Genomic DNA, 277,733 nt, shown 5'->3' with positions numbered 1-277,733 from the left:
ATAGTTCCTTTAGCTCATCCCCACTGATGGGGAACTAGGTTCTTTCCAGTTATTTTGCTACAGACAAGGCTCAGTGAATAGTTGGTCCACTTCTCCTTTTGCACATGTATATGAGGCTATTTTAGGAGAAATTCCTGGCAGTAGAATAGCAGAATAAAAGGGTGTGTGCATTTCTTATTTTGATGGCTATTTGCAGAATAAGCATTTAATGTAGGGGGAGAGGCATCACACCCTCACCCACATAGAGCTCTGGGAGTCTTTGTTTTGTGTCAACAACACCCTGGGCATTTTGCTAGGTGCTGGTATCGAGCTATCACCCCCAAATGTATGATTACCAGCTGAGAAAAAGCTTAGAAAGGAAAGAGCTATGTTCTCAGAACCTATCAGATACCTGATAGTATTGGGGGAGGTTAGGAAAGGCCCCTTGAAGGAGTTGATGGGTGAGTCAAAACAGGAAGAATGAACAGAGATTCTTCAAGCAGGAGAAGTAGACACATGGAACAACAGGCCTTTCGAAGGTAAAGGAACAGCAAGTGCAAAAACCTTTCAATCATTACCTATGGCTGAATAACAAAAAGCCCCACAGTCCAGTGCCTTAGAATACCACCACCCATGTTATTATCTCACAACGGTTTCTGTGGGATGGGAATTTGGGAGCAGCGAAATGAACAGTTCCAGCCTGAGACGTCTCATGAGTCACAGTCAGATATTGGCTGGGGCTACCATCATCTGAAAGCTTGACTGGGGCTGGAGGAGACACTTCCAAAGCAGCTCACTCACACTGCTGACAAACGGAGCCCTTTTCCCATGGGCTTCCCCACAGGGCTGATCGAGCATCCTCACAACGTGGTGGCTGGCTTCCCCCATGGGAACAAGGTGGTGCTGTGATGGCTTTGATGATCTAGCCTCAGGAATCCTGCATCTTCACTTCCACCATATTTTCTTGGCCACACAGGCTGGCCCTGACTCACTGTGGGAGAGGATTCTAGAAAGGCATGACTACTGAGGGGCAAGGAATGTTGGAGGGCCCTCTTGGAGGCTGGCTACCACAGCTCTTAGGCAGGAACGGGCAGGGAGTATCCAGGATGCAGCTCAGCTGGGCGAGCAAAAAGGATGAGTGGCAAAAGCTGAGGTGGGCAGGTCTAGGCCTGTGGGGGTTGGGTTTACCCTAAGAGCATTGAGAAGCCATTTGGATGCTTTCAATGGGGTCGGGAGGGGGTGACATGGTGAGATCTGCTTTCTGAGAAGATCCTTCCCACTTCCTTGTGGAGAACATGTAATGAGAGGGCTGAGTGGCAGCCCAGGAAGGAGGCCAGGCAGGCATCAAAGAAAGAGGAGAGGATGACCTGAGCTGGGGCGGTGGCCCTGGAGGGGCAGATCAGCTAACTGACTCAAGGGCTGTTTGAAGGAAAACCCCGCCGGGCTTGGCAGCAAGCCTTCTTTGATTCCAAAACAGAAAGCTGTCAGCCTGCTCAAGGGTCTGAGCAGGCGGGTCTGCCCAGCACACTCCAGAGTTGGTTTCCCCAGATTCAATTCCTGGTCGCTTAAGCCTAGAGAGAGAGCCTGTGAGGCCTGTCCTGGTGGTCTTCCTGCCTGGCCTGAGAGTGGCAAAGTGTCCTTGTTGAACCCTTGAGTGTTGCTGCCACCGCCTGGGGCCTCTGCAGGGCTGGTCCCAAGTGAGAGCTCAGGGGCAGTGACTAATTCCCCAGCATGTGGCGTGACTCAGCTCTGGCCTTCTGACTGACCGTGGCTCAGGACACATGGCCGTCCCTCCGCCAGCCTTTGCTTTGGGCTGCCCAACCTTGGCTGGACAGACACCCAGACCCTCCTGACCTCTGAAGTATGCCCCCCCCCCCCAGTCTCCAAATGGTCTTCTCTCTCCTGGCCTCTGGAGAGTGGCCCTTCAGCTGGAGGCAGGAGTGTGGCCTGGGAAAGAGGGAGCTGGGGCCTGACACATCTCGTGAGGGATTTGTGAACCCTACTAAGTGGCGGAGACGGTAGATGCCCAGAAGAGCTGACCTGCCTTGCTCTGGAAGTTCCAGTTGCTCCTCTTAAAGGATGAGCCCATGTTTCGTTGGGAAATGGGTCCCTGGTTCAGCCAGTCACTCTGGAGGCTCCTGGAAGCCATCAATATCCCTTCCCCATGACCTCTTACTGCTGACATCTTACTGGTCATGTAAGTCGAGAGAAGCTGGTGATTCAGGGACTATAGACAGACCTGGGTTTGCAGCTTGAGTTGATGGGTGCCTCAGTTTCCCTGTCTGTGAAATGGAAATCACGTTGTTGTAGGGGAGACAAGAGCTCTATACTTTGTATCAGGCATCTCCCATGTGTGACCTCTCATGTCCTACAGATTTATCTAACCAATACTCGGATTCCTACTGAGTGAGCCCTTGGAGGGTCAGTGGAGAAAGGCAGACTACCAGGTCTTTGCAGGGGTCAGCACACTAAGGCTCATGGGCTAAATCTGGCCTGCTGGGTTTTTGTAAATAAAGTTTTATTGGAACACAGCCATATCTAGTCACCTGCGTAGTGTCTATGGCTGTCTTCATGCCTTGTCGGCCGAGTTGAGTCGTTGTGACAGAACATGTGGCCCACAAAACCTAAAATATTTACTCTCTGATCTTGTATAGAAAAACTTTCTGACCCCTGCTCTGCTCTAGTGGAACAAAAAGACTATGATAGACACAAACAAGAGTCTGTGACAGTGATAAATGCTCTGAAGCAACAGAAGAGTAGGATAGAGTGGCTGGGGGTGAGGGGTTGCTTCCAGGCGGTTCCAGGGGAAGCCTCTGGGTAGCAGCAACATTTGAGCTGTATGAATCTCCCAGAAGAGCAGGCTGGGCAGAAGTGACAGCAAAGGCAAAGGCCCTGGGGCACTTAAGAGTCGGAAAGACTGAAAGTGGGTCAATGAAGCTGAAGCTTATTGATGGGGGGAGGGAGGTGAGCTGCATCCAGACAGGAACCTATAAATGGAGTTAAATGCTTACATTTTACTTCAAGGGCAATGGGAAGTTCTGGAAGATTTGAGTGGGAAAGAAAAGGGCGTTAGAAAATTTTAACACCTTCTGTGGGTGGGCGGGTGTAGCTCAGTGCTAGTGTGCATGCTTAGCGTGCACGAGGTCCTGGGTTTGATCCCCAGTACCTCCACTAAAAAATAATAAATAATCCTAATTACCACCCCCCAAACCTTTAAAATAAATAAATAAACCTAATTACCTCTCCTCAGGAAAAAATATTTTTAATGCCCTCTGGATGCAGTGGTCTGGGAGATGGGGAAAGAGGCTGCTAGAATAGTCCAGGAGAGCCATAATGGCAGTCTGGGTTGGGGTGGCAGCCCAGTGGATAAGCAGAAAGACCTGGGTGTATTTCAGAGGAAGAACCGACAGATTACTCACCTGCTGCATGTGAGGGGAGGGAAGGAATTAGAGATGGTGCCTGGCTTTTTGCCTCTGAGTAACTTGAGAGCAGATCAGCTGGGCTAGAAGCCCAGTGTAGGTCCCAACTTGCTGGGGGCCCTTGAACATATCTATGTATCTGAACCCTTGCTCCATCTGTAAAATGGGTCAAATCCTCCCTTGGTAAAAGAAGTAGGAAGAGAAGCTACCTGAGAGGGAGCCTCCAATAAGTGCAGCTGCTTTCCTGAGAGCTGAGGCCCCTGAACAGCAGATCTGCTCATCTCTCTCCCCTCCCTCCCCTGTCCTGTGAGCGTCCCTCTTCCTAAGGTGGGTTAGGGACCCAGATACTGGCTTCTGATAAGTCTACAGGTCCTGAGCCTCACTCTGGTGAAATAGTCTTCTATTTGCCACCTCTTGTCTGCCCTTCCTCCTTAGTGTAGTTCCCCCAGTGCTGTCCCTGGGCCTCCTGGGTGCCTGACAGCTGGCCAACCCAGGGGTCACTGTTTTACATGCAGGATCTGGAGTTAAAAACACTTGGATTCATGGATCCTGCTGCTACTGAACCTATGATCTTGGGTAAGCAGCCTCTGAGCCAGACTTCTTTGTGACAGATATCCTAGGCCATGGGAAATAGGGGTCCTGATACCCTCCCTTTTTGGTAGTCAAGGATTAAATTAAACTACTCCTAAAGTGCCTGGTACAGTAAGTACATAGTGCTGATTAAATATTAAATTAATAGCTATTAATTTTATTCCTAATATTTCAGTCCTCCTGGATCCTGCTCTGTGTGTGTAACTCATAGCAACCAGAGGGTCTCTGGTCCATTTCTGGCCAGAAGCTCTCCACCACCTGTTGGAGGAAACTAGTTTATGTGTGTCTACAAACACATTCACTTATAAATTTTTTAGTACAACTTGTAAATCCATTCTGATGCTTTTTCTTTTTCTTTATTCCTTTTTTTGGGGGAAGGTAATTAAGTTTTTTTAAACTGTTGATAGCATTTAAGTTTTTATTTATTTTAATTGAGGAACTGGGGATTGAACCCAGGACCTTGTGCATGCTAGGCATGCATTCTACCACTGAGCTATACCTTCCCCTTGATGCTTTTTTTGTTGTGGCAGATAAAATACTTAAAAAAAAAAAAACCAAACCCTTTACCTTATTAATGGTTTATTTCTTCTTTATTGTGGTTAAAAACACATAGCATGTACCATCGTAACCATTTTTAAATGTGCAGTATAGTAGTGTTAACTACATGCACTTTGTTGCGGAGATCTCTGAAACTTTTCATCCCCTAAAACTGAAACTCTATTCCCATTGAACATCTCCCCTCCTACTCCACCCCCCAGCCCCTGGTAACTCCTGTTGTTCTTTTGTAAGAGGTGATTAAATTAGATACCTCAAATAAGTGGAATCACGCAGTGTCTGTCTTCGTGACTGGCTTATTTCACTTAGCATAATGACCTCAAGGTTCACCCAGGTTATCACAAAAGGGCAGGATTTCCTTTTTTAAGGCTGAGTAATCCGTTGTATGTATATGGCACACTTGCCTTATCCATTCATCTATACATGGACATTTGGGCTGCTTCCACCTCTTGGCTATTATAAATAATGCTGCTATGAAGACGAGTGTGCAAATATCTCTTCCAGATCCCATTTTCTATTGTTTTGAATACATACCCAGAAATGGGATTGCCACATCATATGATAATTCTGTTGTTAATTTTTTGGGGAAACTTCACACTTTGCTATAGCAGCTGCACTATTCTAAATCCCTACCAACAGTTCATATAGGTCCTAATCTCCACGTTGTCGCTAATACTTTGTTTTGTTTTGATAGTGACCATCCTAATGTGTGTGAGGGGATCTCATTGTGGTTTTGATTTGCATTTCCCTGATTAGTCATGTTGAACATCTTTTCATGTTTGTCCATCTTGTGTGTCTTTTATGGAACTGTCTATTCAAATCTTTTGCCTTTTTATTAAATCGAGTTGTCTTTTTGTTGAGTGGTAGGAGTTCTTTATGTATTTTGGATATTAAGCCCTTATCAGATACACAAACATTTTCTCCCATCCTATTGGTTGCATTTTCACTTTGATTCCTTTGCTGTGCATATGTTTACTTGAATGTAGTCCCATCTATTTTAGCTTTTGTGGCCTGTGCTTTGGTGTCATATCCAAGAAATCATTGCCAAGTACAATGTTGTGAAGCTGTTCCCACCACCCCAGCCACAGCCACAGCCACAGCCACAGACACACACACATTTTCTTCTAGGAGTTCTGTAGTTTTAGGTCTAGACTTATGCCTTTAATCCATTTGAGTTAACTCTATATAAGGTGTAAGGTAAAGGTCCACTTTCATTCTTTTGCATGTAGGTATCCAATTTTCCCAGCACCATTTGAAGACACTATTCTTTGCCGAAGTTCCGGTGCTTCTTTCAACACACAGGCTGTGGAAGTGGCCCAGGTCTCCTATGAGCTCCTTTTCACAAATGAGGAAACAGACTGATTCCAAATGACCTGCCCAGGGTTAGCAAATAGGTGGAGGTGGGATTGGAATTGAGGACTTGAACTCTAGAGCCCTCACGCTAGAACCACCTGGAGATGCTCCGGATTTTACTCCTAGCCTGCGGGGAAAGAATGAATGAATGAATGTCTCAGGCAAGGCTCCCAGCAGAGGCGCTTGGACAAGCCCACTGCTCAGCGCGGGGGTGCGCGTCTGCCTCGCGCATGCGCAACCCCTGCGCACAGCCGGCTCCACTGCGTCTGCCCACACATGGTACGGCCTCTCTCCGTGTGGTACGTCCCGCCTTCCCCCACGCCCGGGCCTGGATGGTACGCGCCGCCTCCGCTCGCCGCCCCTCCCCATCGGTTTCCGCGCGAAAAGCCAGGGTTGCCTGTGCTGCTGCTGCCTCTGCTGCACCTTCTAAGATGCCCGCCCGTACCGCCCCGGCCCGGGTGCCTGCGCTGGCCTCCCGGGCCTTCTCATTGCCTGACGATGTCCGCAGGCGGTAGGTGCCTCGGGGGACCGCGAACCTGGGGGGGAGGCACGGCGCTGGGGTGGGGGGTCGCTTCCCCTCGGGGTTGCCCGTGGCCGCCGCTGACAGACGGGCGCGCATGCGTGGGATGGCGCGGCGCGCGGCGGCAGTTGGCGCGGGCAGGGTGGCACTTCCGGTCGCGCGCGCCCCTGGCCGTTTGGCGCCAAAATGGGCCGAGGGCCCTCACAGCTCCCTGGTGACTAGAAACTTGGGGTCTCTTCTGACCTCAGTTAGAGCAAGCTTTGGGTTTGCCTCCGGGATCCCCTTCCCCGAGCAGCTGCGGGCCCGGCCCTTGCCGCCAGTCTGGTCGCGCAGGAAGTGGGCAGCCCGCGGCCTCAGGATACCCCTCAGCCCGGGCACTTCGGCCTCCACTTCCGGTGCCCGGTTTGCTGGGGGGGCTGTCGGGCCGATCTGGTCCCTGGGGGTGTCTTGGGGGGCCCCCTCGGTGCCCCCACACCACACATCCCGATGGCAGCCTTCAGAGACCGACGTCGCCGGTTGGGGCCCGGGCGCGGCCGTCTCAGGTTTGCGAGCCCCATTTTCCTGGGGAGCTCCCTCCACCTCCTCACACAGCTAGGGAAGTTGCATTCTGGAAGGAACTCAATGTGCAGTGAGGGCTGGGACTCGGGCAGCGTGAAAGCTGAGTGGTTTCTTTATAGTAAATCTGTGTCTATGAGCCTGGGCATCAGGGAACCCTTGCTAGGGAAAACAGGCTGCAGTTTCCGGGGGGGGGGGGTCGTGAAGGGGCAGCAGTTAATGTCGGGGACTGGCTACAGCTATTCTGTGCACATGGGTCAGCGGGAAGACCCACACCCCCTCCACCCCTTGTTCGCGAAGGGCTATTTCACTCCTGGAAACTTGCAAACCTCTCTTGGAACACTAGTCACAGTAACCTTGACCATCCCGAAAAGAACACTTCCAACCAGATTTGTGAACCCAGTTTTGCCATTTCCCTATTTCCTTGTGCTTGTTTCCCATAACTGTGCCGGGCCAGTTCTGATCTGGGATTTTAGGGGTAGATTGTATGTGCTGGGGGTATTTGAGTCTCCCTACCAGGTGGCAGACCACTTCTTAATCACAATTGGAGGTTGGTGTGCCTTGCTGAAGCATCACTATCTATCTTCCCAAGATATAACATGACTTAAAATGGAAATTGAGTAATGAAAATACCTGGCTTCATTGTAGACTTAATACAGAGAAGTTTGAGCCCAGCCTTCCTTACTTTGGTGAGAATGTACCTCCACTGACTCGTTTATGACCTTGGCTAAGTGTCATAAACAGGTTACATCTGTGGACGAGGAATTGTTAACATGGGCATTAAACTGGTATTGGATTCATTGAGAATATGCCTGGTACATAGAGGGCCACGTGTTAGCATTGTTATTGACTAAGCTAGCTTGCTTTTTTCAGTTCTGCTAATTGTATAAAACACTTTACATTATCTCATTTAATCCTCAAGTGTTCTCAAGAGTTGTTGCCACAGGAGTTCACTGCGAGGAAGCAAGGATTCCTGCTGAGGTCTGCTTCTTGCCAAAACCTTTCCCTTCAGCTAGGGGTTTTATTGGGCCAGAGCAAGTGTTTTGTTTGGCTGAATTTGAATGTTCTTAGGTGAGTGTTACAATCCACCATTCACCCTAGGTTCCATATTACTTTGAACTAGAATTGCCTACTGTAGATATGGAGTTTGGGGTTTCTGCCTCAGACCATTGACATTGTCAGCTTACATGACCCTCTCAATGGCTCTTCTTAAATTTTGAATATCCGCATACAAAATACACAAACATGGTATTCAATACTCCCTTATACCTTCTTGTGAATGGAGGTATAGCTCTTCTTGATTCATGAAAATTAAAAGTATAATCCATAATGAGTTACCTGAGTCAAGTAGAATACTCTAGGAACAAAATTTAGGCCTGTCCTCACTCAGAAATCTTGTCACTTACGCTAACTTGTGTTTATATAACAGCTTGTTTTAAAACTCATGTACAATTACATTAGGTATGTAATGATACTGGAAAGTATTTTCAATGTTTGAGTTTTTAAGTCTTAACTCTTGAAGTATTTTATATTTTACATCCTAAGTCTTCTAAAAATCATGGCTTTCAGGACAAGCCACATATTTTCCACTTGCTTTTTCTTACTCTGTCTAAGCCACCATCTTTTGTCTAGGAAAAGCAGTAGTCTCCCATTTTTGTTTCGGTTGCCACTCAGGTCTGTTTTCTATAAGTGGAAACTGATCCTCTTATGGCATAAGTTAGATCCAAAGGTTGTCCTGCCCCATACACTGCCTGATGCACTTGGCCTGAAGTCCAGGATCCCCATCCACTTGGCCTGACTCATCTTGTGCTCTTTTCCTCATAAGCCACACAGGCTGCCTTTTAGGTTCTCAGGGTCTGAGACCTTGCAGAGCAACCAGTGTGAGGCTAGGCTCCACCTACCGTCTCTCCATGCTGGCTACCGTCTGTAAGACTGCTCAGAAAGACAGTCCCTGTTCCCCACGACAAGAAGAGTGCTGAATTCTGTCAGGGCGTCCTGCATGCTGCCTTTGCAGCTCCGGAGTTGATGCTGATTTGTTGTCTGAGCATGTTTGCTACATTTATTGTGTCTGCAGCTGGGTGTCCAGTTGACCATCGAGTAATTGTATGCCAGACTTGCTCCTTCAGTGAAGCTTGGATTTATATATTCATTCTAGTCCCCTCCTTGCACAACTGATTTAGTCTTTGTAACTATGATAAATTTCTCATCGGCAGGCCACTCTTGATTAGATTAGGCTGTCTTGAAGTTCTTAACTAGTTCCATGGCTCCTGAATAGGTAGGAATGGAGGTCAAACCGACCTTTTCTAGTTCTCTCCTGCAGTAGGATTCTAGAGGTGCAGATTACTGGGATTCAAATCCCACCCTACCACTTGCCAGCTGTATGACTAAGTTGTCTAACCTCCTGGTGCTTTATCTATAAAATGGGATGGAGGTGCCCACTCCACAGGGGCATCGTGAGCACTAGGCTGATAGATGTTAACGTGGTAGGAAACCTTCACAGAAACCTTCACAGATCAGCTGTGTGTTTCATTTCCATGAAGGGGGGGTCTAATTTAAAGTACCAACATGCAGGTGTGACACTAAGGCAGATATTAATATAGCAGACAGATAATAATATAACAGTGTACACCTGCTTATTCCAACTGTCCTTTTTGCCTGGCTTCTTGTAAAGTGGTCTAGGCTTGCTATTTTTGCTGCCACCTGATTCAAGTCGTTGGCAGAATTCAGTTCTTTGTGCGGTTATAAGACTGAGGTCCCTCTTCTCTTGCTGGCTGTAAGATGAGGGCCATTCCCAACTTCTGGAGGTGATGGCATCCTTTGGCTCATGGGCACCTTCCTCCCTCTTTAAAACCACCAAAGCCAGTTCTCACATCACATCTGTAGTCACATCTCTTGAGATGCAGCTGGCAAGTTTCTCTGCTCTTAGGATTTAAGTGATTTGACTAGGCCTACCTGGGTAATCCAAGATTACCTCCCCCACTTCAAGGGCTGTCACCTTAATCACATCTGCAAAGTCCCTTTTACCATGTAAAGTAACATAGTCACAGGTCCTGGGGAATTAGAGTGTGGACATCTTTGGGGTGTCCATTATCCTTCCTACCACAAGTACTACCTCTGGTAGCTCTACCCACCCACCATGCAGCCAGTTATAAGGGGCAGAGTTCACGGAGCTTTGTAGCTCCTCCAGCGTGTTCCCAGCTCCTGCTGCTAAACTATATTACAGACCAGCATTTCTAGTTTAGGATGTTAGAGTAATTTAACACATTATCTCTTCCTATCTAATCTATACTGTGTATTTCTGCCAGATTTTTTTTCCCCTAAAGCATGACTGATATCTTAGATTCTTCTTCCCCCATGACTCTTTCAGTGGTTTGTTAAGTGTGTAGCAGAATCAAGTGGTTTTTATCCTGATATTGCTGACCTCCCTCCAAGTGGCATCCAGCCTCCTCTCTCTGGACTTGCCTTTCTTACCCTGTGTGTCAGCCCGACCTGTGGGTTTCTTGGGTGTACTCTGAGCCAGCGCCCCTGCTGGGCTGCTCCCTCTGCCCAGTTCCCATTGAGCTCTCAGCTTCCCTGGATCCCTCCTTTCTGATGCTGTTTATACCCTTTCTCTTCAGAAGCCTCAGATCTGAACTGTATTCACCTTAATGATTGTTTATGTATAAAATCTTATCCCCTTTAAATAACTGCTCTGGGGGAAGCAGCAAGGAATGAATCATGGGAAGGGGGCTAAGGTTTTCTTTTATAACGTGGCTGCTGTTCTCTGTGACTACTCTACCTGGTCCTTCAGGTCTGCTTCTAATTCTGGCTGTGAACATAATGCACATGTGAGCTGGTGTCGCTGGTTTCCCTGGGGAAGGGATGGACTCTCTAGTGAAAGCCTGGGTGTCAGGAGAGGCACGCTGGCCAGCCTTCTTCATGCCGCACCTCTGGCTCCTCGGTGCCTGTCCTGGGCTCCAACCTTCCACTCTGGGGCCAAGCAGGTACAATCCAATCTTCACAGGGCAAGACATTTTAGATATTCTGAAGATTTCTTTGTTTCTCTCTGCGGGGCTAAATATCCCACTTCATAGGACAAGTTCAAAGAATTCAGACCCACAGATCTGTCTCCTGCCCAGATGTCGGATTTGTCAGCACTCCGGGAAAGGGCACTTGGGTAGCCTTCAGTCTGTTGAGCATTGTTCTTGACATCTGAGGGAAGCTGGCCGAGGTAGGAGCTGTGTCCTGCCACAGTTCTGTGAGCCGAGTGACTGAAGTCAGATAGATGTATTGCTCCTGCAGCAGCGTGTGCACCTCTGGCTGTGGGTCCCGAGTTCTGTAGATGTCCTCGTCCCAGGCTCTTCCAGGACCCAGATTACTTTGAGGGTATAGTGACTTTTGCCTTGAAAGGGCTCCATGTGCTTCTAGAAAGCTTGATTCTGAATCTTGAGTGTGAGTTACACAATATATAACACACAGTATATTACCACTGCATCTGTAGGCTGCTAAGTCTTTTCTATAGGAAGACCTTTCCTGACCATCCTGCAAGTCAGGAGTCCCTGCCTGGTAATGCCTACATCCGATCACTCAGCTCGTTGTCTGGCATAGTCTGCACCCACAGATGGGAGCTATGGTTGAAGCTAGGAGCAGGGTCCACGTGCACTTGGAATAGCTACTGTATGTCATCAGTCCAGCAAAGCTTGTTGCTCAGATTCCTGGCTGTGCTGCTCACACTTGTCCTCTGGGAACGCCAGCCTGGAATAGCTCTGCTCCTGCCCTTGGGACTTGTAATAACCAAGTACCTACCCAGTCTGGGTGCTGGAGGGTAGGATCCACAGATGGTGGAAGCCTGGTCCCTGCCCAGGGTACTTTCCCTCTGCTGACAGACGCTTGCCCAGCTGGTTAGACCTGTTCTCACCCCACTGCCCACAGTCGGCACCCAGGCCAGGAACATCAGCCTCTCCACTTTCCTCAGTGTCTTCTATTCTTGTTCCTTTATTCTTTTTGTTCCCTTCCCCCCAAAAGTGGCAAGACACTAATCTTCAATAATCAAATCAGACTATGACTTTCCAGCTAAACTCATGACAGTTCTGCACTCCTAAATGATTAGGTACAAACATTTGGAAGGATGAGTTTTTGGGTGAGGTACCAGCCAACTTCCTAACTTCCAACCTCTGTGTGTGGGCACCACCCCCTGCTGCCCCAGATGCCTTGACTCCTCCATTTCATATATTCCTCATCAGAATGCTGGCCTTTGGGAATGTTAGTTGGCTGTTCCCCACAGCATCCTGTGGCCCTGGTCTACTCATTCTGACCCCTGTACACCTTTCTATGGGATCTTGTCAGGTCCAGCTGGAGGAAGACCAGCTGTAGGTCACTTAACTTGGGAAGGACCCCAACTGTGTGACCTGCTTCTCCTTTCCCAGTGCCTTTTTAAAGTAACATTCCGTTATAGAATTCCTATATCATCTCTTAACCGTCATCAGAAAAACACCCCCCAAAAGGGGGACCTCATTCAGTTTGCCAGTGACTGAACATGTAGGCATTATGGTAGGGCATTCTGGACGTTGGGTGGGGTGGGGGGAACCATTTTATTTTCCTAACATTGATGTTAAACTTGTTTCCAGAGTTCTTTAAAGCTGTGGTATTCTTATAGTTAAACAACACTGAGTAACAAGTGTTTTTTTTCTTCCCCCAGGCTCAAAGATTTGGAAAGAGATAGTTTAACAGAAAAGGTAATCTCCACCTTAAAATTTATTATCAAATGTGACTATTTGACAGATAATTTGTAGCTCATAAAAACAAGTTTAAGTGGAATTGACTTTTCCCTAAAGTTTTAAGGATAGCTTGGATATTTTTGTTTAGTGTGCTGTACTAATACGCTTTTATTGGTGGGCTTTTTGTAACTCATTGACGAGTTTCCCAGTCTAGGTTTCATACCATCATCTGGATTCTAAGTTGTCCTGATCACATTGTTTTTCACAGATACGGTTTTGTTCTAATATACCATTATGTATCTGTTTCACCTAGTTACCAATCTTCCATTTTTCAACCACTCTGGACATGGTGTGATGTGATCCTAATGGAAACATCACGAACATGTCTTGTGAATATTTAGTCTTCTTGGCCGACTCAACATTGCCTGCTATTCAGTCATTGTTATGTGACAAGGCAGTGTAACTATTTGTGTATTAGTCCATTAATTAATAATAGCTTGGGAGTATGGGGGCTTCTAAACCTATATCCTTCCCTTAGGAATGTGTGAAGGAGAAATTAAATCTCTTGCATGAATTTCTGCGGACAGAAATAAAGAATCAGTTATGTGATTTGGAAACCAAATTACATAAAGAAGAATTATCAGAGGTAAGTCCTCAACATCCCAGCGTCTAGAAAACGTCTCCTCCCATGAAACTTGCCTGTAACCAGGGAGGCTGAATAATCCCAACTCTCCTTGTTACATGCGTTTCCTTTATAACTATCCGGTATTTCCGTATTCTCTCTGTTGGCACTTGTTTACATTCACTGCTACTTAAATTATCCTTTCCTGCTGTAGGAGGGCTACCTGGCTAAAGTCAAATCCCTTTTAAATAAAGATTTGTCCTTGGAGAACGGAGCTCATACTTTGAGTCGGGAAGTGAACGGATGTCTAGAAAACGGGAGCCAGACAAATAGTGAGAACCGCAGAGTGGAAATGGCAGAGGAAAACAAGTCCCCCAAACCTGTTTCCAAACTTTGCATGCCTCGGAGAAGCAAGTCCGATGGAGAAACGAAGTGTAAGAGCACTTGACTCACTTGACCTTGATGGCGACTGGTACCACCTAAGGGGGCAGTTAGACTTGGAGTCATAGGTCTCCCCACCCGGGGTAGTACTTCTGTTTCTTGTGTCTACTTCTGACTAGCCTACGTGTGCACTTTAAACTTCGTCTTTGACCAAGTTATAGAGCATTAGATCCCCAAACATGGCTGAATTTATGAGGTATAAGATACCAGGAGCTCCTGATACTTACTACTTCTGAGTTTATGCCTGTTGAAGCTAAAATGTTTATTCTTAGATTCCTTCCCAGTTTGCAGTCAGAGTAACTCTTTTGGAATTTTTAAAAAATAAGAGCATGGGACTTGAACTCAGGTCAGGTTCTTGGCCACTTCATCTTTTGACAGTGTAAGCAGAGGTTCTGTTTCCTTGTCTGTTTCGGGGTTGGGCCCCTCATGTAAGAGCTTGTGTTAAGTGGCTCGGCAAACTGGCAGGTGCTGATTGCTGGCTTTATCAAGATGGTGGTTGCTTAGAATAAGAAGGGAAGGATACTTAATCCTCAGAACCTGGTCTCAGCACCAGCTTGGTAATGCTGAAGAACTGTACCTTCGCTGTGCACTGTTTTATTCATAGTGGCTTTTTTGTTTTTTTTCCTTGAAGCAGCCGAAGTCGCATCTAGCCCCAGGATTACAAGGCAAACTACCAGGCAGACCACCATCACATCTCATTTTGCAAGGGGGTTAGTATATAATGAATGGATTGCCCCCTTTTTAGGGGCCAACTGTCTTTTGGTAACACAGGTGGAATTAGTAGGCTGTAACTTAGTAATTCTGACTTCCACATTGCATGGATTTTCATTTTGAAATTGTGTTCATTAGACATTCATGAGCAACATTCCTGAAGACCTCGTTCATTTTTATTCTTAACATAGGAAACTTCAAATATATACACAAAATTACCAAGGATCGTAAAATGAACCCCTGAGAATCTACCACTCGTGTCAACAGTTAACAGCTCCTGGCTATCATTTCATCTGTACCCCTATATGGTCCAACTGAATTATTCTAAATGGAATACATCCATATACACCCATGTCCCCTCAGTGGGGTTGCTTTGAAACAAATCAGGCTTGTCATCTTATCCATAAATAATTCATTATATTTCTAGATGACAAGGTCTCTTTCTCTTTGACAAGTCTTTATGCATATTTTGCTATAATTTTTAACATTTAAACAAAACTATGATTTCATGCCTTACAAAGTATAACAATTCCTTACTACCAAAAATATAGCAGTGTTCACAGTTCCCATGTGTAACAGTTTGGTTGATTTGTTTCTCAAGCCTTTCAAGTTACAGGTTTCTTACTTTCTTGCCATTTATTTAAAGACTATGTCATTTGTCTAATAGTTTCTAGATCTGGCTGACCGTACCATTATGGTGGTTAATGTGTTCCCTTGTCTCCAGTTTCCTGTAAACTGGTAGTTAGGTCTAGAGGCTTGACCAGATTTCAGCCTTATTTTTTGAGACTTTATTGACAATGGGAGGCTGACCAGCAGAGGCATGTAATGTCTCTTCAGTGATGCCAGCAGCCATTGATCAAAGCCTCAATCCATGATCTCTTAGAGTTTGCAAAATGGTGATATTCCAAACCTGTCACTCAAAGAAACATTAAGCTTGAAGCCTCTTTAACATCCTTGCCAGAAGGCCTTCTCCTTGGAGGGAAGAGGGTATCCAGGCCCTAAATCTTTCCTACCAGAGGGTACTTTTGGTGGGGAGGAGTGTCAGTTTTTTCATGCCCACTGAAGGTCTAGGGTTTGGATGAGCTAACAATTGGCTTTACTGTGTGTGACAGCCCTGCCAAACGGAAACCCGAGGAAGACCCCGAGAGAGCAAAATCAGATGATTCTGTCGATGAAGAAGAGAAAGACCAGGTAGGGCTGACGTTATGTATTTTTGGTACACTTGCTGGTAATTGTGAATTTATGCTGGGTCTGTCTAAATGGGCTTGACGTGACTGAGAAGGTTTTAGAACATATCCCTGGTCCGGGGGCAGCACAGAGTGTATTGTGGTTAGACTGTAGGGCTCAGCAGACCCATAACTTCAGTCTGTTCTCTCCTGTCTGCCTTCTTGTCTCTGTCAAGATTTATGACAGTCAAACCAGCAGATGTGATGTGTTTAAAGCATTTACTTCTAATGTCAGATAAGCTCCTTTCCCACATCCAATTTCTCTGTAAAAGCAGAGAATTGTCATGTTGTTACATGTATTGTAATAATGCTGCCTAGACTTTTTAGGTTAGAAAACTAGTGACTTGCTAAAGGCATACAATATAGAAAGTGTCACTCCAGCACTGTCTTATGTGACTTGAGGGGTGAACCTGGATAATACCAGATAGTCACACACTATCTATTTCAGTTCTGCCCCAGGATTAGCTGTGTAAGTTGGGAAGTCTGTAGGTTTACAAGTGGGTAGTAAATGCCTTCTTACTAAAGATGAGTATCCATGGTTTGCTCTAAGGGAGGCTTTCTCAACCAAGGCATTGACTTTTGGGGCTAGGTAATCTCTGCCGTAGGAGTCAGTCCTGTGCATTGTAGAGTGTTCCTAGCAGCATCTCGACTTCTACTCACTAGAAGCCAGTAGCATTCCCCCCTCCCCTCCCATCTGTGACAGCCAAAACGCCTTCAGATATTCCCAGATGTCCCTTGGGAGGCAAAATTGCCCTGAGTGAGAAGCACTGGACTCAAGGCTACCAGTATCGCTGAGGTAGACTTGACATCCTATTGTGAGACACGCCCATTCTCCTGTTCTTGGAAATTAGATGTCACCATTCATGATCTTTATTCACATGCTGTAGTTAGGTTTAGTCAGACTACCCACTCACAGGTGGTAAACCGAGACAAACAGCTTGTCCAAGTCACATGGCCAAGTCCCCTGTCTCGTGGGAAAACATATCACAGGTGAAAGCAAGCTGACTATCATATCAAGTCTGTATTTACAAATGTACCAGTTTTAGAGTTGTTTCCTGTACTCTAACCTATGGAGGGCTTGCATACGCCTCTCTTTCGTTTTGTGGGTGGTGGGACATCCATCCCAGACTGACCGTTGCCTGGATCTTCCCCAAATCCAGACTATGTCCCCTCCCCTGTTTTTAATCATATGAAATACTTTGACTCATGCTCTTTGATTTGATCTTCTCTTGAAATGAATATTCTTTTTCTCTTCCCTTCTCTCCACATAGGAGGAAAAGAGACGTAGAGTTACATCCAGAGAACCGTAAGAATTATATTCCTTTTTGTCCTGTGCACTATGTAATCTTGACTACTGAAATTACTTCTCTGAAATGTTTTAAAAGAACTTTATAGTGAGTTGCTAGGGTGACCATAGACAACTACAGGATGCTGAATTTGGGGTTGAGTTATTAATCTTTTGATTCAGGTAGAATTCTCATTGCAGAGAATGAATTGAGGACAACTGGTGGTTGTTATCAGAACCAGATCTAAAGGTCATTAAATGTTAAAGTAGTATGTGCTTTCAGGGCTCCTGATCCAAAGATTGATTTTTGGGGTAGGAAAGAAGACCTTGTGAAAACTCCTCAGGGAGGAGTGCACGAGAGTCATCCTTGGGATGTGTTATTTTGCTTGACAGAGTTGCTGGACCACTCCCTGCAGAAGAACCGGAAAGAGTAAGACCAGGAACACACATGGAAGGAGAAGAAAGAGATGATAAAGTAAAGCCTGGTCACTTCCAAGTTTGTCACTTTCACCTTAATCTGAGTCCCCATTTGGTTCCAGGAAGGGGGTCAGGGAGCAGGGAGCATGTAAGAACAGGATGACTTTCACTAATGATCAAAATGACCTTGACCTTGGACTAAAATGCTCTTCAGACTCATTTTTCTGCTGGTTCTCTATGTGGTAGGTGGGTCATGTGGCTTTAGTGATAGTAAGTACATCAGCGGTAGGCCTGGAGGTCAGCCAGACCTCTGCTGCTTCATCAGCCCGTCAGAGCTTTAGTCTGTCTCTTCACCTACCTGCCTACCTGTCTCTTACTCATGAGGTTTTTGGGACGATCTCATTTTTCAGACACATGAGGTGCTAAAATTCTGTAGCATTGTCAAGATACACAGTTGCATTCTTGTTTATTTTTTAGGGGAGAGGTAATTAGGTTTATTTTTTATTCTTAGAGGAGGTACTGGGGATTGAACCTAGGACCTTGTGTATGCTAAGCATGTGATGTGCTCTACTACTTGAGCTGTACCCTCCCGTGCTGAAGTTGCATTCTTAACTGAGGTCAGACCAGTTCTTTCCCTAGACCTCCAGCTCCATTTGTAAAATGAGTTTAAGGTTCTATGAAATACAGATGTACCACCGAACCCCCTTGAGGCAGAGCATAGGAGAAGGAATTGGGGGTCTGATACTAGAAGCTTTACCATTCTATGACACTGCCCCCTGTGCCAAAGGAATGACATGGGGCGGTAACAGGTGGAATATCAAGTCCCCTTTGGTTTTGTTAAGACATTGATTAGAAGTTTCTTAGAAACTCAAGTAGGGGGTGTGTGCCCTTATTGAGAGTCTGAAAGGATGGATATCTGTTATTTTGTTCTAATGGGATAATCCACTAAGATGTATGATCTCTATTGAACCATTTGGTACTTGAATCTAGTCTTTTTTTTTTAGTTGAAGTGTAGTCAGTTTACAGTGTTGTGTCAGTTTGAATCTGGTCTTTAATTGATCACTTCCCTGCCCTGATCCTAGTTAGAATTAGCAGCAGTTACAGTTGGGACACATGTTGGCATTATTTGAGAACAAGCAGTTCTAGTGGGCTAGCTCAACCGTCCTCCAAAGAAGGATCTTTGGGCCAGATTGAAATCCCTCGTCTGTGGCCAGACAACCAGGATCTCTTCTTACAGTGGGAATGTCTGCAGTGTACTTCTCTTAATATCACCAACCTTTGTGATCGCCTTACAAAATGTGTGGCTCTCTGGAGAAGTTGTTTAGCTCTCTAAATTCAGGTTCAAAATGATTTGTTTTCTGTGTTTGAGATGGGGCTCTTGTCCAGATTGGGTCACTTCTACTTCATTCCTTTATTATAGAGTCCTAGTTTTGATATAATTGTTATTATCTAGGAGGTTGTCAACACTTAATCATGACAGGTGATAGTATTTTAGCCCCAAATTTCTCTTAAACAGCAGGGTCTAAGAGTTCTTTAATTTCCTGCCTTACCCCACCAAAAAAATTTTGCTGTGTTGAAAGAAAACCTTTACTCTCAACTAGCCTGTAAGATCAGTTTAGGTATTTTATTTCCGTAAAACTCCTTAGTTGAAAGATCAAAATCAAATGGGGAAAAATTAACTCCTTTTTTTGTTTTCCCTCTCCCCCCACTTAGGAAGAAAAGAGACTCAGAAGTCAAACCAAAGAACTGTAAGTATAGTTAACATGCCTTTGTACTTTGATTGTGAAACGTAATTGCTAAAATAAGTGTTCTGGTAAAAATAGTAGATTGGACAGAGCATTAAGTACATGATGAGAACATGGAATGTGTGGGTGACTTCTGCTTGTGGAAGGTCAGACCACTTCAGTGGTGGCCGAGGTCAGCTGAGATTTAGCTGACCAGCTGACCTTGACCCCAGGCCCTTCCTCAGTGGTACTCATACAGCAAGCATTTTGTCAGGTGGTGGTTAAAGGGCATTAAATGAGCAGCTCTGTCTCTTCCCATAGCTGTGAAGACGCCGTGTAACAAACTGCCCCAAAGCTCAGTGGTTTACGACAGTAAGTGTTTTTGAGCTTACATATCTGCGGCTCAGTGGCCGTCAGCTGATCTTGGCCAGACTAACCTGCTTTGGCCCCAGGACTTGGCCGGTCTGGGTGTGCTCTTGTGGCAGTAGCAGCTCAGGAGGGCAGACGTGGAAAGGAGCCTCTGACGTGCAATGGGCTGAAGATGTTGAGACCGGGCCTGGGTCCAGGGTGGGCAGAACCCCTGAACCGAGTGGCAGGGCCCTGGCAGAAGGAGAGGTGAAGATACCACACGTGCACTCAGCTTTCCACAGTCACTGGTGCAGACCGCACCTCAGGCCAGCTCTTGAACCTGCCCGGAAATCCACCTCAGGCAGATTCCCATCAGGTTACAAGAAATCAGTGGAGCCTTGTTGTCTTGTTTGTTTTAAACTACTGTGTACCTCGACAACACTCACATGAGGTGTTGATGGCACTCTTAGATCATAAGTTCTGAAGTGATAAATGCCTTTTGCAGTGAAGACTTGCCCTTCAGCTGAGAAAGGTGACCCCTGCTCTAACTCTGGGGAGGAGACCATGTAAACCCTCACTGGGGCTACCCTGCCCCGAAATGGAATCAGGCTCCCTGAGCTGACTGTGTGTTTGTTCTGTGGCAGAACACCGAAACAGAGGCCTAAGGAGGAGCCAGACCGAGATGCGAGGCCCGGGGGAGCTCAGGCTGAAGTGACTGAAGGAGAAGACAAAGTAAAGACCCTTATCACTTCACTGTACCTGACCCTTATGTTCCCAGTTGGTGGGGAGAAATGGCAGCGGATGGGGCTCTGGGTTCAAATCCAGCCCTGCCTACCCATGGGGTGGCCCCAGGCAGGATACTTACCCCTCTCCTAGAGGGGTGGTTGTCACTGCGTGTCAGCGCCTGACATGTGATGTGTTCAGTTGTCTGTCATAACGGTGGCAAGGGCCCACATTGCCTTGACTGAGATGTGTGTGGACCCAGCTTCCCTTGAGAGCTTTTGCACAGAGAAGGCTTGGCGTGTCACCCCAGACATGTGTGTCATCGTGCTGGTGCTGCTTCACCCGTCAGTCTCCTGAGTTCTGAGTCTCACTCCTCCCACCCCGTCAGCTTCTCCAGTTCAGCTAAGTGAACACATTTAAACCCTGAAACCTTGTACATTGGCCCGTAGAAGTACAGGGCTGCAAGGTTATCCGCAGGGCTGTCCGGCTACCTGAACTCCGGGGGAGGGGCTCTGTCTGCAGAGGGCCACAGCACAGGAATCCTAAGCCCCTTAGCACTTGGGCCCTGGGTAAGACAAGCCAAACTGGGGTAGTCCCAGGATTGCCTCTGGTTTTCTGACATCTGGAGAGCAGAGCCTGAGGTCAGACTGGCTGGGTCGTGAGCACCCTCACTTCCGACCTGGTTGGCAGTAGGCGCTCCTTCTCATTCTATGGCATATGATCCACATATGGTGTTGCCTCCAGTTTGTTCTGACATCTTACTGTCTCTCACCTCTTCTGTCTGGCTATTCATTACCTTACTGTCAGCACTTGCCTGAGATCCCTTCAGATCTAGAGATCTTAGTGGTGTTGCAAAGTACCTATTCTTCTCAGACAGCAACTGGCAGGAACTTGAGATCACACAGCCAGCGCTTTTGCCTCACAGTGGAAAAGGACAGATCAAACATTTGACTTTGCCTAATGTTAACTGTTCTTCTGTTTTAATCTATTTGTACATTTCTTGCTTTATACATTTGTTGCTTTATGAAGATGAGCTGAACTTATCAGAAAGGTACTTTTTTCTGTGTGGGCTCAGCCATTTTTTAATGAGTTGGTGACCAAGCTGGGAATTCCTACTTCTGTTTCTTTCCCATACTAGATTCCGAAGTTTTGTCACCCCGACCCAACTCCTGCTGTCCCAATGCCTGTCTGTGTGACATCTTCACCCCTGACAGAGCTGTAGGCGTTTTAGCTGGCATAAACAAAATGGCTGTAATACTTTTTACGTTGAACTATCGTAGGACAGGGGTTGGTAAACTATGGTCCGCGGACCAAATCTGGCCCTCTGCCCGCTTTTGTAAAGTTTTATTGGAACGCAGCCATGCCTTTTCACTTACGCATTGTTTCTGGCTGCTCTTATATTACAGTGGCAGAGTTGAGTAGCTGTGACAATAGGTCTTGTGGCTTGTAAATCTGAAAATGTTTATTTTTTGGCCCTTTACGGGAAGTTTGCCAACTCCTGGTCAACTCTTTTTAGGTGTTAGGAAACTGAGTTAAAATTTCTGAAGCCTCATCTCTATCCTGCAGACCTGCTCAGATTTTCCTGTTCTCTCCTTCCACGGTGCTGCAATCCTTAACTAATACTGTACGGTTTTGTCTTGCTCTTGCTCAGAAACTAATTTTCCCCCTTTTATTTCTCTACCCACACTTTCTTCTCTCAGGATGAAAGGAGGCACAGAAGTCAACCCAGAGATCTGTAAGTAGTTAATGCTTGTGCTTTTGTGCTGTGCTTTGTGTAATTTAAATTACTGGGCCCTGTCCTTACCTCTCACCCTTTGCCACATGGGTAGCATTCCCATCACTGCAGTCACACGTCTCTTAGCTTCTAGCACCTGCATCAGGACCCCCGTCTGAGGGATCACATGGGGCTTCTGAAGGCCTTGTTTCAGGATTACAAGTTAGTAGCAGGCCTTCAGAGCCACTGTGTCGAGAGCTTTCTCTTTTGGTTGGGAAGAAAGTATCTGTTTGCCAGACCTATTCTAAATATTTTGCTTTTCTATAGGGAGACGTTAGTTTGTCATTTTTAGTGTAAATTGGAAATATAGTTTCTTTTTTTTTTTTTTAAGCTCTTTTTCTTTTAAGCTAACATTTGGCTTATTTGTTTATCCAACAGAGCTAGCAAACGGAGACCTGAAGAAAAAGAATCTGAAAGAGGAAAACCACAAGTTCCTGATGAGAAAGATGAGGATGAAAAGGTGAGGCCTTGTTTTTCAATTCTGTTTCATGTATCCCATTGGCTGGAATATGTTAAAGTGACTTTTTAACAAATTAACTTTTTCATGTGGAAACATGCAGATGTACCCCAAAATGAACAGGATAGGGTAATGAACCTTCACATTCTCGTTAACTTCCAGTGATCAGCCTGTGGCCAGGCACGCATCAGCCCAGCCGTACTCGTTCTCCTCCTTACCCTCCCCCACCCTGATGAACGAATCTCAGAAGTGCTACTGAAATACTTACAGAAATGCTCCTAAAAGGAGAGAAATCTCTTTTAAATACCACAATTACCATCATCATAACACAATGATACCAAAATCTAATCTGTTCAAGTTTCCCTGGTGGTCTCCACTGTGTCTCTTACAGTTTGATTCAGGACCCAAACAAGTCTATACAAAATACTTGGTTGCTGTTTGTCCTAAATGTGTCACCTGCAGTTTTACCCCTGTCCTCTTACTTGCAATTTGTGGAAATAACAGCTTACCTGTAGCCTTCCTGCCTCTGACTAGATTTGTGGTAACTACTTACATAAGATCCTTAACTGTGAAGCATTATCCAGTTGTAAAATGCTTTTTTTTTTAACCTTCACTCTTTTGTTTTCTCATTTTAGGAGGAGAAGAGACGCAAAACTACATCCAAAGAACCGTAAGAACTTGTTTTATCTTTATGCAAAGCAGATCATAACATTAAAACGGTTGTTCTAGGAAGAACGATTAAGGGGTTTTTAGTTAATTCCTAGAGCAACCTCAGCTTTGTCTGACCAAGCGTGAGAGCAGGACTGAGACTCTCCAGTCCGGCCGGGTGAGGCAGGTCCCTTCCGTGTGGTAGAAACACACTTAGGACCTCACACCTTGCCCCTTACGTGGCAGCTGTTGCTCATCTGTGTCTGCTGAATCAGGCAGACTCTGATATGTTCTGAAATGACTAAAAAGCATCTTGTGCTTTGTTCTCAGATCTGAGAAAAAAACGGCTCGAACCAAAACAGCAGTCACGTCCTCCAAGGTAAATGTACTTCTGGGAACAAAACCGGTTGTAACACTAGTGGGGTTGCTCGGGGCTGGCTTTCTGAGTGTCATTTATGTTCATGCCCTACAGACCGATCCTTTAAAGTGCGTTCAGTGTGGCCAGTACCTGGATGACCCTGAACTAAAATATGAACAGCATCCCCCTGATGCAGTAAGTTCCAGCTCTGTATTCAGCCTTACTTTTCCTGTCTCCTGCGCCTCTACTCAATTGTCCAATGTCTCTCAGGTGGAAGAGATACAGTTGTTGACAAATGAGAGATTGTCCATCTTCGACGCCAATGAATCTGGCTTTGAGAGTTATGAGGCTCTTCCCCAACACAAACTGACCTGCTTCAGGTACCTGATGTTTCATCTTTGTTGTAACAGGGCACTTCCCTGAAGACACAAGTTCTTAGTATCCTAGTAAAGTTTTTAGAACTTAACCTATAATGTTTCTTAAGCTGCTAATACTTCGTGGGTAAGGACCACAAGGCTGGTAGATGTATAGTAGTAGATCTTTGCTGGGTTTCATTGTTAAAACCTACATGTGAAATCTTGAGTAGATATGCATCTTGCAGGGCCAGCTGTGTGCCTGGCACTGCACTCGGTGGTACAGAGATAGCACCTCAGGCCCCGGGTTTCGTGGAGGTGGAACAAAAGTTATGCCTGTCAGGTAGTAACAACTATGACACGTCAAAAGCATGGGGAGCAGAGAGTGGGTGGGAGAAAGAGTTGTTTGAAGTTGAGGGGGATGAGACTTGAGCCAAGGCCTCAGTGGCATGAGAACAAACTGAAAAGTGGTAAGGGAAGGACATCCAGGAGGAGGGAACAGCAAGCAGAGGCTCGGAGGTGGGCGTGTTGCCTGTGGAAGGGCAGGTGACAGGTGTGGCTGGAGTAGAGGGAGCAGTGGGGTGAGTGGTGGGGGATGTGGTCAAGGAGTGCGGGCCCGGGGAGGGGCTGGACCTTGCAGGGTTCACAGGCTGTGGCAGTGATGCTGGAGTTTTCTGAGTGGAGGTCCATGGCATCTGGACTGTGCCCTTGGCAAGGTTCAGACAAGGCTGTGAGTAAGCAGAGTCCCTGTGCTCTCCAGCCCCCTTTGTTCTGTTCTTTCCTCCTCCCTGGAGGTACAGTTACTCTCAGGCTTCGCTTTGTTTCTTTGTAGGAAATGGTTTGGCTCCAGGACCAGCCCAGGTCTCCTCTCCAGTTCTTGGCACATACTTTCCTCCCCCTGGACAAGAGTAGTGGGGGCAGGTGGATCACCTGTTGTGAGCCTCAGGTGGAATCGTTTCTGGGCAGGCTTCCTGACACTGCTGCCCTATAGTGGGCTGGGGGGCTCTGCACCCTGGGAGGAAACCCCAGTGTGTTTCTTCTGCAGCTGTCTGTACGCTCCCTGTGCTGGGTGGTGTCTCCCACTCCACAGTCAGGACCCTGATCCACAGTGGGATGCTGTCCATCTGCCAGCGATCCCCCGGCTCACTGTGACTGTGCCTTGGGCATCACTGACATTCACGGCCTCGTGCCTCCCTGTGATGTCTGGGGCAGAGGCTTGAGAGCCAGGAGCCAGAGCTGGGGCTAGGGCTGATGTAGTCAGGAGTGTCAGGGCTTGGGGTCTCTTGGCTACCTCCTCAAGAACAGGGTCTGCTATAGACTCATTCCTGTAGGTTGGGAAGGTGACAGTAAGGACACACTTCCCAGGAATGGTGCCCCTTTTAGCATCAGGCCATTGGAGCCAGACCACCGGGGTTATCTTTACCTCTGGTACTTGGGCTGAAGATGGCAGTGAAAACAAGTCCATCCTGTGAACCAGTGGGTCTGCCCCTGCCTGGGATTTAGCACTTTTCCCTGATGTCACCTCTACTGAGGGAGCCCATGGATAGCCCGTCATGCTGGGCCCTGCATCCTCTTCTGTGGGTCCTCAGTGTCTTGTCCTCCATTGTTATGCGTCCACTTTCCCACTGGTCTTCAAGTCCTGAGGGCAGGGCTGTGACCCATTTCTGTCTCCCATGCCTGGTAAGGGAGCTCGACTCAAAAGTAGTCATGTTTTCTTTTTTTTCTTAACCTTGTGAGATCCCAAGATGAAGATTTTTGTCTTCTCAGGGCCTAGGCTGTGGGAGTGTGGTGGTGGGGGTGCTCTCAGACCTGCGCTGGTCCTATGTGGCCCACTTGGGGACTCTGAGGGACAGCACAGCACCTCTGGTGCAGAGGGTGGTCCTTGAGGTCAGCACAAGCAGGTCCATAAGCAGAACCCCCCGCTGCCCCATCATGCTTTTAAATTTGGCATCCTGCTTAATGAAGCACATTCTCTCAAATGTCAAAGAGCATCTCAGGCAGTGGCTGCCCTTAAACTTGAGACTTAACCCCCAGAGGGAGGTGGAAGTCCTCCTTCCCATGTCCTTGATGTACCTCGCCTTTTATGCTCTTAAACAATACACTGTAATTTTTTTGTTGAGGTGAAATTCATGTAACAGGAAACTAACCACATATGAAATATTGTGAAGAGGTAAATCCACAGAAACAACGACTGGTAGTTGCCAGGGGTGGGGAGGGCATAGGGAGTAAAAGTTTAATGGATGTGAGATTTTATTTCCATCAGTGAGAACATTTTGGAACTAGAGGGGATGGTTGCACAACTCTGAATAGAATGTGTTGAAGAAGCCTGTATTTCTCCATAAGCCACTTGCCAAGGGAGGGTGTAGCAAGTTGCTCCCTCATGAGATTCCTGTCGTCCCGCCGTCAGCCTCACTGATCTCTCAGTGATGCCTTTTCAGACACTTAACTCTGGATACATGGGTGGGTGAATCAAGGAGAAGCTGTTTGGGTGAAAGAACACTGTGCTGATGTACTGTTCTGTCAACCAAGGAGAGAACTGAGTCTAGGAGTTGCACGTAGTTCATCACGTTGTGTCTGAGCTTGACTGTACTTGACCTGCCTTCATTGGTCAGCTGTTAACACACTCTGTTGTCTGTGTAGTGTGTACTGTAAACGTGGTCACCTGTGCCCGATCGACACTGGCCTCATTGAGAAGGATGTCGAGCTCTTCTTTTCTGGTTCAGCAAAGCCAATATATGAGGATGACCCATCTCTCGAAGGTAAGTGAAACATTCCAGGTTATGTTTGGGGCAGAGTCTACAAACAAAACTCTCAAAAAGCAGTGTTCAGCTGGAACTACTGCCTCTTAACATTAGGGCTTGAGACCGCGCTGTGAACAGCTGCAAGCAGATGGCCTTGCTCTGATAAGGGCTGCCTGGCTCTGCCGGTAAGAGGTGTCAGCGCAGGTGGGCGCTCAGTGCCACGTGACCCTCTTGGGGTTTTGAGAGTCATATGAGAGTCATTCTTAGTCTGCTTCCTTTTGGGAAACTTTTTTCCCCCTCCTAGGTGGTGTTAATGGCAAAAATCTTGGCCCCATAAATGAATGGTGGATCACTGGCTTCGATGGAGGTGAAAAGGCTCTCATTGGCTTCAGTACCTGTAAGTATGTGGCCAGTTACACTGTTCTGGGATCTGAAAGGGCCCTTAGCTCCTGTCCTCCATGGGGCTTGGTTGGGCTCTGGGGAGTCTCAGGCACACGTCTAAGAGCAGGTCCTGTTCTTGCAACTCAAACCCAGACCAAATTCCAAAAACCAGACATAAGCTAAATGAAAGCCCCTCGGCCAGTCTCCATTCTCTGGCTCAGGCAGGCCCCTTCCGAATGATCTCACTGTTTGTACTTGATGTTTTTTGACATTTGGGTATGGAATGACTCTCAGGCTGTTCCACAAGCTTCGTAGCCTCATCCCTGCCCTTTGGCCACAGCGGCTGCCATCGGGTTCAAACTGCTGTTTTACACATCTTCTGTTCACTCCAGCATTTGCCGAATACATTTTGATGGATCCCAACCCAGAGTACGCGCCGATGTTCAGCGTGATGCAGGAGAAGATCTACATCAGTAAGATAGTAGTTGAGTTCCTGCAGAACAACCCTGACTCCACCTACGAAGATCTGATCAATAAGATTGAGGTAACGGGTTCAGGTTCTTCATAATCTGAGAGTTACACCTGTTTACATGCGACACAGATGTGCTAGAAAACGTCTGGAGTCAGCAGAAACTGTTTCTATTCAATCTAGACCAGTTGTGCTTAAGAGACATTTCTGATTTTCTTTCCTTAAAGACCACTGTGCCTCCTTCCGTGCTCAACTTGAATCGGTTCACAGAGGATTCTCTCCTTCGACACGCCCAGTTTGTGGTGGAACAAGTGGAGAGTTATGATGAGGCCGGAGACAGTGACGAGCAGCCCATCTTCCTGACCCCCTGCATGAGGGACCTGATCAAGTTGGCTGGGGTCACCCTGGGAAAAAGGTAAGGACCCAGCAGGAATAAAACTGAAGACATGAGACAGAAGACAGAGCATCCCGTGCATGCTTCCCAGCCCACTAACACAGCAGGACCCTCTCCCCCAGGCGAGCCGAAAGACGGCGGACCATCGGGCATTCTGCCAAGGAGAAGGACAAAGGCCCCACAAAAGCCACCACTACCAAGCTGGTCTACCAGATCTTTGACACCTTCTTTGCAGAGCAAATTGAAAAGGATGACAGAGAAGACAAGGAGAATGCCTTTAAACGCCGGCGGTGTGGCGTCTGTGAGGTAACCTTGCCTGAGCCTGCTCCCCTACTCTGGAGATGGTCTGGCCCCTGTTGTGATCTCTGAGGAACTTACTGCTTTCTCATTCTGGCTTGAGACTCTGATTACTCAAATGTGACCCCTAAAACAGAAGCTGGGAAAAAGAGTTAGGGATCTGAGGGGGACTTGCTTGTCTCACGGGACAGATTGACGGGACAGCTGTTGAAAGATGGGTGTTTGGGTGCTTTGCTGTCAGTGCCACTTACACTGAGGAGCCTGGGCTCCCGGGTGCCTTTGCTCGGCCTGCATCCCCCCCTGGGTTCTGAGGCCCTGGTGTGAGGGCAGAGGGAGTGACTACCCCACAGAGGGGCTGCTCTCTCCAAGAGGGGACACCTGGGAGCCTGCTGTTTCTCATTGTATAATTTTTCTGGGAAGGTGGGGACTTTGTCTATACTTTAAGGCCTTAAAAGACCTCTTTCTGAAATTTTAATATGTATTTACTTCACTGGAGGAACTAATCCCCCTAATTCTGTGACCCAGAGATCAGATATATTTTGTTATTTGTTTGACTTAATTTGGATGAAAACTTAAATGCAGAAATACAGCAGCTACCTTCAGAACCACCCTGTGTTCACACTGGCCGCTGGATTCAGTGTCTTCACTGAAGAGTGGCCACCCTTAATAGGAATTTGCATGTCCTCATCATTCCTTTTTGGTTTTACTTTTTCTCATCTAACATGTGTATCCAAACTTAAAAAAATTTTTTTAATATATGTAAACTAATATCTTTCACAAGTGTTGTGTGTTAATACAGGGAGATCAAGTTAACACTTAACTATGACCGTCGCAGCTTATCCCTCAGTGATGGGCAACTTGATATTATAAATAATGCTGCAGCCATATCCTTGAACAAGTCTTCATGTGGTTCTTCTCTACTCAGAAGTAGAATTGCTGGGGTGTAGTTTATGTATTTAACTTTGATCTGGAAAACTGTTCTCCAAAGTGGTATTACCAACTTATCCTTTGAGCAGTGGGAGTCTCGTTTCCCCACACCTGTCCCAACACCACATGTCAGGCTTAACCTTTACAAATCTCATATCTTGTTCCTGACTCCTATTTCCCTTCTAATGAGGCTAAACATATGTTTTTTAAAATTCACCAAAAACTGGTTACCAGCTGTTGCAAATGCCCATTTGATTCACTTTTTAAATGTGTTTTAGGTTTGTCAGCAGCCTGAGTGCGGAAAGTGTAAAGCCTGTAAGGATATGGTTAAGTTTGGTGGTAGCGGACGGAGCAAGCAGGCTTGCCAGGAGAGGAGGTAGGTTTGGTAGGTTGTTGTTGAAGCACAGAAAAGTGCCAGCTGATGGCAAGTGGGCTTTGTGTGGGATGGCTGGGTTCCTTCGTCTCTCATCGTCACCAGGCCTGTCCCTGTTTCTGACTAAAACACCTCGAGTTGGTTTTCCTTTTAAAGGGGACCTTGCTTATAACAAGTGACTTTGTAGGTGTCCCAATATGGCCATGAAGGAGGCAGATGATGACGAGGAAGTCGATGACAATATTCCAGAGATGCCATCCCCCAAAAAAATGCATCAGGGGAAGAAGAAGAAACAGAACAAGGATCGGATCACGTGGGTTGGAGAAGCTGTCAAGGTAATACCGGAGCAGACCCTCGGTTGTCTTAGTGCTGCCCTTCTGAGAAGCCAGTTGTCTCCTGGTGTTTTGCTGCCAGACGCTTGAAGCAGCCTGAGCCCTAGAGCTGAGGCACCTGTTGTTTGCCCCGTGAGCAGGGCTGGCTGAGAGGCTGAGGCTCGTGGTCAAACACCAGAAACGTAATCTTGCTCGTATGCCCAAAGACTCAGTTCTCCTCACTCCAAAATGGGCACTTGATACAGTTCTGGGGCTGTATCCCTGGTTCCCCTTCAATGCTTGTTTTGAGGAGAGTCGTCACAGCCCACCTTGGCCTGGCAGTAGGTGATTTGGGGCACTAGCTGACTGCCTCCCAGGGGTTCTGGGGTCACCTGCCTAAGAGTCAGATCCTTGGCCAGAGCTGGAGGGTGAATGTCTTAGCATTGTTCCCTTGATGTCCATAAGCCAAAGAGGCTTGTTAGTTCCCTCAGCAAGCGTGAGGCTTACCCTTGCTGGATGCTGCCCTAGGCCTGGACGTGGCTAACCCCCGCCTGTGACGCTGTGTTGCGTGCAGGACAGGTGTGTCTACTGTCGGGCGGGCGGAGGGGGCAGGAAGGGGGCTGGGGCCATAGAGGCTTCTTGGTGGAGGCGACATCTGAGCTGAGACCAAAAAGGTTGGAGAGGAGCCAACTGCATGGAGATCTGGGGAGGAGCCCGGGCAGAGGCTTGTGGTGGGAGCCAGCTTCCTTGTGGGAGAGAAGGGAGGAGGTCCATGTGGCTGAGAGGGAAGTGGGGAGTGGGATGTGGTGCTCCTAAAATCTGCTGCTGACAGGGGAGGGCAGAGCTGGCAATAGAGGGATGTGAGGCTTGCAGCCAAGGGAGGTGGATGTTCTCCGTAGTCACCAGGCTGGTAGAGCTCATGGCTTCTTAGCGAAATCATCACGATTATGCTCTCCTACAAAGTGACAGGAACACGCAGGTCCAGCCTAGTACAGACCTTCAAACGGATTCTCACCTGAAGGTTAACTCTTGTTTTCAGACCGATGGGAAGAAGAGTTACTATAAGAAGGTATGCATCGACTCGGAAACCCTGGAAGTGGGGGACTGTGTGTCTGTTATTCCAGATGATTCCTCAAAACCGCTGTACTTAGCAAGGTTTGTATCCCTCCTTCTGCTTGACTTCAGCCCACACTTCCTGTTGAATGAGTAGGAGGTGCCTGTTTTGCAAGAATAGCAGCAGCTTTCACCCCAGACTAAAAACCCCCAATACACGTCTCCCTAATAGACTCGGTCCAGATCTGCCAGCCAAGTTAGAGCTTCCTTCCCACCCCTCTTCCGACTCCAGGGTCACGGCGCTGTGGGAGGACAGCAGCAACGGGCAGATGTTTCACGCCCACTGGTTCTGTGCCGGGACAGACACAGTCCTCGGGGCCACGTCGGACCCCCTGGAGCTGTTCCTGGTGGATGAATGTGAGGATATGCAGCTTTCGTACATTCACAGCAAAGTGAAGGTCATCTATAAAGCTCCGTCGGAAAACTGGGCCCTGGAGGTGAGCGCCTGGCGCCCCTCCAGTGGGGTCTTCCTCGTCGTGTGTGGCCATCATGGCTGACAGTGTCCTTGTCCCCAGGGAGGCATGGACCCCGAGGCCCTGATGTCAGAGGACGACGGGAAGACCTATTTCTACCAGCTGTGGTATGACCAAGACTATGCGAGGTTTGAGTCCCCTCCAAAGACTCAGCCGACAGAGGACAACAAGTACAAGTGAGTGCCGGGGCGGGGCTCCTCGGGGACGCTCGGGTCTGTGTGAATCCCTCTAGCTTTCCCTGTGCTGCTGTCTGCTGGGTTTGTTTCCCCCACGCCCCCGATTGTCTTCCTCGCTAACCAAAGACCAGCCTGACTTGGTTGTGGTGGCTGTGCGTGTGTGGACAGCCTGGCGGGGAGTTACCCTCATGAAAAGCTGTCCCATCCAGGGACAGCGTGTCTGTGCTCCTTCGTGTTCATACTGCAGATCTTGTGTCTTTTCTCATAAGGGAGGTCTTTGATTCCACTTCATTCTAACTGGTGGGTGAATGCTTTTGGGGAAGCTTGCTTAAATGTTCAGTGACCCCTGCCTTCCTTTCTAACCTCAGTACCTCACTTGTTTGACTAAAGGTGGTGGCTAGCGCCTCCCGAGCCAGCAGTAAGGCTGGCAGGGCCAGGGCTAGGAGGGCTCACATAGATGCCGCTGGTGTTTGTCCATGCAGTCTGGGGCTACATTGTGGCTTGGTTTTTTGTTTGTTTGTTTGTTTGTTTGAGGGGAAGTGTGCAGTAATTAGGTTTATTTATTTTTTTAGTGGTGGTACTGGGGATTGAACCCAGGACCTCGTGCATGCTAGGTATGCACTCTACCACTGAGCTATACCCTCCCCTCAACCTTGATTTTTTTTGTTGTTGTTTTTTGTTTGTTGTTTTTAGAGTGGAGTTTATTAGTTTATTCAGAAATATATATACTCCATGGACAGAGTGTGGGCCATCTCAAACAGCGAGAGAAAGCCCTGGCTTGATCTGTTTTTGAGGTAGTCTCCAACTCCTCTTTAAGGGCTTATTAATCAGAAATGCTGAATTTTACCAAACATCTCTTCAGCCCTTAGAGGTAATAGTGTGAGCCTCCTGTGACGTTTTGAGTTCCTGAGTTTACCACTCTGCATTCTTGCTCATGGTGGTTGGATTCTTGACCATATTCTAGACTATTAATGTCTTAGGATTTTTATATCAACTACACAAAGTGGCTTGTCACTTTCCTGTTGTGTGTATCTCTGTTTCCAAATAATTGCTCTCAAAGTGTGAACGTAAAAGTACAAGAAAGCCAGTTCCTTCAAATGTGTAAATACTTCATCTTGGTCACCAGAGTCTGGACTAGGCCAGTGGCAGCTGCAGTCACTACCGGTCACCTAAGGGCCTCTGGCTTCTGTCTTCACTCCTTCAGGTTCTGCGCAAGCTGTGCACGCCTGGCTGAGATGAGGCAGAAAGAAATCCCAAGGGTCATGGAGCAGCTGGAGGACCTGGATGGGCGGGTTCTCTACAGCTCTGCCACCAAGAACGGCATCCAGTATCGAGTGGGCGACGGCGTGTACCTGCCCCCCGAGGCCTTCACGTTCAAGTGAGCTTCCCCTTGGTGCAGCTGGGGCCAGGAGCTCTGGGCCAGTACAGGGCTGGCTCCAGTGCCCTCTGCTCCGCACCGCGGTACCAGGTGCTGCCGAGCTGTCACACTAGCACCTGTTGTGTCACAGCGTCCAGCTGTCCAGTGCAGAGCGACTAATTCTGTGGCAGAATGAAGCTGGGTCTGTGAAAGAAGTCAGAACCCACGGGCTAAGGAAGAACGCTAGTATTTAGGGTCAGTAGTGGGTTCCTGCCCAGCTGGTCACGGCAGAGACTGCCTCCTTCCAGTTCCCACCTATCAGATGGGGGGAGAGGAATATCTCGCCTGTCAGGCCTCTAAGGAGTAAGTGAGTTTAAAAAAAAAAGTGCTTATTAGCATAGTGCTTGGCTTACAGTAAAGACTGACTGTGAGTTACTTCTTGGTAAATGCAAACTGCATCAAAAGACTTCATTTCAGAGGACTGAGGCTCTTCAGGGAAAAATCGAAGCCACAGTTATTTTCCACACTTGATCCATTCCTTGTTCATTCTAAGAACTAGTGTGTGGTTGGATTTACAGCCAACATTTTCCGAGCTTAGTCAGCTCAGTTTCCTGAGTTGGAATTCCATTTTCCTAGAGTCCTAATTGGAATGCAGTCCCCAGCCTCCATTCAGTCACTGAATTACAAAACCTCGGTCCTTCAGCCCCACAGTGGGTGTGCGTGGTCCCGGTAGCACCCGTCGGTGGTGCTGTGGGAGGTGGAGGGCTCCCTGTGGTGCTGGCACCAGGTGCTCCTGGCACAGAGGGAGTGAGCACAGGTGTCCAGAGGCGCCTTTGGAGCCCGTCAGACTGTCATGGGGCCTGGTAGGAAAGTACAGCGGCTGCCGTCCTGAGTGGCCATCTTCAAAGTGTGCAGCCCTGCTGTTGTGGCAGCTAAATCAGATGACTGGCTTTTCTGCAGTACGTGGTCAGGCAAGTTGGGCTTGTCCAGACCGCGAGTCTTCTCCCCACGGCCCTGCAGCGTTGCCTCTGTAACAGCTCTAAACAGCCACAGTAACAGCTCTAAAGTCATGGAGACGTTCACTTCTCGCCTGTACTGTATCCACTGTGGTTCACGGGACCCGGCCTATCGTGTTACTCAGGGACCTGGGCTGACGGGGCCTCTGCCTTCTCAAAAGTTGCCAGTCTGAGGCAAAGGGAAGTGCACTGGAGGCTTTCCTGGCAGTTAAATGCTCCCGCTCGAAGTGCTTGTGTATCACTTCTGCTCACATTTACTGCTCATACTTACGTGCCAGGAAGTACAGTCCTGCCATGAGGCTGGGAGCGGGGACTAACTGAACAGCCTTAGTAACAACAACCGGAGCACAGACGGACAATGCTTGTTTTAAAGTGTGCATGAGATTTACTCTAAGTCTATTCTAAGGGCACTTAGCTGCATTAGCTAAGGTGTTTGAACCTAAATGACTGTTGTCACTGTTCAGTCTTGCTGAACTATTTTTTAATGCTTCCTGTTCCATGATTCATAACTTCATGCTTCTCTGCAGCATCAAGCTGTCCAGTCCTGTGAAACGCCCACGGAAGGAGCCTGTGGATGAAGACCTGTATCCGGAACACTACCGGAAATACTCCGACTACATCAAAGGCAGCAACCTGGATGCCCCCGAGCCATACCGAATTGGCCGCATAAAAGAGATCTTCTGCATCAAGAAGAGCAATGGCAGGCCCAACGAGACAGACATCAAAATCAAACTCAACAAGTTCTACAGGTCGGCCCTGCAGGAGGCCCTGCCTGCCACGGGGGTGTGACGTGGCACGCATGGTGGTGTTCTAAGAGTTAGGTAGCAGGGCTCTTCTTCCAAGTGTTTCTGATTACCTGGTGGCTACCGATTGCACAGTCCTCGCTTTTAGACCTCTATCCTGAAGCTGCGGAGCTTTGTCCAAAAGAGATCCATGAGCAGAAGTCCGGAGTGTGACAAAGGCAGGCGTGGAATGTCCCGGGCTCCGCCTGACGCGCCTCCAGAGCCCTGAGTTCTGTTCATGACTGTCCGAGTTCCACCCACTCCCAGTTCCCCTGTTCTTCTCAGGCCCTCTTCCCCGTTCCTGGGGGGTTTCTCTTGTCCACACTCTGTCCAAGGTCTTGGCTTCTCTAGTCGTCCTGGGATCCTACCAATGGTTGGGAGCTAACCCAAAACTAACCCTTGCAGATAGGTCTGAAGTTGTTCCACTTCCCAGCTAATGTACATGGAATATTTTCTGAAGTCTTCATAATAATCAGTTGAATATAGAAAGAAACAAGGAATCTGTCTAGTAGAGGTGGAAAAAAAGCAGCTCTAGACATGCTTCTTAGCAGGAGATGGCAGCTGTTCGTAACACAGGGCCAGCCGTTTTGGGCTGCGTTGGAGGCACACAAACTGCTGAGTTCATGGCAAGGAATCCCACTTAGTTCGTAGTATTTAGCGCCAATGAACAGGGGTAGTAATTAAGGTGACTTAATTGAGGGGGGCATGGTCTTTATGCACAGATCCTCTGAGCACCCCAGGAATGCATGCCCTTTAACTCACTGTCAACTTGCAGCAAAGGGCTCCTAACAAAGACTCTTGCCCTCGTAGGCCGGAGAACACACACAAGTCCACCCCGGCGAGTTACCACGCAGACATCAACCTGCTTTACTGGAGCGACGAGGAGGCCGTGGTGGACTTTAAGGCCGTGCAGGGCCGCTGCACTGTGGAGTACGGGGAGGACCTGCCTGAGTGCCTCCAGGACTTCTCAGCCGGCGGCCCTGACCGCTTCTACTTCCTGGAGGTGGTGCTCTGGGCTTCCTGGAGGGAGGGCCTCCGGGTCAGATGCAGCCCCTGAGAAAGCAGTTTAATTATCCAGAGTACAAATCTGTGACATTCAAGTTGTTCTTGGATTTAACACTTTTGGCTTAGAACAAAACAATGTGACTTTTGAGTGTCCTAATGCAACTAAAGTTTATTTGAGGACTATTGGGTGGCCTCTGCTGGCCCAGCCAGTACCTGTGAGTTAGGAAAATGTGCCTCTGCCCCTGGGAGATGCAGTCTTGCCCCCAGTCCCGTCAGCCAGGCTTCTGTGTCCAGGCCGGGGCCACACAGCTGGGCAGGTGGCCGGGCTGTTGAGCCAGGAGTCTGTTGATGAAGCTAATCACTTTTAAATTGTTCGAACATGGCTCTTTTGTGTTGGACTGTCTTAAAACAATACTTGCCTGTGTTTCTCCCAGGTTCCAGTGTGGACAGTCTAATGTAACACTTGCCTCTTTTTAGAATGAGCAGTCCATTTCCTTAAAATAGAAATTTCAATGTCAGTCACTTACTGTTTGTATTAATAGAATTTTTTTCCCTCATCTCCAATGTAGTAAAATTAAAGCACCCTTATTGGTGGTTAACTGTTGATGGCCATATTTAGGGAGAAACTAAGTAGATCCTTATCAAATTAACTTCAATCCTCTGTTAGAGAGGGGACCAGTGTTTCTCTTCCAGACTATTGTGGTTCTTTCCTTCTCAGGCCTATAATGCCAAGAGCAAAAGCTTTGAAGATCCTCCAAACCATGCCCGTAGCCCTGGAAATAAAGGGAAAGGGAAGGGGAAAGGTATGTCGTTACTCCACGGGCATCTTTACAAGCTCGCCTCCTATAACTCGGGATTCTCACGAATCAGTCGGTATAAAACAGCAGCCACTGACATGACCTCACTCTGCTGCTGCCAACTGAAAATGAGGCCGTCTCTGAGTCACCAGGGTGTTTGAAGAGAGCGAGTAGGGGCCCTGATTTGACTTGTGGCCTGTCACCTGCAGGGAAGAGCAAGGCAAAGTCTCAGATGAGTGAGCCGAGCGAACCCGAGGCAGAAATAAAGCTGCCAAAGCTGCGGACCCTGGATGTGTTTTCTGGCTGTGGGGGGTTATCAGAAGGATTCCACCAAGCAGGTATGCTCCGGTTTTCTCTCCACACAACTAGTGAAACTGGGTGGGGCGGGATCTGCCTGGAGGACCTTTCTGGCTCTGGTCACAGTTCTGACTAAAGAGTCTTCTCGTTCAAGGGGGTGCAGAGCACATCTTTAGGGGGAGGGTATAGTTCAGTGGCAGAGCACATGCTTAGCATGCGTGAGGTCCTGGGTTCAATCCCCAGTACCTCCTCCAAGAATAAATAAATAAACCTAATTACCCCCCACACCAATAAAACAAAAACAAAAACAGCACGTTTGTCCTTATATCCACCAGGCATCTCAGAAACCCTGTGGGCCATCGAGATGTGGGACCCTGCAGCCCAGGCCTTCCGGCTGAACAATCCGGGGTCCACGGTGTTCACGGAGGACTGCAACGTCCTGCTGAAGCTGGTCATGGCCGGGGAGACCACCAACTCCCGCGGCCAGAAGCTGCCTCAGAAGGGAGACGTGGAGATGCTGTGTGGCGGGCCTCCCTGCCAAGGCTTTAGCGGCATGAACCGCTTCAACTCTCGTACCTACTCCAAGTTCAAGAACTCCCTGGTGGTCTCCTTCCTCAGGTAAAGGGCGTAGAAGCCCCTCTGTGCTTGGCGCTGCCCGAGGGCTACTGGACAGCCGGCTGGGGCGGCAAGGCAGGTGGGCCGGGGCTGTGCAGTGACTGTTCAGCTGTTTCACGCCGGCTGTGCCGAAGGCTGTGCGCCGAGGTGAGGCGCTGTCTCGGCCCTCAGGAAGTTAATGGTGCGCGTCCCGCTGGGAGAGAGGCCTTGAGTTGGGAGGAGCATCTTGACAAACGTTAAGCGTTTGGGGAGGCTTCTGGCACAGCAGGTCTTCCTCCTCGCTGCGTGGGGGTGACTCCGGCCTCTCCCGCCTCCCACAGCTACTGTGACTACTACCGGCCCCGGTACTTCCTCCTGGAGAACGTCAGGAATTTCGTCTCCTTCAAGCGCTCCATGGTCCTGAAGCTCACGCTCCGCTGCCTGGTGCGCATGGGCTACCAGTGCACCTTCGGCGTGCTGCAGGTGAGCCCGCGCAGGGGTGGGGTGGGCAGCCGCGTGTGGCCAGAGAAGGGGGGCAGCAGTCCCTTGACTGCAGCACACTGTCCCCAACCAAAAACAGCTCAAAGGGACGGGCCTTAGTGTGGTAACCTGCGGTGAGGGCGGGGACACGGCCGCAGGGGCTGAAATCGCAGTGTTTCTCAGAACTGTGTCCCCTCACGTGCCTGAGGGGCTGCGTTCAAGGGGGCTCTTTGCTGCATTGTCTTCAGCTCGTTTCCCTTGTCAGGGAGTGGTCATGGCCAGCTAGAGCTCCAGGTAGCGGTTAGACACCCCCGCAGGGTGGAGGAACCACGCACAGACCAAACTTTTTCAGGCTGAAACAAGTTTTTCCTCTAAGTGAACGTACATGCTTACAGACGCCTAGAGCATGTGGGAGGTCACACTCCAGGTGACCGTCTGCAGGGAGAGGGATTTAGGGAGATCAGAGGGGACGAGGCCTTTTCTGAAAAGCAGCTGTTCTGTATGTACCTGGTCAGTAACTGATGGCATAACAAACAAGTACCAAAATGGGAGGGAGAGGTGGCTGGAAAGCAGAGAGTGCCTGCGGGGACCACCTGGCCCCCCATTCAGCCTCCATGGAGTCCTGGCCTCACTGGTCAAGCCTTCCTGGCAGCCGTGTTCTGTCCCTCATGACCAGGCTGCCAGGCAGGTGGCAGGGCTCCTGCTGTCTCCTCTGGCTGAGTGCACAGGCCGTGGCATCCCTCATATGCTATCTAAAGAGGGGGCTGGGATCGCCAGCGGGGTTCGTGCCCATCTTCTCCAGGGGTAACTGGTCACCACCCGGGATGTTTTGTTCTTTCATCTGGTCCCACCTCTCGCCAGGAGCAAACCGGCAGGTTAACTGGGGGCTCTCCAACTGCTTCACTCCAGCCAGCCAGTCCAGAAAGTCGGGTGCTGCTGACCTTGGTCTGGCTGGTCAGAGGTGCCCACTGACCATGCCTATGTCTGGCCCTCCCATGTGCAGGCTGGTCAGTATGGCGTGGCCCAGACTCGGCGGCGAGCCATCATCCTGGCGGCGGCCCCCGGAGAGCAGCTTCCCCTGTTCCCGGAGCCCTTGCACGTGTTTGCGCCCCGGGCCTGCCAGCTGAGTGTCGTGGTGGACGACAAGAAGTTTGTCAGCAACATCACCAGGTAGGAGCCCCTGTCCCGCTGTCATGGTGCTCAAGAGCCTTCCCCGAGGAGGCTGGGGACGGGTAGGCCTCTGTGCAGAGGCCTGAGCTGAGGAGAAGGCATGAGAGGAGCAGACAGCATGGCGTCCACCCTGCCCCACAGATGTCCTGCCACCTCTGGTCTTGTTCTGACACCCAAGTGAGCCCTGCATGCAGGGCGGCGGCCAGAAGTCTGGCTGCAGTCACAGGCAGAGCCCACACTAAAGCCTGTCCCCTTCGCAGACCTGGTCTGAGAAGAATGCTGCCCGTGTGACCCCAGGTGGCCTTTTGACCCCAAACTGGGTTGCCTTCTCTGGAGAAGGCAATGCCAGCGGTCAAGGGACGGCAACTGTGATGCGAGGGACAGTAGCTGTGTGTATGTGTCCCCAGAGGTGTCGACAGTCTGTTGTGCTGTGTTGCAGGTTGAGCTCGGGTCCGTTCCGAACCATCACCGTGCGGGACACGATGTCCGACCTCCCCGAGATCCGGAACGGAGCCTCGGCGCAGGAGATCTCGTACAACGGGGAGCCTCAGTCCTGGTTCCAGCGGCAGCTCCGGGGCTCGCAGTACCAGCCCATCCTCAGGGACCACATCTGTAAGGTAATGTTCCCTCTGCAAGGTGGGGCCTCCTTCCAGCCGCCTCACAGAAACAGATCTGTGGTGGGAGCCCAGCCAGGACTCAGGGTGGGAAGCAGGATCTGATCGCAGCCCCCTCCCTGCTCCTCTGCTCCTGGCCCACAACCCGAACCAGCTAAAAACTGGCCCCCAGCCTCACCACCTCACTGCCTCCTGCTACTCTTCTGGGTCCCCCCCCACCACCCCCACAGAGTACATGGTTGGGTAAAGTGTCAGTCAGAGTTTACACTCTTCTGGAATAGGTCTAGCCTCTGCCTCCCGCCACTGACCTTGTGTCTCACCACTCCTGTTCTCCAGGTGTTCTCCCAAGTGCACGAAACCCCAGCTCTCCCCATAGCCACCACCTCCTGGCCTGCAGGGCTCAGCTCAGATGTCACCTCAGAGAAGCCCTCCTTGCGCTTGCTCTGAGCTATCCCTTCACCTGTTTCCACATCCCCGCTCTGGTTGTCTTTGTGGCTCGTGTGTGGTCCTCAGGTTGTTGATTGAGTTACTTTTTGTCTCCCCGACTGGGATACACACCCCATCACCGTGGTCTTCCCAGTGCCTAGCACTGGGGTCCCCGCCCACTGCAAGTGCTCAGACGATCCCCCAGCTAGGTGACAGCTGGGGCCTGCTGTGCTCTTCCAGGACATGAGTGCGTTGGTGGCCGCCCGCATGCGGCACATCCCTCTGGCACCGGGCTCAGACTGGCGCGACCTCCCAAACATCGAGGTGCGGCTCTCCGACGGCACCTTGGCCCGGAAGCTGCGGTACACCTACCACGACAAGAAAAACGGCTGCAGCAGCACCGGGGCCCTCCGCGGGGTCTGCTCCTGTGTGGAAGGTGGGACCCCTACTTGTGCTGCCTTCTGGTGGGGCTTCCCTCGAGTTTGGTGTGAAGCCCTCAGCCCCCTGGGGTTCCACAGCGGGCTTGGGGGATGGAGCGCTGTCTCTGGGGTTTCTTAGCAGGAGATACTGGTGGCCGCTGCTCTGTAACCCAGAGGCTCTGGGCAGGGCACAGGCAGGCCAAGCCCGGTGTCCCTGATAAGCAGCTGCTGCGAGCAGGGTCAGTGGTAAAATTTTGCCCAGGGAACAGGGACTGTCAGCTGCTCCGTCCCTCCTGTTCTGTAACCACGGCCTCACCGCAGCCCTCTCTTCCAGTGGGGAAAGCCTGTGACCCTGCGGCCAGACAGTTCAACACCCTCATCCCGTGGTGCCTGCCCCACACTGGGAACAGGCACAACCACTGGGCTGGCCTCTACGGGCGGCTTGAGTGGGACGGCTTCTTCAGCACCACTGTCACCAACCCTGAGCCCATGGGCAAGCAGGTGGGTCTGAGGGCTGGGGTCAGGCCGGGAGTGGGTGGAGGCCCAGGCTTAGCGGGTGGGCTGGCTCTCTTCACCTCCTCCTGCCTCGGTGCTCACGGAGCCCGACTCCCCCACCTCACCTCTCTCCTGCAGGGCCGCGTGCTCCACCCCGAGCAGCACCGAGTGGTGAGTGTGCGGGAGTGTGCCCGCTCCCAGGGCTTCCCTGACACCTACCGGCTGTTCGGCAACATTCTGGACAAGCACCGGCAGGTCAGTGGGCGGAGCCTGGAGGGGCGCCGACTGGCGGTCCTCACACAGCGGCCCCAACAGCGGAGGCCCCTCTACCACTGGCAGAGACATGCAGTGCAGAGCTCTGCTCACGTGGTTACTTCACAGGGGACGTTGAGCCCGGCGCTTGTTGACTGAGGGCTCAGCACTCCCAGAGGGTTATGGTCAGGAAGGAGGGACCCTCCTCCAGGGGCCCAGGTTGCTCATGGCTCAGGCTGAGTTACTAAGTACGTTCATTGCTGTTTACAGCTGAGGCAGATTTAGCCCAAAGGAAGGTTCCAGCGCATTGAACTTCAGTGAAAGACCAGACTAAATGGGCGGTGGTGAAAATCCACTGTTGCTAAGGGTTGAAACGAACCAACAATTCCTCACTGTCTCTCACAGGGTGTTAAGTTGGTTGTTAATTAAATGTCTTTCCATCTAAGTAGTGCAGGCACATGGCTGAGAAAGCCAGCAGTGTGTGGGGGTTACAGCGAAACCCTCCTGTTTCACCGCTTGCCCTGTCCTGTGCTTTGGAAGTGGCAGCTCTTAGCTGGAAGTGAAGCTTGGTGGCTTCCTGTCTGGATGTCCAAGATTCTCCTGAAGCCCTTTAAAGGCCCCCCTTTCTGGGTGGTTCTTGACATGCTGGTGTTTGGGGCAGGAGGATGGGCTGGGTGGAGGGTCTGAGTGCCATCATGATGGAAGGGCTTTGGGGGCCCGTTGAGCATGAGACCAGGGTCCCAGTGCCTGTGTTCTGAGGATGCTGGCACTGATTCCAACCATACCAAACAGGCATCTCCCTCCTTCCCTTCTGCAGGTGGGTAATGCTGTGCCACCGCCGCTGGCCAAAGCCATTGGCTTGGAGATCAAGTGCTGTATGTTGGCCAAAGCTCGAGAGAGCGCCTCAGGTATGGTGGGGGTCAGAGATAGCGAGGGTTTGACTCTAGGCTCTGGGACTTGGGTGAGTCACCCACCCTCTCTGGTGGGCTCGCTTCTTTTGAGGGGTTGCTGTGAGATTGAGTGCTCGTCTGACTGCTTAGCAGTGGAGCCCGGCACGCAGTGGGCGAGCGGTCAGGTCTCGGGGCGCTGGCCTCTGTCCTGCCCAGTGAGTCTGGCTCGGCTAGGCCCGCCCCAGACACCAACCCAGGGGGTCTGTTAGGGAACACCCGCGCAGTGCTCAGTCTCCCTGAATGTTGATGCAGAGCTGTCCCAGGTGTGTGTTGTTGTTGTTTAAAAATTGGAGGTACTGGGGATTGAACCCAGGGCCTAGTGCATGCTAAGCATGTGCTCTACCACTGAGCTACACCCTCCTCCGTCCCAGGTTCTTACTTGGTCGTCCTTTAACACCAGTGCCTGGGCATTAACATACTTTCTGACTTAATGCATTTGTTGCTGTTACCTGTTGCTTTGTGCAACATTATATATGTTCCTGCACTAACTTTCCGTTTTATTTCTCTCCAGTTAAAGTCAAGGAGGAGACTACTAAGGACTAGTTTTGCGTTCCCATCGAGCTTGTTTCTGGCACCAGGGATCCCCAACGTGCACTGATATTGTATTTTTAACATGTTGATCTGTTGGTTCAAATGTGTTGTACACGGTGTTTGTGGCCTTGGCTGACACGAAGATGTCCTGTGAGGTTTGCTTATCAGACTAATTTGACTCGGTGATCAAACTGTGCAGTACTTTGTGCATTTTGGATTTTAAAAGTTTTCTATTATGCATTATATCAAATTTACCACTGTATGAGTGGAAATTAAACTTTATGTAGTTTTTATATGTTGTAATATTTCTTCAAATAAATCTCTCCTATAAATCGCCCTGGGTGGTGATTCATGATTTATGAGGGGCTTCTGGCTACCTTTCAGCTGAGGCTGGATGAGAATGGACTTGTCAGTGCTGAAGGTGACCCCATGGAGGCATTTTTCTGAGGTTAGATCATTCCATGTGCCCCATGTGTGATTGGGGTGGGGATTGTGGGTCAGTTCTGGCCAATGAGATGCAGGTGGCACTTGCCAGTGTGGTTTCCAGGAAAGCCTTTTAAAGGAAGAGTTTCAGTTGGCCTTCCCCATGGCCTTGTAGCTGTTTGGTCTGGCTATGAGGCCTGGCAGTGCAGCAGCTATTTTGTGACCACGAGGACAGAGCCGCACGCAGTGGATGGTGGAGCAAAGAGAAGAGTCGCTTGGAGCCTTGGCCTGCCACCCCCAGGCAGATCCCTTACTTGCTTCAGTCTGTTTGGTGGGCTTTCTGCACTTTCAGCCCGACTCAGTCCTACTGAGCTGTAAGGTGAGCAAACCTTTGTCTTTGGGAAAAGATGGCAAAGCAGGAACAGATGAAGAAGTGTCGATCAGCAGCACACACGACCCAGGGGGCCATTGTTAGGGTGCCACGTAACACCTGCTCTGCCACCTCTACACGTGCTTGTACCAAAGCACTCGGTGGCACCTCAACTGGGACTCGCCACTTCATCACTTAAGACAAGGACCAGCGATCATTCAGATGTGAAACTTGCTAAGCTTTTTCATAGTAAGTAATTAGATGTGCCGTTTTGTCCCCTCGTCCTGCTGTTGTGAACGGCACCACACTGAACATCTTTGTACATGCTCTCCCGTTGTGTCCTTTAGGGAAATATCTAGAGAGTTTCCTGGATCATCGAGTATAAATATTCTTTATTTCCCCTTCAGAGCCCGTGGCTGACCTACCCCTCTGGGGAGGTTTTGATGCTTCTCCCACCAACAGAGCCACCTGGCCTTTGCCCTACCCTGGCTTTTGCCTCTTTGATCCTTGTCAGTGGAAAAGTGAGTTCTGTTAGCATTCTTTAGGAGTGATTCAACACTCCCAAGCGTCCGGTGGCCACTGGAACTTGTTCCTTATCTCCGTGGTGATATGTGACTTCGTCTGTGCTAGGGGCTGTCCAGGCATTAGGCTTTTACCCCTGCTTGAGTTACTTTTCATCTTGAGTCATGTCTTCACCAGAAAGATTTTATTTTTAGGGGTTAGTGTGTATTTGTCACTCTTCTATTTTTCAGAGCCTATTTAGAAAGGATTTCCCTACCCCTAAGTCATAAACTTGTGTTTTTTTCCATATTTCTAAGATACCTTAACATGCAAATTATTTTTGTAAGGAGTCAAGTAGGCATTTCAGCTCATTTTTTGAACAGGTAACAAGCGCACATGGTAAACACAACCCTCAACATGGTACCTGGTAAAATTTCTCTGTTGGGTTTTATTTTTTAGCTATACTTTCTGCTTTTCTTTTTTTTTTTTTAAGCTAAAAACTCATGTAAAAGTATATCGTGCGTATAGCAAAGTATACTGGGTCTTCCCCAGGTACCCTGACCAAGACAACCGAATCCTTGTCCTTCCAAAGTCCTCCTGTTCCTGAGTGCAGGCGTGTCTGTATCTTTTCTCTGCTGCAAATAAACGGTGGCATCAGTTAAAACCGCTTTGCACCTTCAAGGTTGTTCTACTAGGAGTGTCTTGCTGGTCCCTTTTTATTGGTCTAATATGAAATGTCCAAGTCCTAGACGTGTAGCTTATTCTGGTAAATGAGTACAATCAGAACCCACATCCTTATCAAACTACGGGACATTTGCATCACTCAAAGTCTCCTGTGTCCTTTCCTAGTTCATTACCCGCCTTCCCCCACCAGCAGGCAACCTCTGGTCCAATTCCATCTCCATGGGTGGCTTTCCCCTGTTGGGTTCAGTGTGGGCTCTGTGTCTGGCTGCTCTCACTCAGCTTAACGTCTTTGGGAGTCATCCACGTTGCTAATGTGTATCATAGTTTGCCCCTTTTTATCACTAAGTAGAAGGAATGCCCTTATTTTAAACTTTCATCCTATGTGAAACACTTCCTGTCCCTCAAGGGGGCAGCTGGTCAAACTGTGGTACGTACATTTGTACACACATGAGAATCCACATCTATAATACATTTCTAGATGTATTATACATATATATTATGTACAGTTGAATGACTGGGTCAAAACTTCAGAATTGGCACATCCTCTGAAAATCCAGTGGGTGTTTTTTTTTTTTTTTTTTTATAGTGATTGTACAAAATTTACAGACTTCTGGGGAAAACTGATCTTACAATGACAAGCCTTTCTAAGAACAAGGTCAGTCTTTCGGTCTTTCTGGTTATTCAGATTGTTTTTATGTCTTTCATAGCATTTAAAATTCTTCATATAGATACTATAAATTTCTTAACTTGATTTTTAGGTTTTGTTTTGTTAGTGGAGGTACTGGGGATTGAACCCTGGACCTCATGCATGTAAGCACACACCACCACTGAGCTAAACCCCTTCCCTCTGATTCTTAGGTATTTAACCTTTTCATTACTAATGTACATGGGATGTTATTTTCCAAAGAGTGGTCCTTTGTCTACAGAAAGATTATTGACTTTTATTGATTATTGACTATTTTTTTCTTTGACGATTTATTGAATTCCTTCATTTTTGTGATACTTTTCTGGTTGAAGCCTTCATTTCAGGTATATGATATGCTACTGGGAACAATTTTCGATGGACACCAGGTTTGTTTCCACCTTTTGGCTTCTGTGAATCGTGCTGCCACGACTGTGGTTGGACAAAGATCTGTTCGAGACCCTGCTTTCAATTCCTTTGGGTACATTCCTAGAAGTGGAATTGCTGGGTCATATTTCTACTCTGATTTTGTGAGTCCCCACCATACTGTTTTCCACAGCAGCAGGTTTTTTTTTTTTTAATGAAGGAAATATTTAAGGAACAGCTAAAGCCCTTTTGCATGCCTTTCAGATCCCTGTCTGCTACTTCCCCAGACACAACCTCTGTGAAAGCGTTGCTATGTCTCCTTCCTGTCCAGGCTTTCCCCACAATTACCGCATGTCTATAAACTTAATATTGTCTGTGTCTTTCAAAACATTATGTTAATCTATTCTACCACACATATCTGTCTGCAACGTACTTTTTCTCCTTCAAGCATGTTTGCAGTTTTTAAAGAAAAGCAAGCTATAGAAACACTGCATCCCACAGCAGCCAAAATGGTCAGTACTTGTTTCCCCTTTTTGTGTCACGAGGAAGCCTTTTTAACACCCCATCATCACCACAGTGACCACGATCACGCACAAGTGTAATGGGCCCGTCAGCTTTGTCCACGGTGACATGCAATCATCTGCAACTACTGATTGAGGACTTGCACAGACATCGTCACACAGCCACTGATCCACCGCTGGCGATCCCAGTCCCCGTTCTGGGGTTGGGCGTGCATGTAGCAATAAGCCAGACCAATGCCGTCCCTCCCTGCCTTCGGAACAAAGCAGGCAGGCAAACTCCACAAGTGACAAAGAGATTTTAAAAAGCGAGAAAGGCTACCATCCAAATAAAGCAGAGAATTGGGATGGAGTGACTCTGAACCTTGCTTTGTTCCTCTCCAGACTTTATTATTAAAATGCACAGATCTTTAATGTGCAGCTGGATTTTTTAACATGTGTATTTATTTGCCTGAGTTATCAGCTGCCCAGATCAAGATGTGGAAAATTCCCACCACCCTGGAAAGCTGCCTAGCACCCCTCCCAAGCTGATTCTGTCCCTGTTAAGAGGTAATCACAGTCTGATTTCTGTTACTATAGGTTAGTGTAGCCTGTTTGAGAATTTCACACAGATGGAATCGTAGGGTATCTGTTCTTTTGTGTCTGAGACATGCATTCATGTCACTGATTATATCAATCATTTGTTCCTCTTTATAGCTACATGGTACTCCATCATAGAGATGGACCACAGTTTATCCTTTTTTATCCATCCCTCTGTTGATGGACTTTTTTTTAAAATGGAGGTACTGGGGATTGAACCCAGGTGTTCATGCTAAGCATGCACTCTACCACTGAGCTGTTACCCTCCTCACCTTGATGGACTTTTGAGTTGTGTTACGACCTGAATTTTGTGCCCCCAAAATTCATTTGTGGAAACCCTAGCCCCTAGTACCTCAGAATATGAGTGTATTTGGGGGGGGATAGTCGTTAAAGAAGTGATTGAATTAAAATGAGGTCATTAAGGTAGGCCCTGAGCCAACATGACTGGTGTCTTCATAAAGACCATGTGAAGATATGGGAGAAGACAGCCACCTACAAGCCGAGGAGAGAGACCTCAGAAGGAACCAATCTGCTGATACCTTATCTCAGATTCCCAGCCTCTAAAACTGTGATAAAATACATTCCTGTTATTTATAAGCCACCTCATCTGTGGTATTCTGTTAGGGCTGACCTAGCGAACTAATTCAAATTGTTCCCCGCTTTTGGCCATGGTGAAATAAATCTGAAAAAAACATTTGTGTATGTATTCTCCGTGGATGCGTGTTTTCCGTTCTTACAAACAATACTGAGAAGTGGAATTCCACCTGTGAGATCCAGTGAATCCTCCTGAAGTGCTGCTGACTGGCCAGCAGATGGCGCACCGCGCGTGTCCACCTCCCCCCACCCCCTCCCTCATGCCCTGCGCTGGATTGCTTTTGCTCTTGTCCTGCCCGCTGTCCGTGAAGATTGTGCACGTGGAAAGAATGTCGGTGCTACAAAGGAGGACCGGAGGAGGGGCTCCGGGACTTTTTTTCCAATCCAGACTTCAGGTTTCTCCCTACTGCCCTATGCGCCCCTGGACCCCCTTTTATTTTTCCTTGCAAAATACCTGACTTTTTGTAAAAATAACACGTTTGATATTTAAGAAAAAGTATTCTATACAAGAGAATACTGAAAAGGAAGTCAGGCATACCTTGGAGATATTGCAGATTCAGTTCCAGACCACTGCAATAAAGCAAATGTTGCAATAAATAAGCAAATAAATAATAAAGTGAATTTTGCAAGTCATACAAATTTTTTTGGTTTTCCAGGGCATATAGAAGTTATGTTTACACAGTACTGTAGTCTATTAAGTGCACAATAGCATTATGCCTAAAAAAAAGCAATGCATATACCTTAATTTAAAAATAATTACTGCTAAAAAATGCCAATCATCATCTGACAATGCAGAGATCCCACAAAACTTCAACTGGTTAAAAAAAAAAAAATCTGTGAATCACAATGAAAAGAAGTATGCTTGTAAAGGTGAGGCCAAATCAAAACACCCAGGAGCACCAGTGTTTAGTGGCTAATGTCCTTCTGGGCAAGGAGAAATGTGCAGTTTTCTCTCCAGGGGTGGTGCTCAGATGAATGGGGCAACATTTAGCCAATCCTTTAATCATGATGGTTGTGCTGTTTTCAATTTTCCAATCCTTTAAACCACACTGTGCTGGACACTTTCTTATGGACGATTTAGTGCACTTGGACATGTTTTTCCTTAGGCCACTCCTAGAAGTGGAAGTGCAAGCTCATGGATATGAAATATGTATTAAAATACACTTATATGTTACACCTCATATATATTACATAAATATGTACTATTCATTCATATACAAAGTATACTTTTATATTTATGCATATATTTATATTTAAACCAAAAAATCAAACGGTAAAAAATTTTAAATACAACAGAAAAGTCCAAAAATAATCTTTTTTTCCCTAATGGCTTCCTCTCAAAACATCCCTCAGCAACAGTTTATTTCTTTTCAGAAAATAGTTTTAATGCTATTAAAGATTTACAAAAATTGGTTCCTACAGTATATACCATTTTATATCTTGCTTTCTCTTCTTATCTTGGATATATATATATTTTTTTCACATGAGCACAAATGGATCTACTTCCTTAAAGACTACACAGCATTTAATATATTACTGCACAGCATAACTTAATCTATTTAACCAGCCTCTAAGAATGGACAGATAGGTGTTGCCAGTTTTTGCTGTCATAAACAATACTTCCCAGACAGCTTATTCTTACATTTTTGCCTATATTTACAAATTTTTCTCCCCAGTTGAATTATTAGCTGGCTCAAAGGAAAATACAAATGTACATTTAAGTTTTAGGAGATGTTTTCAATATTCCATCTAAAGAGTTTGCATAATTTCATGTACTAACAATGTGAGGGAGTGTCTTTTTCTCTACATCTTTGCTACCATTGAGTAATCTCAATTTTTTAAAAGTTTTGCCCACTGCAACATTGTTTGGATTTTGCATTTCTTGGTGTAAACTTGAGTGAGTTTGCACAAATGTTTATTGGCCCTTTGTACAAACTTTGTATTTTCATCTGTGTTTCCAGGCCACCCTCTTTCTTTCACTCACTTTCCCAGCCACCTTCCTGGTCTCCTGCTAATTTATTCCTTTCTACGCTACCCTCTACAGGCTTCCAGAATAATCTTTCACCAAAGAAAATCTGGTCACAATGAGTCACCACTCAAAACATGTCAAGTGACCTCACTGGCACCCCACAGCCTGAGGATAAAGAACCTATGCTCCTTAGTCTGATTTTAAAAGTCCTTTATGAGCCATAGAAAGCAAACTATGGTTACCAAAGGGGAAAGGGGTCAGGAGAGGGATGAATTAGGAGTTTGGGATTAACATATATACATTACTATATATAAAATAGATAAGCAACAAGGGCCTACTATACAGCACAGGGAACTATATTCAGTATCTTGTAATAGCCTATAATGGAAAATTATCTGAAAAAGAATATATATATGTATATATACATATATATAACTGAATCACTTTGTTATACACCTGACACTAATACAACATTATAAATAAGCTATACTTCAATTTTTAAAAAGTACTTTATGATCTGTTTCCCACCCCATCCCTTATCCCCATTAATTAAGCACTTACTTAGTGCAGATATCCAGTGGGTCCTGGGGACCCAGAGGTGAACAAAGCAGGCAGGCAGATGTCTGCTTTCTGCAACTGACATTCTAGAGCAAGCATTTTTTTTCTCACCCACTTTTTCATTATTGCTCCTCTGTAGGAGCAAAATTGAATTATCTTTCAATTTAATTTCAATCCATTTTAATCAAATCACATTTAATTTCTCCCTAGCAGTGGAAATTAAATAATTAGGAATAAGATTTGTGTCTGGGAAGGTTGGCTTTGGAGGGCCACAAGCCATTGTAATGTCTACGGTTTTTTTAGTCACCCAGGAATTATTTGACCCCTTGGGAGTTATATGACTTCCATTGAGAATGCACACCCTAGAGGGAGAGCTGGACAATACACAAGTAAATGGAAAAGATTATATCAGGGGGCCAAGAATGTTACAAAAGATAGGAGGGAGAATGGTTAATGGGGTCACTTGACATCTTGATCATTCATATCAGGAAAGCTCCTCCCAGACAAGGAAGACCAGTCTTGGTTTCTTCAGCTGCAAGATGGAAATTATAATTTCCTCTTCACAGTTCTTGAGAACAGTAAGATCTCAATAACTAAGCTTTACTGTTATTATTGATTAAAAAAAATTAAGAAGATAAATGAGATGCGCCTCTACCCAGCTACCTAGTTGGATTCCAGGGCTCAGCCTCTCACTGTTGGCGCCTCTACCTCCGTCCGCATGAGGGCGCTGTGGACGCCGCGGCCGGGCTGCTCTAGGTGGCGGAGCCGGAAGTCTCAGTCTCCCCTGACTTCCTGTCTTTGGGCCAGGTTTGCCCTGCGTGGAGAAGATCTTGCAATGCCTACCGGAGACTTTGAGTGAGTTGGGGGTCGTGGGGGGAGGCAGGGGAGGCCGGGGAGGCGGACTGGGGATTGTAGGGAGTATTCTGGAGCCTGGGTGCGCCGAGACCGTGGGAGCGGGGCCTCGCCTCACCCGACCCTCCTCCCGGCAAACTTGTCCCCGCAGTTCGAAGCCCAGTTGGGCGGACCAGGTGGAGGAGGAGGGAGAGGACGGTGAGTATGTGTCGTCGCCTCGGGTATCCACAGCCAGCCTCCAGCCCGGTCATTGCCGCCTGCTCCAGTCCCCCGCCCTGGCATCGCCGTCTGACCCTGCGTCTTCCCTCACGGCCAGGCCCTGCCCCGCGCCATCCGTTTCCGGGCCAGCCTGTCTCCAACTTCAGATGTTCACTGGGGAGTCCCTCTTCCTTCCATGCCACCACCCGGGTCCTTGGTATCAGCACAGATGCGCCCCTACTTCGGGGAGGAAGTTGTAATAGCCTCTCTTCTGCCTTTGTACTACCGCCTAGATGCCTATGGTCTGCCCCTGCCTTCATGTTAAGGATCCCCTCTGCTTGCCATTGCTGGGACGTACTACAGCCAGCTAGCTTCATGATCCCGCGTGGCTATCCTAGGATGCTTTCTGGCTACTCTTCTGCCCTTGGTTCTGCCTGTCTCAGCTCCTGGTGTGGGCATCATCCCCAGAGTCCCTCCATTTCAGCTTGGGAGCTCCTATCTCTCCAGCTGACACCTGCTCCCCACACTCCCTCTCACAGACAAATGCGTCACCAGTGAGCTCCTCAAGGGCATCCCTCTGGCCACCGGGGATACCAGCCCAGAACCTGAGCTAGTGCCGGGAGGTGAGTGACAACCTCTGCTCCAACCCTGGGCTGCCTCTCTTCCCAGCCACATTCCTTCCTGGTCCCCATTACCCAGGGCTCAGCTCCTCTCGCCTTTTCCCTTCTCCCAGCTCCACTGCCACCTCCTAAGGAGGTCATCAATGGAAACATTAAGACTGTGACTGAGTATAAGATAGATGAGGATGGCAAGAAGTTTAAGGTGAGGCTGGGGGAGGAGGTGGGTGCCCTTTGCTTGGGGGCACTTGGACCAGGAGAGGGTGGTGTGTGTTGGTGGTTTGATGAAGAAGATTTCCCGGCCCCAGGAACCTGGAGGAACAGGAAGCCCAAACCTCTCCTCTCGTATCCCCAGATTGTCCGCACCTTCAGAATCGAGACCCGGAAGGCCTCAAAGGCTGTTGCAAGGAGGAAGGTAAGACCCTTCTCCCCCTGTCTTGGGGGCTCCCGCAGGGCTGACTCAGAGAAAGTAGGAATGCTTTTCCCCAGTGCCTTTGTTTTTAAAAGTGGTGTTTAACTGTTTGTACCCATTATATTGGGGCAGAACTGAGGCCTAGGGGTGTTTGTGCTCTGTTGGGGCCCTGACAGTCCAGCCTGTGCAGGAGTGGATGGGGTTAATTCTTAATCCTCTTGACTTGTCTACCAGTAGGAACAGAGCCAACCCCTCCCCTGAGGTGGTCATAGCAGAAGTGATAACAGTAAATAAATTTGGCACAGTTACCTGCACTTTTTCTGTGTGAGATCCAAGTGCTTTGCAGGAAGTGTTTCCTCATTCAGTCCCCCTTGCACCCCAGGGAGGTGGGGAGCACTGTGGTCCTCTTTTTATAGGTGAGGAAGCTAAGGTTCAGGTTTTAACTAGCTTAAGGACCCTGAAAGTCTCGGTGACCCCTACACACCCCCCAGCATCACTTTGTGCTAGGAGCTGATTCGCTACCTGCATGGCCCCTGCCAGGAGTTGTTGGCAGTGAAGCTGTTTCCTCCTGAGCCTCACTTCTGTCATCTGGGACATGGGGCTGAGAGCTGCCCCTGCCTCCTAGAGCTGAAGAGAAGCTTGGGCTTGGCAGGCACTCAGGGAATGGGAACTATTGTCACCACTGTGAGGGTCGTTTGGGGAGGGTGGAAGATGGAGCTCAAGGCTCAGACACCCTGGACGTGGGTGCTGTAAGTCTTGGGTGCCAGTGGAAGAGGTCCCACTTGTTGCCCTGACCTGTCCCCCATCCCACCCTGAGCTCAGAACTGGAAGAAGTTTGGGAACTCAGAGTTTGACCCGCCAGGGCCCAATGTGGCCACCACCACAGTCAGCGATGATGTGTCCATGACATTCATCACCAGCAAAGAGGTATGTGGGGCAGCAGGCCAGGGCCAGTGGCCAGGGCTGTGGCGGCTGCAGTGGGGCAGAAGCCCCGTGTGAGCTGCCCCCACCTGCCCCGCCAGGATCTGAACTGTCAGGAAGAGGAGGACCCAATGAACAAGCTCAAGGGCCAGAAGATTGTGTCCTGCCGAATCTGCAAGGGCGACCACTGGACCACCCGCTGCCCCTACAAGGACACGCTGGGGCCCATGCAGAAGGAGCTGGCCGAGCAGCTGGGCCTGTCCACTGGCGAGAAGGAGAAGCTGCCTGGAGGTGCAGGGGCCTGGGGGTGCAGCTGGCAGGCAGGGTACAGGGGCAGGGACTGTGTGCACCTCTGGGAGAGTCCTGGCTCAGCACCTGCTGTCTGACCAAGGCCACCCCCGATGCGGCTGTCATCTCCTGTACAACAGTGTCAGCAGCACGAGGCTGTGGCCACAGTCAGTGTATGTGTGTGAGAGACACTGGCGGGGCGCTCTGGCTGCTGGTGATGTCACTCTCTCTCCTCGTGGGGGGCTGTGGTAGCCGCTTGTGTGTGCGCCTGTACGTGGGACTACACTGTGAGTGGTGGGGGGACAGCTGTTCTCTGGATGTATCTGTGTGACCGTCGTGACTTGAGTGTGCTGTGTTTGCACGCACACACCTAGGGACAGACTTGCTCATGTGACTGTGATTCGCTGATGGTGACTTTTAGTCTGGACAGCTCTACATTCATGATGTGTGTGTGGCACACTGTCACCTACTGGGGGTGGGGGGCACCTGGGGACTGTCCCTACCCCATGTACCTGTGTGTTGTTGTGAGGCTGGTGCGACTGTCCAGCTCGGTGGTTTCTCACTTTTCTTGTGCTGCTGGCAGGGTGTTTAAATGATGTCAGCTTCCTGGGTGTGGTCTTTAAGTCACCGTGGCCACCAAGCCTTGAAGGGGCTAACCGGATGCCTGTGGTTTAACGGACGGTGCTTGGGCTGATCATGACCAGAGCCACCAGTATCCTGGGGCAGGTCTGACCCTCCATCTGTGCCAGGGAGGCTTGACCCGACCTTGCTTTTGGTCTCCAGAGCTGGAGCCCGTGCAGGCCACTCAGAACAAGACGGGGAAGTATGTACCTCCGAGCCTGCGGGATGGGGCCAGCCGCCGCGGCGAGTCCATGCAGCCCAATCGCAGAGGTGAGGCAGGGAGGGCGTCCTGGCTCCAGGCCTGCAGGCGGGCACCTCCCCGCACCCTGTGATTATCCTGCGGGTGGGGCTGGTTCCTCACAGATGCCTCTCCTTGCCTGCCCAGCCGATGACAACGCCACCATCCGCGTCACCAACCTGTCAGAGGACACTCGTGAGACAGACCTGCAGGAGCTCTTCCGGCCCTTTGGCTCCATTTCCCGCATCTACTTGGCAAAGGACAAGACCACTGGCCAGTCCAAGGTGGGCTGGTGGCCCTGGGGGTGGGGAGGGGTTGTGATCTCGCCTGTGCCCTGAATGCCCCTCACCCCACCCCTCCCCCAGGGCTTTGCCTTCATCAGCTTCCACCGCCGCGAGGATGCTGCCCGCGCCATTGCCGGGGTGTCGGGCTTTGGCTATGACCACCTCATCCTCAACGTCGAGTGGGCCAAGTAAGACCCCTGCTCTCCCCTGCGCCCCTTGGTGTCACAGCCGACACTCAGGCTGACTGTGGCCCCACACCCGGTTAATGGCCTCCAAGCTTGTCTTGGGGTGCAGGTCAATTGTCCTTTTCCTCTGGTGGAGGGGCCCACCACCCACGTGCGGCAGGGCCAGGCTGGTCATCGCCAATCTGGCTCCTCGTGTGCCCTGTGCCACCACGCTGTCTCCCCCTGGCCACTGCTGAAACCCCTGTTGTGTGGTGGGGGGACTCTTAGGATTCTCTCAGGTGTCTGAAGCCCTAGTACTTACCATCCTCAGCCACCTCCCATCTCCTCTCTAGGCCATCAACCAACTAAACCAGCTGCCGCTGCTCGGCCCCCAACCCCGGGATCCTTCAGTGACAGAAGGCAGCCTCTGGGAGCAGGGGGCTCCAAGGGCAATAAAGAGTCTCCAGTCACCCTGTGCTGTTCCATTTATTTGCAGATGTCACCCACAATGTGGTGGGTGAGGCTAGCCTCGCCCTCCTTTCCTTCCCTGCTTCGAGGGTCGGCTCCCTGGCCCTGCCTGGGTTGGTGCTGTGGGTGGAAGTTCCTGCCACTCGAGCCTGGGTGTTTGCTCGTCCCACCATAGGCCTCTTCTTGGGGAGGAAGTGTTGGCTTGAGGCCTGTTGGGGTCTCAGGGCCGGGGGCCAGCTGTGCTCTGTCTCCATTCAGCTGCCAGGTCTTGTGAGGAGGGGGCTGAGGATGGGCCGGGTCATGGGCTCAACTCAGGGGACTGGGGCCCTGAGGCTTTGGAGGCAGCCGTGGCATTGAGGGGCAGGACTTGGCCGGAGCACTCGGTGTTCTCTGGGGTCTGGCCCTGCCTGCAGCCCAAGCAGGGTTGGCAGCAGCCCAAGCTGGGCGCCACGGCCATGTAGAGCAGTGGGTGGATGCAGATGGCCAGGGGCACGAGGCCCCGTGCTACCTGGTGGGCCACGTACGTCCTCAAGTCCAGCGCCTTCTCAGCCTGGGGCACACTGGCAAAGCCTGGGCAGAGGGCTTTCCAGCGCAGCTGGGCGTACACGTTGAGCACCCGTGTGACATAGTAGGGCATGTAGGAGCTGGCGTAGACAGCCACGCCGCTGCTCACCAGCACCATCACTTGCAGCTTGTTGGCCGCTGTCATGCTGTGGCTGCGCCACACGGCCCGCCCGAGGGCGCCGTAGGCCACCAGGGAGAGCAGCAGTGGCAGGCCACCGCCCAGGGCCACCAGCACCAGGCTGTAGGCTCTGTAGGCCTCGATCCAGTTGTCATCTGCTGTCCCCAGGCACTTGATGCAGGCCTCGGGCCTGGCCGTGGTGCAGTGGCCTTCCTGTGGTGGCCTCTTCAGGTGGGAGAAGCTGAGCGTGGGTGCCGCCAGCAGGACTGCCAGCGCCCAGCCCACGGCGCTGACGGCCCAGGCGTGCTTGGGCCGCAGTTGGCTGTGGGTGAAGAAGGGGTGGACGACGCCCAGGTAGCGGTTGAGGCTGATGCAGGTGATGAAGATGATGCTGCCCAGCAGGTTGCAGGTGAAGAGGAAGCGCTCCAGGCGGCACGCAGCCTCCCCGTAGCGCCAGTGTTTGGGTGGGTAGTAGTAGGCGGCCAGCGGGGGCAGCGTCAGCACGTAGAGCAGGTCGCTGACAGCCAGCTGGGCTGAGAAGATCACAGCTGGGTGCCACGGGCGCTGCTCCCGGGTGTAGAAGCGGTACAGAGCTAGGCTGTTGCCAGCCAAGGCCACCAGGAATGTGACCACCAGTATGGGCCACAGGAAGCCTTCCTGGAAGCCACTGAGGATGCGGTCAGCAGCCGCCGAGAAGTTGGCTGGGCAGCGTGAGGCGCCTGTGGGCAGAGGATGTTGCCGAGTAAGCCCTGTCCCCGATTGTGGCCCCCACTGCCTTCAGAACCCCCAGCGCTGTGGCACCGAGGACCCACGGTGTGCTGGGCCTGTGCCAGCCCTCTGAGGGCATGCTTTCCACTCAGGAGGGGGTGCCAGCCATAGCTTTTCACCGAGGGAATCTGAGGCCCAGAAAGATTAGAAGCCCAAAGAATCCTTCATTTAGCTGCCGTTTACTAGGCTCTGTGTCCTGCACCATCAAGAACCAGCAGGGCAGTGGGGAGGGTATAGCTCAGTGGTAGTGTGTGCCCAGCATGTATGAGGTCCTGGGTTCAATGCCCAGTACCTCCATGTAAATAAGTAAACATAATTATCCCCCAAACAAGCTGGGCCAAGAACTAGGGACGCACGTCACCTGGCAGTGATGACCCAGAGCCTTCAGGCCTGGAGGAGCCAGGGCCCGGGGGAGGGCCCCACCCCACCACACAACTCCCATGTCCCATCTGTCAGCAAGTTTCCACCTTCAGAGTATGTCACCCCCTTAGTGCCACCTGAGTCCAGACCCCACCGTCTACCTGGACCAGCATGGACTCTCCTCCCCAGGTCTCCCTACACTTGCCCTCCCCCATCTGTTCGCCCCACAGCCAGCACCTGTGGACACCTGAGGCAGGTCACATCCCTAGGCTCCCAGCCCTCTTCGAATCCCTCCTCATGGAGAGGAAAAGCCAGTGCTCACGTCAGCACACAAGGGCCCGCAGGCCCTCCACCCCATCCCCCATCGCTTATCTCCGGCTGGCTCCCCGTGACTCAGTCTGTCCCATACTGGTTTCAAGGCATAGCCTGCCTCAGGGTCTTTGCACTGGCTGAATCACCAGCAACAGTCATCCTTAGGGCTGCTCCCCCCCCCCCGCACCTCCTGGTCACTGGCCCTGAGGCCCACTCTGACTACCCTAACATTGACCACTCCCCTCGGCCCCCTACCCTGCTTATTTTCCCCCCACGGCTTCCATCTCTATCTGATCGCTGTAAGGAAAATCCACAGAACGTCCCCTCCCGAGGGCAGAGTGTGCCCTGCTACTGGCTCCCCAGTGCCCAGAACAGTACCTGGACACAGCAGTGTGGGGAAGAGCTACGCTCTGGAGTTGATCCTTCAGGCAACCCTCTCAGCCTCAACTTTCCAACCTGAGAAATGAATGGCCCATTCCTGGTTGCTCCAGCAGTTGGGCCATGAGCTCTGTGCGTGATGCACATGTGCCTCCCCTGCCCCAGACGGCTTCCATCCTCACTTCCTTCCTAACTCATCCCTCCACTCTGGGAGGAAGTCTGTCCTGACATGTTTCTTATCCCGTCTCCCCACCACCTCCCTGGAGCCAGCCGTCTCCACTCCTGTGGCCCTGGATATGTGCCTGGCTCAGCTGCCCCAGCAGTGCTGGCTCCTCACCTGAGGTGGTGGAGGCCATGGCGCATCCACCCAAGTCTGCAGCCCACGCTGTGCCAGTCCCTCCCCAAGCCACAAGCAGCACTGCTGGCTCCTCCCCAAGCCACAAGCAGCACCGCTGGTTCCTCCCCATTCCCAGCTCCACCTTCAGCCAGCTGGGCGGGTCTGGGTGTGCGCCTCACTCCCACCCCATTTCCTTCCTCATGACAGCCAACCCTCCAGGACTGGCCTGCTTGCTTGCGGGGCCCTTGGTCTGGGGGAGGGCAGGGAAGGGCCCAGGACCCCAGGGCACCAGAGCAAGATGAAAGCTGCCACCACCCTGGCACTTCGACCATCCAAGGTGGAGGAAAGGCGCCCAGCCTTGGGGCAGAAACGGTGTCTCATTTCAAATGCAGACTCAGACTTGTGAGAAAGCAGTTTACTGGAGGAGGAGGTTGGGAAAACAGCTCTCCTTTATGAAAGGAAACAGAGGGCTGCACCTGGAGGCCCAGGAGGGGAGCAGAGGGCAGCATCTCTCAGGCCCCAATCTGGGGCATTCCATCTGTTACTAAGGCTTGGCCTCAGGCTACTCTCTTAGGTCGAGGAGCTCGGCCTCGTCCGCGGTCCCAGGCAGCCCCGCTGGGTCCCACTTTGGCCTGGGCTCCCGAGTGCCTGCCCTTGGCCTTTGGAGGCCTCCGGCCACTGCCTTGTTCTGGCTTCCGTTCCTTTACCCGCCGCTTCTTGCCGGGGGTCCCAGCAGGCCGTCTCCGCGTGGCTGCTTTTGGGAACATGTCTGCAAGGAGAGACTATGTCAGGGCCACCAGGGCACAGAGACAGGCCCATGGTGCCCAGCAGCACTGACCCCGGCCTGCCACACACCCTCATCAGGCTCCTCGCCCACAGCCTGGCGGAAATACTCGGCCTCATCCTCCTCTTCCTCTCGCTGGTTGGCACCCTCTGCCTCTGGAGGAGCCCCGGGGTCCTCTGCATCACTGTCCCCATCAGCCTCTGCCCGTGCCCGCTTCATGCCTGCCAGGCTCTTCTTCCTGGAGAACGGATGTTAATGTGGCAGCCTGCGCCCAGGACCCCACCTCCCCTGCCTGGTTGACCACACACTTGTGGGCCTCTCGCTGCTCCCGCTTGCGCTGGACGTTCTGGGCCTGCTGGTCCTGCCTTTGTGCCTTGAGCTGCAGCTTTTCCTCCTTGGCTGCCAGGATGGCCTGCAGCTCCTCCTCCGTTTTGTGCACTGAATGGGGAGAGATGGCTCCTGAGACCTTCACCAAGATCCAGGCGTGCCCCCCAGCACCTTGCCACCCACCTCTGATCAGGCCTCAGCCCCTGATGCCCTCCAGCCCCCTCCTCACCAAAGCTGTGGAACAACACGTTCCCTGCCCCAATGCCCTCCTGGATCTTGATGAGCTGCAGGGTCATCCGAGGCCCGATCTGGAGGGACGAAGGTGGGGGAGTCAGTCCTTCCTCAGGGCTGGGGGAAACTACTGGGCCTACTGGGGGTTGGGCCTCACCTCGGTGAGCCGCACGGCGCTCTGCTGGGCCCTCATGTTGCCTCGCCCCGCGACGGCCTGGGGCAGCTCTGTGATGTTGTGCTCACCGTCGGGCTCCGCCTCGCTCTCAGACAGCCCTGCACCCCTGTGGGGGCACACAAGGGGCTCAGCAGGGGATCCCAGGCTCCTGGGACAGCTCTGGGGTCCCGTGGACTGTGGTGGACCCCTGCCCTCCTTACGTGGCCAGAAGCTCACTGATGTCCTGTAAGCGACTCATGTTGGGGAACTTCTCCTGGAGAAGCTTCTTCATCCCACGACTTGCACCCACAGGGACCACTTTGATGCTACTGCAGGGGCGGGAATTAATGAGGAGCGGAGTTAGGCGCCAGGGGGTCGGGAGTCAGCTTAACCCCCTACCCAAATCCTCTGGCAGGTGCGTCAGAGCGTTTACTTTGAGACTAAGCAATCACAGAGTCTCAGCAGCAGTGCTGTCATCAGCCGCACATGGAGCCACACCTCGTCCCCCTAGAGTACTCACTAATGGCGGAAATCCAGCTCCTGGGACTCGGGCTTGTAACTGATGAGTAGGCAGCGCTTGATGGTGTTCAGGTTCACCTGGAAGGGAGAGAAAACAGGGTGCCACGTGAGCTGCCCACGGGCCTCACTGCATGGAGCCCATACCAAGCTCTGGCTGTGGCCAGGAGGTGCTGCTAACACAGCAGGGACAGGAGGGGCTGCAACTGGTGTCTATGGGCTACCTGGGGCACTGGCTAAAATCCTGGTTCTGAGGTTGCCAACACCATACTCCCTGGTGACTGGCATCTAGCAAGGCTAGTGTGAGGCCCGCTGGTGCCAGGGAACAGACGTGGAGGCTCTAGAGCCTGACAGATTAAAAAAACCCAATCCTGCCCCCTTGTCCCTTGTGTCCAACCTGAGGCTAGTGACTTCATCTCTATTGGTCTCAGTTTTCCTCTCGTCAAACGGAGCCACGATATATACATGCGACTCTGCTTAGCACTTAACACGAACTTAGGAAATAAAGCAACATCAGCACTGTTTTCTACCTGCCAGATGGGATGGCAGCTCACAGGGAAGCCTCCTGCCCGGCTCAGAGGACACAAGAGTGGGATCTGACCTCAGGACCCGGAGCTCTCAGTCTCAGTGCTAGGAGGTGAAGACTGAACCACCAACCCAAGGACCAGTGTGGGGGACCTGCTGCCTGCCCCACCCTCCCACACCAGGCCCAGCCCACCTTGTGCACATTTATGGAGGGAAACAGGTTCTGGAACATGGTGGCCATGAGCTTCACATGCATGCCGTGGGGGCCAAAGCTGTTGAGCACCAGGAGAGGCGGGTGGGCAAACTGTTGCTCATGCATGCGGTGCCGGCGCAGCGAGGAGACCACATCACGCACCAACGTGTACTGCAGGGCAGAGTGACGGGTGAGTGACCGCCAACCACACGTGGCTGATACAATCCCCAAACCCAGCTTCTGCCCTGCTCAGGCCTCGTTATCACCTCTTGTCCTTACCTTGTCGATCCGGAAGGTCAAGGTGGGGCCTCCTGGGAGGCGCATCAGCTTCTACAGAAGAAAGGAGCAGTGAGGGTCTTGGTGTCCGACCAGGGAGCAGGGGAGTGGGAACCCATGCCAATCTCTTCAGAGCGTTTACTTTGAAGCCAGAATCATGACAGCTCAGAGGCACAAGGGTTCATCATAAGAGTTGGGGGAGGAGGAGGGTGTGGGGGAGTAAGGAGTGAGAGTATCCACTCACAAAATAGATATTGGTTTCCGTTTTGCTCAAGATCAGGAAGTGTGTGACCCCGAGGGGCCCAGCCACTGCTACACAATCTTTCAGAGAGTTTTTCTTTCGTATCTGGAAATGATAAAAAGAAAAAGAGAAAATTATAGATACTCCCTTATTAGGCAAAGACTATGAGCTTAAGCTGTTATGTCCCTTGCATTTAACCGTTCCGAGAAAGGGAGAAGGGAGTGGAATATTCTTGGCCTCTAGAGCCAGACTTGAATTGGAGCACCACCTCTGTCCCTTGACACTGTGCGTTACATTTTGCAAATGAACCAACTGAGGCACAGTGAGGTTAAGTGACTTGAATCAGGTCTTTGAGAGGAGTCAGCAAAGCTGACAGTCTCCTCTTAACCATCAGTCAAGCTCCAAACTGGGTGCATTCATCTGCGCTCCCTCTCTGCTGCTCCTCAAAGCCCTGAGAGGGAGCGACCGTGGTCCCCATAAAGATCCCTTTCTCCAGCCAGGGAGATTGAATCCCGGCGCAGTTTCGAGAAGGAAGTCACCCTCTCAGCCGAGAAGACGGGACCTAGGGCGGGTGGAAGCCGGATGGGTGGTGCAGACCTGTAGGCGGGAGGCGGTGAGCGGCTCCATGACCCGCCGCAAGTCTAGGCTGAGCTGCTGGACACTACGACCCGCGCGGCCCCGAGCGAACACGAAAGAGTGCGGCTGCGCGGCGTAGGCCTCGAGGTTGCGGAGGTGAGCCTGAGCGCGCGCGCGCTTCTGGTGACGGGACTGCAGGAAAGAGGCGAGAAGTGAGAGCTGCAGCCGCCGCCGGGACCCCACCCGCGCTGCCCGCCTCCCCGGCCGCCGCGCCTCACCCGCCCGGACTGTCCCATGTTGCAGTCTCTTCCACGCGGCCCCTTCTGCGGGCTACTTCCGGCGCCGCAGCGTTCACTTCCGGCGCCCGCAAGATGATTACGCCAGGCGCCGCTACACGATGACGTCAACGGCTGGGCATGCGTACCAGGTGTATGGGGGGGGGAGACATCACCAGAGGGGTTGCTATGGAGACACCTAGTGCCTGTTTCTACGGAAACCGGGGCGGAGCCGCGCCACACGGGGAGAGTCGGAGAATTGGGTCGCGTGTTCGAATCCTGCCTCGGTCATTTCCACCAGCTGTGGGATCTTAAGAGCCACTTTCTCCACTCCGAGGCTCCTAAAGTAACCTAAAGTGAGAATGATAATCATTTCCTCCTTGACCCGCGAATTAAGAGAGATGATGTATGCACAATACTTGGCACATTGGCGCCAGGCACTTGGGGGCCTGAGAAGGGGGTAGCTCCTTGGCAGTTACTCATTTGGGCCCCCAGCTCCTGAGGACCAGCTGTCCTCCGCGGCAGCCCTGTCTGCCGACGAGCTGAGAGATGGAAACTCCACATCACCTTCTGGAAATTCAGGGCAAGGCGGGTGCTTCGTGAATAATTTACCCCCTTCCAGTTTCCACTCAAAGCCCCAGCCTTGGCCTCAGGCCTCTGGCTTCTTCCCCAGAACCTTGGGGTGAGGGGAAGGGATCCCCCCCAACATCTCTCTCCCTGTCTCATCTGTTTCCTCCCCCATCTGTCTCCTCTCCCCTATTTGCCGCCCCTCCCCAGCTGTCTCCCCTCCCACATTTGCTTCCCCCTCAGTTGATCTCCCCCTATTTGCCTCTCCTCTCCTATCAGTCTCCCCCCTCCTCTTCCCGTTCCTGTCTCCCCCTCCCCATCGTTGTCTTCTATCTGCCTCCTTTTCCCCAGCTTTGTCTCTGCCATCAGTTGTCTCCTTCATAAGTTTCCATCTTTCTCCTTGCTCTGTTCCTATCCCATTTCTCTCTCCCCATCTCCCCCACGTCTCTCCTTCTCTGTCTCTCAGACTCTCTCTCCCTTCGGTCAGCCCGTCTCCTTGACTTAGGAGGTTTCTTCTCCCTCTGCTGCCAATGCGGGAAGCTGGGGGGGGGGCTATGAGTGGGGGGCCAAGGGGCCCAGTGTTGGGGGCCCCAGACCAGGCCCGGAGCCCAGCCTGGCAGCCTGTCTCGGATCTGGGACGACCATTTCCTCTTTCAGCCCGGGAGGCCACTCGGGTTACGTATGAGTTCAGGACATTACGAACTGGGAGAAGGAGACTGCTCCCTGAAAGTGTGTCTGCTGGTCTGGGAGGCCTTCCTACAAGTCGGAGACCCTAGTCTGGTGGGGACTCTACGTGAGTTGTGAGTCACTTTGTACCTGTGAGAAACAATTGCATGGCTATTTCCTTCCCTGCAGGACTTGACCTGTGTGAGGAGAGACCATGTGTGGGAGATAATGGAAACTTGCACTGGGTGGCCAGCGGATGTCGGGGGCTTGCTGTGTAGCTGATCTGTGTCTCTGCGCTTGCCAGTGTGTGACCACGTGTACCTGGGTGTGTATGTGTCTGACGCACAGACAACACTCAACACACAGGGTATTTTCCTTTAAGTCGTGGTATGCGTGTGGGTGACCACATTTTGAATACACAGTTGCTGCCCAAATTTGTGCTGTGTTTGCAGTTGTGTCTTTATATGTGCCTGTGCCAGGCAAATCCACGGACACGCACATGCACACACACACATACACACAGAGTCCATCTGTCTTTGCTCTGTGCAGTGGTTTGCAAGTTTCATCGGTATCTGTATGTGTCTTTGTGTTGCACTGTCACATGTCCACAGGTCAGGTGTGTGTGACTGTTGTGGTTCACATGTGCAACTTCTGGAGCCATGTTTCTTGGGCTAATTCCAATTGTCGATCCTTTCTTTGGCTGTGTGACCACAGGCAAGTTCCTCACCCTCTCTGAGGCTCAGTTCTTCCTGCTGTAAAATGTGGCTACATACAGAAGGCAGCTCAGGTTGTGAGGGTTAAACGAGATACAAAATGGAGAGTTTAGAGTCAGGCCTGACGGGCAGCAGGTGCCTCTGATGTTTGCTATTGTTGTGTGTGTGTGTGTGTGTGTGTGTGTGTGTGTGTGTGTGTGTGTGAGATCCCCCCCAGCCTCCCAGGGCCTCCAGCCTCCCACGCTCTGTGCTTCACTGTGGGGGGAACGTCCAGGGCACTGAACTGTATTATCAGGCTCTGGTGGCCTGGGCAGGGGGGTCTGGCAATTCTGCCTCAGTTCTCACGTGGGAAATGCTAAATATTTACAGTGGGATCTCCTGGGCTCAGCATCACAGCTCTAGTCCCGGCTCTGGGTGGCCAGGGGTGGTTACCAAGACTCCTCCCTCCTGCTCTCCCCCTGGCTTCTCTTTCCCCACTTCAGAGGCCCCCACTGGACCCCCGGCTCCTCCTTGGACGTCTTGTCCCTGCTACGGGCCTTGCTGAACTCAGGGTCTTGGTCGTGAGAGGTGAGAGTGCAGGAGGGTGGGAGGGCAGGTAGAGGCTGAATCTGTTGGGAAACCTGGGTCTTGTTTTGGCTGGGGGGCTCCCCAGACCTCCTCCTCCTTATCCCAGGCTGAGATCCTGGAAGGCAGAGGATGTTTCCCAGGGGTTTGGTCCACCCCTGCTCTGGAGGGGCTGGTGTCTTTGAAGAGGGGGAAGGAGAGGACCCTGCTCTGCTTTTGGGAGCTAGAGCTTGGTGTATGAATGTAGTAGTGAGTATACCTTTTTCCAGCTCAGAATCCCCCATGGCTCCCACATGACACAGAAGAAAACCCCAGATCCTCCTGGAGGACCCCAAGGCCCTGAACACTTTGCTCCCATCACCTCCCTGTCCCCACCTCCTGTTCTTCCCCTCACTCATTCCCTTCCAGCCTCACAGGCCTCCGTGCTATTCCATGGCATACCAAGTTAGTTCCCACCTCAAGGCCTTTGTATTCGCTGTTCCCTCTGCCTGAATGCTCTTCCCCTTCTCCCTCTTCCTTCAGGTCTTTGCTCAGGCGTCATCTTCTCAGTGAGGTCTGACTCCTGTTATTTACAGTGCACCCCCAACCCAGGTCTCTACCCTCTCACCTACCCACCATCTGTTTTCCCAAGCAGGATGTCAGCTCCATGAGGGCAAGGGTTTTGTCTGTGTTGGTTGCAGCTGGGTCCTCATTGCCTGGAACAGCTTTTGGCACCCAACAAGGGACTTAAGGAGTGCCCGTTGAGTGTGTGAATGAGGCAATGTGTGTGACGATGAAGCCAGCAGGACACACGTCTGTGTGGGTTTGGACATGGTGGGACATGGTGCAGATAGGGCTAACATGGACACACGGAATGTCTTCTGAATGTTGGCACGTGCACTCAGGAGGGATGTGCTTCCCCATCTTGAGAGACTGCAAGTGTGTGAACACCAGGAATGAAGATAATGGGGGCTGATGTGTGGACACTGCAGGGCTGGGGGGTAGGTGGCCACAAGTACACACTTTTGAACGAAGACACTTGTATGAGCTCAGCTGTGGGAGACAGGGAACACCTGGGTGGGGGTGCAGCCGACGTGGGGCATGTGGATGTTTGGGGGGGTGGAATGTGTGTATGGCATCAGGCTGTTTTAGGCACTGGGGACAGAGCAGTGAACAAAACCCAGACGAGGCCTCTGGGAGCTGATATTTTGGTGGAGGAATTCAGATCATAAACAATGGCAAATAAATGACACCACTGCAGAGTGATAAATGCTTAAATGAAAAAGACGGCTCCTGATAGGGAGTGCTGGGGAGGGGCAACTAAATGGGGTCGTTAGGGAGGGCTTCTGAGAGGGGGCTTCTGAGAGGAGACAGCTCAGTGGATACCTGAACAAGCAGAGAGAGGGAGCCATGTTAAAATTTGGGGATAAATATTCCAGGCTGAGAAAACAGCAAGTGCAAAGGCCCTGAGGCCACAGGGAGACTTGTGTGTTTGAGGAACAAGGAGGGGGCCACAGTGCCTAAAGCAAGGAGGGTGAGTGGGAGGAGGTGAGGGCGGGGAGGGGACTGGGCAGAGCTACCAGGGCCTTGTGGGCTACAGGAAGGACTTAGGCTTTTCCTCTCAGCAAGGTGGAAGCCTCAGAGGTCCTGAGCAGAGAAGGGACGTGACCTGACTTGCGTGTTCACAGGCGTCCTCTGGCCGTCGTGGGAGAAACAGAACAGAAGTTGACGACCGAAGACTGGTGATCTGGGAGGCAGCTGCTGTAAGGAAATCCAGATGGTGTCTTGAGCTGGGATCCTGGGACTAGGCGAGCATGGGGGGAATTGGAGGAATTCAGGATCTAAACACAAGAGCTGACAGGGCTGGCTGATGGGTTGGATCTGCCGCGAATAAAGAGGATACATGGATGACTCAGGGGTTTTGGTTTGAGGACATGGGAGATGGGGTATCCACTACTAGACTCAGTGAGATTTTTCCCTGATCCCCCTCCCGCTCATTTTCCCATGGCTTCTGCTTCAGCCTCCTTGAGGTTCCTTTAATACGTCAGGCCTGATCCGACCTCAGGGCCTTTGCATTTTCTGTTCCCCCTGCTAGGGACCTCTTTTCTCTCAGACACCCCCATGGTTTCCTCCCTCACCTCCTTCAGGTCTTTGTTCCAAACTGTCACCTCCTCCAGTTCCTCCCTTCTCTCCAAATGCCCTTGCACATAACCCTAAATCTCTTTTACTGTTATCTTTCGCATGTACGGCCGTCTAATACAGTCTATTAATTCTAACTCTATTTTGTTCCTTGCTCACCAGGACCAGGATTTTTGTGTTTTGTTCCCAACTGTATTCCCTGTGCCTAGAACTGAGGCCAGCATACAGTAAGCACTCAATGAATGCTTGCTGAATGAATGCACGAGACATACTGTCTGGCAGGGCGCGTGGACATACTGTCCAGCAGTGGCGAGGCCAGGGCTGGATCCTATTGGGGTGTCGCCAGCCTCGGGGCAGAGAAAGGGATGGAGGCGGCCGTGTGTGGACGGACCCAGATTCACGCAAGTGTACACATGTGCATTCCCAAGTGGGAGCAGATGGGTTTGGCCCGGCCTGAGGGTCGCTGGCCTGAGGGTCGCGGGTCGAGCCTGGGTTCCCGGGGCCCCCGCTCCTTCTCGCTCATCCTCTGTCTGCAGGTCCGCCATGTGGGCGCCCAGGCTGCGCACGCTGCAGCTGCTGCTCCTGCTGGGCGCGTCGTGGGCGCGCGCGGCCGCCCCGCGCTGCACCTACACCTTTGTGCTGCCCTCGCAGAAGTTCACGGGCGCTGTGTGCTGGAGCGGGCCGGCGGCCGCGCGCCCGGCGCCGGAAGCCGCCAACGCCAGCGAAGTGGCGGCGCTGCGCGTGCGCGTGAGCCGCCACGAGGAACTGCTGCGCGAACTTCAGAGGCTGGCGACGGCCGATGGCGCCGTGGCCGGCGAGGTGCGCGCGCTGCGCAAGGAAAGCCGCGGCTTGAGCGCGCGCCTGGGCCAGCTGCGCGCGCAGCTGCAGCACGAGGCGGGCCCGGGGGCGGGGCCCGGCCCGGGGGCGGAGCCCGCCGCTGCGCTGGCGCTGCTCGGGGAGCGCGTGCTTAACGCGTCCGCCGAGGCGCAGCGCGCCGCCGCTCGCTTTCACCAGCTGGACGTCAAGTTCCGCGAGCTGGCGCAACTTGTCAGCCAGCAGAGTGGCCTCATCGCCCGCCTGGAGCGCCTGTGCCCGGGGGGTGCGGGCGGGCAGCAGCAGGTAACTGCAAAACTACTCCCCTCTCCAAACCATAGTCATTTCTTGTGAGCATCGTCTGTAAGATAGGCCTCCTGAAACCCCACGATCTCTTATCTGTAGTTCCAGAATACAAAAAAACTCCAAAAAACGAATCCCTACTTCTCCCCCATAACTCATTTGGGTCAAAACGCGACTGGTGGCTACTTAAAGTCTTTACTCATCCACCTAATATATGAGATACTCATAGGATCCTGTAATCAAGCATATTACTCTGTGGTTAAAGATCAAAGACAGTAGGGGATGTTACATAATATACATGTAGACCCTGTTGTTACTATTTCTAACTCCTGCCATATTATTCTGAATTCTAGAGTTATGTCTGGCCTTTGATTTTGAATAAGAGATTGTTGCTCTGTGATGGTAGCTACCTTACAGGGCTGTTGGGAGGATTGAGAAAGTTAATACTAAATGTTGGAGGTACTCATATCATTATCTCTACTCTACAGAAAAGTTCGGAGGCACAGATCCATTAAGCTATGAACCCCAGAGCAGGAGTAAGCCCAGCTCTGTTTCTTCTTGACAGCTGGAATTATGCTTATGGGGAGGATCTATCCATGCCCCTGACTCATCTCCTTCCCGTCTGGGTGCTGGGAGATATAGGAGCCCAGAGCCTCTTGGGCTGATGGTTAGTGCAGTCACATCCAACTCTCTTGGTTACTCCAGGTCCTGCCACCACCCCTGGTGCCTGTGGTTCCAGTCAGTCTGGTGGGTGGCACCAGTGATACCAGCCGGAGGCTAAACCCAGCCCCAGAGCCCCAGAGAGACCAGACCCTGAGACAGCAGGGGCCCTTGGCCTCTCCCATGCCCTCAGGGCACCCTGCTGTCCCTACCAAGCCAGCGGGTAAGACAAGGGCTGGGCTGTTGCGGGTGTGAGGAGCCAGGAGATTTCCAGTGCAGCATGAATAAAGGGAAATACAAGTCAGGACTTTAATGTCAGATTTCTCTCAGGATGAGGAGACTGGAGGAAATGATGCTTTTATTCTGATGATGGAACAGGGAGATATGGCTCTTATTCTGATAAAGACCAAAATTCTTATTATGGTGTGAAAACAGGAGGGTTAGTCTTATTTTGATGAAGGGATAGGGAATTTAGGACTGCTACTTTGGTGAGAATTTGAGGGGGTTCAGAGTGTCGTGTTCAGGACCTCTATTCTGGTGAGGAGACCACAGAACAGAGATTTAAGAATCCCAGTCTCCACATTTGCTTTAGTGAGAAAAGAGTGACAGAGTCTTATTTAGGGAAGTAAATGGGTGTTGTGGCTCTTATTTTGGTGAGGGAATAGAAGAGGCAGGACTGCTCTTCTGGTGAGGGGACCAGTGAGAATCAGGACTCTTACTCCATAAGGGGTTGATTGGTTCAGGCTGTGCCTCTCCCATATCCCTGTGCCCACAGGCCCATGGCGGGATTGTGCAGAGGCTCGCCAGGCAGGCCATGGACAGAGCGGAGTATATGAGCTGCAACTGGGCAGGCATATGGTGTCAGCATGGTGCGAGCAACAGCTGGAGGGTGGAGGCTGGACTGTGATCCAGAGGCGGCAGGATGGCTCCGTTAACTTCTTCACTACCTGGCAACACTACAAGGTGGGCACAGGTGGGTGGGGCAGGACTGGGCAGGGGAGGGGACCTGCTCCCAACTTTCTGACTTTCCTGCCCTGCCAGGTGGGCTTTGGGCAGCCTGACGGGGAATACTGGCTGGGCCTTGAACCTGTGCATCAGCTGACTAGTCGTGGGGACCATGAGCTACTGGTGCTACTTGAGGACTGGGGAGGCCGTGGGGCACGTGCCCACTATGATGGTTTCTCCCTGGAGCCTGAAAGTGACCACTACCGCCTACGGCTTGGCCAGTACCACGGAGATGCTGGAGACTCTCTTTCCTGGCACAATGACAAGCCTTTCAGCACCGTGGATAGGGACCGAGACTCCTATTCTGGTAAGGAGCTCTTAATTCTGGTGGGGTAGGGGGATAGGGAGTTCCTAGTGAGGGAATGAAATGGGGTGGGATAAGACTTCCCTCTGGTAGGGATCAGGGTGAGCAAGAGAACAGAGGACAGGACTCTTATTCTGGTGAGGGGATGGGAAGTTCTGATTCCTTGTCTGATAAGGCAGTAAAAGAGTTAGGACTTCTGCCTTGGTGAAAGGTGGCAGGGTGGGTGGGTGGGAGCTGAGAGCTAGGACTTGTATTCTAGAAAGGAAGTAGAGTATGTTGTTTTTGCTGATAAAGGAATGAGAGGTAAAGCTCCTACTCTGCAGAAAGGGTAGGGAAAATGTGACTTGTACTTTGGTAAGGGGATAAGGAAGGAATTAAGGTTATTACTCTGAAGAAGAAAGTGAGGAATGCCTGGCAAAAGCCTTATAATAGTGAGGTGCTTGTAGAGGCTTTTATTCTGGTGAGAAGACATTAACTCTTTCTCTCTTCAGGTAACTGTGCCCTGTACCAGCGGGGAGGCTGGTGGTACCATGCCTGTGCCCACTCCAACCTAAATGGTGTGTGGCATCGTGGTGGCCACTACCGTAGCCGCTACCAGGACGGCGTCTACTGGGCCGAGTTTCGTGGTGGGGCTTACTCGCTCAAGAAGGCTGCCATGCTGATCCGGCCCCTGAAGCTGTGACTGTCTGTCCATTTGTCCCCCAGGCCCCAGGGGATGTTTGTCAGCAAGAGCCAAAGTTGTCCTGGCCACATCTCCTTCGTAGCTTAGTGGGGACCATGTCCCACAGACCTCTTCCTGTTGTAGATCTGTTCCCCAGGGCCCTGAAAACAGGACCCAGGAATCCCCCTGCCAATATCTCAGACCCAGATGGCTCCTCAAGGGTACTTAGATCTCGGTTTGAGCTCATATTTTATAACAACACAAAATATCCACAGACCGTGTCTGGTTTGCATCTGCACCTGGCTGGTGTCACTCCCCATGCCCGCCCTCCTCCTCCTCTTCCTCCTCCTCCTCCTTCAGGTCCTCCAGAATGAGGTTGTCCAGGTCTTCCACGAGGCCCCCCTGGCTCAAGCAGGTGGCCACAGTGGAGCCACTGCTGATGTGGGGGTTGCTGGGGTGCAGGACTTTGGGCAGGTGGTTCTGCTTCCGGCTCTTGGGGTGTGCACAGGACGTCCCAGGCACGTGGGGCTCTGGGGAGGGAGAGGGTCTGAGGTCTTGGGGCTTGATGCTACATGAGCCTCTAGGGGCAAGGAAGCTGAGAACATCGGGAGCTCTGGGGAGGGGAGGGGCTGAGGCCGCAGGCTATGCGGCCAGAGCTATAGGAAATTCAGAGGTGAAAGTCACAGGTGTTGAAGCCACAGGAGACCCGGGACATGGACATCACCTGAGATTATAGAAGACAAAAAAGGAACCAAGAACACAGACCACAGGGGCAGAGGCCACAGGACACTGGGGTGTGGGCCACCGGAGCGAAAGCACAGGGCCTTACAGGCAAGACCACGGAAAGTGGCTGATGCTATGGGAGGTGGGTGTTAAGGAGGGGTCAGGGTCCTGAGTGACCTGGAGGTAAGGAGACTGGAGAGCCATGGAAGACGTGGAAGGAGGGACCAATGTGGTGGGAGATGAAAGGGTCTCCGGAACTGAGGCCTTAGGAGGTATGTGGAAGGGGCAGGCAGAGACCGTGGTCCTTAAAGCCCCAGACGTGGACATCTGAGGAGTCAAGGCCAAGTAGACTGCCCAGGGTTGGGGGAGGCCATGGGGATGTGACAGGTCCTCACCTCGCCGATTGTAGCAGTCCTCAGCCGAGCAGGAGTGGGTATGGGTGCTGCGGCGATCCATGTCCCGGTCCCAGCGCGGAGGGAGGATCCGTGTCGGATATACGGGGAAGCCACACCCGTAGCAGGGGGACGGGGACCCCATCTGTGCCCAGCCCCTGGGAGTGGGCAGGGCCGTGAGGGTCCAAAGTCCAGTGGGGCCGGAGTGGGGCCAGGGCAGGGGAAGGCAGGGCTGGGGTGGGGCAGGGCCAACAGGGGCTGGTCAGCACCCTCACCGGAAGTTGTGCCGACATTTCGGGCAGTGGAACTCAGCCACACCCCACATCTTGTCACATGGCACTGGCTCGTAGCGTTTCCGGCATTTCCTGCATCGCGACACCTTGGGGTGTGGAGAGGGAGCGGGATGGCTGTCAGAGGTGAGCACTAATAGCTTGTTGGCCACCGTGAGAAGATTTGCACTTCATAAATTGGCAAACACTATATATCTGGGATTGCCCCTGCTGCACAAGAGCTTGTTACTAAACATTTGCCAGAAGCACACCACTGGTTAGGGGTTCGGAAGTCAGATTTGGGGATCAGGTTTGACTTCTGTGGTAGCTGTCAAACTGTGTAGTCAGAGGTCAGGCTCTGGGGTAAGAGTTGAGCTGCTCAAGTTCATGTTTAGAAGTTCAGCTCACTGGGTCAGGGTTGGGGGTGGTCTGAGATCAAGGTTGAGCTCTGAGGTTGGAGGCCAGGGGTTGGGCTCTTGGAGGCTGATGTTCTTAGGTCAAAGGTTCAGAACCTGAGGATGGGGGTTGGGAGTGGCGTGGGAACAGAATCAAGGTCAGGGGTTGGGTTATCACCTCCTTCCGCTGGGGCACTCGGCGCCACCAGACATGGTCACAGGAGGAGCAGGCGAACTGCCGGTCCACAGCAGGGATGAGGTCTTCCTGGGCACGTTGGAACATGCGTAGATTGGCTTCCGTCAGTGGCAGCAGAGAGGTTGCCACCGCCTGCAGAATGGGGTAGGTGGGGACAAATCTTGGTCAGCCCTTCCCTCCCCTTCCTGCCCCTACAATGTATTTCCTCCTCACATACGGACATCACCATGGATGTCCTCCCTGCTCCACCTCCATATCCCACACCCTGGACTCACCTGAATGTCCCGGTCTTGTTTCATGTCCTCCGGGGGGTCCTGGGTGGAGACACCAGGGGCAGAAACTGGGGATGTGGCTCATGCCGCTTTCCTGGGGGTGGGGCTTCTGGCCAGGGATGCAGGGTTCTGGCCACACGTGAGAGTAGAGTGTCCCTAACTCAGGAGGAGCTGATTGAGCAGCATCCACTTAGTAAGGACAAGATGTGTGGGCTCAACTGTCCTTATAGTTACCCTGAGAGGTGGGCACAACTGTTATCCCCATTGCTCAAATGGGGAAACTGAGGCCCAGAGCTGGGAGAGGGCTTGACTGAGATCACCCTGAGTGAGCGTGGTGGAGCAGGCTTGGACCCCATGCTCCCTTCCTGCTGGCAAATGCTGCACACTTGTTGACACTGTGACAGGTCACCTGTTGGGGCCATGCTGCTTTAAGCTAAGTGATTAGGCTCTGGATTCAGATAAATACAGGTTGGAACCCTTGCTCCATAACTTCCAGCTGTGGGGGCACGGTCAATCCACTCCCCCTGGGTCCCTAATCTCAGAGCCCAGGCTCTGCTTCTAGGTGGCCTGGGTTCAAATCCCAGCCACCACCTCCGTTCTGCATGAACCTGGTCGAATGACTTCATCACCCTGTGTCTCAGGTTCTTTGTCTGCAAAATGGACATGATAAATAATAGGACCTGTCTCATGGGGTCACTGTGGCAATGAATTTAGTCAACAGGTAAAATTCCTGGAGTCCTGCCACAGGGGAAGTGCTCAATCAATGATGCTTTTTGCTATTTTTTTTTATCATACTTATATGTATAAATATAAATATATAAATGTTAAGAGTATAAGACATACTTTATTATATGCTTTCACAACGCTATGCTGGGTCTTTCAGAAATCCAGTGCACCAGCCACCAAAACCATCTAAGGGGCAAAGTGGCTGTGTTGTACCTATGCCACAAAGCCTTTCATTCATTCATTCATTCATTCATTCATTCACATGGGCTCCGCTCCTCAACCTCGGGCTCATCCTAGCCTATCTGCAGGTTCCTTCGCTGATGCCACCCTTATTTCCAGGAAGATCCTTTCCAACTCCATCCCTCCCCAGGGATCACTCCTTCCTAGTCTTGAAGAACTTGGTGCTGCCTCCTCCAAGAAGCCTTCCCTGACCTCTATGGCTCCTCTATAATGACATTAATCATGATTCATTTCATTACCTAGTTTCATGTCCCTCTCCTCCATTGAATACAATCAGCACCTAATGAGCACCTACTGTTTGCAGGCTCCCTGGCAGGACACATGGCTGAGAGGTGAATAAATAAATGAGGCTGGACCATAAGTTGTAGACTGACAGTGCACAGAAGGGGCTCATCATGGAGAAGCCTGACCCTTCTGTTCTCCCTCCCCTTACCACGTCCTTTGAGAGGAGGGGGGCAGTTTACCTGGGCATCCAGGTCATTACTCAGTTCCTGTCCATCTTTCTGCTTCACCCCTAGTGGGGAGAGTAAGTGTAAGTGAAGGGCCCTTGAAAGATCTTGTGGGAGTTGCAGGGCCCCCAGAGCCCTGATGCAGACCGCCCCCCAAAAAGATGATCTCATCTTCTCTTCTTACCCTCAGCGCAGACTACACCCCCTCCGCGCTCCCCGGAGGAACCCCCACCAGGCCCGGAACCCATGCCTGCTCACCGTACACGATGGAGCGCCCCACTCCCGTGTGGTCGCTGTCAAATTTCCTCATCAGAGTCCCCGCCTTCTTGGCGGATACCTTCCCATGAAACTTCTCCCGGAGGCGCCGAACGCTCTTTTCCAGCTGGGGTGGGGACAGGTGGTCTCCGACGGGGGAAGGAGTGGAGGGATTGCCCCTCCCCCATCCTTAGGCATCCTTTTTCCGGCCTGAACTTGACCCTCGGTTTTGGCCTCCGCTCCCCCCCCCCATCCCTCTACTGCATTTCCTGGAAAAAGCCAAAGTCCCTACAGGGCATTGGGGGCGGGAGCGGACTGAGGTGAGCGTCCGAGGCTAAGGAAGGAGGCCAGCCAGGTAACCCCTAGCCTCTGACCCTTGACCCAGCAGCCCCGCTTTTCCTCGAGGAGGCCGCATTTCGCTCTGGGGGATGTGGCCGTCACTCTCCTTTCCGAAGCGGGGAGTGCCAGCCCGGGGGAAGGTCTGGGCTTCAGATGGAGTCCCCAGGAACTGCGAAGCCCCCTCCCCGTCCCTGGCTCCTCCCCCGCGTCTCTCGCGGGTCCCCGGCCCAGTTGTTGCATCTCCTACCTCCACACCTTCCTGAGACATGGTGGCGGCGCGCAGGTCCCCGCGAGGGTCCGCACTGCGCGCTCGGAGACCCCCTACCTGGGCGCGCCCGTCGGTCCAGCAGCCGCGCAAGGCAGGGGGCGGGGCCTCTGGGCCGGCTCCGCCCTTCCTTTCCGGCCCTCCGTTTCGCTTTCGATTATTGGAAAGAGGGGGACGGGGCGCGCTGGCTCCGCCCCGGCTCCGCCTCTGCTCTTGCGCCCCAAACCCAGGCGGGCGCCCCGGGTCTGCACCCTGCGGCGGAGCGCGCGGACCTCGGGCGGGGGAGGCGGCGCGGCCTCTGCAGTCGGTCACATGTCCCCACGCTGCGCGGGGTCCGCGTCTTCACGTCCCTCGTGGGGGCGGGGCCGCATTGGAAGGCCGCCGCGAGTCTCCGCGCCCCCGCTAGCTCGCGCTCCCCCAGTTCATCGCTCTGTCTCCTCCCCTCCCCCAGGAATCAGGCGCTAATTAGGACTTGAGCCCCTTCCTCGCTTTGGGTCCCTTTTCTGGCTACGTCCCCTCTCTGAACCTCAGTTTACTCCTCTGTAAGATGGGGATGATGGTAGTGGCTGTGTGTGTGTGTGTGTGTGTGTGTGTGTGTGTGTGTGTTCGCGCGCGCCAGGATTCAAGACCCCTGGTAGAGCACTCTGTAGCCCCTGACTGAAGACACTCAACTAGTCACTGGGCCACCTACTATGTGCAAGATTTGAAGGGGCAGGCAGCTGGGGGGAAGAAGGAGGTGCTGGTTAAAAATACAGATTCCTGGTCCCTAGTAGTCTTGAAGAATCGGGTTGTCTAGGGGTTCCGGGGAATTTGCGCTGTAAATAGGAAAGTTGAGAACCTGGGGGGTGGGCCAGGACAATTCTAACCCAGTAGGAGAGAGGGGCTGGCGGAACCCTGAGGAGGGGCTCTGGTCCAGCCTGGCAGCGGCAGAGATGACTTCTTGGAGGACTTCTGGAATTTTGAGGTCTCAGCTAGGTGAAAAATGGACTAGGGGAAGAAAGCAGCTAGCTGTGCAAAGACCCCAGAATCAAGAAAGTCCAGCGCTTTAGGCCAAGGGGTCTCAACCTCAACACTACTGGCAATTTGGGCTGGATGGTTCTGTGTGGTGAGGGCCTGCCCTGTGTTGTAGGGTTGAGCAGCAGTCCTGGCCTCAACCCATTAGATGCCAGTGGCACCCTTGCCCCAGTGGTGACAACTGAAAATGTCTTCAGATATTGCCAAATGTCCTCTGGGGGACAAAATTGTGTTAGGATAAATGACTCTGAAAATTAGTTTTGAATGTGCACCTCTATCAGTAAAAATGTTGAAGCTTCACCCCCAGATGGATATTTGTTGATAAATTATATACACATACAGTCATACCAGTAGATTCCGTAGATCATTTTATGGTACTGTATTTATTACAGAAAGATACTCCTTAGCAAACTAAAGGAGAATAAAAATATAAATGTTCCAATGTTTTCTACTTGAACCCCAAAGTTTTGTTTGTGGGGTCTATGCACCCCTCTCCGGAGCCTACTCTATGAGCAAATGTGAACAGTTCACGGTTCTTTGCGGCTGAGTGGTGGGATTTCAGTCAGGGATGGGGGCCTGTAGGCTGCACAGAGGACCTGCGATTTTATCCTGAGGGAGGTGAGGGGGCGTGGAGAAGCTCTCCCGTTATAGTTGCCAATGACTACTTACCCAATGGAGGGGAGGTCACAGCTATGTCCCATCCCTTGGTCAGGGTGGGCATAGAGCTGGCAGGAGACAGGTGGGAGTCTCATCTCGCCCTGACACAAATCAGGTCTGCTAGATTCTCATCGTAATGGCCACCATAGTGAGAGCTTACTCTGTGCCAGGCACTTTTCCAGGCACTGTGCACACAGCATCAAATAAAGCAAAGATCCCAGCCCTCATAGAGCTACTAGCATTCTCATGGCGGGGAGACAGACAAGAAACAAGTATGGAATAGGATAGGAGATAATAAGAACCAGGAAGAAAAATGAACTGAGGCAAAGGGATGGGTAAAGGGAGTCTAGGGAAGGCTGCAGGAAGTAACACTGGAGGGGAGACCTGAAGGATATGGGGGAAGAGTTCCAGGTAGATGTGGGAGCATCAAACTGTTGTTACCAGGTATAGTAGTTCTCTGTTGCTGCATAACAAATTATCCCAAAACTTAGTGACTTAAAACATTATTAGTATTTCATACAGTTCTTGAGGGTCAGGAATCTGGGAATGGCTTTGCTGGTCTTTCTGGCTCAGGGTCTCTATAAGGTTGTAGTCAAACTGTTGACTGGAGCTGCAGTCATCTGAAAGTATGACTGGGGCTGGATGAGCTTGTTCCAAGGTGGCTCACTCACATGGCTGACAGGTGGGTGCTGGCTGTTGGCAGGATGCCCCATTTCCTCCCTACTTGGGCTGCTTGAGCTAGATACTACCAACTTGGCAGCTGGCCTCCCCAGAGTAAATGAGCCAACAGAAGGAAAGCCAGGTGGAAGCTATATCTTTTCATGACCTAGCCTTGAAAGTCACACAGCATCATCACTTCTGTTGCCACAACCTGTATGTTAAAATCGAGTCACTAGATCCAGCCCCTTGTGTTTAGGGAGCAGGAAATAAAGGCTTTGCCCTCTCTCCCCTCCTACCCTCTAATCTCCTGCTGGAGCCTCTCACTGGCTGCAACAGAAGGCAAAGAAACTAAGGGAGCCGGTCATGCGATCAGCTTCTCAGGGCACAGATTGGGGAGGTGGGGCAGGGGGAAGAGGGGAGAAGTGTGAGGGTTAATCCGGAAGGACAAACCAGGATACAGCCTGAGTATTGAATTCTGGCATTTGTAGATAAACAGAAAAGCAAACATTCCCAGCGATCACATGGGGATGCTACTTACCCACCAACAGTTCTGTTGGAGCTGTGTAGCCATCTTGGTCTAGCCAGATGTGGCTGTGGTGTGAGCATGACTGCATTGTATCCTTTGTCTTTATAAAATGTTGTGGAAAGGGAGAAAATACATGTACTGATAACAGTGATAAGAAGTGTAGCCTTTGACATTTTAGTATAATTGAGTCAAAGATGGAGCCTATTTGATCCATCCATTCATTAATTTGAGGTTCAGGTGCCTCCGGTGGGGCAGGCATGATGCTGGGCACCATTTCTGCCTTTCCAGAGTCATGGTCTTAATGGGAAAGAGAATGGTGAAGCAATGGTATTACAAGTAGTTATTTAGTTATTTTTATGGTATACAGAAAAAAACAAAAAAACAAAAAACCGAGAGATCCATGAGAAAGGATAATACATGGGAACCTGACCTGGGTAGGGTGGTCATGGAGGAGGTTCCTCTTGAATTTAAATCTTAACTCTTTCTGAAACACAGTGTCAAATGTTTTAAACTATGTATCTCTTTTGATCCTCATAGCAATCTCACCAAGGGGGTAATATTATTACAAAAGGGAAAACAGGTTTAAGAATCTGCTCCAGGTGGCCTCTTAGAAGGGTGAATAGGAACTACCTAGGTGAAGAGGCACAAGGCAGAGGGAGCAGCATATGCAAAGGCCCTGAGGTGGGAACGGGCTTGGTCTATGCAGGAAGCTAAAGGCCACTGTAGTTGGAGCTTAGAGAGCAGCGGGGAAAGTGGAGGGAGGGGACGTTCATGCCCAAATCACCAAACCTTCCGTTGGACGCTTTGAGGCTTATGCTGGGTGGCTGTCTGTGTAATTGTGGAGGAAATAGACACAACTGGAGCAGGTGTATGCTTTTCGCAGGGTCAGTTTTCCCCTCAGTTTAAACAAGTGAAATTTGGAAATGCCCAAAATTAGAAGTGTTGGGAAATGGGAAATCTCCGAACTGTTGGCTGGAAAGGACGTCCCTTGGTAGAACCTTTGGAGAGGGCGACTTGGTAAAAGCTACTAAAGCATTGTGTGCTGTTTTAATTGTTTCTTTCAACCTCTGTATCCTGATGCTTTGACAGCTGGGGCCTCGTGGATCCTCCCTGGGCCGCATTTGTGTGCATTTCTTCATGCGGATCTCCACACCACCTTTACTTTCCACGTTGCATATTTCTCTTAACAATTGAATTCTTTTTGCAACAGGAATTCATCACTTTTGTGATCAGAACCAAACCACCCCCCCAAACCCCACAAAAACCAAAGAACAACAACAAAAAACACAGTAAGACAAATCCAATTACTTTTTAAAATAACATGTATGAAACATTGCAATTCTATCTTTGACAATGACACCTAAGAGGTAAGAAGTAATTTAGGGTTTCATAATTTGTGTAGTCCTTAGTAAATGGAATGTCCTTTACAGCACAGAAATCCACTGTTCGAGTTTTGCGAAATCAGCTTCAAACACATTTCCAGGAATACACTACGGGCAAGGGTTGGGTGGTTTGTTTGGAACTCTGTTCAAATGAATTCGGTGAGTGGTCAAGTCACAGTGGCTAAAAGAGCCCTAGTATATGCAGAGCCAGCTGGGTGCCAGGCTTTCTGTGGGGTGTCCTCCAGGCTTTAGGCTATTAAGTCATCCTTCAGCCTTCTGGCTTAGGTCCCACTTTCCCCTCTTCAGATGAAGAATCTGAATTTCAGAGGAATTAAGCAAATCATGCAGGACACCTGGCTTGTAAATGGCATAGCCAGGACTTGAACCCAGGCCAGCTGACCACAATGTTCCTTCAAGTTGGAATTGAGGATGAGAGGTACAGAGGTCTAGGGGGCACATGTTGGAACCAGACAGTCTGAGTTTGAGTCCATTGCTAGCTCTTTGAGTAATTTCTTCACCTTTCTGGGCCTCAGTTTCCCCATCTCTGAAATGGGAACAGAGTGTGAGGGTTCCATGGGTTCATAAAGATAATCTATGTAGACCTGCACTGGCTGAAAGGGTAGCCCCTTGCCACATGTGGCATTTGAGCCCTCGAAATGCGACAGGTCCTAATCCAGATGTGCCATCGGTGTCAAACGCACGCTGGAATCCGAAGGCTTATGTGAAATGACATATCATTGACTTTTTATACTGAATACTTGCTGAACTGATAATATTTTGGATAGACTGGGCTAAATAAAATGATTATAATCAATTTCACTGGCTTCATTTTTGCCTTTTTATCTTATTTATTGATTTTAATGGAGGCACTGGGGATTGAACCCAGGACCCTGTGCATGCTAAGCATGCGCTCTACCACTGAGCTATCCCCTCCCCCCTTGTTATGCCTTTTTAATGTGACAACTAGAAAAAGAAACTTTTTGTTTTTTGACATAGAGTTTAACTTTTTAGGGGTGAGGTAACTAGGATTATTTCTTTATTTAAAAATGACATATTTAATTAAAGTTTTTGCAAAGGTAAAATATGAAACTTAAAATCGGTCTTAGTAAATCAAAATGCTAAGTTCTCTAACTGTATTCCAAGATGGCCTTTAAAACATGGTATCTCAGTATGTCACAGAAGAGTGGCCTTGATCTGCAATTGTACAGAATATTTATTTATTTTTAATGGAGGGGCTGGGGAGTGAACCCAGGACCTTGTGCATGCTAAGCACATGTTCTACCACTGAGCTGGACCTTCCCCCTTAGAAACATTTAAATTACTTACACGGCTTGAATTATATTCTTGTGGGATGGTGCTGATTGAGAGGATGCAAAAGAAACAGTAACCCTCCAAGGAGCATATAGCTGTTTTTGTTTATGTTGCTTTTCTTAAGATGGACTATAGGACAACAGTCCTCTGCTCCAGCCCTGGGCCCGGTGACTCTGTGTCTGCTCCTGGCAGCGGGAATATCCACAGTTAATCATTCATCCCACATTCCGGAAAGCTCGCAGGGAAAGTATCGGGAAAATGCATGAGGTACTGGGACCTGGGGTGGCCAGATGACTTCATCTCTTTATATTTCACATACTGAAATTTCAAATTTGTGGATACTCGCCTCCCCACCAACTGCCGCCCCCCACCCCAGAACACTGGACCCTGTCTTTTTCTGATTGCAAAAGCAAAGTGTGCTTATTCTTTAAAAAAAAAAAAAAAACTATTTAACATTAAGAAAATTTTAATTTAGAAAGAAATCTTTGTATACATAGGAAAATAAAGCTTTAAGTTACAGTTTTGCCTGTGACCACTGGGGTGTCCAAAAACATGCAGGAAAGAGGACATAAGCTTTATAAGGAAGCCATGGGCAGTTCCGGTTCCTGCGGAGGGGAGGGTTTGATGGGGGCATTACCTTTTCTTTCCTATGTTTGCCTTTCGGGGAATCTTTTTGTTAGAATGTCTTCATGTGTCATTAAAATAATAATAATAAGGCATGGCAACTCCTCATTGCTCTGCCTCCAGGATAAGCCCCATTAAATTTGATGTATATTCTTCCAAGTTTTTTTCCTTTGAGCTACTCATTTTTCTATCTGACTTCATGATGGTGGTATTCAGAGAAAAACAGTGATTTAAAAACACATCCAGGTTGCTCAGCAAACAAGGCTCAGGACGGAAAGAGGAACTTTGTTGCTCGGGTACTCCCAGAAGATACACACCCTTTCGGGGCCTTTGTTTTCTCATTTACGAAGTGGGAGGAAAACATCCCTCATCTCCTAGAGTTGCTGGGAAAAGAAAGGCATTCACATATGTGAAGTGCTTAGATCAAAGCCCACATGTAACATGTAAACATCAATAAATGTTTTGGCTCTCGTTACAAGATGCAGGTTCAGATGCCTCTCTGCCTGTGGCTGAACTTACTGAAGCCCTTTGTTTGCTCATCTATAAAATGGGATCACAGCCCTAATGCCTATTGTAGGATACAGTGAGAGAATGAGACACAGGAGACACCCATTCTTCCTTCAAGGATACCCAGGGGCACCAGTAAATAATAAGCCATTATAACGCTCTCTCTATATGCCCAGATTGGGGAAGGAAGGAGTGTGTGGGCAGGATTCCAGAAGGAGGTATGTGGCACGGGATTGGATAGGGAAAGGAGGAGGAGCTGGACTGGGTGTTCTCAGAGTCTCCAGAGCATCAGGACCTCACTGAGGTCTTGTTAAAAGGCAACTTCCCAGTGCCCAGCCCAGATCCATCAGAGGTTCCAAGGCAGTGAGAAGACATGGGGTCTTGCTATTTGATAAATGCTGAGTGCCAGGCATTGCTCTGGGAGTGAGGAAAACAGACACAAATCCCTTTTCCTCAAGGAGGAGACATTCTAACGGTGGAGAGAGGAATGTGGAGATTTCTTGATAGTGGCTGCAAGACAGTAGGAAGGTGGCAGATATGTGGAGAGCGTAAAAGGAAACTATGGTTATTATTCTTAAGACATGCAATCTTTTTGTCTTCTGCCACATATAGAGAAGAAAGATGCGTGCTAATATGACTAAGCACTGAAGATCTGGAGTGAAACAGTCCTGGGATTTAATCCGCCCTCCTCCATCCACCTACTTATTGTGGGTCATTGGGTAACTGATGTAACTTTGCCATGCTTGAGAGGGGCAGAGGAACGGGGTCTCTGATGAGAGTGAGGAGTGGAACAGGCTTATTGAGAGATCTCAAACAACAGAGATGCTGGACAGGACCCAGGTGGATGGTTCGCAGCAACTCTAGGAGATAAGGACTGTTTTCTTCCCATTTCACACTCTTTTTTCCAAGGGTGGCCACTGTATTAGCTATTCAGTGCTGCATAACAAGTTATCCCAAAATTTAGTAGCTGAAACAACAAACTTTTATTATCTTGTGATTCCTGTGGGTCAGGAATCTGGGAATCACTTAAAGTGCCTTTGCATCAAGTTTTCTTACAAGGTGGCAACCATGATGTCAGCTGGGACTGCCATCAACTCAAGGTTTGACTGATTTGGTTGAATTTAGATCTACCATTTTGTTTATTTCTGTTTGCCTCTTGTTTGTTTGTGTCTTTCGGGGTTGGGGATGTAATTAGGTTTATTTATTTATTCTTAGAGAAGGTACTGAGGATTGAACACAGGGCCTCATGCATGCTAAACATGTACTCTACCACTTGAGCTACACCCTCCCACACTGTTTTTTACTCTTCTCTTTTTTCCCCTTTCCTGTATTCTTTTGGATTACAGGCATACCTTGGAGATATTACAAGTTTGGTCCGAGATCACCGCAATAAAGCAAATATCATAATAAAGTGTGTCATATGAAATTTTTGGTTTATCAGTTCATATGAAAGTTATGTTTACACTCTACTGTAGTCTATTAAGTGTGCAATAGCATTATGTCCAAAAAACAGTGTACATACCTTAGTTAAAAATACAAAACAAACAAAAACCAAAGAAAAAATAAAAATAATAAAAACACAAAAAAATACAAAATAAAAAAACCCAATCATAATAGTAACATCAAAAATCATACTTAATCTATAGTTAGTTTTTCCTGATTGTCTCAAGAATATCTTATTTTTGGTTGATTCATTTTAATCAAGGTCCAAACAAGGTCTACACATGTAATTTAGTACTTATTTTTCTTATGTATCTTTTAATCTATAATAAGCAATGCCCTTTGTTTATAGAACCCACTGGCTTTTCTGTAATATGGTACACTTGGAGAAAACACACCCATTATTAAGTGCTTCAGCCAAGAGGAGACACACATCTTTTCTGCTAACATTCCATTGGCCAGGACCCATCACATGGCTCCACCCATCAGCAGACGAGTCTGGGAAATGTCATTTAGCTGAACGGTCAGAAACCAAGGAAACAGGTTAGGTGAACACATCACACTGTTTGTGCTCCATCCCCTCCCACTTCCCTGGACCATCTTCTGACTTTGCATCAGTGGCCATGATGAGAAGAAGGAGGGACCATATGTAAGCCACCCAGTGACGGACAGCAGCAACAACATTCAGTTTTCTGAGGCTGCTAGGGCAGTGGATCTGGTAACAGATCAGCGTCCACCGTCCATGGTTCAATCCTCTGGCTATGGCAGTTGTGTCTTTTCCAGAACTGGTTCTATGTCTTTGAGACCTAGATCCTTATTCTCTATGCTCCTGAAAACTCACTGAGGTCTCAAGTGCTTTTCTGAAATCAGCTTTATTGAAGTAGGTTTTACACATCATGAAACATTGCTTTCATGAGTAATATTTCAATGATTTTTAGTAACTTCACTGAGTGGTGCAACAATCGCTGTAATTCAGTTTTAGAACATTTTTATCCACAAATAAGAGCCCTTGTGCCCATTTATGGTCAATTCCCACTCCTAACCCCAGCCTCAAGCAACCACTAAAGCTTTATAGATTTGCCTTTAATGGACATTTCATATAAATGGAATCATACAATATGTGATATCTTGTGTCTGACTTATTTTAATTAGCACAATGTTTTTGGAATTCGTATATGTTATATAGCATGTGCCAGTAGTTCTTCCCTTTTTATTGCTTATAGTATTCCATTGTATGGATATTTTGTTCATGGTTCCCAAGTATTCTTTTTTATTTTTTGCTTTTTTGGGGGAGGGGGGAGGTAATTAGGTTTATTTATTTATATTTTAGTGGATGTATTGGGGATTGAACCCAGGGCCTCATACATGCTAAGCATGTGCTCTACCACTGAGCTAGACACTCCCCCACCACAAGTATTCTTAAATAAACTTTTCTGGCTAAATTAGCTAGAGTTAGTTTGGTTGGTTGGTTCCCATGATCAAGCTAATAACGTTTCACTAAAAAAATTTCCATATTGTCCATGACTGGCATGATTTAAGAGTGAAATAAATGTATATGGAGAATTAGAGGTGGGCCATCATGTGGCTTCAGAGACAAAAATTATTATATTTATGCATGCATGCAGGTATATAAGGGTAATCTTTTAGTCTCCTGCTTCCCATCTCTTTGGTCTGCCTGGGTTTCAGCTGCATCTATTGTGGACAATTCCACAATGCATGGAACTCCTACCACAAGAATTTGTGTAGTTTTCTATTCTCTCCTTCAGGGTCTTCATGGCCCCCACCAAGTGCAGCTTTAGTGCCCTCTGGAGCAACCTTAAGCCAGTGGAGGACAGGATCTAGTGGATAAATAATACTAAAAAAACAAATCCAACAGCACACTGGGTTGTACACTATAGCAAGTGGGATTTATCCCAGGATATGTTCAGACATTGGAAAACTCACAGGGATATTTGCATACCAGCGTTCATACCAGCATGATTTACAATAGCCCAAAGGCCGAAACAACCCAAATGTGTGTCAACAGATGAATGGATAAGCAAAATGTGCTATCTCCCACATACAATGGGACATAATTCAGCCACAAAAGACATAAAGAACCGATATACGCTATAACTTTGATGAATCTTGAAAACAGTATGCTAAGTGATAGAAGTCAGGCCTCAAAAGTCACATACTGCATGATTCCTTTTTTATGATGTATCCAGAATAAGCAAATCCATAGAGACAGGGAGCAGATTAATGGTTACCAGGGAGCGGGAGGTCGGGGAAAGTGGGAAGTGATTACGTAATGGGTACAGGATGTTTTTATGGGGTGACGAAAAAGTTTTGAAACTAGAGAGAGGTAGTGATTGCACAATATTGTAAATGTACCAAGTGCCACTGAATTGTGCACTTAAAAATGGTTCATTGTGTGTTGTGTGAATTTCACATCAATAAAAACCCCTCAATCTATAGTGGATTGGAAATATAAACTGCCACAACTATTAGGATCTAAATTAGTAATCTACGTGAAAGTTTAAATGTATTCACTAGGAGCCAACTGAAGAGCTCCCAGTGGCCAAGCTGGAGGGATTGGAGCAACAAAATCAAGTAGTACTGAATTGTAACCCAAAGCATAAAACAAATATTCATGAGTCCATACTGATGTCAATAAGGACTGAATAAATTAATAAATGGGGGGGGGGAGAGAAGAGACAAATTTCTCAAGAAGAATTCCAAGTCATTTACGTAGATCCTTGGCCCTGAAGGAAGGGAAGTATAACTCCCCATTCCTCTAGAATAGACCTTGCACAGAAACTTACTTTCAAAGAGTGTATTATGGAAAAAGGAGCAGGCAGAGTAACTTTGGTGGAGAAACCTGATAAACTCTACTTCAGCAGGTGGGCCAAGGTCCACATCAGTAGCCGTAAAGCATGCAGATCCTATATACCTCTGATATGATATGATTGAAGTGGCATTTTCTTTCTGTAAAAAGGATTCCTCCCTCAGCCCATACCTCCGTAAGCCTAATCATGGGAAAACATCAGAAAAATTCCAATCAAGGGTCATCCTGTGATAGTCATGACCAGTAAATCCTCAAAACTGTCACGGACATCAAAAAGAAGTCTGAGAAACTGTCACAGCTAAGTGGAGCCCGATGAGACGGGACAACTAAGTGTAATATGGTATCCTGGATGAGATCTTGGAACAGAAAAAGGGTGTTAGGTGAAAACGAAGGAAATCTAAACTGTGGTCTTCATGTAGTAATACTGTATCGATATTAGCTTAATGCTAACATGTATACTAATGGAAGATGTTAATAACAAGGGAGGCTGGGTGAGGGTACAGAAGTTTCTTGCGTATGTACTATTTATCAGTTTTTCTGTAAATCTAAAACTGACCTAAAAATTAAGCCTATTTTAAAATTTACCCACCCTTTGCTATTGAAGGACATCTGTATATTGTAGTGAGGGCATAGACTGGATTCAGATTGTTTGGGTTCAAATCCTAAGCCCTGCCCCTTACCGTTTGTGGTTGGCAGCCTCCAAGAAGGCCTGCGGTGGTCCCCACTTGTTGGTTGCCATGTCCCGTGTAGTCCTTTCCCACACTGAATAGTGCCTGCTCGTGTGAACAACAGGATGTTGTGGAAATGATGGTGTGTGATTTCTGAGGCTAGGTCACAAAAGGCACCATGGCTTTCTTTTTGCTTTTTCTCTTGGATCACTCACTCTGGGGAAAGCCAGCTGCCATATGATGAGGGGACTCAAGCAGCCCTGTGGGGAGGTCCACATGGTGTGGAACTGAGTCCTCCCACTAACAGCCACCACCAACTTGCCAGCCATGTGAGTAAGCTACCTTGGAGATGACACTTTCAGCCCCAGTCGGGCCTTCAGATGATGGCAGCCCCAGCTGACATCTTAATTAAAACTTCTTGAGAGATTCCTGAGCCAAAACTATGCAGCTAAGTTTCTTCCTGTGGATTCCTAACCCACAGAAATTGTGAATGATAATAAATATTATTTTAAAGTTTTAAGTTTTGGGGTAATTTGTTTTTCATAGCAGTAGATAGCCTATGCACTAATTCGGGGTAGGCACATTTTTTCTTCCCATAAAGGACCAGATAATAAATATTTTTGTTTTTGCAGGTCACATACAGTCTCTGTCACACATTATTCTTTGCTTTTTTTTTTTAAAAACACTTAAAATGTAAAAAGAATTATGAGCTCGAGGGCTGTACAAAAACAAGCCATGAGCCTACCTGACATCTTTCGTTCCATTCTTTCTACTTTCCTTCCCTTTTACCCTGCTTCCGTCCCTCCCTTCCTTCTTCCTTTCTTCCCCTTCCCTTCCTTCCTCCTTTCCTTCTTCCCTCCTCACTCTCTTCCTTTCTCTTATCTCTCTCTCCCCTCGTCACTCCCTTCCTTCTCTCTCACTGTCTTTTATTCTTTTATTTATTCAGTCATTCACTCAGCCAAATGAACACCTACTATGTGCCAGGCCCTCTGTGTGCTGCTGCAATTATATCTGTGACTAAGACAGTCCCCCTGTTCTCGTGGGGCTCCCAGCCCCAGAAGGGGAGATGAACAGCAAAGATATAAGTAAAGAATCTAGTATGTCATTATGCACTGTGACATTTACTCAGAAGGAAACAAGCAGGTTGCAGGGAAAGATGCAGTTTTGTCTAGCCAGGGTAGCCAGAGAAGGCATCTCTGTTTGGAGGAGATGAGGAGAAAAGTCATGGGAAAAGTGTTTTGGGCAGAGGGAACAGCTTATGCAAAGGCCCAGAGGCAAGAAAGAGCTCAGGGTTTCTGGGGACCATGAAAGATGGCCTGAGTGGCTGGAGTGGAATGAGTGAAGACTGTGGGCACCTGGGGTCAGGGAGGTGCAGGGCCACATGGCAGGTCCTTGAGTGCTGCAGTGTCAGAGGAATGGGAGCCTGGGAGGGTTTTGAGCAGGGGTTGCTGTGGCCTGATTTTCTTCTCTGATTGTTGGTTGTGTGGATTCTAGCAGCTTCACTTCTTCCCCAAGGCCTCTTGTCTGGCTCATTGATAATAAGGCCAATGAATTTTTATTGAATACTTGCTCTGTGCTGGGCACTCACACTGACTCTCTGAGGGAAATTAATGTTAGATATGAGGAAACAGAAGCACAGGGAGGTGAGTAACTGAGCTAAGGTCACACAGCCAGGAAGAGGTGGATGCAGAATGTGAATTCAGGCAGCTGCTGCCCTGCTAGCCTGTGGCCCCACAGCCCCAGCCTCCTCTTTAGGTTTCCTTCTAACAGCTTTAGTTTCTGCCCATCAGCCAATGGGGCCTTTCCATCTCAGAGCCGGTCAATTCCTCTCCTGCTCAAACACCTTCCATGGCTCCCCACTGCCTCTGATAATGACCAAACCCTTTAGCCTGATATTCAAAGCCCCATCTTTCTTTTTCTCTCTCTCATCTTCAGCCCCTCCTTGACACTCCAAGTTTAAGCCATTCTGGGTGCTTTGCAGTCCTCTCCAGCACTCCTTGGGGGGGAGTCCTTTGACCCACATGGGCTGTGCGTTGGCTTGGCAGTCCCCCACTCCCATTCCAGGCCATGTTGATGAAACTCATTCATTCTCCTCTGCCCTTTGCCTCAGTTCTCCAGTTCCTGATCAAAGCTTCCATCAGGACCAAGTACAGAGTGGGTGTTAGATTCATTCACTCATTCATTCATTCATTCAACAATCATTTCCTGAACACCTACTGTATACCAGCCCCTGCTATAGGAATGGGGAATACTGCAGTGAACAAGACAGACATGGCCCCCGGTCCTAAGGAGTTGATGTTATGGGGCAGGAGAAATGTCCAATTAACAATCAAACTACTAAATATCATATACAATATATTTTTAAGTGTTATTAAGTGGAATAAAGCAGGGTAAGGGGAGAGAGTGATGGGAGGAGGTGTAGTTCAGATATGTTACTAAAGCAAAGCAAAGCAAGTGTCTTTGAGGAAGTGACATTAAAACAGAGTCCAAATAAGAGAAGTGTTCAACCCATGCAGATATCTGGAGGAAGAGTGTACCTGGTGGAGGAGACACTAAGTGCAAAGGCCCTGGGGTGGAAATCAACATATGTGTTGGAAGGACCCAAGGGAAGCCAGAGTGATTGGAATGAAGTAGGAGTGAGAGAGGGGAGGCAGGTCCAAGCAATGTCAGGGCGGGTTCTGCGGGACCTCTGCTGAACGCAGGAGCAGGAACAGATGGCTGGAGTTTGGGTATGATAGTCCATGCTCTTTATTCAGGCTTAAGCCCAGTGGTCCGGGCCTGCCTGGAGACAAGCCTCGGAGGAGCAGCCGAGGTCTAGGGTCTCAGGACTCGCAGCCATGGGTATGCATATATTCTGAAAATCCCTCCAGTTGGTCTAGCAATTCCTTCTTGCCCACTGCCCCATCCGCCGGCCAGTGCATGAGGAATGTCTCCTTGCCCAGGACGTGGAAGTATCTGTAGGTGAGAGATGGCAAGGAGGATGAGGAGAACCTGGTGCCCTGAAAGTGTGGAGATCTTCCTGACTTGCTCCTCTGTCCTGCTTCACAGACTCCCAGAGCCACAGCCTGTAGGGTCCACTCCACAGGGTCATCTCGTGTCCCCCCAGCTCTAGCCCCTACTGCTGGGGATTAGAAAGGCTCTTCTTCCTCTGACTCTTTATTGCCCTCTGTTGGAAAACCAAATTTACATCTATGTCCACAACATTTCCTTATGAATGGTGCTCCCTGGAGTTGTGCAGTGCACATCCTGTACCTCCATTCCGGGCAGCCCTGCAACCAGAGACTCCTGTTGATAGGGGCAGCAGAAATTCTGACACCAAGGACTGAGGTGGGGGAGAAAAGGGGGTCCAGGCCTGAGTCCCTAGGGCAGCAGGAGCCCCCCCCTACGCACTCAGATTTGACTCTCCACAGGTCGGATGTCTGGCCCATGATGAGGTATGTCTCGTGTTCTTGCAGCCCCAGGGAATCATAGCAGGTGGCGTGGGAGATGAATTTCTTCCTGTTGAAGGGTATGGCAGAGTCCGTGCCTAGAGGAGAGAAGACCCAGTGTGTAAGCTTGCACAGACCTGGCCCTCCCCCATATTGGGACCCCAGGGTGGGTCCCACGGCACCAACTCTGCCACCGTGGACATACCACTCTTGATGATGGCTTGGAGCTGCATGTTGTAGTAGACGTAAGGGTTGGAGGTGGAGGTCTCCACGGACTCCAGCCTGGCCTTGTACACTGGGGAAGGAATCCAGGAGGCGGCTGTGCTGGTGTCCGCCCTGCAGGTGGGCCGCCCCCTGCCCCCTACCGCTCCTGGCACTTACCGAAGTCCAAGCCCACCTCACAGGCCGCTGCCTGGAGCTCCTCCTGCCTCAGTTGGTTGCTGTCCTTCTTTGGGGATGGGCACTGTTCTGGAAGGTGAGGGGGTGCAGCTGCTCTGACTGCACTGGGGGCAGGGCCTTCCTCCCGTCTGACCCCCATCCAGCCCCAGGCGGCAACCCCTGGGTCTCTGGGTCTGGCCTTTCTTGTCTATGGGATGCCCTCTCCTTCTCTGTCTCTCATTTTGGTCTTCTGCTTTTCTGTTTCTCCCATCTGAGTCTCTATGCCTCCCTCCGTGTCTGTGTCTCTGACTCGCTTGACTGTTGGCAGTACCTGAGTGTGTGTGTGTCATTCCTTGTCTCTGGGTCTCCTTTTCTTTGCCTCTCTTTGTCTCTGTCTTCCTATCTCTCTCTCTCTCTGTCTAAATTCAGCCCCGAAGACACTCAGAAAGTGACGAAAAACTCCTGCACCCTCAGCCCAGCAGCCCAGCCCTCCACGTCTCCGTGTCCTCACCCTCGGCACATCTGCAGACGTCCCTGTGGCAGATCTTCTGCAGGTAAGAGCGCTCTGTGGGCAGGTTGTAGAAGGAGCTGCACCTCCGGGCTGTGAGAAGGGGTGAGTGTTAGGGGGTTGGTCTTGGGCCAGTGGTCCTGGGAGCTGGGTGCCCTCTGGCTCTGCCCCCAGCTGGCCCCGCCCCGCTGGCCCTGCCCATTCACCCCCTCAACAGGTCCCTCCTCTTTGAAGACCCTGATGCCTTCTCATCCAGCCATATCCAGCAGGTCATGCCCCATCCCTTCTCAGCCCTGCCACATCTCCTTCCAGGCCACCCTGGCCACTTTAACCATGAAGGAAGGCCACGCCTCTGATCACCACGCCCCTTAGGTTCCTTCTGGCACCCTCTTTCCTGCCCCTGCTCCCGCTCCACCCCCAACAGCCCTGGACCCTCTCTACCACGCCCCATTCCCCCTTACTGGCCCCACCTCTCACTCTCCCTTCTGGCCCATTCTTTGCAGGCATTATCCCCAATGATACCCCTCCAACCCCAGGCCCCTGCTCACATGGCTCATAGTAGTCGTAGACCATGACCTGGGCAGCCTGAAGGAACTCGGCCTGCAGCATCTGGTGGACTCGGAAACCCAGCACTGTATCTTCCTTGTGGGAGAGCTGGGGAACAGGAATCCTTTTGATCAGGGTCACTGAGCATGGGGTACTGACCACAGGGTCTTGGTCATAACCACTGATCACGTGGCCTTGAATATTGAAGAGTTGGCCTCAGAGGGCGTGGCTCACTGGCGACACTGTCCAGGGTGACAGTCGCAGTTTCTCTGCCCACCTGGCTGCCCACCAGGACCTGGTGGAGGCAGAGGATACCTGGCCTTCCTCACCTTCTCCAGGTACAGGACGACGATGCTGCTGTTGGAGTCCACCTTGGCCTCCCACTGGAAGGCATATCTCTCCACGTCGCTTGTGAGCTGGGGCAGAGGGTGAGGACTGCGTGTTGGCAAAGATCTTCCAAGGCACCCCAGCCCTGGGAGCTCCAGTCAATGTGAAGTAATTTTCAGAGCTCCCAGCCCTTGTTCAATCAGCCCTGGTGCTGAGGAAACTGAGGCACAATCATGGCAAGGATTGGGCTAAGGTCATGCAGGGAGTGATGAAGGCCCCTCCCCCAGAAGTGACCATGTTCACTGGCCATGGGACACAGACCATGGGGCATTGACCTGGGGGCCTTAACCCTGGTAGATGCTGCTGTGAACCCACTCAGGGGATGTTTCCAGGTCATTCCCACCCTGCTCATTACCTGTTTGAGGTCATCCTGGTTAGGGTAGAAGCCGGTAAGCAGGGAGACCTCCATGATGGTCATTGTGGCCTCACGATAACCCTGGAACCTGGGGATTTCACAGCTCCAGTCCCTCTTCCCAGTGTCCTCCTGCCTACCCACCCCATGCTCCCGCTGCCATCATCTCTCGCCTGTACAAGAGCAGTAGCCTCCTCCTCTGTCTCCCTGTCACTCCTCTGCCCCAAGAGCATACGGCTTTAGCAAAGAGAAATCTAATATGTTGCCTCCTTGCTTAACCTCCTTGCTTTTCTGAACACCTGATCTCACCCTTCTACTTCACCTCCTCCCACTCCAGACTCCATTTAATATCTCTTAAGTGTCAGTCTCTCCTGTCACTGGACTTTTGCACATACTGTTCTCTCAGCTTGGAATTCTCCCTCTTCCCTCTTTGCCCTGAAAACTCTTCATCTTTGCAATCTCAGCTGATGCATCACCCACTCTGGAAAGCCTTCTCCAGCCCGCACACCATATCATTCTCTGATTTGCCCTCCTGTTGCTCCACGGACCTCTCCTTTGCCACATTTAATCACAGTTGTCATTCTACATTGATTCTGGGTGATTATTTGGTTATTGCTTGTCTCTTTTGATAGGCTGTGAGCCCCACTAGGCAGGGAGGAGCTGCCTTGCTCACAGCTGTGCCCTCAGCACCAAGGACAGAGCCTGGCACTCAGTAGGTGCTCAATACATGTTTTTATCTGGGACAGACCTGGGCAAAGGTATCTGGGAGACAGAGCCAGACTGGGGTGGGGGCTGGAGTGTCTGGAGAAGATGAAGACGGGGAGAGCCATGAGGCTTGGAGCTAGCTCTGGGCATTTGGTCGTGGTGTATGTTCATTGTGCAGGAACCTGCCATTCTGGGACATGGCAGGATAGGGGACAGGACTGGGGAGTAGCGTGATACACAAACATGGGAGGACAGGGTAGGGGGCAGAAGCAGGGACAGGCAAGGGAGGGCAGGTTGAGAGGTAGGGATGAGGGGCAGGCATGGAGAGGCAAGTTTGGCAGGTTCCCACCCTCCATTCAATACACAGGGAGAGCTGCTAAGGAGTCTGGAGAAAGGGGTCTTTCCTCCTGCCCAGTCCAAGATCCTGGTGCCCTGACCTTGTGTCGATCCGGAGCTGAAAGGTCGCTTCCCCCTTTTTATTCTCTGCAGAGAGAAGGCAGGAATTTAGAGGCTGGGTAACACAACCTCTGGAGCCGGTTTCCTGGGTTCCAGTCCTGACTCTGCTGTGTGACTGTGGGCAAGTTGCTAAACCTCTCTGGGCTTTGGTTTCCTAATCTGTAAATGGCGATCATAATATTCCTGAATGGTTAACTTTAAGTGAGTTAATACAAGGAAAGCATTTAACACAGCGCCTGATCAGTGATTTATAATTGTCAGTTATTATTACTATCGTATTACTATTACTACTACTACTACTATTAAGAAATGGGGCCCAAACCAAACTCTTGGCCACTTTCAGTCCCTGAAAATCTCAGGGGCCTTTCCACCTGACAGTGAACTCCCAATGGGAGAGTCCTGTTTCTTCCTCCTTGGTACCCCAGACTGGGAACTCTAGAATCTCACCATTTCTGACCATCTCCACAGCCCCCTCCCTAGTCCAGCCCATCATTTCCTGCAGGATCAGTGCAGTCACCTCTTCCCTGGTCTCCCAGCTCTCACCCTTGCCCTCTATAGTCTGTTTCCCCTGCAGTGGCCAGAGGGAGCCTGCGCAAACCTGTGCTAGGTCCTGTCCCTCCTCTGCTCAGAACCCTCTCTGGCTCCTACTTCACTCCAAGCAAAACCCAAAGTCCTCACTATGGCCCACAAGTCCCTGCACCATCTGCCTCCCTCACCTCTCCAACTCTTTATCCTAAAACTCTACCCCTTGCTCCTCTGTAGCCACACTGGCCTCCCTGATGTTCCTCAAACCAGGTGAGCTCATTCTTGCCTCAGGCCCTTTGCACCTGCTGTTCTGCCTGCCTGGAATACTCTTCCCTCAGATCCTTCATGGCTCGCTCTCACTTCTTTCATGTCTCAGCTCAAATGGCATCTCCTCAGAGAGCTTCCCCTGGAACTCCTTCACGTCTGTGGCACCTCTTCCTACTTAACTGTGTACTACTTATCACCTGCCATTATGCTACATATTTATATTTCATAATGTAGAATAATTTATGTTATAGATAAATAACAATAGGAGTTTGGAGTTTAATATATTGTTATTGTCGTATTGTTTGTGTCCCCCTACTAGAATGAGGGCTCCAGGAGCAGAAGGGATATTTTTCTTGTTCATGCCTATGTCTCCAGGGGCCAAGAAACAAGGTGTGGTGCACAGTAAATGCTCACAAAAATTTGTTGAATGGATGAACAAAGCAATCAATGTGCTTGCTGAGTGACAGCTAAAATAAAATAATAAAAAAAGAAGATTTGGGTATCTCTGGGTCCGGGCTCACCTTCTGGGGCTGTGTTAAGAGTCACATTTAGGTGGTACATGTTGCAGGAGTCCTTCCAGGACTCTGGGGACCTGCGGTACGTGGTCAGGATCTGGCGGGACAGAAGAGGTGTCAGAGCCCGTTCACAGCTACTTTTTCCTCCTTGCTTTAGTCCTTGCCTGCCCAGCGCTCTACCCTGTGGGAAATTCACAGCAAAGACTTCCCCCTCAATCCATGGGTTCAGTGGCCAGAACACCCTGCAGAATCTGGGCCAGCTGTGTAATAGAACTTTCTGCAGTGATGGCAATAGTCTCTGTTTGCACTGTCCACATGGCAGACACATGTGGCTACTGAGCACTTGAGATGTGGCTAGTACGACTGAGGAAATGAATTTTTTATTTTATTTTATTTAAAATTAACTCAGGCTTAAGGTGGAGTGTGACTTGCCTGAGGTCACACAGCAAAGGCAAGGATTCAACTGCAGCTCCATTGCCTGAAAGATGATAGCAGGCTAGCTGGAATTTGGTGGCCAAGAGGGCTATCCCTTTGGGCCACAAGGCATAGGGCCAGACGATGTAATGGAGCCCCCAGATACTGGGGGAAGGGTCAAGGTGCTCTCTGGGCTTTGGGAAGTACCCTGGAGGGAGACTCTTCCTTTGGGTGGGGCAAGGAAAGAGACACCCCTTCAGAAACTCAGCATGGGAGGGGTGGAGGAATTCAAAGATCTCGGGCCTCTACCTTCCCTGACTCTTGTCTTACTGCAAGTGAAAACCTTCTGAACCTTTATTTCCCCACCTGTTGAATGGAACCCAGATTTTTACCAACCACCCAAGGGGATTTTAAGGTGTCTTTAGCTTGATTCCTAGCAAATAGTTGTGCCCTAAATGGTAGCTAAGATTATTGCTGATCTCAATCTTGTCTTGGAGTCTAGATTTGCCTCTATTTCTCCCAACTAGGTGGGGCTTGGGCTCTACATAAGGACCACAAGGGCAGGACACCAGACCTACCGAGATGGTGCCTCTTCCACTGCCACTGGCTTTGATCTCTAGGTCATCTTGGGCAGAGAACTGAAAAGAAGTGGGAGGAGGATTTGAGGACAGAGGAAGCAGAAAAACATGGCTCAAATGCAGTGGGGATGGGGAGGAACAAGTGCACAGGCACTGGGGCCTCAGTTATTTCACTAACTTGGAGTCTAGTGACCCTTCCACCTCTCTCCATGACGGTGGTTTTACTTTTCCTTCTTGACGAGCATTTGCAGTGTCTACATTTCACAGATCAACTACAACTGCTGATGCAGGCTATGTCCTAATGTTCATCTGTCTACACTGTTCACTTTGTGATGTCTCTGAAGCACCCCATGCATGGAGACCCCACAAGACTCTTCTCCTTGGCATCTCTGCATCTACTCTTGTTTCCCTCATACGTTCTTCCCTAATCAGTCAGAACAAGATTTTACAAATTCACATCCAATCACATCACTCCTGCTTAAATCCTATTGCTATTCTTAGAACACTCTTGCCTCAGGGATTTTGCACTTGCTGTTTTTCCTGCCTAGATATCCACAAGGATCACATCTTCCTTTCCTTAAGGTCTTTGCTCAAGCGTTACCATCTTGGTGAGACCTTCCCTACCCAAACTATTTAAATTTACAGCTCCTTGATGCTCCCATCCCCGTCCCTGCTTAATGTTTTCCCCGTAGCACTTGCCATCATTTAACACACTACACAGTCTACTTATTCACGTCTCTTTATTGGATTTTCCCATTAAAACACAAAATTCTACAGGGACAGGGATTTTTTTCTGTCTTTTTCATGGCTACATTCACAGAACCTAGAACAGTGCCTGGCATACAGTAAGTGCTCAATAAAGATGATTGAATGATTGAAGGTAAATATCATCTCCACAATGGAGTAAGATCATGGAGATTACCTTATCCCTGGTCCCAGGTTATTTCCCCCTTTGCACACTTATTTCATTCCCCTGTGTTTAGAAGCTTAGAATAGAATGTGAAATATGTTTATTGTCTTAGTTTCTTTCTAGACTGTAAGTTCCTTGGGAGCAGGGATCATAGATCTTTCATAATGTAACCCAGGAGAATGCTTGGCACACAGAAGGCGCTCAGGAAGTTTCTGTGGGATAAATGAACCGATACATCGACAGTATAGCCAATGGTTGTTAGATAATATTGGTGAAGGAGATTGTCAGGGACATGTCTCTTGGCCTCATCTCCAGTATCACTTCTTTGTGGACTTCCCTTCTGCCCCTTAGCTCTATACCTTTGCTGACCGCAGCTGGTAGGCGTTGTTCTCATCGATGAGCCATTCCACATTCAAGGCTCTCTTGGGGGCTCTGATCTGGACGCTGAGATCCTGGACACCGTCGAAGGGGACAGCTTTGCGGAATCGAGTGAGGGCTTCGATGGCCACGACCGTGGTCTGGTGTTGGGATAGAGGGGTTCAGATCAGCACCACAGACAGTGCGCCGGGAACCATTGGGGCGCCAGCACCACGGACAGCTCCTTCTGGTGGTCTTGCTGGGTCAGCATCACGGCTAGCCTCCCCTTCCCCACCTCTGTTTCCAAGGTTTGGTTCACCTGGGTGGACTGGAAGCCTCCTCCCAGCTCCCGCTTCTCCAGTAGCCACTTGGCGATGGCATGGGTCTCATTGCGTCGACCCAGTCTCAGCTTCTGCATCAGCGCATAGGCCGTAGCCTCAATGGTGTACAGGGAGTTCTCGCCCAGGCTGCCCACTGGCCAGTGGGTTTTGTCTAGAAGATGGATGCTCACCTTGTCACACAGATCTGGGCCCACATTTCTAAACCTGTTCTTTCCTTGTATCATATGACCCAAATTTTCTCATCTGCTATTTTATTGAGCACCTACTTTATGTGAAACCCTTTGCTGAAGAGATATGTGGACACTGCATTTTCAGCACCACTCGAGGAGACAGGGACACTATTTAGAGATGGGGAGATTGAGGTGCAAAGAAGCTCCTCTACATCCCTCTAGTTCCACTGCAAACGAGTTTTTTTAAACTCCACTCCTGTTGACCTGGAGAATGGAAAGGATGGGAAAAGGACTCAGGGATCCCAGGGTAGGCCACGGGAGGCAAAACCTTCTCAGTTACCCACGTTTTATGACCTTTCTATCCTCAACCCTGTCAAGCACTTTCCCACTTCAAGGCACTTACACATGCCATTCCCTTAGCTTGGAATGTCCCTGGTCTTTCACAAGGTTGGGCCTTCTCATCATACATTCCAACTGAGGGGTCCCCTTTTCACAGAGGCCTTCCCAGCTCTCCAATCTATGCTCCCCTCCCCTCATCATCTCTCCCACCCACTTTGTGTGTTATTATCTCAGCACTTGTCTCAATTTGTAATTCTCTATTGATATGTTTATCTTCTGCCATCCTCCTCCAGGGGCTGTAGGAACTTTGAGGGCAGGGACCACATCAGTCTTGTTCACCCTGGTTTCTTAGGGTCTGAGCTCAAGGGTTGGCATGCCATAGATGCTTAATAAATGATGGATCACACATTGCTGGATTTGAGATCATGCAACCCCCCCTCATCCCTGCCCCTGTGACTGTGGTCAACACATAGTTGGTTAAGAAGTGACCCACACCCACCCTGGCTGGCAAAGCTGTCCAGGCGGTTATTGGCTTGGGGGCTCCCGGTGAGGGCTAGGGCATAGGAGACTACAGCTATGGCAAAGGTTGTCTCAATGTGGGGGAGTTTTTTCTCCAGGAAGTCACGGGCTTGCTTCATGCTGGCAGCCAAATTCTAGAAAGTCAAGAGAGGAGGCTAGAGAGAGATGATCAGAGGAAAAGGATCTGGGAGTTAGAAAAGGGGAATGCACTAAGAAAGACATGAGGGCGAGGGAGCTCCCTGTGTGTAGAGGCTATGTCATCTTGCAGATCCTACCCGCCTCTTTGGGTCCTACCGGTATCTCCTGGTTGCACAACTCCTTCCCCTCATTCAGGGCGATCAGGACAAGCGCTGTGAGAGATATGTCTGCCTCAGAGCCTTTGTAGCCACCCTGTGGATGGAGAATCACACCCATGATGCCCTGACCATCTTGGAGACATCTTCCCCAACTTCTTCTGCCTGACCTTGAAAAGCTCCTGTGTGTTCAGCTTCAGTTCTGGGCTGGGTGATGCTGAAAGCAGGGTGAGGAGAGAGGTAGAGGAGGAGGAGGAGCCATCTTGAGACTTGTCCGTATGGGGTCTGTCTTACTAACAAAAGCTAACAGTCATGGAGGGTGCTTTGCTAAAGCTCTCTATGCTAGCTCAAAACATTCATGCAGCAGCTCTATTTTCCTGATGAGGAGACTGAGGGTCAGAGAGGTGAAGTGTCACCATTGCTAGTAAGTGATTGACTGAGGGTTTACACTCTGTTGGTGTCCCAGGTCCCAATCCCAGTACTGGGCTGAATAATATCCCCCCCAAAGTTAATGTCCACCCAGAACCTCAGAATGTGGTCTTATTAGTAAATAGAGTCTTTGCAGACACAATGGGCAACATTAAGAAGAGGTTATGTTAGATTAGGGTAGACCCTATATCCAATGACTAGTGTCCACATAAGAAGGCACACATAAGGATGAAAGGCACGTGGAGATGGAAGCAGAGATTGGAGCGATGTGGCTACAAGCCAAGAGGTGCCAAAGTTTGCCAGGGGCCACCAAGCTAGAAGAGACAAGGCAGGATGTCCCCCTTATGGCCTTCAGAAGAAGCATGGCCCTGCTGAAACCTTAATCTTGGACTTTTAGTCTCCAGAACTTTGACAAAATAAGTACATTTCTGGGGGAGGGTATAGCTCAAGTGGTAGAGCACACGCTTAGCATGCATAAGATCCTGGGTTCAATCCCCAGTACCTCCTCGAAGAGTAAATAAATAAACCTAATTAATTACTTCCCCTACCAAAAAGAATTTTTTAAGTGCATTTCTGTTTTTAAATTTAATTTAATTTTACTTTTTTGGGGGGGGCAATTAGGTTTATTTATTTACCTTTAGCAGAGGCACTGGGGATTGAACCCAGGACCTTGTGCATGCTAAGCACGTGGCCTACTGCTGAGCTATACCTTCCCCCTACATTTTTGTTGTTTTAAGCCAGTCAGTTTGTGGTACTTTGTTACAGCAGCCCTAGGAAACAAATGCATGCCCCACAGTCTCTTCTCACAGTGGCAAAGGAAGCCCGTGAGTTCTTGAATCACTTTACGCCCCTCCTCTGCTCAGAACCTTCTGTAGCTCCCACTTCACTCAGAGGAAAAAGCTCAAGTCTTCCCTGTCGCCCACAAGGCCTTGTACAATCTGTCCCATCTCCTCTTTGCCCTCAACTCCTCCCCCTACCCCTTTGCTTACTCTCTTCCAGCCACACTGGCCTCCTCACTGTTCCTCAAACATATTGGGCACATTGCAGTCTCGGGATGTTTGCACATGCTCCTCCCACTGCTTGGAACTTGCCCCTTCACCTCCTCAGTTCTGTACAAATGTCATCTCCTCACGAAGCCTTCCAAAATTTCACCCCTCCCACCTGGATCCCCCATTCCCTGCATTTTTCCCCATCACTCATAACATGTCACATCATTTATATCTATATTATGGTAATTAGCTATCTTGTTTACCCCTGTGTCTCCCCTCTACCCGGCACAAGTCCTGGTACACAGCAGTTGCTGGATAAATGTCTGTTGAATGAGTGAATAAATCTCATCCCTCATGCGATAGGTGCATAGGGCAAGGCTGGTATTCAAGGGAGACATTAGAGGAGGTGGTGCCCGAGCTAAATCTAAAGAGAAGACATGAGTGAGGAGGGGTATAGCTCAGTGGCAGAGTGCTGCACTTAGCATTAGAATGTAGGAGATCCTGGGTTCAATCAGTCCCTGTGTTAAAAACAAACAAACAAACAAACCTAATTATCTCCCTCCTCAAAAAGAAATAAAACCAAAAAACTTTTAAATAAAATAAAGAGGAGACACACACACACAAAGGGATGAGATATGGGTAGTCCATGCAGCAAGAGCAGCATCAGCAAAGACACAGAGGTGAGTTGGAGGGACCCATGAGCAGGGAGCAGTGAGGGGTGAGGCTTGGGAGGAGATACAGAAGAGAGAGAGAGAGAGTAGAGAGATGCTGTTGTAGGTGACTGTGAGCCAAGAAAAGTGTTTGAGCAGAGGAGAGACCTCCCAGGCTGTTTGAAAGCTGTTTCTGAATGCTGGTGCGGAGGAATACCTGGTAGGGAAGGGTGTGTTGGCTGCGGGGACAGGAAGGGCTTAGACCCCAAGAGAGGTGGGCCAGGGCTGACGACTGCTTGAAGTAGGGGTGAGGGAGAGGTGGGTCCCAGGTGTACCCGGCCTCCCCACATTGTAATAGAGTGCTGGGTAGTCCAGAGCGGGGTGATGTGATGCTGTTTGCCTGGCCTCAGCTCTTTCCTGTTCTCATTCTACCTGTGAACATGTCAGGGGACTGAAATTCCCTTCCTAGTGTGCAGAGCCCTGGGTTTTGTTTGAATGGCTCAAGCGAGACTGGGGTGGGGTGGGGTGGGGCAGTGGGTACCTGCATGGATGCCATGAACACAGGACCTTTCTCCAAGAAGTGCCCGTCCTTCGCCTGTCTCTGGGTGATGATCCAGTTGGCAATGTCACAGAGGGAGTGTCGGTCGAGCGCCCTGATTGTCATGGTGGAATAGGCCAGGGCAAAGACCCGGAACACGTAGCTCATGAGCCTGTCGGAAGGGAGATGGGTGAGTGATGACTGACAATGGCAGTCGAAGGAGTTCTAGGACAGGACCATCTATGCTGTGGGGGAGTCTACACCATAGATCATGCCAACTTGGAATGTCACTGCCCAAAGCCTGCCTGCCCCAAGACTCTGCAGCGTGGATGTTCCTGGGGTCATCACACCCCAGGCTGGTCCCTCGGGCTCCTCGCAGGGTGGTGGTGGCAGGACCACCAGTGCCCTCATCCTTACCAGGTGCTTCCTGGGTTTCCCTTGCTGCTGTGGTAGGTGCCGTCTGCGCTCCGGTGGGTAAGCATCCGGGTGTATCCTGGGGAGACAGGTGGAGGAGAACTTGCAGGGAGAGTTGGTGCTTGGGTGTGGCTGTGAAGGCAGGTCAGTCACCAGGCATAATGTGGGGGGCGGGGTGTGGGTGGGACTTGGGGGGTGCACCCCATCTAGATGTAACCTGGAGGAGGGGACTGGTCTAGGTGCATTAGGAGGGGGCTACAGGGCACAGGTGTAAATGAAGTTCATGGCCATGTGTGACAGTGGGTGCCAGTGTGCAGTTGTATCTGGGAGTAAACTGAGAAACTGCATCATTGGGGTACCGTGGGGAAGGGTGTGACTGGGATTGCCGCTCGGAGGAATGGTGGACGGTGAAGCCCAGGAAGAGGGGCACCTTGAGGGGCTACTATCTGGCTGTTTTCTTGGGGGCTGTTTTTGGCTGTAAACGTGTCTGTGTAGTCAGAGGAGGTCACTACTGGGTGTAGCCCGGAGGGGGCATCTCAGGTGGAATCTGAACGTTGGTGTCATCTGAAGTCTACCTGGAGGCTTACTGCTTGGGTGTGACACGGGGGGGGGACAGTCTGGGTGTTATCTGGGGATTACTGTTGAGAGCGCCTGGATGTAGTGTTGGCATCTGAGTGTAACTGGGGAGAGGGAGACAGTGTCCAAATTGACTCGAGAGTCTCTGTTGGGACGTAACCAGGAGGGTGCACCTCTGGGTGTTACCCGGGGGCTCGGATGTAACCTGGGAACGTGTTAGCATTCAGGTGTAACTGGGAGGCCACCACCTGGGGTTATTCTGGAGTTTTCTGCGTGGGGGTTCCCTGGGGATGTAGCCTGGTGCATGGCACTGACTGGGGACAATCTGGGACAGTGTCTGAATGTAACATAACCTGGGAGGTCGCTGCTTTGGGGTAAACCAGGGTGTCTGTTATGAGACTGTAGCCTGGGAGAGGGGTTAAGATGAAGGAATAAACTGGGGGTCACTGCTGGGGGTCACCTGTGGGACTTGGTTGTCATCTGAGAGATGAGTCAGAGTTTGGTTGTTACTGTCCAGAAGGGTCCGGTGGGGGCCTCCTCCCATCCTAGGGGTACCTCAGCCGCCCTCCCAGAGAGTCCCAGACACCCTCATTGAGGTCCCAGGAGGGGACCTACTCTCACCACTGACAATGTTCTTCATCACCTCCTCTCTGAGCTCCACCCCAACCTTGCTCCACTGGCCTGTGGCATCCAAATAGCGGGTCAGGATGATCACGGGAGCCAGGGAGCTCAGCGTCTGCTCGGGGCAGCCATTTGGGACCGTCAGCAGCCGCTGCGTTTCTTGGGGTGTCAGGGTGCCCAGGATTGTCTCGCCAAGGATGTCACCTGTCAGATGGGCATGATCTAAGCCACCACGTCTCCCTGATCACCCTGCATAGGCACCCCAGCCCCTCCTGCCTGCCCAGGCAGGCTCTGAGGAGCCAGCTCCCCCCAGTCGCCTGCAAGAACCAGCTCTGTCCTAGGTACCTTGGACACTGACAAACACTTCTGCCTCTGTGTTGGGCATCTTGTTCAAAAAGTCCTGTTTTGGCACCAGCTCCGTCTGGGTCTGACCTGAGCAGGCACAACGTTGTGTCACAAGCAGGTTCTGGGACCATGAGGTCTGGGAGAAGCTCAGATCGCTCACCCGGCCAGACACCCTCATTTCAGCACCTTCTTCCACCAGAACATGGCCCCAGGATCCCACATTCCCCCTGAAGACCCCACAAACCTTGGGGGTTCAGGACGATGCTACGGGATATTTGCTGTATCTGACCCCCTGCCTGTAGGATTCAATGAGGAAGAGAATTAAAAATAGAAACGATAGCAGTCACAATGAAAGTTAGCTATAAAGAACACAGACCTTAGGGCCCAGATATCTGGGTGCAAATCTCAGCTCTTTTGCTTCCCAGCTGCATGACCTTGGGAAAATGACTTAACCTCTCTGTGCCTCAGTTTTCTCACCAGTAAAAGGCAGAGAGTAATAGTTCCTACCTCACAGAGCTGTTCTGAGGGACAAATGAGTTAGTATTCTTAAAGTGCTGTATCCTAAGTGCTAGCATGTGTTGTTAAGTAAATAAAGTATTACTGATGGGTCATGTACAGGTTGTGTGTCATTTTCACAGCTCTCTGCTTATTCACGGGTATGGTGATTATCCTCATCCTGCAAATGAGGAAACAGAGGCTCAGAGAAGTTAAGTAAGTAGCCCAAGGTCACACAGCAAACATAAGGTTTCAACCCAAGTCTGACTCCAAAGTCCTGAAGTGAGGGCTCTGTGATTGAACTTTCAGATCCATTGTCTTGCACCTCACTTCTGTCCCAGAGGCCTGTTTATTGATCTTGGGTCCACCTGCCCCTCCCGTGATCACACAGCTTGGAGCCCAGGGGAAGCCACACTGTCTTCACTGGCAGCAAGGGCTGGGGGTGCCTGTTACCCGGACCAGGAGTGTCTTCCTCACGTGGTCCTGGACCTCAGAGCCCCTGGCCTTGACCTCCACGTCCACTTTGCCTATTTGAAGTGGGAGAAGCACGAATGGCACCATCTTGGAGGAGTTGGGAGGCACGACCACCACCTGGCGGGAAGGGGCTCCTGGCTTGGCCGCACTGCACAGTGGTTCCTTGTGGGGGAGCTCCACTCAGACCTGGGGCAGGGTGGGCGGTTAGGGGGTCTTGATGCAGGAGGAAGCCTATGACTCAGAGTCACAGTCTCCTCCCTGCCTCTACCCTGAGAATCCTGAGTAGGTGACAGTGTAACACAGTGACTGAGATTAAGGACCCTGCCTGGCTTCAAACCCCCTCTGCCACTGAGGTGCTATGTGATCTCAGGGAAGCCATGCAAGTTTCTTTATCTCTAAACCAAGAACAGTCATAGCATCCATCTCCTGGGGTTATTGTGAGGCTTAAATGAGAAAATACCTTAAAAGAGTTTTCAAGAGGGCCTCCACTTCACTGGCTCCTTTGAATAACAGACACACTCCATCCTCTTTATAAAACACACTGACAGACATTTGGGAGGGGAGGGGAAGTCTGGGGGCTGCACCTTGACTAAGTTGCCCCTGAAATTGTGCAGCACGGCTTGGATCTGGACTTGCTCATTCCTGATCACGGAGAAGGGCAACTTAAGATCCACAAAGAAGGATTTTGTGACTGTCAGCTCAAAGGGGTCCGAGACACAAAGACCTAGAACCAGGAGAGCACTTAATGTTAAGCAGAGGCCAACTGCCCTGCGGCTGGGCAGGGCCACCATTCTCCTGTCCCCCCGGCACTCAGCCTGTGGGGTCACCTTGTCCAGCCTTGATGCTGACGGCCACAAACTGCCATGTGGTGATGGAATCTGGCACCGTCACCGCGGTGCTGAAGTGGGAGATGCTGCCGGAAGTGCCAGGGTGGACGGGGGTGGGGAGAAAACACCAGTGGGTTTGTGCTACCTGGATGGAGCCTCGGACTGGGGGGTCACTGTCCAGGGGTTATGATCACTATGGAATGGTCAGTGGGTCACCCTATTATAGACATCGTCACTAGAGGGACATCATTTGGGGTGACTCTCTGAGATTTTTGTCCCTATCAGGGAAGCTTCCTGTCATGGGACAATGCTGAGAGCTCAGGGTCACCACTAGGGGGCGTTGGCCACAATGGACGTCCCCTGACTTGTGGAAGGGCCAGGGGCCAGAGGCTAGCACGGGGGCCATGGTCCTACCCCAATTCACTTTTTGGCAGAGTAATCTTCTTCCAGAACCAACTTTCAGGGAACAAGGTCCGGACAGGCTGGTCCTCCAGGAAGATGTCATCCAAGTCCTCGTCTTCATCCACTGCAGGGAGCCGATAGGGGGCAGGGTGTCCCTCACGTGTCTCCCGTGGCCCAGCAGACTCCTCAGTGGGATCCCCCCACCCCATCCCTCCATGGCACGTATCACCTCTAGACCTGTCCGCGGCACTCCATGCCCCTTGGCGAAGCCCCCACCTCCTACCCTGTGCCTCCTGCCATGGTTCCCTCACTTGTCCCCAGAAGCAGCTGCTCCTCTCGGGCCTCTCGAGTCAGGGCCTCAGACAGATAACAGCAGCTCAGGAAAGCGGCGATGCAGACTGGCCCATGGCGGACGTGCCGGGTCCTCTCCTCGCACGACAGCCCCACTGGGCTCTCCCGGAGCCCTGCCTCACAGCACTTCTGCTCCAGCTCTGTCTTGAACTTGTTCACTGCCGGCCAGAGTTAGAGGGACTGAGGAGGGGTGGGGTAGGACCTGGGGAAGCTGGGACACATTCATCTGAATGCCATGTACACCTGACCTCGATTTAGCCATATCTCTGGCCATGTTGTCCCTAGAACATTGCCTGTATCTTCCCCTTGAAGCTTCACATTGAACCCAGGTGATGAGTTCTGATGAGGAAGCTGAGCTACAGAGAGGCCAATTCACTGGCCCAGGGTCACACAGCTCACAAGTGACAGAGCTGAGATGAGAATTTGCGCTGCTGTTTCTGCTCCTGCTCTTACTCCTTTTTTGACAGGGACTGGCAATTTTGACTCCTGGTTTTCACTGCGTATTTTTAAAAAATGAAAACACAAAACTTGCTATAGAGTATGACGTCAAGTTGAATGCTTCTTAATTAGTGAACTGAAGGAATGCATGTAAAGATAAAAATATTAGAGCAATATAACAATCTTACTGTCTGCCACATAATGTGATTAAAACGTCTATAGTTACGTAATATAACTGATCGCTACCACAAATAAAACAAGTTTATATTGTTTACTTTTTGGAGAAGGTAGCATGATTTTTGATACTGAAATTAGAGTTAGGGTTTTACCTCAACTTTTATTCGATGTCACTTATTTTCCCTTTATTTAGATCCACAAAGTCATTAACACTGCTCAAACAGACCAAAAAACCTAGTACTCATAGAATTTATTCTTCTAACAACACCCACTGCTGCTTCCTATCTTCCTTGAACTCTGGGCTTCTTGGTCTGGTCCACACCATGGTCTTGGTCTATGTGTTATCCATCTCTCCCTTCATCTACATTTCCTCTTGTATCACAGAAGCTAGACATAGAAAAACTACATTTCCCAGACACCCTTGCTGCTGGGGTTCTGGATGGGATTAGATTCTGCCAATGGGTTGCTCCTGCATAGGATCTGGAAGGCGGTAGAGAGGAGACCACTTCCCCTGCAACAGTGGTAGCTGATGGGTGGGCTCTGGCCTATCTTTTCTTTTTTTTTAATTAAAAAAATGTTTTGTGTGGGGGAGATAATTTCATTTATTTATTTATAATGGAGGTACTGGGGATTGAACCCAGGAATTTGTGCATCCTAGGCACACACTCTACCACTGAGCTATACCCTTCCCCCAGCCTCACCTCGCCTCGCCTAGGTCTATGTGTTTTTATAACAGGCACAGTTCCATGTTCCACTGTCTAACTGCCAGCTTCATGAGAGAGATACTGGCAGCAGTTTCCTGAGATTTCATGCATGGCAAGAACTGCAGTGGAGTGGTCTTGAGCACCAGCAAGCTGCCTTCCAACTCCTACTCCTAAAGCCAGGCTAATGAGCACCAAACTGCCATCATTAAGTCACTCCCTCCCTGCTGGAAGTACCTAGAGTGGTTTCAGCTTTCTGCTCTAAGCCCTGATGAGTACAGTAGGGTAAGCAGCCAGGGGGGACACATTCATCTTTAGTTCTGACCTGCATTCCTCTTGGTCTCCAGCCTCTTCAGGGAGCGGCGGTGGCGACTGGGAGGGGGACTCTTGGGGCAGTGCCAGTCTGGGTGTCAGAAGGAAGAATGAGAGGACAAGTGTCAAGATCACTATCAACATCCTTGATATTTACTGGGTGCTTACTGCCTACCTAGTGCTTTATATGCATCGCCTCATTTTATCCCACAGCCTTTTCATATTCAAATTTTGCTGTTTAAAAGCTGTGCAATCTTCAGCAGCTCACTTATCCTCTCTGGGTTTTACTTTCCCCAGCTATGTAAAATGGAATAATCATAGTTCTATCTATGCGATCATGCATATAAAAGTACGTAGCACAAGGTCCAGCTTGTGGAAAATAGAGATTGTTACCAATATCTCTGTTTATAACTGAAAGAAGACACTCTAGTTGTCCCCAATATTATCATTTCCCCCTATCACGTGTGGCATCTTTTATATATCACTCAGAATGAAGACTGCATTTCCCAGCCTGCTTTGCATCTAGGTGGGGCCCTGTGACTGAGTTCTGGCCAATGAGTTGTGAGAGCAATGTCCTCTCTCTCCCACTTCCCTTCAGCCTGGAGCCTGGCAGGAGGTCCTGGTAAGATTCCATCTTGGAATATGGTAGAACAGCAAGCTAGAAGGAGCCTGAGTCCCAGAATGACCTCTGGACTGTTACGGAACAAGAAATAAACTTCTACCTTATTTAAGCTACTGTTACTTTGTATCTCTGATACACATGGCCAAACCTACATCTTAATTAGCACACAGTGAGTTACTTCTATTATTTCCATCTTATGGATGGATAAACAGAGAATCAGAGAGGAAATCTGGCCTATGGTAAATGGCAAGATCCTGGATTTTAGCCCATCTGTTTCACACCAAAGTCCATGCTCCTAACTACCAGACAGCACTCCCCCATCCCTGCCCTCCTCCTGCCCCCCATCTATACCTGAGCTTGCCAAAGTGTCCATCCCTGTGCTCATCTTCATGTCCAATCCAGCATCCTTGAACACAGCAAGTCTGTCTTTCCCACTGCCTGCTGTGCAGCCAATGTCATGTTCCTCCACCAAATCCCAGACCTGAGGGTCAAGAGAGGAACCTGGATTTGGAGCCTGTATGACCCCCTCCAGGGAAGGTGCAAGGTAATTGCTGTAATTGCTGGTTCAAATAATAATTCTCACACCGTCGTCCATTTATTGAGCCCTCAGCACCTGCCAGTCTTTATGTTGTGCACTGGTTCTTTGAATACTTGCAGCCACCAATATTGCCCATTTACTAGCTGAAGAAACTGAGGCTCCAGCTAGAATCTCCAGGCAACCTCTTGGCCCAAAGCCCACATGCTCTCACCTTCTTCTGTGTGAGCTTGTGTTTGCTGTTCAAGATAGAGACAGCCTTGTCCATGGCCACCAGCCCCTACTGTGGCCTCTGCATCACCTGTCACCTTCAATTCCACCCGGCTGCTGGGCTCTACCAGCTGCAAGTATCTTTCATTCTTCATGCCAACCTTCAGCTAAGTGAGGTAGAAGAGAGATGTCAGGAAAAGGGTCTCATAGAGCACCAAGGGGCTTCCTCAAGTCCACTTTTGAGTTCCACCAGGCTAATCTCAACCCTACACATTTGCTTGCATCTTCTCCACCTCCTAGGTTGAGCTTTCAAGGCCATATCACTTCCTATTCCTCTCTTCTGTTCCCAGACTGAGAACTCTCCCCTGAGCATTATGATGGTGACGTACAGCTTCAAGGAGTTTGGCTCACCGTCCCCATGCATCTGTCATTCACATCAATCCAAATGGAATCAGCCACCACTTCAGGATCCCAGCCTGTCCCCCTGGGAAGTAAATAGAAGGCCAGGATGCGGAAGGACGGGCAGCAATCTCTGAAGTCACGTGAATGACAGCTGACGTGTAGACACTCCCATGACTGTGTTCCTGGTGTTTGGCGTACACAATCTGGCCCTTACTCAGGACCTTGGAGACAAGGGAGACCAAGGAGGAGGAGGGTAGGGCCAGCCCTTCCCCAAGGCTGTCCCAGCCCATGAGGGAGGCCCATAGTCCCTTTGTTTCAGCCCCTCGGTCTGAGCCCATCCCAGATGGCTCCCACCAACTTAGTTTGCCAGGGTTCCAGGCAAAGAATTCCTCAGCTCAAGTCCCGGTCCCGGCCCCTCACCAGGATGGTGAAGTGAGTGATCCGGTCCTCGTCTGCGGGATTTTGATGCCTTGTGTTGAGGCTCAGCTGGATGTTGCTGCCAACCTCTGTGCCCAGTGTCTTCACCTCAATGTGCAGGAAGTTCCCTGACCCATCCTGAGTTAAGTAAGGCCAAGCTGTCATCCTGGCTGAAGCCTGCTCCTCTGGCTGGAGAGATTCATCAGTTTCTACCTGGGAAGAGTGACGGGCAAGTAAACCCCCCAATGACCCTTCCAGCTCACACAGTCCCAACCCCATTACCCCTGCCCCATCAGGTTGGTACCAGGATAGGGAGCTCCTTTTGATTGGCATTTGTGTCGATGGTCAGAGTGGCCACCCCACTGGGCAAGGTGTATAGTTTTTGGTTTTGGCAGCGGATGAGGACTCTGGAGGCTGGGGACCCATCAGGATTTGAGACGAAGACCTGGGGTGGAATCTAGGGTGAGATCAAAGACAGGCCTTGGGGGTGGCCTGGCTGGAGAGGTGGAAACTGGGAATGCAATCTGGATAAGACTGTCTTGTACAGTTGTACAGTTGTGCACTGAGCAAACCAGGGGCACCATTCATTTAGCATCTATGAATGGTGCCCGCTAGAGTCTTGCAGAGTCCAACTGTATGTAGCAGCTCTGGGTGTTGGTGTGCTAAGGTGGGTAGGGATGGGGGAAATTGAGAGTGAAAAGGGTAGGAGGAGACGTGGGGGGCTTGGGGAAAACTCTGAGTAGAATTGGCACTACAGGATGTCTCCAACTTTTCTAATCCTCACCAGACATCTCAAAGAATGTACGTAAAAATAGCATGCTTGCAGTGCAAATGTAGCCTCAAGATAAACTAAGCACCACCTTCCAGCCTGACTGTGACCCTTAACTCTCCATAGAGAAGTTCTGGAGCCATCGTTGTGCTTTGGGGGGACCTGGGTTAAGACTTGAGGGATCCTTGGGATTGGTCTGGAGGCATGATGGATTCCACTCTCAGACAGATGAGGTGTGTGGGGGTGGGGGTGGGCGAGAGGCAGAGGGTAGAAGAATCCAGTGTGGGTTTTTGTCTCCTGGGAAGGTCTGTTTCAAGGAGGGGGCCCTGAGTCCCTGTGTGGAATGAACCCAGACTCTGACCCTGAAGTGGAATGGCATCCCCGGCTTGAAGTACTGGGGTGTCCTGGTGAACTTGATGTTGTATGGGCTCCGGACGATCTTCACCCCGGAGGTCTTGGCCTGGACCATCTCACCCCCTGGAGAGACAGGGGGACTGTGAGGTCTGTGGAGGAGGTTCAGTTTCTCGGGGGAGGAGCAGGGCTTGCTGGAAAGGGAGGCCCATCTTGGTAAAGGTAAGAAGACACAGTAACACAGTTTCAGCCTCTGCCAGCCCTTCTGGGATTTCCCCATTTCTCTGATGAGGAAACTGAGGCAGGAGGTGGCTTGAGGTCACGTGGGTGGAGTGTCTGCGTTGGGAAGGGACATGGTGTCCTGACCTCAGCCAGGGGCCTGGGGTGAGGGTGGCACCTGAGGAGAAGACAGTGACATTGACAAAGATTGAGGCCCCGATGAAGTCCTCTTCTGGGCCTTGGAATGTGGCCATGAGTGTGTCCTTCTGGAGAGAGACGTGGCCCAGGCCTTCAGAGATCTGTTCTCAGGGCAGGAGAGAGGAGATAGTTTCTTGGGAGCTTTGGGAGGGTTGAGGGAGGGGAGGAAGGGAAGGGGAAGAGAGGAGAGAGGAGGTAGGGGAGGAGAGTTGGGGGAGGGGTGGGACTCAGTCACCTCCACCCTCTGCAGGGAGCTTTGGATGGGGATCCGACGGGAATCCAGCTTCACCCCAAAGATGGCCAGAGCATGTCCATCCACTGGCTTGTTGAATATATATCTGGGGGATTGACAACCATCACACTGGCTCTGAAGCTACAACCTTGTGTAGCTGCAGAGATCGTCTGTATGATCTCATGAGGGTATGGCGATGGCCATAACACTTTGGGAGGGGCAGAGTGGTCCCTGGTAACTTAGATGGTTTCATTGCTGACCAACACAGCCCTAGGGAGTGACAAATCTGTCCCATGGAGCCTTGTTGGGTTGCAGATGTGGTCTGTTCAACCTCACAAGATGGTAGAGGTAGTCTGTAGAATCAAATGGAGCCAGAGAGAAGTCTGGACAAACCTCAGGGTGGCCAAGGTGGCCTGTGAAGACTCATGGGGCAGAATAGGTGATCTGTAGAGCATGACAGAGCTGCAGAAATGGTCTGTATAATGTCAAGAAGTGGCAGAATGTGGCCCTTACAAGCTTAGGTGGACAACATGGCTGGTACAGCCTTATAGAGCCATGGAGATGGTCTGTAAATGCCATAAGGCAGCAAATACGACTTTTGCAATTTCATGGAGCTTCAGAGATGGTCTAGACAACCTCACAAGATGGCAAAGGTGCCTGTGCAACCTTGTGGACATTTAGAGATGGTCCAAACCACGAGATGTGGTCTAATTCCATTAGGTAGACAAGGTGGCCTGTACAACCCTAGAGACCTGAAGGGATGGTCTGCACAACCTCACGAGACAAGAATGTCTCATGGGTGGCAGAGAGTGCCTCTACTGTATTCCAAGAACTACAGAAGTAGCCGCTTCTCTCTACCCATTCCGTTTCTTGGCCTCCCTCGTCCTCTGGCCAGGCTGTGGGTAAAGGAACTCACCGGGCCTCGATGTTCACACCCAGAGCCTCATCACTGAAGTAGAAGAATGTCTTGTTTGGCGTCAGCTGGACCTCAAAAGATGGGAGCACTGGGTGGAGGAAGGAGAGTTGCACCTCAGCATTTCACTGTCCTCCCCTCCCCACCCCACCTTACTCACTCCTCCGATTCTGTTAACCCCAAAGGGCTGGAACATGTGGTCCTGTCCTCCACACCCAGCTCAGGCCCTGGCACCCAGCAGGTGCACCACGAGACCCCCTTTCCACTTCCAGCGCTGTTTCCTGTGTGTCCCGCCTTGTCCTCCCCATAACACCCTTCTCACCATACTCCTTCACTTCAAAGGCAGACTTGAACTTCTGCTTGGGTGCACTTTGGTAACTGGCTTCGATGCTCCAGGTCCCAAGACTGAGGCACAGAGAGTTAGGAGAGATGGAGCTTGAGAAGGAGAGCCTCCCCCCACCACCCCTAGGGTTCCCAGCAGGGCACCTGATGAGCTCTGGGAGCTGGAAGGAGTTTGTGAAGACACCGTCCTCGGCCAGCCAATCCTGGCTGATCACAGTGATCCCTCCTGGGTTCTGTGGAGATAGGGAGTGGGTGGTTCATGCCCCAGACCTTCAACATGTGTATAACCCCCATGACTGGGATCCACCCTTCCCTCAGGAGAGGCCACCTTGATGTCCAGAGTGAACGTCCTGCTCACAGGATCCATCTTGTGGTTCACGGTGTACACCCGGTATTGAACTGCAGAAGGAGGGAAGACTCTGAGCAGGCGGTAGCATTTGGAAAGTGGCTGTAGTCATTAATTAGGAGCTTGGGCAGTCGGGGGACCTTGGACAGAAGGAGAGGTTGGGGGGTGGACATGTGGTTGCTGGGGGAAACCAGAGGGCTGTACCCCAGTGCTCAGGAGTGTAGATGGTCTTGTCTGTCTGGATGAAGATGTAGCCAGCATGGGGCGCCACCAGCAGCAGCTTCTCCATGAATGAGGTGGGTGCCCAATTTGCTCGGATGATGAGATACTGCTGCCCCGGTTGTGGGGGGTATACCAGGCTCTCGGGAATCTGGGGAGAGGTGCCCACACTCCTCAGAGACTGCTGGGGTCTCCACCCCTTCAGGTAAAGCCCTGGGCCAGATCTTGGAGAAGCAATGGAATGGGAGCTCTGGCGCTGCCATGGGGAGTAGATTGCTCCCAATCAAAGGCATCCAGCCCAGGAGGAATGCAATCCCGGTCAGGTGCAGTTTCCCAATCCACCAGCAGAGGGCCCCTTTCATTAATTCGCACGAGGCATTCTATGGGCTCAGTAAGGCCTCTCTTGGAGCCCAGACTTAGGGGACTTTGGAGTTCTAAATACACAAGAGAAGCCGTAAGTCTATCCAGGCCCTGCATTTCTTCTCCAGTGTGCCTCGTGGGAAGTCTCTCTAGAATCTGCCCCTCTCCACCCTTGCAGCTGAGCCAGAGCCTCCCTCTATGGCCATCCACCCTGGCCCCTCACCCACCGTCACCAGTGCTTGGTCCATAAAGTGGTTTTCGGGTGAGAGAATGAGCTGGCTACTAGCTACCGTCTTCTTCTTCATGGGGAAGTCCCACATGGTGAGGTTCACCTCGAGGGGCCTGGTGAGGGGCTCTCCAGGAGTCCGAGTGAGCCTGCACGTGGATTTTCTCCGGGCTGCCTACCTGCAGGACCCGGGGCGTCACCAGGATGTACCTGCCAACAGACAAACACAGGGGCACAGGGTGACTCGAGTGGGGGAAGCATTGGCAGAGACAGACGGGGTCACGTGCAGGGAATCACACAGATGGCGAATGAGCAGGCTGCCTGCTGGCTGAGTCTCCTCAGTTCTCCAGACTCACAGAGGCTCAGCATGGGCCACAGGGATCCCCAGGAGGAGGAGGATGAACCCCAGGGGCCAGGGCATGTCCATGGAGGTGGGAGGATGATATTGGGTCCCAGGCCCCCAATGCCTGTCTTCTGTCCACTCCAGCTCCGGTCTGTTTGCCTTGGCCTGTCCTGGCTGAGTTAATATCTAAACTGACACAGGGAGGAAATTCCCATAAACCCAAAGCTCCTTCCTTCTCAGCCCAGCCTCTGTGGGCGGGGTGCTGGGGACCGTTGCATTGAGAAGTGTTGCAGCCCCACCCCTGCCTTGGGGGCCAAGGTGTTAATAGGGTTGCCTTTTCCTTCAGCCATGAGGTCTAATCCCGATGTCCTCTCCTCCCCTAGCAGGAAGCCCGGGCCACGTGGCCCAGGGCCTGGACTCAGGATTTGTTTGGGATTGGCTGGTAGGGGCAGGAGGAAAGAGAATTGTCCTCACCTCTGCCCTTGGCAGGAGTTTCTGGGGTAGCGGCTCAAACGGGCTGGGGCCGGTGTGATGTTTTCATTTCCCAATCGCCGGCCTGATCAGTCATGTGGCATTTAGCCGTCTGGCCCCAGGACTCACTCTGATGGAAGCTTCTGGGAAATGCACGGGTCAAATCCTCCTTGCTGGGCTTTAGATCCTTCTGCATCCAGCCTGCACCACGTGGATTTTCTCCTTTCTCACAGGAGGCTATTATGCTCGGTAAATTGTGACCATTGTCCATTGTTCCTAAATCATGCCAATCTCCCTGGGCTCCTTTTCCAGAAGGCAAATTATACATATTAAACTTGGGAGAAAAATACATCATGCTTGAAGCATTCCTGGAAGAAGGCTCTCTCTGTTCTGAGATCATTCTCACTGGCTGTTTCAAATGCCCAGTAAAGAGGTTGAAACCAATGTGTGGTGCCTGCCCCTTAGAAGCAGGTGGGGTTGCAGACAAGTTTTCTTCCTTCTTCAGTGAAGTCAGTGTTGCCAGCTTGGGGAGTCTTGCCTATTAGAGGGCCCCGGATCTCACAAAACAATGATAATATACATTTATACAACAAAGATTCATTAAGTATTTACTAGAAGCTTGGCCCCAATTAACATGCTGGGGGACACAGCAGTGACCACAAGAGACAAAGTCCCTGCTTGCGTGGAGTGGACATTTTCCAAGAACTTTCTTACTAAGGCCTAAGGTGCACTTCCTCCTTAAACCTCACCACCTCCCATGGATTGGGTTCCATGTGCACCCACTTTCCAGACTTTACCTTTGTAGCGAGCAGGGGAACAGAGAGTGTCAGACACCAAGGGGGTAGTCATTTATTCCTGGGGCATTTATTGTGTGTCTACTATATGTGCCAGACACCGTTCTATATGCTCTGTATACACTCACAGAAGTCTCCAACCTATGCTCAAGTAAGAATTATCACCATTGTACAGACGAGAAAACTGAAGCCCTGAGTGGGTGGCCAACTAGCCCCGTGTCAGGCAGGTGAGCCAGGAGGATGGGTCATGCTCTTAAGTCTATGGTAAACAATCTCCTATGAAGCAAAGAATCCACAGAATCGAATGAAGACCTGGACCAGGGAAGCAGGTGAGACCTAATTTAGAAGATTCTGGAACATTGGTATCCACTTGGGATGGCATATTCTACTGCCATCCCAGGCTCCCAGGGAATCTCCGTTAGTTCTATTCAGCACTCCCTTCACATCTTCATCCCCATACCAGGTGTCCATGTCCACCCCCTGCATCCTGTGGGCTCCCAGGGGACCAGGACAGGGGGTTATCCAAAGGTGAGGAGCTTCAGAGACTTTATTCTCAGTCCCTCCCACCTTTCTCTCCAGTCTGGGCTCCCTCCCTCAGTGCCAGTGTTTCTGTCTCCCCAGTGAGAATTTTTGCCAAGTAGGTCCATCGGAGCCTCTTTGAAGCACATTCAGGCCTGTGACAGTCCCTTGAGTTTCTACTTTGACTTGGGGGTGGGTCCGGGAAGGGAAAAACTGCCCATGGGTACCAACAAGCATCAGAGGAGGCGGAGAAACACTTTGAAAACAACTAGGGGAGGTGTCCTTAGGGATATCACCTTGCCACCCTGTGAACTGATGGATGGAGACAAAAATGGGTGCCGAGTGAATGAGTCATAGCAGGAGATCACATCTCATGCACCTGACCCCTCCACACCACCCTCGATCTAGGCCCCTCTAAAGAAGACGGATAAGCATTTGCCTAATAATTAATAATAAAATAAATAAAATTTGAGCACCTACTGCGTGCCTGGCCTCGTTGTAGGTGCTGGGGACACAGCAGTGAGTTGGATGGAAACCTCCACCCTTGTGAAGTGAATGTTTACTGTAGCCACGTTCACCTGGACCATCTCTTTTCATCCTCTCAACAATCTATCTAATGGGACCATCGACCCATTTTGCAGGTGAAAAAAAATACGAAGTGAAGTGTCCTGCCAAAAATTGTACAGCTGGGAAACTCTACAATTTTGCACAGAGAGGTTAAGTGATTTGCCCAGGGTCACACAGCAGGCTAAGTGATGGAACTAAGGTCCTGAATACGAGTGTTAGAGGGAGCCCACGGAGTGGAGGAGGTCCGGAGAGTAGCTATGGGCTCCACCCAGGTCTGCGGCAGCTGTTAGTGGTCTAATCCAACCTCTCGATCTTGGCCACCAGAGGGCGCGAGCGAACCTCCAGCCAGACGCGGAGTAGCGCTCTGCCTCCTCCCGCAGGAATGCCGCTGGCGGAGGGAGGGGACGTTGGCCGCACGCCCAGAGCAGCTGCTGCTGCCGTTCAGATTCCCTCCCCCCCGCCCCCCCGCTCCCCCCCCCGGCTCCCCCCACCGCCGCCTTCCCCTCCCTGGGATCCCGGGTTTGCAGCGAGGAGGCCACGGCGGGAGGGGCGGCTTTGCAGGGATTTGTGGCCTCTGTTTTCGCACCCTCCTCCTGGGCTTCCAGCCCGAGGCTTCTCGGGAAAGGCCGGGCAGGACTTAGGTGGCAAGGATTTAACTCCCACAACAACGTAACACCATACGGCTGTCATTTATGACACATTTGCAAAGTTCCTGCACTTGGTAGGACTTTCTCTCCACCAGCCCCTCCATTCTACAGATGAGGAAACTGAGGCTCAGAGAGGTACGGTTGATTGCTCAGGTAGGAAGTGTCAGGAGTTTCTTAGCGTGAATATTATGGCCAGGATGTGCCCAGTTTCGTCACTTCCTTTCCCAGCCTGGGCTTCTTGGGTCATTCCTTGGTTCCCGAGGGCTTGTAAATCAGCCCACTTGTTTTCCCGAGGGCTTCAAGAATTGGCTTTGCTTCCCGATCCCTAAGGGCATCGCATGCCTCCTCTGCTGGTGGAAGGAGGTCTCTGACAGCAGAGAAAGTTTTCAAGAGAAGCTTATTGCTAAGGCAGGAGAAAGAATAATCCAGCAATCCCATTTCAGGTTGATCATTGGGTCTGAAAGCACAATGGAATTTCAAAGACATGCACCCCTTACAGAACTCACAGACTGGTCAGGGAGAACTACCCATAAATAAGCAGCTGAGAGGGCCCAGAGACGCTTCTTTACCCATCTAACCTGAAGGAGTCAAGGAAGGCTTCCTGGAGGAAGTGGTATTGAGGCTGAGATCAGAAAGTCTAAGTAAAGTCAGAGTAATCACGTGAAAATTTAGGAATAGTAGTGAGAAGATGGTTGTGTTTCAGGCCAACAGCATGTGCAAAGACCTGGAAGGGAGATGGAGTATGGTGGTTTGGGCAACAGAAAAAGAGCTTTAAATCTTTCTCATTGGGCCAAGGAGAGTCTCACTTTGATGTATTAATTTACCCATTCATATATTAGATATTTGGGGGTCTACCATGTGCCACATGTAGGTGCTGAGGATGCAGCTGAACACACAGACAATAATCTCCTCCCCATGGAGTTGCCATTCTAGTGGGTGGAGATGGGCAAGAAACATATATGTCAGGAGATGAGAAATAAAGCAGGTTCAGGGGCTAGAGTGACAGACAGGGTGCTGTCTTGTGGTGATCGGGGAGGGACCTCTCTGAGAAGGTGAGATTTGAACACCTAAATGAGTTGAAGGAGGGATAACTGGGAAAAGTGTTCTAGGCTGAGGGAACAGCAAGTGCAAAGGCCCTGAGGTGGAAGTGTATGTGGAGTTGTAACTGAGCAGGACCCTATGGGATCTTCCTGGGACAGACACCCCCTCGCCATGTCCTCCACCCGGCTCTTGTCTGTAGAAAAACTTTAGCCAAAGAATAAATTTAATCAGAAAGACAAGAAAATGCTGAAACAAAGGAAAACAGTCAAATTAGACAAATGGTAATAGGTTAGCCAGTGAACAAAGTCGAGGACATTTAGTTCCTCCTCAAGGACTCTAGATAATATTCTGAGCCATAGCCTTTGAGCTGTTTTGCAGATACTGAAACCCCACCAGGTGGAAGAAGTTAACTACATGATGACCAGACTGTAGCCATGACATAAGCTGCTCCATCTTGCACAGTTCCAAGAACTGGCCTCAAGGAAATGGGAACAAACCGACCCTGGAACTGAAAAGTAACTATACTTAGAACAATCAAGCTGATACTGACTAGACACATGACCAATTTCAAGATAATTGTCGGAGCTGACTGTGCTGTTCTGCATATAGTCTCCTGCCCCCTACCTGTGCAGCCCTGAAACTCCTTAAAATCTCTTGCCCTTTGATAGGCTGAGGGGAGTTGGCTCTTTGGGACATGAGTTCACCTTCTCTCCAGAATTGCCAGCTTCCTCAATAAAGCTATCTTTCCTTTTAATCGACATTTGTCTCTCAGTACTGGATTCTAAAACAACAAGCCCTGAACCTGAGTTTGGTATAAGAGTGTTTAAGAAACAGTAAGGAGGTCCGTGTTCCTTGGAGTGGACCAAGGAACTCCAAACACCAATGAATGAGCAATGGGGAGAGAGTAGGAGATGATTTGAGATGAATATTCAGAGATCAGATCATGTAGGCCCCCTCATCACTGTGGATTTGAATCTAAGTTAGAGAGGAAACCATTGGAGAGTTTTCAAAAGGGAAGTAACATTTTCTTTCTGTTTTAAAAGAATTAGTCTGGCGATATCCTTTGTTACTATGGTTCAAAATCCAAAAGTAACAATAGCAACAAAGATTTCTAATTCTACAACATAAAAATAAGGCCAAATACCACCACAGAAAAGTTAAAACAAAACTGGGAAATAGTATTTGCACTTCATAGTATAGACCCCTTCATGTCCATAAATGTAAAGAGTTTCTAAGAATTAATAATTAAAATATAAACAATCCCATAGGGAGAAAATTGAGCAAAAGTTGTGTTCGGAATATCCACAAAGGATGAAACACAAAGGATCTGTAACATATGAAAAGACACGGGGACTCACTAGTGATAAGAGCAATGCAAGTTAAAATAAGAGAAATGTGAGATTTTTACCCATTGGATTGGCAAAACTTTAGAAGACTGATAATGCCCAGCAGGGTGAGGATGTGGGGAAGTGAGTATGTTAACAGGTAGACATCAGTCCTCCCAGAGATGAATTTGATGATGTTCATAAAAACTTACAAATGCATAGTTTCTTTAGCCAAGAAATCCCAGGACAGAAACGCTTGCACATATGTGAATTGTATGCATGTGAGGTTATTCATTGCAGCCATTTCTGTAATAGCAAAAGATTGGAGAGAGCCCAAAGATTCATCACAACAGGACCAGTCACATAAATTATCGTCCATCTACACAATGAAACAGGTTGCAGCTGAAGAAAGGAATGAGGAAGTCTGCTCAGGCTGATACGGAAGAAACTTCCAAGACGTATTATTCACATTCACATTGTTGTGCAGCAAGCACCATCATCCACCTCCAGGACTTTCTCATCTTCCCAAACTCAAACTGTCCCCATGAAACACTACTTCCCATTCTCCCCTCCCCCAGCCCTGTGAACTACTATTTTACTTTTCCATCAGTAAATTTAAATATTCTAGGTACCTCATATAAATGGTGTCATACAACAGATCTGTCCTTTGGGGGGATACAATTAGGCTTATTTATTTACAAATTTTTTATGAAGGTCCTGGGGATTGAACCCAGGACTTCATGCATGCTCATCATGCACTCTGCCACTGAGCTGTACCCTCCTCGCTTAGGTCTGTTCTGTGTTTGGCTTATAACCCTTGACATAATGTCTTCAAGGTTCATCCATGCTGTAGCACATATCAGAATTTCCTTCCTTTTTAAGGAAGGAAACATTTAATAATGTTCCTTTGTATGTACATACCACAATTTGTTCATCCATTCATCTGCTTTTCCCTTTGGATAATCAGAAATAAAATCTGGATAGATAACTCAAGCAAGTTAGAACAGGCAGAGTTGGAGGGTCAGGAAGTGGGCAGTTGAGGAAAAAAGAAGATAAGAAAATTGTTTAAAAAATATTCCTTGATATATTTATTTTGATTTTTAAAAGCACCATGAGTATTTTACTTATTCAAAAGATATTTTTTAGGGATCCTCTAGGCTGTTGTGGGAAGGATGGGTTGCATGGGGGCAAATGCAGACGGGGGCGGGGGGAGGAGGCAGGTGCAATATCTCAGGTGAGAAATGATGGTGGTTGGACTAGGGACCAAGAAGGTGTTTCAGAGTCATTGGTTCTGGGGGGAGGCTATAGCTGAGTGATAGAGCGTGCACCTAGCAGGCACAAGGTCCTGGGTTCAATCCCCAGTACCTCCATTAAAATAAATAACTACCTAATTACCTCCCACAAAACAAAACAAAAACAAACAGAGCCGTTGGTTCTGAATATATTTTGTGGGTCAGGTGAACGTGATCTCCTTATAGGTTAGCTGTGAGGTGTCAAAGACAGGAAGCAGAGATGTCGCCAAGATTTTTGGTCTAAGCAGCTAGAAGAATGGACTTGTTTTTACTAAGATGGGAAGATGGGGTTGGGGGTGGGGGTGAGCGTAGAAATCGAGAGCCATGAGCTAGTGTGTCATTAACACCTTTGCGCGTTGGCCAACCTCTGTCGGTCAGCAGTAACACCCAGCTAGAACTTCGTAACGGCTTGCCTCCCCCCATTGCATTTTGTTTTTACAGTTGCCATCTGGATTGATGACAATTCTTCCTTACATGCAACAGAAACTGACTCAGGGATGATTTAAGCTGCAAAGGGATTTCTCAGGTGGACACTGGGGGCTCCTGGAGTCAGCTGCCTTCGAAGATGGGAAGGGACAAAGCAGGGGTGCAAGGCGTCAGCTAAGACCACAGCTGAAATCACCCCCCCCCCCCCGCAAAACCAGCCGGCGGCTCTGGAATTTGCTGCCAACGCTGGCAATGCAGTGCTTCTGTCCCTCCTGCCACCTCTTCTTCCTGTTCATCCTCTGGGCGGCCAGCTCTCAGTTCTAAAGTCTGATCCTTTTGTAGTTCATGAGGGTCATGATTGGGTGTTCACATGCCTGTGTGACATGTGCCTCCCTCGAACCTTGTTACGACGTCGGCACATTACCTGTCTGACATGAAAAGAAAGAAAAAACTCTGTGCATCTGCAGAGTGGAGTCAGGGTCACATGCTCACCCTTTAGCTGCAAGGGAAGCCGGGAGAGAAGGTCTGGTGTTCTCCTACACCAAGAATCTACGCGGACGGTGTTTGGAACACTGTACGCCCCACCTGCAGACAAATAGCAAGTTCAGCTTCACTTATGGTGAATATGGTGCTTTTCCTTCTTGGTGAGGAGATAAATGCATCTTTTTAAATAACTTATTTAGAGGAGTTTTTTTTTTTTTTTTTTTAAAGCAAGAGAATATTGGACCTAAAATTCAGGACAGGGGAGAACTTTGGGGTGAGGCAGGCAGTGAATATCCATAATGTCCTGAGGGTAGAGTGTGATGGGGTGGGGGTAGTGTGTGTGCACTTTGCACAGCTTTGTCATCAGTCAGAGTCCCAGATGGAAAGAGACAGCATGCTCGTAGCAGGTAGCGTGGGAGTGAGAGGATGTGTAAACCAACTTATTCCAACATTGCTTCCAAAATCCAATATGGGAGAGGGAAGGGAGGAGTTGATTTGAAAAAAAGTATGAAGTAGCCCCCATTGTCTCTGCACTGACTCAGAGACACCTCTTCTTATGGTCCCGGACTCAGTTTCCCTTTTCCTAGAGGACATCACTAGAGACCCCCAAAGACCAGCAAGACTGAGTCCGACAGCCCCACACTTGATTCCTCTGCTCCTGACAATGGGGGATGTTCTGAGGGTCTCCATCTCAAAAGGCTGCTAAGCAAATATTAATTAAAAAAAAAAACCTTCACCCAGAGCTTGGCAATCCAAGATGGTTGGTGAATATGAAACACAACAAAAACCCCAGGTCCAGAGACCTTTTCTCATCATTTTGGCACTGTCATTGCTAGCCCTGAGATACAGAAGTTGACACCAGGGGACTCCCCTGCCAGGAGCCACCCAGTGAACCAGAGGCAGAGCCAGCATTTATACCCAGAGTCCATTTGCTTCCGAATTCTCCAGAAAAGGGCCAAGAAACTTGGGGACACTCTCAGGGGTTCAGATGGGATTTGTATTGGTTTAAACATATTAAAATAGTGGTAAAATATACATAACACTAAATTTCCCACCTTTACCACTTTCAAGTGTACAATTCATTAGTGATATGTACACTCACACTGTGTAAATGTCATAACCATTCATCTCCGAGAACTCTTGATCTTGCAAAATTGAAATTCTGTCCCCATTAAACACTCACCCCCTCATTCCTCCCTCTCCCAGCCCACTTCCTGTCTCTATGAATTTGATTCCCCTGGGGATCTCATATAAGTGGAATTATACAGTATTTGTCCTTTTATGTCTGGTGTATTTCACTCAACATAATGTCCTTAAGGTTCATCATTTGTAGCCTGTGTCAGAATTTCCTTCCTTTTTAAGGCTGAGTAAATATTCCATTGTATGGATGGACCACATTTTGTTTGTGCAGTCATCTGCTGATGGACATTTGGGTTGCTTCCACCTTTTGCCTATTGTGGACTATTGCTGCTATGAACATGGGCATACAAATATCTCTTTAAGACCTTGTTTTCAATTCTTTTGGGTAATACACGGGAATGGAATTGCTGTGTCATATAGTGATTCCATTTCATTGTATGAGGAACTTCCATACTGTTTTCCATAGTGGCTGCACCATTTTGCATTCTCACCAAAAGTGCACAGGGTTGCAATTTTTCTACATTCTTGTGAACACTTGTTATTTTCTGTTTTTTTTTTTTTTGAAATAGCTATCCTAATAGATGTGAGATAGACCCTACTGCTTTTAAATTTTTTATTTAGAATTAAAAAATTGAGATTTATTAAATAGAGTAATTTGTTAGTGGCCACAAATAATATATTTTGCGAATAATATATATACATTGCTGGTGTGTGCACAAACACATTTTGCTGATGGAGTACGTGACCAGAAAAGTCTGAAGACCCCTTAGTCAAGCCAGCTCTGGGTGTGTGTGTAGGGGGTGGGTGGGGATGCTTGGATTATCCTTGTATCCCCAGACCCAAGATAATGAAGTCCAGAGGTTGACTGAGGCAGTCTGTCTGATCCTTCAAGGTCCAGCGACAATGCCGCCTCCTCCAGGAAGCCTCCCTAGCCTTCTCAGACACAACTTCAGCTCTCTGCTCCAGGTTCCTGAGCCCAGGAGCTCAGCGCCCCAGAGTCCCCTCTCTCTGCTCCAGCCCTGACCGCAGAGGGGGTCTGTGCCTGGAGACTGAGGGCTCTCTGAGATCTCACCAACACCCAGGCACAGCATGGGTCAGGCAGAATTTGCTGAATGAATGAATGAATGAATGAGAGTCTGTACGGCCTGAGATGGGTGTGGACTGAAGAGGCAGGCCTGACTGTTCAGGAGTGCGGAGGGTTGGGTGAGGCTCCGCTCACCGGGGCCACACTGGGGTGCGGAAGCAGCTGCAGGCCAGACATCGAAGGCCAAGGTTGAGGAGGCGTGGCCAGCGGAAGAGCAGACGATGGGAGGTTCGCACATACAGGCTGCCCGAGGGGTCCATGGCTTTGAGTGCGGTCAGTGGAGTGTAGCGGGCGTTGGTCTGTCGGCGCAAGGGTGGTCTGGCCGAGCCGATGACCTTGACAATAACCTGTGGTGTGGAGCCCTGAATTCTGGGACCCAGGGAGAGGGGGGTTCTGTAGAGAGGGTCCCCCTCACATACCTGAGCCCTGTCTAGCCCCCCACTCACCTTGGCCACATCCTCTGGGCTCTGTCCCACAGAGCTAAAGAGCTCCCTGGAGGCTGGGAGGTACAAATTCCGAAAGTAATGCAGGGTGTCGGGGTCAGTGCCAGGGAACTCAGCTGTGGAAACCTGCTCCAGGAGCTTCCCCTCAAATTCGGTGGCCACTGGGCCTGGCTCCACCAGGGAGATGCTGGGAACAGGGGTAGAGAGAGGGTCTGGTGTCCCAACACACTCGCTGCCGCATTTTGTTCTCTGTCCCTCTTCCCTCACTCCCCCATTTCTCCCATCATTATTTCATGCCTCCCTGCCCCCCATCTCCCCAACTCCCATTTCCTTGTCTGCCCCATCACTGCCTCCATGCCCCTCTCACTGCCCAAGTGCCCGCCTCACAAGATGTTGAACTGGAGCAGCTGGACAGCCAGACTCTCGAAGAAGCCCTCCATGGCGAACTTGGAGGCTGCATAGACGTCGTTGAACACAACACCTGAGAGGGTTGCAGGAAGGCAGGCCCGTTGAGGGTCTGGGTGATGGGCTTTGTGGGTCCAGAGGGATGGGGTCTTGGGAGACAGAGCAGAGATGATTTGGGGATCAGAGGTTATCTGGGGCCAATGTGGTGGCTGCATGGTATCGTGTGATGGGAGCATGTGGGGTCAGGATGAGGTCCTACGGTGCCAGACCCCACCTCTCCTAACCTTGCTCCATCTACCCTCAGCCCAGGAAACTCTCCTATTTCCCTCCATCCTCTAAACGCTTGGGCCACTTGGGCATGGGACCCCCAGGGTCCCTGAGGGCAAGCCCTATTTATTAGGGCCTCTATCGGTTCATACTGAGCAGTGAATGTGGCCTCCTGCCCAATGAGGTCAGGAGTTGCAGCAGAAAGAGGAGCCAAGGGATGGGACTGAGTAAGGGCAGCTTTTCCATGGCAGGGCAACAAGCGGATTCTTTAGAAGACAGCTGGGGAGAAGGGCAGATCCAAGGAAATTTCCAAGGAAAGAAAGGGAGTCTGGGGGGGGGGGTCAAGGAGGAAGGACCCAGGAGCATACATGGCAAGTAGGTGGCCTTCATTGTAAGCCCATAACAGACATCACTAATCAGTCACTGCTCTCTTTTCTGCAGAAAATCAGTCCCCAATCTAGACATCTCTGGGACCTGCTGGGAAGTGTTTGGCAAGAAGGAGTCTCAGAAGTTGTGCTGATGGCCCCTTTGAGTTTTGTGGGGTGGTTGGAAGAGAGTTTTGGAGGTGTCCAGAAGTGGAGTTGATACTGGATGTGGATGGCTATTGGTGCCTACTCCTGCACCATGGTAAACATGGTTAATCGATCCCAGAACTTTTTTCTTCTGAGCTTCAGAATCCTCAATGCAGGCTTATCTGGGGAATATGTGTAAAACCTACTTGCCATCCTTCTAGCCTGGGAAGGGTCAGATACTGGGGGGATTTCCAGGGATGCATGCATGTCTCACCTTGCAGCCCCATGACACTGCTGACCACCACGATGTGGCCCTGTCGCCTTCTTTTCATGCCAGGAAGCACAGCTTTGACCAGACGGACAGCCCCAAAAAAGTTGGTATCAAAGACGTTCTGCATGGCAGCTAGGCTGAGCCCCTCCAAGGGCCCCACCAGGCCCACTCCAGCATTATTCACTAAAGGGGTGGTGGTGAAGGTTACTTTGAAGTCCCCCAACCCTTCTAGTGTCACTCCCCCACAGATGCTCCCTAAATCATCTCACCCCTCGCCCACTCCAAGTCCAGGGCTAGTCCAAGGTATCTTGGGTGGACAAATGTGGAGCCTTGATGAGATTTAAGTATAGTTTATCATTTGTTATAGGGGACTCTGAGCCCTGGGTGGAGGGGAGGGTTGCTGGGAACAGCCTCCCCTTGAGTGAATGAGCAACTCAGCTTAGAACCCAAAATACATCAAACAGCCACACCCACCCTCCACAGAAGGCTGTTTAGAGACCATGAGTTGCTTCTTCATCATGTTCTTTTCCTCCAGTGACTCATCAAATTAATTTTCCCAACCACATATGATTTTCTCCACATGTGAGAATTTCTACTGAATAAAATCCTGCTACCCCCTGGTGTCAGTTTATTTCTTGTATCCCTAATAAACTGAATGGTAGCCTGGGCTCTTAGCCACCTGGTCTACTGCTTCTGTCCAGGGTCAGAGGTTGCTGGTGAAGCAAGAGGGCTGGTGCCCTGACATTGGAGAGGCTTTGCCATGATGCAGATCTGTGCTTAGGCCAGGGAGGGGGCGAGTGACCCCAGGGGATGCCCAGACTCACCCAGCACGTCCACTTCCCCTCCCTGGATGCAGCTGAGACACTGGGCCACTGACTCATCGCTGCACACGTCCAACTGGGCCACGGTGAGGGTCTGACCCAGAGCCTCTCCAGCAGCTGCCTCAAGCGTCCCCTTCTTTCCCAGGTCCCTCATGGTGGCCACCACTGGGGACAGAGTTTTATATCATCAACATAGGTTTCCATTTATTTTACCCCTACTTTGTGCCAGATACTATGCTATACAGTTTTATGAGCACTAACTCTAATCCTCACAAGAATCCTGAAATAAATCATTGACTTATTTCCCAAAGATGGCCACAACATCTTTTACTGCACATGCTCTTCTAGAACCTAGCCATTCGCTCATCAAGACATGAAGTCGGATTTCCCTCTTCCTGTATCTTGTAACTAGCTGGGAATCAGTGGACTATGGTAAAGGTAACTCTGTGTGGCTTCTGTGATTAGGATGGAAAAGATGCTCAGTTTCTGCTTTGCTTGCTGGAATGCTCACTCCTGAAACCTTCCTCACCCTATAGCAGCCCAGCTGTCCCGAGTCCACAACGCTGGGAGGAAGCCCAAGCTAGCCCGGCTAGATCGACCACAAGGAGAAGCCCTGAGATTACTGGAAGGGAGAGAGATGCCCGCCTAGCTCTGACATGTTCCAGCCTCCTCTCTTCTAGTTGTACCCTTTGACCCTGAGTCCAAACTGCCCAGCTGAGCCTTTCCAAATTCATGACCTTTGTAAACCATGGGAGATACACGATGGCAGTTTTTTGTTTGTTTTGGGGGGAGGAGATAATTAAGTTTATTTATTTATTTATTATTGGAGATAACGGAGGTACTTGAACCCAGGACCTCATGCATGCTAAGCACGAACTCTGCCACTGAGCCATACCCTCCCCCATGACTGCAGTTGTTTTGTGCCATAAATTTTGGGGTAATTTGCTATTTAGCAATAGTGACCAGAACACATAAGTGAAGTTACTATCCCCTTCAACACAATGAGGCTCAACAATGTGAAGTTTCTTGCCTATTCGACCCCAGCAAGTGTTAGAATTGAGATGTGAACCTGGGTTTGTCAGATTGCTGAGCTAATGCATCCTTACACATGCATGTACCCACAGTCACACACACATTCACATATTGTCTGTGAGTGAATCAGTGTGTGTGATCCCATGTGCTGCACACAAGAATGGGTCCACAGGCATCTGCATACAGTGACAACATGGGCCCAGGGGCTGGGCTGCCTGAGTTCAAATCCACACTCTGCCATCTTCCAGCTGGGACACCTTGGGCAAGGACATTTGGCAGGCAGTGCCTCAGTTTCCTCATTTCTAAGATGGGGTAAATGATAGTGGCCACTTTATAGGGGTGATATGGGGATTAAATGACTTAGCAGATGTAAAACACTTAGATGGTAGCCTGGCATATTGCAAGCACTCATTAAACATCATCCTTCAGCAGTGTTATACACTCATCTGCCTGCTCACAGGGATATACACAGCAGAGTTACTTCCCTGAACACTGGCACTCAGACTGCCACACCCAAAGCTGCACATGTCTCTAAGACAGAGGGCAGAGGGCTGGGAAAAGCAGCTCTGCCAACTGGGGCAATGTCCTCACCCCTGCATCCTCCTTTTAAGTAAAAGCCCTTTGCCCACTTGGACTCCAGTGTGCTCTGGGTCAGAATTCCCATGCGGGGGTTGCAGATTGGGGCAATTAACTCCAGAGTTCCAGGAGGCCAAATCCCTAGATCTGGAGGCCTCCCCTTAAGCCATCAAGGTCAGGGACACTTAAGAAGCTTATCTTGGAGTAGTAATCCGGGTAGAGGTGGAGGTGAGGAGTCTTAGGAAATGCCTAAGTGGCATCTCAGAGAAGCCCTCCCTGGCCAGTCGTTCTAAAAATATCACCCCCCCACACACACACTCCATACCACATTCCCCCTTGCTTTATTTTGTTTCTGAGCACTTGTGAGCACTTGTCATATCATACAATTAAAAGTATGTTTATTGTCTGGCCTTCCTCCCCTCCCCCACAGCACCACAATCCAGAGCAGGATTTTGTCTATATTGTTCGCAGCTGTGTTTCCAGCACCTGGAACAGTGCCTGGCACCCAGTAGGTGCATAAGAAGTATTCTTCAGATGAGGGGATTATTCATGAGCAGAAGTGGGAACGGGGCTTCCACGTGTCCTGGGTTCTCCCCAAGCCTACAAATGCAGCTGAAGGCATGGACTAATGGAAATAGTGCCAGGAAAGCTGAAGGTCCTGGGAAGCCATGCCCACCTCTGTCCTTCCCGGCTCCGCCCACCCTGGGCCCCTTACCGTGGTAGCGCTGCTTGGGGTCATGAGCCAGCTGCACCGCGAGCTCAAGGCCAATGCCGGATGAGCATCCTGAGATGAGTACAGTCCGGGGTGCATCGGCCATGTTGATCCCTCCCTGGATGCGTGACCTCTGCTGGCCAGCACCTGACACCCATCATCCGCCCATCTGCCCCCTCCCTAAGTGCCCTCCCCCTGATCCCCTGCAGGGTGAAGGGGCCCTGAGAAGCTGACCCTGGGCAGACAGCTGGGGGGAATCCCTTAACCTCAATATAGTCCCTTCTTTTTATCTGTCAAAAATGTCCTCTCCTCACTGTTACACTCACAACTGGGGGCTTCTGTTATCATTATAAATAATTCAAGGCTGGGGGTAGTTTCAGGGAGCACGGGGAACAAGCAGGGATGTTCTCTTGCCGTCTCTACTCTGGGTAAAGAATCTCTCACTGGAGAGATGTGACAGAGAGTGTGGTCCCTTCTGGAGTATTCTTTCAAAGAGAGAATGAGCATAGAAATGTCAGAAGATAAGGTTAGACTGTAGGAAGAACTTCCCAGCAAAGCGGGGCAGGGCAGGAACTTTAAGAGTCTTTTAGCTGGAGAAGTCTAAGCCTCCGATACCCCTGGGGAGGGAGAAGGAGCAGCTTGGGGCGATTCCCTCTCCTCCCCCCACCCCGGGGTCCCCATCTCCCCCTCAGGTCAGATAGGGTGCTACCCCTCCTCCCCAGAGACACAGAGACTCTTTGTCTGAGGAGCCAGAGGCGGAGAGGGAGGCACTGTCGGCTTCTCCCTCTTCCTCATGGGGGGGGGGGGCAGTTCAGGGCCCAGGATACGCCTCTTGGGCTCCTCCCTGCAGAAGTTCCCTCAGATCCTGCGTGTCTGCGCTTGTTCAGTTGCACAGACAGCTCCATCTGACCTGACCCCCCGGGGCCTCCTCACACTCCAGTGGTTTGAGGGGGTTCCGCCTCACCCCGGGAACGGCAGGGATCCACCCCTCCCTGAGGCAGGGCCCTACTTTGGGTCAGGGCCAGGCTGCCTGACTTAATGGGGGCTTGTGTGAGAATCTGGGATGAAGGCTAGGGTGTCCATCTGATGCCTGAGTCAGGGAGAGGAGGGCTTAGGATGGAGGTGGGAGCCTTCATTTGAAGATCAAGAGTTTGGGGGAAATTGAGAACTGTGTTTTGGAATCTGTGATGAGGGTTTGGAGGTGGGGTTAGGACATTCAATTCTGCCATATGGGTGGAGAGATGAGGTTCTAGGGTAAGGCTGGGAGCCCCGTTTTGGAATCTGAGGAGAGGTTTGAGATGGGATGAGGATCCCTTATTTAGAGACCTGCAGAGAAGGTATGGGGCGAGGCTGGTACCTCTTATGGCGAGACCTGGCAGGTGGGTGAGAATTTGGCATCAGGCTGGGACCCCGCTTGGGGGCCTGGCTGAGACGGGAAGAGTTTGGTGTAAAGCTGTACCCCCTAATTCCATGAATTCCCCTAATTAATAGAGGCTGAAGGTTTGAATGAAACTAAGATCTCCTTTGAATGGAGCCTGTTAGGAAAAAAGGGTTTGGAGTAAGGCTGGGACTCCAAATTCTAAGGCTGGGTGGGGGTGACCCTCCCCCTCCACTGTGGGGTGGGGCTACAAGGGCCCAGCTTCCAGCCCAGGGCTCCACCCCTAGTCGGCCAATCAGCGCTCTGCACAAACTTTCCCAACTCCCCCCACCAGCTGTCAGCTACCCCCCCCCCGCCCCCTCCAGCGAGCTCCGAGCTCCGCCTGGCCGGGCCTGGAGCACAGGGCGAGGCCAGGGCGGGGTCTCGGGCAGTCTCCTGCGGATCCCGAGTGGAGCCGACTGCCGCAAAAGTGCACCGAGCCCGTGGAGTCGCCGTTCCCCGCAGCCTCCCCGGCTGGTCCCCCGCCTTGAGTGTAGGCCCCGCTGGGATGCGGAGTCGCTGGGGCCTGGGCCAGCCGCGGGCCGGCCTCTGTCTGCTCCTGTTCTCGCTGCAGCTTCTGTCCCTGACGCAGGCCGGTGAGACGGGGGGGAAGAATTAGCAAGTAGAGTGCAGGATCCAGCGAGATCCTAAAAGACTGCGTGGAGTTGGGAATGGGGGAAGAGCAAGGGGGGCGTGCACGTTGCGCATGGCTATGGTGTGGCGCTGGGGCGCTAGTGTCCGATCTGCTGGGGCGACTTATGGGTGTGACAGCTGGCGGGGGCCAAGGAAACGTGTGACCCTGTTTTACTGATCAATGCTCAGGAATAAATGCAATTTATAGGTGTGTGTGTGTACCAATGTCCGTGTGGACATTTGGAGTGAAATTGTGTGTGTCCTGGTGTGGAAGTTAACGATGATTGTATGATTTTGGGTGTTGGGATGACCCCTGCGCAAATACATGATTGAGTTGTGGGTAGGCAAGTGTGGGGCTAATTTTGAGAATACCTGTGTGTATGTTATGCGTGTGATTGTATGTCTCTGGGTGACCCTATGAGGGGTGTGGTTGTGATTTGGGAGGTATATAATTGCCCATGAGGATGATTCTGAGGGTGATGGTGGTTGGGGACTAGTAGGGGAGGTGGTTAATCTGAGATTCAGAGCTCGCTTTGCGTCTCCCCAAATGGCTTCACCCTATTCTCCCTCTTCCTCCTCTACCCCCAATTGGCGCGCGCGCCCCCCTCCCCCAACTACTCCCAGCCCCTCCCCCCACCCCGTGCTCCCCAGAGCCGAGATCAGCACCATGGACAGGGCCTCGGGAGGGCCTTGGTGAGGGGCGAGGCGGGGCGGGGCGCGGGGCTGGGCGGGGCGGAGCTCCAGCGGGGTCGGGGGAGTGGAAGTTGCTCCCCCCAGCAGAGCAAGCATCGGGTGTTTTTCCCGAGGAATTTCTCAGGGGCCCCCCTAGGGGTCCCGGGGGCCGCCGGACGGGTGAGTCAGAGCTGACGCACGCCCAGCTGTGCGCATCTGGCTGGACGCCGCGCCCTGCCCCGCAGGGTTCTGGGTCTGGGGCGTCTCGGCTTTCGGGAAGGTCGTGATCCCTCGAGTGGTGAGGGGGCTTCCCTGGTCTGGGATACCCCAGGTCAGGCCCTCCCGGTAACCCCTCCCTAAAGTGAACTCAGACCCCTCCAAAGCCCCCGCCCCACCGCACACACTTTCTCACTTTCTCTGCAGTCCAGAGAGGTGCCCGCTCGCGCGGATAATCCCAAATTGGCCTACGCCCCACTCCCACGCTCACACATCCACACAGTCGTGCAGCCTCAGCCATCCATTCAGAATATAAGGCCCCAGGGACACCAGGAATGTTAAACACCTGGTGCCTACGCCCTGGCAACCCTATCAGCCACACGCCACATGGTCACAGTTTTTGTCACCCTCCTACGCTTTCAAAGTCTCACACACGCTACCACTGGTATCCATACAACACAGTCAACATTCCCAACCAGTCACCCACTCACTGACTTGGTCACATCCTCACATATATCCACACTCCTCCTTCTCAAGCCTGATCTATTACAATCACAGACTCCCCTGAGGGACCTGCAGACCTTTGAGCTCACTGCCAGGACCCCAAGACAAGTTAAAGAACTGCACCTAATCTCTTCATCATAGGCCAAATCCTTGCACACATCAACACACCACAAAGGACACACTCAGCGAGTCCCTGATCCACACAGAGTCACACACGTGCTTGCACAATCTCACGCACGTACAGAATAGCACGTATACACATTTGCACAGATACTCACACCTAAGCTCTCCTACACTTCTGAGGGGGTCCCAGCCATGTTCCAGTCTGGTCCCTGCCTGCCTCCCTCCACATCCTAGACCCCACCACATCTCTCTGTGGTCCTGATCAGCCCAGGGGAGAGTCTGTGGGGGAAGGGCGAGTTGGGCACTTGACAGACCCCCACCCCTTGGCCCTGCAGGCAGGACTCAATGCCTCTTGTGTGTCTCCTTGTCACAAAGCCAGCCACGAAAAGAAAGGGCAGTTAGTTTCTGAAAGGTCATTACAGAAGGAACACAGATTGAAGCAGGAAAAGTTTGGGTTAGATGCTGGGAAAGACTTTTTAAATGTGAATGAGCAGTTGGTTGAGGGGAGACCCCTTCCCACTGCAAAGAGGCTAGAGTCTGGGTGAAAGGAGAGCATGGGAGAGCCACACTGGGAAACAGGGATCTCAGACCTCCCTTGCATCCCAGCCTGGAGAGGGGGCAGCTGGGATGATCATTCCACCGGGGAGTGACCCTTGTGGTCAGCAGAGCCTGGGAGCCCAGATCTTAGCCCCAGGGGGCTGTAACCCAAATACCTCTTAATGACAGCCCAGCCACAGAACAGGCAATTAGAGATGGGGCTGGTGGAGACAGCAGGGTTGGGGGGGTGGGTGCAGATGGAGAGAGAGAGATGGAAAGAGTAATCCACACACAGAGATATTTACACAGAGGCACAGAGATAGAGGCACGCAGAGAGAAACAGATGTGAGAACCAACGAAGCACCAAGAGGCAGAGGCAGAGAGAGCTAGAGAGTGAGAGAGAGCTAGGAAGTAAGAGAGAGAGAGAGGGAGAACAGAGAAACTGATTCAGAGCTGGGCACAGAAAGTGGGACAGAGAGAAGGCAGGGAGGGGAAGAGAAGAAAAAATGCCGAGGGGATTGGAAGCAAGAGAGAGCCGAGACTGGAACAGGGCTCTGTAGAGTCTGGAGAATGAGAGATCTGACCCAGGAGGAGCTGAGATGGGGGGCCCTCATCCAAGCCCATATCTCCCCCAAGTCTGGCCCCCTACCCTGGCTCCCAATGGTGAGGTCAGTAGAGCCGCCCCCGGGGTGAGGTCATGGCAGATTTGGCAGAAACTGGCTCCTGCCAAGAGGCTGGGTCAGGGGGTCAGTGGGACAGCCTGCTAGGGGAGGGAGGGGAGATCAGGCAGGGGCTTTGGGCCCAAGGAAAGACCCCGCCTACCCTTGCCCAAACCATGTGGTTCCACTTAGCACTGGCCAGGCTGCATGGGGGTGTGGCTGGTAGGACAAGCCTGGGTTAGGATCTGATTGTCCCTTTCTTTGCTGGGATGAGACGGATAGGGTCAAAGAGAGGAGGTCAGAGGTTATCAGAGAGAAGTGGTCAGAGGAGATTGTCAGAGAGGATGATAAAATGGGGAAGTCACAGGTCAGACTGATGAGAATGGTATTGGCAGAGGGAGGAGGTCAGGGTCAGGCAGAAGAAGGTCAGATGAGGTGGCCAGAATAAGTCAGCGCAGATCAGAGAAAGAGTGGTCAGAAGGAGGAAGTCCAAAGTGACAGCAGTCAAAGGGACGAGTTTATGAGTGATGGTCAAGGAAGAGGTCACGGGAGATGATGGTCAAGGAGGAAGTCGGAAGAAGTCAGGGGAGGTGGTGGTGAGAGGGAGGAGGTCAGAGGGAGGAGAGCCAAAGGGAAGAGGTGGAGGAAGACAGGCATGAGAAGCCCCTCCTCTCTAAGTGGGTTTCCCCTGGCAAGGGGGCTTTAGGCCCAGGAGGCAGACCAGGGGAGCTGATGCGGGGGAGTGTGCAGAGGGGGACAATCTGGCTCTGGGGCTCAGGCCAGGAAGCTTTGATTCATCCCAGAACTAGGTCAGCTTTTTTTTTTTCTCACCAAAAATCAAGGGGAAAAAACCAAAAAAAAAAAAAAAAAAACAACAAACAAAAAAACCCCAAAACAAAACAAAACAAAAAACAGGAGTCAGCAGGCCGATGAGGCCGGAACAGCTGTGGAGTGGTTGAGGGGGGTGAGTCCTAGGGGGCTCCTTTTCCAGGACCCACAAACCAAGTTGCGGGGGCTGAGTCCCCCAAACCCAAGTCACTCACACAGAGTCCTGGGCTTGTTCTAATTGCCCTGCACGCTGGCTTCTCCCCGCAGCAGACCCTGTGGATGTGCTGAAGTCTCTGGGTGTGCGGGGGGGCCAGGCTGGGTTCCCTGAAGGGCCTGGCCTCTGCCCCCAGAGGACCTCGGGAGGCGACCGGGCATTCAAGGTGGGCAAGGCCACCACGATCGGTGTCCCCACACGGGAGCTCTTTCAAGGTGAGTCAGGACAAGAGGGGTTATCCTGGGAGCATAGGTCACATTCAGACCATCTGAGCTACCCCTGTCCCTCTGCCCACCCAGATGGGCGCTTTCCTGAGAACTTCTCTGTGCTGATCACTCTGCGGGGCCAGCCAGCCAACCAGTCTGCCCTTCTATCCATCTACAATGAGGCCGGTGTCCGGCAGCTGGGCCTGGTGCTGGGGCCGGCTCTGGACCTTCTAGGTGACTCCTTCAGACCCCTCCCCCAGCAGGTCAACCTCACGGATGGCAGGTGAATATAGGGAGGGTGGGGGATCCCAGGAGAGGTGGGGTGAGAAGCATCCCCACTGACACTGTCCCCTTGCAGGTGGCACCGTGTGGCTGTCAGTGTGGACGGTGGGATGGTGACCCTGGTGGTTGACTGTGAACCTCAGGCCCCCGTATTGGGCCACAAACCTCGATTCATCAGCACTGCTGGACTTACTGTGCTGGGGACCCAGGACCTCGGGGAGGAGACTTTCGAGGTAGCACTTCAGTGATAGGGGAAACTGAGGCAGATGGCAGGAGGGTGTTTCGCCCCCAGCCTGAACCTGGAGAAGAGTTTGGAGAAGGGAGCTATCTGGCTTCAACCTTGCTCCAGGAAGCTGGGAGAAGGGAGTTCCAGGCATCACTGTGCCCCTTTGTAGTGTAGGACTGTGAGACTGAAAAGCCCCAAGTTGATCATTTGTGATGGTGCATATTTGACTTGTGGTGGGAGGATAAAGTTGTGATGTGTGGCTGCACTGGTTGTTGCAATGGTGTGTGATTATGTGCTGGTGAGGCATGGCGTTGTGTCTCTGTGACAGATGTGTTTTCGATGTAGTGACTATTATGTGTGTCATAACAGTCCAGGGACCTCATCTGTCTTGTTCCCCTCCTCATCCCCAGTACCTTGAAGAGCACCTGGCACAAAGTAGGTGTCATCATGTGCCAGAGAGCGAGAAACGAATGTATCTCAGATGGAACAGATGTTGTGGGCTGTGGTTTCTGGTTGTGGTTTGGTGTGACCCTGATAGAGTCTTCTTCCTCTCAGTTTTCGGGGGCAGAGGGATTTCTAGGGCTGTGGTGGAGCCACACTTCCTTACACTTAGGGTGCTTTGGGTGGAAAAACACTAGACCTTGATGCTTGGAATAGGGGCTGGAGTCAGCCTGTGGACCCCTTCCCCGACCCCCACCCTCTCTCCAGGGAGATATTCAGGAGCTGCTGCTAAGTCCAGATCCTCAGGCTGCCTTCCAGGCCTGTGAGAAGCACCTTCCTGGCTGTGACAACCTGGACCCTACAGCCACAGGGGTGAGTGAGGGTCTTGTCCTGGGGTCTCAGGCTGAGTCATCCCTGGCTCCAGGTCTCAGGAATGAGTGAATTCTGAGCTATATCCATGGGGCAGAGCGTGGTCCTAGGCATGAGTCACCTCGGTCTCAGGTCATACAACTGACCTCTGGCTCCAGATCATATGATTGATTTTGACGCCTGGTCGCAGGGCTGAGTGAACCCTGGCTTTAAAACACAGGACCTATGGACCATGAGCCAGAATGACCCCAGGTGATCTGAGTGATGGGGCCTCCATTCAGGGACACTGGACTTGACTGAGGTCCTCTTCCCAGGTGCCCCAGGGGGAGCCAGAAACTCCCCCCCGTCGGCGGAAGGGAAAGGGAAAAGGAAAGAAAAAAGGGCGAGGTCGTAAGGGGAAGGGCAGGAAGAAGAAGAATAAGGAAAATTTGGCCCCGAGTCCACCTCCTGGCTCCCTGGAGAATCAGGTAAGGGATCTGCAACTTCTCCCCTCTGCTCTTTGACTGGTCCCCACTGATCGCTGGCGCCTCATTCAAGGTCTCAAGTCTCCAGTCCCTGTCCTTTGACTCCTCTCAGTTGACTGATCACTGTTGTGGGGTGGGAAGGCTGGTCCTGTCTTGTGAGCTCTCTCATATCTTCCCCCAACCTCCAGTTCTGGGGGGACTGGAGGGAGGGGGACACACTCAGATGAGTACCTTATTATTAGGGGATTCTTGATGAGGGTTGCTGTTTAAGGGGAGCCATTAGCTGAGATAAGTGATGGGCTCATTAACATGTCATTGCTTGGGGTTGACTGGTTGGGGTAATTGGTGAGGGTTTTTCATTGGAGGAGCCATTAATTGGTGGGACACTATTCGTACACTCTGATAGAGATCACTGGTTGGGGGGTCACCTGGAGCCAAGGATCAGTTATGTTGGAGGTCATTGAAGGAGGCCGCTGTTGGTGTTATTGATGTCACCAGCTTAGGGTTAATGGTGGGGGGAGGTCATTGCTGAGGATCACTAGTTGGGGAGGTCAGCAGTGGGGACCACTGACTGGAAGGCACTAGTAGGGTCACCAGTTGGAGTCACTAGTTGGAGGATTAACTTTCAGGGGGTCATGAATGAGATAATTAGTTTGAGAGTCCCTGATGGGTAATTAGTGGAAAGTCACTGATGAGCCATTGGTTAGTGGAATTACTGTTTGGAGGTCATTGGTTGGGGAGCCATAGCTGAGCTCACTCATGGGTATTCATTGTCAGAAGAGCACTGGTTAGGAGGTCTAACTGGTTAGGAGTCACTAGTGGGACTTATTAGTTGGGAGTCAGTAGTTAGTACTTATTGTGGAGAGGTCATTTGTTGGGGAGGTCACTGGATGGGAGGGTACTAGTTGGAGCCACTGATGGGGGTCATTAACTGGGGAGGGGGCCACTGATGGGTTGGTTACATATGAATACCTGGTGAGAGGCCAGGTGTGATGTAGATTATTAGGTGTGTGGGTCATTGGTTAGGTTCCTTAGCGGGGATCATTGGTCATGGGCCATTAACTGGGGGGGGGGGGGTTGTTAATGGGTCACTGGCTGTAGGAATAATTGGGGGCTATTGATGGTGGTCATTCATTGAGAGGTCATTTTCTAGGTGTCCTGATGTGGCCCATTGGTTGGAGTCCCTAGTTGGAGGGTCACTGATTGTAATACATCTGCTTTCAGCATCAGTGGGAAGAAAGAAGTTATCACTTCAGCCTAGAACAGGGACATCGGGAGTGCCCTACCCTTCCTCAGCCCCTTCCTTAGCCCCAGCCCCTCACCTGGGCTACCGCCACCCCCTTTGCACCCACAACCCAGTTCCTCTGCAGCTGTCCAGGCCAGGAGGAGCTGCTACTCCCTCTCTGACGGCAGCCTGGCTGGTTGACCTCTGAGCTCTGCCTTGGGAGCGAACATACGGGATAGGCTTCTGGGAGTCTGGTCCTGAGTGCTGGACATTGACCCTGACCACTGGGCTCTGGAGCCAGCCCCACTCTGTCTTCCAGGCCTCCCAGCCCTGGCCAGCCGTGCCCCCCTTCTACACATGAGGGCTCCCCCTGCTGGCTGTCCTGGTCCAGCCAGCACACCTTCACCTCCACCTCCACTGGCCAGCCCCTGGCCCTATACCCCTTTGATGTTTTCAGGGAATCCTTCTCTACCCCCCTCCCTAGACTGGGTGCTCCAGCAGGCAGGGCCTATCTCCTCCTTTGCCTTCCTTTTGTCTGGACTGGCCCGACACCAGACCTGATACTCTCTCTGTCCCTGCTCTAGACCTCCACTGACACCCCCAAGACAGAGACTCCAGCTCCAACTCTGCCTCTGACTCCCACGCCTTTGGTCATCAGCACTACTGTGGCCACTGGTAGCAATGTCACCATCCTAGAGGTTGGTGGGAAGTGGACATGGGGCTGGAAGGGAAGGTCCTGGGGTAGTGGGGGTGGCAGACAATAAGGAGGTCAGGGGCAAATTTTGGTCTGTCCCAGTTGTCCTCAGGAGGGCCTGGACTCTGACAGTGGACCTGAACTAGGGACCCTGGAGACTGGGTTAGCCAAAGAAGATGAAGAAGGTGGCCCCACCATGGGTCCCGCACTTCCGGGCAGCGGAACAGTCATGGAAGACTCAGTTCCAGATCTTTTCTGTGAGTCTGGGTGGCTGGGGGAATCTAGGTGCAAGGGGAGGGACTCCTGACTGGAGCCACACATGGCCACATTTTCTTTTTTGCTTTCTTTTTATCTTGCCTAGAAATCCTTCCCACCACCCCAGTGCAGTTGACAAATATTTATCTACAGACACTGGGTTAATGCGACAGGCACTGTGCTAATGAATGGCTCTGTGATTAGTGTGATTCAGATTTTTAGTCTGAGCATGTTGAGAAGCCACTTGAGATGGAACATGATCTCGCTTAGGAGATTTGAAAGCTCTTTCTGGCTGCTGAACAGCATGTGGACTGTAGGGGGAGCCAGAGGGGCAGCAGGGAAACCAGTAGCCTTTGCAACAGAGAGTGGGGACCTAGCTGAGGGTAGTGGTGGTTATGGTGGGGATAGAGAAAAGTGGACAGATTTGGGCCATTCCCCACTTTGCTCTTGCCGCTGGAGGTGGAGAAAGATGCAAAGAGGACTGGGTAGATCCACCATGGCACTATTGGGTAAGATGGGGAAGCCTGAAGGGAGAGCACGTGGAAGATGTCAAGGATCTCGTTTTTGGATGCCTTACATTGGCAACCCCTATTTGTCTGTCAATGTGGGCGATTTGGTTAGAAAATTCTGGAGTTCAAGGGAGATGGTTTAGGTTGGAGATAAAGACTTGGGGTTCATCAGCAGAGGGATGCTATCTTAGTGAAGCGATTGGATGAGATTACCTAAGAACACAATGCAGACAGAAGGTGGCCCAGGTTCTAGCCTTGGTGTTGGACAGGGGAGAAGGTAAATAATCTTAATCAACTTACCCTGAGTGCCTGTTGTGTGCTAAGCTCTGTTTTAACTTCTTCACCGTCCCGTGGGATATGTACAGTCGGCATTCACCCATGGAGTTTGCAGGTGAGGCCATAGGAGTTGAATAATTTGCCCAACATCACTTAGCCAGTGAAAGGCAGATCCAGAATTAGGACCCCAGAGCACATGTCAGAGTTCATGCTTTTCACCTTGCTGCAGCATGGCCAGCTTGAAACGCGAGGCTGAGTGGCTCAAAACATATTGATTGAAGAAGAACAGCAGAGACAGCTCAGAGGGCAGGACTCTACGCACACGCGTGTGTGTGTGTGTGTGTGTGTGTGTGTGTCTGTGTGTGTGTGTGATGAATGTGATACCAGTCAGATGGGAGCTCTATGTCTGAGTTCCAGGGCTCACACCTCTTTTCTTTCCACCCTCTGCCCCAGGGCACTGGGGAGAAGGGAGAAAAAGGAGAACCAGCCGTGATTGAACAGGTGAGAGTCCTAGGGCTGGAGGAGGTGGAGGGGTCTGGGCTAGATTGGGGGTCACACTCATTTCTCCCCCAGGGGCAACAGTTTGAAGGCCCTCCAGGAACCCCAGGACCCCGAGTGAGTCTTGGCTGCATTCGCCTCTTCCTATCTTTTATTTCCACTTGGGGCATTTGATCCCCTGGGGTGGGGAGTTGGGGTGTAATATTGCCAGGTCATTCAAAGACTGTTGGATATTTGAAACTCAAGGGATGAATCAAAATAGAGATTGAGATATAAAGTAAGGGGATTCTAAGGTTCAGTATAGTATTGAGAGGCCCGGAATGGCTCAGTGATGGGGTAGGAAGGTCTGCATGGGATCAGGGTCAGCGGTGGATCGGAGGTTAGCCTCGCTCAGACTCTGCAGTACTCATGACCTTTGTTCCTCTGTTCCCAACAGGGGGTGGTTGGCCCCTCAGGCCCTCCTGGGCCTCCAGGATTCCCTGGCGACCCTGGTCTACCGGTAAGAGACTCCCTCTGGATAACCTTCTGGGGGAGAGAGGTTTCAAGCTGTGGTGCTGAAGTTGGAAGGGTGGCTGGAACTGGGGACATCACCTTGGAGCTGGCACTGACCCCTTTCTGCTCGTCTTTCTCCTTGTCTGAATTATCACTCTGGCTTCTCTTCTGTCCCTGGGGGCCTGTCCCCTGTTTCTTTCCTTCCATCTCTATCCTTGAGTGTCCTTCATCTCTGTTTTTCTCCCTATGTCTCTGTCTCTTCCTTTATCTCTCTTCTGTCTGTCTCTCTGTTTCTATCTCTTTCGCTTTTTATGACTCTTTCCTCCTCCTTCCATTTTTCTGTCTTTCTCTTGCCCTCTGTCTGCTTTCTCCATACCTCTATCTTCCCCTGTCTCTCTCTCCTCTCTCTGGCTCTCTCTGCCTCCCTCTCTCCATCTCTCTGCCTTCATCTCTCTCTATCTCTCTCTCCTCCCCTCTATGTTTGTCTCACATCTCCGTTTCTCTATGTTCCTTCCTGCCTTCATCCTTTCCTCCATCTCTCTACCTCCATCGGTCTCTTTCTCTCTCCCTCTCTCAGGGCCCTGCTGGCCTCCCAGGAATTCCTGGCATTGATGGAATCCGGGGTTTACCAGGCACTGTGATCATGATGCCGGTAAGAGGAAGCTAGGGTGGCATGGCCTTGGGGGTGGATAGAATTCTGACCCAGGATGGGGGCCTCTCTTTGTGGCTCCCCTCACTATGAGTTGCCCTTTAGTTCCAGTTTGCAGGAGACTCCCTCAAAGGACCCCCAGTCTCCTTCCAGCAGGCCCAGGCTCAGGCAATACTGCAACAGGCTCAGGTGAGTGGAGGACAACTGGGGGACTGACAGCAGGTAAACGGGAGGGTATCAAGAGAATGATAGGGGTGGGAGATAATGAATAGTCAGGAGACAGGTGGGTATTTGTCTCCTGAAGATGTCTTTGTGGGGATGTTGGGAGACTTGTTGGAGACCTGAGGCTCTGTTCCCCTCCTTATCTCCAGCTCTCTATGAAAGGTCCCCCTGGCCCAGTGGGGCTCACAGGACGCCCAGGCCCTGTGGTGAGTAAGGAGGCTTCATAGAGGAGGGGATACATCAGTGGAGAGGGGCGAACTCCCTCTAACTGCATTATGCTGTCTCTCTTCCTGCAAGGGTCTCCCTGGGTATCCAGGTCTGAAAGGAGAGATGGGAGAAATGGGGCCACAGGTGAGACTGGTGAGGGTGGGGACGGGATTGGATGGGAAGGTCTTCTCCTGGGGTTGCAGGATAAAGTGCTAGTTGGGAAAAATGACAAAGAGGTTGGGAGTGCCCTTGCAATTACTGCCCTTCCCAGGGAATGATTTAAACTAAGTCCTTCCTCCTTGTTATTCTTCCTTTTCTTCCTCCTTTTCTTTCTCTTCTAGGGCCCCCGAGGCCTTCAGGGACCTCATGGGCCACCTGGCCGAGAGGGAAAGATGGTGAGTGACTCCTCAGTCCTCAGGTCATCCCTTATCCATCTCTCAACACCTGACACGAGCCTTAGCTCCATGCTCCCAGGGTCTGCTGGTGTCATTTGTGGGATAAGAGCACTGAGGACAAGTAATGATGGTCCACAGTGGGTGTGGCAAAGGGATCTGTCCAGGTCACAGAGACAGGGAGGACTTGCCAGAAGGAAAGATGTTTGAACTGAGATATGAGGCATAACCAGGGAAACAGGAGAGGAAAGGCATTCCAAGTAGAAAGAACAGCACATGCGAAAGAGAAGACTGGCACGTTGGGGGAAATGATGAACAAGATGGTTCCAGATGGTTTTCAGGGCCACGAGGAACACACAGCAGCACAATGAACGGAGACTGAAGATGAGGGTTCTTGATTTTTATGATGATGGTAACTTGGACTAGAGAAAGGGCACTTGGGATAAAGAATAATGGATGGGTTTGAAATGTATTTGGGAGGTTAAACTGGTACACAGAGAAGCCCCCAGCACGGGGTGCTGCATGAGGAAGGTGCTCAATACACGGTAGCAGGTATCTTGACTACGTCACCTCCCCCATAGGGCCGCCCAGGAGCAGATGGGGCTCGAGGCCTCCCAGGGGACACAGGACCTAAGGTAGGTGACAGGGCCAGGACTGGGACTTGGAGGGACTGTCAGGGCAGAGGATTCAAGGCTCAGCTGCTGTCTCTTTGTGTAGGGGGACCAGGGCTTTGATGGCCTGCCAGGGCTGCCTGGCGAGAAGGGCCAAAGAGTGAGTATCTGAGGCCCTTCCCCCATACTCAAGCCCCATCCCAGTATTCATTACTCCCTCCCCACCCCCAGTATCAGACCCTCCGTCCCTGTGTCTCTGTCCTCACCCCACGTGACTCATCTCCTTTCCTGAGGTACTGCTCTCCTCCCCACCTTTTGACTCTGAACTGCCCTCTGCTCCCCACTCCAGGGTGACTTTGGTCATGTGGGGCAACCTGGTCCCCCGGGAGAGGATGGTGATAAGGTAAGTTTGGAAGAGAGTTAGGGGATGATTTAGAAGCTAGAAAGCCAGAACAAGAGGAGTAGAGCATTCAGGAGACTGGATGAGGGGTGAGGGTCTGCACTGGAGGGTCAGGAGGTCCAGTAGGGCTCAGAAAGACAGATTGAGAGCTGGGGGTTAGTACTGGAGTTAGGAGGTGGGACTCAGGATTGCAGGTCCAGGATTGAAGTCAGGGGCCTGAACTGAATCACATATATTCAGGTGCCTGGATGCCACCACATGCTCTATCTCTGAGATCCTCTGGGAGGGGCTACCTAGATGAGGGAAGGTGATTCTCCAAGGGTTATACCTCCCCTCTCCCAAGTAATGATGCTTTCCCACAGGGAGCAGAGGGACCTCCAGGGCCCACTGGCCAGGCTGGGGAGCCGGTGAGTATCAGGGACCCCCCAGGCCCCTTGCCTGGCACAGGGGAAGGAGTCAGGATTCACAGGACCTCAGAGCGGCAATGCTGCAATAATGCTCCTACGTCCTTGCAGGGCCCCCGAGGACTGATTGGCCCTAGAGGCTCCCCTGGCTCCCTGGGACGCCCGGTGAGAATGCCACTGTCTCTCCGCATATCTGTTTGCCCTTTACTTGCCTTTCTCTCCTCTGCATGTCCATTTCTGTTGCCTGGCTTCTCTGCCAGCTCACCTTTTCACCTGTGCCTCTCAGTGTCTCAGACGCAGGCTCCAGTGCATGTGCCTGCCCTGGTCTCACACCCTCTCCTCCCCCAGGGTGTAGTTGGAATTGATGGTGCTCCAGGTGCCAAAGGAAATGTGGTACGTGTTCTGACCCCTGATGCCTTCTGACACTCTGACCCTATGATCATCCATAACCTCGACCACTCCCATGACCCCTCATTTCAACTTCACTGACACCTCAATACAATGATCCTGTTAGGCTTCACAGAACCCTCACTTTCTCCTCAGGGTCCTCCAGGGGAACCAGGCCCTCCAGGACAGCAAGGAAATCCTGGATCCCAGGTTTGAGCTACCTTTCCCAATAATGGTGGGTGGTGGGGCCAGCCAAGGTCATAGACCATTCCTAGCCTCCCCAACCTTTGCACTCACTGCCCCTTTCTCATGCTTCCCTTCTCCCTCTTTCTTGATGTCTTCAGGGAATCCCCGGCCCCCAGGGACCCATTGGCACCCCTGGGGAGAAGGTGAGTGACAGCTCTATCTACCCCTCTTCAGATGGAGCTGTGGGTCAAAGACACTTCTAATGAAAGGGGTGTGGGTAGGGAGTCCCCGACCCCAACAAGTCTTTCACACTGTTTTTATATCCCTTGTCTCAATTGTCCCAGAAGCAGAGGATTTCTGAGGCTCAGAGAGGGGAGGGGGCTTGTCCAAGGTCACACAGCAAGTTTGGAAGAGCTGGGGATAGATTTCCTGGCCAGTGGTATCTGTTTTTTCTCTGATCTTGAAGTAGATGCATGTCTGAGTAAGGTTGTTTCTGGTGGAATGCTAGGCTCTGAGCCTCCCTGTCTCCCCCTACTATTCATCGGTTTCAGGGTCCCCCTGGAAACCCAGGGATTCCAGGCCTCCCAGGATCTGATGGCCCTCTGGTGAGAACTGAATGCTGGGAAGAGGAAGGAGAAGAGGGAAGGCCTGGGAATCTGGATGGCAAATCAACTTTCTGACAACTTAGAATGTTTTCCTCCCAGGGTCACCCAGGTCACGAGGGCCCGACAGGAGAGAAAGGGACCCAGGTGAGTGACTTGGAGAGGGGCCGATTTGGGAAGGGGGTTGGTAGGCAGGGCCAAGAGTCAGGGGCTAATGAGGAGAGAGATGAGGGCACTGGGAACATGGAGGAGGGAAGGGCTGGATGGCACTAATCTACCTCTGTCTCAGGGTCCATCAGGATCAGCAGGCCCTCCGGGCTACCCTGGACCTCGGGGTGTGAAGGTAGGTGATTCTTGGGGCCTGCAGATAGGGTTGATTCGCCAGCATTGACTTCCAGAAGCCACGTCCATCAGAAATGTCCCCATGTGTGGTGAGAGGAATCAGTCTGCCAGGCAAAGTGGGGTAGGAGTGGAGTTTGGGTCTGAGTGACAATATATAGTAAGGTGTGTGCTACTATGGAGCTGAACAGCCAAAAAGTAGCATTACAGTATGACCGTCACCTTGTGGCTGAGGATAGTTAAACCCACAGGCCGCTGAACTCATTCCACTATGAGCACACACAGCACATCCAAGTCCAGGTCAGCACATTGTAGTCAAGCAGAGGATTGTTTTTTCAAGCTCAAACCCAGAGCCACACAATCTACAAGCGCATAAATGCTGGGACAAGCTGAGAGCTGTACTGTACTGCTTACAGATTCATTTTTAACCAAGTGAAGGGACATGGGGATTCACATCTATATGGTAGCCAGGTTTAGTTACATTGTAGCCAAGTACAGGTACCCATTACCTGTGGTCTAAGAACAGAGTTTGGTGGTAGCCAAGAGCCAGCTCCTTACATTTTTGCATTGTAGACAAGCTCAGTTACACTGTAACCAAGGAGGTAGCTATACTGCAGCTGGCCACAAAGTCCTGTGGGTGTCCAAACTCAGAGTTCCATTGTAGCCAGGCATGGTTTTATATATTCATACATCATTGAAGGCTGTGTTGTTACTCAGTCTAGTTACTTGGTAACCATGGCCAGAGAACAACTGTAGCCAAGCTTGGTTACTTTGTGGTCAATGAACTGCCGTGTGGCTAGAGACAGTCATGCTATTGTCAAAACACAGTTATGTTGTATTCAACTACAATTTCATTTCAGTCCCTGAGCTCAGTTATACTGTAGCCAAGTGCAGCTTTTCTCGTGGCCCAAGTCCAGAATTCCGTGTGAGCAGCAACTGGGCTTGTACTGAGCAGTCTCACTGTAGCCAAGCACAGACTTGCCTTGTTGCCAGGCACAGAGTCGCATTGTAGCCAGCACAATGGGAAACATTCCTTTGCCTTTAGAATGAGGCCGGAGCCTGGAATGTTCATCCTCTCTCTGTTGCCAGAAGGAACTGTGGACACAGTGTCCCTGGGAGATGGGAATCAATTACGCGGAAATTTGGCCTTCCCTGCACACCCCCACACAGATGACCTTGGGAAGCTGCCAGTGGGAAGGGGAGGGGGAGAGGCAGCGTCTTGCACACTACACTAGCAGACTTTAGGGAAAGATAATTTCCTCTCTGGCTGCCCCTGCCCTCCTCCAGTCCCATATCCTTTTGGGACTGTTCTGGCTATTTCGGGGCAGAGGACTGAGTTTAGGGCCCTTCTGAAACAGGGAGGGGAACTGAAAGCTTTTTAAAATTTTTTCAGGGTACTTCTGGCAACCGAGGCCTCCAGGGGGAGAAAGGAGAGAAGGTGAGAAAGGAAGGGATTCCTTGGGAGCAGAGCCTTAATAATGGGGCTCTGGCTGTGCCCCTTCTCTGAACCCCGACCTCTGATCTCCGTACTGTCTTCCACCCAGGGAGAAGATGGCTTCCCAGGCTTCAAGGGTGATGTGGGGCTTAAAGGTGATCGGGTAAGACAACCTCTAAAGGACGGGCCTGGTGGATCTGGGGGACTTGGGAAAGACAGGGAGGGGTGAGCAGAGGCTAAGATGGGGGTCAGTGGGAGCAGAAGTGACAAAGGGGCTGATATCAGGGCTTCTCCTTTCTATTCCAGGGACAACCTGGACCCCCAGGTCCTCGGGGAGAGGATGGTCCTGAAGGGCTGAAGGGGCAGGAGGGGCTGGCTGGTGAAGAGGGGCCCCCAGGTTTAGCTGGGGAGAAGGTGAGTGGACCTGGTCACCTCCTCCAGTCTATACCCCAGCTTCCCTTCCTGCAGTCAAGGTATTCCCTGGCCCTTTGCCTTCTGCCCTCTGCTCTTTGATCTCCAACTTCAGAAGGCTATCAGCTCCTTTGGTTCCTCAGCTCAGCTTTGCAGAGCAATTCCAAGCACATTATCTTATGTTCGCCCCCACAACCACTACAGGCAACAGGCATTTTTACACCCATTTTACAGACAAGGAAAATGAGATTTGAAATGCTTGAGTGAGCTGCCCAAGGACATGCCCCTAGCAGGCAGGAGCCAGGACTTGAGCTTATGTTCCCTGATTCCCACACCACTACCCCTGCCATCATGCCCCAGCTATCCTGCCCCTCCCCCACTGACCTCTAGGTTGCAATCTCTGACCTTTGTCCTATAATCTCTCTGCAGGGCAAGCTTGGGGTGCCGGGTCTCCCAGGTTATCCAGGACGTCCAGGCCCTAAGGTCAGAAGCTAGGAAGAGGGTGGTGGGCAAAGGCAGAGGGTTCAGAGACTGAAAAACATCTAGGGGTCTGTGCTATGGTCTGGGGGTGAGAGCTGTCCATCCCATGGGTCATTGGGAGCATAAGATGTGAGCTTTGGCATCAGACAAACTTGGGCTTAAATACCAACCCTTACCTGCTAAGTAAACTTGAACTGAGTCTCTTGAGTCCGTTTTATCAGTTGCAAAATGGAGATATCAACAGTATCTACCTCACCAATTTGATTATAATAACGTTGATGATTTTGATAATAAAACTGTTGGATCTTTCTTATTTGGTATGATTGAGGTTCAAACAAAAAGCCAGCAAGGAGGAGAATCATAAAAAATACAAATCTTACATCTCTTAAATTAATTATAACTTACAATAAAATGTAATTAAGTAAAAATGTGCATTTGGTTGCCAATATTTTGAGGGGTGAGGCTATTGATAAGACATGTCTTTCTGCCAAAGTCACACCCATATTACATCACAGATGATTTATAGTTTGTGTTTATAAAAAGTGGAGCAGAAACTTAAAGACACTTGAGAGGAAATCTGAGTATAGAGTCTTTCCAGAATTTCATGCCGTTGCCAACTTGATCTGGCACAGTTATCTTTCCCATGCCTAATTTGACAGTGATTTTTTTTTTATAGTGACTTCCCTTTATATCAAGTCTTTTCCATTTAACTTAGATTTGATAGATATCTTTCTTTTTATTTTTTTAATCATTTTTTGTAAACTTTCACTAAGTCCCATGACTCCAATAGCAAGGTCAACTGACATAAACAAGTCACTGAAACTAAGAGCTAAACTAAGGCTGTTGGAGCAGAAGTTCAAGGGAGTTAGAACAGAGCCTCCAAGCCAAGACTGATCAGTGTGTCTCGGGCACCAAGCAATGAATACACTACAGGAGGCTTGGTGTGTCAGTTAAGTTGAGGTCAGTGTCCTAGGCAGCTGGAGCTGCTGCAGCAAAAATGCCTTAGACTGGATGGTTTAAACAACAGAAACTTGTTCTGAAGGCTGGAAGACTAAGGTCAGAGTGCTAGCATGATTGGCTTCTGGCAAGGGCTGTTTTCCTGGTTTGTAGATGACTGTTTTCTGTCTCTGTCTTCACATGGTAGGGGGGAGAGAGAGAGAGAGGGAGAGAGGGAAAAATCTAGTCTCTTCTCTTCTAAAATGGGCACTAATCCCATTCATGAGGGTCCCACCCCCATGACCTACTTATTTCCCAAAGACCTCACCTCCAAATATTATCACACTAGGGATAGGGGCTTCAACATATGAATTTTTGGAGGACACATTCAGTCCTTTGCAGTTAGTAATAATCAGCATGAATAAGAAAAATGACAGCTAACATTTCTTGAGCACATACAGTGTGCCAAGTACTTTGTTAAAAAAAAAAAACAAAAACACTTTCTATACGTATCCCACTTAATCCTCACCAAAACCTTGTGAGGGAGGTATTGTTGGTACCCCCAGGGTACAAATAAGGAGACTGATGCTCAGAGAGTTTAAGCCATTTGTCCAAGGCCACACATCTAGTCCAGTGGTGGATCTAGGATTCAAAACACAGTGAGGGGTGACAGGGGATATCAGAGTCTGTGACGTCTTCCCCCAGGGCGAGGGAGGATGCCTCCAAGATGGTAAGTGCTGCTATGCGCCAGGCAGTGGGGCATAAGACCAGAGAACTAGATCCTAGTCATTGAATAGGTGAGCAAGTGAACAAGGCCATTTCAATATGAATATTACGGGGAAAACAAAACAGGACAATGTGATAGAGCATGACTTGAGGATGTGATGGTCAGGATGGTAGCAGAAGGCTTCTCTAGCAGGTGACATTTGAATGACGTCTAAATGATGAGGAGTAACAACCCTATGGGGATCTGAGAGCAGAGCACATTAGGCAAAGGCAGCCAATGCGATGGCCCTGAGGCAGAAGTGTGCTGGTGCCTGAGTAGCATTAAAGAGGATAGTATGGCTGGAATGGGTCAACAAGGTGTGGGGGAGGAGAAGAGGAGGGTGGAGGGCTGCCTTGGAGGAGGCTGGGGCTGGAGGGATCAAAGAAGCTTCTGGAATCAATGATCTGGAAATGCCTGAGAGGATGGGGTGGCTGAATGGGGTGAGGGGCCAACATTGCCCACTACCCCTCACCTTCATTTTGTCTCTCTCATTCTCTTGACCTAGGGATCTATTGGCTTCCCCGGACCCCTGGGACCATTAGGAGAGAAAGGGAAGCGGGTGAGTCATGATCCAGGTGTGAGGGTAGAAGGGGTCTTGTATGAAATGGGAACAGCATGTGTGGCTGTGCATGATGGCAGGTGGGGGCCTGGGTGGCTGTGTCTATGCCTGGAAGCACTTGTGTGCATATATAGTCCCATGTGCAATGTAGGGCACATGTAGGCGATCCCACTGGGCACTACAGCACATGTGCCTGTGCATACACGTGTGCATGTGCACCCCATGTGCTTTTTGGTGCAGAACACATGCAGTCTGAGTGCTGCAGCCGAGGGGCTTGTGACTAGGTGAACAAGGGCACCTGCTGCATGTACACTGTGTGACCATGGGCATAAGTGTGTGAGGGGCATGTAGATATGTGTGACAGAATAAGGAAATACACATATGTGTGTTTCTGTGTACATGTGTGCATTATTTTGCTATGTGTAGCTGAGTCAGTGGACATGTGTGGAAGCCCATGAGTGTACATATACTGTTGTATTTATCAAGACTGCGTCCTCACATGGATCCATGCATGTATGTGTTTACATTGGGTATACACATGTGCAAGGGACATACTACATGACATGACAAGCTCCTTGTGTCGACCTGAGGCTGTGATTGCCCCTTGTGTGCCTTGATGGCATGTAGTCATGAGTGCATACCATGCAGCTGTGATAAATAAGTGTCCATGTGAGTGAACACGCTTGTAGGTGTGGACCTTATAGGTACAACATACATATAATTGGGTGTTTATGAACTTTGTGTGGCTGCATGTGTAAGTTGTATTTACATGTGTGTGTGAATGAAAGTCTTGTGAGTGAATGAGTGGCAGACATCTTTCCAGGTCTCTGACTGGGTGCATTTGTGTGTTTGTGTCTTTGCATCATGACTCTTTTCTGCTTCCCCCTCACCTGATTTATGTTCCAGGGGAAGGCGGGGCAGCCAGGCCTGGAAGGAGAGCGGGGACCACCAGTAAGAAAATGGAGAGCTCGCCTCACCCCACTGGGCTGTAGTGGGGCAGGGCTGGAAGGAGGGGTAGCGAGAGGGGAGGTTGTGGGGAGGTCTTGAGCAGGTGGGAAGAGGGTTTGGGTTAAGTCGGTGTCCCTGGTGTGACAAGGGGCGGTCACAGAGGTAGGGGACCTGGAAGACTTAGCCTCATCTCCTGGATTCCCCCACCCTCTCACTTCTAACCTTTGCTTCTTTTCTACTCAGGGCTCCCGTGGAGAGAGGGGGCAACCAGGTGCCACGGGGCAGCCAGGCCCCAAGGTATGGGGTGGGTGGGCAGTCAGGTCCCCCCATGAAGGCTCTCTGCCCCAGGCCCACCCAGTCCCTCCCTGTTGAGTATGTTCTGTAGCCTGAGTCTCATTCACTCTCTCTTAGGGTGATGTGGGCCAGGACGGAGCCCCTGGGTTCCCTGGAGAAAAGGTGAGTGAGTGTGAGTGAGTGTGTGTGTGTGTGTGTGTGTGTGTGTGTGTGTGTGTGTGATTTGGGGTGGGAGACAAGCCCAAAAAATGGGGAGACATTATAACACAGAATGTGAAAAGAACAAGACTCTGAAGTCAGAGAGCTGTGAGTTCAAGTCCTAGCTCTGCCCCCACTCCCCTGCTATGTGACATTGGGCAAGTCACTTAATTTCATTGTGCCTCAGTTTCCCCTTCTATAAAATGGGAGTAACCACAGTCCCCCATCCCAAAGGACTGCAGTGGCAAATGAAATGACTTCCTGCGTGTATAATGTCCAGCCTGCAGGAGGTGCCTACTGTGCTTCTTTTCATCATGTGGGACTTGGGCAGACAAGAGGGATGACATAATGGCTTCTGCTTCCATTTCAGGGCCTCCCAGGTCTGCAAGGCCCTCCTGGGTTCTCTGGACCAAAGGGTCCCCCTGTAAGTGAGCTCACCTTGCTTGAGTGGGGAGAGGGAGCCAGGCAGTGGGAAGACACCGTATTTGTGCTTCAACTCTCTCCCATTTTGTCCCTCAGGGCCCCCAGGGGAAAGACGGGCGACCTGGGCACCCTGGACAGAGAGGAGAATTGGTGAGCAAACTCTTGACCTCTGACCCCTGACCCCATTAGGCTCTCCATTTCTTCCCCTCCATGACACCCCCTTTGAATGTTTCTCCTCAGGGCTTCCAAGGTCAGACAGGCCCACCTGGACCAGCTGGTGTTGTGGGTCCTCAGGTCAGAGTGGACCCCTCAAGTTTCCCCAGTTTTGCACCAGTTGGGGGATATCTGGGAGGGGGTGGATCTCAGATAGACCCCCACCCCAACCCTAACACACCTCTCTTCAAGATGAGCCTTCTTCTTCTCCAGGGCAAGACAGGAGAAGCAGGGCCTCTGGGTGAAAGGGGGCCTCCAGGCCCCCCTGGACCTCCTGGTGAACAAGGTCTTCCAGGTCTGGAGGGCAGAGAGGGGGCCAAGGTGAGACCCTGCCCCATGGGAGATCTTGTCAAGGGGCCCCAAAGGTCCCTGGATGGTCCCACGCCACCTCCAGACTGAGAATCAGCCCCATGGGGGTGGGGGCCCAGACTCGCAGATTAAGAGGAGACACCCCCTTCTCTGAAGCCTGACTCCCCCTCCTCTGCACTCCTGCAGGGGGACCTAGGACCACTGGGACCCCTTGGGAAGGAAGGACCACCTGGACCCAGGGGCTTCCCCGGTCCCCAAGGAGCCCAGGGGGACCCAGTGAGTATGGTTTGGAGCCCCTCCTGCATGTGGCTGGGTTGAAACAGAGAAGGAAGTGGGGGGTGGCCAGGACAGGGACATGGCCATGGTATCTTAGGCAGGGGCAACCTTGAGAGTAAAAGAATGGCTACAGGAGGGGCCTGGAGGGGACAGATCCCTGAACCTCAGCCCCTGGGAAGGGGTGGGAACTCAGTCCCCCAGAGTGAAGACAGGACCTGGGGTCACCTTTGGGGGTCTCGACTGTGAATCATCTTCTTCTGCAGGGACCTACTGGTTTGAAGGGTGATAAGGGCCCCCCAGGCCCCGTTGGGGCCAACGTAAGTGTAAACACATCTGCTGGGGTTGGGGGGCAGGGAGTGGATGGAGAGGGGCAGGATGGAGAGGCCCCAGGGTACCCAGGAAGCTGGGCATTGTCATGATTTAAGTCCACTATTCTGGGAGCCAAACAAGCCTGGCTCAAGCCCAGCTCTGCAGATCACTGGCAGGGCAGCCGTGTCACTCCGCGAGCCTCAGTTTCCTTGTTGGTAAAACAGTCCCCGCTCCCAGGTGATCATAAATCTCAATGAGATGATCCTTTGGACATATATTCAACCTCCGTTCCAGACATCAGCATTTAAAAACCTCCTTTCTCCTGGAGTTTATAACCTAGTCAGGAAGAGAAGGAATCAGTGGTGATGAATGCCACAAAGAAAATTAGCACAGAGAAGGGGGAGCAGGGGAGAACTTTTGAAATAAGCTGGCCTGGGAAAGCCTCCTGAGAAGGTGACATTTGATCTGGGAGCTGAAGGAGGTGAGGGAGGAGCTATGTGGATGCCTAGGGGAAGGGTGTGCCAGGCAGAAGGAGCAGCATGTGCAAAGTCCCGAGGCTGGAGGAGACAGAGGATGCTAGTGTGGCTGGAGGGGAGCGAGCGAGGGTGAGTGGGAGGATGTGAGAGCAGAGAGGAGATGGGGTAGGTCGTGCAGGGCTTTATGGGTTTCCAGAGAAGTCTTTTCCTCCAAGTAAGATGGGAGCCATGGAGGGCTATGGGCAGAGGAGGCACCATACTGTGATGCAAGTGTTGACGTCACCTCTGGCTGCTGTCCCCACACAGCAGCCAGAGGTGATATACCACCTCAGTGCCCTTGAAAACCCTCCAGTAAATGAGAACTACTACTATTGTTATTATTCCTGACCCTTCACCCCTGTTTTCAGGGCTCCCCTGGGGAGCGTGGTCCTGTAGGCCCAGCAGGGGGCATTGGGCTTCCTGGCCAAAGTGGAGGCCAAGGCCCTGTTGGTCCCACGGGTGAGAAGGGGTCCCCGGTAAGTGCCTGCCCAAGCATCCCCAGGACCCAGCCCTCCACATACCAGGACCCCACTCCTGCCCTGGACCCTGACATACCTCCTTCCACTCCCCGCCTCAGGGTGAACGTGGACCCCCTGGTCCCACTGGCAAAGATGGGATCCCAGGGCCCTTGGGGCTTCCTGGACCCCCTGGAGCTGCCGGGCCTTCTGGCGAGGAAGGGGACAAGGTGAGAGAGAGTTCATGGAGCAGGAGGGGCTGGGGGAGGCTGCGGGTATTGGGAGGCTGGGTCCTTCCTCATCCTGTTTCCTCTGCAGGGGGAAGTGGGCCCCCCTGGTCACAAGGGCAGCAAAGGCGATAAGGGAGATGCGGTGAGTGGGGGGCCCCAGTGAGCCAGGTGGTCCTTGGAGAGGGGAGAGGGATGTGGAGGATGAGGGGGAGCTCATGGAGCTTCCTGCCTTCTTGAGCCCTCGGAAGTAACAGAAGCCATTTAAACTAGCTGGAATGAAGGGGCCAATCGCATCCCCAGCCTCCCTCCAGGAACTCAGCCGCAGCGCCCAGCGTCAGGGAGCCAGCTCAGTCCCTGGGCCTGGTGGGACTTCTGGGCAAACGTCCCAATGGGCCAAGCTTAGGACAGAGGCTGTGCCTGGTCCTATCAGTTGGTGGCTAGGAGGATAGGGTTTGGGGAGGAGAATGCAGCGTCCCAGTACGGGGAGTGGACAGGGATACAGTGACTGCCATCTTTAGTGTCCACCCCCCGACAATCTTGAACCTGAGGGGTTTGTCTACTCGGTTCCCTCCTCCAGGGCCCACCTGGACCAACAGGGATACGGGGTCCTGTGGGACACCCAGGCCCCCCGGTGAGTGCTCCCAGCTTTGTGACCGTCTCCTGGATCCCCGATAGGAAGGGACAGTGTCCTCCACTGTGACTCAAGCGCAGACTCAACCTCAAGCCTGATCTATACCTCCTTGCCAGCACCCACCATGAACTCACCCCGGAATCCGACTCAACCTCAGTCCTAACCCTGAACCCTGTCAGAGCCCTAATCTCAGCACTGCTTGTGCCCTTAACTTCAATCCCAACTCAGACCTAACCTTCACATCCTGTATTAATCAAACCCTGACCCACTCCTGCCCTTAATCCCAGCCATGACCTACCCTCCAATGCTGATCCCAAACTGAGCTCAAACTCTGAGTCTACCTTGGCCTTGACCTCAAACCCATCCCTACATCTCAACCTCATCTGGACCTTAACTGACTTCAACCTGACCCTGACTCATCACCCCATGCCCATCTCAAAACCTTGACTCAACCCTTGATTTCATTCCTGAACTCTGACCCTTAACTTGCACCCCCAACTTCAAATCCAACCCTGACCCTCCCCAAACTTAATCTCGGCCCTGAACCTTAGTCCTGACTTTGGCCCTGAGCCTATCTCCAACCCTTGACCCAGACCCTAATTGTGTCCTGCCCTGTCCTGCTCCCAGGGAGCAGATGGGGCTCAGGGACGCCGAGGACCCCCTGGCCTCTTTGGGCAGAAAGGAGATGATGGAGTGAGAGGCTTCGTGGGAGTGATTGGCCCCCCTGGCTTGCAGGTAGGTGTCTGAGTTTGGGGGTTTGGCCTCTGGTTCCCCCTACTTTGTGCCCCAATCTTGCTTCTTTTTTCCACAGGGAATACCAGGCCCTCCTGGAGAAAAGGGGGAGATTGGAGACGTAGGGTCCATGGTATGGACAATGGGGGAAATGTGGGGTGTGGTAGGGCAGGGGTGGTCATTAGATCGATTTGGGGGTGATTATAGGGTACACCATCATTTTTTTTTCTTTGAGTAAAGGTAGATTTAGTCAAAGAGAAACACTGAAAGGCAAGCGAAAGGCCACAAGGTGTGGGGGTTGGGTGCTCAGATTAAAAGCAGGTACACACTCCATAGACAGAGTGCGGGCCGTCTCGGGTACATCATCATTTTAAGGATGCTGTGGGTCACCAGCATGAAGGGTGGTGTTTGTGGTTACTGGGGCCCTTTGAGGGGTCATGGGGTCACTGGATGCCATTCTGACTGTCCCATAGGGTCCTCATGGAGCTCCAGGCCCTCGGGGTCCCCATGGCCCCAGTGGATCAGAGGTGAGGACTCTGGGGGAGGGGAGGATGCCTCAGAGATGAGGACATCCCTTTCCCAAGAAGAGGCTCTTGAGATCCCACAGTCCCACCTCTACCCCTTGCTGTCTCTCCAGGGTCCTCCAGGGCTGCCTGGAGGAGTTGGTCAGCCAGGCGCTGTGGGCGAGAAGGTGAGAGAGAGAACAGGGGGCTGCATGGGGTGGAGGAAACACAGCCAGTCCTTCCTGGGGTGGCTGTTCTGGGTGCTAGGATGGCACCTCTCCTCACCCTCACTTTGCCTCCTGCAGGGTGAGCCAGGGGAGGCTGGCGACCCCGGACCCCCAGGACCTCCAGGCATCCCTGTGAGTGACTGTATCCCATGACCCTGCACCCATCTCAGGGAACCCTGGACACCTTGGCCTCTTGGCAGCCCTAGGTCACCCACTGACCCAGGACCTATGGGCATCCCAGGTTATTGATGACAAAGCCCTGGAAGGTGTCAGGGCTGCTGCATAGAATTATCTAGGTTGTACATTGCACAAGAGTGTGGGGCCAAGGGGGCAGGTAGGACTCAGATCTAAACCATGAGCCCTGACTTGGGTGTAGTCTGCCCAAAGGGGACCCGTTTTCTGGTTCAATCCTGCGTGGCTCATGGGCTAGACTAACCTTGCCTATGACCTCTGGGCAACTGGATCATCCTGACCCCTAACCCCTAGATTCAATTCTAGATTCCTCTGACCTCTGACCCTTGGGCAGTCTAGGCTACTCTGACCCCTAACCCAGGAAAGTCCCAGGTCACCCAGATTCCTGAGTCCAAGTATGCTAACCCTTGACCCTGGTAAGTCCAGGCTACTCTGACCTCTGACCTCTGTTTCTGCATAGGGTCCCAAGGGAGAAATTGGTGAAAAGGGGGACTCTGGCCCATCTGGGGCTGCTGGGCCCCCAGGCAAGAAAGGCCCCCCTGGAGAGGATGGAACAAAAGGGAATGTGGTAAGTCCTGGGAGACATGGAGGCAGAGATGGAGGAGGAGCACATGTGTCAACCTGCTCCCCAGTCTCCAGCCAGGGTCCCGTCCTCCAGTGTGCTGATTCCGTGAGCAACCCAGAACATGACTGAACGAGTGAATGGCTGAGTGCAAAAAAGGAATCAATATAAAAATACAGTGGTTTTATATTATTGCAGCAGGGGACCCTTGCTTCTGCATGGAGTCATTCTAACAATACCGGAGAGGTCAGGGTTGAGACTGATGCTGGGTCAGAGCTGGCTAATGGGGGATTTGCCATCAGGGTGAAGGCTGAGCCCCTTCCCCATGGAGGTGGGGCTTGGGATGGGGAGGGAGGGCAGCGAGGACCTTCAGAGTGCGAGGGACCTTGAATCTCAGCACCCCACCATGTCTGTATCTGCTCTCAAACTCTTTGAGGTCAGTTCTTTCTGAGCTAGGAGGACCAAGTGAGATGATGCATGGAATGTTCTTAGCTCACATTCAACACAAGAATGTTCCTTCTACCACGGCTGGGATTTTGTGTTTTGTTCACCAATGTATCCCCAGCAACCAGAGCTGTGCCTGGGCACGATTCATCTGTTAAATGAATGGATGAATGCTTCATCATTCAGGGATGTGGTTATTTGTCATTCTGTGTTCCAGGGCCCCACAGGGCTCCCAGGAGACCCGGGTCCCCCTGGAGACCCTGGAGTTTCAGTGAGTATGACCCCTTCTTCCCCAAAAGCCCAGCACTTTCCCTATTCTGTCCCTCATCTCCTGCCTCCCAAAAGACCTGGGCAAGGTTGGTAGAGCAGATAACCTTCACTTTCTTCCAAGCCTCTCCCCCAAACTCCCCCAAATTCAAGCCCCCATGACTCCTCCCAACTCTGTCCCCACCACCACAGGGTCAAGATGGCTCCCCAGGGGAGAAGGGAGACCCTGGTGATGTTGGGGGACCGGTGAGTGGGTGAACAAAGGATGTTGGTGCCCGAAGACGGGGGTTGGGACTTGGGAGTGGGTGAATTGGGGTGCTGGGTGCGTGGGTTAATGAAGTATCCAGGGCCCCATAGATGCACCTGTGTGGCCTCTCTTTGGTCTCACCATGAATGAGCAACTTGAGGGAGGAGATGGGAGATGGCTGGGGCTGGGGTGATGTTTGGGGAAGATGGTCTTCACATCAAAGTCACCCTGAAACCATCATTGTCCACTATCCTGGTGTTTAAAATCTCCATAGGGTCCACCTGGCGCTTCTGGGGAAGCTGGCCCCCCGGGGCCCCCTGGCAAAAGGGTGAGTGATGACCTGCCTCCTGGCAGCCCTGGCTCCAACTTTGTCCCACTCACTCCCAAAGGCCCCCACTCATCCCCACACAGCTCCCCACTCACCCCACATGTCCCCCACAAGACTCTCATGGCCCCCCTACTCACACTGTCTTTCCCTCCTCAGGGTCCTTCTGGTCGCATGGGTCGAGAAGGCAGAGAAGGGGAGAAAGGCGCAAAAGTGAGTGCCCCCCGCCCACGTGGGTCCTTGCCCTGACCCCTCGGCCAACAGATGGGTGCCCCAGTTCCTGCCTCCCCCCTGATGGTCCTTGGCTGGAAATCAGGAGACAGCCACCCCTGACTCTCTCTGCTCCCCCTGTCTTTTTCAGGGGGAACCAGGTCCTGACGGGCCCCCAGGGAGGACAGGCCCAGTAGGGGCTCGAGGGCCCCCTGGGCGTGTAGGGCCTGAGGGTCTCCCAGGGATTCCTGGTCCTGTGGTGAGTGTGGCAGGAGTGGGGACACAGGGATGGAGCAGGGGTGGGGATGGGCCCTCCCTGTGTGCTCCCATCTTGTAATTTCTCACCACTATTGGGACGAGCTGACCCTGGTCGAGGGGTGGGGGTCTGGAAGAGTACAGCTCCCCCATGTTCTGTTTTGCCCTAGGGTGAACCAGGCCTCCTGGGACCTCCTGGACAGTTGGGGCCCCCTGGCCCCCTGGTAAGAGACTTCTTTGTCCCTAAAGTCCCAGCACTGAGAACCACATTGGGCATCTAGTGACCACATAGTGGCCATGGGTGTTGATGCTCATTGACTATCCATCTGATGGTCCACCCTGACCATCTGAACCAACTATCTCTTCTGACTACTCATCCTGATGGTCTACACTAATCATCTACACTGACCCTCTGTCTTGATAGTCTATACTGGCCCTCCATTTTGGTGGTCTACATTGACCAAACTGACCATCTAGTTTGATAGTCTACACTGACCACCCACACTAATGTTGACCCCTACGACTCATATTGGCCATCCTCCAATAAACTCCTTCATTCATCTCTCATCATCCATCCTCCCTCTTGACAATTCCCTTGACCACATCCCTGGTAAGTCCATTTGAAATCTGGATAATTTCCCATTTGATCATCTCCCAGGCACTCACATGGACCTTGAGGCTTCATGTTGGCTCACCATGAGGCTTCACCAACTGACCCTAACTCTCTTTTCAGGGGCCGTCTGGCCTTCCAGGGCTGAAGGGAGATGCTGGCCCCAAGGGGGAAAAGGCAAGGATACCTCCTTCCATTATTCTCCTCCCCCATTTACCTCCTTTTCCTCCACCTTTACCTCCTTCCCTAGCCAGAGGGCTAGGAGATTGGGGTCTCCTCTTCTCCCAAACTCACTACCCCAAGGCTCTAGGAGAAAAGTTCCCTGCCCCCACTTCTCCCCCCACATATGACTCTTTTGTCCTCCAGGGCCACATCGGATTAATTGGCCTTGTTGGCCCCCCTGGGGAGGCTGGTGAGAAAGGGGATCGGGGGTTGCCAGGAGTGCAGGGCCCCCCTGGCCTCCAGGGAGAACCTGTGAGTGTGTGTCCTGCTCTGAGTGGGAAGAATGTATTCAAAGGAAAGGGTGGGTGGAAAGGCAGAACTGGGGCTTATATGGAGACTGTGGGTGTGGGGATTTGGGAAGCCTGCATCTAGAATAATAGGGGTTGTATCTGGGGGAAATGGGGGGCTCTATCTGGGGACTTGAAGGTTGAAGGCTGTGTCTGGGGTTTGGGGTCTTCTTTTGAGAGGACTGGAGGCTTTCTTGGGGGATGTGTCTGAACCAAAGGGATGAACCCCATCAGTGATGGCTTGGATGTCCTTTCTCCAGGGCTCTCCTGGTCCCATCGGCTCTCTGGGCCACCCTGGGCCCCCAGGTGTGGCGGTGAGTATGTGGGGTTTGTAGGGTGGAGACACCTTGTTGGGCCAGCCAGGACTCAAGCTCTCACTGTCTACCCCACAGGGTCCTCTAGGACAGAAGGGCTCAAAGGGGTCCCCGGTGAGTAGTCATCATTCCCTTGGGCTCCCACATCCCAGCTCCCCACCCCCCTTCACTGCACCAGAATCCTCAGTGCCTTTGCATTCATTTATTTATTTATTCACTCAGTCAGACATCCAACGAATATTTATTCAACACCTACCATTGTATTTTATTAATCTAAGATGCCATCAGTTGTAAGATGCACCATTCTTTTATAAACTGCCATGGAAAAAACCAGTTCTGCCAAGTAAACTATGACTCACCAAAGATGTTAAGATGCTGAGTTCAAAGGTGTTAAAATATGGACAGAAAATGTGCATTGTACGCTTGGTGCTGAAAACTGCATGTCCTTCCCCCAGTGCTCTGCGTGTGTATGTGTTGGCGGGCAGGGGTCTCCATAGACAGAGTTCACACCCAAATGACTTCTCCCTACAGGGATCCCAAGGTCCCCGTGGAGACACTGGACCCCCAGGCCCCCCAGGTCCCCCTGTGAGTTCTCCGAAGGGAGGGGCTATGTTGGACTGTCCCCCTTGAGTCCCTCAGTGCCCGGAACTGGGCGGGGCACACACCAAGTGTTCAGGGACTGCAGGTGGGGAGGGAGGTGGCTCAAAAGCGGAAGGGGGATCTGGGCTGTGAGGGGCTGGTTAGAGGGGACATCCATGAGGGCTCTGACTGGGCCTTGTCCCTGCATCTCTCCTGGCCTTTCTCTGTCTCTATGGCAAACACTTGTTTCACTATTTTGTCTGTTTCTTTTTTCTGGGCTCTCTCTCTCCCCTTCGCCTCACTTTATGGTTTTTTTTTTTTTTTTTTTTGGTCTGACCACTCGGCCTCTCCCCATCTCTGACCCGTTCTCTCTCCTTGTGTCTCTGTGTCTCTGACTGTCTATCTTCCGCTGTTCCTGTCTGGATCTCTCCCTCCTTTCCTTCTCCCTGGACCCCTGTATCCTCTGCTTCCCCTGTCGCTCATTTCTGCCTGCCTCTTTCCGCATCTCTTCCTCCTACGTGTCTGCGCTCCTCCTCTCCTCCGTCCCCACCGCTGCCCAGGGTCCCTCTGCCGAGCTACACGGACTGCGCCGGCGCCGGCGCTCGGTCCCGGGACCGGGGGCCCTGGAGGACGGCCTGGAGGAGGTGCTGGCTTCGCTCACGTCGCTGAGCATCGAGCTGGAGCAAATGCGGCGCCCTCCAGGCACCGCGGAGCGCCCGGGCCTGGTGTGCGGCGAGCTGCACCGCAACCATCCGCACCTGCCCGACGGTGAGGCCCCGCCCCTGCCCCGGCGGGCGGGGAGCCCCTGGGGTCCACCCCGGCTCATCCGCCCGGCCTGGCTCTGCGGCAGGGGAATACTGGATTGACCCCAATCAGGGCTGCGCACGCGACGCGATCAGGGTTTTCTGCAACTTCACGGCGGGAGGAGAGACCTGCCTCTACCCGGACAAGAAGTTTGAGACCGTGAGTACCTCTGGGGGGAGTGGTGGAGGGAGGAACAGGACTCTGGAAGCCATTTCATTCATTCCCTGCCCCCACCGCCAACACACACCAGGAGACGCATGGGACTTTATCTTTCCTTCAGCCAACATCTATTGAGCACCTACCGTATGCCTAGTCCTGTGAAGTGCTGGCGCTACGGCAGAGAATCAGAAAGAAAGAAAGAAAGAAAGAAAAAAGAAACACCTCTTTGCTTTTACGGAACTCATTTTCTGTGGAGCAAGACATAAGACAATCTAGCAAAGAAATCAGTAGTGGCAAGGAATCTTTAAATAGTGCTCACGTGTACCAGACCTAAGCTCTTGACTGCATTAATTATTGAACCTCAACCACTCATTTTGGCAGTTTCATCGTCATCCCCTAGGTAGGGAAACTGAGGCACAGAGAGGTGACAAATTATCCATGGCAGTCTGGTTCTTGTCCCAGCCCTTAACCACCCATCCATACTGCCTCCTAACTTTATAAGCCCTGTAGGCTTACTGCCCTCCAGGCTGTGGGCTGGGGGGTGAAACCACTTGGTCCCCCAGAAATCCTGGGGTTCTCCATCAGTGAGGCCTGAGCCTAACAGCCTCTGACAACAAGCACCAGCCTTAGCAGTGGAGGGGCAGTGGGTGAGCGGTGCCGCCTCTGGACCCTGGACCACCCAGGTTGGAATCCGGACCTGTCGCCTCAGTGTCTCCATTTTTGGAGACCAAGAAAGTAGCTACCTCATGGAGTGGTTGTGCAATTGACTTACCAATGTACGTATCAAGAGACACTGATTAAATAGTGACTATGTGCAGTGCTGTGTTAATATCCCTACTGAGTGTAAAACAGGCAGTGAGCACAGGGTTTGTACAAGCACATAACAGCATTCTTATTTATTATTATTTTTGTCCGGTCACAGCCTTGGTTTAGTGGGAGCTTAGATCCCCCAGTGGGTGCAAATTCACACAAGCTCAGACACCACCCCTACCTCCACTTGTGGAGGCTGGAGTGCAGGACTTGATCTCTAAACAGTTGCTCTCACCAGCTCGCCTTCCTCCTGCCCAGAGAGAGGCTGGGGAGGGGAGTGAGGAACAATAATCTTGGTTAGGTTTCTCCAGACATGGACCCTAAGATGATGGTTTAACAAGGGCAAGTTTATTTAGGAGGTGATCCCAGGAAGGGGACATGAGAGGGACCAGGGGGAGGCAGCCAGAAAGGGGTGTGTTGTTAAAAAACATCACCATTGGACACTCAAGGCTCAGTTGCACAGGGTACTTCTGGGAGGCAGCATAGGGAAGGCTCCTGGGAGTTTTCCCATCTTGGGAGAGGGAGCTGGGGAATTTATCCACCAACTCTTGTCAGTCATCAGTGGAGGCTGCCTCAGATGGTGGGAACCCCCAGCCCCTTGGGTCTGTCCTGTGCATCAGCCAACCCCAGTCTCATGGCCAGGAAAAAGCCTAAGAGCCCTGGATATTTACAGTCAGGGAGGTAAATGCAAAAAGGACATAGTGGGCACCCAGGGTGTCTGATACAATGCCTTCTCTCCCTCCCCAGGTGAAACTAGCCTCCTGGTCCAGAGAAAAGCCGGGAAACTGGTATAGCACGTTCCGTCGAGGGAAGAAGGTGAGTTGCCAGAGGCCAGAGGTGAGGATGGTATAAAAATTGGTGGGAATCAGCATGGGGAATTGGAGGAGGTGAGATGAACAGGGTACACTCACCTCTGCCTTCATGGTGATCACAGGCTGGGAGTGGGGTGTGTGTGACAGCATCAGATGTGTGATGCAGGAAACACAGAGCATAATGGTAATCCAGAGGCAGTGCTAGAAGGACTTGAAGGCCTCCTGGTAGAAGTCACAGCTTAGCTGAAGCCTAAAGAATGAATCAGATTCCAAATCTGGGAGGACCAGGAAAAGTGTTCCAGGCAGATGGAACAGCATATACAAAGGCCTAGAATCAAGAGACAGTCTGGTAAATTTAAAGAAGAAAAAGTGATTTGTTCTGCTTTAGAAAGTGTGAGAGGGAATGTGATAGGAGAAGAATTTAGGGAGGCGGGTGAGAGCTAGGCCCACCTCCCCAGAAAGACCGATGGGCAATAGGGAGCCATGGAATGTTTTTAAGTGAGAGAAGGACCCAGATTAAATTTCTATGATAGAAAAATGCCTCTGGGCTGGTGGTGGTGGTGTGGAAACTGGAGGCTGGGAGACCCAGGAGGAGACTGATGTGCTGGTCCAGGAGAGAAAGGAAGAGTCCAAGATTGAGCTGATGCAATAGGGATGGGGAGGAGGGCATGGCCTAGAATGACATCTAAGAGGGCAAGTCAATAGGACCCAGTAATTGATGAGATTGAGCAGAGGGTGGGTGGGGAGGCAGGAGTTGGGGATGATGCTGAGGTTCCTGGTCTGAAGGACTGTTGTCCGGTGAGATTCTAAGATATGTAAATGGGAAGAAGAGCAGGTTTAAGGGGTGGAATGGAATCTTGGTTTCATTTGGGATTTGTTTATGTAACGTATATGCATATGCTAAGCACTGGGAACAGCAGCAAATAAAACACAGTTCCTGACTTCATGAAGTTGATATTCTACTGGGAATATAAGTAAGCAGATAGACAAAAACTAAGGAAACAAAGCTATGGTATAATGTGAGGGAGTATCTTGGTTTGGGTTCCCCTCAAGCAGACCCTGAGACAAAAACTCAATTGTAAGTAGTTTGTCTGGGAGATGATTCCAGAAAACATCAGTGGAGGACATGAAGTGATACAAGGAAGAGAAGGAAGCTGAAAAGGAGACATCCCCAAGCTGGTTATCTCAAGCTAGCAATAAGTTAATCATATATTTTATTTAACCCAATATATCCAAAATATTGTCATGTTGATATAAAGATTATTGAGGCATTTTTCCTTATGAGTTCTTCAAAGTCTGGTGCATATTTTATATTTATAGCACATCATAATTTGGATACTAAATTTCCTTGGAAATACTTAGATTGCATAAAGCCTGCAGTTGAAAAAGTAGATTCAGAGAGGGGAGGGTATAGCTCAGTGGTAGAGCACATGCTTAGCATGCATAAGTTCCTGGGTTTAATCCCCAGTACCTCCATTAAAAAACAAACAAATAAATAAACAAAACAAATAAATAAATAAACCTAATTACCTACCCTGCCCCCCAAAACAAAAATAAGTAAATAAGTAAATAAAAGAAAAAGTAGATTCACACACTCCAGTTGTTCCAAACCTAAGTTTTCTGATAACTAGATTGAGGCTTAGTTATTGGTTGTGAATGTTAAGTTCAAAAGTTAAATTAAATAATTCAACAAGAAATTAAAATTTAAGTAAATAAAAACAAAATTTCTCAGTCTCATTGGCCATATTTCAGGTGCTCAATAGCCACATGTGCACAGAGGCTTGCTAGGGAACCACTGATGGCTGGATGGCTGGTGGGGCTGCTGAAGATGAGGATGGAGCAGAGGGGGCAGGTCTGCAGTGGATGGAGAGCCTAGGAGGTGGGTTTCCCAGAAAGAGTAGAGGCGAGTGGAGTATCCTCACCTCCTCTTTGTCCCACCCCCAGTTCTCCTACGTGGATGCTGATGGGTCCCCAGTGAGCGTGGTACAGCTGAACTTCCTGAAGTTGCTGAGTGCCACGGCCCATCAGAGCTTCACATACTCCTGCCAAAACTCAGCTGCCTGGCTGGACGAAGCTGCAGGCGACTATGGCCGCTCCCTCCGTTTCCTCGGGACCAACGGGGAGGAGCTATCCTTCAACCAGACAGCAGCAGCCACTATCACTGTCCCCTATGATGGCTGCCGGGTAAGAGAGAGGGGCAAGGGCTGGCCAGAGTGGGGAGGGGAAGCCACGGCTGCCCTCCCCCTGATTCACCATCCATATCTTTCCGTGATCAGCTCCGGAAGGGACAGACGAAGACCCTCTTGGAGTTCAGCTCTTCACGAGTGGGGTTTCTGCCCCTGTGGGACGTGGCAGCCTCTGATTTTGGCCAGACGAACCAGAAGTTTGGGTTTGAACTGGGACCTGTCTGCTTCAGCAGCTGAGAGCTTCAGGGGGGTGGGAGGGACAAGTGAGGGAGCCCCAGACGGGGCACATTTGGTGCTGAGGCTTTGAAGCCACCATATTTATCGTCTCCTATGACTGTGGAGCCAGGGGAGAGTGCTCATCATGGTCAAGCAGTATTCCTTCTCCATTCCAGGAGTCTGGGTGCTGGACTCCCCTGGCCCATGAGTCCAGTTTCCCTGCACTGCACCCCAGCTGGCATAATGGTAGACTGGCTCTTTCCCCCCTCCATGCTCACTGAACAATCAGCTCCCTCCCTTTGAACCTCCATGCAATGAACTTCTAACTCAAAGCTGATGAATGCCCCCCATGCCTGCCTCCCACCCCTCAGTCAGTGCTCTCAACACCCTTTGGTGCTACCTTCCCCATAGTTAAGCACTGGATGTCTCCTGATCCCAGGCTGGGACTCCTTCACCCATTTCTATTTTCAGGTGGGTTCACAGTGAAGGGACTGAAGTCAGACCACAGAGGGAAGTGGGACTTCCCTGGACTGAGCTGTGTGCTCCTGCTGCTGCCTCAGCCCAGCTCTAAATACTGCCTCCCTCCGTATCTCCCCCCCAGCGCACCTTGCCATGCCAGATGGTTTGGGGGACCAAGATGGTGGGTGTAAGTCAGGATCCTAATGGTGCTGCCCTATTTATACCTGGGTCTGTATTAAAAGGGAAAATCCCCTCTGTTATATATTTAATCTGCTTCCTCCTTAGGAAGGCTGGGATATGATGAGAGAGATTCTAGCAGGACCCCATCCCTGCCCCCCCCGGGCCATAGGGCATAATTGGCATCTCAAGTCTGAGAATAAACTAGTAAACTGTGTCCCTGTCTGTGTCTTTCATCTGATGCTGGCCATATCTCTCTTGGGTTCTAACTCTGGTCTCAACTGAGGTAACTGCCACCCCCTGTCTTTTTTTTTTCCCTGTTCTGCCCTCTTGTTTATTTTATTTTATTTTTTTCTCCTTTTTCAGTTTTATTAGGTAGAATTATTACAGTTCATAATACACATTATATTGCATACACATTATTCTACATACACATTATATTGCATGCAAATACATATATACAGTATACTGCACTTTTTTTAGTTTACATATATGTACTAATTATTTTTTCTAAGAACAAATTAGATTCTTAGCTTTTTAAACTTACACAGTTATCAAAGGAATAAAGCCAACTACAAAATAAGAATCAACAGAATGTGGTAATCCAATCATAAAGGACAGTCAAATATGCTTACACATATTCAAGGAATCAAAATAATAATTAGTTCATTGTCTTAATAATTGTGTCTTTTGGTGGAGGTAGCTTTGGGACTGGGGGAAATCAATTATAGTGGGACTCACTGGAGGTGAGTTTATTAACTTAGGCTCCTAGAGGAAAAGTTGAAAAAATAGTCAGTTCTCTAAGAGAGTAGAGCTTAAATGTTCTCACAACAACAAAAAAAAAGAAATGGTAAATGTGTGACATGATGGAGGTGTTAGCTAATGCTATGTTGGTACTCATTCTGCAATATATGTGTATCAAATCAACATGTTACACACCTTAAATGTACCCAGTGTTGGATGTCTGTTATATCTCAATAAAGCTGGAAAAAACTGTGAACCTATTAGGAAGACATCAAACTTTAAAAAAGAAAAAAGGAAAAAGCCAGATTTCCATATTGAACTTGATTAGTCCTGGAATCAAACTGGCTGAACTAAGGGGATGTCTCAAGAGGTGACATGGAATGTGGTTTTGGTCTGACATAAAATGACTAGGGGTCCAATGTCTGAGTGGGAAGTCAGGGGAGTGAGTTAGGGGTGAAGGGAATTGAGTTAGGAGTTGATCCTTGGAGTGAGTTGGAGGTTAACGGTTAGGGGTAGGGTAAATTACACTGAAGTGAATTGAAGATGAATTGAGTTGGAGATTGGTTTGAAGTGAGTTGAGTCAGTTGAGTTGGAGATTGGAATGATGAGTGGATTGAGTTAGGGGTTTGGAATTGGATATTGGGTTGAACAGAATTAGGGTTGATTTAAGAAGTAGGATGAACTAAGTAGAGGTAAGTAGGGGTTATTATGAGTATGGGGTGGTGATGGCCACTTTGATGAGTCAAAATGGATTAGCCAAGATGAGAGTTGGGTTTGGGGTGACTTGAATTGGGAGTTAGATGTTGGGTTGAGGGTTTAAAAAACCAGTTTATAGAGACATAATTCACATACCATATAATCCACCCATTTAAAGTATATAATTAAATAGTTTTTAGTATATTCATAGACTTGTGCAACCATCACCACAATCCATTCTGAAACATTTTCATCACCTCAGAAAGATACCCCATATCCATTAGCAGTCACTCACTGTCTCCTCCAAACCTCTCAGCGGTAGGAAACCACTCATCTTTCTCTATGCATTTGTCTATTCTAGACATTTCGTATAAATGGAATCGTATCATATGTGGTCCTCTGTGTCTGGCTTCTTTCATTTAGCATAATAATTTCATAGTTCATGTTGCAGCATACATCCGAATGTCATTCCTTTTTACTGCTGAATAATAATTTCCTGCACTTTATTTATCCATTAATCAGTTGATAGACATTGCTGAGTTGAGTTAGGAGTGTTGGAGGGCTGGTGTGAGTTAAGTTGAGTCAGGTGAGAGTGGGTAGGTAGAGGCAGCTGGCTGGAGTGAGCTGCCTCCCCCAAATCCAGGGCTTATTCTACAATTTCTGCTACCAGGCCCTCTAAGGCCACCTGAATACTTGCCCTGTGTTCCTTCCTTCATTTCATAAATACTACTTAGAGTCTTAACTCTATGAAGAATGTTGGTGTCCAGAGGTTAATTGATAAGTTCACTCATTTATTTGCTTACTCATTCATTTGTTTAGTTCTGTTGAGTGTTCACTCAGCACCGGGCACTGTTCCAGATGCTGGGAATAGAAGAAAGATGTGGTGTCTGCCCTCAGGATCTTACTCCGGAGGAAAATTGGTTTTACGGCAATAAATAGCTAAATAACGTAACTTTAAGTAGTAGTAATTGTTGAGGGAAAATCAAAGTTACACAAATAGTGATGGAGTGTGGTGGGTATTTGAAATAGGTTAGTGTCAGAAGAAGCTTCACTGAGGAGGTGATATTTGAGCAGAGACCTGAAGGATGTGAGGGAAGAGCCAGATGGAGTCTTGAGGAAATATCCCTCACATAGTGAAGAACCCAGAAACTCTCAAATACCAATGAGGGCTCTTAAGGGGATGGTGTTTCTCTTGGTCACCTATTCTCCAGATAGGCTTCTTTTGCTGATTTCTTCACCCTGAGTTCATGTCTGTCAACCCAAATGTAGACCTGAGCCTGCTTTCCTTTTAGTTCCTCTATCAAACATCTTTAACTCAAGAATGCTGTGTGTTATTTCCCTCTTCCTGGGTACACATAATTGAGAACACATCTCCCAGCATCCCTTGCTGGGAGTTAGGCTGGGGCCATGGGACTGGTTCTTGGCCAATGGGACGTGAGTAGCCATAAAACCTCCTGCATAGCCCTCCTTGTTCTTTCTCCCCATTCCATGATGACCTTGGAGATTACATGTGTAATCTGGTGTTAGGGAAACCAACCTACATGCAGTCAAAAATCTGCATATAACTTTAAAGTTGGCTCTCTGTGTCTGCAGTTCTGAATCTGTGGGTTTAACAAACGTCAGATCATGTAGTACCATATGTATGTATTGAAAAAAATCCACATATACGTGGACCCACACAGTCCCATCCCATGTTGTTCTAGGTTCAATTGGACTTGGAGGAACGCTGCCAAGGAGGTCTCCATTAGCTATGACCAAGAAGCAACTTGATTGTTTTAAACCCTTGAGATTTTTAGGAGTTGCTTGTTACAGCAGCTATCATGAATTGTCATGACTAATCCAGTGAATGAATCCAACTTTTACTGAAAGTCGGCATGTAAGCTTGGGTGCAAACCAGGAAGTCTCATTGCAGGAAAATCAACAAGTTAAAAATTTTCTACTGAGTATACTTATCCTCAGAAGCTCCCACTGCTGTGAATTTGTCGTGGGAGGTGTGTTCTCCCCAAATTCAGATTTTCTACCATTCTTTTGGCCTCTCCCAACCTTCCCTCCCTAACACCTCTCCTTGCCTACACTCTCCACTCTCTTCCTCAAAGATGGTCTACGCTGTGATCAAATTTCTCTCTTTCTTATGAAGAACCATCCCCTCAACCTTTCTTTCGGACTCTATCTTCACGCCCACATGATCCATGACTAGTTCAATGAACACTATTATTGATGATGATAATGACCATTGATTGTCTACATGCCACACACTGTTCCTCAGATGTTTTCCCTGCATGGATGTATTTATCCCTCATCACAACCTTTGAGGAAGTTTCTGTTACCAGTCCCCATTTGGCAGATAAGGGAGCGGAGAAACGGAGAGGTAGGGAGTAACTTGCCCAGAGTCTAGAGCTAATGATTTTGCTAAACAACAAGCCATCCTCTCCCTGAAGTGAATTATTTCCATCATAATTTCAAGATTTACATCCAATAACAGCCCAGGGTTTGAATGCAGGTCAGCTGGTATTAGCTTCTGCAACTCCAATTCCTTGCTGGTATAGGTATTTTGGAGGGGAGGAACAATTAATAGTGTAATGAGGACTCTTTAATGAGCTAAAAAGCTCATTAAAGAATTAGAAACTCGGCCCTGCTAAATTACAGGGTAATTGACAAAGGTGTAAGGAGGGAATTCTAAGGCTTCACATGCTCAGCTCTGTGTATTTACCTTGGCATCATCACCAGCACCCGGGAGGCTGCTGGGAAAACCCTCAGCTGATTTGCATATTCAGCCGCCATAATTAATCACACATCTTGTGCTTCATGAGCAATAATACTGAAGCTGGGGACAGGGCGGGGAAGCCAGCAGGGGGGCCACCTGTGGCTAGATATGTGGTTGTAGGTGGTGGTAAAGTAGAAGATTTTACACATATGCGCTCATGAATCATTGAGAGACACACAGTGATATACAGACCTAGGGCCCGTGGCATCAGACCCTCATCTTGTCACCTCCTTCCCAACCCCGTTGCCACCACAGCTGCAGGTCATGTCCCAGACCCATAGGCAGACTCGGAGTACGTACCCTTATACCCTCAGCTGGGTTATACTCACAGCTGGATCCAGGTGTGCTGACACGCATAACAGGCCATACACACAGTTGCACACATAGAAATATATAGAGAGAAATTTTGTAATGAATACTCACGTGTCCACCACCCAGCCTAAGAAATAAAGCACCCTACATACAACTGATGCCTCCTTGATATGTTTCTTCCATTGCATTCCTTTCCCTTCCCCACCAAGCGTAGATGAATGTGGAGAATTGAGAATGTTTGTTTACTTTTGATAAAATGTACAAAAAATAAAATTTAAACCATTTACCTATTTTAAGTGTCTGGTTCAGAGGCATTAACTGCATCCCCATTGCAGTGCAACCATCACGTCACACCATCCATCTCCAGAAATTTTTCATCTTCCCCAATTGGGACTCTGTCCCCATCAAATGCTAGCTCCCTAATTTTTCCTTTCCCTGGGTTGGGGGAATTTTTGACCTCAGAATATTTCTCCGTGTTTACTGTACACAGGGAGCTGTATCCATGGCTGTGCTCAACATGATTTGGCAAGTTTCTAAAGTAACTCTAATGGTACAATACTGAACACGTCCTTTTGCGACTTGCTTTGTTAGCTCAGCCAGAGATTTTTGTATCTTCTCCGTGTCGACACAAGTATTTCTATTTTAATTGCTTTTAAAATGCTTACCTCAGCATAGTTAACTCTTCTCCTACATATAAACTTTTAGGTGTCTCTCATTTTGTTCCTTCTCAAACACCACAGCGCATGTGCACATGGGTAATTATCTCCAGGGTGTATAACTATGTAAGAATGGAAATTATGGGCTAGGGGGAAGGGGGGTCTTCAGCTGTCCTGAGTATGAGCTTCAGGCTGGTTGCCCAAACCTCACTATGTCCCTTCAGCTCATCATTCTCCTGAAGCTCCCTGTTGGCCCCAAGATAAAGTCCAAGTTCCTCTATCTGCTGCTTTGGCCTCACTTGTCATTGTACTTCATGAGGAGACCTAGCCTCCTGAACCTTGTGGCCTCAGGACCTTTGCACGTGCTCTTCCTCTGTACATCACACTCTGCCAGCTCTTCTTCATCCTTTAGGTTTCAGCTCTGGTGTCACTCCCTGATGACCCCCAGGCTGGATCAGGACCCACCAGTCGCACTCAGTGAACCCAGCCCATCTGTGAACGCACCTTACTCTTAACTCTCAATTACTTGAGATCAGGGCCACCTGGTTCATAGCTACAAATCCAGTGCAGGCTGGGTCTGTATTGAGTGCCCTGTCTCTACTTGTGGATGGATGGAGGAGTCCTTGCATCTATCTCAGGGCTAGGGCGGCGGCTGCACAGAGACCTGGGCTCCAATCCCAGCTCTACCACTTCTAGTTCTGTGACCTCAGGCAAGTGGCTTAACCCCTCTGAATCCCTCACTTTCCTGTGAAACCCTTCCCATCGCTGTTGCAGGGGTTGAAATAAGCCCTGGCTGGGTCTGGCTCAGGGTAGAGCACTCTCGGTAGGATCTGCTGTGGTTCTGAGCCATGTTCTGGCTCCATAACCTTGGATGAGGGTTTTGCTCCTTCCTGGCTTGGCAGGGCTGGGAAGTGATGCTGGGTCTCCTTGTCCCGCCAACTCATGCCTCAATTCCCAGGCCCTTAATGGGAACCACATGCACTGGACGCCTGCCCATCCACTGGCCCTCCCTCCTCCTCCTCCCCCAGAGAGGCCTCCTGAGTCATCCTGTCCACCTCCCTGCTTCTTACAGCTTCATTCCCACGCTATCCCGGCCTGGGTTCGTGTCGAAGGTGTCTGTGTCGTGTTGTGGGTCCCTGTGGTTCTGTAGGTGTGTGTGAACTGTCTGCCTGTATTGTCTGTGTCAGTGACTGTGTCTGAATTGTGGGTCTGTGGGTGGGTTTTACCCAAACTGCGGGACTCTGTTGTGTGTCTCTGTGTGTGTGGTGTCTGTTCTGTGTGACTGTCTCGCAGGTTTGTGCCTGTTAATATATTAACGGCATGTCTGCATTGTGAATCTCCATATCTGGGAATCTGCGTGCGTGAGCTGTGTGCTTGAATTCTCGGGTGTGTGTATTTTTGGTATTGAGGGTCTGTGTGTATGTGGGGTCAGCTGTAAGCATGAGCGCTGGTCCTTGGGTAACTGCAGTTGTTCACCTCTGACATTCTTCTACCATTTGATGGTGTGTGTGTGTGTGTTTCTGTGGGCCCTTGTGCTTAGAATGTGTATCTGGCTATGTGTTGCATGGGGCTGTGTATGCTGGTTCTGGGTGACACCGCTCTGTCTGAGCATGACATTGTGTCTGGGCCAAGTGTCTGGGTATGGTGTCCCTGGGTGGCTGTGTTTGCGTGTCAGCTCACTTGAGGCCAGGCCTGGGCAACTAGGGGACAAATTCCTACCCTCACATGGTCACTCAGCATGTGTGTGTGTGTGTGTGTGTGTGTGTGATGCCTAGGGGAGGGTGTTCCTGTAATAACAGCAGTTTCCCAGTGAGAAATAACCAAGAGAAGGAAAGAATGGGGCTGAATGGTGGGGACAGTTTGCAGGGATCCCCCAGGGTCAAGGGCTGAACTCAGGAGCCACTTCTGGGACCTGGAAGGGGAGCTGAGCTCCATTCTGGGTAGGTACTTGAAGGGGTGGGATTGGGAGCCCTGGACCTGGTGGGCACTGGGATGATCACCATGGAGATACGGGGCCTTGGGATGGGGAGAGGTGATGCTCAGCTCACCTGGGAGGGACCAGGCCTTCTGGATGCCATGTGAACACCAGAAGGTCTGGCCTAGGTATTCCCTGAAGCCACAGCATAAAGAGCCTTGTGTCTGGAGTCAGACATGAGCCAAATTATGGTCTTTGCTCTGCTGAATACCCTCTCTGTGGTTTTGCTCAAGTTCTCTGAGCCACCTGAAAAATGGGATTGAGGCAAATGATATCTGTGCCCTGCTTATATTCCCCTTGCCCTCACGTGTTCCTGAGGACACTTCAGCCTCAGGGCTGTCCCAGCTTACACGTTGGCCAGGCCAGAAATGCTGAGGACCTGACAACCCTGGGAGCAGCCCTCCCTCAATGACATGTAGGACTTAGAGATTAAAAACCACTCTCCCTCACCCTCTGGTGGGACCACTGTGAATGGCAGCATCTATGCTCTCTCCGGGGGGTCTCCAGCAGGACTGACCCTCAGCCATCATGTGGATTTGATGGGAAAGGAAAGATGCAGAACAAATAACCCAATATAATGCTACGGAGGTCAATAGGTTGGCTTTGAGCCAGACAGAACTGGGTTTGAATCCGTGTCTGCTGTTTATAGCTGGGTGGCCTTATTCAAGTTACCTAACCTCTCTGAGCATCAGACTTCTTGAATTGGGGATACTAATTCTTACCTCTCACAAGATTGTTGTAAGAATGTAAACAAATAATGCATGGGGAGAACTTCGCCTGGTGTTGAGTTCTTAGTGGGAGTTCAGTGAGTGGAGATGGTTGTTATTAGAGGGAATCAGCTCTGAGTAGGTGGTCACACATAGCCTGGGGGATTAGGGCTTTGTGAATGATGAGATTTCTCCAGACAGGTAAGGGGAATGACTATTCTAAGCACATATCAATCAGGGCTTAGCTATAGAAAACAGGGACCAAAATCAGGGAACTTGGTGCTTACAAAACGGTTGGAAGGCAGAAGAATGGGGCTCTAGGCTAAGCCGATATAGGAGGATGACTTACTACAGAACATCATTTCTGACTTGGCCGTCCCAGGAGCTTCTGCCTCTACCATTCACAGGAAGGTGGGAAATAACGCACTGGGAACCACTGACTTCAAGAATACATCACCATAGGGGAGGGTATAGCTCAGTGGTAGAGTGCGCACTTAGTATGCATGAGGTCCTGCGTTCAATCCCCAGCACCTCCATTAAAATAAATAAGTAAATAAATAAGCCTAATTACCTCTCCCCCCAAAACCAAACCAGACCAAAAAAAAAAAAAAATCACCATAATGTGTAGACAAAATGTGGTCCTTTCTTACAATGGAATATTATTCAGCCATAAAAAGGAATGAAATTCTGATACATGCTATATCATGGATGAACCTTGAAAACATTATGGTAAGTTAAAGAAGACAGACACAAAAGGACAAATATTGTATGAGACCATTTATAGGAAATATTTAATATAGGCAAATACATTGAGACAGAAAGTAGATTAGAGGTTCCAGGGTCTGGGAATGGGAAGAATGAGGGGTTATTGCTTAATGATTACAGAGTTTCTGTTTGGGGAGATGAAAAAGTTCTGAAAACAGTGTTGATAGTTTTGCAACACTGCAGGGGTAATTAATACCACTGAATTGTATACTTAAAATGGCTTAAATGGCAATTTTTATGTTATATATATTTTACTACAACTTAAAAAATTAATGATGTAATATACCCAAAACCATTGAATTGTACACTTTAAAGGGTGAATTGTATGGTATGTGAATTATATCTTGATAAAACTGTTTTTTTAAAAATACATCTCTGTGGTTGCAATTTAGCAACTTGGAAGCTACCATCATTGCTACTTGCAACTGCCTCTCAATAAAAGTTGGTGACACTGGTGACTGAAGACAGTAACATTTTTGCAGGAAAACCCAATGTCTCCACACTGTGCTTGCTAGAAATCACTGCAGCACAACAGAAAGATGACCTCCACCCACTCCCCCCACCCATGTCTCATGCTTCCAATTGATAGAATCTCATTGCCATGCAGAAATATAGCTGCAAGGGAGTCTGGAAAACATAGTTTTTAGCCTTGTTATCTCTGTAGTGTAGGAATTCACACTAGGAAGTTGGGATAGTGCTGAGAGTCAACTCATCATCTTTCAGTTTTTCTTACATAGGATTTTTTCCCCTCTTCTACTGGTAAGAGTTCCATATCCACCCCCTCACCCCATTTCTATCCAGTGTAGGTTAGATGAGGCTAACTCTACTTTCTGGCTTCAGAGGGGTAATCTATGAGCAAGGTCTAGTCAAGCCACTTAATCAGTTCCTCTGAACCCATGACTGGCTCAAGAATGGGCACATGACTTGGAATGGACCAATGAGAGTCATTATTTTGCAAGCTCTCTTTTTGCTAAAGATGCTGAGCTTGGAAGATGAAAGCTTCTGGAAAATATCTTCATCACCTCCTGGCTATAGAGATCCCTTGCAGAGACTAGTAGAAGTGATAAATGGAAAGAGACAGAATTCTGATGACATAACAGAACCTCTTGATCCAGCCATGCCTAAATTTTATTACCTCTGGATTTTTCCTTCAGTTATGTAAGCTAACAGATACTCTTTTCTGCTTAAGACAGAATTAATCAAGTTGACTTTCTGCCACTTGCTATCAAAGGAGCCCTGAGTAATATATGGAGGGATTAGCAAGAGTAAAGGGAGGCGTAGACATGCATGGCCTAGACTCACTTACTCATTAAATTCTTCTTGATCATCTTCTCCATTTTGAGCCCTGTGCAGTGTATGGGAAAACAAAGGCATGGACTGTTTCTTTCTCTGGCTGGACACATTGAAGGGTCACAGGTGAGTAAAGACAATGGCTGTCCAAGCACCAATGAGAAAAACCCAATGGCCAGCTGGCGAGAATTGGTAAGGATCCAATGCCCTTCTACCTTGCCTCCACACATTGTGGTGAGCAGACTACCCAATGCCAGACCCTAAGTCACCTGGTCCATCAGTTTTGTTGCACAAGATCCTTGAGAAGCTGATCTCTCTTCAATAATGGTGCACAATTCTGACCACTACACTAATCACAGAGGAAGGCAGACATCATGCTCACCATAGCCTTGACCATGGTGCTGATCTTGAAGCTGACAACAGTACAACCAGGACACTGAGTATGACTCTGACCACAGTATGACCTGACTATGATTTTGACCATAGCATGACCAAGTCACTGTCCAAAGCTAGTTCAGAACACTGACCACAGCATGACCAGGACAGTGATTGTAACTCTGAGCACAACACAGCCAGGAAGCTGACCACTACACTGACCATAGCACAATTGATAATGACCAGTGGAGACAACAGTACTGACCATAATGCTGACCCCAGTAAACCAGGATGCTGACAGCAGCACAGATCACAGTTCAATAGGACACTGACTAGAGCATGATCAGGACACTGAATTTGCCACTGACCACAGCTGCGACTACATTTACAACATTGAATGTATTGGCCAGGATCCAGTCAGAAAAACAAAGTTACACCAAATAGTTCAATAGCAAGAATTTAATATGGGGAGTCACAGAGGTGTTAGTGAAACTTTGAGAGTAAATAAGAAAAAGTGAATCCATTCTAGAGTAGCAAGTCATCATCTTCTAAGGGCTGAAGCAGCAAAGGGAGGAGGTGGTTACCAGAGTCCAGGGACTGTGGCCACCTGGCAGGACCTAAATGAACCATAGTGGAGACTCCCAGTGGATCTGAGACCATAGAGGGAACACGATAGCCGCTGCCAGAAACATGCGAACTAGAGAGAGAGGGAGAAATATTATGGCTTCTTTTTTCTCCAGTTCTCCAATCTCTTGCCAGGTCTCCCATTGGCTGAGCCTAGTCTGGGAAGTGCAGTTTGCAGGGATCATGGGTACCTGGGAAATGTAGTTTGCAGGGACCATCTCTCCTGATACAGAGCAGAGCAGGGGAAGAATGAGGAATGGACCTAAGGGCATATTGACCAATGCCAACCACACAACACAGGCCATAGCTTAACCATAACAATGACCCCCTGCATGACCAAAGTCCAAGGTGGCCATTGCTCATGGTCCTGAAACACAGCACTAACAAGGGTACCACTCTGTAGGAAAGGCAAAAGCAGGGTCCTCCCCAACCCAAGTGTTGACCACAGCCTCACTCTTGGTCAAGATGTTTTGGGTTCCAACAACCAACATCTGTCTCCTACCTTATGTCTACCATAGGCTTGGCCTGCGGAATTAGCAAAGGACCATCCATTATTTGGGAAGAGGAGGCAGAGGGATGGATGAGGTGCCTTCCCTGGCCCAGGTTCTGTTTTGTGTCCCACATTCAGGGCCAGTGTCTCAGCCCCATGGTTCATTATGGAAACACCCTCTGGGGATTGAGTGCTGACTAGGTGCTCTGTTTACTCATGAGTCACAGAAGTCCCCAAGAACTCAAGATGAAACAGGTCTCCTAAAAGAAGGAAAGCTCTTTCCCTAGGGTCGTATGGCCAAGAAGTAACCGAACCAGGGTCGAACCAAGGTCCTATCAGACAACAAGTGCTTCTTTGTTGCTTTGACAAAACTGTCCATAGCTTGTTATCTGCCTGGAACAGTTTCAGTATTTTATGGCTGATTCCTCTATAACCTGGCTTGCTCGCTCCCTCACCCAAAAAGCCATATGAGGGCTTTGGGGAGGGAAGATGACTGAGGGGGGAGATGCAGAGAAAGGATGGAGGCAGGACAAGGACGCCCTTCATATGCAAACAGCTTCCCGTGGAGGTGGCGTTAATATTTGATTCTCTAGGTATCTGGTCTCTCCTCTTGGGCCATTGAAATGGGAGCAAGAGACTGTCCCAGGTGTAGTGGGAGAGGGGAGGCTTTGAACATGAAGGCCCCTGGGAATTGGGGCTTCGGGAAGTGAAGACAGGATGCCTACCAGCGGGCCATCCCCTTCGGCCTCTGGTCTATCCGTGCCCCGCCCCCTGTATCTGTCTCTCACTTTCTGTCTCCATCTCTGCTCCCGACTCTGGTCCCAGCAGTGACCCCTTCCCCCAAAGTCCAATTTCACAGACTCTGCCTCAGTTTCCCTGTTGATTCCTGAGTTCTTTAAAGAGGAAGCCTCTCAATTCTCTTCTTTGCTACCAGGCCTGCCTCCTACTACCCCCGCCCCTTGGTCCCCCCCTCCCACTCCCATTTATAACGTAGGAAATGTCCATGGAGGGTGAAATTTACAAACACGTGACGGAACCCCCTACCCTGCCCCACCACATCTCCATGACCTCTCCCATAACGGCCTGGGGGGCTGCTGGGTCACGTCCCCAGCTACCCTTCCCTGTGCCAGCTTCCCCCCACTTCCCTGCCCCCAGACCCTGCTCGGTCGGCGCCCGAAGACGAGCTGGGGGCGGGGCGGGGGGCGGAGCCCGCAACAAAGACTCAGAGCGAGCGAGGGGGGCGGGGCGGGGCGGAATCCCAGCCGCCGGCGAGGCTGGGGAGGCGGCGGCGGCGGAGGGTCGCCCCGGCCGGCCGGGCGGGGTCGCTCATGGTGGCGGGCCCAGTGTCGAGGCGCCGCTAGGGCGGCCGGGGGACGGGACGCCGGGCCGGGGGCGCGTCATGTGGCCGCTCACGGTCCCGCCGCCGCCGCCGCTGCTGCTGCTGCTGCTGTGCTCAGGCCTCGCCGGACAGGTAGGGGCCCGGCCGGCAGGTGCGGGCACAGAGGGCTCCAGGAAGGGAGGGGGCTCAGGGGGTCCCGGCAGAAACGGGATTTGGGGCTCCACGAGCCCCCAGGACTGGGAGGGATGAGGGTCGCAGCGAGGGAGGGGCTGGGACATCCACCCTGGCTTTGGAAATAAGAAGGGACGCTTCAAATCCAGCCTCAAGCTGGTAAGGTTTGGGGCACGATCGCCAGACCAGCTTCGGGGTTCTCAACCTCTTGGTGACCCGGAGTCCACACCCGCCATCTCGCTCGAGCCGAGAGGGGCTGTGGGGGGACTTCAGGGGGTCTTGAGTGTCCCTTATCCTTCACTACTCCCATCACGGCGGGAGACGCCTGGCTTTTACAGCCCCCCCCACCCCAGTCCTCGCCCGCACCCCCAATGTGGGAAAGGGGGCGGGACTCACGTGTGAGTGACTGGCGGGGACGTGTGTAAGGTGCTGGAGGGGTGCTGGGTAAACGTGTGTGTCTTTGTGTCACGCCTGGGTGTGACTGAGATTTGTGTGTGTGGCTGTGCAGGTGTGGGTCCAACCGGGTGTGAGTTGGGGTGTGACTGGGAGACGGTGTTTGTACGTGAGGCTGAGTCTGTGTGAGACAGCGGGAGGCTGGGACTGGAGGGCTGCTGTGATAATGGGAGGCTTGTGAGCCTGCAACCCGGAGTTGTGTATCTATCCGTGTGTGACAGGCGATGTGACAGCCAATGAGGTCTGTGTTAATCCCAGCGGTATTTGGGCAGCTGTAGCTGTGTGTAAAGGACTGTGTGTGACAGTGTCCCCATGACTCTGTCCATCTGTCTGGGTGTTGTACAAAATGTGTGTGACCAGGTGTGTGGCTGTGTGAGGGCTTTGGGTAACCATGTCATTCTGTGCTCAAGTAAGTCACTCTAAAAGGGGGTATGTGGGGCAAGGGCTGCGTGCATACGTGTACATCCGTGTGTGTGTTGATGCCTCACATATTTCATTCATGGTTTCTTAGAAGGTCTCCCTCTCCATGGTACCTCATCCCTTGGGCAGGCTTGGGGGGCTTTGCAAAATCGGGGATCCCAGCTTTCTTCAGCTATTGGGAAAACTCTTTCCTCCTCCATCTTGGGGGTGAGAGACCCCCTTGAGTTCTCAGATCCGTAGGATCTCAGAGAGAAGCTGGAATAAAAAATATTGAAATAATAATTATAATAACAGCTAACACATGAAGTGCTAATTATGTGCTGGGCACTGTTTCAAGCACACAGGATGGAACTAAGGCATTTACTCCTCCGAGCACCTTGCTAGTGGGTGGTATAATTACCTTCATTTTACAGATGGGAAAACTGAGGCACAGAAAAGTTAGGCCACTTGCTCAAACTCAGATAGCTTGGGAGTGGCAGAGCTAGGATTGAACCAAGGCAGTCCAGTTCCTGAGCCCACACATTAACCCCCTTGCTAAATAATCCACTCCATGGCTGTGGACAGTGCCAGTGTAGACACTAAGGGGGTTTCTGGGTAGAAGCTCAGAGGAAAAACCATCCTAGCGTCTTCTCTTTCCTGGTCAAGAGAAGAAAGGAATCAGACCATTGTATCCACCCCAGGGGGCATTGGAAGGGATGGAGATCAGACTCCGATTGAAGAATTTCCAGGCCACTAGGAGACCTGTGAGGATGCCTCCCTTGCTCCTCTGTTTCCCCATCTCAGTCCCCACATCCTGGCTGGGATGTGAAGTGTGTGCTCAGGGCTAAGCATCAGGCCGCATCTAGTAGATGCTCAATTGATATGTGAGCCCCAAAGAAGTAAAGAGAGTCAGCTGAGCGAGAAAGAGACAGGAGAGCAAAGAGGCATACACTTGAGAGAACAGTGGATAAAAAAGAGCCAGGAGTGAAGTTGAGTTTGGTTTCCAAGAAGGACTCTTGGAGCCACCACCTGGGGATGCTCCTCGACCCCTGCTATCTCCTAGGAAACTCTAGATTTCCTGTCCTGTCGCCAAGATTGCCTAGAAGGGCAAGTGCTGTGAAAGGTGCCACTAGGGGGTGACCCCAGGGAAGGGAGGGAGAAGCTTGGAGGCGGGACTAACATGGCTGTTTGAGGGCGGGACTAAACTGAGTTCAGTGGAGGTGGGGCTAGATGGTGGGTGGGGCGGAGCTAAATTGGAATAATTAGTTGGGGCAAGGCTGGTGGGTCCTACCGCCGGCAACAGTGCCTCCAGGCGGCCACCACGGCCACTACCGTGTCATAAACCGGTCTACCCCAGCTTGCCCACCCAGCCTGGAGCCCTAGGGAAGGGAGGGGTCCAGAGGATGGAGGCCCTGTCCCCTCTCAGTTTCCTCCATCGCTTCCCAGAGACTTCTCGGTCCTTGACAGGCTCTAGCTCCACTGGGGGTCCTTTCTATAAATCACTCATTTGTCCGTTCAGTTAACAGATATAATTAAGCACTGGGGATACAGCCATGAACCAAGTCATCAAATCCCTGCCTTCCTGGAGTTGACCTTACTGCAGAGAGACAGACAAGAACCGAATAAATATATAATACAATGTCAACAGCTAAATAAATATATAATACAATGCAAGTAGCATGAAGAATAATGAACAGGGTAAAGGGGATTAGAACATGATGGTGGAGGGGTGGGGGGCTCTTTTAGCAGGTGTGTTAGACTCGATATCTCTAAGGAGGTGGTATCTGAAGGCAACATCTGAAGAAGGTGAGAGAGGATGCCTTCTGTATCCAGTGGAAGAGCATTCAAAGCAGGAGCAGCAGGTGCAAAGGCCCTGAGGTGGAAACAAACTTGGTGTGTTGAGGAGCAGCAAGGAGGCTGGTGTGGCTGGGGAGGAGTGAGTGAAGGGGAAGTTGAGGGGAGATGGGGCTAGGGAAGCCAGCAGGGGCCAGACCAAGTGAGAACTTGTGGGCTGTGGGCAGGAGTTGGGATTTGATCCTGAGAACAGGGAAGTAGTACCTGTCAAGGAGTTGTCCATCTGTCTAAGGTTTGGAGCCATCAGAGAGCTTGACAGCTCCAATGCCCTCCATCTTCCCTGTGGGAAAGGTATTCCCTCTCTGAACACTGGGAAGTCATCCTTAAGATCTAGCTACATCTTAGTACTATCTGGGTTTGGGGTCACTTCTTTCCTAGGGTCCCCAGAGGATGGGACAGGAGTAAGCTCAGTAAGCTCATTGCATGCCCCAGGGCCTTTGCACTTGTCACTCCCTTTTCCCCAGGTAGCTACTCAACTCCCTCCCTCTCCCGCTTAAGTGTCACTTCCTCTGGGATGCCCACCCTGACCAGCCATCTAAAATAACCCCCTACTGCCACTCTCTAAGTTCTTACTCTGCATTATTTTTCTTCATAGCCTTTGTCACTACCTTTCCAGGATTTCTTGATTTACTTATTGTCGGTCTCCCCAAAGAGAGGCCACTCGTCAGGGTCCAGTGTTGTGTGTTGTATCATCAGTGCCTACAGCAGAGCCTGGCGCAATGTAGATTCTCAACAAATATCTGTTGAATGAGTGGATGCATCCCATCCTCTCCCACAGAGTCTCTTTCTTTCTCAAACAGTGGGACTCTTGTGCCAAGGGAGGGTTAGGAGAACAACCCTTCCCCTGGGCCATCCCAGACCCATTTCAAGCCAACCCCCGCTCCTGGATGGGAGGCATCAGGAAAAATCCATCTCCTTCATCTTTGTCTAAAATTCCACCATGGCAAGTCACCACTATCTGGAGTTAAGATGCTGTTCCCCTTGGGGCTCCTTTAGAAAATGTAAATGTCCCAGGTGGAGGGAAGTAAAAGGAAATCTTGAGGACTCCCAAATAGTAAGTGAATTGGACATTTTTTTCCCTAGGAAACAGCGGCGTTGGGGCTGGGCCCAACATGAAGGAGCTGGGGCGACACCTAGTGGTAGAATGAGGTTTGTGCAGAGACTGTGTGTCCCTGTGACCCTGGGGAAAGGCGTGCAGACAGATGTCCCTATGTGTGTGGGGGTCAGTCAGGGTCCTGGCCAGGATGTGAGGCAGGGGAGGCACTTGCCTTGGGCGCAAAATTTAAGAGGGTGCCAAAAAGCCAGAAAAAAGATAAATATTATTTGAATGCAATATTTTAAAGAAAATCAAAATGAATGCAAAAAAATCTATGATGCACATAATATCAAAATTTTAAGTAAAGGCAGGATCCAACTCACCTCAGTCTAACCCTGGCCCTATAGGAGTGTGTCTGTAGTGTCCATGGGGGTGTGTGTGTATGTTTAAGAACTGTGGACTTGGCATTGGCCAAGCCGGGCACAGGGACACTTGTGTGCCAAAATCATGTCTGTGGGTGTGTGTGCACAGTGACTCTGGTTCCATGAGGGTCAACCATGTGGACGTGTGTGGATTTCTTAAGAATCCAGCAGCTGGTGTTGGCAATGGCTTTGTGTCCCCAGGATTCAGTGTCAGTGCCTGGGAGGCAGTTACTTACTGTTTTCATTTATTCATGCCTTTATGCGTTCATTTGGAAAGCATCCATGGTGAGTCTTCTGTGGGTCGAGCCTTATGTCAGACGCTAAGGCTGGGCGACCGTTTGAGCTCTCAAAAGGAGTGGGATGGAAGATTTCACTTCTCTAAAGTGGAGCCTGGCTGGGCTGGGGAGAAGGGAGTTGTGACCGGAGTAGGAGACTTTGGTCCCAGTTTTGGGGAACTCTTGTCTTCACTGCCAGAGTGGAAGCCTGGTCTGACTCATAACTTCATCCATCCAGAGCTCAGCCACAAATCAAGGAGAAACCAGAAGGAGCAGAGAGGAGTCAGAATAAGTTCCAGGAAGTCTGTGTGCAAAAACTTACCCGTCTTGCTTCTGGGAGCTCCAGTACATTCTCAGCGCCTGTTTACTCTTACTTTACACACAGTTCTAACAATCCTGGGCACCTAGTGTCTAAGCCCTGCTGAGCAGATGAGAAGACAGGGAATCACATTGTGAGAAGAAAGAAGTGGCAAAGTCAGTTGAAGCCATTGAATGAAATGCCTAATAGCTTCTTACCTTTTAAGCCCTGAGACAATCCTGGTTGTTCCCAAGAAAAGTAAATGGTTAGCACGTGGTGAGCTGGATTATTTCTAGTCCTCATTTCTCTAGTACTTCCTGTGTGAACAACACCAAGCGAGGCACCAGGGATGTGGAGAGGTGTGACAGAGTCCACTGTGGGATGGTTCTCAGGGCCAGATAAGGATGTGTGTGTGTGTGTGTGTGTGTGTGTGTGTGTTTAAATAAAACTTTAAAAAATTGTGGCAAAATACTATCTTAACCATTTTTAAGTCTACAGTTCAGTAGTGTTAGGTATCTTTACATTATTATGCAACCATCACCACCATCCATCTCCAGAATGCTCTTCATCTTACAAAACTGAAATTCTACCCATTAAACAACTCCCCGTTCCCCCTCCCCCAGCCCCTGGCAACCCTCCTTCTACTTTCTGTTTCTATGAATTGAACTCCTCTAGGGACCTCACATGAGTGGAATCATGCAGTATTTGTCTTTTTGTGTCTGGCTTCTCTCACTGAGCATCATGTCCTCAAGGTTCATCCACGTTGTAGCAAATATCAGAAGTTCCTTCCTTTCTAAGGCTGAATACTATTTCATCGTATGGATGGAACACATTTTGTTTATCCATTTATCCTTCAAAAGACATTTAGGTTGTTTCCACCTGTGGCTGTTGTGAATAGTGCCGCTATGAACATGAATGTGCAAGTATCTCTTTAAGCCTTTGCTTCTAACTCTCGGGTGTACACCCAAAAGTGGGTCTGCTGGGTTGTATGATAATAATGTGTTGAATTTATTGCTTAATTATTATTATTATTATTATTATTATTATTATTATTATTATTATTATTATTATTATTATTATTATTTTATTTAATGGAGGTACTGGGAATGGCCGTGTGCATACTAAGCATGTGCTTCACCCCTGAGCTATAGCCTCCCCCATTTGACTTTCTGATTCCAGCCCATTCTAAGGGATATGAAGCAGCTCTTCACTGTGGCTGCATTTCATTAAGAGTTAATGACACTGCACGTCTTTTCATGTATTTATTGGCTAGCCAAGTCCTTTGTTCATTTTGAAAATTGGGATGTTTGCTTTTTTGTTGTTTAAATAGAAGGATTTAAAGCCAGGAATGAGACATGGTTGGATTTGTGTGAGGGACAGATCTTCTGACTGTAACACGGAAGACAAACTGGAGTGGGGAGAGTAAAGGCGTGAAGACAGAATTATTTCAGGAGCTGACAAGACCTAAGGCAAATTGGTAGCGGCCAGAGGCTTAGCAGGACTAACATTTAGGGGGTAAGGGGAGGGTACCTCTCACTGTTTGCTGTCCAAGGTCCTCAACCAGGTCTACTGTTTCCTTCCCAAACTCCTCCTGAAATTCTGAACCAGGCGGGATGCTGGAGAGAGATGGCACTGAGACTCCTGGGGAGAAAGCATTTCAACATCCCTTCCAAACACCTGCTGTAACCAAGCAAAAAACTAAAAGTAGGCACAGGCTAGAAGAGTAACACCATCCGTGTTCTGAGGGATGCAAAGCTGTGTATGTGTGGATACAAATTCATGCCTTTCTTATGTGTGAATGAAATACCATGGGGGCCAAGATGGCCGCTTGGACAGAGGCCACTTGGCTTCTTGCAGAGGACACTGAGCTTTGCTTGGCTTCTGCTTTCTAGCTTCTCTATTGGAAATTCTATCATTCTTACCTGCTGCACATCAAACATAAATAGAATTTATGTTTTATACTTGATACCTTAATTCACATTTTGGAATAAATTTCCTTCATGACATAAAGTGTATCTACAAAGAAGTACGCAGATCATAAAGGTACAGCTTGATAAATTGTCTCGAAGTGACATAATGTTACCAGTACCAGATTAAGAAACAGAATTTTGCAAGAATCCAGAAGCCCCCTCTATGCTTCTCCTAGCCCCCTGCACCCCCCCACCTCCAAGAATAATCGCTGAGCTGACCTCTCTCACTATGGTTTGACTTGTATTTTAACTTAATGAAGTCATTAACTATGTAGTTTTTTTATACCTGGCTTCTGTTACTCAACATAATATTTGTGAGATCTCTCCATATGATTGTTTTGTGATAGATTGCTTGGTTTAGTTGCTTTGTGATCTTCCGTTGTGTGAATATATTGTGATATATCCATTCCACTGTTTCTGGGCATTTGGGTTGGTGAAGTTTGTGGCTGACACAAACAGTGCTGAAACAAACACTCTAACAAGTGTCTTTAATAAATACTCGTTCGCATTTCAGTTGGGTCTATATGTACAGCAGACTCTTTATTCTCAGAGATTATGTTCCATAAAGACCCTGCGAACGCTGAATTAGTGAACACTAAATCATCGTTAGATCCCTGCGAGCCTCTGGTCACAAAATTTTTGTCGACCAAACAGTATGCGATCTCCTTTTATGAATGTTTCTGTTTAAAAGCACCTTATTTAATGTAGATGGTTGATTCATTAGCACCAAACTCATGGCCAAACGCGCCCGAAACTCATACTTGAATGAGGCTTATTGATGAGTTGTGTTTTCTCTAAAAGACATTTTACAGCCTTCTGGCACCTAGACAGCACTCAGCACCGTGCATGGAGCCACTTAAAATAGCGAGATCACCAATAAAAAGCGCGAGAATGTGAAAATTTTGGCACTAAATAGGCGGTGAAAAAGACGCTTGTTTACAGTTACGAGAGCTGAAACAAGAAAGCAGAGCCCAGTGGTGCTGGGTCTCGCTGGGAACCTGCACGTCAGTGACTCAGTTTTTTGCCGCTCTGTGCGTGTCCACGAATGGCCACGAAAGCCCGAAAGTATTGGCTTGGGGGTTACAAATAAACTGTAGTGAGCAGACAAGTTTGACAATGTGGAACCTGCAAATGGTGAGACTCAAGTGCATATACCTAGGAGTAGAAGTGCTGAGTTGTAGGGGAGGAGATATTGCCAAACAGTCTTCGAAAGTTCCAAAGACTCTTCAGAAAGTTTACCAATTTACTCTCCCAGTAGTAGTGTCTGAGCGTTCCAGTTGCTTCACATTGTCACCAGCACTTGGTGTTGTCTTTCTGTTTCACTTTAGACATTCTTACAGGTGTGGAACGGTATCACATTGTGGATTTAATTTACATTTCCTGATGACTAATAATATTTAAATACCTTTTATCATGTTTATCGATCACTTGATTATCCACTTTTGTAAAATGCCAGTTGAAGACTTTTGCCCATTTCTCTATTAAGTTGTTTGCCTTTTTCTTGTATTTTGTGAGTATGTATATATTCTTATATATGTATATATGTTTGTATATATTCAATTTTATATCTGTGTTTCTATCTATCTATCTCATATAAGTTAACATTAGGATATGAGTTCTTTGTTGGACATGGGATTGCAAATATCTCCTCCTACTGTGTGGCTTGTCTTTTCAGTCTCTTAATGGTGTATTTGATCAACAGAATTTCTTAATTTGAATGTAGTTCAAGTAATAATTTGTTTCCTTCAAAGTTAGTGCTTGTCACTGTCCTGTTAGAGAAATCTTTGCCTATCCCAGAGTAATGAAGATATTCTTCTGTATTTACTTCTTAAAGATTTATTGTTTACCTTTCACATTTAGATGTACAATCTATCTGGAATTGATTTTTGTATATATGACATGAAGTAAGGATCAACATTTATTCTTTCCCCTCTGAACAGGTCCAGTTGACCCAGGACCATGTAGATTCTGGAGCCTGCCTGTCTGCAATAAAATCCTGGGGGCCTTGAAAAAGTTTCCTTGCACCTCTGTGCCTCTATTTCCTCATTCTAGAAAGGAGAATTGTAATCCTATCTGCTGCATGGTGCTATTCTGAGGGTTAAATGACTTATTACATGTACATTGCTGCAAATGGTACCTAGCTCATGATAAGTACTCAATAAACCTGAGCAATTACTGCTATTGTTTCTGACAGTTATGAACTTTTTTCCTCCTGATAATTTTCAGGGCAGGGAAAAAAGACTCTTTCCATGGCTCCTGGTCTTAGTATGTTCAGATGGCTATACTAAAATACCACAGACTAGGTGGCTTATAAACAACAGAAATCTATTTCCTACAGTTCTGGAGGGTGTGACGTCTAGGATCAAAGTGCTGGCAGATTTGGTGTCTGGTGAGGCCCGGTTTCTCAGTATCTTCATCTTGGTGTCTTCCACCTCATGTGATAGAAGGGAGAGGGAGCTCTCTGGGGTCTCTTTATTTTTTTATTTTATTATATTTTAAAAACGTTTTTTATTGAGTTATACTCATTTTACAATGTTGTGTCAAATTCCAGTGTAGAGCACAATTTTTCAGTTATACATGAACATACATATATTTATTGCCACTTTTATTTCTCTGTGAGCTACCACAAGATCTTGTATATATTTCCCTATGCTATACAGTATAATCTTGTTTATCTATTCTGCATATGCCTGTCAGTATCTACAAATTTTGAACTCCTAGTCTGTCCCTTCCCACCCCCGTCCCCCTTGGCAACCACAAGTTTGTATTCTATGTCTATGAGTTTGTTTCTGTTTTGTATTTTTGTTTTTTGGTTTTTTTTAGATTCCACATATGAGTGATCTCATATGGTATTTCTCTTTCTGGCTTACTTCACTTAGAATGACATTCTCCAGGGACATCCATGCTGCTGCAAATGGCATTATGTTGTCGGTTTTTATGGCTGAATAGTATTCTATTGTATAAATACACCACATCTTCTTTATCCAGTCATCTGTTGATGGACATTTAGGCTGTTTCCATGTCTTGGCTATTGTAAATAGTACTGCTATGAACATTGGGGTGCAGGTGTCTTTCTGAAGTAGGGTTCCTTCTGGATGTATGCCCAGGAGTGGGATTCCTGGGTCATATGGTAAATCTATTCCTAGTCTTTTGAGGAATCTCCATACTATTTTCCACAGTGGCTGCACCAAACTGCATTCCCACCAGCAGCATAGGAGTGCTCCCTTTTCTCCACAGCCTCTCTAGCATTTGCCTTTGTGGACTTTTGAATGATGGCCATTCTGACTGGTGTAAGGTGATACCAGGGTCTCTTTATAAAGACACAAATTCCACACATGAGGGCTCCACCCTTATGACCTAATTACCTCCCAAGACTTCATCTTCAAATACCATCGCATTGGGAATTAGGTTTCAACATACGAATTTGGGGGGAACACAAAACATTCAATATATAGCACTCCCCAACACGATGCTTTAAGGTGATGATGGCGACTGTGAGAAAGGGATATTTGTGGAGATAGATCTACATCAAGATCAGCTGGCGTTGGTGATAGCTTGAATGGAAGAATAGAGAAAGAGAAGGAAGGTAAGGGGCAGCAGAATCTGTACTTTCTAACTCTGGGTACCTCTGGGCCAGGACCAGGGTGAGGCAAGCAAGGAATGTAGGGTGCAAAACTTAAGGAAGAATTCATTCTCATTGCAGAGGTCCTTGGGGGAGGAAACCTGCAGGGAAAGTTTTAGGGATGCTTTCCCCTTTTACACAGTTTTAATGAGGTATAATTTATATACCATTAAATCCACCTGTTTAAGGGTGTGACTCGGTGACTTTTAGTAAATTTGCAGAGTTGTGCAAACATCACCCCAATCCAGTTTTAGGATATTTCCATCACTCACAAAAGATCTCTTGAGCCCATCTGCTGTCCATCCCCACTCTCACCCCCAGCTCCAGGCAACCACTAATCTTATTTCTTGTTTTTGTTTTTGTTTTTTTTTTTGTGGGGGGAAGTAACTAGGTTTATTTATGTATTTTTAAATTAATTATTATTATTCTTTTTAGTGGCAGTACTGGGGGTTGAACCTAAGACCTTGTGCATGCTAAGCACACACTCTACCACTGAGCTATACCCTCCCCTGTCACTAATCTTATTTCTATCTCTATATATTTGCCTTTTCTGGACATTCTGTGTAAATGAGATCATACAAAATGTAGCCTTTTGTATCTGGCTTCTTTCACTTAGCAAAATATTGTTGAGATTCATCCATGCTGTAAAATAAATCAATCATTTGTTCCTTTTTATTGCTGAATGATATTCCATTGTATGGATGTACCACAGTTTGTTTATCCATTCACCAATTGATGAGCATTTGAATTGTTTCATTCATTATGAAAAATGCTGTTATGAATATTCATATACACATCTTTCCGGGAACATACGCTTTCATTCCTCTGGGGTAGATGGAATTGTTGGGTCTTATGGTAACTTTCTGTTGAACAGTTTAAGAAACTGCTGAATTGTTTCTCAAAGTAGTTGCAACATTTTATATTCCCACTGGCAAGAGGTTTCAGGTTCTCCACATCATCACCAATACTTGGTACTGCCTGTCTTTTTGGTTCAGGTTGTTCTGGTGGGTGTCATGTGCTATTAGTCCTGTGAAACACACAAGCAGAAATGTCCAAGAAGTGGATGGTCTTAGGGATTTGAGCTCTAGGTGGCGATCTGAGCTGTAGGTATACCTTTGGGAGCCTTAGCTCTAGATTCATTTAGTCAGTCAATCAATAATTTCTTGAGCACCTAATATGTGCCAAGCACTATTCTAAGCTGTAGGGAGGCAGCTGTGAAAAATACAGACAGGTAGGTGCCCTTGTGAGGCTGAAAGTCTAGTGGAGCAGAGACTATAAACAAATAAAAGGACAATATAATGTCACATGGTGATAAATGTTTAAAAAATAGAGCAAGAAATTAAATTAAATCAAATTAAATTAAATTAAAAAAATTAGGGCAGAATAAGGGACAAGAGTGGTGGGGGCTGCTATTGTAGATGAGGTGGCCAGAAGAGGTCTTTCAGGAAACAACAGCCATATCACTCAGAGTCCAGTCAGGGAAACAAAGCACTCTAGGTGTTTCAAAGAGAGGAAATTTAATATAGAGAATTGGTTAAGGGTGAGATGGAAGAGATGAGAAGCCAAACTGATGAGATGATCAGGGAATCCAGGAATAAACCACAGCACGAAGCTGCTGGAGGGACATGACAAAAGGGTGGTGTGATGAGAAAGCGGCTCTGTGTGGGAGCTGGGTTCATGGAGGAGACAGAGTCGCTGTCAGAACACACCCCTCACCCTAAGCTGAAAGAGAGAGGAGAAATGCCCTGGCCAATCCCTCCCTCCCACCCTCTAGTTTCCCTCCAGTGCCTCTCATTGGATGGGCCTAACAGGAAGCCAGTGTGCCAGGGAACCTGGGAAATGTAGTTTTCTGGAGAAGAGTAGGGCACGACTCTGTTCTACACAATGATAGAACAGAGATATAAATGAAGTAAGGGAACAAAATGCATGTGTATCTGTGGTAATAGCGTTCTGGGTAGAGCAGACAGCCAGTGCAAAGGTCCTGAGGTTGGAGTGTGCCAAATGGAACCAAAACCCTGGGAATGAGTATGATGGATGGTCCAGATATAGCATACAGAATGACAGGGACTAGGGATCTGGGACACATTTAGGAAGGCAGGAGACAGTGATGATGCAGACTTGAAGTCAAGGGACAAATGGCTTTCAGGAAGGAAGGAATGATCCATGAAGACTTACTTGTGAGAGTGACTGAATGTGGGCTTGGGTGAGGCTGCGAGACCAGCAAATTGTAAGGTCACTGGTGCCTTGAGTGAGAGGAGTTTTGGAAGCATACGGGAGCGGGGAGGTGAGGATGCAGAGGGAGCAAGGGCAGATGCGAGTATAGACCACTCCTTGGAGGTGCTTGGCTGGGAGGAGCCAGGACAGTTTCCTACATCACCGGCAGTGAGAGAGTGAGAGAACATCATGGGTTCCAAATTCTCTAAACTGGGAGGCCTTGGAGCCCAGTGGTTTTGGGGTCTGAAATCAGACCCACCTAGATTCAAATCCTGGACACTCATTTACCTGCTGGGTCACCTTGAGCAGGTTCCCTCTCCTCTCCGAGTCTAGTTTCCTCACTCATAAATAGGGAAGTTGCTGTACTTTTCAGGGGAGGTTGCATCCTCAAGCGTATTTGCAAAGTGTTCAGCACTCATAAATGCAAGCTGTAGTACAGATGGGCAAGGCGACTTCTCATTGTTTAAAGCTCATTATCAACTGCACATAAGAACAATGGCAGCTACTGTTTGTGAAACGCTTACCATGTCCCAGACCCCCAGCAAAGTGTTTTACAAGCACCATCTCTCCCCAGTCTCCTCCAGGTCACTCTGCTCCAACCACACTGTCCTCCTTGTTCCTTGAAGGCTTAGGCTCCTGCCCCAGGGCCTTTGCACTTGCTGTTCTTGGTGTCTGGAACTTTTCCTTCAGATTTTCCAATGGCTCCCTCCCTCACCTTCTTCAGGTCTCTTCTCAAATGTCTCTTTCCCCAAACAACTTCATTAAAGTTTTCTCCCCTACTTAGTCCATATGCCCCTTGCTTCCAAATTCCTATGTATTTTACCCAGCACCCCCACCCCATCATTGTTGGCTCTCTTGTTCTATAGAATATTCATCTCCACAAAGGCAGGCATTTTTTTTTGTCTGTTGTTCATGGTGCTTGGGACATAGTAGATGCTCAATAAATCCTTCACTTGATGCTCAGGACACCCGAGCCATTTACACGTATTAGGTCCATGGGTCCTTACAATCACCTACTTTGCAGATGAGGAAACTGAGGCAGAGAAAGGTCATTGCTGGAAGTCATACAGGGGACACAACCTGCCTCTTGGTGTTGTCAAGCTCAGAGAAAAAGGATAGTTCAAAGTCCCGACCGCCATCCCTACACCCGTGTTCAGTGCTCCTCCCGAGACGAGTCCTCGGTGAGCAGCCACGGCCGGGGAAAGGCCTGAGTCATCGCCGCCTCCAGACGGCGGCGGCCGCGGGCTGAGGGCGACGGCGGCCACAGCCGTGGCGGCAGCGCGAGGTGATGCGGGGACGCCAGGAGGGGGCGTGAGTGCAGGGAAAACAGAGGAAATTAAAACCCGCCGGGCGATCCTCCTGGCTGCCTCGCCCCCGCCGCCGCCGGCTGGTGCGTGGGTAGGAAGTAGGGGGCACCGCACTCCCCTCTCCTTGGGAGGGGCGGGCCCCAGAGCTGGTCCCTGGGGTCTGGAGGAAGGTCCGAAGTGTCAGTTCCCCGCCCCCACCCCAAGTTCAAGTTGTGAGTGGAGACCCGCCTGGGACTTGTCTGCAAAAGGCTAGCTCCGGTCTCAGCCGTCCCGGGTTATAATGCCGCCCCTTGGAGTCATGGGGGTCCTCCGGCTGCAGAAGTGACCCCATTCCCGAACCTTCATCCAAGTAATCGCCTCTGTTCGTTCGGGACCTGCCACTCTGGGCTTCCTTCGTCCCGAAACGACCGATCTCCAGAGTGGTCCCGGTACCGGGGAAGCCCCTTCCCCAAGGGAAAAGAGACCCTTGGCTGCCCGATTCAAGGGAGCGCACCAGAGGCGCCCCCCCCCCCATGCCTGGTTTTAGGGAGCTGGGGTCAGTGTCCTAACAGTAGGTGGGTGAGGACTTGTGACTCCAGCCCCCTGCCAGCTTTGGGTGGTCGGGGTGGGGCAGCTGCCCATTTAAACGAAGACGGTGCGCGGGGCGCTCTGCGAGGGGCTGCGCGCGGAGGGTGGCCAGGGAATACCTCGCGGCGGGGGGAGGTGGGTGGGAGGGGCGGGAACACCGCTGGGGGCGGGGCTGGGAATGCCACGGCGCGGGGGTGGGGGCGGGGGCGGGGCAGGTGGGGACTGCCGCCGGAGGGGGCCCCGCACCAAGTGGGGCGGTGCCAGGCAGGGGGCGCGGCAAGGCCCGGGGAGCGCGGCGGGAGCAGTCTGGGTGCCCCCCGCCCCCCGCCGGGCTCCGGGCCGGAGCCGTGACGTCACGGCGGCTGGAAGTGCCCGGCGCGGAGGCGCGGAGGCGCGGGAGGGGGTGGGGGGGGGCCGAGGCGGCGCTTTATAAGCGGAGCCCGCCGGGCGCGCCGAGCCGCAGCCCGCGTCCCCGAGCCCCCCGGCCGGCCCGGCCCCGACCCCGGCCCCCGGCTCGCGCTCGCGCCCCTGGGGGCGGCTGGGTGGCGAGGGACGGAGCGCCAGGCGGCGGGCCGGAGAAGGGACGCGCGGCGGGCGGCCGCGGGGCATGAGGCGGGGGCGCGATGTCGGTGCCGCTGCTCAAGATCGGGGCCGTGCTGAGCACCATGGCCATGGTCACCAACTGGATGTCGCAGACGCTGCCCTCGCTCGTGGGGCTCAACGGCACCGTGTCCCGCGCGGGCGCCTCCGAGAAAATCGTGAGTGGCCGCCTAGCGGGGGGCGCTCCCGGGGGGCGTGGTGCCCGCGCTGCCGCCGCCGCAGCCCCCGGGGGCCCCCGCCCCCCAGCTTCCCCGCGCGCCGGGCCGGGGGGCGCCCTCCCGGGGCTGGGGGCTTGACGCGGAGACCGAGGAGCCCCAGGACCCCCAGCCGTCTCCGCACCGTTTATTATTATGATGACTTCTTATTATCAGTGTGCAGTGGCCGAGTGGCAACAATGTACTAGCCTTGCTCTGGCCCGGGGCGGAGGCGGCTAGGGCTGCGGACCTGAGCCTGGTCCGGACTGAGTGGGGCGAAACGGGAGCGGTAGATTCAGGGGGTTGGGTGGAACCCTGCCCCTGAATGGGGAAGGTCTCCAAGGGTGTCCACCTTCAGGATCTCTCCCTGTTTGTGCCTCAGTGCCTCTGAGTAGTCCCACGTCTGTCAGTCTGTCTGTCTCTCTCTCTGTCTCTCCCTGTCTCTCTGTCTCTGTGTGTCTCTCTCTGTGTCCCTTTCTCTGTCCGTCTGCCTCTCTGTTCTTTTTCCTCTGGTTTGCATCTCTGTTTTTCTCTCTGTCTCTATGTTGCGCTGTCTCTGACTTCTTATCTCTTCCTGTCTGTCTCCCTTTTTCTCTCCCCTGTACCCCCCAACCCCCAGCACCTCCCTCCTCATTACCTGCCTCACCATATGCTGATTACTTATTCCATGACTCGCCCTCCATAGGAGGCAGACGAGTCTCAGAAGGGCAGGAGCAGGGGCTGGGGCTCAGGCTGCCTCCAGACACTCCAGGATTGCTCCTCCTTCCCCCATCCCATCCTGTCCTCCTCCATCACCTCTATCCTGCAGCTTCCTTGGCCCAGAGTTTGGCAGGGAGCAGATTGGTGTGTGTGTGTGTGTGTGTGTGTGTGTGTGTGTGTGTAACTCCCTTGGGGTTAATGGTGGTCCTGTTGTCCTAGGGGGGAGGGGAGGAGACATCCTCCATTGCAAACTTCCTTCAGCCTCCTCCAGATGTGCCCTTCCCCTCTTCATTCTGGTTTCGGGACTTCTCCCAGTATGTAGAACTGGGATTCATGGAGCTCCCTCTCCTGCTTGATGTTTACCCAACTTCACCAGCTCCCCTGTTTAGCCTCCAGTGGCCACCACACTGAAAAGAAAGAGGTCTTTGCTCCCAAGGGTTACAGGCAAGTGGAGGGGTGGGTACCATGTCCTGGGCTCAGGCTTTGTCCAGCCCCTGGGGGGATTATCACTGGGTTTGGCCCAGGTGAGGGCTTTCAGTCTAAATTCTCCAAATTGAAACCAACATATGACAATGTCTTTCTGTGTGTCTCTCACATCAAGTGGTATTTTCTGAGTATGTCCTGGTGTGTCAGTCTGTGCATGGGTTTTGGTGTGTGTATGGGGGTGTATCTGAGTGGAGGGTGTGAGAAAGCTTATGTGCTTTGCCAGCATGAGGGTCCAAGTGTGTCTGCCTGTGTATGCGAGTGCGTCCCAGAATGAGTGTGGGTGTGTCCCTGGGTACTCACTGTGTCTGGGTATGGATGTGTCTAAGTGTGTATCTGCAGTTGTACGTCCCTGGCTATGAGTTTGTTTATGTGTCGTTGCATGTGTGCATGTAAGTTTGTATACATGAGTCTAAGACAGACATCTTGCTGTCACCTTCTGAGTAGGGAGACAGACAGTGTCTCATTGCAGTCGGAAGCCAGATTCCCTCCCACCCCCATCTAAAAAGTGTGAGTCAGTGTAAATGTATGCATGTATTGTGTACATCACGTGGTGTGTAAATGAGAGCATATGCTATGTCTGGAGGATATGTACCTAAGTGTGTAAGTGCGTGTCTCTAGGTTATGATTTTGTGCATGTGTCTGTGCAATTATACACATGTGCTGTTTTGTGTGCGTATACATGCAGACATGTATGTCTTTAGAAGTGTGTGCATATATGTTGAAATGTGTGTCTATGGATGGGGTGTATGCCTACTTTGTATGCATGTGGGTGTATTCCTGTGTGTATCATGATTTTTCTGTTAAGTGTGAGTGTATGTGTACTCAAACTGACCTGTTCTCCACTCTAGCCCATCTGTAGCTAACAGGATCTTGATCCAATGCTTCCATGAAGTCAACCTCTGAAAGCTAATCGTTCTCCCATCCCTGATCCCCATCCCATCCCTCAGTCTCACTAAGGCTTGCCAGAAGAGCTCTCTGGAGTGAGATGCCAGGGAACTCAGGGTGGAACCTGGGAGGGGACTGTGACGTGAGGGTGCTTTGGAAAGGGTCTTGGGAGTCTGAGAGACAGGTTGAAATCCAGACTTTACCCCAACTTGCTCTATGACTTGCACTTGACTCTGGGTCAGTGACATCACCACTCTGAGCTGCCATTTCCTCTTCTATAAAATGCGAACGATAATGCCTACATCACAGAACTGTTGTGGGAAACTGAGGTCTACCATCTAGTGCCTCATCCATCCATCCTTCCATCTAACTCTCCACCCACCCAACTTTATAATTATCCTTTTATCCATTCATCAGTCCATCCATCCATCCATCCATTCACCATCCATCCATTCACCCATCCATTCATCCATCATCTATCCAACCACCATCCACCCACCCACCCATCCATCTTTTCATCCTCCTATCCATCTCTCCATCCACCTCCCTACTCATCTATCTTTTCATCCACTCATTGTCCATCATCTGTCCCTCCATCCGTCCTCTCATGCACTCATCCTTCCATCCATCTCTCTATTCATGCATCCACTTATCCCCCCATTCATTATCCATCTTCCAACCATCTCTTCATCTGTCCTTTATATATCCATCCTTCCATCTATTTTGTTTATGCAACAAAATTGTTGAGTGCCTCCTGTATGTCAAGTATGTATATGCTTGAAAGTCCCTGTTGAGTGCCTGACATAGTAGATCCTCCGTTAGTGACAGGACTCTGAGTCAGATGAATCTGGGTTTCAATTCTGATCCTGCAATTTACTAGTGGAATGACCTTGGGGGGAATTATTTAATCTCTCTAAGTTCCAATATCCTCATTAGTCAAAGAGAATTCAGAGTCCCCATTAAACCATGGAATCCATAAGGACATCTGTGTTTTACTCACTATTGAACCCTAAGGTCTGATGCATAGTAGGCCTACAATAAATATTTGTCAAGTGGCTGCATCAACAATGATATCTTCTTAAGGATTCATGGATTCCGCCTTCAAATGGAAACAAATGGCTGGGTGCATAGTAGGTGTTCAGTAAGGAGGGACTGCTTTGTTTATTGTAGCCAAACACATAATAGGCATGGAGTAAATATTTGTTGTGTCTAAATCAACAATTCACCTTCCGAAGGATTGGGGAGAACAAATGGAAGTGAGTGGTTATGGAGATGGTGCACAGCAAGGAGGAGTTGTAAGAAGGTGTAGAGCACCAACAAGGGGAAGCTGAGGGGTTCAGGAACCCAGGTGGTGAGCATTCCCAGTCATGAGACAGATGGTTGGTTGCTGGTATTTGACTTACAAAAGGACCTCAGTGAGGTGAAGGTGAGCCCAGACCCTCTGGACATTTTTGTCTTTGGCGTCCCCTCTCCAATTTGATCTGGAGAAGCAGCTTAGTATTCTAAGATATTCTGACCATCTCTGGAAGGGGAGGGAGCGAGGAGGAAGGTGCCACTGCTGCTACCTTTGGCCAACCCCCAGCCATAAAGCATCCCTGTGGGACGGGAGCCTTCAGCGGAATGGCTCCTCACCTGAGGGTCATAAATTCTGAACCAGACTAAGAACTGTCAGCCCCATGGCCAGCGGCTGCCATCATTATGGCGCCTGAAGTGAGTTACCTGCATCTTATATATTATGCCCTTGTCCATCCCCTTCTTCTTAATGGCTAGACAGAAGGAAGGGGATATGGGGGAGGGATATTCTGTTTGGAGGAGGACGCTTTTCCGTATAAGAGGAATGAGGAGGGTCTGAGCAGCTATCCGCAAAAGACTCTGCAGACTTCCCCTTGAAGAACCAAAGCTCAGAATCTATGTCTTTCTTCAACAGTTTTCTTGGGAGAAAGACCCCCGACACTCAGTATCAGGCAAGAGAAGCAAGGTTACACGCGCTAACAAGCCACCTCACACTGTAGTGGTTTAACAGAGCACAGGCTTATTTCCTGCTTGCGCTGTATATCCGCTGTTGGCTGGAGAGCTCTGTCCATGGTAGTCACGCAGGGACCCAAAATGATGGAGGCTCTATGGTGCCATGATCATTGAAGAAGCGAAAGGAAGGCACAGCAAATCCCCTGTCGGCTCCTAAAGCTCTTCCCTGGAAGTGACATGTTACTTCTGCTCACATTTCCTTGGCCAACACAAGTCACATGGCATGCTTAACCTCAAAGAGTGTGAGGGCCACTTAATGTCATAGTGGCCCTAACTATGACCTGGATAGAGAGGAGTGGCCAAATATTTGTGAACAACCCTAAATATTGCTCCGCTCTACTGATCCCTCCTCCTCTTATTCTACTACAAGAATTCTCTTAGAGGGTATCTCCATTCATTCATCCATTCACTCACTCATTTATTCAACAAATATTTTTTGAGCACCTACTATGTGCCGGGCACTATTCTAGGTGTCAGGAGTATGACAGTGAACAAAACGGACAGATATCCCTGTCCTCGTGGAGCTGGCATTCTAGGGCAGGAATGGGGAGAAATAAATAAGTATACAGATAAATCTGTAATATTCCAGGTGGTGATACTTGTGCTAGAAATAAATATAGAGCAGCATAAGGGGAGTGGAGAGTGATAGGGGGACTATTTTAGATTGAGTTGGCCTCTCTGAGAAAGTGACATTTGAGCAGAGATCTGAAGGAAGGACGTAGAGGGAACAGCACGTGCAAAGGCCCTGAGGTGGGAATATGCCTGAAATGTTGGAGAAACAGCAAGGAAACCAATGTGGCTGAAGCAGAGTGACTGAGGGGAAAAGTGAAAGGCAGGGAGGTGGTGGGAGGCACATCATGTTGGGGGGAGAGGAACTTGCAGGGGTTTTAGATTTAGCTTATAACTTCTCATGCATTCCCTGTCCTCCTTTCATGCTTTTCTTTTCTCATTGTACTTCCAACCTTTTAATATATGTGGTGAAGTTAACTTATTTATTTTGTTGTCTGATTCTCCCCACTGTAATGTCAGCTCCCTGAAGGCAGAGATTTTTCAAAAATCAATTTTTTTTAATGTTGTAGCCCCAGTGCCTAACTCTGGGCCCAGCACACATTTGGTGTTCAATACTTGTTAAGTGAATAAATGGGATACCAGGAAGGGTGCTGAGCAGAGGAGCAGGCATGGGGCTTGACTCAGCTGTTCACAGCTTCTCTCTCGCCCCTGTGGGGAGGACAGACTGTGGCAGGTGAATGCAGGAGCTGGGACACCAGGTTGGAGACCACAGCACAGGCCCAGGTGAGTGATAATGGGGGATGGACTAGGGTAGGAGCCAAGGACTCTACTCAAACCCATATTGTGGGTTTGACCCACACCCGCCATATTCACCTGCTCCTAATTGTGGTTCTCCAGCCTCTGCTCAACATATGAGGAAATATTTACTGAGCATCTACTTTGTACTGGAAAGGGCCCTAGACTATGGAACATAGAGGTGAATAATGCCTTGACTTCAATCAGATCACAGTCTCATCAGCACTACTTGCGACGTGACATGGTATGTGTGGTGATAAAGATATATCTGGAATGTCCTGGGGAGCACAGAGGAGGGGCACTGAAATCAGCCAGGGTGTGATGGGGGTTTCCTAGAGGTGGTGATACTCAAACTCAAGAAGAAATTGGCCACGTGAAGACAGAGCAAGGACATCCCAGGCAGAAGGAGCAGCATGGACAAAGGCTCAGAGTTAACGAGCATCCTGTTGAGGACAGAGAGACCACAAGCAGTTTGGAGTTGCTGAAGGCTGTGTGCCAGGTTGGGAAGAGTGTGGAAGTGGCCTGAGTGGCCAGAGTGGTCATGTCACAAAAGGATTTAGCCTCAGGTGCCTGTACTTCATTCTGAGTGTCAAAGGATGGGAGACTTGCAGGTGTTTGGAGCAGAAAAGGAGTATGAGGCAAACTTGCATTTTCCAAGAGATCTAATTGTTAGAAAGTCCATCTAGATTGTAAGTGTGAAATTTGTCTCATTTTAACTTTTTCCCATATCACTTGCATCAACTCTAAGCTCCTTACCTGGGCCCAACTCTGTAAGCCTCAGTTTCTTAGTCCATAAAATGGGAATAATAGTAGAATGTACCATATAGCATTGCGGTGTGTCTGGCATGTGGAAGGTGCTTATCAAGATTAGCTGTTATTATTATCACTATTATTATTACAAGACCCTACCTGCCTGAGTCTTGGGTCTTGAAGCTCTCTTCCATCCCTTACTGTTCTTCTTGTTCCCTCCTTTGAGAACATCTTCCCTCAGCCCTTCCTCTAGCCAGCTCCTTCTCACCCCTCTGACCCCAGCTCAAGTGTCACCTCCTCAGTGAGAGCTCCCCTGAACACCCTAGCTAAAATGTCCCCACTCTATTATTTGAACCTACTATATTATCTTCTCAGGACTCATAATTATCTGACTGAATTCAACTTGGTAATTGTTTGTTTACCACCGACAGAATGCAAGTGCCATGTGAGCAAAAACTTTGTCCCTCTTCTTTATTCCTGGAATTTTCTCATTTGGAGCTGTAGGCATTTCCTGAATGGTCTCAGTTCTGCTCCATGAGACCACTGCCCCCTTCTTCCTCCCAGTGAAACTTCTGAGCCTTGATGAATATTTCTGTGACCCCCTGAGTCTTCTCCCATGGCTCAGAAGTGTCTGTTTCATAAAACTTTTTTTCTTGTGTCTTTATGTGTCAATCCTGTTTGAATGGATGTCCAACAAATGTGCACATCGCCAACTTTCCTCACAAAGGTATGGACTGGCCTTGCCACCAGAGAGCAGAGTCATCCCTGACTAGTAATCATTGAGCCCTGCTGTGTGCCAAGTCCCATGCTGAGGGTTGGAGATACAACAATGAACAAGAGAAACTTCATCTCTTCCCTCACAAAGTCTCATAAGGAGACACAGTGAACATGGAATTGTGCAAATTGTTATATAATTAGATTGGTGTGGGCTATGAAGGAGAAGGTATGGAGCCATGAGGGCAAGAAATTGGGAAGGGTTGGTCAGGGAAGGCTTCTCTGAGGAGGTGACATTTGCCCTGAGACATGAAGAATGAGTAAGAGCTGGGCAAAGACAGAGCTTCTAAGGTGGAGGGAGAGAGACTAAGAGAATAGAGTGTGCAGAGGTGTGGGATGAGATGGCAGGTGGTGTGTTTGAGTATCTGGAGAGATAGGCAGGGATCCTAGCCCACCGGGTGTTGCTGACCACCACCCTAGACCCCGTCCACTCCAAGCTTGACGCAACATATAGAAATAGCTTGAACTGCTGCCTCTGCTCATGCAGTCAGCACCACCGACAGCACCATGGACAGCTACCAAGGGAGGGTGATCTGGACCTCCGGGGTTCCTTGAGTGTAGCTAAAACTGGCTTCCTCCTCTTCCAGAGAGAAGCTCTGGTTTCTGCCTCTTGGTATTGTCATGCCCCCAGCATCTTTCTCTGGCCCTGGGTGGCTAACGTCTCTTTGTGAAGCTCCAACGGAGAGCAGCTGAGAAGCTGGGCAAGAAAGAAAAGCAGCCTTCTGGGGGAGGCCCAGGCGCTTTGAGAGAGTTTCATGTGGGGTTGGGTGTGTTTGTGTGTGGGAGTGAAGAAGTTGCCACTGGGAGATCTAGGGGGCCAGGCTGGTTCCCAGTCCTTGTCTCTCTCTGTCTTAGACTTGATGCTTCTCTATGTTTTAAATTTAAAAATTTAAAAAAATTTATTGAAGTTGCAGTGTGTCAGTTTCTGGTGTACAGCATAATGTCCCAGTCATGATGCTTCTCTATTTTTAAACTCTGTCTTTTGAGTCTCTCTCTCTCTTTCATATTCTTGTCTCCTCAGCTATCCTTATTCTCTCTTTGTCCTAACTGTGTATCTACAATACATAAACATTCAATAAATGTTTGTTGAGTGAATGTTGATGGTTATCTCTTTGTCTGCCTATGTCTCATGTCTGCCTCTTTTTGTCTCTGTCACACTCTCTGTCTCTATCTCTGTCTCTAAGTCTATCTCATCCTTTCTGTGTGTCTCTGTCTCTGGGTGTCTCTTTTGTCTCTGATTCTGTCATCTCTGTCTTTTGGTGTCTCTGTCACTATATCTCTTTCATTTCTGTCTATCAGTCTATGTCTGTCTGTCTGTCTGTCTAGGATTCTGTTTCCATGTCAACATAGTTACTGTGTCACAGTCCAGGACCCTGACAAGGGATGGGGGAGAGACTAGAATTCTCAGACCTGAGAGGGCTCTTGAGACAGGACAGACCCAGAACCTGTGTTGGGTGTTGAGCAGGATTCAGAGAGAGGCAGGATGACCAGAGAAACCCCAGCCCTTGAAGGCCCTGGGGAAAGATGGGGGAGGTGTCTGTACCCCTGGGGATGCTGGGAATGGGGGCCAAGCTTTGACGGGAGCCCAGGGTGAGGGGTAGGTGGGTGCCCAAGCTCTACGTGACTCCCTATCCTCCACCCCATCCCCACTCCCCACTTCCAACCAAGAGGGCAGCCCTCTAGGACCCAGCCACCAGGCCCCAGCGTTGGCTCCAAGATGGAACAGCTGTCTGGGCTGCAGCTGCAGAAGCTCATTTTGAACAAGGGAGATGATTGCAGGAGTGATTGGGGGAGGGAGGGAGAAAGGGAAGGTAGCAAGGGCCGAAGAGGAATCAGGCTTGATTGTAGCTGCTTCGGCAGCGGGTAACTTGCCCAGGAGATAGGGAGACTGGGCGAGGCAGGAAAAGGCAGAGGGAGGTCTGTCAGCCCAGCCGTGGTCCATCTGTCCCCACTTCTGGTCCTCCCTGTTGTGAAGTTTCTCCTCTTGTCTCTGGCTGTCTTTCCCTCTTGCTATATTTCACAGCCTGCATCTCTGATTCTCTGCCTGTGTCACTGGGTATCCGTGTTGCCTGTTGTCCCACCTCCTGCCCTATATTTCTGTTCCCCCTGCCTGTATCTCTCTGTGTCTCTGCCTGCCACTCCGCCCGGATCTCTGTGAATCTCTGAGCCTCCTCGCCTGCCCCTTGGTGCTGCCGTCATTATTGGAAGCACAGCTGAGTCTCCAGCAGCCCTTCGGACTGCTCTTTCTTTTGTTGTCACTTCTATGGTACTCAGGGGCTGGAGACAAATAGAAATGGCCAATTCCCAGGAAACGATGGGATCGTGTCCTTCCATAAAGGGATATTTACAAAGATATCTCAATTAAGACTAATTAATTAAGCGAGCCACTTCCCCTGCCCTCTCCCCCACCCTGTGGTCCTGCAGCCTCCTGGGAGGGAACTAGCCAATGAGTGGATGGCAGTCTGGTGCTCAGATGGTGTCTCAATGTTTAATTTATAACAGCCATCTCCCGGCTGCCCTATCAATCCATCCGGAAGGGCAAGGTGGCCTCCGGCGCATAGACTTGGGCAGAAGCTGTGACCCGCTGGCCCCCCAGAGCATGCTAGGGCATGTGTGTGTATGTTGGAGCCTGCCCCGAGTGTCAGGGCATGTCATAGCATGTTTGAACATGTTGGGGCATGTCTTCATGGCAAACATTTTCCTTCATGTAAGGAGCGTCCCATGGCCGCTGGGCATGTCTCGGACATGTTGGAGCAGGTTAGAATGTGTCTCTCAGGTGGGGAAAGTCTGAGCCTGGGGAGCCCCACAGGATGTGGCACCTGGCGGGACCCAGTTCAGGATGGCTCCTATGCTGTGCTATGAAGGTCTGCACCTGCAGATTAAGTTTCTATCCTCAAGTACAGGGCAAACTACACCTTGCAGACCCCCCAGCAGGGATAACAGGGGCATGACAATATCTACAGCTTCCAGGAGGAATTGATCAGCACCCCCCACCCACTCCTGCAGCTACAGTCTGAATTTCCCCGTCCCTTTCAGCACTGGTGGATCAGGAGGGTTGAGTTCCAACTCTTGATGTACTATTTGCTCCTCTGTCCTCTGTGGCTTCCCTCCCCCAGTGCATAGCTTCAGGGTCCTCATTTTTCCCATTGCTATAGTCCTCCAAGGTCCCTTAGGATTACTTCTCAACCTCACCCCTGCCTGCCCCTTCCCACCCCACACAGTCTGCTGATGCAACCCTCAGGGCAGTGTCCATCAGAGTGATGGAGCCTTCAATATAATGACATGTCAGGTGATGTAGCCCTCAGTGTAGTGCCCGCCAAAGTGATGCAGCCTTCAGTATAATGACAGATCTGCCGGTGCAGCCCTTAGTGTGATGCCAGGGTAGCATTGGGACCATAAACTTTTTTTGAAATGTGACTTCGATTCTGCAGACAGGCACTGGCTGGGACATTTGGTGCAGTGAGAAGGAAGAGAAATTTGCTCATTCCAGTGAGTGCCTTCTTTGGCTATTCTAGGAGGCCAGGATTCCCCAGCCCTGCTGGCCGAGGCTGGCTCCATTAGTCCTTGTAAGTGCCATGTGACCTCAGCAGGACACCCGGCTTATTAGTAAAGCGTAAGTTCTGCAGGAATATTTCAGGAACTGGCTGCAGTGCTCATGAGTTATTCGGGGAGACCTAAGAGTGCAGCTGACAGGATATATACAGATGTCAGTTCCTCCTGAGAGGAGTGTAGCAGTGTTTGAGGATACAGGCAGATGGACACAAATGGATATGAGGAATTGTACATGGAAGGGTGTGGATGTTCTTGAATGGACACAGATGTGGAACATGTTTGTGGCTTCCGGGTAAACATACAGCATTTACATACATGGTACAGAGTGGCACATGGACTTGAGCACTCAAAGAGAGAGATAAATAGACACAAATGTAACCGGTGTACACACGTAAAGAGTCATGTGGGCTCATATGACTGCACGTGGGCTGGTGGGCTCACAAACTGCACGCAGTGTACATGGAAACAGAGTGCTTGTGAACATGTCTGAATGAGGGGAATGTTCATGGCCGTGGGCAATAGCGCAAGAAGCATGTATACTTGACTTGTCCGCAGATGCACACCGGCGTTCACCTGGATTTACGGGAATGTGCACCCCTGCATATGGCTAGTGACAGATATGTCCAGATGTTCCGAACATGTCTGAAACTTAGATGCTCGCAGGTGCCTGTGGGTAAACACAGATGTCCACAGACAGTCACAGAGCCCCTGTGTATCCCAATACCCACATGCCACCATTTTCAGATGCAAATGACTAAATCCTCCCAAATTCCCCAGACTCTTGGCAAAGGGAGATCTCAAAGCCAACAAAAGTGATCTTGCAACTACCCCCAGACCCTTTTTGGAGGACCGCAGAAGGGAAGTCTTGAGTCACGCGAGTGCCTAGGTGACCCGGCAGTGCCATTCAGGAACACAGAGCCCTGAGCCAGCCTCGCTCAGGGTGTCTTAGCTGAGACTCTCCCCTGGTTGACAGCCCTTTCCCATCAGGGTCAATTATGGCAACCAATGCTCAGAAATGGCTTAGAGTGGTGCCCGGCATGAGGAAGAACCCGATGTGTGTTAGGGACCATCGCTGTGACTGAGTAGAATTGTTATTACCATTATGCATGTTTCTCCTTGAAATGCAGAGAGATCCTGGTCCCCTGCATTTCAGTGCTGGCATCCACCCTAGCGTCCCTCCAGCCTTCCAGCTTCATCTGTTTCTCTCCTGCTCTCCTTTGAGAGAGTCAGTCCTTTACAGCTGCGGTCTCCTCTCTCATGGTGGGCTCTTCCCTGACGGCTCTCTTCATTCTCATTTGCCTCCAAGCATCGCAGTTCTGGTCTGTCTGCCTGGGGGTGGGCAGGTGTCAGAGAGTCTGTCTGGAATAGAGAGCCCCCTAAAATGGTCTGGGGGAATGAGAACTTTAGAAAAAGAATGCAAGGAGTCTCACAAAACCCAATGGCTAGGGCCCCAGGGACTTGGAAAGCCATCATTCACTCACTCATTTGGCAATTCAGTTTGCAAATATTTATCACCCACCTACGAGGCATCAGGTAGACAAGATCGACAGGATGCTTGCTGTCATGGAGCAGATATCTTAGTGGGAAGAGACCAGTAACAAACACACTAAGGAGAAATTATCACTCTGTAAGAGTGCCGTGCAGAGTTGAACGCAGGTGAGCGATGTGGTGAAGGTAGGGCTAATCTGGATTCAGGAGAAAATCCCCACCTGCTCAGTAGGGATATTCAGGTAGGAACATTCTCTTGGAAGGGTCTTTGGGAAGGGAGATGATGACAGACTTTGTCACTCATTCATTCATTCATTCACTCCACAAACTCTGATGGAGTGCCTGGAGTCTCAGGCACTGTTGTAGGTGCTGAGACACAGCTATGAATAAGATGAGTCTGCCTCGGTCTTGTGATGTGTCTATTAAATGGAGACACAACAAACATGTAAGCAGATACATAAACAAATTGGTTTTTGATAGATATGGGGAACCTCATTTTGTCTGGACACCGGGGTAGGCTCTTGGGGGAGGTGACTTCCTTCCCAGCTTTACTGAGATATAACTGACATATAACATTGTGTACATTTAAGATGTACAACAAGATGATTTGATACATGTATGCATCGTGAAATGATCACCATGGATAGGGTTAGTTAATACCTCCATCACCTCACATAATTACCATTTGTGTGTGTGAGGTGAGAGCATTTAAGAACCACTCTCTTAACAACTTTCAAGTGTGTAATACAGTGTTGTTAACTGTGGTCACCACGCTGTACATTCGAGCCCCAGAACTTATTCTCTTATATTTAGAAGTTTGAGGAAGTGATGCCTGACAGATGAGAAAGAATCAGCCATGGAAAAAAACAGGGAGGAAAGCATTTTGGGAGAGGGAACCACAGGGCAAATGCTCTGACATGGAAACAAGCTTCATGCCTTCTGGAAAGAGGGCCAGGGTGGCTTGAGAGGAGGAGAGGTAAGGTCGTGCAGGTGGGCAGGGGACACTGCATGCAGAGCCTCACAGGCCAAAGTGAGTTGTTGGGTTTTACTCTCAATGCAGTGAGAAGCTGCTGGACAGGTTGCAGCAGAGAGGAGAGCTGTGATCTGATTCACATTGTTTAAAGCTCCTTCTAACCTCTGTGATGGGGAACGGATTCCAGAGAGTAAGTGTGGAAGCAGGGAGATCAGGGAAGAGGTGACTGCAATAGTCCAAGCAAAAGCCAGTGGTGGCAGGGCCGGGATAGAAGCATCTGGAGTGGTGGGTGGTGGGCAGATTTGGCACATGTCTTAGAAGGAGACCCATCCAGACTTACTGATGGATCCAACGTCAAGGGTGAAATGGGGTGGTGTTTGAAGAGAAGCATGAGACCTAGGGAGCATTTCTAAAAGATCAGGGGGACCAGAGCATACCAGTATCAGCCTCTTAATAGCCAAGAAGATATAATGTCTCAACCCCCTTCTAAGCTCCACAGAAGGCCATTTATTCCCCAAGAGTCCCCCCACCCTACTCCCTGGGGGCCCTGTATTCTCTTGGTCATCCCTGCCTCCGACTTCCTGATTCTGCCAAATTATTACCTCCACTTGGTGTCTTGGGCCTTTTGGTCTCTGCTCCCACCTTTACCTGGACTGAAAACTCAGTCCTTAGGTCATGGAGAGCAACTGCCAGGGCAAGTCACTCAAACTTCATCCTGAAGGCAGTGGGGACATTTATCCATCCATGAATGTATTCAGCAAGTATTTCTGAAGACCTACTATGTGTCCTCCACAGGAGACAAGATGGTGATCCAAGCAGATGGGTGCATGGAGCCTCCTTCAAAATGAGACAGGGGATAATCAAATATTCAGGAATACAGATAAATGGCAGCTGTGATAACAGTTGAGGAGAAGATTCTTGGTGTTGCAGGGGCCTCTAATGAGGGGATTTGACCTAATTTGGAAGGTCAGAGGAAGTAAGAGCTGAGACCTGAAGCAGAGAGCAAGGGGTATTCCAGGCAGTGAGAACTGCTCATGCAAAGGCTCTGGTGTGAGGGCAAGTATAGACAGTATGACAGACCAAAGAAGGCCTTGGAGGGGAAAGGCAGTGTAGGATGAAAGCAGACCTGTGAATAAAAGGCAGACCTGCAGCGCCTTGTGGCTGTGCTAAGTAGTTTTAACTGTATCCTGAGAATAAAATAAATCTACCAGTGAGGTTTTGTTTGGAAGGATGATATGATCAGATGTGCACTGTAAAAGTTCTCTGAGGCTCCCATGTGAGGAGTGGACAGGTAAGAGAAATGGTAGGTCAAGACAGACCAGATAGATTTCTGAATTGTAAGGGTGGCTTGGATCACAGAGTGGTGATAGAGAATGGAGAACCATGCATAAATTGAACAATATCTAGGAGGTGAAGTCAACCAGACTTAGTGATGGAGTGGAAATGGGGGTGAGGATAATGCCTGAGCATCTGAACCACTAGCCTGGGAGCCTGGAGATAGTGACACAGGGACTACTGGATGAGAACTAGGTTCAAGAGAGAAGATCTTGCATTTCATTTTGAGCATTTTAGGATTGAGGTGCTTTCGAGATATCCAGGAGTTGGGAGTGCAGGTGGAATCAAAGAGTCAGATATATATATATGGGCTTGGAGTTCTGAGGACATACATACATGCAGGTCATGATAGGACATTTGATAAGAGTAAGTACCCTTAGAGAAAGGTTGAAGTAAAGAGAGAGCCCAAGGCTGAGTCTAGAACAGTGGTTCTCAACCGGAAGATGATTTTGCACCCAGGGGACATTTGGCAATGTCTGGAGACATTCTGTTGTCACAACTGGGAGGGGATTCTCTTGGCACCCAGTGGGTAGAAGCCAAAAATGCTGTTGAACATCCTGCAGAGCACACAATTGTTATCTGACCAAAATATCAATTGTACTCATTTTGAGCTACCCTGCTCTAGAGTAACAGTTAATGGTCAGGTGGAGGAAGATGAGTCTGCAATGGAGATGCACTGAGGTAGGAAGAACCAGGCAAGCATGCGTGATGGCAGCCAAGGGGAGGAGATACATCAGGAAAGAGAAGTCAACAGAGTCCAGTCCTGCTGAGACATCAAGGTAGATGGCGGGCTGAAAGACTTCCACTGGATTTAGAACCATGGAGGCCATTGGTGGGCTTTGCAAGAGCTGTGTTGGGGGTATGATGGGGTCAGAAACCAGACAGGAGTGGTGATGGGGTGAGTTCAAGAAGTGAGGGAATGGAGGCAGTCAGTGTAGGCAACTAAGAAGAGGAGAGAAGTAGGAGACAGATGGGAGGAGGAGTCACGTAAGGCGTTTTGTTTTTTAATAGGAGAGAATTGAGTTTATTTAAAAATCAATGAGAACATCCTGCTTGAGAGGGAGAGGCTGCATATGTCAGATGAAGACGGGCAATACGATAGGTAGATAAATACAGACAAAAGACAGATAAATACAATAGATTGTGTAAGAAAGCATAAGAGGACCAAAGCAAGAAGAGCCGCATGACCCTTAAGAGGAAGGAGGATGGGGCAAATCCTTGTAAATTATGTCAGGGGAGGAGAGGGGTCCCATTTGATGGCTGTTATTTTTCTCCGGGAGGGCAGGGAAGGTTGGAGGAGAATGGAGACTGTTTTGAATTTTCTGGTTTAGTTCGCATTGCCCCATGACAGTGCACAGACCTTCTCCATGGTAGACACCCATGAAGAAAGCCCTCTTAAAATCCCCCTGCTGAGCTCCTGGCCTGCGGTTCCGCATCTGAGCCCAGAGCAAGCTCTGATGGAGGGAGTGTCCGACTCCAGTATTTATGAGGTGAGACTCATGATGGGTTCTTGTAAAGTCCCCAACTCTTGAAGATTAATGCTGTTTGTAATCATATATCAAGAAAGCTTTGTAATAGTCCTTGAAAAAGACCCATAAAATCCACTTTAGTGAATTTTAAAGGCATTGGAAAAATAAAATCCCCCTGCACTCTTTAATCCTGGGACACACCAATCATTTGCAGCAGACATTCATTCAAGAGGTCTGGGCCCTTGTGGGGAAAGTGCTCCACCAGCGGGGAGAAGCCCAGGGAGAGAAAACTTCAGCCATGGATTTCCCACTGATTGTGAAGGCTGAGCTAGGACAAGGTGTGATCAGATACTGAGACAGACCTGAGGGAAGCTGGGTTCTGAGATAGACGAGGCTCAGCTCAAGTCCTGAGACTGGGGATTAATTCAAGTCCTGGGACAGAACAGAGATTACACCTCTGAGGCCTTAAGATACTCCATGGTTGACTCTGAGACAGACTAGGGTCCAGTCTAAGCCCTGGATAGACAAAGACTGAACTTGGGTCTAGAGAGGGACCAAAGAGAAACCTGGTCCTTGGAGACCTAGAAGACCAGGAATGAATCCAAGTCCTGGGCAAATCAGTGCTGCAGTATGAGCTTGAGCTAGACAAGACCAAACCCAGGTCCTGGGATTAACCAGAGTTGAACTTGAGTCCTGAGATCAACCAGGGCTGAACCCATATCCTGAGAGAGACCAGAGCAGAGTTTATGAGGATAGAAACAAAAAGTGAGCTTCTCCTGGGGAAGTTGGGGAGAGCAGGCTTGCCCCATGGGGATCTCCCTACCTGTTGAGCCATTTTGCTCAAACTGTTGAGTATCTCTTCAATTAATGTCCACTGTAAATGACATGGCATGTCCTAGGACTAATAAGGGGAAGTAAATTTTGTTTTCTAATGCCAGGTCATCCTCAGACCCAAATTTGAGCCAGCTCAGGCCCATGGGCCTGGACCCATGCTGAGCAGAGCTGACAGCTTGGAAATGCCCTGGGTGGCCATGCCTCCCTCCATGTTGACTGTGACCATTCTGATGCAGACAAGAGTGATGCCTACACTTCACACAGGCCCATCACACACAGGAGCTCATGCATTCACACCACAGCTGATACATATACATGGTACCCAAACCCACTCTTGTGCCTCAAACACACAGCAACACTCTTTGTGCAGACATGACATTGACACAGCAGCCCCACACAAATCCTCGCACACACATGCCCAGACCACATCATGGTCCCATAAATACACTGCCAGCCAGCCAAGGCAGTGCATTCAGATGTAGCCTCCCACACTGTGACACTTTCACATTTACAACAGTGGCATGACTCTAGGGGACATGGTGTTCTCTGAGAACAGTGCCTCCTGGAGTTGTGCAGTGCAGTGCCTTACCATCTACATTTACATCTTCTTACCCACATGCACAGTCTTGCACTCTCTTATTCAGTCCCTTTTATACACACATGTGTGTAATTTCACACACTTGCTGATGCTCTCACTCTTAGGTCTACACATGGCTACACACATGTGTTCTTGGCCACACGGACACAGAAGTGCCGCTCATTCATCTCACACACTCACAGGTTCTGTGCTAGTCAGTGTAGGTGAGGCTGTGCTGCATAACACACAGTCCCCAAATCTCAACCAAATGAACTCATGCTACATGTGGATTGGCAGGGGTCTCTGCCTAGTGTGGCCAGCTGCTGGAGGCTCCTTGTCAACAGGCACTTCCACAATTGCTGAGGCAAGAATGTGGCAAATCACACACTGGCTGGTAAAACTTTCACTCCCACTCCCACAGTATTGGCTAAAGGAAGTCCCAGGGCCATGCTGGGGAAGTAGTCCTACCATGTGCCCAAGAGAGAACTGGAAAATTTGTGACCAGTTCTATCCCCGCCACAGCCTCTTATGCATTCAAAGAATTAGACACTCACATATGCAGGTCTGAACACGCACACTTTACTTCTTCCTGCATGGACTAGTCTTTGGGACCCGTTCCCCTCCATGGGACAAAGCAGGAGGCCACACTAGCCCTCCCCATGGTTTGCCTCCAGAGTGCCTTTGTCTCAGGGCACATCTGAGGGGTCTCCTGCTCCCTCCTGACCTGGGGGTCCCAGGGTGACAAGTTTCCAAGCCAGAGCTAGAGTCAGAGCTGAGAAAACAGCGCAGACACCTTCTCTGCCCCTAGAGTGGGCGGTATTTTTCCACAGACACGGGGGAAGAATAGTAATAGGCGTTGGGAGATCTCCATGTTGGCCAAAAACCCTCCCCATCTTGCCAGCTGCAGCTTGGAAGAGGAGCCTGAGAGGAGAAGGCAACTCCAGAGAGACCCCAGCCCTCCCCACCCGCCTGCCCTCCCAGCGCCACCCAGACCCTCTCCTTCCCCTCTCAAGGCCCGCCCCACTCCTCCTCTGACTACTTAAATATTCCAAGGCTGGAAACTCATGAATATTTATAGGGACCTGGCAGTGAGGGAGATAAAAAAAAAAAAACATTCGGAATTTATGAACCGGGATCCGTCTATAAATAACAGGCCTGTGGCTGGCGGGGTTCTTCCCTCACCCACCACATTCCTTCAACTTCAGCTCCAGCCCATCCAAGCCTTCCAGAGATGCCTCTCCCCACTTCACACACACAGCTTGGCCATGAATGCACGAATCCCCCATCCTCCCGTGCACTGTCACACACACGTGCACACATACACACGCATTCCCACACAGCTGAGAACACAGACTCATGTCCGCACCTGCCTGGGGTCTGGCCCACTGCCTCCCTTCCCCACACAGACACTCACATGCAAAATCAGCCTGAACACATCCAGGCAGGCTTCTCCTGTGTCCACGTTCAGGCAGATACAGGCTTTCAGGCTCAGGCCGGCGCACACGATGCACAGTTGCACACAGTCACATCCCCCCAAAGAGATGCCTGTGGACCGCTCCCTGATCTATGACCCAAGCATGTCATGTCACCTCTGAGGGCCTCGGTGTCTTCGTCTGGGCAGGAGGATGTGAGAGTTCCTGCCTCCTAGGGCGCTGTGCAAATTAAAAAATAATAATAACAAATGCATACCTGTTGTGTGCAAGATGCAATTCTAGGTCCTGGTGAAACAGCAGTGAACAAAAATAAGTAAAGACCCCTAATCTGACATTCTGGAAGGGAAGAAAGATAACACACCAAATTAATGCATAAATGATGTAGTGTGTTGGAAGCTGATAAAGCAGAGACAAGGATGGGCGATGCTGAGACGCTCGGAGATTTTTGGTTTTTGCTTTTAATGGAGGTACTGGGGATTGAACCCAGGACCTCATGCATGCTAAGCATGTGCTCTACCACTGAGCTATACCCACTGCCCACCCAGCCCCCCTGCCACAGTTCTGATGAGGGTGGGGTGGAGGGAGTGTCAAGGAAAACCTCTTGAAATAATGACATTAAGTAAAGGTGGTGGGCAGGACATTCCAAGCAGGGGGAATAGCAGATGCAAAGACCTGATATAGAAGAAGTATGCTCCGAGGGGGTAGGGTATAGCTCAAGTACTAGAGTGTGTGCTTAGCATGTACGAGGTCCTGGGTTCAATCCCCAGTACCCCTCCAAAAATAAATAAATAAATAAATCTAATTACCTCCTCTCCCCACTTCCAAAAAAAGAAAGAAAGAAGAAAGAAAGAAAGAAAGAAGAAAGAAAGAAAGAAAGAAAGAAAGAAAGAAAGAAAGAAAGAAAGAAAGAAAGAAAGAAAGAAAGAAAAAGAAAGAAGAAAGAAAGCGAGCATGCTCAGGGTGCTGTAGGAATGGTGAGGAGGCCTGTGTGGTTGGAGATGAGTGAGTGAGGAGGGGCATGGAGGAGGCGAGGGCAGGGAGGTGACTGGGGCAGATTGTGCAGAGCCTTGTGGGCAGTGGAGAGGAGTTGGGTTTTTCCAAGTGGGGTGGGAGCCATAGAAGGTTCTGAGCAGAAGACTATGATCTGACTCATGCTCACAAGGTGCCCCCTGGCTGCTGCGGGGGGAACACACTGTGGGAGGCAAGGGTGGGGTCCAGGGGACCAGGGCAGAGGTGACTGCACCAGGGAGATGGCCATCGAGAGGGGAGTAGTGTGTAGATTCCAATGAGGTAGAAGAAAGAGACAGTTAAAGCTGTGTTTAAATGAATTCATTGAAAGGATTCATTCTTTAATTCCAGGAATATTTATTGAGCACCTACTGTGTGCCAGACACTGTTCTGGCTTGAGGACACAGCAATGAACAAAGCAATAAACATCCCAATAAACATCCCTTGGATGCTGCCCTTGGAGTGATGACAGTATCATGGGGGAGGCAGACAAGAAACAAGATAAATTTTAATGTAGGGTCAAGGGGTGGTACGTTTTATGCAAAAAAATGCAGCGGAGCGAGCCTTGGAGAGTGATGGGGGCTGCACATTGTAGATTGGGCAGACTGGGCAGGATTGAGGATGCGTTTTGAAGCGAGAGCTGTTCTCAGGATTGGCTGATGGATTGCATTTGTAGGTGGAAATGACAGAACTTGGTGCCTGGGTGTGAAGATGAGCTTCGAAGGGACTCCCACATAAGTACCCTCTCATGTGGAATGTTCATTGTTCCCCCTGCCTTAGGTTGGGTTTCTGAGAAGCAGAACCCAAGACAAGGATTTGGAGCACATGACGCGTTGTGAGTTGAGTGTAAGGGAAGTGGGACTGTGGAAGGGGACTCCGGTAAATTCCAGGCTTGGCCTGATCCACAGGGGTCAGTTGGGGAGTCTGGAATGTAAATGGCATTGCAGAGGGGTGGGCTTTTGGACCCCTGCATCAATTAATCACTGGCTGCTCCCAGGGGTGGGGGATGCCTCCAAGGCATCTCCAGGATGTGGTAGCATTGAAAAGCCAAAGGCGGGTCTCCAGAGAAAGTCACCAGTGCTAGCTGTGAGCCTCCACTCTCAGCAGCTGCCGGGTGGGTGCTCATCCATGAAGCTATCTGGGCAGAGCCCCAAGAGCATCTCCTACACCCCCAGGCTCCAACAAAGAGGGTCATGGGAGCACTGGGCATTTATGCCAATCACAGTGCAGATGTCTGACACCAGAACCTGTTCTCAGCTCTTTCGGAATGGAAATCAGGCCAACTTGGCACTGGGGTTCCCATGACACAGCTGAGATCCTTTCCAGATTCATTAACTGCTAGAGACTCAGCCTTCCACTTCCCAGGCTTGCCTGGGAATTGCAAAAGGGAGCTGTGAGGGAGAGATGCAGTCCTCCAAACAGGTCTGAGTAGCTCATTTCATTCTCCCATAGTCCTAGAGGTAGGCACTACCATCATGCCCATTGTGCAGATGTGGAAACAGATGTACAGAGAATTGAAATCACTTGCCAAGGTCACACAGCTAGAAACTGGAGGAGTCAGGATTTGAACTCAAGTCATTAGGCTAAGGGGTCTAGGCTAGACCCCACGACCCCTTCAAAGCTCAAAGCCCCTGGATCCACCCAAGAATGGAAGGGGAGAAGGGAGGAGAGCCCAAGAGAACAGAGCAGAGGGTGTGTGGACAGTGGGGAAGAAAGGGGGCATCTGGAGGACTCGGAGTGTGCAGTGCACAGTCATTCATTTGTTCATTTGTTCATTCATTCATTCATGCCTCAATGATGCCAGACTACTCTGTCCAGCATGTGCTGGTGTTGGGGCCACAGCGGGAAAGTGCACTTAACTCTACCCTTTTGGCACTCACGGCTGGATAGGGCACACAGACACTCACCCAGGCAAAGAAAGTTATCAGATATAAGAATCTTATGAGAGGGAATGGGTAGGGGACTTTGGTGACACGCACAGAAGGGACCCTGACCTTTCTGCAGAGATAGGGGAGGCTTTTCATAGGTGGTTATGTTTACTCTGAGCTCTGAAGGATGCATAGAGTCTGGAAAGTCCTGGGGTAGCTGGCAGGAGGGTGGCAGATGAGAAACACCAGCTTCTGTACAGCCCCACAGAACTGGGTCTGTAGTTCCAGCTCTACCACTTAATCTATAGTGCAAGCAGCTTCATCTCCAGGTTAAAAAACATTGCACAAACACTTATTGAGCACCTACTATGTGCCAACTACTGTTCTAGGCATTGGGAACATGGTGGTGACCAAGATATAAGCTCCTTGTATTCGTACACTTCTCTCCTAGTGGGTTGTACACTGAACCAACCAACAAATATATTTAGCATGATTTCTGCCACGACAAGTGCCAGGCAGGGAAATGGGGACTGAAAAGGTCTCCTTTAAGTAGGTAATCAGAGAAAGCTTCCCTGAGGAGGTGACTTTTAAATTTAGCTCTTAACTATGGATCAGAAGGATACAGAATTATCACTGTTCCTTCAAAGACTTACTGTTGTGAGGCATGAACTGGAACAGTTGACTGGAGCAAATGTTCCCTAAGTGTGTAGCTTGATGGTTAAGACAACTTTAGAGAGAGTCAGCCTGGGCTCTGAGTCCTGTGGGCTGGTCATTCACCTGGTGTCCCTCGGATCCATTCTTTGCCCTTATCTTGTTCTCATTAACAGAGGGGAGTTGGCCTCTGAAAACTACATCTCCCAGATTCCCTTGCTCACTGGCTTCCTGTTAGATTCGGCCAATGGGAAGCCATGGTGGGAGTTGGAGGCAGGAAGAAGAGAGAAGCCAGGGGATTTCTCCCCCTGTTTCTTTGCTGCAGGCAGTGGCCGCATTGTCCCCTCCTTGGGTCCAGCTCCAGTAACACCGTTTGCCTTGCGAACCCTGCAGCATCTTACAGTTGCTAATCTTTTGATCATTTCACCTTCCCTGCCTCCCTTGTCCAGCCCTTCTGGCTCCTCCACACCACACACCGCATATTAAATTCCCTCCATGGAACCATCTAGCATGACTTCTGTTCCCCAACAGACTAACTGCACATGAGGCTCTGCCACTTGCCTTTCCTCCCTGGCCTTCAGCTTAGAACACCCCCAACATCACCCAGCTGTTGCGTGTGATACTCTCGGTAGCTGACCTTCGGTAACTGGTTTGAAGCTCGGTGTGCCTGGGCACTCATTCACCTCCACTACAGTCCTAAGAGCTGGGTGATGCTGTTAGCCCTGTTTTACAGGCAGGAAACGGAGGCACAGAGGGCTTCAAGTCGCTTGCCCAAGGTCACACGGCTAGGAGGTGGCACTAGGAAGTCCCTCACGCACACATCTCTCATGTATAGTGCCTGGCACACGGACAGCACTCGGCAAGGCTGGTGATAATGATCATCATTACATGTGGAGCTGGTCTCTGGTGAGTGCTGGGGCTGGAGGTGATGCTGAAATTCCACCTTGAATGGATGCGGGAGCTGGCGGCCACAATGCGTGCTGATTGAAGGCCCTTCTGGGACCTGCCACCTGGCAGAACAGTCCTTGGGCTCCAGCTGGCTCCTGTCCTAGCCCTGGAGGAGAGGGGGCAAAGGGCCTCGCTACGGCAGCTTTGGCTGGGAGCAGCTGCTCGGTGCTTCGCCAGGATCGATTTCCCTTCAAGTGGCCCATTCTCACTAACAAAGGGCTCTGGTGACCCAGGTGGCTGTCACTGCCCCCTCCCCTCCAAGCGGAGGATATGCCTCTCGGCTGGAGCTGTTTTCTTTGAGATTCATTTCTTTGAAGGCTCTGGAAAACTCCAAAGGATGGGCCGAGTCAGCCCCCGCCATGTACTCACCTGGAGCTTGCTGGTGAATTTCTCTGCCTCTCTGTCTTGCCCGGGCCAGTCCACCCCCAGTGGTCTTCCTGACCAGACCTTTCCTCTGCTCACACATGATTATGGGCTGAATGGTGTCCTCCCCCCACCACTCCAAATTCATATATTGAAGTCCTCACCCCCGGGACCTCAGAATGTGACTGTATTTGGAGGTAGGGTCTTTGAAGAGGTAATTAAGTTAAAATGAGGTCATTAGGGTGGTCTCTAATCCAATAGGACTAGTGTCCTTATAAGAAGAGATGATTGGGGGAGAGAGTATAGCTCAGTGGTAGAGCGCATGCTTAGCATGCACGAGGTCCTGGGTTCAATCCCCAGTACCTCCATTGAAAAAAGACCCCCACACTAAACCCTTCTTAAAGAAAAAAGAGAGAGAGATGATTAGGACACAGACACACACGGAGGGATGACCATGTGGAGACACAGGGAGAAGATGGCCGTCTACCAGCCGAGGAGCGAGGGCTCAGGAGAGACCAACCCCACTGACACCCGGCCCTCAGACCTGCAGCCTTCAGCACTGCTTCTGTTGTCTGATACACACAACACCCTTCCTGGCCTCCCATCATTCAAGACCCTGTGTGACCAGGCACCTGACTGTCTGAGGGTCCCACAGGGAAACATGGCTCCTTCAAAAGGGTTGAGCAAAGAGAATTCAATGAAATGACCATTTTCAGAGGGGTGGGCGGGGTTAAGAGAACAAGCATGTTGCTGCCCTCTCCCCCAACCCCCACCTGGCCTCAGAGAGAGAGGAAGCCCCAGCCGGGGGAGGGAGTACTGGTTTGCTGGAGCTGCCATAACAAAGTACCACAAATCAGGCAGCTTAAACAACAGAAATTGAATTTCTCATTGTTTCAGAGGATGCTAAGTCCAAGATCAAGGTGTCAGCAGGGCTGGTTCCTTCTGAGGCCTCTCTTCCTGGCTTGTGGATGGCTGTCTTCTCACTCTGTGTGTGTCTGTGTCCTGACCTCCTGATAGTGACACTAATCATATTGGATTAGGGCCCACTCTAATGACCTCATTTAATTACCCCTTTAATGAGTTTATCTCCAAATAGGTTATGCTTTGAGGTCTTGGGGAGTGAGGACTTCAAAATACAAATTTGGGGTGGAGGGGGACACAGTTCAGCCCGTAACAGGAGGGATACCCAGAGGAGCCACCAGCATCAGAAGGGGACACAGCCACCATGAAACCACTGCTTGGCAGGACGGGAACAGGGGAGTCAAAACCTCAGACTCTCTCCCCTGCCCCACCCACCAGTCTCCCTCGGCCACTCTCATTGTCTAGACTTCGTGGGAAGCTGGAGAGCAGGGGATTCTGTGAGGCATGGGCTGCAGGGTGGTGGGGGCGGGGCCAACCTCCCAGAGCATCAAGCAGGAGTGGGGAGGGAGGATCTGGATGGGCAAACAGAACATCCAGCTCACCTCCCGGCTTCCCAATTTGAGCTTCAGCTCCTCTCTGAACACTGTCAGGTGCTCTTCCTCTGAGAGTAGAATCTTCTCTAGAGCAGGAATCTTTGCCTTGCTTGTTGCTGCAATGTCTTGGGTACCTTGAGCAGCGCCTGGCACAGAGCAGGTGCTCAATAAATATTTTGGGATCCCTTTGCCCACGCCATTCCCTTTGCCTGGAACCCTCAAAACCAGGTTCCGTAGCCAGCCTCTGCCCTTAGGGCATCCTGAGCTGCTCCCATCCCGGTCCTGGTCGCACTGTTTTATAATCGCCTCTACTTGTCTTTCAAATATCTTAGCTCACTGAACCCTCAAAACACTAACATTGTCATCACCCTCCTCCCCTCGGCGGAAACCGAGGTGCAGAGAGAGGAGCTTGCCCAAGGTAACGCAGAGCCAGGGTTTAATGCAGACTGTCTGGCCCCCGGGTATACTGGGCTGCCTTTCTGTGTTGCCTGTCAGCATCTATTTGCTTATTTTCATGCTGTAATCAATTTTATCACACTCACTGGTATATTACATTGCCGCTGTTAAGCCATTTGAATATATTAATGACAACCTCAATGACATCAGTACTATTCTTAGCTCCATATTACAGCTAGAGAAACGGAGGCCCAGGGTGGCTAAGTCGCTTGCCCAAGGTCACACAGCAGAGCTGAGATTGGAACTCAGGTGACCTGGCCCCGGAGTCGGCACGCCAAATGACCATGCTCTGTTGCCTCACCTTGGCTGAAGGAATTGAATGACCATCTTTGAAACCCTGGAATGTGTGTCCAAGGTAAAGCCAAGTGATAAAAGATTTGGACTTCAAATTAACTTGCCTCCCCCAGGCGCACACACGGAGCCTGTGGAAGTCAGTTTCAGGCGGTGCTGATGCCTGGCTGTCCCCATGAGTTATTAGCCAGCGGATCAGGGCCCCTGTCACCTCCCGGCCACACTGTCCTACCTTCAAGGCCTCCCTCCCTCCCTCCCTCCAGCCCCCGCCTGGCAGCCTCGCTGCCAACACCTCCGTTTTGTGCAGGGGCGTCCCTGGCTCCCGGCATGAAATGCCCGAGCCAGCCACGGAAGATCAATTTCCCCCATGACGACCTTTTCCACGCGCCGACGGATTGATTTCAGGAATCCATCCCCAGTCAGCGTGCCCGGCCCCAGCCGCCCCCACCGCAGGCGCTGATGGCTGCAAATTTATGCCCAGGCCAGAAATTGAATTCCTGTAAGTCGAGAGAAGTGTTGGAAAAGCTCACCCAGGCTCATTTTTACTTCTGACAAACTTCAGGCAAGAGATTAAACGTGAGTCAGTGTCTTCCAGCAGCAGGGACCTCGGCAGCGGGGAACTGTGCCTTGACGTGGGCATTTTTTTTCTGACATCCCCTGCCTTCACCTTGGCCTCTCAGGGCTGAGAAAGAAAAACAGCCAGACCCATAGGCCTGTGTGGTTACAGGGAATTCCCATTTCTGACCAGGCTAGTGTTAGGAGCACGTTCTGTGTACCCAAAAGCAGGCCTCTTGGTCCCTGTGGCAAATATTGAGCTATTCAAAGGCATGGGAAATAAAGCCTCTAATTCATCTCCGTCACCAGCCAGACCCCTTCCTGGTCCTGAAGCCGACAACCTCGGCAACTCTGTGAGGTTCTAATTAATCCTCCTTGGGCTGTGACAGAGAGGACATCCAAATGTGGATAATTCCAGAGCCCCTCAGCCCGCACTCCGCCCCCTGCCAGAGGCCAGAGCCCGGGGAGGGAGAAAGAGAGAAACCAAGTGATAGCCCTGAGAAGGAAGAAACCCCGTCTTGCTAGAAAGATCTTTCTCACTCGCCTTGAAAAATGAGGTGTCCGATGCAAATGTGGCTGCTTCGCTTTGGTACCAAAGCCCCTAAATATTAAAGAAATGAATCCTTGATGTCTACAAAGAAAGGATCAAAAACAAGCCTCTCTGAAAGGAGAAGAGCTTTTATTTCGCTGTGAACTTTTCTAGATGTAGCCTCTGGCAGGGCTGCCTGCAGAACACGGAGGATAAAGAAATAGATGATGGCCATTCATGTGCTCGTTCATTCAGGAAGGAGCTGTGAAGTAGCTACTGCATGCCAGGCATTGGACGGGGAGCCGGGGAAGTCTCAGGGAGAAATTAGGACCTGGTTCCTGCCCTTAAAAGCCAGTGGGGCCATTCTACAAAAATCTCTTAACTAATAGTTCTCAAAACTGCCAAGGTCATGAGAAGCAAGGAAAGGCTAAGAAACGATGATAGGCCAGAGGAGTGAAGGAGACAGGACAGCTAATTGCAATGTGGAATCCTGGATGGGATTCTGGACCAGAAAAATGACATGAGTGGAAAACCTGGGGAAATCCGAATAACGTCTGGAGTTTAGTAGCAGCGATGCACCAGTGCTGGTCTCTTAGTTGTGACAAGTGTATCAGGAGTGTGTAAGATGTTAACAACCAGGGAAATCGGGTGAGGGACATCTGGAAGTTCTCTGTCCTATCTTCATGACTTCTGTAAATCTAAAATCATTCAATATTAAAAAGATTATTTTAAAAATCAGCAGGAGGGGTGGGTATAGGTGAGTGGTAGAGCATATGCTTGGCATGCATGAGGTCCTGGGTTCAATCCCCAGTGCCTCCGTTAAGAAAAAAAAAGCCAGCAGGAGACATGGAACAGTTCCAGAACAGTGCGGGTTCCGTGCGTTGACAGAAAAGCTCCCACCGACTGGGCATTCACAACGTGCCAGGCACCATGACTGACTTTTGGCATGAACAAATTTACAAAGATTTGGTATTTGTAAAGCAGCTTAGAAAAACATCTTACTTCATTCAGGTTGCTATAACAAAATACCCTAAATCGGGAGACTTAAGCAACAAATATTTATTTCTCATGGTTTTGGAGGCCAAGAGCAAGGCACCTGCAGATTCAGTGCCCGGTGAGAACCAGATTCCTGGCTCATGTATGGTGTCTTTCCTCTGTGTTCTCACACGGCAGAAGGCCTCAGGGAGTTTCCTTGGGTCTCTTATAAGGGCACAAATCCATCTCCCAAAGGCCCCACCTCCAAATACCATCATATTGGGGATTAGATTTCAGTGTATGAATTTGAGGGAGACAGAAACATCCAGTGTAGAGCAGAGAGTTAAATAAAATATAAAACCTGAGGGCGAGGCATCCCATGACTTTTAACCCCATCTCTCTGCAGAGGACACTCAAATATGTGTCTCTAGCCACACCCTCTCTGCTCCTCTCCCCAGCTGCCTACTTGATATTTCCACTTGGTTGTGGGCATAAGCATCGTGAACTGAATGTGCCTCAGGCTGGACTCTTGATGTCCATCCCTCCCAACATTTCCTTCCCCCACCCATTCCTCATGGGCTTCTCCTCCAGCCTTCCCCAGCTCAGCAAGGGGAGCCCCCATCCATCCACTCCATTACTAAGGCCCCCAAAGTTGGAGTCATGCTCAACTCTCCTCCTTCCCTTCCACTCCATATCTGGTCCTTTGAATCCTGTGGGCTCTGTCATTAAAACATAGGAATCTACCCATTTGCTGTCCCCATTACATCTACGCTGGTGCAAGCCCTCATCATGGCTCGTTTGGATGACTGTGGGGGTGGGCAGCACGTTCAAAGGCCCTGGGGTGATAAAGAGCTCAGGAGATGTGGAAGATCTGAAAGGAGACCCGTGAGATTCAGGAGGCTCAAGTGAGAGTTTGTTTCCCTGCTAGAGGGGTCTCCTCGACTGGCGTGTCCTTGAGTGCTGGGGAGGGGGAGGAACCTGTGCTTCCTCAAAGATGACTGGAGTGGCCCTTGTACTGTAGCCTCCATGCAGGCCTCTGTCCTACTTTTAGGGCCGTCTGTAGGGAGCCATGGTGGTTCCAAAAGTCAGGGCCACACTCAGAGAGGATGGACTGTATTTATAAATTCTTGCACAAGGCAAGCCTTGTCCACACCTTCCCTGGACCCTAGGAAGGGTAGTCAGTCAAAAAGAGACCTGTGTGAAATGGACTCATGGGCTAGAAAACAAACTGGTCACCATGGGGGAAAGGGGCGGGAGGGATAGATCAGGAGTTTGGGAGTAATAGAGGAACATTAGTATATATAAAATAGATAAACAACAAGGTCCTACTATATTCAATTCAAGGGAACTATATTCAATTTCTTGTAATGAGCTGTAATGGAAAAGAATCTGAAAAAATACATACATGTGTATGCATATGTATAACTGAATCGCTTTGCTGGGCATCTGAAACTAACATTGTAAATCAACTACACGTCCATAAAAAATGAGAATTAAGCAGGGGATGGTATAGCTTGGTGGTAGAGTGTGTGCTTAGCGTGCATGAGGTCCTGGGTTCAATCCCCTGTACCCCCACTAAAAACTAAATAAAAGTAGATAAACCTAACTACCCTCCCAACAACAACAACAACAAACAACAACAAAAAGAATGAAACACACACACAAAAGACCTGTATCTCTTCCCACCTTTCCCAAGAAAGTCTGTTTCATCCATTATTGGTCCACAATGGCACTGTGACACCAGAGCCCAAGACATCCTGGAACGGATGTTGGACTGGGGCTCGTGGGGCACTTGGGGGTCTTCTGCCAGGGCCTGGGTGGATTTCGAGGGTGAGAGGTTGTGCAGTCAAATGCTCTGCCGCTGAGCTGTACCCCCTTCTGAGGGTGAGAGGTTGTGTATGCCAGCCTGAATAGCCTCTCGGGGCAAGATGTGTTGGAAGGGAATGAATGAATGAATGAATGGACTCACAGTCACCCCTGCCCCCCATCTCACTGCAGCCCCTCCCCCAGCCACAGGTTCTCACGAGCCAATCTCCAGCAGCTCAGGCTATGGGAGGCCCCGGTTCTCCATCTCAGCGTGGGTGAGCTGATATCTTCTTTAAGGCCCGTCAAGTTTATCACTCAAAAGAGATTTGCCCAATTCTTCGAGGTCGGACAGGGCCAGCCTGCTATTATCTCAAGCCCTCCGAAGGGACTCGGTTCCCGTCACGGCTGAGATGTGGCAGACAAGCATGTCCCTGATCATTCATCACGGCCATTCTGCCATCCCTGCAGTCAGAGGGAAGCCACGGCCGCCTCTGGGCCTGCCTCAGACGATCTGCAGCTTGATCTCAGATGATCCCTCCCTGGGAGAGATGGAAACCAGTTTGGTGGGAGAAGGATAATGCATGGTGGGTCTGGGAAGGTGTTAGCTCTCTGTCCCACCAGCCGATCAACGTCTAGTCATTCAACAAATGTTCATTGTTCCAGGCCCCCGGGGGATTCAGCAATGAGCAAAACAGATAGAACTCCCCCTCCCTATGTTGCTTCCCGTCCAGAGGCGGAGGCGGGCTTTGGGCCAGTGGTCAAAGCCATGAGGTCCTAATGGCCATTGCAATCAGGTCTTGAGGGAGGACAGGGGAGGAGCAGTGCGGTGATGTAGATTGTGGAGCCAGATGGCCGGTGTTTAAATCCCAGCTCCACCACTTACAGGCTGTGACGCTCTGAGCCCTCTCTCCCCCAGCTTTCTTCACCTATCGAAGGTGGGTAATGATCGCGTCTGCCTCCTAGCATTGTGGTGAGAGCTCAGTCAGTTAAAGCATGCAGAGTGCTTAGAACAATGCTTGACACATAGTAAGAAATAGAAATATTAGGGGAAAAAGGCACAGGATGCCTTGAGAGGTGGGTGACATGGGGCAGGGACAGTGGAAGCTGCTTTTGGAAGGGACTTGCATGCTTGAACCTTAGAAATGAGGACGTTAGTCTGGCCATGAGATGGGGTTTTGATGGCACAGAGTCCAGCCGGTGCAAAGGTCTGAAGGTGGGAAAAAGCACGGTGTGGTCCAGGAAAAGCAGGATGACTAGAGGATGGACCACAGCAGACACGGCAGTGTGTGCCTGATCGATTGCCTGTTACACTGAAATAGGACTCCCCTCCACCCAGTCACGTCAAGGAGATGCTCTAGGACAGGAAGCTGGCGGAGCCACGTGGCGGGCGGGGTGGAGCAGCGTCTTTGTCCATCTTCTGTGGGACTCAACTCTCTGCCATCCGGCTGTCTGTGACTCCTCATCTTCCTGCAGCCTCAGCCTCGAATGCAGTAGACTTTGACCGATTCTTCTAGACCATCTCAGCTCAGTGCCCGCACCCAACTCAAACCATGTTGACTTCAGGATGTTGCCAAATCGGCTTTAGAGTGTCATGAAGAGAATAATAATAATAACAAAGACTTCTGTAGCACTAACTACATGCCGGTGACATGCTCACACATATGTATTACGGGCTCATTCAAGCAACCCTGCAGAATAGGTGCAGTTCTTATGTCCATATTATAGATGAGGAAACAGGCACAGGGGGGTTAAACGGCTCACACCGCAAGTGAGTGACGGAGCCAGGACATACACCCAGCAGCCTGACCCTGGCACCCTGCTCTGAAACATCTGGCTCTAACCTACCACCCGGGTAGGAAGAAGAAACATCCGAGTCATTTCGAGTGTAAGGATGTTATCTGGAAAGATGCCGGTGACATCACACGGGCTCCTTTTTGGGAGGACCGTGGGAGAGATCCTTGCCTGTTCTTGGTACTAAAAATAGTTAAGTTTTCTCCTGAGCATCTGGCATGCTTTTGTTTCAGGACACTGGGAGCCGCATAAATGACCAGCTTTCCCTTTTTGAGTTGGCTGCTAAGGAGCTTGGAGCCAAATTTATGGCCCAACCATATGCTGGTTGTTCAGGTTTTTAAGGGATGGGTTTTTCTTAGCCTCGCTTCTGGTTGTACATCCCCACATTTCTCTTTGCTCCTTTTCTCCCTTTCAAAAAAAAAAAAAAACTTTAGGGAGGGAGAGTATAGCTAAGTGGTAGAGCTCATGCTTAGCATGCATGAGGTCCTGGGTTCAGTCTCCAGTACCATCAGTGAAAAATAACTAAATCAATAAATGTAATTACCTCCCCCCAAAAACATTTTAAAAGCCCATTAAAAAATCTTTAAAGAGAGCGAAAAAAATCTTCACAAGAACAATAAATGTTTATTGTAGAAAACTTAGGAGATAAATTTGAAGATGGTGATAAAAATCCATGCTAGTCCTCAATTTTAGTGGCTGCATCATATTCCCCTCTGTAGATGCACTTTAAGTTTTTAAATCGAGCCCTCTATTGGCAGACAACTAGAGGGGAAAAAATTCCAGTTGTTCAATTTTCAACAGCACTTTAATGAGCTTTCTTGTAGCAACTGAGTGCTTGTCCACACGATTTCCCTGGGCTAAATTTTTTTTTAAATTTTATTTATTTATTTTCTTAATGGTGATACTGGGGATTGAACTCAGGACATTGTGCATGCTAAGCGTGCACTATACCACTGAGCTATCCCCTCCCCACTGGACTTAAATTCTTAGACTCAGATTGGCTGGCTTAAATGGAAATGCAGAAGCCTTAAAGCTTTGGCTCTGGATTGGCAGAATGCCCTCCAGAAACATCTAATTCCTGCTCTTCTATTTAATTGGAGCTATCGTGTGGTATTTTACATATCCTTGTAAACCACTTGGAGTCTTCTCTGGAACAAGGCAGGGAACAAATAAATATATGAGTCCCAAGCCACTTCTGCTTCCTGATTAAATTATCCAGCCTCAAACGCAATAATATCCTTGACTTATTAAGAAGCAGCCGCTTGCTCTGTTCCTGTTGGCTAATCCCCGATAGCCAGTGCTTAACTGTTGGCTGCCCCTGGGATCCTGTAGCAATCCCTCTGCCCCCAGAAGAACCAGGAATTGTTTTTTGAACCAAGACGTAGGTGGCGGAGCTGCAGGCTGAGCCCGTGATCCCAGATGCAGCAGAAAGAAAAACTTTTCCTGGGTGTCTCATACTCAGTCAATCCTGGACCTGTTACTCAGACTGCTGCTTAATTGGGGCAGCAGCCTGGGTGAAAGGATTTGAAAACTCCCAGCCAGAAAAGACAATTTGAGGAAAAGCTCCTTGAGTGCAGAGCTTACCCACTGAGAGCCCATTAGCAGGAATATTAAACTTGGACCCAGCAGCTTGGCCAAGAGAGTGGCTGGCTTCCCCATGGTATTGGACACATCCGAGGTGAGACAGGCCACCAGACCAGAGGCGTCTGTACCTGGTGAGCTGCTGGGCTCTCACACCGGCTGTTACAAAGCTTTTCCTTAGTTAGGGGCGTTCTCTGTCCCTAGTTCTGTGACCTCCAAGAATTCATGACTTGGGTTCCAAGCTAAATACAGTCCGGGAGAGCTGGCATTTGGAATCTCAAACAGTGAGCCTTCCAGGACATTCCAACGGTTCCCGGGGACATGAACTTGACTGTGCATTTGAACTTGAACCCGATGGGCGAAACTCAGGCTCTCTGCCGCGCTGAGATTTAGCAACTAAACCCCAGGCATTTAATTACACTACTGCAGAGAACACTCTGGCGAGGTGCATCCGACGCAGACAATTATTTTAGGAAAACCGTGGAGACCTTCTCTCCGCACCACTTAAATCTTGCTTCTCTTTTACAATTCAGTATTTCATATGTTGAGAGAAAATGGCTTGTTTGCTTCAGAGGGCACGCTACGAAATGTAGGAAGGCGACGTTAATTATGTTGAACTGCACAAATGAGAATCTCCTGGGGGGTTCTGTCCAAATTGCTTGGGGATCAGAGCCAGGGGAGCACAGATGGAGCCACCCGGACTCCTGTTCATGGTTTTGTTTTTTGTTTTTTTTAAGAAATGTATGTGCCATAAAAAAAAAAAAAAAAAGATGACTCGAGTTCTGCATTCACCCAGAACCAAGAGGGGAGGCATTCCTGGGTCACCCTTCTTGGGCCATTCTTCTTGTCTTAGGTCTGGCTCCATCAGAAGCAGAGCCGGAGGAGGGGAGGTGAGTGCAGGTGTTCAGCTGAGAGGTGGCCCCAGGAGGAACCAGTGGGAAAGGGAGATGGGAAGTGAAGGAAACCCGTGGGGGGTTTGGTGCCTGCTGATGGGCAGAGTGCCATTGTGGGCACCTAAGCACAGACCCCAGTGGGCTCCCCTGGGAACCTGCGTGCACCTCGGAGTTCTCCCACCAGAGAGGCGGGAGTTTATCACTAACTCCTCCTATGGGGACTGCCGGGTGCGGGGGGCGCTTCTGCCTGCCCGGTGCAAAGGCAGAGCGGGCTCCAGCAGAGAAAGCCCTCGGCTGTGGGGGATCCCGGGCGCTCTGCAGAAAGGCTGGAGAGGCGTGAGTGCTGGCTCCCCTGGGATGGCTCTTCCGCGCAAGGGAGGCTGGGAAGGTGAGTGACTGCATTCCTCCACGGGGGAGACGGGGACTTGTAAAGAGGGGGTTCCCTCAACCCCAAAAGTGTGTACAGAAGGTGCCAAGAATGACTAACGACAATAGCTTCAGGTGGCGTTCATGAATTGTCTATTTTTCTTACAAATTAGTGGAGGAGTCAGCTCATCTGTACGAGGCTATCGCTTGCTCACATTCCAATGAGCTTTAAAAAATAAAAATAAAAAGGCTTTATTGAGTGGGAGTGAAAAAGGTGGGCTAGTAGCTGGAGTCTCTGGGATTGCTTGTAACTCACAACCTGGCATATCTCTGCTCCAGCTCCTGGGAACAGCCTCTGCTTGGTGATAAGCAACAGCTGTGCAAAGGACCAATTCTTGTGGGGGCTTTGTTTCTCTGTAAAAACACTTGTGGTTTTATCAGAATTTCTTCCCCATCTTTAGGAATGAATTTTTGAATAGTACAGAATCTTGCATGTCCCACCTCTTCAGTCATCACCCATCATCGCTTGCCTGGACTAGTGGGGCTCCCACCCTCACCACACACACCCCAGTCTGTTCACCCCACAGCAGCCAGAGGGTGCCTGTGAACACCTTAGTCATGTCCTGTCCATCCTCTGTTCAGAACCCTCTGTGGCTCCCACCTCACTCAGAGCAAAAATTCAGTGTCCTCCCCATGGCACATAAGCCCTGCTCTCCTATCCCTCCTTGTCCTCATCACCCTCCCCCCGACTTTTTCCCTTGTTCACCCTGTTCTAGCCACACTAGCCTCCTCCATGTTTTCCAAACACACCAGGTATGGTCCTGCCTCAGGGCCTTTGCACTTGCTGTTTTCGCTGCCTGGAACATCTTTCCCCAGATATCCTCATGGCTCCTTCCTCACCTGCTTCAGAGTTGTGCTTACTGGACCTCAAGGTACTTCCAGAGCCCATACGTGACTGTGGGCCAGGGAAGCAGACAGGGAGGTCCCAGGTCTGTGAGTCAGTATGAGTCCAATTCTATGTTTTCACAGTGATCGTGGAGGCAGTGTTGTGTGTGTGTGAGAGAATGAATTCCTGTCTCATGGAAGGGCTCAACTCCCACAATTCCTTGCTGTGTTCCTTAACCCCTCGTACTTATCATCTGTAAAATGGAGCTCCCTAAGGAGGGATGGAGATCACACACGTCTTGCACTCAGTATGTGGTCTGGCACATTCCAAGACTCCAGCAAAGGGCATCTATCATTTCCCTGGGGCCCCCTTCCTCCCCTAGAGGTGATGGGACAAATACTCCATTGGGTTCCCACTGTCTGACCCTGACCTCCCCATAGACCCTCTTCCAAAGCCCAGAGGAAGGCTGGCAGCTGTACACATCGGCCCAGGCTCCGGATGGAAAATGCATCTGCACGGCCGTGATCCCTGCGCAGAGCACCTGCTCCCGCGATGGCCGGAGCCAGGAGCTGCGGCAGCTGATGGAGAAGGTAAGAATCTCCCGGTCTCCCTCTGAAAGCCTCCCAATTCCCACCCTGCCCTCTGCCCCCATCCAGGTCAGCTGGGGCCAGATCCAGCCTCACGGATTATTCAGAGCTGGCGAAGAACCCAGCTCCCCTCCAGGCAGATGTTTTAGTCAATATCTGTTCAATGCTTCTTTGGAGGAGAAACTGAGTGCCGAGTGGGGACAGAGGAGGAGAACCCCAGTGACAGCACCTGAGTCTCTCGTGTTTGATCTCCGGCCCCACCCTGCACTCAGCCAGACTCATCTGCTAAGAGGGGTCTCATCTCCCATCCCGAGAGGCTTATATAAAGATTCCTTCCCCTTCTGATTCTGGTCGACAGAAGATGGTCCCCATCCAATACATTCCCAAAGATATTTTGGTGCCCTTTATAGACTAACTGCTGTCCTTTGCCACTACCCAGCTGAACTGCCCATTAGTTAGCTCTAATATCTCAGTTGAAAGGGACCAGCGACCTTCCACCATCATCCTGTGGAGAAGGAAGCTGGAAGCTGTTCCAGAAAACAGACAGGACACTTGTTGGCACTGGAGTCTCCCACCCATTAACTCTGTAGGATCTTGCCTTGCCCGTGACACCAGAATTGCCTTCCCCAACAGTCTGTGGTATCCCCTGAGTGTTGACAATGGCTATAAGAATGTTCTGTGGCATCCACGGTGCGTATCAGGTTGTCGGCTTTCTGAGAACTTCCAAGTGTCACGTGAGCAATGGTGCAGGAACGTCTGTGTATTTCAACATGCAGCCAGTGCTGTCTCTGAGGTCGCCTTGGCCAGGTGGAGGTGGGAGCTAGAGGACCCGGCAGGATTAGGAGAGGCCGGAGCGAGTGAATTTCCATTCCCTCATTTAGCCGAAAAGTATTTATTGAGCACCTAGTATTTATTGAGCACTCAGCTGTGGACACACCAGACACTAGGTTTGCCTCTGAGGATCACACCTAGAGGAGACAGATAAATAAGAATGTTGCAGGTCGTAGCCCTAGCTGGGAAGAAGAGAACTGCGTAAAGAGGGGGGGATGAGCAGCTGCTGGAAGCAGAGTGGTCCAGGAAGGCTGCTCTGAGGAGGTGGTGCTAGAACTGAGACATGAAGGATGAGGAAGAGCCGGCCATGTAAAGATGAGGGGAAACTCCAGGTAGAGGGATCAGCAAGTGCAAAGGCCCTGAGGACAGAAGAAGCTTCGAGTCTGAGAGTGAAGCTGGGATGGTGGTTGGGGTGGATGAACACGGAGAGATGGCAGGCGAGGAGGCAGGACCAGCCCGCAGGGTCTGCAGGGGAAGGGGATCCAACCGTCCTTTTGAAAATCTCCCTCTGGCTGCCGTGTGGGGAACTGAGCGCCAGGGACCAGGTTGAAGGCAGGGAGGAGGGAAGAAGTGGGAGCTGGTGGTGGCCAGACCAGGCAGTAGCGATGGGTGGATTGAGCGAGCAATTGGGAGGTTGCTGGTGTGGTCAGGGGAGGAGAAGTTGGTTGGGTGTTTGGCCTCTGGCCCGGCCTGGCTTTGTCTGTGGCATCTCGGGGGCAGGGACAGGAGTCTGGCTCTCCCTAACCCTCCCAGTTCCTAGGTTCAGAACGTCTCCCAGTCCATGGAGGTCCTTGAGTTGCGGACGTACCGTGACCTCCAGTACGTGCGCAGCATGGAGACCCTCATGCGGAGCCTGGATGCTCGGCTCCGGGTGGCCGACGGGTCCCTCTCGGCCAAGAGTTTCCAGGTGGGTCCTTCTGGGTTCAGGTCAGAGGTCAAAGGAAGAACTGGGATCAATGCCCATTAGTTCTGAGAGCGAGGTCATGTGTAAGAAGGACCAAGGGTTGGCTGGGATCTAGGGTCCAGTGTGGGCGAAATGTCCAACCAGGTGTGCATCAGAGATAAGGGATGAAGTTATGGATCGAAGGCTGGGGTCAGGTTTGGGTGACCGATCAGGGGTCGGGACCAGCGAGGGTTCCATCTTGGCGAGCAGGAGCTGAAGGACAGGATGACGGAGCTGTTACCCCTGAGCTCGGTTCTGGAGCAGTACAAGGCAGACACGCGGACCATTGTGCGCCTGCGGGAGGAGGTGAGGAATCTCTCCAGCAGCCTTGCAGCCATCCAGGAGGAGATGGGTGCCTACGGGTATGAGGACCTGCAGCAGCGGGTGATGGCTCTGGAGGCCCGGCTCCACGCCTGCGCCCAGAAGCTGGGTATGCCTTGATGTTTGACCTTGACCCCTGACCTCCATGTCCACCCCCAATACCTTCTGTGTACCCAGGGCATGGTTTTGACCTCTAACTTCTAAACTTTGACCCTTAACATCCCCATCCAAGGCCAAAAATAGACCCAGAAGCTGGAAATGGCCCCGACCCTACAGTTCTAGTTCCTCACCCCCAGCTTAACTCCACCTTGGGACCAGTTCTGGATCTTCCCTCATCTTTGGTCCCAACCCTTCAGTCTGATCACACCATTTCCTCTTTGCCCTGCCTCCCTCGGGCTCTTCTCATCCCTCACCCTCATGACCCTGTTCCTGCCTCCCAGGCTGTGGGAAGCTGACTGGGGTCAGTAACCCCATCACCATTCGGGCCATGGGGTCCCGCTTCGGCTCCTGGATGACCGACACGATGGCCCCAAGTACGGACAGCCGGGTGAGTGACTGGGCCCACCCCAGGGGTCAGGACCCGGGGGAGACATGGGCTGAGGCTGCCTGTAAGTGCCCAGCGATGCCGCATCAGCGATTATCCTGTAGCCTGAAGTGTCCCAGGGTCTCCAGGCCCTTGGAGCCCCCCTGACTGTCTAGTGGCCACCAAGTGACCAAGAACTTTCCAGCCCTGTGAGTCCCCAAGTCGGCTGGCCTCCAATGACTGTAGACTAACAGTTGCTAATACTACTGAACAGCTCCCAGTGACCCCTGACCTCGAAGTAACTGCCAGTGACTGGGGCCTTCCCAAGGACTGAGATCTGCCAGCACCACCAGTGACCTTTGAATTTCCAGTGGCCTCCATGGTCACAACTGCCTGTCACCTCTGACCCACAGGAACCGTCCATGAACTGTCCAGTGACTATCCTAGTGACTGGCATTGGTCACTGGGCAGAGTGCCAGAGGTTGGAGGCAGTAAACAGCCACGACCCACCATGTCTGGCCACCCAAGCATCACGGTGGTCAACCAAGTGCTTAAAGCTTGGGCTTGGGAATCAGACTTCCTGCGTCCACCGGTTCTTAGCTAGGGAAACTTGGGGCAGTTCCTCAAGGTCTTAGAGCCTCAGTTTCCTCATCTTCACGATGGCTGTGATAATGCCAGCATTTAAGTCCTTAAGAGCTTAGCCCAGTAAGTAGCACTCGTAAGGGCGCTCACAAGTGCTGATCAGTACAGGACAGTGAATGGTGATGATGGAGAGGATGACGACGACATGCCGGTCGCCTTGTGCTTACGGGGATTACCACGGGCGGCGAATTCAAATGGTCTCTTATCGCCCGAGGGCAGTCCAATGACTAACCATCCAATAGCCAATGACCAGAACATCCCAGGGCCCAGTGAGTCACCAGGGGCTGCAATTTCCCTGCTTCTTGGGGATCAAGCATCATCCTCTGAGTGTCTGTTTTGAGACCAGTGACACTCCCTGACCAAATGGTCCCAGTCACTGGGACTGTGTCTGATCATGAATGGTCGCTGGACGTCCGAGTAACGACCACTTAGTGACTGTTGACCCCTCATGACCCCGTGATTCCTGAGTGGTTGCTGGGACCTTTGGGTCACTGGCACCTTTGGGTCACTGGCCGTGGCCCGCCAGTGACCAGTGGTTCTCTTGTAGGTCTGGTATATGGATGGATATTACAAGGGCCGGCGGGTCCTGGAGTTCCGCACCCTGGGAGACTTCATCAAAGGCCAGAACTTTATCCAGCACCTGCTGCCCCAGCCGTGGGCGGGCACGGGCCACGTGGTGTACAACGGCTCCCTGTTCTACAACAAGTACCAGAGCAACGTGGTGGTCAAGTACCACTTCCGCTCGCGGTCCGTGCTGGTGCAGCGGAGCCTCCCGGGGGCCGGCTACAACAACACCTTCCCCTACTCCTGGGGCGGCTTCTCGGACATGGACTTCATGGTGGACGAGAGCGGGCTCTGGGCCGTGTACACCACCAACCAGAACGCGGGCAACATCGTGGTCAGCCGGCTGGACCCGCACACCCTCGAGGTCCTGCGCTCCTGGGACACCGGCTACCCCAAGCGCAGCGCCGGCGAGGCCTTCATGATCTGCGGCGTGCTCTACGTGACCAACTCGCACCTGGCCGGGGCCAAGGTCTACTTCGCCTACTTCACCAACACGTCCAGCTACGAGTACACGGACGTGCCCTTCCACAACCAGTACTCCCACATCTCCATGCTGGATTACAACCCCCGGGAGCGGGCCCTCTACACCTGGAACAACGGCCACCAGGTGCTCTACAACGTCACCCTCTTCCACGTCATCAGCACCGCCGGGGACCCCTAGGGGCTGCCGTGGCCCAGGCTGCCTGCCACATGAGGGCCGCCGGGGGCCCTTTCTACTCTGCCTGTGTCCCTTCGAGTTTCTCTTTCCGTCTGTGGTGCCCTCTCTCTCCCTCCTCGCTCCTCCTGTACTATTTTTTTCTCTCCTCCTTTGTGCCGAGCTTTCGTTCTCTGCCTCTGTATTTCTATCAGTGCATTTTCTCAACTCCTTTACTGAGCTCTGATTTTGATACTTCACTCTGTCCTTCTGCCTTTTTATTGTCCCTCTGCCTCCTTCTTTTTATTGATCTGACTCTCCAGCTCTCTGTCCCTCTCTCTGCCTGTCTCTCTTCCCTCCCTCCCCTCTTTGCATCCCACCCAGTCCCTCTCCTCCTCGCTCCACGTCTCCTCCTGCCCACCCAAGGAGTTGAGTGCATGAATCTTACTTTCTTTTTTATTTCCACTTTTTCTCTCCGGGGGGCCGGAATAAATGGGACCTTTGACATTTGATGTTTCGGTTGCTCTGTGTGTCCGTAAGGGGCTGAGGAGGCCAGGTGGAGGGTGAGTCTGAGGCAGGAGGCCCATCCCAGCCGGGTCCCCATGCCCCAGGCCACGAGCTTTGTGAACCGGAACAGGCAAGCCCAGCCTTGGAGGGTGGCGAGTGGGGGCCATGGCAGGGCAAGCCTTTTGGGGAGACAGGTGAGGAGACCCGACCCCAAACTGTTTCAGTCAAAAACAATTCAAAGCAACCTGATCCAGACAACGGAGAATTCTATCACAAGTGATGAAGGTTGGCCTCAAATGAATACTCTGTCACCAGTTTTTTCCACTCATGATCACACTGGTGCATCACCAGCCGATCTGGCAACTTTTAAAATGGGTTTTAAACAATTTGGCTGCTTTTAAGAATTTGGGCATGGGGGGTAGGACACGGAAGAGTTTTTCCTTTTGCTTTTCTTTTTGGCTTTTTAATTTCAAAATTGTTTTCTATGCATTGCACCTGTTCTGAGTTAGATCATCACAAAAAGGTAGGAATGATCTGAAGGGGTGCTGGGTGTCTTCCACTGGACACACCCCCAACCCATGCCCGGGCTTGGGCAGGGACAGGCCCCAATACAGGGACCAGCCTGGAGACCAGAGCTCCTGGAGGGGAAGGACGGGCAAAGCTAGGACGAGAAAGAGCCAGGAAGAGACAGAAGAAGTAAGCAGAGGCCAAGTCCTTGGAGCCATGGCGATGTGACTTCGGCAGGGTGAGAAGGGTGGTTGGGGAGCTGGCGGCGGTGAGGGGAGTTCCCAGAAGGGGAAGGACCAAAGGAAGGCTTTATTTTAGCCAGATCCCTGGTGGCCTGGGGGAGACAAACTGCAAGGAGGGGTGGGGGAGAGTCACCTCTGGAGCAGTGGCCGGGAACAAAGGTAGTGCCGACCACACCCCCACCCCAATCTCCAGCAGGAAACATTGTGCAGAGAGCCCCACCGGCCCAGACTCCACCCTGCTGAGGCCACGGAGGAGGCCAAGCCCTCCTCTGGGAGGAGACCTCCCTCCCTGTCTCCCCATCTCTAATGAATGGCCTCCTTGATTAAATCACCTCTGCTCCGTGCTGGCATTTCTGGGAACTTGGGATGCTGGGGCCATACTGCTAACGAAACCCATGAATAATAAATGCAGCCGCCTAATGCATTCATTTAAAACCAATTTTTAAAGAAATCTTCAAGAAAAGCAATTATTTTCCATTTAAATTAACAAGTTTGACATTGAAAAGAATCGATTCTTGGATAAGCACTTTGAGAGGCCCTTGGCTCTGTATCTGCTTTTTTTTAAGAAAAAGGCACAGAGCTGGGGTACCTAGAACCTCTGCACCCCATGTCTCCACTATGTGCTGGGCACCGAACAGATGCCTGCAGGCGCTGGCTTCGTAACTGCCCCTTCCTTCTCTCTCTCTCTCTCTCTCTCACACACACACACACACACACACACACACGCACTGGCAGGTCCAGCTCTCCTAATACTTCTGCTTTGGTGACTTTTGTTCCAAGGAATGGGCCAGGATCTGCCAACTGCGTGTGTCCCTACTCCGACTTCCCCTCTTGTGGCCGTGCACCTGGCTGCATTGGGGAAGCTTTGTAGCCCGCCCCCTGGCAGTGCCCACGTTACCCCGAGCCGCAATGACCGGCTCCAGGCCTATCCCACGGCTGCAGAAGCCTGAGCCAGTGCACAGGACAGAAGAGTGGAAACCAGCTCCCGGGGGTGGAGTTTGGGCCGGGAGGTGCCAGATCAGTGACCTAGACTGTGCTGTCACTGACCTGAAAACCTGGGATTCATGGCCCCACTTCTGGGCAGGAGGGGGTGGGGGGTGGAGCCAGTGAGGGAATCACGGATGGTGATTGGGCTCTGGGGACATGTTTATCTAAACGGCGACAGTTCTTTCATGTTTGGGTTTTGGCTGCTGCACAGCCAGACAAAGGAAGAGGGAGGTCCGTGGAGGCTGGCGGTCAGGTTCAGACGGGGGGCACTCCCAGGGTCACACAGGACAGACACACCTAAGGACAGCTAGCCACATGGGCACACACATGCCCAGGCAGACACACACACGCATACACACACATGCCCAGTGACAGGGCACAAAGGCAATTTGCCTGCCACCCCCGCACAGGAAAACACACCCTGTCTCCACCACCCTTCCTTCCCTGGCAGCATCTCAGTCTCCTGGGAGCCCAGAGAGACCTTCCCTGGGCCTTTGGTTTTGAGAGTGGGGCACAGGCTCCTCTCTGGTGGCTCCTTCGCCTTGGAGCAGAACCCCACAAACCCTCCCCGCCCCCAGGACTCATTTCTGATCCTTCTGCGTGGGACCAGGAGAGATGCATTGCTCCCCCAACCCCACAGAAAGGCTGGTGAAGACAGCGGGGCTGCTGCCTGTCTCGTGGCCCCCACAGGCGGTGGGAGAAGATTCTGTCTGGAGGTGCAGCCAAACAGCCACTCTCCCCAGCCCACCAGGGCTGGGAAGAAACTCATTAAACCTTCCTAATGACAAACACTCCGGCAGGCGGCAGGCAGAGAGCGATTGCTCCGGAAACTGGCCAGATGGGAGATGGCCCAGGTGACTGTTTATGAGACTCAGGACTTTATTAGAGACTCATCTTTGGGGGGAGGGGAGGCTCCTTTGGGGTCAGGCCAAGCAGGGCTTTATTTTACTCAGGTCCCCAAGCCCTGCTAGCTCACCACCCCAGTGATCTGGGCTGGTCCCCATAAAGTGAGGGTCAGGGCGGCATAACCGACTCTCTAACGGACCCACAAACCCCTGGATTGAACTCTGAGCCCCGAGCCCAGGCCCTGGCCCAGGGGCAGCTTTGAGGTGATGGAGAACATAAGGGCCACATGCACCGCCCCCAACAGAAGAGGAGGGAAAGCTCACCACCTTCTCTGCACCTGCCACAGGATTCCCTCTGCTCCTTGACAGCCCCTTCCCCCGCCATGTTCCAGCGCAGGGCCTCCCTCCCTCCCAGGGCTGGGCAGGATCCCTGTTCTCAGAGGTGCACAGCAGTGGCCCTCCTCCCCTCCAGGTTGCCCCCCTGTTGCCATGGTAACAGCATCTGCAGAGGTGGCAGGACCCAGGCACAACCTGCCAGGGGCGCTTATGGTGACAGGGAAGCAGGCATCAGGGCATCATTTGTTCTAACTGAAGTGGCCCATGTTGTGGTGGGAGTGGGTGGGGGGCTGGGCCAAGAGCACCCCAGGCAGAGGGATTCCAATCTGGCTCTCAGAGGATCCCTGCTCCACCCTTACCCGCTGAATCCAGAGCTGTGTGGCCAGGGACCTGGCATTTTCGTTCTTTTAACACCCAAGTTTGAGGATCCCTGGTGCTGAATAGTGCCCACTTCCCCGAGAGACGCTGCTGCTGGGATGCCCCCAAGCCCAGGATACAGAGAGGCTTCTCAAGGTGGAAACGCAGCCTGGACCCTTGGACACCAGGGATGGCAGGAGATGATCGCTCCCCAGTCACAACCACCTCACCTCAGCAGGGTGGAAATGAGAGGCAGGACAGCAGAGCAGTGGTTCCAGATTTAATCGAGGGTGGGGAGGGTGCCGCACTGCCGCCAAGAGGGCCCAAAGCGGCGGCAGCCTGGGCCCCACGCGGAGTGTTTGCATTTTGCGATTGAACAGAGGAGCATGGCATATCAGAAAGCACTCAAGGCCCTCCTGCCCCCAGCGTGGCCCTGGGGGCTACAGGGCCGGCTCAGCTAACTAGGCCTTCTCTTTGGGGCAGGTCACCCCCACCCCTGGGTCTGGGAGCCCTGGGAGCCTCCCTACCCTGCTGCCCTTCCAAAGTCAGTTCCTAAAGGGGAGGGCAGTCTGGCGGGGACAGCCCTGACCAGGGCGGACAGGGAGCCCCCAGTGATGAAAAGCCCCCCTCCCAGACATTTTGGGATCAATAAATACTGTGTGACATCAGCAGGGAGGGGTACCCACTGGCCTGCCGGCAGCAGGGAGCAGAATCTGCGGGCCCAGCCACCCTGTCCCGCCCCATCCCACCCCGGAGGCCAGGCCCAGGCACCCACACCCCTCACTCCGTGCGCAGGATGATGTGGATGCCGGAATCTGTGAACACGGGCCCACTCATCTCCCCCGTCCGCAGCGCAAAAGAGGCATCTTCAAATGGCTTCTGCATCTGACCTGCGAAAGCAGGAGGGATGGTGTGTGTGTGAGAGGGGGGTCAAGACCTGGGCCGCAGGCCAGGACCAGGCAGGCCGGGCAGATGGGGCTCCCACCAGATCATCCATTCGAACTCATCTGTCATGCAGTTTATAGCCTTGTCACAGTGCCAAGCTGCAGCCCAGCTGGGGGCGGCGGGGCCATTAAGGAGGCCCTGGGAAGCCTGAGGACAGCATGAGGGATGGCAGGCAGAGCAGCTGCCTCCGCTGCGCACTTAGAGATGCATGTTAGTGATGAACTGGTCTCCCTGGGCCCGGTTCCCAGCCTCTGCCACATCACCTGTTCCTCCTGCCTCCGGGGGCAGATGGGCAGCCCACAGCCCCATGATGGCTCCCCAACACCCCTCTACCCATCCTGGGCCCCTCCCTGGTGCTCTGTAGACCCCAGGGATGGAGGGGGAAGGAGGCAGTGGCTTGGTCCCCTCTACTCCCTTTCCATAACCCCAATGGGGGAGGCCTGAACTCAGGGCTGCTGATCTCCCCTCGCCCCTGGCTTCCCCATCCATGAGGGTGTTCAGGGGATTCCAGGGGACATGCCCTGGGGCTTTCAGGGGCCTCAGCCTTATACTTCCAACTGGAGAAAAGGGAAATGGCAGCAAGCACCCACCTTCCTGGGTCTGTGATGGGACAACTGAGCAGACAGTCACACAGAACGACTCCCCACCCCAAGAGAGAAGGCCACCCAGGAGAAGGCTCTGCAGCCACCCGCCCCAGCAGGGCACCTCTGAAGCCTGAGGGAGGGGCTGTGCTGCCACCTGGTGGACCCTGAAGGCCTGTGCGACAGGGGCCACCCTTCCCACTCTCTAGGTTGGGGGGGGCGGGTGCTGGTTCAGAGGATCCCGCCAGGGTTTGATGGGGCCCCTTCCTTGCGCACCTCTGCTGAAGGCACCCAGGTCTCCCCTGGCCTTGGCGGAGCTGCAGTCGCTGAACTGTGAGGCCAGAGACTCAAAGTCCTCTTCTCCCGACTTGATCTTCTGGATGTAGCCTGTAGTGGGACACACGGGGGACCTCCACGTCAGGGGCGGGTCGGGGCAGAGGGCTCCAAGGAGGGCTTCCCTCCACGCAGAAAGGAGCTGTGCACTACCCCCTGCCAGACCGCGTGCGCATGCGCGCACCTGCGCAGTCGCGTCTGGAGCCCACGCACCCCGGAAGTGGGGCCGTTTACAGTGCTCGCGGCCCGAGACCCTGCGGTGACCACAACAGCCAGCTGGTCTCACACCCCCATTCCGTCATTCTCTCCCCAAACACACCATGAACACAGCATGGTCTCTTCCTACCCCCTACACCTACTTTGAGAGAGACTCTACCTCCACGCCGTTGGGGAGGACGGCAGAAGACAGGACAGATATTAAAAAGGGACACAGGGACCCAGGGGCCCCCAAGAGCCCCAGGGCAGTGGTAGGAAAGTGTTCTAAAAGCTTCTAGGAGAAAGGCAAGAGGCTAGGGAATAAGCCCAGCTCTGCCGCAGGAGACGGCAGGGTCCTCAGCCCGTGGGCCTCAGTTGTTCCATCTCAAAAGTCTGAGAAGGGCCGGGGCCACTTACTGGGGCATGGTGAAGAGACCGAGAGGCGCGCAGCCTGGCTGCGGCTCGGGGAGGCAGGCATGTCATTCCCACGGTCTGCGCCCCCGGGGCAGCTGACACGGCTCTTTCCTCAGCTGCCCGGACAGCGTGTGTTGGCAGTGCACCAGATTCACCCTCCGTGCCGCCCAAACTGTCCCCGTGGAGTACTGGTTCTCCCTGGAGGGACAGGGAGGCTGGGCCGATGGGACGGAAGGAAAAGGATGACTGAGAAGGTCTCCCAGCAGAGGGCCGCCAGGGGGCAGCACCGAGCGTCCGTGTGACTGGCGTTTGCGGAGCGAAGAGCGCAGGAGAACCCTGTATATGTAGGGTAGGGTAGAGCTGCCTGCCGCTCTCCTGAGACCAGGCAGGAGTCCTTGGAGCAGGAGCCCATCCTGTCCTCCCCAGACCGCCACTGGAACAGTTCCTCGCCTCGCGCTGGGCCCTCACGGCTTTCCCCACAGCTGCTCTCCCGGTGGCATCCTCCCTGAGGCCCCTGGGGGAACCCAAGACCAGGCAACCTACCCAGCTTAGTGATGGGCCACCAGCCCACCTTGGGTGGGGGGAGCACCCTGTCACACCTGTCGGTGGGTTTCTGAACACCACTGTGACACTCCCCCGTTGCTCCTGTCTGACCTAAACCAGGCTGTGACATGCCTGGGACGTGTCTGAGCAGCACAGGGGCACTGCTGATTGATATACCTGGTACTCCGAGGCGCAGACACCCAGCCAGGGCCATGTGAACTCTGGGCCGGTGCAAACTTCACCCACCGACTCCTGTCTGACCTGTGTCACTGTAATCCATCCTCCTGGGACTGCAGTCGAAGTGGCATGACCGTGACAGCACACCTGTCACTCCTATCTCGCTGCACGTCACAGCAGCAACCGCATGTCCCGGTGTGTCTGCTTGGCTGCTTCCACAGCTGTGCCGGTAACCCCTGCCCTCCCCGTGTCCCTGTCACTCTCATCCCATCTGACCATCCCTTTAACTCTGAGCCTCAACCATTAGTCATCTGCCAGCAGGCTGCAGGGACTCGCAACCCAGTGCCCAGCACAGAGACATCTTGACAAACCGCACTTGCTGCCACCATTCTGTTCTCCCTTCCATGCGGGCTGTGCCACCCCGTGAGGGGGCTGCCCCTACTGCTCTCTGATCTGCCCATCCCTGGTCCTCCTCGCCTGTGCCTCTCAGTCTGCGCTGGCCACCACCCTGATGTGCTGCGTGGTCCAAAAGGCTCTCAGATTCGACACAAGCCCCACCCTCTGTGGACAGCACACTGTGGTAGCTTCTGCCTAACACCCTGGTGTGCTCTGAACACATCCCCCTGGGGCTGCCGGGGACCCCTGTACCAGATGCATCCATGGGTGACTCTGATCTGAGCCGGATGTCACTAGGATACCTCCTCGACCTCTTCCTCTCCCTGGACTTCCGCTCATCTCTCGGCCTTACCCTAGCAGCACCAAGATTACCTCCTCCTCTCTCTTCTGTCGGGACCTCAGTAGCACCAGCCAGCGACTCCTTAGTGCACAGCACCCGCCCCTCATGTACCTGCCTGCCTCCAGAAGGCACACCTGCCCACACGTGCCCAGCACCTGGGGAGCCAGGCCCAGCCCTGAGCCCTGTACAAGCACCCGTTTGCTGTATCCTCTAGCAGCTGAGGCTGGGGGCACAGCCACATGGATCCCCGAGACCAGATGGCCTGGCCAAGGTGCACCCACAGCGTGTGCGTGCGAGCAACAGCAGCCTGAAAACCAAGTACGAGCCAGGCTTCTGCCCCTCACAGCACCCAAATCTTCCTCTGACCAGCCAGCTGTCTCAGAAAACATTCTGCTTAGATGAGAGACTGATATAAATTAAAACAACAAAAACAATGCTTCCTTCTGAAGCTCCTCTTTAAGAGGCGGACCTTCAGGGGTCTGGCCACAAGCCGAGATGCAAGGCTACGTTCAGACCCCTGTGTGTCCCAGCTCAGCCCCTGCCCCTCCCCCGCCATGATGTCCCTCCCAGTCCTCCCCTGCCCCCTGCTACCTCTCGGCCTTTGCTTAAACATCTCTTCCTGCCTGAAGCTCAGCTGCTGTCCCCTGGTCTCACCCAGGGGTCTTCCCTAAGACCATACGAGGTGAGGAACCTCCCCGGGCCCGGCACTGACCACTGTCTTATTTGTGTGTCTGCTGCCACCGCATTTGGGGAGAGCAGGGGCTGGGCTGGCCTTGCTCACTGCCGTGTCCCCAGCCCCCAGTGCTGCGCACAGAACAGGTGCTCACTAATGCTGAAGGGAATCGTGAATAAATGAGACAGAAACAGGCCACGGTGAAAGAGCGGAGGGCTCCCTGCTGGGCTCTGTAGGCAGCAATGCTGGAACCTCATGCCTTTTTTTCCATGAATATGAACCTCAGGTTCAAAGGCTGAAGAGGAGGCAGGAGGGCAGTGCAAAGCAGACCCCCTGGCCTGTTCCCAGCAAAGCCCTGCCTCGCCCGACCATCCACACCCCTCGCCCAGACAGTGTCCATCCAACTCTCATCTGATGGGGCTCCGGCCAGGTTCTGTTGAGAGATAGGCAGACTGAGGGGCAGCTTGCAAGGAGCTCCCAGGCTGGAGCAGGGACCGACCACCTGCTTCTGGGAGCCCAGGAGCCCCTGAAACTGGATATGTGACAGAATGGCAACTGTCTCTAGCAGCTGAGGCTGAGAAGGATGGATCGGGACCCCAGCTGCTGTGTTCAGACCCCAGCTCTCCCAATCCTGAGCTTGGAGACCTGGATAGGTGACTTTGTCTCCTAGCCTCACTTGCACAGTCTGTAAAATGGGCTAATTCTGCCCTGGGAGGGCTGCTGTGAAGAGTAAAGGGGTTACTGCCAGGATGGCACCTGGCACAGAGCGAGCCCCAGACAGTTACTGGCTGTCAGTCCACAGAAAACGGGCTCAAAGTCTGTGTCCCTCCAAAATTTGTATGTTGAAGCCCTAACCCCCAATGTGATGATGTTTGGAGACACGGCCTTTACAGAAGTGATTAAGGTTAAATGAGGTTATAAGGGAGAGGACCTGATTTGATAGGATTAGTGTCCTTTTAAGACTAGACCCCAAAAAGTTCTCTCTTCCACCACCACATGCACTGAGCCCACAGAAGGCGGCCGTCTGCAAACCAAGGAGAGAGGCCTCAGAAGTAACCAAACCTATTGACATTGTGATCTTGGACTTTTAGCCTCCAGAACTATGAGATATAAATGTCCATTGTCTGAGCCATCCCTCCCTGGTTGTAGCAGCCTGAGTTAATCCACAATAATTGTTTCAGGGAAAGTGAGTGAACAAATGGAGTGGTCTCTGACTCCAAAAAGGTTTAGAGACCAACTAGGGAAGAGGCCTGGAAAGGGAAAAAGGTGACAGGATGAGGCCTGCCTTCTCTGAAGACCCAAATTCCTGCAGGCAGTGCCCAGAAAGACCTGAGATCCAGCCTGAAGCCAGCAGGCTGAAGCCACTGACCTTGGGTGGGGACACTCAGCCAAAGGCACTCACTGACCCTCAGACCCTTGGCACAGGTACATGCAGGGGACTGCAGCTCACACCAGGGTCTCACTGGGACCCTCAGGCTCTGGGCACATGGGGATGGAGGGAGGGAAGCAGGCAGGGAGGGCTTCTCCAGGGCCTGGCTTCCTTAGACAAGGACACCGGCAATGACAGGCCGCCGGTCCCCAGATCCCTGACAAGCCTCTGGCCGCAGCCCAGCTGCTGCAGAGGCACTGATGCTGGGAAAAGGCGCCTCAGCAGAAAATGTGGACACACTAGTTTTCACTGTGGGCAGCCTGTCCCCTTAGGGCAACCAGAAGCACAGGATCTAAATGGGTGCTGGTGAGACTCCGGGCCGGGCTGCCAGCTGTGGAGTGTGCTGTCCAAATCCTGATCACCTAGAACAAGCCCGTGATGAGAACGGGGGAGGGGGGGACATGACATCCACTTTTACCGAGAGAAACCACGCCCAGATGCCCAGAGCTGGCTGATGTGGCTGGTTACCAAGTGCGCCGCGGCCCAGGCCATCTCGAGGGGGCCTGCCTCGGCCCCATCTCAGGACACTGAACAAAACAATGGGCCAGGGACATCTGAGGGTCTGCACGCTGAGCCCACCAGGCCCGCCACATCCTCACCCAGAGCTCTACTCACACTGGCCCCAGGGAAGCAGCAGGGGCTGCTGGTGAGCAGAGGCCTCGTCCTGACCACAGCCCTCACCACACATGCCTGGAATACTGGGCTCAAGGCTCTGCTGTAGAGACAGCGAGCAGCGGACTCTGAGCCCATCACCCTGCTGAACATTCAGTTCTGGGGGGTCCAAATCTCTCTGGCCACCCTGTCCCCATTCTCCAGATGTGGTGACTGAGGCTTTGAGAATGCAGGCACTTGCTCGAGGCCACACGGCTGACACCGAGATCCATCTCTGTGTGAGTCCAGGGTGGGCCACCCTGGTTCTGAACTTACCCTACCCCTGCCCATCTAAGCCGTCAGCCAGTCCTCCTGATTCTGCCTCCTAAACATCTCTAGGATCTACCCAACCCACTTCCTTCTTGCCCCAAGTTCAAGTCAGTGTTCCTAGCTGCAATGCCTCCCACGGCTTCCACCAGGCCCTCTGGCACAGGCAGGCGAGTCACACCCCTGCTAACACTCCCGAGTGTGCACTGTCTTATGGCTAGGCCCCGGCTGCTTAGTGGGCATACCCCTGGCACCCCTTCCTAAGACCTCAGTGGACCTCAGCACCCCCAGGCTCCCACTACAGTGTCAGCCCCACCAGACGGGCTCTGCCTGTCCATCCTAGAGACAGGGTGAGGGGCACCCTCACCTACCACTCCCAGGCAGTCCCCACCGCCCGACGGCTTTCTTTCCAAGTGATGCTCAGATATCCCAGGGCCCATCTGCCTCGGCCTCCTGTCATCTCTGGGCCGTCCCAAGGGTTTCTGTCTCTGGCCTGGCTGCTCGGCTGAATCTAGGCCTTCCCACACTTGCCTCCCCAGTGTCTCTTTCTTGGGCCCTCAGATTTAGTGAGTACCCCTACAGACTGGGCCTCTTCCCAAGTCCCCTTGACCAGTGATACCACCTCCTGCCACTCAATGTTCAAATGCCTATCACCTCCTGCTCACTCTTGAGTGGTCTGTAAGCCTCAGAACAGGGACCCCTTGAGCTAGAGGACGAAGAGGTCATCTCGTGATTTTCTCTGGGCTTCCCACCACTTCCTCTTCCCTTGGGGCAGCCAGACCCCTCCCATCACTCACAGTTCTCTGATGGTCCCCTGCCAGCCGGGGCCCTGGCCCATCACATGCCAGCCACATGGCTCTTTCCTAAAAGCCAGTGCTGCAGGGCCCCTCTCCCCATCACACGTGGCCATGTGTTTCCTGCTGTCTCCAGGAAAGGACCTCGACTCTTGGCTTCACTTGGGGCCCTGTTCAACCTGGCTAGGATCTTCCCTTGAAGGGTCTCCCCCGCTTCAGTCCCCTGTACAGCCTCCCCCTGAGCCGAGGCGACAGCCCAGCCCCAAGCCTTTATTTCTGCTGCTTCCTCTGCCAGAAACCCTTCTCACTTTCTATTGGTTCATGAAGCAAAGCTGTGAGCGCTACCAGGCTTTGTGTTGGGTGGTGGGAACACAGTGGGGAAAGAGACAGAGCCAGCCTCTGCCCTCACAGAGCTCAGGAGGCAAGCTCTTTTCATTTGCCTTCAAGGTTCTGTACAAGAACTCGGCTCCCCTCCACAATGCTAGGAGGTATGAAGTTATCGGGTGCCATTTGTTGTGCCAGACACTGTCTGGGGTGTATGGGTCTGGGTGTAGGGGTGTGGAAGTAGTACCCTCCAGCCCATGCACTGGACCAGTGACGTGCTAGTAAAACCACAGCCAGTACTGATGGACTATGCTGGGCCTATGCTAATAACAGCCATCATAATGACCACCGGCAATTACAGAGCACTGACCAGATGCCGGGTGCTGATATTCATGCTTTACTGCCTGAGGTCGGAGTCCTCACAACTACCCCATGAGGTGGATCCTACTATCATAATACTAATTTTACAGGTGAAAAGAATGAAGCTCAGAGATGTTGTGTAACCTCCTCAAGGTCACACAGCCAGGACCTGGCAGAGGTGGGTGGGAACTCAGGCTGTTTAGGCCTGGGATCTCTGGTGAGGGAGGCCAAGTGGAAGATGACAGCCCATGTACAACCTAGACCAGCACTGTCTGACAAAGCGCGCTGCAAGGACAGAAATGTTCAAGATCTGCGTGGTCCAAGACGGCAGCTGCTAGCGACATGTGGCAACTTAACAGTGCGGCCAGTGTGACTGAGGAACCAATCTTTAATATTACTTAATTTTAATTAATTTAAATGGAAATAACCACATGTAGGTAGTGGCAGCCACGGTGGCCAGCTCTAGACCAGGGTGCTGTGAACTGTGGCCCACGGGTCAAATCCTGCTGCTTTTGTAAATAAAGTTTTATTGGCACACAGCCTTGCCTATTTGTTTACATATTATCTCCGGCTGCTATGGAATTACAAAGCAGGATGGACAGAGACTGCACCACCTGCAAAACCTAAAATATTTACCATCTGGTCTTTTAAGAGAAGTTTGCCTATTGACTGCTGCTCTAGACTGTGGAGGAAACACAGAAAAGAGCAAGGAACAGCCTCCTCGTTCAGGAAAGAATTAAGTCACTGACTGGACTGCCGGCTAATGCTGCTATCTTTCCACCCTCCCTCCTGACCTGTCCACATGTGCCCCAGGACCCTTGACGATACTGCTCTTGGGGATACCTCCCACTGACTGGGGCCCACTGTGTGCCCCGCACTGTCTCAGCTCACTGAATTTTCACAATGGCTCTCACGTGTAGGTATGTGATGATGCCCATTTCACAGAGGTGAAAATTGAGACTCAAGGAGGCGATGTGAATCCCCCAAGGTCAAGGAGCTAACAGGGGCATAGCAATCATCTGAACCTAGGTCTGCTGGCCCCAAGGGTGGGTCTTCCACACCTACCCTACCCTGGCTTACCCTCAAATACCAGGTAGAATGGAAAAGGAGAGGCAGTCATGTGAGCCAGGTTTATGGCACGTACTGGCACTTCTGGGTCAGCCAAGGCCACCCCGATAGCTGAGCAGGCTGGGGTGGAGGGTCTGGTGTGATTTCTACAAGGCCTGCTCTGGCCCCTGGGGAGAAGGACCTCTTCCCATCCACCCCAGACCCTGCCTCCAGCTCTGCTCACCGTTGATCAGCTCCAGGGCCTCCTCCTTGGTCCGGGTGATCTTCTCCTGTCGCCAGGACGAGGGCCGCCTTGACTGGCTGTGCTTGACTAGCAGGTGTGAGCAGCGGACCCTGGTGGGCTCCCCTTGGCCATTTTTGCCGCCGCCACTGCTGTTGCCACTTGGCCGCTCCCACTGGCTGGCGTTAGTGATGTGATTGAAGTAGTACACCCGGCCTGGAAGAGGGGCAAGCGGGATTCAGCTGGGACCTGCTCAGAGGACCCCACCAGGAGGCCACGATCAGGGACTGGCCAACAAGATGCCTTCATTCAGCATAACCACTGTGGTCCACCAGGCCTCAGGGAGCTAACATTCTAGGTGTGGGCAGACAGACACCAAACAAGCAGATAAGACAACATTACAACTGCCATCATAAATAAGTTCCAGGGGGAAAACAACCCAAGGTGAGGAAGAGAGGTAGCCTCAGGGACAGGGAGTGGTTCCAAACACACATTCAGCAGCCAGACCACAGGCCCAAATCTGCCTCTGCTACTTACTCACTGTATGATCTACCTCCCTGGGGCCTCGGTTTTCTTACCAGTAAAGTGGAGATAACAGTACCTGCCTACAGGGTTGTTGTAAGGACTGAACGGGTTTTCATCTGTAAAGTGCTTAGAATAGCACCTGGCATGCATTATGAGTGTGGGAGCTACTATTATCTCCATTTTATAGACCACAAAACTAAGCAACGTTTCCTGGGTGTCTACTCGGCTCCAGGTACGGGGGGGGAGGCAGGAACTGCACCCAGGTGTATCAGACACAAAAGCTCTGCTCTTTCCCCCAGTGGTCAGTGCTGCAGGACTAGAGACCAGCACGACTGGGGGCTAGATGTTAACCAGAGACTTAGAGGCATGGAGTGAGGACTGGAAACAGGAAGCTTGAAGTAGGACCCATGTCATTCCAGGGGCTGAGAGTCTGTCTGGGTTACATGGAGGACTTGTGCCCAACCCAGTGAAGGGCTGGATGTCACCCAGGAGGAACACCGTCAGGGTTGAGCTGAGCAAAAATGGCACAAGGGGGTGCCCAGAATTGGGCAGAGCATGTGCTCTGTGCTGTGGGTCACAGTCACAGGCCCCAGCTGCAGCAGGGTGGGTGAAAGCTGAGCCACAGAGAGCGTCTAAAACCTTGGCAATGGGGATCTATCTGCTTAAATCTCAGTTTGCCCATCTGAAGAGTGAGGGTGAGGTGAGGGAATAAAAACAAACTTCATGGGGTTAATGTGGAGTCAATGAGGATGTATGCGAAGTGCTCACCAGAGCTCCTGGTGTTCCATCTATCGGAATTATTACTGCGACCATGATTACTGAGCTTTGGAGGCAGTGGAGGGAAATACCAGGCCTGCAGCTCAGCAGTCTGCAGTAACCAGAGCCAGAGGAGGCTCCGGAGTCAGACTGACTGGGTTCTAACCCCACCCCCACCTCCTGAAATGAATGACCTTGGGCGAGTTCCTTAAGTCTTCTGGCCTCAGTTTCCTCACCTGAAAAATGGGGGTAATAACTACCTACCTCCCAGAGTTGTGGCCATTCAGAGAAAACATACTTAAAACGCTTGGCATTGAGATAAACGTGACCTATTATTAATATCATGATTGGGGAAGGGCCTTAAATCGGCCCTCGGAGCACAGGGTCTATTCTCAGGCAGAATACCACCGCACGGATATCGCAGACTCAGAATTAGGTGTGGATGGCAGGCATGTTAGCAGGAGGAGGCTGTGGACCGAGGCCGAGCAACACCCCGAGGGCCACGCCCTGAGCATGGGGTTGGGGTGTCCTCCCCCTGGGGTGTCCCCGGGGCCCAGAAAGGTACAAAGACGTTCCTCTCGGATGTCAGGTGCATTAGGCCGAAAGGTGTCAGCCAGATCGGAAGGGCCAGGACCATCGCCCGGGGGTTGTGCCGCGGGATCACCATCCCCCTACCACCCCGGCAGCGCGCTGGGCCTCTCCGGCCTCTCCCCTTGCCTCAGTTTCCTCCGGATTCCCAGCTCCTCAGACTCGCAGCCCTCACGGGGCGGGCCGGGGCCGTTACCCGGGGACGACGCGGAGGAGCCAAGACCCCACGGGAATCGAGCGATCGAGCGGCAGCGCCGCGCCCGAGGGGCGAGCTCGAGCCCTGCTTCCGCGGGCCCGCGCGGCCCCGCCCCAGCCCCGACCCCCGCGGCACCTGAGCTGCGGCTCATGCGCTTCTCCCAGCCGGGCGGCAGCTTCTCCTCGTCCGCCATCTTCCCTCCAGCCGCAGCGCCCGCCGCTCCGCCTCCGCCGCGCCGCCTGTACCGCCCGCGCCCGCCCACCACCGCTGCCGATTGGCTGGGCCCGTCTCGCAACGGGGCCTGGCGACGACACTCATTCGGCACCCCAACTGTTCGGACTGGCTCTCTGGCTTCCTATTGAGCAAAAACGGAGTGGGCGGGACCTCCCACAGTTTTTGCCAGGGCCCCGCCCCCGGCAGGCCTCACCCGGACCCCGCCCGTCTTCCTTTCCTCGGCCCCCTCAGTGGTGGGAAAAGGACGCGAGCCCGCCTTCTCAACGCTCTTTGGCGAGCTTCAAAGAAGTTCCAGCCCCTCCTTTACGTCCTTCGCCCGAAAGCCCATCCAATTGGCTACTGCAGCGGCAATTCCCGCCTTCCTAAGCCTTACCCGGAGAGCCGCAGCCCCCTATACGGAAGTGTCTGGCTCGTGTGGAAGAAACCGCAGCCGAGGTGGTTCTTGGAAGAGGCGGGGCTGTTGCCATAGCAACCCAGTTACCTTGGCGATGAACAGCTAAGAACCCTGGGGCCTAAATTTGGCTTCTTCATCCTCCCTCTCCCCACCTGTTTCCTCCTGATGTCCAAAGCTAGTCCACCCCCTTTTAATTTTTTGTGCAAATCCAATTCCCTATGTAACTGACCCAAACACCTGCTTCCTTTGGAATCTACTTTATTCCCTCTCAGTCTGGCTCCTGCCTCAGTCCTGGTTGACTGGTAGGTGTTGACACTGCAATTCAGATGGGGACATAGGGGGTGGCGCGAGTGGGAGAATGGTGAGCTCAGTTTGATCCAATTTAAAATTAAGTGTGTGTCACTAGTAGGACACTTGAAAAGATGGTTGGAGACCTACAGCTGGAGATAGATGTGGGAGTCAAGACACCAACAGGGAGGAGTTCTATTGCAGTTCATCTATAAAGGTCTACGTAGCATAGACCCTTATGTAACTGTTAAAAAGAATTGAGGTGCAGTGACATGAAACACAGGGAAACATGTCTATAATAAATTATAGAGGCAGGATGCGGTAGAAGATTAAGAGCATTCAGGAGCCACATTGCTTTGGGTTCAAAGCCTGGCTCTACCATTTGCTATGACCTTGAACAAACTGCTTAACCTCTGCATTTCAGCTTCTCCATCTGCAAAAAGAGGAAATATCTCATAAACACCTTGGCTGTAAAGATTACATGAATTAATGTACATAAAGTGCTCAAAAACAGTGTTTGGTCCATAGCAAGGATATGTGTTGCTAGGTGAAAAAAAAGCAAGTCATAGTAAAGCGTAGCAATTATAGTATGTATGAAAGCAAAACAAAACCAGAAAAATCAACAAATAGAAATTAAAAGAATGACATCACTTACAGAAAGATATCAAAGCTTTAAAAAGGTCTTAAAAAGCAAACTGCTTACTCAGCCATAAAAAGGAATAAAATAATGCCATCTGCAGCAACATGGATGGACCTGGAGATCGTCATTCTAAATAAAGTAATTTAGAGTGAGAAAGAAAAATACCGTATGATATCACTCATATGTGGAATCTAAAAAAAAGACACAAATGAACTTATTTACAAAACAGAAACAGACTCACAGACATAAAAAACAAACTTACGGTTATCAGGGGGGAAAGGGGATGGGAAGGGATAAACTGGGAGTTTGAGATTTGCAGATATGACTATATATAAAATAGAGAAACAACAAATTTCTTCTGTATAGCACAGGGAACTATATTCAATGTCTTGCAGTAATCTAAAATGAAAAAGAATATGAAAACAAATACATATGTATCTGTTGGACTGAAACATTATGCTATATACCAGAAACTGATACATTGTAACTGACTATACTTCCATTAAAAAAAAAACAAGCTGCTGAACTGTATTAGAGTATGTATAATTATCTCAATTGTGTAAAAACTAGTTTTACATCACAGAAATTTTCTGTATTCATTCAAATATGTAAATGACTAACACAGGTGATGCAGGTGAAGAAGGAAGGAACTTAAGGTTTAATACAACATTTTGATTCTTTCTTACAAGCACATATTAACATAATAATCCTTTTTAAAAGATAATTTAAGACTTAGAGGAGAGCTGCAAAAGTAGTATAGTTTTCAATGCCCTTCACCCAGCCTTCCCTTATAGTAACATCTTACATAACAGAACAGAGGTTCTCAACCAGTGGTGATTTTGATCCCCAGGGGACATCTGCCAATGTCTTGACACTTTTGGTCATCACGAATGGAGGAAGGGAGATGCTCCTGGCATTTAGTGGGTGGAGGCCGAGGATGTTGCTGAACATCCTACAATGCACAGCCCCCACAACAATTATCCACCCAAAACGTCAACAGCGCCAAACTGAGAAATTCTGCCACAGAACAATGATCGAAACTAAGAAATCCTCGTTGGTACACTACTATTAACTAAACTAAGACTTTAAAGGAATTTTCCCAGTTTTCCCACTAATATCCTTTTTATGTCCCAGAATCCACACTGTCAAATCTTCTTAGTTTCCTCCAATATGTGACATTTTCTAGGTCTTCCCTCGTCTTTCCTGATCTTGATACTTTTGAAGAGCAGAATGTATCTCATTCGGATGTTTGGGCACGTTGGCGTTTATCTGATGTCCTCTCCTGATTAGACTGAGGTTATGCATGATTGGGAAGGATACCACAGAGATGATGCGCCCTTCACCAAATGATCAGTGATGTTGCAATGCATTACTGGTTAGGGTACCTATTGCTGCATAACATATTACCCCATGATTCAGTGTTTTTTTTTTTTAACACTTACCATCTCATAGTTTCCATGGGTCAGGAATCCAGGCACAGTTTAGCTGGTGCCAGCAGCAGCAGCTGTGGTCTCATCTGAAGGCTTGACTGGACAGGGATCTCCTTATAAGCTCCCTCACATGGTTGCTGGCAGGACTCAAATTGCTAATACTGGACTGAGGACTACAGTTCCTTGCTGGCTATTGGCTTAGGGTCTCGCCAGAAGGCAGCTCACAACATGGCATCCAGCTTTCATTAATGAGTAAGAGACCAAGACAGAAGCCACAGTCTCTCTGCAACCTAATTTCAGCAGTGATATATCATCACTTCTGCCATATTCTATCTGTTGTGATAGTTTTGATCACTTGCTTAAGGTAGTATCTGAACTCATATTTTCCCCTTTGTGATGAATATATACCTTCAGGGAAGATACTTTTGAGATTGTGCAAATATCCTACTTCTGCTTAAATTTTACCCCACAATTTTTAGAATCTGTTAGTGCATTCTGCCTACAGCAGTTATTACTATGGTGATGCAATGGTGGGTGATTTCTTATTTCCCTCTTTCCTTCTACAATTATGTGGAATTCTTTTGTAATGAAGAGTTGTCCCTTCTCCCCCAACCATTTACATAGTCAGTTATTTATTTTTATGATCATGGGCTCAAGGATATTTATTTTGGGGGTTACAGTCTAATACTACTGTTATTTTGTTGCTTCCATCCTTTGTATTTGAGTACTTCCTACTTCCTGGTACAAAAGATGCTCCAGGTTCAGCTTGTATGTTCCCTGCCCTAGCTCTGGAACCAATTATTTCTCCTAGAAGCCCTGGTTCCTTTTATTGGAGATAATTTAGAAACCAAGATCTGGGTGCTTGGTGTGCTCATTGATACTGAGGTGTCCCTGCTTCTGGTCCCTCTAAGTGGATGAAGCAAGGAAACATACATATATATGCACACATCTGTATTTCTGCACATGTCTGTCTACATATTAAACAAAACCCGTGACACATTAGCTAACACTCAATTATGAGATCTAAAACAAAAACAAAGACAAAAAACCCGTAAGTTCATACTGATGCCTCCAACTCTAATCAAGCTCCACAGGGTTCATTCTAACCACCTCCTTCTACCGCACCCTCTCCTGGTTTTATTTGTAACTTCTTTCTCCACCAGTGAGACACCTGGCTCTAATTATCTACAATGTATTTATCCAATCCTGTGTGTGTATACATGTACAAAACTAGTTTCAGAATTGCTAAATCACACCACTGTGAGGAACATATTTACCAACTGCAGTACAGTGTTTCTGTGTAATTCTTTTTATCTTTTGCCTTATAGTATCGGGGGAAAATACTCTTTCCTCTAAGTTATTTAGGTCAGTTCCTTTCTTCCCCACCCCCTTCAGTGTGGTCATGTGATTCCCTTGTAATACAGGCAGACTCATTTGACAGCCTGCATTCCATCTTTCTCCCTACATCCTGGATGACAATTGCTGAGTCCTGCAGCCACCACATAGTTCTAAAAAGGGCAGTTCCATCACCACAAAAATCCTTCCACACCCTTTTATGTTTAAAAAAAAAAAAAAGCAAAACAAATAAAAATCAGAAAAATACTACCTAAAAAGAATGAGACAGGTAATCTATACAGAAAGATAAAAAGTAAACCATAAAAAAGCAAACTGCTGAATGGTATATGACTATTACAGAGTGTATAATTATTCCAACTGTATGACTGTATGAAAACCATAGGTTGTATTTTGGAAAATTTCTGGAGTCACTCAAATCTGTTGACTGCTGCTGTTGGAAAGGGTGGTATGAAAATAAGAAAATTAATTTTTAGTAGAAATTTGGATTTTGTAACAACCAGATATTAACACAGTCATCTTTTAAAAACAAATGGAAGTTTACATAAATACATTGAAAAACACCTGACCTCGAAGAGAGAATGGGGCCAGGGGTGGGATTTTACTGTTGGCCTGTACTTATCTATGCTGATTTGAAAACAAGGACTCACCTTGTCAAGGTTGTTGTGTAATTAAAAAAAAAAAATTGTTGGGTTCGTTTTTTAAGCAGACAGGTGAGGAGACTGAGCTCTAAGCTTTAAGAGTAGGAAGAGCCGGGTACCAGGAAAGACATTTGTGACATGTCAGGAGGAAGCACAGTCCTAGGGACCCGAGAGAAGCCAAGGGGGCGGGTTGAGAGGAGGCTAATGGAGACCAAGGAGAGACCATCCTTAATGGACCACAAGTCAGCATCCCAGGTAGCCCACAGGTCTGAATCCCAAGACACTTGGTGGCAAAAGGAAGACAGAAGGCTGGGTGGAGCTTGGGGGCCAGAGGAGGGGCAGTGGGCTAGACTTGAATGTGGTGGTTAAGTACTGAGGAGGATCAGCCAGGTCAACGTTAGAGAGGGGAGAAGGGATGGAGCAAGGTGCTGAGTGAAATTCTCAAGACAGCTCCAGGATGTGGCTCTGGGAAAGGACAGGGCCAAGTTCAACCCCAGGATCTGTGGCCAGGAGAACAGAGATGGGGTGTTTGGTGTCCTGTCTACTCACACCTGAGGAAAGATGGCTGGAGACAGCTAATAATGCCAGGCATTCCTGCTGCTTTAACAGTATAATCTTATCCAGATGTGGGTGCCATCATGGTCCCACTGCTAATGATCAAAATTCAAACCCAGTTGTCTGATTTTTGAGGCTGGGTTCTTATAGCCTATGCCACACTGTTTCACACTGTCCACTAGGATTTCATAAGTGCCAGGAACTGTGGCTGCTTCACCATGCTTTCTCTCATCTTCACAACACACCAATGAAGTAAACATGATCAATTCCAGTTTGGATAAGGAAATGAAGGTTAAGTAACTTATGCAAGGTCACAGTTCATGGCAGAGCTGGGATTCTACCCACAATGTGTTTGAATCCAAACCTGTATTCCTACCTACATCTACTGTCCTTACCCAGAGGCCTCTTGATTTACCAGGGTGACAATAATCCCAGGATCTCTTGACCTTCAGAGACACATGGCAAACCCCAGAGCTCTGGTCTTCCACTCAGGCTCCCAGTCTACTGGCTGACTCTTCCCTCATTGATCCAGTCAGTCTTGAACTCATTATCTGCAGCTGGGCACTGAGAATATGGTGACAGCCAGACACCAACCCTCCCCTCAAGAGATAGCCCTCATTCAAAGATGACAGCAATGAAGCAGGCTCCAACTTTTTATTAACATGAGTTTTTTAAAACAAGCATCCATACTAGCATGGGGGAGTGGGGATGGGAGAAGAGAGGAGGCCACAGGGGAGCAGGAAGAAGGAATTCTGCTCTACTGGTAATAAAGCTCCAGGTTCATCCCATCATGGATTTCATCTGAGGTGAAGGTGTTAAGGAATCCTCACTGTGGGCTCTATCCCCACCCTCTCATCTCTCACCGATGGGTCAGGGCGGCTACATTTTGAACTGGGACATTTCAATTTGGAAAAAATCCAAACTTTAATTAAAAAGAAAAAAGTTCGTGCTCTTTTTCTACAACAGACACGCAAGTCTCACTCCACCCTGACCTCCTGTCCACACACAGTTGGAGCTCAGTAATAAAGATTTTGACTGTAATGTGTCCAAGTCTTATAAGCCAAATCAAAATATTTCACCAACCACCCTCCTCCCTCAACAAAACTACATAGCTCCCATTTTCTAAATACCTACCATATGCCACATACTAAGTTAAACACATGTGCATAACGTCATATAGACTACACTATTCAACAAAGAGAACCAAGTCTGGGTGCGCAGACCCTTCCTCAAGAAGTCACACAAAGGATACAGTCCCCCAGAGACACGTGGTCCTTAAAAATCGTGTACCTATGGGATAAAAACTTTTCAGAAGTTCTGCCTAAGCAAAAGGCTGGCTGCTGCGCTTCCCCAAACCAAAAGCTTCTGGCCTGCTCCTGTCCAGAAGCCAGCTCCACCACTGTACTCACCACTTCTTCAATACGATCTTGTTCCAGCGGGTGCCAGTTTGGGCTGCAATCAGCTTCTTAAGGTCCCCGATGGTGTCATCAGTGCTGGGCGCAGAGGGGTTAAGGAAAACGGAAGGGGAGAGGGTGGGTGGAGCACGGACGAAGGCATTCTAGGGCTGAATGCACTCTGCCAGGACCCCATCTCCCCCCACCCTCCGGTTTAACAAAAATCACCCTGCAACAAGGGCTGAGTTGCCTGCTTCATGGCAAGCACACCCAGGAAACCATTGCCTCTCGACCGCCAGTGGATACTTGCACTTAACGCGGACCTTCTTCCCCAGACGGTCGTTGCAAACAACCTCGATCATCCTGTCTGGAGCGACAAAGGGTGGGTGTCGGCAGGTAGCAGAATCAGGAATTCAAGGGTCCGCTAGGCCCCAACACCTCCGGTTATTGAGTCTTACGTTCACGCCTTCCGCAGTCCCCCATATCTGAATACTCCTGGTCCCCAAGTACCATGTCCCAGGACCTCGAACCTCAGGCGGCTGCAGACCCCAGGCAACCGCGTTTACCTCCCCCAGCCCCCGCCCCAGCCCCTCCCGGCATTAGGCAGCCTGAAGGCCCAGCTTCGCCTCTCGAAGGGCCGTGGATCCTCAATGGCCGGGTCCCATTAGCTTTCCCCAACTCCGGACCTCTCCACTTGGCCCCCTTACCTCGAATCGCTGGGAACCAGCCGATACCACAACCTCCTCGCTTGAAGGCAGAGCCGGGGCAAGAGTCAACGCTAAACACCGGAAGCGGAAGTGCGTAGTCGGAAGTTCCGGTCCCCGCTCCTCCCAGTGCAGGTTAATACCTCGCGGAGTTTGCAGTCGCAGGCTGGGCGTGGGCTTGCGGTTCCCAGGAGCCGCCTAGGAGTCTCGAACCTGGGCAGGGTGATACCTCCGGAGGGGGCGTGGAGCGGAGTGATGGTCCCGGCTCGTGCGGGGCAGGGGCGTGGAGAGTCAGAGGTCAGGGGCCGGCGCCCAGCCGTTTGAATGCCGTTGGTCGAAGGCCCTTGGCTGTGCCGAGATGCCCCGTGGTGTGGCATCTGGTGGGGATGCCAGGGGCGCCCGGGAGACATCCAAGGGGAGCGGGGATGACCTCCCGTTCCTGGGCCCGAGGAAGCCTCTAACTGCAGATTCAGGGCTACGGGGAGCCTGGCCGAGTCCTGCAGTTATCCTGTCCGACCCTCTGCCTTCATTCAGGGCTGGGCCTCGGAAGCGTTTTGCTCACCTCTTCCCACCGGCTATCGCGCCTGCCCCCGCCTCCCCGGGACATCTGGAGTGCAGACTACAGTCAATAAGCGAAGAAGCCTTCTAATCTTGGCCTGGATACCAGCACTTACCAGAACGGAGTTCACGTTGCACGCCAAATTGCAGCACTGATGACGAAGCTGGAAACTGCACAGATGCAAAATCTCCCAGGTCTGTATCTTCAAGGGAAGTCGCTCCCGTCCTGCAGAGGGCACTGTATACCAGCTCCTAACCTTACCTTACAGCCCCAAAGCAGCCGCCGGACTGGTCTGGCTCCTCAGGGCTGCTGGAACAGGGGACACCTCTCCCTAACTGTTGGAACTAACTGTTGAACTGTTCCTTCTCAGCAGACAGGAGTCTCCTAGTTTAGTGACCCTAAAAGGATTCAGTCTGAAGAGGGGCCACTACTTCTGATTCACCCCATCCACCTTCTCAAACTAGGTTGTGAGATTAGGTGGAAGACATGAGAGGCCATACTGGGGAAAGGGCAGATGCTCTGTAACCCTGTCAGCGCTGCCCTGCCTTAGGGAACCGGCCCAGGAAGTCCCACATCAAGTGCTGGACTCAGGGGCCTTCCTGCCTCAGAACTTTGCAGAATCCCTGAACCCTACAGAATCCCTCTGAGTGGGCTTGAGAGGGCAGGGGATCTGAATGGAAGGCTTAGTCAGATTGGAGACCCAGGCTTTTGATCTAGACAGATGAGTCAAAGCCCCAACCTCACCCCTTAATTTTTTTTTCACCCCTTAATATTAAGCTGTGTGGTCTCAACACTTACCTTCTCTGATTCTCATTTTCCTCATCTATGGAAAGGCGATAGCAGTCCCCACCCTAGGATGGTAGTAAGGATTGGTCGTGGACCATCCCTTGACAGTCCTCTTGCAGAAGAACAGATGAGGCAAGAGGGAAGATGGGAAGGTCAAGGGGGAGCTTGAGGGGACTGACGTGCCTGAGGAAGTTTGGAAGGAGCACCTCTGCATTCACATGGAAATACTGGGGCACACCAGGTGTTGATGGTGGTTACCACTAGATGGTGGAATTGCTGAGTCTTATGTTCCTCTTTGGTGCCTTTTGGGGGTTTTCCCAGATGGTTTACAATGAACATACTTTTGTAATTAGAGGAAAAAGTAAATGTTATTTTTTATTAAAATAAGGAGTTTGAACTTCTCCATGTTGGATTAAAAGGTAGCTCAAACACAGGGTCATGATGCTGAGTTATGGGCTGGGGGAAATGGGAAAAGGGTGAGGAGTGCCGCTGAAAGGGAAGGAAAATAAAGTCTGGGGTTATTGAGGGGTTGGGCTCTATGGGGAGTGGTGGGGATCTACTGGGGGGCTGCCAGCCCCAGATGGGCTAAACCATCCCCAGTGGGGGTTGAGAGGAATGGGAAGTCCCAGGACTAGACTGCCACTGCTGGGAGGGGGAAGGGCCTCAGGAGACAGCATCCCTCACCGTAGAGACCTCTCCACATCCTGGTAATTAACATATGCAGCTTCCTACGAAGGGACTCAGTGACCATCCATTGAGGGGTCCAGACAGCCCTATCCTGAAGGATCTGCTGCCAGAGCTGCTCCTGAGAGGAGGTAGATGCTTCCCAGGAGGGAGAGTTCTAGGTCACAACTTAAGGAGCAAGCTGGGCAGGGCTCCTCTGTGGCCTAAGTTTCTGACCGAGAGGAAGGAGCTTATCTGTGGGGGTTCCTATACCGCCGCTCCTGTATGCTTGGTGGGGTAGGAAGATGATTCTTAGGAAACCCCTGTAACTAACCTGGGGGTGGGGACACCTGAGTTCTGCTGAACTTAAAGGTTCACCAGAAGGGAAATAATCTTAGAGGTGGAGAGAGTTGCTGGGGTGGTCCCTTCCCCCAACATCTCAGCCTGTCAGCTGGCCTTGGAGATGTAGCAGTGACCAAGGCCAACCTGCCAGAATTCAGTCTGATACAGGAGGAAGACAAGTAAAGAAGAAGACAAGTGAAGAGGTCCTTGCAATACAGTGTGACAGGTGCTGTGAGGGAGAGCCCAAGGTACGGGGAGCAGAGGCAGCACCGCCCGTACATGATGGTGTGGGCTTTCCAGAGGGAATCACAACCCCAGAGCACAGTGATGGAGGCCTGCACTCTGGCATCAGAAAAATCTGGGCTTGTGGTCCTGGCAAGCGACTTGTGGTTCTTTTGGTCTTTCGTGCCACAGTCCTAAGGAGGTTGCCAAAGCATGAAGCATTTTTTCTGTACTCTTGTTTGAGGAAAAATATCAAAGGGGTTGGATTTATTAATAAACACTTGGAACTTCTTTTTTTTTAAGGTCACGCTTGTACATGGTAAAAATTCAAGCAGTACAAAAAGTTTATGTACAGCAGCATAAAGTTTCCTTACCCTCCAGATCCCAGGCCCCTCCCCAGGGACAGCTACCATTAAAAGTTTTCATTTTCTAGAGATAGTCTCTGTGTCTTCAAACGAGTAATATGTAGCCTCCCAAGAAAAGGAGAAAACTTTGCAGATGTTAATAACACATTTCAGTATAGCACAGGGAAATATATTCAAGATCTTGTAGTAGCTCACGGTGAAAAAGGATATGAAAACAAATATATGTATATTCATGTATGACTGAAAAATTGTGCTGCACACCAGAAACTGACACAACATTGTAAAATGACTATAACTCAATTTAAAAAAAAACACATTTCAGTAGAGATAGGGACTTTGTATTTTCAAGTAACATACAGCATTTTTAAGTTATGTCAAAGGGCAGAAATAAATGAGTTAGTTTTTATACAGGCATTTATATATAAAGTGAACCACATACTATATATATCCAATCTGATCAAACTATATACACTGTTTTCTACACTTTTTGTTTTTTAAAGCAAATGATATCCTTGAGATTGTTCCAAACAGTGCAGAAAGACCTACCTCATTCTTTCTGACAATCTGAGATCCTGGAGGTGGGGTTGTTGGGCCAACAGGGGCTGCAATCTGATTTGCCAAACTGTCCTCATCAATTCTGCCCCATTTGCAGAGGTTGAAAAGGTCTGTTTCCTCACATCAAGCCAGTGTAGATATTTTCTGGCTTCCTCATCTTTCTTAATCTGACAGGTAAATTGCCACAGGGTTTTTACTTTTTATTTATTAATGGATAAGTGTGAGCATCTTTTAAGCTTTTAACAGATCTTTTCAGCTTTACTCAAGTATAGTTGATATACAAAAATTGCACATATTTAAAATGTACATCTTAATGAGTGCATTTCTTTTTAAGACAGTTTTCAACATTTCCAATTTCTTCTTTATTGCCTTTATAGGATCTTGGGACTGTTATTTGGCAAAACCTATTCAACATTAAACTTCACATGTCCTTTGTCCCATCTATCCAACTCCTGGTTATTTACCCTATAGAAATAACATAAGAGATATATTATATATGTGTGTATACCTACATATGTATGTACATACATACATATATTAGAGAATGCTTAGGTCCAATATTGTTTGTGGTAATAGATCTGGAAGCAGCCTGAATACTCATCAATACAGGAATGCTTGAATAAATGTCACTGTCCTTAAGAATTGCAACTTTAAAAATGAGTGACGTGTATCAGGAGTGAGTATCAATTCAGGCTCTGTGGAGAATGTTTTGGCACTATCAATAAAAAGGAAAATTCAACACGCCTTTTAACAAGCTATTTCACTTCTACAAATTTATCCTCGTGCACAAGTATCAAAAAGCATTATTAAAAAGAATTTGAAAGCGAATATATATATGTTCCTATATGATTGTGCTGTACACCAGAAATTGACACAACTTTGTAAACTGACTATACTTCAATAAAAATGTTTTTTAAAAAAGAAATTCTTAAAAATGAAAAAAAAGCGTTATTAAGTAAAAAAGTAGGGACCTCGCTCTCCGCTGGGTCCGAGCGCTTGGTCCTGCCCTCAATCCTGCCCTTAGGGCTTGTTACCGGCCCTGCCACGCCTTCTGGGTTTGGTCCTCGCCCCTGCCCCGCCCTCTGGATCGCGTCCCCGCCTCGGTCACGCCTTATGGGCGTGATCTTCGCCTAACCACGCCCCCTAGCCTCCTTCCCGCCCTTAGCCCCACCCCGAGGCGACGAGTTACCGCCCTAGCCACGCCTCTCGGGCTTGATCCCAGTCCCCAGCTGCATCCTCGGTTCCGCATTCAGATCCCGCGCTGATCTGGCGCCAGGGCTCAACCACGTCCCAGCAAGGGGAAAGCCGAAACTCTGCTGGCCGCAGGAAGCCGAGGCCACCGCCCCGCCCTCACTCTAATTTCCCCCTGCTTCCTAGGGCTTCCCCAGGACGAGTCCCGGAGTCCCTTTAGCCGGAAGCGGAAGTTCGTGTCGGTGGGATCATGGCGACTTTTGCCGACTTGCCGGACTCGGTCCTGTTGGAGATCTTCTCTTACCTCCCGGTCCGGGACCGGATCCGCATCTCGAGGTGCGGCCCCGCCCCGCGGGGGGGGGGAGGGCCGGGCGGGGGGCGCACCCGGAGATGCAGATCTGGTCCCCGCGGGGCCAGGGTCGATCTAACGGCGGGTCCCCTCCCCCAGGGTCTGTCACCGCTGGAAGAGGCTGGTGGACGACCGATGGCTGTGGCGACATGTCGACCTGACTCTCTACACGGTACGCGGGGCCGGCCGGGCGAGGACTGGCCCTCTAACCCTGTATTTCGGACCAAACTGTCCCTGGTGCATCCCCGGCGCAGCGCTTACTTGCTCCGCTGCGACCTCCGGGCCTCAGTTTCCCCATCTCCAAAATGGCTATAACCAAGATCGTGCAGGGAAAGGGCTTACTGATGAGTTTTCATGGAGAAATCATCTCCCATCGTCAACTTACTTCCAGAATTAACCTCCTGAGTGGTGCCACCAAACCATTTCCACTTTCTCACGTTGGTATTTTTTGTTTAATTATGAACTATTTCAAATATATATATATATATATGGGGGAAAGTATAGCTCAGTGGCAAAGTGCGTGCTTGGCATGCACAAGGTCCTGGGTTCAATCCCTAGTACCGCCATTTAAAAAAATAATAATACATAAATAAATAAATAAACCTAATTGCTCCACCCCCCAATAAAACAAAAAAAAGTTAAAAATTTTTTAAAAATCAAATATATATAGAAACGTAAAGAGGATAATATATCTGAAAGCACGTACTCACCATCTAAATTTAACCTTATTTAACTTCTGGCCTTATTGGCTGCAGATCATGTGAAACACATACAAATGTTTATATGTACATATGTGCATACAACATTTATAGATATGTTTTTTTGCACTTTTCGAACCCCTCCTCAGAGGTAACCGCTATTACAAAGTGCATTTATACCCCTTCACGTTGTTACTTATTTCCTATGTGTGTGCCCATAAGGAATATACAGTACTGTTAAGGTGTTTCTGAAGTTTAGATAATACTATTCTACTATTTAGATAATTAGATGCTATTTTACTTATATATCCACCTACAATCGGCTTTATTCACACAATATTGCATTTGAGATTTATTCCAATTGACACTTGTAAATCTAATTCATTCCTTTTAACTGCTGTTAAATGAATATAGCAAAATTTGTGTATTTTTCTGCGGACAGACGTTTAGGTTATTTCCTGCTTTTTACTGTTACAAACAATGGTCTAAGGTGGTGTCTCAAACTTTACTGTGCATGTGAGTCACCTACGGGGATCCTGCTAAAATGCAGACTCTGATTTGGTGGCCTGGAGTGGGGCTTCAAGATTCTGACAACTTGAATCTAACAACTTCCCAGCTGTTACTCATGTTTCTGGTTCTCATTCCACAAGAATGTCCTTGTGTTCATTTTCTTGAGTTCAGGTGTCAGTTATTCTGAAACCTAGAAGTGCAATTTCTGAGACGTAGGGTCCTTTGTAATTTATTGTTTTCAGCTCTTCATCTGCAATTCCCAAATCAAAAAGTCAGCAAAGTGGAAAAGTTTTTTTGTAAGCTTGGCACAAATTCATTTGGTGGCAAGACCTGATGTGAGCTAGTAAAGGCTATTAATGTCCTTTTTCTTTACCCCACTTAGAATAAATAGTCATGTTATACTGAAAAATATTAATCTGATAACGGGGTGTCGCCCTCCACCCTTCTGATGGTATTATATATGATATTTGCATCGAATTAATTCTTTTTAAAATTAATTAATTTATTTATATGGGGGTACTGGGGATTGAACCCTCAGCCTTGTGTGTGCTAAGCATGTGCACTACCATTGAGTTATAACCTTCCCCCTGCACTGTATTAATTCTGAATTCTGAAACCCATCTGTCTCCAAGAGCTTTGGATAAGTAATTGTGGCCTTGTGTAGAAATTATTTTTATTGACATCACCTTTTTAAAAAATGACTATTTTTTCTGTATTAGTTTTTTCTATAATTTTATTATGAAAAATTTCAAACATACATAAAAGTTAAAATAATAGTACAGAGCACATGAAGTTGCCCACCATTAACATTTAATTACATTTGTTTTATTATCTATTGACCCCCTTTCCATCCATCGATCCAATCTTTTATTTTTCAAACACATTTCAAAATAAGTTGCAGACAAGAGTCCGCTTCATCCCTAAACACTTTAACACATGAAATAGAGATTGACTAGGACATTTGTTTGACATTTCTCTTTTTGAGGTATAATTTTTGAAAATCACCAAGTCATGAATAATTCTTGTAAAAATGTTGAAGTCATAACTATGTAGCGGGATGGATGTTAGCTAGACTTACTGTGGGGATCGTTTCACAATATATACAAATATCGAATCATTATGTTGTATACCTGAAACTAATGTAATGTTATATGTCAATTATATCTAAAGTAAAACAAAACATAAACAAACAAAAAAAGGCTGAAGTATTGCCACAGTTGAAGCTAAGAGCCTTTGACAGTTATCCCCTGGTGTCCTCAACCCTTTCCCAGAATAACTACTGTTATAAGTGGATTCCACTCTTACTATTGGAGTATTTCCTTCTATTCCACCTTCTATGTGTGGTTACAAGAGCAAGACTGGCCTTTGGAATCAGGCTGTGTTGAATCATAGCTCTTCACTCACAACAAGAGTCTGGCCAATATGTTTTTCCAAAGGTACCTACTACACAACCAGCTTTCTAGTTTGATGTTCAACACTGAACCTGGCAAATAGTAGGCACTCAATGAAAATTAACTATTATGGCTGGAATAATTATGCCCATATAAAATAGATAGTATTGTTTCTTTTTCTTTAACATCCAAGGTATCATTTTGCCACTCTTGCCTGCATATCTTGAGGAGTAACCCTCGTTAGTCTCTCCAGGCAAAGCGGGGGCCTTGGAAGATGCCCCCTATTTCTCAGCCAGTCACCCTCATCTCTGGTTCTTACAGATGCGACCTAAAGTCATGTGGCACCTCCTTCGCCGGTACATGGCGACCCGGCTCCACTCCCTGCGGATGGGCGGCTACCTGTTCTCGGGCTCCCAGGCTCCCCAGCTGTCCCCTGCCCTGATGAAGGCCCTGGGCCAGAAGTGCCCCAACCTGAGGCGCCTGTGCCTGCACGTGGCCAACCTGAGCATGGTGCCCATCACCAGCCTGCCCTGCACCCTGAGGACCCTGGAGCTGCACAGCTGCGAGATCTCCATGGCCTGGCTCCTCAAAGAGCAGGACCCGACCGTGCTGCCCCTGCTCGAGTGCCTGGTGCTGGACCGCGTCCCCGCCTTCCGCGACGAGCACCTGCAGGGCCTGACGCGCTTCCGCTCCCTGCGCTCGCTCGTGCTGGGCGGCACGTACCGTGTGACCGAGACCGGGCTGGATATGGGGCTGCAGGAGCTAAGCTACCTGCAGCGGCTCGAGGTGCTGGGCTGCACCCTCTCGGCCGACAGCACCCTGCTGGCCATCAGCCGCCACCTCCGAGATGTCCGGAAGATCCGGCTGACGGTCAGGGGCCTCTCGGCCCCCGGCTTGTCAGTCCTGGAGGGCATGCCGGCCCTGGAGAGTCTGTGCCTGCTCGGGCCACTCATCACCCCAGAAATGCCTTCCCCAGCTGAAATCCTCTCCTCCTGCCTCACCATGCCCAAGCTCAGGGTCCTGGAGCTGCAGGGGCTGGGCTGGGAGGGGCAGGAGGCTGAGAGAATCCTGTGTAAGGGGCTGCCTCATTGTATGGTCATTGTCAGGGCCTGCCCCAAAGAGTCCATGGACTGGTGGATGTGACCGACCCACCAGTCCCTGGGACCCTGCTCAGCTTTCATTCATGAGCCCCGGACCTCTGAGCAGCCCCTTGCTGAGGGCAGGTAATCAGGCTGGAGAGGCCTGAAAGCCACATGTAGAGAGAACCCAGGCCTTGGCGCCTTCAGATCATTGGAAACATTGTTTGCCAGCTGTGTGGCCCCTGTGACATCAGCCAGCCTCTCAGGGGCCCTGTCCTCACATCCAGAAATGAGGAAGACTATAGCTACCTCATGGTTATGTTGCAAAGCCTTACTCTACCAGCCCTGGGCCCAGAGAGGGTCCTCAGTGAAGGGCCATTCTCAGGACCAGGACGAATGCAGAAGGGTGGGTTAGGAGTTAGGGAGGCCTGAGGGGCCAAGGTCCCTTAGGAAGCCTGGAAGGGCTGTCTACGCATGTGCTGCCACGCACTGACACACCACTGACACACCGACACACCATTGACAAACTGACACCATTGACAGACCTGACAGGCACTCTGGAGACTCAGAGAGAAGGGCAGATGCAACTCATGCTTTGATGATCAAAATGTTAAAGGTTCTAAGTTGTACTTTCTGTATTTTGTATTCTATACTTTCCAAGTGTTCCCCAATATATATTATTTTGCTATTAAAGAAAAGGAATCGTGTTTTTTTTAAAAAAAAGCATTCAGTTTATTCAACAAGTTTCTTGAGCCCCTGCTATTTTGTGGACCCTGCTCTAGGTCCTGGGGCCACAGCAATGAACAAAACACACAAAACCAGAGAAGGGGAGAGAGTATAGCTCAGTGGTAGAGTGCCTGCTTAGCATGCACAAGGTCCTGGGTTCAGTCCCCAGTACCTCCATTAAAAATAAATAAATAAAAGCCCAATTTCCGCCCCCCGCAAATAAATAAATAAATAAAAATAATTAAACACACACACACACAGACCTGAGAAGAAGGTGGGATGATAAAGAGGTGAACACATCCATGGAATAGTTTCAGAGACTCTGTGACAATAAACCAGGGCCACGTGATGGAGGCACGTGTGTTTGGTCAAGTGGGCAGGTGGGCTTCTCTGAGCCAAGACCTGAGTAGTGGTGAGGAACCAGCTCTGAGAAGCACTGGGGAAGACAGAAAAGGCAAAGACGAGCTGAGAAGAGCTTGGCAGTTGGACCGGAAGAAGGTCCAAGTGGCCGAGGGAACAAAGGGTGAAAAGGAAGTGATGGAGACGGATGATTGGGGAGAGGTTGGAAGGGCCTCCCAGGTGGCTTTGGTTTTAGAGGTTCAATAAGTAGCAACTCCTTTTCCTGCCTTTTGAGTTTGAACCACTTGAAAGATGCAGGTGGCAGACTGATAGTGATTCCCAGCGCCCACCTATGAAATGAGCGTTACTTCTGTGCTGCGCTGGGTAGGAGGGTGTGTGCGGCTCTGCCACCCGCTCAGGGTGCCTGCTCTGTGGTGCACAGACCCAGCAGAAAGGAATGGTGTCTAAGATGCGTACCCCTGGTTCCCTATTCCAAGTTGATGCATAAGAGAGGACCTGGATATTTCTCTCATGCTTTTCCCAGTGGGGTGGCCAGTGGAAATCCCCCCTCATCTAGCCCCTCCCCTCATCTAGGACTGGGGTATGAGCACTCCCCGAATGTGGCCATAGTTTGGATCTACTTTTCCCACGCTGTAACCAAGCCTGGCAGCTCCAGCCCAGGGCATCTGGAGGACTGGGTTTATCCAGGCTGGGGCCCGGGCACTGGGAATGTCTTGGGAAGGGAAATGACATCTGTTAAGCTAGTGGAGGGTTGTCTGGAGATCTGGGGTCCCTCGTAAGGAGTGTGATGGAGGGATGGACACAAGCCCAGTCCTGGGCTCTGCTTGTGGCCCTGCAGGTGGGCTGCTGAAACCCACCTGGAGCCGCTCCAGGGGAAAAAAACTTCCTTTCTTCCCCTCCCTGCCTTTCCAGTGGGAATGGAGCAGCAGACATGAAGTTAGAGGTAGTGGTGTACACAGAAATGTTTAACTGCCAGTGTTAGCAGGTGGTGGTGGTGGAGGCGGCGGGGGTGGGGAGGGAGTCCTGATTTGTAGTGTTTGTAGAGTGTGCAGATTTCTGCTGTGTAAATACTCTCCCCATGGCTGGTTTCATGCTACCAACAGTTTAACAGCTGGTCTAAGGAATTCGTGAAATTTTAGCAATCAGCTCCCCTGTCCTGGCAGGAGCTGGCTGCAGCACACCGCTGGTGAGAGATGTCTTTCTCCTAGGCTCACCCTTTGGGGGACTCTGCCTTGGTGACCCTTCCCCCAGGCTTAGCTCTGAGGGCTGGTGGGGTTATAGGACATTAGACAGAGCTCCTCCTCTCTTGGGATGCCCCACTCCCACCCCAACCCGTGCCTTCTCCCAGGTAAGGGGCTGGGGGCTTAAGGCTACCTTGTTTTTAAAACGGACCTGGAACTTGTTTCAATCGCACATAATAAGGTGACACAGAGACAACTGTCGTATGGCTGTTAGCATAACTGACACCATCTTGCGCCCATAGAGTTCCCCCTGTCCTTCCACTGACCTTACTCAGGGCTGCCCTGTGCAGTAAATCACTTCGCTGACATCAAGGGCTTTGAAGCTAACAGGTACTGTTTAATAACCATTAGGGTCGGGTGGCCTCTCTGCTCTGTTAGTCCCCAAACAATGATGAAAAACTTTGCTGATGTATTCCTGGTGCCCACAAAGCGAGTTACCCATTCATAAATCTTAACTTAGGAATGCATGTCCCGTTTCCAAGCATCCACCCTCATACCCTAGTTTAACTACAGTTTACTCAAGTTATACTATAAACTAGTTTAACTATAATATTGTCCTTGGGAGTGCGGAGTGCAGCTACGAATTCTTCCAGATTGTTGTCTTGGCGTCTGCCCAGTCTCACCCTGTCAGTAAGTTACTTTATAATAAAGTGGTCCATTGATTATATGAAGCTGCCTGCCTCATGTATTGGTCTCAAGATGCCTTCTCATTTCAGTGGTCACTTTTCCTTCCCTCCATCCTCCAACAACTGTCTTCTAAAGATGGGCTTATTACTTAGAGTTCCCAAGAGGAGGGGGCCTGCCACGGCATGCAGGGCCACCCGGGAAGGCACTAGGACTAGTAAGAGGAACGCATGGACCACAGCCTTTATAATGGTTCTTGCTGGAAGGAATGAGTGAGGCAGGGGAGGCCAGCTGAGCTAGCTTAGAGTGGGATAGTTTGAATAATTTCAGTGGGTTCTAGGCTCCACAGATGGTCCCTAGTTGCCTGTTACCTGGTCCTAAGCTGATTTAGGGCAGAGGGATATTGGTTTAATGTGCTAGAGGTAAATTAGATAAAGAAGGTGGTGGGCTTGGTTGGTCTGTGTATGGCAGGTGGGTTCCTAGGCAAGTAGTTTGCTGTCTCTAGGGACTAGCTAACCCTGGGAGGGGTGGTCCTTCCCCAGGTTTGCAAGGCCTAAGATGTCAAAGCATCATAAAGTACAAAAAAATACAAAACATGATTAATACACCCTCCCACAAAGGTAAAGGGTAATCACTAGAGCTGACATTTATTGAGTGCTTATTACACATCAGGCATGGTGTTCAGTCCTTCATGTACAGACTCCTATCAGCCGCCCAGAGAGAAGGCACAGAGGAAACAGGCACAGAGAAGTCAAGTTGCCCAAAGCCACACAACCAGGGAAGTAGTAGAATGTGAGTGATCTTATTCCACAACCTTTAAAAAATTTTTGGGGTTTTTTTTGGGGGGGGGAGGGTAATTAGGTTTATTTATTTATTTGTTTGTTTATTTACTTTTTTATTTAATGGAGGTACTGGGGATTGAACCCAGGACCTCATGCATTCTAGGCATCTGCTCTACCACGGAGCTATCCCCTCCCCTCTTATTCCACAAACTTAACCATCACGTGAAGTTGCTTTGTTGACCTGTAACAGTGTCTGAAAGGATGGCCCAGTAACTGTACCCCCATTAGACAACATTTTTTTAGTGTATTGAGGCATAATTAATGTATAACAAACCACGTGTTTAAGTAATTTGATGACTTTTGACTGGAGTGCTCACGTATAACCATCACCACAATCAAGATAATAACATTTTCCATCACCCCCAAAGTTTCCCTGTGGCCCCCTCATAACCCTCCCTCCGTTCCTGTCCCCAGGCAACCAACCACTGATCTCCTTTCTGTCACTATAGACTATTTTTGCTATTCCTAGAATTTTGTGCAAATGGTATCACATGGTGTGTAATTTTGGGGGTCTGTGGGAGGGGTCTTGTTTCATTCACTCCCCATAACAATTGTGAGTTTTATCCAGATTGTGGCAGGGATCAGTCATTTGTCCCTGAGTAGTGCTCTATCACAGGACTATGCACAATCTGTTATCCATTCATCTATGGACAGTTATTTGTGTTTAAACCTATACTTTTTGGTTAAAAAGAAACTTTCCTATCGTTGAAAATAATACATGCTTATAAAGAATTTTAACATTATGGAAAGTGAATCTATTTCTAACCCCAGGCCCCAGAGGGAATCACTGTGAAAAGTTTGGCCTTATAATCTTCTAAAACTCTCTTTGTCTTGTTGACTGAAAACAAAAAAGCACAACGTGAGAGTTGTGAGTTAAGTTTGATTTGGGGCCTACTGAGGACGCTAGCCCAGGAGACAGACTCTCAGACAGCTCTAAGGAACTGTTCCCAAGACGTAGGGAAGGAGGGCAGTATATTTATGGTTCTAGTGAAGGGGGATACGTGCAACCCAGTACAATTTTGCTAGACGATTGCTGCTCATCATGAGGAGCCAATGTCACTGTTAATGATTTTAGTGCTTTTCTAAATATGAAAAGATGCAAGAATTTGGGCCGATAAAATCTTGCCTTGAAAATATCTAACTATCTGAAAGGCTTGTTCTGCCAGTTTTCCCCAGAGCACACAATACCTCACCCCTGATCTCCACCCTGAACTCCTTTCAGAGTGTGTTGAAGGTCAGCGACTGCAGTGACTCGTGACTTCATCCTTGTAGAACCAGAGAGCAAATAACAATTTTTAGTCGGTGGTCTATTGTGGGGACTTTGGACAAAAAAACAATCAGTGGCATCTCTTCCTTTTCCTTCTGAGTCTGAGACCAGGCACGGGAATTCCAACTGCGCAGGACCCAGTGGGGCCTTCCCAGGGACACACCCCTCCCCCATGTCCTCTGTTACAGCTCCTTTCTTAAGTACCCAGATAACAGTATCTCAGGTCTATTTCCTGAGTTTTTCAGATGCTAAAAACCACCACCAAATGAACTACTTGATGATCACGAGCATGTGGCCCCCTTCTGGCGCCTAGGGATTGAGAGTGTTGACCACCCTGCCCTGTTATCTCGGCATCAACCAATCAGAGAACTGTGCACGAGCAGATCACATGCCTGTAACCCTCCCCTCCCTTACCTGGCCTTTAACTATGCTTTGCTGAAATTCTTCGGGGACTTTGGAGTTTTCTTGGGTATGAGCCACTCCATCCTCCTTGCTCAGCTCTACAATAAACCTGTCTTTGCTCCAAATTCCGATGTTTCGGTGTGTTTGGCCTCAGGTACGTTGGGCACACGAACTTGTGTTCAGTAACATACTCAGTAATGAAAACATCAGCTTTGTGACCAATAAAAGCCGGACTGGAGCATGTGGCTTCACTCTGCAGCCCAGTGGGCTTTCTGACATTTCACCCCTAAATTTGCCAGGCCTACTCAGGCACGGCACAGCTGGTCAACCACAAGTCTCCTCTGGATGCTTACTGCATGGCCCCGGCCTGATCAAAATACCCTCTTTCTGGGGTCCAGCAGACTCCAAAAGGCAGAGAGAAAGGGCATGAACTGTTCAAATTCAGTTCCTTCTTTCAAACCCACCAGTGAGATAAAATGTGTGGGTTTGTATGTGCAGAGAGGGGTCGGGACTGTCACTTCAGCTGAAATTCCCACCACTTGGACACAGGATGCCGGAGGAATGCAGTTTCTTCCTTAACGCAGACTGAGACAAATGCTCACCTGCTTTGTGTCGATTTCAGCTCATTGACAGGGATGCTATCAGCTAAGGATGCTGGGGCCCTCATCTGGGCCCAGACTACTTGTGGCGAGTCCCCAAGGACATTTCCCCAACCTGAATCAATGCTTCATGGCTGGACTGGCCCTTGGGGTTCTTGTTATGATAGTGATGAAATAAAGTTATTTTAAGGCTGAACAAGAAAAAGTTTAAACATAAGATTCTCTCTCCACCCACGTGGGCCACTACCTGCTCCCCTCTGTGTGCAAAGTGCATCGGCATTATACATTAGCCAGACCTCCTCAGAAGACACGGGCATACCTGCTCCACTGTGAAGAGCAATTTTCTCCCGGCACCAGCAAGGTTACTCCTTAGGAGATAACATTCCTTTCTCAACCCTGTAAAAGGTCACAGTGACCCAGTACTAACCTTGTACATGCAGATCTGGACTATGTAAATTCTCAGCACGTCTCTTTGATGTATAACCCTTTGTCTCGAAAAATGTACGTAGCTGTGCTTTGACCTCTAATGGCTGAAACAGTCCTCAGAGCTTTCTGAAAGATAATTCTGAAAATTATCTCCTGGGTTTTAATCCTCAAGTTGGCTGGAATAAAATTCTCTATTTCTTTCTTCGGTTGTCTACTAATTACTTTTCTTTGGTTAACAATTGCAAGATGCAGCTCAGCAACAATCATCAGGGAACTTTGAAAAAATAAGGTTTTAGATAAACACTAAGGTCCTACTGTATAGCACAGGGAACTATAATCAATAGCTTGTAATAACCTATATGAAAAAGAATGTATATAATTGAATTGCTACACTGTACACCAGAAGCTTATACAACATTGTAAATCAACTATACTTCAATTTTAAAAAAGGAAAAGAAAAAACAAGGTTTACTAGTCATAGGTCCTAGAAGGTACAGGGTGCATGTCCAAGGACTCAGAGAGAGAGAGAGATGAAACCCAGACATGGGTTCTGTCTTTACTGGGGTCGAGCATGTGGTGCCTAGTATTTTGAGGGTTCACTCTTTATTGCATAAAGGGACTTCTAAATGAGTGCCAGCAAGAAACTGGGTAGAACCTGCTCCGTAGTGAGGACTTAACCAGACATGACCCAATGCTCATTGTAATATAATTGACATTGCGGCTTAGGCACCCCCCACCCAAGGGTTTTTCTGTATTCACCATGGGTAAAGACGCGGGCAAAGGGGCCAAACAAGACTCAGCATCCCAGGGGCAAAAGCTGTCTATCAATCAAAAGACCACCCCTACTCTAGGGTATCATTGAAAGGGCAGGAAAAGACCGCTGCTTTCCCCGCTTGGATCAGCCCACCTCCCTGTTCTTGGAGGTGTACTTTGCTTGTCCTAAATAAATCCTTTAAAATCTTTTGCTACACAATGCACTCCATCTCCCATCTGTAATCTTATCTTTTGGGTATGATAAGAACGGGGGTCTTTTCCCATTTCCTTTTGGGCTAACAGAACTAGGGTGCAGGAAGAGAAAAGTAGAATCACTCAAGCCTTCCATTATCTAGGTTCCCCAGGGCTCTCTAAAAGGAGACCTTCACGGATGGGGCAGCTTCATTTCTGTCTGGTTGTTCAGCTGATAACTGTGTTACGCAGCTGGTAATAGATTTACTTGAGATGCATGTCTTTGAAACAGATGCCGCAGCTCTCAAAAGCCAGTGGCACAGTGTCAGTCACTTATCCTGCACCTCCTTAAATGCAAAGACATTCCCTGAGCTTCTTGGGGAGAAACTCACTCCCCCAACAAAAGAAGAGACTTTCTGCCTAACTGTTAAGATGCTTGCAGATCTGGTTGGGATGTTCTCTCACTTGCCATAATCCCTCTGAATGTAGTCTCTCTTTACCAACGTCCAGAATTAGTTTTAGCCGACAAGGCAAAACAAACAAACAAAAATCCACAGTCATTCTTGACTCCTCGCCCCCTAATCTACACATCAAATCCACCAGCAGACAGTCATTCTAGCATCAGAGCACTGTTCCACTCCTTCCATCCTCCCCTGCCACCCTCGTCCAGACGTCTCCATCTGTCATTGGGATTATTGCCTTAAGTTGTTTGTTTGTTTGTTTATTGCCTTAACTTTCTAATTGTCTTCCCTGATTCTATCTTTGCTTCTACAGAGTCACACAAAAGACAGAGATCGTTTAAAAACATACATCAGATAAGGTTGCTCCTGTAGCTCAAAACCATTCAGAGGCTCCCCACTGCACTCAGAGTCAAACCCAAAATTGTTAGTTGCCCAGATGGCCCTATATGATCTGACTCTGTTACTTCTTCGACTTCATTTCCTGCTAGTCTCCATTCTGCCCAATTTACTTCAACCATTTTAGACATTGTGCTTCTACTGTTGGTTAAAGAGGCCAAATCTTTCCTGCCTCAGGGCCTTTGCACTTGCTGTTCATGCTTCACCCATAAATTCACAGACATTCCTTGAATTCCTTCATCTTGATTGCTGGAGCTGAAATAAAAATACTGTGTCTAGATAACTGTGAGCCTTAGTTTTTCTCATCTGCCAAATTGCTGCTCTCCCCACTCAAAGGCACTAGGCATTGTTAAAACCCAAAGGTACACTGAGAAGGGAAAATGCTTTTTTAAAATGAGACTTTCCAACAGGGAAGGTACATTTTATGGTTGGTTTTAAGAGCAGCTGTTTGGGATAGAATGTAATACCCTTGACCACCAGCAGACGGAAGCACATCATCAGATTTATCATGTAAATGATAACTTCATAACAGGAATTAAGAGAAGTTGCTAATATTTGTATTCCTCTATATCATTCGTAAGGGGGAAAATGAAAGGAATGTATAGGTGTTGGGTATCAACTTTATCAGCTGGATACACCAATCTACATCTATGATTTAAAACAGAGTATATCCCTCATTTCTCAGAATTCCCCAGTAATAATCAAACGGGAAATGAAACGAAAATTTGAATGTACGTATGTATAGTGTCTAGGAGTGAACCTAATAGAAAGATATAATCCACTGAAGAAGAAAAATTTAAACATTAACACCTTAAGAAGGAACAGGATAAACAGAGGATGATCCGTTTGTGGACAGATAAACTTCCTAAGCCTGGTGTTCCGTTGTCTACGTGGAGAAAAGAGCAGAAAAAGCTTTTTTGGATAGCCTGAGGACTGGTCAACCAGAAGTGAGGCCCTGCCTAAGCCCCGCCCCCATACCTGGAACCCTCCCATAGCTTGGACCCCGAGGCGGGAGTCCGTCTTAGCCCCGCCCACAGGTCCTGTACCTGCTCCCAGCCTCAGCCTTCTAGGATTGACCTTCAATCCTAGTCACGCCCCCTAGGCCTTATCTCCGCCCAGGCCACGCCCTCCAAGAACAGCTCTCCCCTCTAGTTCTGCCCCCTTTTCAACAGAAAACTGGCATGGAAATAGGCAATTTATAAATGAGCAAATATAGTAACCATAATATTAAAGACTGATCATTTGGACTTGCAAACCTGAAAAATAAAACAGCAGGTTATTTTACCAGCAAAATGTTGTGGGGTTTTTTTGTTGTTTTTGTTTTGTTTTGTTTTTTGAGAATGGCAGAGAATTGTAATTTGGGACAAGCAAGCTATGATGAATCACAGGCAAGTCTGGAGAACAAAAGAGAAGGGCTTGCTTTGGTTAGGTTTTAGGAGAAAATTGGGGAGGGTTGTTCCAAACAAAAGTTCCTTGGAGAAGAACATTGTTTCTAATTGGCTGAAAGTGGTTAGAGCATGTGGCCGGGGCAGGGAGGTGTTGACCCGAAACAAAGCGACTGCCAGGTATTTCTCCAGAAAAGATGGGTTTACTTTGGATTAGCAGAGAATTGCAGTTGGGCGTTGGCAACCACGGCGAGCCACGCGCAAGTCACTGCATGTCAAGGGGAGGAGAATGCTTTTATAGAGCAGAAATGAAAGTTGGGAGGGGCTATAGTAAACAAAGAGTTCAGGCTTCTCACTGAGTCCTTGCCAAGAAAGGAGTCTTTCTTCTTCCTTTTGGGCTCTGCAATCAATGCAAGTCATGAGAGCGCCCCCTTCTGTTCTCCTGACTCTATTTATTTATTTATTGTTTCAAAATTTTTTAATTGAGGCAACTTTGGTTTATAGCAGTATTCATGTTTCGTGTTTACAACATCGTATTTTGACTTCTGTATACACTACAGCCTGCTTAAAACCCAAAGTTTAATTTCTACTTGTCACCATACAGTTGACTCCCTTTATTCTTTCTCCCCTCTCCCATCCCCTCTTTGCCTCTAGTAACCACTACTCTAGTCTCTTCATCTATGGGTTTTTGGTTTTTTTTTTTTTTTTTTGCTTGATTTGTTCATTTATTTGATTGTTTTTATTTATATTCTACATATGAGCGAAATCATATGGGATTTGTCTTCCTCCGTCTGACTTATTTCACTTAGCATAAGACCCTCAAGTTCCATCCACGTTGTCGAAAATGGCAAGATTTCATCCTTTTTTAAAATGGTCCAGTAATGTTCCATTGTATATATACGTCACATCTTCTTTATCTCCTTTTGATAAGGAGAAAGTGTTTACCCTTTAGTTCTTTAAAATGTATTAACAAAATGTTTATCAAATATATTGCTTTCCAATTCTATTTAATTGAGGTTTCTGTTTATTAATTTTTTACACTGGAATCTTCCTTCTTTTTTTTAACAAGCAAGAGGTAAAATTCCTATGTGAAAAATGTCTTCCTTTGCACCAAAAGAAAAGTAATATTTTTATTTTCCTTCTTCTTGCTATCTATGCAGGCTCAAACAAGTGGTAGGTGAGTGAAAGCTCTCAATTCAGGGCTTTCCAACTCCATTTAAAATGAGATTTTCTTTATTTTCACAAGCTATACTTAAAAAACTCTTAACCAAAGAGACATCATTAAGAAAGGGAAAAGTAAGCTATAATGAGGGATAAGATATTTGCAACATATATATTTGAAAAGTACTACTGTTTGGAATAAGTGACTACATTCTGCAAAGCATAAGAAAAAGACAAATGTTCAGAAGACAGCCTTGAGTAGACACAAAAAAGTTCCAAACAATAAAAGATGCTCAGTTTCAGTGATCAGTGAAATGGAAATAAATCCACCCTGAGATGCTGGTATACACTAACAGAGTGTTGAAATTTAAAGGTTGACAATATCAAGTATGGGGAAAGTTTGGAATGACAGGAATGCTCATACATCATGTGGGAGTGTAAATTTTTACAATCGTATTCCTTCTAACCAATACAATATGATTATATGCAATATGCAAGAGAATATGGCAGAGGTGATGGGATATCATTCTTATAATTACATTGTATTATATAAAACTTGCTGGCCGACTTTTTCTAATCTTTCTTTCTCTGTTGCTGGCATTGAAGAAGCAAGCTCTCATGAATCATACAGCCAAAAGGAAAATAATTCTGCCAATAACCTGATGGAGCTTAGAAACAGATTCTTCTGCAGCTGAATCTCTGGTCAAGGTCCACCCCTGGGTGATACCTGAATTACAGCCTTGTAAAACCCTAACCCAGAGAACCCAGCTAACCCACAGAAACTGAGATAATACGTGTTGTTGTAAGATAATATGTCTGGTAATTTGTAACACCGTATAGAAAACTAATACAATCCATTTGGAGAACGAATCTATTATAGTAGAAGATATGCATGCCCAAGGACCCTGTAATTCCACTCTTTGGAATGTACACAACAGGTATGTTTGCACATGACTGCCAAAAATATGCACAGGAATATTCATACAAGGCGGGAGAGTATAGCTCAGTGGTACAGTGCATGCTTAGCATGCACGAGGTCCTGGGTTCAATCCTCAGTACCACCATTAAAAACAAAAAAGAATAGTCATACCAGCAA

At 50.2% G+C, this 277,733-nt stretch overlaps 13 protein-coding genes, 1 long non-coding RNA gene and 4 other non-coding genes across 30 annotated transcripts; 7 read left to right on the top strand and 11 right to left on the bottom strand.

Annotated features, from left to right (window-relative positions):
- Positions 1–6,212: 6,212 nt before the first annotated feature.
- DNMT1 (DNA methyltransferase 1) lies at positions 6,213–42,931 on the top strand. Of its 5 annotated transcripts, none has more exons than XM_032465594.1 (40): positions 6,213–6,408; positions 12,650–12,686; positions 13,207–13,314; positions 13,505–13,724; positions 14,366–14,441; positions 15,555–15,633; positions 16,940–16,974; positions 17,347–17,428; positions 19,084–19,118; positions 20,087–20,174; positions 21,866–21,900; positions 22,318–22,399; positions 23,032–23,066; positions 23,375–23,423; positions 23,517–23,597; positions 23,673–23,782; positions 26,396–26,514; positions 26,801–26,893; positions 27,270–27,421; positions 27,574–27,761; positions 27,863–28,046; positions 29,243–29,340; positions 29,525–29,672; positions 30,688–30,803; positions 30,994–31,198; positions 31,277–31,410; positions 32,615–32,788; positions 34,311–34,532; positions 35,376–35,568; positions 36,289–36,373; positions 36,577–36,705; positions 37,000–37,282; positions 37,600–37,741; positions 38,742–38,908; positions 39,348–39,525; positions 40,189–40,384; positions 40,702–40,868; positions 41,001–41,117; positions 41,932–42,022; positions 42,576–42,931. In XM_032465594.1, exons 1-40 carry the CDS (start codon positions 6,230–6,232, stop codon positions 42,605–42,607), a joined length of 4,944 nt encoding a protein of 1,647 aa, XP_032321485.1. In that variant the 5' UTR covers positions 6,213–6,229; the 3' UTR covers positions 42,608–42,931. The 5 variants fall into 5 exon arrangements, with proteins under 5 accessions (XP_032321485.1, XP_032321484.1, XP_032321486.1 ...); XM_032465593.1 differs by having other exon boundaries at positions 14,363–14,441; XM_032465595.1 differs by lacking the exon at positions 6,213–6,408 and adding an exon at positions 6,587–6,959 and having other exon boundaries at positions 14,363–14,441.
- Positions 42,932–50,581: 7,650 nt separating this feature from the next.
- EIF3G (eukaryotic translation initiation factor 3 subunit G) lies at positions 50,582–54,905 on the top strand. Of its 3 annotated transcripts, none has more exons than XM_014554807.2 (12): positions 50,615–50,694; positions 50,843–50,889; positions 51,008–51,145; positions 51,429–51,512; positions 51,623–51,711; positions 51,862–51,921; positions 52,741–52,845; positions 52,941–53,130; positions 53,911–54,018; positions 54,134–54,270; positions 54,352–54,458; positions 54,788–54,904. In XM_014554807.2, exons 1-12 carry the CDS (start codon positions 50,675–50,677, stop codon positions 54,801–54,803), a joined length of 1,101 nt encoding a protein of 366 aa, XP_014410293.2. In that variant the 5' UTR covers positions 50,615–50,674; the 3' UTR covers positions 54,804–54,904. The 3 variants fall into 3 exon arrangements, with proteins under 3 accessions (XP_006179438.1, XP_014410293.2, XP_014410294.2); XM_014554808.2 differs by having other exon boundaries at positions 50,616–50,694; positions 51,008–51,106; XM_006179376.3 differs by lacking the exon at positions 51,008–51,145 and having other exon boundaries at positions 50,582–50,694; positions 54,788–54,905.
- Positions 54,902–61,953, bottom strand: LOC102510900 (suppressor of SWI4 1 homolog). The gene is made up of 14 exons (XM_032466367.1): positions 61,841–61,953; positions 61,584–61,754; positions 60,990–61,091; positions 60,749–60,799; positions 60,470–60,640; positions 59,756–59,832; positions 59,457–59,564; positions 59,239–59,362; positions 59,080–59,158; positions 58,832–58,961; positions 58,595–58,761; positions 58,299–58,508; positions 57,740–57,913; positions 54,902–56,303 (listed from the first exon to the last, which is right to left on the bottom strand). Exons 1-14 carry the CDS (start codon positions 61,856–61,858, stop codon positions 55,201–55,203), a joined length of 2,685 nt encoding a protein of 894 aa, XP_032322258.1. The 5' UTR covers positions 61,859–61,953; the 3' UTR covers positions 54,902–55,200.
- Positions 59,646–59,725, bottom strand: LOC116659170. Its single transcript, XR_004314452.1, has one exon. It is a non-coding gene; the product is annotated as a small nucleolar RNA U105B (small nucleolar RNA).
- Positions 60,860–60,945, bottom strand: LOC116659167. The gene has a single exon (XR_004314449.1). It is a non-coding gene; the product is annotated as a small nucleolar RNA SNORD105 (small nucleolar RNA).
- A 925-nt stretch (positions 61,954–62,878) lies between the features above and the next one.
- ANGPTL6 (angiopoietin like 6) lies at positions 62,879–70,492 on the top strand. Of its 4 annotated transcripts, XM_032465586.1 has the most exons (8): positions 63,109–63,204; positions 64,266–64,350; positions 66,015–66,089; positions 67,002–67,584; positions 68,287–68,464; positions 69,017–69,204; positions 69,283–69,553; positions 70,042–70,492. In XM_032465586.1, exons 4-8 carry the CDS (start codon positions 67,009–67,011, stop codon positions 70,230–70,232), a joined length of 1,404 nt encoding a protein of 467 aa, XP_032321477.1. In that variant the 5' UTR covers positions 63,109–63,204; positions 64,266–64,350; positions 66,015–66,089; positions 67,002–67,008; the 3' UTR covers positions 70,233–70,492. The 4 variants fall into 4 exon arrangements, with proteins under 4 accessions (XP_032321480.1, XP_032321479.1, XP_032321477.1 ...); XM_032465589.1 differs by lacking the exon at positions 64,266–64,350 and having other exon boundaries at positions 62,879–63,197; XM_032465588.1 differs by lacking the exon at positions 64,266–64,350 and having other exon boundaries at positions 63,093–63,204.
- On the bottom strand, positions 69,977–75,042 carry SHFL (shiftless antiviral inhibitor of ribosomal frameshifting). Its single transcript, XM_032465592.1, has 8 exons — positions 74,715–75,042; positions 74,132–74,255; positions 73,889–73,938; positions 72,462–72,500; positions 72,169–72,318; positions 71,602–71,705; positions 71,330–71,484; positions 69,977–70,741 (listed from the first exon to the last, which is right to left on the bottom strand). Exons 1-8 carry the CDS (start codon positions 74,733–74,735, stop codon positions 70,521–70,523), a joined length of 864 nt encoding a protein of 287 aa, XP_032321483.1. The 5' UTR covers positions 74,736–75,042; the 3' UTR covers positions 69,977–70,520.
- A 13,687-nt stretch (positions 75,043–88,729) lies between these two features.
- Positions 88,730–108,995, bottom strand: LOC102516684 (complement C3). The gene is given in 29 exon segments (XM_032465585.1): positions 88,730–89,303; positions 89,739–89,874; positions 89,982–90,071; positions 90,158–90,244; positions 90,666–90,755; positions 91,211–91,316; positions 91,538–91,624; positions 91,951–92,038; positions 93,090–93,135; positions 94,422–94,512; positions 95,408–95,467; positions 96,677–96,835; positions 96,994–97,166; positions 98,024–98,177; positions 98,338–98,433; positions 100,946–101,114; positions 101,360–101,435; positions 102,554–102,757; positions 102,899–102,985; positions 103,143–103,194; positions 103,985–104,053; positions 104,452–104,591; positions 104,695–104,780; positions 105,109–105,220; positions 105,408–105,605; positions 107,089–107,166; positions 108,049–108,178; positions 108,447–108,609; positions 108,854–108,995. Coding segments are annotated over 28 exon segments (3,051 nt in total). The 5' UTR covers positions 108,501–108,609; positions 108,854–108,995; the 3' UTR covers positions 88,730–89,170.
- Positions 106,679–106,752, bottom strand: TRNAP-AGG. Its single transcript has one exon. It is a non-coding gene; the product is annotated as a tRNA-Pro (tRNA).
- Positions 108,996–110,500: 1,505 nt separating the features above from the next.
- Positions 110,501–114,389, bottom strand: LOC116659140 (complement C3-like). Its single transcript, XM_032466366.1, has 9 exons — positions 114,254–114,389; positions 113,438–113,646; positions 112,836–113,001; positions 112,614–112,684; positions 112,430–112,518; positions 112,266–112,348; positions 111,947–112,034; positions 111,034–111,136; positions 110,501–110,899 (listed from the first exon to the last, which is right to left on the bottom strand). The coding sequence occupies exons 2-9, from the start codon at positions 113,528–113,530 to the stop codon at positions 110,501–110,503; spliced, it is 1,092 nt and encodes a 363-aa protein (XP_032322257.1). The 5' UTR covers positions 113,531–113,646; positions 114,254–114,389.
- Positions 114,390–121,191: 6,802 nt separating this feature from the next.
- LOC116659171 lies at positions 121,192–121,295 on the top strand. Its single transcript, XR_004314453.1, has one exon. It is a non-coding gene; the product is annotated as a small nucleolar RNA U13 (small nucleolar RNA).
- A 2,404-nt stretch (positions 121,296–123,699) lies between these two features.
- Positions 123,700–128,746, bottom strand: RDH8 (retinol dehydrogenase 8). The gene is made up of 6 exons (XM_006179378.2): positions 128,611–128,746; positions 126,291–126,452; positions 125,470–125,649; positions 124,399–124,492; positions 124,015–124,198; positions 123,700–123,915 (listed from the first exon to the last, which is right to left on the bottom strand). Exons 1-6 carry the CDS (start codon positions 128,711–128,713, stop codon positions 123,700–123,702), a joined length of 939 nt encoding a protein of 312 aa, XP_006179440.1. The 5' UTR covers positions 128,714–128,746.
- A 1,786-nt stretch (positions 128,747–130,532) lies between these two features.
- COL5A3 (collagen type V alpha 3 chain) lies at positions 130,533–165,950 on the top strand. The gene is given in 68 exon segments (XM_032465581.1): positions 130,533–130,620; positions 134,467–134,625; positions 134,710–134,899; positions 134,975–135,131; positions 135,833–135,937; positions 136,249–136,401; positions 138,208–138,321; positions 138,430–138,519; positions 138,521–138,574; positions 139,811–139,858; positions 139,931–139,972; positions 140,292–140,354; positions 140,925–140,999; positions 141,102–141,185; positions 141,368–141,424; positions 141,516–141,569; positions 141,767–141,820; positions 142,399–142,452; positions 142,535–142,588; positions 142,778–142,831; positions 143,191–143,235; positions 143,344–143,397; positions 143,581–143,625; positions 143,776–143,829; positions 143,964–144,008; positions 144,357–144,410; positions 144,510–144,554; positions 144,697–144,750; positions 146,140–146,184; positions 146,291–146,344; positions 146,488–146,595; positions 147,022–147,075; positions 149,280–149,333; positions 150,240–150,284; positions 150,525–150,578; positions 150,693–150,737; positions 151,144–151,197; positions 151,293–151,346; positions 151,437–151,490; positions 151,623–151,730; positions 151,905–151,994; positions 152,258–152,311; positions 153,187–153,294; positions 153,396–153,503; positions 153,592–153,645; positions 154,081–154,134; positions 154,762–154,869; positions 154,946–154,999; positions 155,340–155,393; positions 155,504–155,557; positions 155,675–155,728; positions 156,249–156,356; positions 157,012–157,065; positions 157,254–157,307; positions 157,583–157,636; positions 157,793–157,846; positions 157,995–158,102; positions 158,269–158,322; positions 158,832–158,885; positions 159,075–159,182; positions 159,478–159,531; positions 159,610–159,645; positions 160,063–160,116; positions 160,671–160,878; positions 160,961–161,073; positions 162,631–162,699; positions 164,640–164,879; positions 164,972–165,950. Coding segments are annotated over 68 exon segments (5,235 nt in total). The 3' UTR covers positions 165,119–165,950.
- A 5,317-nt stretch (positions 165,951–171,267) lies between these two features.
- Positions 171,268–183,821, bottom strand: LOC116659037. The gene is made up of 3 exons (XR_004314312.1): positions 183,141–183,821; positions 180,305–180,307; positions 171,268–171,278 (listed from the first exon to the last, which is right to left on the bottom strand). It is a non-coding gene; the product is annotated as an uncharacterized LOC116659037 (long non-coding RNA).
- Positions 178,371–234,415, top strand: OLFM2 (olfactomedin 2). 2 transcript variants are annotated; one of them, XM_032465584.1, is made up of 6 exons: positions 178,371–178,602; positions 229,299–229,448; positions 231,037–231,183; positions 231,430–231,649; positions 231,981–232,087; positions 233,253–234,415. In XM_032465584.1, exons 1-6 carry the CDS (start codon positions 178,531–178,533, stop codon positions 233,928–233,930), a joined length of 1,374 nt encoding a protein of 457 aa, XP_032321475.1. In that variant the 5' UTR covers positions 178,371–178,530; the 3' UTR covers positions 233,931–234,415. The 2 variants fall into 2 exon arrangements, with proteins under 2 accessions (XP_032321475.1, XP_032321474.1); XM_032465583.1 differs by lacking the exon at positions 178,371–178,602 and adding an exon at positions 193,667–193,816.
- Positions 234,416–237,950: 3,535 nt separating this feature from the next.
- On the bottom strand, positions 237,951–249,748 carry PIN1 (peptidylprolyl cis/trans isomerase, NIMA-interacting 1). The gene is made up of 4 exons (XM_032465579.1): positions 249,595–249,748; positions 247,398–247,610; positions 239,487–239,597; positions 237,951–238,574 (listed from the first exon to the last, which is right to left on the bottom strand). Exons 1-4 carry the CDS (start codon positions 249,650–249,652, stop codon positions 238,465–238,467), a joined length of 492 nt encoding a protein of 163 aa, XP_032321470.1. The 5' UTR covers positions 249,653–249,748; the 3' UTR covers positions 237,951–238,464.
- A 5,885-nt stretch (positions 249,749–255,633) lies between these two features.
- On the bottom strand, positions 255,634–257,258 carry UBL5 (ubiquitin like 5). The gene is made up of 5 exons (XM_032465580.1): positions 257,096–257,258; positions 256,695–256,755; positions 256,404–256,487; positions 256,247–256,284; positions 255,634–255,795 (listed from the first exon to the last, which is right to left on the bottom strand). Exons 2-5 carry the CDS (start codon positions 256,748–256,750, stop codon positions 255,752–255,754), a joined length of 222 nt encoding a protein of 73 aa, XP_032321471.1. The 5' UTR covers positions 256,751–256,755; positions 257,096–257,258; the 3' UTR covers positions 255,634–255,751.
- An 11-nt stretch (positions 257,259–257,269) lies between these two features.
- On the top strand, positions 257,270–266,514 carry FBXL12 (F-box and leucine rich repeat protein 12). 3 transcript variants are annotated; one of them, XM_032465577.1, is made up of 4 exons: positions 257,270–257,845; positions 261,962–262,111; positions 262,224–262,296; positions 265,045–266,500. In XM_032465577.1, exons 2-4 carry the CDS (start codon positions 262,026–262,028, stop codon positions 265,864–265,866), a joined length of 981 nt encoding a protein of 326 aa, XP_032321468.1. In that variant the 5' UTR covers positions 257,270–257,845; positions 261,962–262,025; the 3' UTR covers positions 265,867–266,500. The 3 variants fall into 3 exon arrangements, with proteins under 3 accessions (XP_032321468.1, XP_032321469.1, XP_032321467.1); XM_032465576.1 differs by lacking the exon at positions 257,270–257,845 and having other exon boundaries at positions 261,782–262,111; positions 265,045–266,514; XM_032465578.1 differs by lacking the exons at positions 257,270–257,845; positions 262,224–262,296 and having other exon boundaries at positions 261,781–262,111.
- The last annotated feature ends 11,219 nt before the right edge of the window (positions 266,515–277,733 follow it).

This window comes from Camelus ferus, chromosome 22 (assembly GCF_009834535.1).
Source record: "Camelus ferus isolate YT-003-E chromosome 22, BCGSAC_Cfer_1.0, whole genome shotgun sequence".
In the NCBI taxonomy this organism is placed as follows: Eukaryota; Metazoa; Chordata; class Mammalia; order Artiodactyla; family Camelidae; genus Camelus; species Camelus ferus.
The sequence above is the reverse complement of the archived record's forward strand: the minus strand, read 5'-3'. Positions and strand labels throughout refer to the sequence as shown.

Bases quoted from the DNA above. Each gene is read 5' to 3' on its own strand.
- OLFM2 (XM_032465583.1), top strand. From the start codon at position 193,682: ATGTCGGTGCCGCTGCTCAAGATCGGGGCCGTGCTGAGCACCATGGCC. The intron at 231,184-231,429 runs GTGGGTCCTTCT...CTTGGCGAGCAG, and splicing joins TCTCGGCCAAGAGTTTCCAG to GAGCTGAAGGACAGGATGAC. The intron at 232,088-233,252 runs GTGAGTGACTGG...GTTCTCTTGTAG, and splicing joins CCCCAAGTACGGACAGCCGG to GTCTGGTATATGGATGGATA.
- LOC116659140 (XM_032466366.1), bottom strand. From the start codon at position 113,530: ATGTGGGACTTCCCCATGAAGAAGAAGACGGTAGCTAGTAGCCAGCTC. The intron at 112,519-112,613 runs GTGGCCTCTCCT...CTATCTCCACAG, and splicing joins CGTTCACTCTGGACATCAAG to AACCCAGGAGGGATCACTGT. The intron at 111,137-111,946 runs GTGAGTTCCTTT...TCAATCCCCCAG, and splicing joins GGTGTGAACATCGAGGCCCG to ATATATATTCAACAAGCCAG.
- PIN1 (XM_032465579.1), bottom strand. From the start codon at position 249,652: ATGGCGGACGAGGAGAAGCTGCCGCCCGGCTGGGAGAAGCGCATGAGC. The intron at 247,611-249,594 runs GTGCCGCGGGGG...CCCCTCTTCCAG, and splicing joins GCGCATGAGCCGCAGCTCAG to GCCGGGTGTACTACTTCAAT. The intron at 238,575-239,486 runs GTGCGCAAGGAA...CTGCTTTCGCAG, and splicing joins CCTGGGTGCCTTCAGCAGAG to GTCAGATGCAGAAGCCATTT.
- ANGPTL6 (XM_032465589.1), top strand. From the start codon at position 67,009: ATGTGGGCGCCCAGGCTGCGCACGCTGCAGCTGCTGCTCCTGCTGGGC. The intron at 68,465-69,016 runs GTAAGACAAGGG...CTGTGCCCACAG, and splicing joins TGTCCCTACCAAGCCAGCGG to GCCCATGGCGGGATTGTGCA. The intron at 69,205-69,282 runs GTGGGCACAGGT...CTGCCCTGCCAG, and splicing joins CTACCTGGCAACACTACAAG to GTGGGCTTTGGGCAGCCTGA.
- DNMT1 (XM_032465593.1), top strand. From the start codon at position 6,230: ATGGTACGCGCCGCCTCCGCTCGCCGCCCCTCCCCATCGGTTTCCGCG. The intron at 23,424-23,516 runs GTAAATGTACTT...CATGCCCTACAG, and splicing joins CAGCAGTCACGTCCTCCAAG to ACCGATCCTTTAAAGTGCGT. The intron at 26,515-26,800 runs GTAAGTGAAACA...TCCCCCTCCTAG, and splicing joins GGATGACCCATCTCTCGAAG to GTGGTGTTAATGGCAAAAAT.
- LOC102510900 (XM_032466367.1), bottom strand. The intron at 59,833-60,469 runs GTGGGCTGGGCC...TCTCCCTTCCAG, and splicing joins CCTCCATAAATGTGCACAAG to GTGAACCTGAACACCATCAA. The intron at 59,565-59,755 runs GTGAGTACTCTA...CCGCCCCTGCAG, and splicing joins GAGCTGGATTTCCGCCATTA to TAGCATCAAAGTGGTCCCTG.
- SHFL (XM_032465592.1), bottom strand. From the start codon at position 74,735: ATGTCTCAGGAAGGTGTGGAG. The intron at 72,319-72,461 runs GTGAGTCCAGGG...CCCATTCTGCAG, and splicing joins AACAAGACCGGGACATTCAG to GCGGTGGCAACCTCTCTGCT. The intron at 71,485-71,601 runs GTGAGGGTGCTG...GCCCACTCCCAG, and splicing joins AAATGTCGGCACAACTTCCG to GGGCTGGGCACAGATGGGGT.
- EIF3G (XM_014554807.2), top strand. From the start codon at position 50,675: ATGCCTACCGGAGACTTTGA. The intron at 51,712-51,861 runs GTGAGGCTGGGG...TCGTATCCCCAG, and splicing joins AGGATGGCAAGAAGTTTAAG to ATTGTCCGCACCTTCAGAAT. The intron at 54,271-54,351 runs GTGGGCTGGTGG...CCCCTCCCCCAG, and splicing joins AGACCACTGGCCAGTCCAAG to GGCTTTGCCTTCATCAGCTT.
- RDH8 (XM_006179378.2), bottom strand. From the start codon at position 128,713: ATGGCCGATGCACCCCGGACTGTACTCATCTCAGGATGCTCATCCGGC. The intron at 126,453-128,610 runs GTAAGGGGCCCA...CTCTGTCCCCAG, and splicing joins CCCCAAGCAGCGCTACCACG to TGGTGGCCACCATGAGGGAC. The intron at 124,493-125,469 runs GTGAGACATGCA...CAACCCTCTCAG, and splicing joins CAGTGTCATGGGGCTGCAAG to GTGTTGTGTTCAACGACGTC.
- UBL5 (XM_032465580.1), bottom strand. From the start codon at position 256,750: ATGATCGAGGTTGTTTGCAACGACCGTCTGGGGAAGAAGGTCCGCGTT. The intron at 256,488-256,694 runs GTATCCACTGGC...CTCTGCGCCCAG, and splicing joins AAGGTCCGCGTTAAGTGCAA to CACTGATGACACCATCGGGG. The intron at 255,796-256,246 runs GTATCCTTTGTG...CCTTCACCTCAG, and splicing joins CCACGTGTCTCTGGGGGACT to ATGAAATCCATGATGGGATG.
- FBXL12 (XM_032465576.1), top strand. From the start codon at position 262,026: ATGGCGACTTTTGCCGACTTGCCGGACTCGGTCCTGTTGGAGATCTTC. The intron at 262,112-262,223 runs GTGCGGCCCCGC...CCCCTCCCCCAG, and splicing joins GACCGGATCCGCATCTCGAG to GGTCTGTCACCGCTGGAAGA. The intron at 262,297-265,044 runs GTACGCGGGGCC...TGGTTCTTACAG, and splicing joins TCGACCTGACTCTCTACACG to ATGCGACCTAAAGTCATGTG.